At 40.9% G+C, this 288,358-nt stretch overlaps 1 protein-coding gene across 1 annotated transcript; it reads left to right on the top strand.

Moving 5' to 3' along the window:
* Positions 1–33,212: 33,212 nt before the first annotated feature.
* TSPAN7 (tetraspanin 7) lies at positions 33,213–179,745 on the top strand (the record flags this gene model as incomplete). Its single annotated transcript, XM_079727863.1, has 8 exons — positions 33,213–33,293; positions 154,476–154,664; positions 158,496–158,570; positions 161,653–161,748; positions 163,414–163,569; positions 169,076–169,159; positions 179,079–179,151; positions 179,414–179,745. The coding sequence occupies 7 exons, from the start codon at positions 33,213–33,215 to the stop codon at positions 179,145–179,147; spliced, it is 750 nt and encodes a 249-aa protein (XP_079583989.1). The 3' UTR covers positions 179,148–179,151; positions 179,414–179,745.
* Between the last annotated feature and the right edge of the window lie 108,613 nt (positions 179,746–288,358).

Raw genomic sequence — 288,358 nt, forward strand, 5'->3', positions numbered from 1 at the left:
GGCACAGTGGTTGAGAGTCCGCCTGCCGATGCAGGGGACACGGGTTCGTGCCCTGGTCCAGGAAGATCCCACATGCCGCGGAGCGGCTGGGCCCATGAGCCATGGCCGCTGAGCCTGCGCGTCGGGAGCCTGTGCTCCGCAACGGGAGAGGCCACAACAGTGAGAGGCCCGCGTACAGCAAAAAAAAAAAAAAAAACAAAAAAAACACACAAAAAAACCAAGTGTGCGTGAAGATGTGGAACAACTGGAACTCTCAAACATTACTGACAGAATGTACAATTGTACGCCCTTGTTTCTAATAAAATTTAATATATTCCTTCCTCATGACCTAGCCATTCCACTTCCAAATATATATTAAACATAAGAAAGGAATGCATACAAAGTCCATAGAAAGACTTGTACAAGAATTTTCAGAGCAGCTTTATTCAGACTAGCCTTTAATGAAGTATCCCAACAGGAAAATGAATAAGCAAAAAACTTTGTGGTATATTCATACAATTAATGAGCAATAAAAGAACTAATTAGGATGGATCCAATAACATGGATTAATCTCAAAAACATTAGGTTGCGTGAAAGGAGCCTTAAACAAATAGCACAGATTCAAATTCTGGCTCCCCCAGATACTACCTCGGTGACCTTAAATTCTTTTACTGTTCTAAGCCTTTCATTTCACATCTATAAAATGGGCATAATAACACCTTCTTGGAGGTGTTGTCATGGGGATTGTTTATAAGGGGCTTACCTAGCACAATGACACATACATAGCAAAGTATTCAATAAACGGTAGCATTTCACTCTATGGACTTATGGAAACCAAATGCCTGAACATCTACCCTTCAAGGCTTGTCTACTGCCTTCTCCCTAAAGATCCTTTCACCATTCTAAGACGACTAGGAGGAGTAACACACTAAGTCCTTAACACCTTAGTGCAAATTACCTTTAGCAAGTAATGTCTTCCTCAGAGACAAGCAGGATGGGCAGGTTATAGAGTAATTTACTTGGGGTAGATATAAGGAAAAGCACTGCTAAAGGAGGATGTGTCAGTTAGGGTCCTCTGCTGACAAGCAACCCAAACAAGCTCTGCTTAACTGAACATAGAAGGTTGGAAAGTCAGGTTTGAGAGTCTGTAGAAACCAGGGTCATTCTATAGACCTAGGCCACCCATTCCCTAGCCACCAACTCAAAGCAAGAAGTGATTAATTAGTGCATGACCTCCAATTGTTTTTGTGCATCATTTGCACAAGATTCAGTCTTAAGAGACAGCATCATATTAGCCAAGCTCAGGTCAACTTCTCCATCCTGGCCCTTAAGGTAGGCAAGGCAAGGAAGGACTGAATGCCTTTGGCTTCCAAAGGGTGAGGCAGGAACCCAAAATTATGTTACACCAAGACCACCTTAATTAGGGAGAGATATTCCCCAAAAGAAAACTGGGGAACTCTTGGGAACTGGCAGTGGATGCTGGGCAGTTGAAAACAGCAAATGTCTACCAGAGAGAACACAGGGAAGAGTAGTAGAGGGCCAGAAGAGGCCCCCTTTTCCATTCTTGGCAGGTTCTTAATTGACTGTATTTGGAGCTTAATGACCTTTTCAGCGATCCTGTTGTTAAGTTCATCTTTTTTTTTTTTTTTTTTTTTTGCGGTACACGGGCCTCTCACCGCTGCGGCCTCTCCCGTTGCGGAGCACAGGCTCCGGACGCGCAGGCCCAGCAGCCATGGCCCACGGGCCCAGCCGCTCTGCGGCACGCGGGATCCTCCCGGACCGGGGCACGAACCCGCGTCCCCTGCATCGGCAGGCGGACTCCCAACCACTGCGCCACCAGGGAAGCCCTAAATTCATCTTAACAACAGCTCTGAGCAGCAGAAAAGGACCATTAATTTATTTTCTTATTAGTGACCTGTTCAGTATCTCACTGTATTTCTTAAGAGTTCAAGTGCTTTCTGTGGAGGTTAGCAAGAAGCCTAGAACAAATGTTGAAGACTGTCATTTTGTGATACATATCTTACATATATGAAAGTTAAAAAAATTATGGTGACTTCTTGCACAAATCATAGGAAAGCAACTGTACTAGTAAGATACACATTGTAGTCATCAGTAGACAGAAATACAGAGAAATTTAATTTTCAGTTCATGTACATGTCGCCAGAATGAATATTTTACTTTCACAGAAATATCACTTTGGTGTTGCCCACTATGGCCTTCTAGGGAAGGAGGCCAAAGTAATATATCTAAAGTTTATTTTAATTAAAAAAAAAATCCCTGGCTTTCCTATATGAATTTTCCTCAGCTTGAGAGAAACCATGTACTGCCATGTTAAAATATTTTTTGTATCCAATATGAACTTAATTCCAATAGTTTTTTAGTTCAGTTAATGTGTGCCTGTATAAAGTCTTTGTGAATTTTGACAACTGACTTTTAAATATTGATTGTTATAATATCACAGCTTTTTAGACTCAGTTTTGTATCATTTGTGCATGTCAACCAATTCCAAATATACTTCTGCTCCCTAGGCATCTTCACTTTGTAAAAACCTTTTTATCATGACACTGAGCTTCACATAGTATTGTTTTCATACTGTATCACAAAAGAGAACTGTATCTTCAATGCTGAACTTTTTAACTGAATTTTCAATTGAATTAGTAATAATGCCATACTTTTCCCTTTGACAGAATGAACTTCTAAAAACTTCTAAAATGATTCCATGAATTGGGTAAAAATAAAATTAAACCATCATCGAGATTAACAGATTTTCCATTTGAAACTTCCAATATTACTGATATAAAACTGACCTTACTTAATTCTTTTTTGCAGTTCTTCGAGTTAACACAATAACATCTATCACTTCATTTTTAATATGTGCACATGAAAACTTGGAATAAGAATGAATGGCATTAATTTAGTAAAACGATTGTTTGATGCAAATGAAAAGTCATGCTTCACAGCCTGATATATAAATACACCTTCTGATGATGCACATGTTAAACTGTTGATCTCAGGCTCAGGCTTCTTAAATAAATTACCAAATTTCAAAATAGATGTTTATGTATTCCTCATAGATTTATGCCCCAGGATCTTATACAGTCAATTATATTATTTTGGCTCCCAGGGTGGATGGTAAATGTCTCCAAAAATTTTGTGCAATTTACATGCCATGATCAACTTTCTTGAGAAGTGGAAATTCAGTAGTTCATTTGTCATTAATAATCACATACTTCATTTTCTTAGCTCATTGGAAATGAAAGGGTTTATTGCAAAATAAAAAGCATTGCTAAACAATAAAATAGTTGTTGATCAGCATCATAAAATAAATGACAGAACAACTGTAGTAATAATGTTCAGGCTATTTCTCTATATCTGTGGACCAAATCCAGCCTATGACCTGTTTGTGAAATAAAGCTGTATTGGAACAGACTTTCTTTTTCATTTATGAATATTGTCTATGGTTGAAGCAGAGATTTTGTGATCCACAAAGGCTAAAATATTTACTACCTGGCCCATTAAAGAAAATGTTTGCCCATCTCTGCTCCTTATGCAACACAGCAGGGCTGGTCAGTCTCTATTTCCTGTACATATTTTATGTATACCTAACCCAGAGTTTCTCAACCTTAGGACTATTGCTATTTGTGGCTGGATAATTCTTTGTTGGGGAAGTGGGGGTTGTCCTGTGCATTGTGGAATATTTAGCAGCATCCCTGATCTTTACTCCCTGGATGCCAGTAGCACCCTCCCATTTGCAGGAACCAAGAATGTCTACAGACATTGCCAAATATCCCCTAGTGGGCAAAATCACCTCCAATTGAGAATCACTGACCTCGCCTATAATTTCCCACTGATCCCACCGATTGGGACCTGCCAGTTTCACGCATCTTGCAGGGTGCGGCTTTAATACATACCACAACTGGCTGGTACTCCAAGTGGCCAGTGGGGGCAAAGCAGTGTCAAATACTTTTCCCACCACCTTCCAAGACCAGTGGGCAATAGCCGTCTAGTCACTGATGAAGCACACTTCTTCAGAGTGCCCTGCAGTCTGTTCTTGGAAAGGGTGTGCTAGTTACTTTGTGTCTGGAAAGGGTCAGAAAATGAGTGCTGGGTTATTGCTAATCATTTTTCAGATTTAACTGAATGTTAAACTGAGAATATGGTTCACTTCCTATGTATCTCACATACTACTAGATGAGAATATGGCAGAAATTCTAAGTATAAATTACCAAACCACGTGAGCTGAATGAGTGAATAGGTAATATACAACGAATCCACTACAAAATTTCTACCTTCCTGTCTTTAGATTCCTTCATCTGTGTCATACTTAGAAACTTTTAGCATCTCAACTTCCTTTACTCTGGGCCCGCTTATTGAGTCCAACTGAACAAACCATTGGATTACCTTCCAGCATCTTAAACTGGCACAATGAAATCAGAATTTCCTCATAAGTGCTTCCTAAATAATGAATTCAGTCTGATCTAGTGTTTTGTTCTGCTTTCCTTGGTATAGCACTCAGTGAACCTATTCTGATTTTTGCCAATACACATTAGTAAATTCGCAATTTGCCAACTGGAGCCTGCCATGACTGGATTCTAGTTTAGGTGTGGCAATAGTTAGAAGTAGTGGGCTAAGAAGTCAGAAGAAATTTTCTCTCCTTTTCAAGGTAACACTCTCAGCAAGGTTGTTACAGAGTCTTCAAGGAATGAACAGCCTCATCAGCCAGGAGAGGAAGGAACGCTCTATGGGGTTTTGGGTACTAAGTCACCTGAGTCCTACATGTTTCCATTCCAATTCTTGGGATCCCATTCTCTCCCAATCCAAATATAACTTTTGTGTAGAATATCTGGGAAACCAATGTTTTTATACAACAGCCTAAGAATCAAAATTTGAGTTTTGTTTTAGCTATCTCAGCCCAGTGGCTGCAAGTGATAAGAGATTCTTTGAATAAAATCATAGAAATTCTATAAACTTCTGCTTTTGCTTTGATACAAGCGCTCATCTTTTTTTAAACTGTGAAGTTCAGCTGGAAGCAACTAGCTTAAACCGCAAAAATTACATTTCTTAAGCTTTTCATATTATTCTATTACAACTGCCCCTACGTACCTTAGAACCTTTCCCAAAATGAGCATGTTATTCCCAGTGAGCACAGGTAATAATTAAATTAGCTATTTGACTGATGCACGTCTTAGACTGATTCAGTGCCAGTCAGATTTTCAGAGACATCAGAAACAATTAAAAGAGATAATCAACCTGAGATTTCGCCCCACTTTCCTGAGGATCCATTGCCTACAACCATTTCTGGTACCATTTTCTTGATCAAGTTGATTATTAAGCAGAAAAGTCACTCATTCATAGTTCTCACAACTGCTCAGAGGGCTGCAGAACTGGGCTGGAAACTAAACTTCCAGGAACAGAACTTGAAATCATACCTCAAAACAGACTTGATAAACCACTGCCATTGATCACTAGAGGAAGCCCTCATTGCTGCTATCCTGATGCCAGATGTGGGGCAGGAACTCAATTTTGCAACCACCAAGAAACTACTGGCATTGCCACTGCTAGAGGACAGACACATCTCCAGAAGAAATGGAAGCATCACTGACTGCTCACTTCTAAACTGGTGTCTCACATGGGTGCATCTGATTGACAGGGTCTAGGTCACCATCTCCATACACTAGATGCAAAGAGGGCTGTAAATTTGAGTTTTTTGTTTTTAACGTTTTTATTGCAGTGTAATTGCTTTACAAGGGTGTGTTAGTTTCTGCTTTATAACAAAGTGAATCAGTTATACATATACATATATCCCCATATCCCTATATGATGGGTATACAAGTGTTCACTGAAAAATTCTTTCAGCTTTTCTGCGTCCTTGAAAGTTTCACAATAAAATGCTGGAAAAATTTTAACTGGAATCTTCCCCTCCCCCCTCCAAAAAAACAGAAGCAAAAAGAGAATCCAAGAATCCAAACCAGCAGCGCTCATTTAAAACTGAAACACACCCCATGCTTTCTGCCTTAATAAGGTGAAATGAGAAATTAACCAAGGGCAAAACTTGCTGTCTTTCAAATGAATTTCAGGGCTTTGATTTATTTGTTTATGAAGGAAGTAGGCACTACTTCCTCAGAAGACAAGAATCAGCATTTGTAGAACATAAAAGGGAGCCAGGTGCCTATTTCTGGATTCATTTGTAAAGCTGTGTGGGCGAGTGTAAAAAAAAAAAAAAAACAACAGAGAAAAACAAGGGCAACCATACCCCAGGGGCCTTTCTCTCATTCCCTAGGTTATGTACAGTGTTATTTTTTTTTGAAATATGCATTCTTTTTTTTAATCTTTATTGCAGCATAATTGCTTTACAATGGTGTGTTAGTTTCTGCTTTATAACAAAGTGAATCAGTTATACATATACATATGTTCCCATATCTCATCCCTCTTGCGTCTCCCTCCCTCCCACCCTCCTTATCCCACCCCTCCAGGTGGTGACAAAGCACCGAGCTGATCTCCCTGTGTTATGCGGCTGCTTCCCACTAGCTATCTATTTTATATTTGGTAGTGTATATATGTCCATATACACACTACAACTCTCTCACTTTGACCCAGCTTACCCTTCCCGCTCCCAGTGTCCTCAAGTCCTTTCTCTAGTAGGTCTGCGTCTTTATTCCCGTCTTGCCCCTAGGTTCTTCATGACCATTTTTTTTAGATTCCATATATATGTGTTAGCATACAGTATTTGTTTTTCTCTTTCTGACTTACTTCACTCTGTATGACAGACTCTAGGTCCATCCACCTCACTACAAATAACTCAGTTTTGTTTCTTTTCATGGCTGAGTAATATTCCATTTTATATATGTGCCATATCTTCTTTATCCATTCATCTGTCGATGGACATCTAGGTTGCTTCCATGTCCTAGCTATTGTTAATAGAGCTGCAGTGAACATCGTGGTACATGACTCTTTTTATATTATGGTTTTCTCAGGGTATATGCCCACTAGTGGGATTGCTGGGTGGCACGTTAGTTCTATTTTTAGTTTTTTAAGGAACCTCCATACTGTTCTCCATAGTGGCTGTATCAATTTCCATTCCCACCAACAGTGCAAGAGGGTTCCCTTTTCTCCACACCCTCTCCAGAATTTATTGTTTGTAGATTTTTTGATGATGGCTGTTCTGACTGGTGTGAGGTGATACCTCATTGTAGTTTTAATTTGCATTTCTCTAATGATTAATGATGTTGAGCATTCTTTCATGTGTTTGTTGGCAATCTGTATATCTGCTTTGGAGAAATGTCTGTTTAGGTCTTCTGCCCATTTTTGGATTGGGTTGTTTGTTTTTTTGATATTGAGCTGCATGAGCTGCTTGTATATTTTGGAGATGAATCCTCTGTCAGTTGCTTCATTTGCAAATATTTTCTCCCATTCTGAGGGTTGTCTTTTGGTCTTGTTTATGGTTTCCTTTGCTGTGCAAAAGCTTTCAAGTTTCATTAGGTCCCATTTGTTTATTTTTGTTTTTATTTCCATTTCTCTAGAAGGTGGGTCAAAAAGGATCTTGCTGTGATTTATGTCAAAGAGTGTTCTTCCTATGTTTTCCTCTAAGAGTTTTATAGTGTCTGGCCTTACATTTAGGTCTTTAATCCATTTTGAGTTTATTTTTGTGCATGGTGTTAAGGAGGGTTCTAATTTCATTCTTTTACATGTACCTGTCCAGTTTTCCCAGCACCACTTATTGAAGAGGCTGTCTTTTCTCCATTGTATATTCTTGCCTCCTTTATCAAAGATAAGGTGACCATATGTGCGTGGGTTTATCTCTGGGCTTTCTATCCTGTTCCATTGATCTATATTTCTGTCTTTGTGCCAGTACCATACTATCTTGATGACTGTAGCTTTGTAGTATAGTCTGAAGTCTGGGAGTCTGATTCCTCCAGCTCCATTTTTCTTTCTCAAGATTGCTTTGGCTATTTGGAGTCTTTTGTGTTTCCATACAAATTGTGAAATTTTTTGTTCTAGTTCTGTGAAAAATGCCATTGGTAGTTTGATAGGGATTGCACGGAATCTGTAGATTGCTTTGGGTAGTAGAGTCATTTTCACAATGTTGATTCTTCCAATCCAAGAACATGGTATATCTCTCCATCTATTTGTATCATCTTTAATTTCTTTCATCAGTGTCTTATAATTTTCTACATACAAGTGTTTTGTCTCCTTAGGTAGGTTTATTCCTAGTTATTTTATTCTTCTTGTTGCAATGGTAAATGGGGGTGTTTTCTTAATGTCACTTTCAGATTTTTCATCATTAGTGTATAGGAACGCAAGAGATGTCTGTGCATTAATTTTGTATCCTGCTACTTTACCAAATTCATTGATTAGCTCTAGTAGTTTTCTGGTAGCATCTTTAGGGTTCTCTATGTATAGTATCACATCATCTGCAAACACTGACAGCTTTACTTCTTCTTTTCCAATTTGGATTCCTTTTATTTCTTTTTCTTCTCTGAATGCTGTGGCTAAAACTTCCAGAACTATGTTGAATAAGAGTGGTGAGAGTGGACATCCTTGTCTTGTTCCTGATCTTAGTGGAAATGGTTTCAGTTTTTCACCACTGAGGACGATGTTGGCTGTGGGTTTGTCATATATGGCCTTTATTATGCTGAGGTAAGTTCCCTCTATGCCTACTTTCTGGAGGCTTTTTATCATAAATGGGTGTTGAATTTTGTCGAAAGATTTCTCTGCATGTATTGAGATGAACATATGGTTTTTCTCCTTCAATTTGTTAATATGGTGTATCACATTGATTGATTTGCGTATATTGAAGAATCCTTACATTCCTGGGATAAACCCCACTTGATCATGGTGTATGATCCTTTTAATGTACTGTTGGATTCTGTTTGCTAGCATTTTGTTGAGGATTTTTGCATCTATCTTTATCAGTGACACTGGTCTATAGTTTTCTTTTTTTGTGACACCTTTGTCTGGTTTTGGTATCAGGGTGATGGTGGCCTCGTAGAATGAGTATGGGAGTGTTCCTCCCTCTGCTATATTTTGGAAGAGTTTGAGAAGGATAGGTGTTGGCTCTTCTCTAAATGTTTGACAGAATTTTGTCTGTGAAGCCATTTGGTCCTGGGCTTTTGTTTGTTGGAAGATTTTAAATCACAGTCTCAATTTCAGTGCTTGTGATTGGTCTGTTCATATTTTCTATTTCTTCCTGGTTCAGTCTCAGAAGGTTGTGTATTTCTAAGAATTTGTCCATTTCTTCCAGGTTGTCCATTTTATTGGCATAGAGTTGCTTGTAGTAATCTCTCATGATCCTTTGTATTTCTGCAGTGTCAGTTGTTACTTCTCCTTTTTCATTTCTAATTCTACTGATTTGAGTCTTCCTTTTTTTCTTGATGAGTCTGGCTAATGGGTTATCAATTTTCTTTATCTTCTCAAAGAATCAGCTTTTAGTTTTATTGATCTTTGCTATTGTTTCCTTAATTTCTTTTTCATTTATTTCTGATCTGATCTTTATGATTTCTTTCCTTCTGCTAACTTTGGGGGTTCTTTGTTCTTCTTTCTCTAATTGCTTTAGGTGCAAGGTTAGGTTGTTTATTTGAGATGTTTCTTGTTTCTTAAGGTAGGATTGTATTGCTATAAACTTCCCTCTTAGAACTGCTTTTCCTGCATCCCATAGGTTCTGGGTCGTTGTGTTTTCATTGTCATTTGTTTCTAGGTATTTTTTGATTTCCTCTTTGATTTCTCCAGGGATCTCTCAGTTATTAAGTAGTGTACTGTTTAGCCTCCATGTGTTTGTATTTTTTACAGATTTTCTCTTGTAATTGATATCTAGTCTCATAGTGTTGTGGTCACAAAATGTACTTGATATGATTTCAATCTTCTTAAATTTACCAAGGCTTCACTTGTGACCCAAGATATGATCTTCTGGAGAATGTTCCATGATCACTTGAGAAGGAAGTGTATTCTGTTGCTTTTGGATGGAATGTCCTATAAATATCAATTAAGTCCATCTTGTTTAATGTATCATTTAAAGCTTGTGTTTCCTTATTTATTTTCATTTTGGATGATCTGTCCACTGGTGAAAGTGGGGTGTTAAAGTCCCCTACTATGATTGTGTTACTGTCAATTTCCCCTTTTATGGCTGTTAGTATTTGCCTTATGTATTGAGGTGCTCCTATGTTGGGTGCAGAAATATTTACAATTGTTATATCTTCTTCTTGGATCGATCCCTTGATCATTATGTAGTGTCCTTCTTTGTCTCTTCTAATAGTCTTTATTTTAAAGTCTATTTTGTCTGATATAAGAATTGCTACTCCAGCTTTCTTTTGATTTCCATTTGCATGGAGTATCTTTTTCCATCCCCTCACTTTCAGTCTGTATGTGTCCCTAGGTCTGAAGTGGGTCTCTTGTAGACAGCATATATACAGGTCTTGTTTTTGGATCCATTCAGCCAGTCTACATCTTTTGGTAGGAGCATTTAATCCATTTACATTTAAGGTAATTATCAATATGTGTGTTCCTATTACCATTTTCTTAATTGTTTTGGGTTTGTTATTGTAGGCCTTTTCCTTCTCTTGTGTTTCCTGTCTAGAGAAGTTCCTTTAGCATTTGTTGTAAAGCTGGTTTGGCTGTGCTGAATTCTCTGAGCTTTTGCTTGTCTGTAAAGGTTTTAATTTCATCGTCAAATCTGAATGAGATCCTTGCTGGATGGAGTAATCTTGGTTGTAGGTTTTTCCCTTTCATTGCTTTAAATATGTCCTGCCACTCCCTTCTGGCTTGCAGAGTTTCTGCTGAAAGATCAACTGTTAACCTTATGGGGATTCCCTTGTGTGTTATTTGTTGTTTTTCCCTTGCTGCTTTTAATATTTGTTCTTTGTATTTAATTTTTGTTAGTTTGATTAATATGTGTCTTGGCGTGTTTCCCCTTGGATTTATTCTGTATGGGACTCTCTGTGCTTCCTGGACTTGATTAACTATTTCCTTACCCATATTAGGGAAGTTTTCACCTATAATCTCTTCCCTTTCTCAGTCCCTTTCTTTTTCTCTTCTTCTTCTGGGACCCCTATAATCGAACGTTGGTGCGTTTAATATTGTCCCAGAGGTCTCTGAGAGTGTCCTCAATTCTTTTCATTCTTTTTTCTCTATTCTGCTGTGTGGTAGTTATTTCCACTATTTTATCTTCCAGGTCACTTATCCGTTCTTCTGCCTCAGTTATTCTGCTAATGATCCCTTCTAGAGAATTTTTAATTTCATCTATTGTGTTGTTCATGATTGTTTGTTTGCTCTTTAGTTCTTCTAGGTCCTTGTTAAATGTTTCTTGGTATTTTCTCCATTGTATTTCCAAGATTTTGGATCATCTTTACTATTATTTTTCTGAATTCTTTTCCAGGTAGACTGCCTATTTCCTCTTCATTTGTTAGGTCTGGTGGGTTTTTACCTTGCTCCTTCATCTGCTGTGTGTTTCTGTGTCTTCTCATTTTGCTTAACTTACTTTGCTTGGGGTCTCCTTTTCGCAGGCTGCAGGTTTGTAGTTTCCGTCGTTTTTGCTGTCTGCCCCCAGTGGCTAAGGTTGGTTCAGTGGCTTGTGTAGGCTTCCTGGTGGAGGGGACCAGTGCCTGTGTTCTGGTGGATGAGGCTGGATCTTGTCTTTCTGGTGGGCAGGTCCACATCTGGTGGTGTGTTTTGGGGTGTCTGTGACCTTATTATGATTTTAGGCAGCCTCTCTGCTAATGGGTGGGGTTGTGTTCCTGTCTTGCTAGTTGTTTTGCAAAGGGTGTCCAGCACTGTAGCTTGCTGTTCATTGAGTGGAGCTGGGTCTTGGCTTTGAGATGGAGATCTCTGGGAGATTTTCATCGTTTGATATTATGTGGACCTGAGAGGTCTCTGGTGGACGAATGTCCTGTACTTGGCTCTCCCACCTCAGAGGCACAGCCCTGACGCCTGGCTGGAGCACCAAGAGCCTGTCATCCACACGGCAAATTTCAGGCACCATTCTTCAGTATGTTTTATAGGCATGTTCAGGAAACACGGCAGTGATTAACCCAGATGAATATACCCTCTCTCGAGCTTTCGTGCCGCCCTAGTCTTGAAGCTCCCGCCCCTGCTCCTCAGTAAGTTTGAGTTTTTACTCCCATGTTGGAAAAGCTGGACTCAGATATGGAAACGTCCTCATTCTGTTTATGCTATTGGTATGTAATAAACCATCCAAAAAAAATTCAGTGGCTTAAAGCAACAACAACATTAATTTTGCTCACAAGTCTGCAATTTGTGCAAGGTTTGGAGGGGACAGTTAGCCTGTTTGACTCAGTGTAACTGCAGGCTAGAATCCTCTGACAGCTCACTCACATGTCTAGTGACTGATGATGGTTTTCAGGCTGTGATTTTACCTGGGGCTATCGGCCAGATACCTACATGTGTCCTCTCCATAAAGAGTCATACTATTTACCCCTACGCAGCTTACTTTCTACATTCCACTGACTTTACTATTCCATTGTAATTGTTAGCATAACTTTAGTATTCCAGTAGACTGTTTCCCAGCAAGATAAAAGTTGCAAATAAAATTATTGTTCTTTATAGGAACTTCCTGAAAGACCTATCACTCTTCAACAGAAGAGTGTACATACCAAGAGTCTTTGAGCCTCTAACCTCAAAATACTCAGCTTATGGCCACCAATCCTAAGATTCTTACCCAAACAGAATGGAGCCCCTATATTGGAGAACCCACTTTAATCCAACCTCCCAGCTCTCCATATAGCACCAGATATATTGTCTTCCCTCTCTGAGACTCTCTCAGACTCCATGAGGTAGTGCTTTAAGCAATATACTCAGCTTTCTCTTATCAATGAGGCACTCTGGTGATACTTGGAAAGCCAGTATTTGATATCATGGGGCCTGGGCTTCTTTATAACATGATGATTAGGTTTCAAGGGTGAGCATCCCCAAAGAGGGAGTTATGTAGAAGTGGCATAGCCTTTTATAACCTAGGGTCCAAAGTCACACAGTATCATTTCTGCCACATTCTAGTCACTGAGATAATCACAAATGCTCACCTAGGTTCAAGAAAAAGGGGACTAGACTCCGTCTTGATCGGAGGGAGGAATCAAAAATTTTCAGATGGGTTTTAAAACCATCACATTCTCCGACTATAGAAAGACTATCCAACATGCACCCCCATGTTCACAGCACCACTATTTACAATAGCCAAGACATGGAAACAACCTAAATGTTCACTGACAGATGAATGGCTAAAGAAGATATGGTACATATATACAATGGAATACTACTCAGCCATAAAAAGAATGAAATAGGGCTTCCCTGGTGGTGCAGTGGTTAAGAATCTGCCTGCCAATGCAGGGGACATGGTTTTGAGCCCTGGTCTGGTAAGATCCCACATGCCCCGGAGCAACTAAGCCTGTGCACCACAACTACTGAGCCCACGCTCTAGAGCCCGAGAGCCACAACTACTGAGCCCGCGTGCCACAGCTACTGAAGCCTGCGCGCCTAGAGCCCGTGCTCCACAACAAGAGAAGCCATGCCCACGTGCTGCAACGAAGACCCAACACAACCAAAAATAAAAACATATAAATAAATAAATTTATTTAAAAAAAGAATGAAATAATGCCATTTGCAGCAACATGGACTGACCCAGAGATTATCACACTAAGTGAAGTCAGAAAGAGAAAGACAAATACCATATGATATCACTTATATGTGGAATCCAAAATATGACACAAAAGAACTCATCTACAACAGAAAGAGACTCACAGACATAGAAAACAAATTGTTGGTTACCAAAGGGTAAGGGGGTGTGGGAGAGGGATGGAGTGGGATTTTGGGTTAGTAGATGCAAACTATTATATATAGGATGGATAAACAACAAGGTCCTACTGTATAGCACAGGGAACTATATTCAATATCCTCTGATAAACCATAATGGAAGTTAATATGAAAAAGAATGTGTATGTGTGTGTGTGTGTGTGTATATATATATGTACATATATATATATATAACTAAATCACTTTGCTGTATAGCAGAAATTAACACATTGTAAATCAACTATATGTCAATTAAAAAAAAGAAAGACTATCCAAAAACTAATGGGCAATCATGAATAGGAGGACTATGATGGATGCCCTCTACAAAAGGTATACACCCAAATATTGACAGTGTTTAGATTAAGGTGTAGAATTATAGAAGGGTTTTTCTTGTATATAGTTTCTGAATTTTCTTCAATGAACACATATTCCTTAATTAAAAATAGATATGCAGGGCTTCCCTGGTGGCGCAGTGGTTGAGAGTCCGCCTGCCGATGCAGGGGATACGGGTTCATGCCCCGGTCCGGGAAGATCCCACATGCCGCGGAGCAGCTGGGCCCGTGAGCCATGGCCGCTGAGCCTGCGCGTCCGGAGCCTGTGCTCCGCAACGGGAGAGGCCACAACAGTGAGAGGCCCGCGTACCGCAAAAAAAAAAAAAAAAAAAAAAAAAAAAAAAAAAAAAAAAATAGATATGCAAACACATCCTCAAATCTAAGTTTGATAATTAAGTAAGAAAAAAAATTCAGGATAAAATGTCAAACAGAATACCTTGTAAACCAAATTACAAAAAGCTTTTAACAGCTTTATTGAGATGTAATTTTATATCATAAAATTTAATTGTTTTAACTGTACAATTAAATACTTTTTAGTAACTTTATAGTTTGTAACCATCACCAAAATCCACTTTTAGGACATTTCTATCACCCCAAAAAGATTCCTCCTACCCACTTTTAGTCAATCTCGATTCTCACTTCCAGCTCCAGACAACCACTATCTAATTTCCATGTTTGTAGATTTGCCAGTTCTCATACAACATGTAGTCTGTGTCTGGTTTCTTTCCCTTAGCAAAGAGTTCTTGAGGTTCATCCATGTTGTAGCATGTATCAGTCCTTTGTTCCTTTTTATTGCTGAATAAAATTCCATTGTATAGATATGCCACAATTTGTTTATTTACTCTTAAGTTGATGGGTATTTGGATTGTTTCAGTTTTTGACTACTATAAATAATGCTGCTATAAACATCCACATATAAGTCCTTTAGTGAACACTGCTTTCATTTTTCTTGGCTACATACTCAGGAGTAGAATTGCTGGGTCATGTGGTAAATGCATGTCTGTCTTTTCAAGAGACTGCCAAACTTTTTCCAAAGTTGCTGTACCATTTTACATATCTGCCAGTTCCCATTTCTCCATATCTTCCCTAACACTTTTCAGTGTCTGTCTTTCTGATTGTAGCCATTCTTGTGGATGTAAGGTGGCATTTCATTTTATTTTTTATTTGCATTTCCCTAATGACTAATGATATTGAGCATCTTTTCATCTACTTCTTAGCCAGTTGTATGTCTTCTTTGGTGAAACATTTATTAAAATCTTTTCTTCGTTTTTAAGTTTATTATTTGCCTGGCTATTGAGCTGTAAGACTTCTTTATATATTCTGTATATAAGACTTTTATCAGATATATAATTTGCAAATTTTTTTTCTAGTCTATAACCTTTCTCCCAGTCTGGAATCTAGATTTTATGCATTCAATAGTATAATTATCACAAATTATATGATTTTGTCCATGGAATGCACCAAATTTGAAGTACATTGAATTAATGAGAAGGTGTGCTTTGGTAGAGCTCTGTTTCTAAGGTTTGAAATTGAAAAGGCAATTGTAGTCCTCCAAGAGCTGGCAATAATTTAGTTACTTTAGAAACCTTGTAAATTAATCTTGACCACCAACTTGGACCAGGAGAAAAAATAAAGCAACAATATACAAGAGGACTAAATATATCCTGAAAAAACAAATCAGTACATTTAATACATGTCTCTACCACTGGTTTAAATTCCAGAAGCACTGAAAATCGTTTTGCCTCAATTATCTAGGGATTGGAAATCAAAGTATAAGACCATATTTTCCAAAATGATAAACTAAGGGTTTTCTGAGATAAGCATTTCTTATTTCAAAAGGAAAGCCATAGTTCTGGATTTTAATTTCACAACTGAAATGTAAGTCATTTTAACATTTTATCTGCATCTGGATGATTTTATCAATGTAAAATAAAGCAGGTGGCTCAATTCAGCAAATATTTACTGAGCATCTGTTAAATAAGACCCTGTGCTAGGTGAGGCAGGGAATATTAGGACAAGAATAACTGTTCAATTGTGGTTTACTTAACAAGATAACAGATAACCTAAGTGGTGAGATGTGCAGAATAATTTTATGAGTTGCTACTGATAAGCTCAATTCTGTATTCTGCTAGTGAAGAGTAAAACTGTATAAGAGGATATAAAAATGAAACTCTTTCTGCCTCAGTTTTGTCTGAGTCCCCAAAGGAGGAGAAAAACCAGTACATTACAAATACATTCATGTGCCCGAAGACTTGCAAAAGTAATGTTTTTCAACCTTCAGCACATCATCTCTTTTGAAGACATATAAATGGTTTCAAGGGGCCCACTCAGCTTCACACCTACCTCTGGGTTTGGGAGACTGATGCCTGACCCTCTCAGAGACAAGTTCAAATGCTGAGAACAATTTTTTTCAATTATTAGTACATTTTCTTATGCAGAGGGAAGGACTGAACATGTGCATTTTATTATTTTATCTCTACTTTTGAGAAAGTGGGTATTTTGTTTGCTTATCCTACCAGTGTTTGAACATAAATATTAATATTTCCTCCCTTTTTACATAAAAGTTAGCATATGCACTGTATTACATCTTGATATGTTTACTTAATATTTTAGAGTTTGTAGCACATCAGCACAGAAAAAGCAGCCTCAATCTTTTCATAATTGCAGAGCATTTTATTGTGTGGATGTATCATAATTTTTTTTTTTTTGTGGTACGCGGGCCTCTCACTGTTGTGGCCTCTCCCGTTGCGGAGCACAGGCTCCGGACGCGCAGGCTCAGTGGCCATGGCTCACGGGCCCAGCCGCTCCGCGGCATGTGGGATCTTCCCAGACCGGGACACGAACCCATGTCCCCTGCATCGGCAGGTGGACTCTCAACCACTGCGCCACCAGGGAAGGCCTGTATCATAATTTCTTAAACCAATCCTAAATTGATGGACATTGGGTGGCTTCCAAATTTTTATCTATTATCAAAGTTTTAAAAAAAACTACAATGAATAACCTTGCATATAAATTTTCTTATATATGTGTGTGCACACATTTGGTAGATAAATGTTCATTTTGATGCCTGTAAAAGTTTTCCAAGTCTCCTTAGGTCTGCTTAGAGACACTGTATTATCTATATAATCTATTCAGCTACAAAAGAAACACTTGACAGAATAAGTGACATGTACGTGCACACATGTACATGTCCAGAAGAATTCCCGGGTCCAAACTGCATGTGTAATTTTGATGAATACTGCCAAATTGCCTTTCATAAGAGATATATTTACTATTTTCCACCAGAAGTGTACACGGGTGCTTGTTTCTTTACAGAGAAGGCCGTAGTTTTCAATGAACTCAGTTGTTTTTTTAACTAAAAAACAAACAAACAGGGCTTCCCTGGTGGCACAGTGGTTGAGAATCTGCCTGCTAATGCAGGGGACACGGGTTCGAGCCCTGCTCTGGGAGGATCCCACATGCCGCGGAGCAACTAGGCCCGTGAGCCACGACTACTGAGACTGCGCGTCTGGAGCCTGTGCTCCGCAACAAGAGGCCGCGATAGTGAGAGGCCCGCGCACCGCGATGAAGAGTGGCCCCCGCTTGCCACAACTAGAGAAAGCCCTCGCACAGAAATGAAGACGCAACACAGCAAAAATAAATAAATTAATTAATAAAAACTCCTACCCCCAACAACAAAAAAAAAAACCCCCAAAACCAAAAACTAGTTTTACAGACCCTCAGCTGAAATCAGGCTTTAGTTTTTCCCTATGTAGGCAAATTCATTCTTCTAATTTTCAGACAGGCGAACCCAAGTGCAAATAGGTTCTTTTCTAAATATAGGCCTCAAGTTATTACATTTTAAAACATCTTTTCTTCTGGTTTCTGCTAAAATTTCTGTTTATATGATCCATTTAACTGTTTCTCCTTAAAATTTTGAAATATTTGATCCATCAGGACACAGTTGTGGTAGCTCCAAATGGAGATATAAGCTCATGTTAATACACACTGTAAAATCACTCCACTTCTTGACTCAAAGAAGTGTCCCTGGAAGCTAAACATTATCAAATTCTCCCATACTGTCAGAAATATTACCAGAGATACAAAGAACTAAAACACCTCACATGTTTACAATTTATTTTTCGTATGCTTTTCCACATAACTAAAAATTACTTAAAATACAAAATCACTCATTTAGAAAAAGATTTTTCAGATAATTTTCCCATAAAGAAAAATTGATTTTTTTTCAGAGGAAAACAAGCTTGGTGATACTATTAACATAGTTTGTTTTAAAATAATGACATGAGGTTGATCAAAAATTTATAATGCTTTGATATATAACCCTATATGAATAAGCAGAATTTGGGGTCCTATTAATGTGTAGTGTTATAACAATAACCACAAAGACTCACATATTTATGGTGCTTTACAGTTTACAAAGCACTTCCATGTACATGATAATAATTCCAGCTGCCGTTGGTTATAAAAACCAGGTATTTTGATAAACTGTACACCAGAAAGTATTAGTCTCTTTTCATCCAAGATGAGGGGAATGAAAACGCATTGTTTGCTTAAGGACAAAAAGCCAGTGAGCGGTAAACCATAGAGACGGGAAGTAGAATGGTGGTTCCCAGGGGCTAGGGCGAGGGGGAATGGGGAGTTATTGTTTAATGGGTATAGAGTTTTAGTTTTGCAAGATGAAGAGTTCTGTAGATGGATGGTGGTGATAGTTGCACAACAATATGGATGTGCCTAATACCACTGAATTGTACTTAAATGGTTAAGGTGGTACATTTTCTGTTATGTGTATTTTATCACAATAAAAAAAAATGGGGGGGGGCGGGGAAAGCCAGTGAGTGGTGAAGCCTGAATTTGATTTCATTTTGATCCAACCTTTTCCTTCTACTCAGAGCAGTTATCCTCATGTTACAGATCAGGGGACTAAAGCCCAGAAGGACTGAATTGACTTTAGTCACACAACTATCAAGTGGCAGAGTTGAAGTTCAATCCAATGGAAGTGATTTTATAAGTAGAGGCTAAGCACCGGAAGTCAAAATAAAACCAAGGACTCATCTAACCACTAAGGGTTGGGTAATATTGCGTTAATCACTTTACCTGCCTGGGCTGCAGTTTACTAAGTTGTAAAATGAAGGAATGGATATAGATCAAACTATTTTTTTTAAAAATTCAACATTTTTAACCATGACTTACGGTAAGAAATGTTTTATATTGACCCAGTACACACACACACACACCACCTTGCCCTAGGTTGGGTTTCCCAGAAGCAGACCTTGAGGTAAGGATTTGATTGCAAATGATTTATCAAGGATGTTTTCGGGAGAAAGTGGTATGGGAATAGAGGTGGCAGAGCAGGAAAGGTGCAGAAATCAACCAAGGATCAAATTTCAGGTGAAGTCTCAGCCTCAGCCTGATCCCATGGGAAGCTCTGGAGCATAAAATACACCAGAGACTGACTCGCTTTGAGACAAGCTAGCTGGGCTTTCATATTTCATCCCTAGTCAATCACTGGTTACAGGCCACCCCAGCAGGATGTAACCTCCCAGGCATTTAAGTTCATGGTACCTGTGGTAGCCAGTCCCCAAAGGTGGCCTCCAATGATCCTGGCCTTGTAGTATTCACACCTTCCTGCCTACGCTGTTCCATCGTTGGTCACTCTAACCAATGAAATACAGCAGAAGTAATGGTATGTCACTTCTGAGATTAAGATATGAAAGACTGTGGCTTCCATCTTGGATTCTCTCTTTCTTCACTGCCTCTGTGGGAAGCAAGGTCTCATTTTATGAGCAGTCCTATAAAGAGGTCCATGACATGGACTCTCATAACAAGGACCTGAGGCCTCCAGCCAACAGCCAGCAAGGAACTGAGGCCTGCCAACAACCACAGGAGTGAGTCTGAAGGCAGATCCTCCAGCCCCAGTCAAACCTTGAGATGACTGCAGCCCCAGCTATTAGCTTTACTGAAATCTCATGATATTCTCTAAGCTAGAACCACCCAGCTAAGTTACTTCTGGATTCCTGACCCTCAGAAATTGTGTAAGATAATAAATGTTGTCATTTTAAGTCACTAGGTTTTTGAAAAATTTATTATGTGACAACAGATAAATAATACAAATACATTGGGCTACCATGTCTCCAGTAGCTGAAGGGAGGTTTTCTGAAAAACTACAGGGAAGATTCTTTAGGAAAGAAGTACAAAGACACTGAGGGATGGGCAGAACCAGCAAAAGAGATCTGAGGTGATGTGAGCAGAGCATCAACCATGTCTGCTATCTCTCCAAAACAAATGTTTCATGAAACAACACTTACCCTTATTACATGCAATGCACTTTGATAATTTCTATTTGATTATACTCTTATTTGGTTTATTAAGGGCTGGGAGTGAGCCCTTAAATTGATTTCACAGTTCACTAACAAGTTGTGACCTGCAGTTGAAAAACAGTGAACTTAATCATCTTTGAGGTTCCTTTTAGATCTAAGCTTTTGTAATTTGGAGTTGGCACAGTGCTATTGCATTAACGACTAATATTTATTGAACACCCACTATGCCATAACTATTCCAAGCACTTCACATATATTGCTTCATGTGAAGACAATAAGGTAGTAACTACTGATATCCCCATGTTACAGATGTGAAGACTGGTAAGTGGCAGAGGCCAGGAGGAAACCCAGTCAGTCTGCCTTCAAAACCCATTGTCAAGAGTGCAGGCACCTACATGTGACTGTTTGGGTTCAAATCCTGATGCCAACAGTCAATCAATAAATGTTTCTAATTATGATCATGATATAACCCAATTATTGGCAGCCATCAGCTCACTGACGGGGATAGTTCTAACAAAAGGAAGTTTAGGATCAGGGTCATGCATATGGACTGAATTTAGAGGTTAACTCATTGATAATCAGCTCAATGTTCCACTCTGCTTCAGCCATGCTGGCCTAGGCTTCACCTTAAATTTAGCCACTTATACATTTAAATAAGATGGGGCTCTGGTCTGGGTTATTTAACATCTGCATGGTTGAATATCTAAAGTACATTTCACTGTAAATAGAAGGAATTTCAACATACTCATTTTTATGTATTGTTTTATTAAAGTACAAAGATACTTCTCTAATAAATGAATCTAACTAAAATACATTAGTCACCATTATGTAGAGAATATTCCTACTGAAGTCAGTGAACACTAATCAATCTTTGGGTTTGAAAAATAGGGTCAATAAACATTACGATATAAATGACTAAAATGGTTAAAAAATGGACTTCCCTGGTGGTGCAGTGGTTAAGAACTCACCTGCCAATGCAGGGGGACACGGGTTCCAGCCCTGGTCCGGGAAGATACCACATGCCACGGAGCAACTAAACCCATGTGCCACAACTACTGAGCCCGAGTGCCCTAGAGCCCGTGCTCCACAACAAGAGAAGCCACTGCAATGAGAAGCCAGCGCACTGCAACGCGTAGCTCCTGCTCGCCGCAACTAGAGAAAGCCCGTACACAGCAAGGAAGACCCAACGCAGCCCAAAATAAACAAATTAATTAACTAATTAAAAAAAACTGCACAGAACCTGTATATCTGGAACTATTACCTTTTGGCTGAATTCTTCTGAGTCATGTTTCCATCAGTTATATCTTTTATGTCACAGGATAAATACAGCATTTACACAGGTAGTGAAGTCAGTATAAAAGCATAACATCCTTTTAATAGAAGATTATGAGTAATCAAAGATTTATACACCTGCTGAGTGAATTATCTAGAGCTGGACACATGTAGGGGATACATGTCAGGAAGATATTTCAGCAGCTTTGTTGTCAGGTGACTTGAAGGATTTAGAAAGTAGAAAGAAAAATATGGTTTATGTCCCACTTCATATGCTACTGTGTGATTATGGATTACAGGGCAACAAGGGTGACTGCAACCTAGCTTGGGACACTGTTAGCAGATGTAAGACACTGTTCCCCTGTCACCTATTTTTAAGAAAAAAACACAAAAAACAAACCCCACTCATTTTGTATACATTGCTAAAGAGGGAGTTACAGAAAGTATCATGGCTCCCCCAAACCAAATATCAATCTAGATATCCTGAAAAATTAACAATTTAAAATAAAATTTTTTCTGGGCAGAAGACCTATATAGACATGTTTCCAAAGAAGACATACAGATGGCCAACAGGCACATGAAAAGATGCTCAACATTGCTAATTATTAGAGAAATGCAAATCAAAACTACAATGAGGTAGCACCTCACACCAGTCAGAATGGCCATCATTAAAAAAAAAATCTACAAATAACAAATGCTGGACAGGGTATGGAGAAAAGAGAACCCTCCTACACTGTTGGTGGGAATGTAAATTGGTGCAGCCACTATGGAAAACAGTATGGAGGTTCCTCAGAAAACTAAAAGTAGAGTTGCCATATGATCTAGCAATCCCACTCCTGGGCATATATCCAGACAAAACTATAATTCAGAGAGATATATGCACCCTTATGTTCATAGCAGCACTATTCACAATAGTCAAGACATGGAAACAACCTAAATATACATTGACAGATGAATGGATAAAGATGTGGTACATATATACAATGGAATACTACCCAGCCATAAAAAAGAATGAAATAATGCCACTTGCAGCAACATGGACTGACCTAGAGATTATTATACTAAATGAAGTAAGTCAGAAAGAGAAGGACAAATACCATATGACATCACTTATATGTGGAATCTAAAACAAGATACAAATGAACTTATCTACAAAACAGAAACAGACTCAGAGACATAGAGAACAGACTTCTGGTTGCCAAGGGGGGGGGGGGGTGGAGGAGGGATGGACTGGGAGTTTGGGGTTAGCAGATGCAAACTATTATATACAGAGTGGATAAACAACAAGGGCCTACTGTACAGCACAGGGAACTATATTCAATATCCTGTGATAAACCATAATGGAAAAGAATATGAAAAAGAATGTGTGTGTGTGTGTGTGTGTGTGTGTGTGTGTATATATATATATATATATATATATATATATATAAAACTGAATCACTCTGCTGTACAGCAGAAATTAACACAACATTGTAAATCAATTATACTTCAATAAAATAAATTAAAATAAAATAAATAAAATTTTTTCTAATGATAAAGGAAATACATGCTTTCACAAAGCATTTAGTAAATGCAGAAAATGTAAAGAGTACAGGAAAAATATCACTAAGTGATTAGATATCAGATCATGAGGTAATAATTATCACTATTTATATGTGTGTGTATATATATCTCCAAATTGGCATCATACTATATGTACTTTTTATAATTTCATTTTTTCACTTAAAAACATACTATGGGAATTTCCCTATGTCAAAGTATTCTACTTGAACATTAATCTGATAGAATTCCATTCTATGGACATAGCATTTGTAACAGTCAGTATCCAGCAGGCAAACAGAAACCACTCTATACATTTAATGCAGGAACAGACTTAATGCTAGTAACTTGCTACAAAGTTATAAAACATGCTAAAAAAGAGAGAGAAGGGTATATATTAGTTAGCTATCACTATGTAACAAACCACTTCAAACTGACTCGTGTAAAACCAGAATTTACTTAAGAAAAAATTCTGTGGTTAACAATTTCGGCTGGATTCATCTAGGTATTTCTCTGGTCTCAGTTGAGGGCCCTCATGCATCTACAGTTGGTTGTGGGTTGGCTTTGCTGATCTTGGCTGGGCTCCTTTACATGTTTGGGGACCTCAGCTGGGACAAGAGGACTGGCTAGACTCAAACCCACATGGTTTCTCACTCTCTAGCAGGCCAGTGTGGGCTTATTCCATGGCAGTCACGTGGCTCCAAGAGAATGAGCAGAAGCCCGAGAGTCCTCTTGGGACCTAGGCTTGGGACTATCACAGTGCCATTTTCTCTATCTTCTACTGTTCAAAGTAAGGAACAAGGCCAGCCCAGATTCCAAGAGTAGAGAAATAGATTCCACTTTTTTTTTTTTTTTTGTGGTACGTGGGCCTCTCACCGTTGCGGTCTCTCCCATTGCAGAGCACAGGCTCCGGACGCGCAGGCCCAGCGGCCATGGCTCACGGGCCCAGCCGCTCCGCGGCATGTGGGATCCTCCCGGACCGGGGCACGAACCCGTATCCCCTGCATTGGCAGGCGGACTCTCAACCACTGCGCCACCAGGGAAGCCCCACTTTTTTTATTTTTAATTTTTTTTTTTTTTTTTTTTGCGGTACGCAGGCCTCTCACTGTTGTGGCCTCTCCCGTTGCGGAGCACAGGCTCCGGACGCTCAGACTCAGCGGCCATGGCTCACGGGCCCAGCCGCTCCACGGCATATGGGATCTTCCCAGACCGGGGCACGAACCCGTGTCCCCTGCATCGGCAGGCGGACTCTCAACCACTGCGCCACCAGGGAAGCCCTAGATTCCACTTTTTATGTGAAAAACTGCAAAGTCACATTGCAAAAGGGCGTGGAAACAGGGAGAGAAAGAATTCTGGCCAGTTCTGCCAACAATTGATCACAGTGTGTCTTACCTAGAAACCTGAAAGCTGCCACCACTCCTGGGGCTGGAGCCCATATGTGGGCCATTGCACCTGTGACACTCGATGCTGATCTGTGAGAGGTACTACTGCTGCCTCTATTACCACTGAGCAGAAACCCAGGAGTCCATAGCCTTACTAATCTGTTAAAACTGCCACAGATGTTTTGGGAACAAATAGTTGCCTGTAGTAATTGTTGCTGCCTCTATTGCTATTGGAAAGACCCCTAGAGACAGACAAAAAGGCTGCTCTCTTTTCCACCTTATAGTCTCCCCACCAGTGCCTCCCAGTAGCAAACCTCATGCGATGCAAGCTGAAAGGGAATATGGAAAATGTAGTTTACTGGTTTCTAACCACCTGTGATACAGAGAAGAGCATCGAAAGTAGAGCTGAGAGTCAAATGAAAAGTGACTGCACAATAACATCATTTATTTAACTAATCCCCTGTTGCTGGATACTTAGATTATTTCTCTGGAAATACAACATAAATGTAGAAAGCAAAGCCATCAATGGGACAGTTTCTGAACCCAACGGACAATGATATTTAATTGTTAAGAAAGGCATTTAAAAAGGGATGTGTCCTTGAGCTCAGCAGTAAACAAATGATATGTAAAACAGAACAGCTCTAAATAGCTCTGCTCTGTCCCTCCAAAAGTAGATTTGTGTCATCATGACGGGAACAACACTGTTCTATCCATGTGGAGCTTTAATGACATAGTTTACCTCAAGAATTATTTTCTTCACATTGCATTCCCATTTGGTTGAGGTCAAAAGGAATTATTCTGAAGTCATAATTATAATTTTTGTACCCTCATATATACAAAAGTTTTACCTGAATTTCCCTATGTTCAACAGCCACAGGATAAATATAAAATCCCAATAACAATTTTTCAAAAAGCATTTCTAGGGTTTAGCCTCTATAGTGTTTCTTTTTAATAACTTATTTTTATTATAAATGTAATACTGCTTGTAAAAAAAATCAAATGAACATTTTCAGAGGTGAAATTCCATCATTCAAAGCTTGTCATATATCTTTCATCCTGATGTTTTCCTATGAATGATCTAATACATTTTATTATTATAGTCACAGAAGAATAATTCTCTTCTGTAACTTGTTTTTATAAGTAAAAATTATATATTTTATATATATATGTGTGTGTATATATCTATATGTTGATAGACCTTTTGTTTTAATTCAGTATAAATATACCTAACATATACATAACATATAAATATACCTAACATATAACATATCACATATACCTACATGATAGCATTCTATAGTATGGATACGCTAAAATTTATTTTATTGTTTGTCTTCCCCAGAAGAGTACAAGCTCCCTGAGGGTAGGGACCTGGTTTGGTTTGGTCACAGCTGTATCTCCAATGCTTAGACAAGCACCTGGCAAATAGCAGGTGTTCAAAAATTTTGTAGAATGAATGACTAAATGGCAAAACACTTCTGATGAATATTTGTATTGTTTCCATCTTTCACTATTCCAATAATGAATTTTGCAATTAGTAATCTTATAAATTCATGTTGTACATTTATTTATTTTCGTAAGGAAAAGTCATAGAGGAGGAAATGCCGGGTCAAAAAAAAAAAAAACCAAAATTGAAGAACTTCAATGCCTCTCAAATTCCTCCCAACATGTTCAGAAAGTCCCCAGTGGGAAGGGAGGTAGCACTTGTATTTAAAAGTCTGGTCTTCCTAGCTATCACTTAGACCTGCCACTATAGTCTCACAAGTGTAGTCCTGTTACAAAGTGGCACTGGCCTTTTCCTTCTTTTTAATTTGTGCTGTTTGGGGAAGTTGTCTGAGATGCTTATGTTTCCACTCCATGTTCTGAGACATTCAGCTGTCATTCTGTTGAAATGAGAACAGTACCCTTTGTCCCTGAAATTTTTTGTTAAGCAAGCTATACTGGCTATAAAACTTTATGCTCCCAATATCTCTATGAAATTTTTTTTTCTAATCTAGCTTTTTTTTTTAAACATCTGCTTTCCCCCAAGGCTCAGGGATAAATCCCTAATGAGGAAACATGAGGGCCTGCATCATTCATTCCATGTATAATATATATCGAGCTGTCCTCAGAACAACCCTAATTCTCTGAGACTTATACCAAGGCTCCTTAGACCAAATCTGCAAACCTTAGTTCTCTTGTTTCTTTGGTTGAGTGCTATCCTGAGTGGCTTTTGCAAACATACCTTTAGCAGGTCCAGTCTCAGTCCTGTAGACATTTCTGAATCCCAGGGTAAAAGTCACTTGCAGTGTTCAGGTAGGGATCCCTGGAAACACACAGATATATTAATAAATACAGAAATTTAGATGAATGGACCTATGCTCAAAGTTCACTTAAGCAAATTCTCAAAACAGTTCAAGGTTTCCCCCCCTTAAGCCCTAAAAACTTTAATATTTTAATCTTTTGTGTAGAGGGCTTCCTTTATAAAATATCCTCTTTTATTATAATGTTATATATGATCATTTAGGAAAATAGAGTATATATAAAAAATGGGAAATAAAATCACCTATAACCCCACCCCCACCCCTGAGCTACCAGTGTGAACATTTTATACACATTTTCTTCCAATTTCTTTTCTATATGTTCTTACATAGTTCAGGTCATAGTGCATATAAAATTTTCTATTGTTTTATTTTTCCTTAATGTTATAACAAAAATGTCCTTCTGTGACTAAAAAAAGTTCTTCATATACATACCCGCTAATAACCGTAAACTAGTCCCTTGTTTAGATGTACCATATATTGAGATTATGCATTTTAAAAGCTGTCCTCCAAGTTTACTCAGACTAGAAGTAAGTCATATTCAATTCCTCCTTTTCCTTCACTACCCAAATCCACTTAGTCCTGAAGGCTGTCTATTGTATTTCTGAACAATTTCTTTTATCTGTCCCAGGGATTTCAATCCCAGCTAGAGCATATAGGGAGCTTTTAAAAATACTGATTGCTGGGGCCCCACCAGAGACCAAGTTAACCGGAATCTCTGGGGGATGGAGCCCAGGCATCCACAAGTCTAAATGCTCCCCAGTAGATTTTAATGCAGCCAGAGTTGAGATGCACTGCCTCGGCCCGTCCTCCAGACCCACTTCCACTTCCCAAGGCCCAGCCCTCATCATCTCCCAATTAGGTTATTGCAGTTACCTCCTAACTCTTTTCCTGTTTCTAGTCTCTCTCTTCTGCAACCTCTAATCCTGCGTACTGCTTCCCAAATTACTTTGGTAAAAACATGGGTCAGATCACATCACTTCCCTACTAAACAAGAGAGTCAAACTTGGCCTGAGTAAGGCCCTCCTCCGACCTACATTTCTGCATCCTTTCCTACTCGGGGTCTTCTAGTGCACCTCACCTGAGGTGCAGGTGCTCATCTGAGTTAGCTTTCTGCCTTTGTTCATGCTGTTCCGTAGCCCATAATGATGTCCTTCTCCATTGCTCAAAGACCACCATTATCTTATACATATTTCAAAGTCCATTTCAAATACCACATCCTTCTTCAATCAGGCAGCAATCATCTGTTGAATGACTACTATGTACCATCCATCTGTTCAACATTTTTTGAGTTGCTATTGTATCTAGGTACTGGGGATACAACAGTGAACAAGACAGACAAAACTACCTGCCTGTGTGGAGAGGAGGACAACAAAACAAGCACACAAATAAGAAAATGTTAGATAAGTGTGATGCAGAGAATTAGAATATATAGTGACTAGGTGGCTATTTTCGACTGGGTGGCTATTTTCATCTGAAATAGCCTTTCCGAGGAGGTGACATCTATACTGAGATCTAAATGATAGGAAGTGAGGGACCAGCCATTCAGAGTTTAAGGGGCAAAGCATTCTAAAGATAGGACCAGCTAATAGGAAGGCTTTCAGGCAAAATGAAGTCTGGTTGAAGAGCTGAAAGAAGGCCAGAGCAGCTGAAGCACAGGGGTACAGGGGGAGTCATGGGAGAGGAAGTTGGAGTCAGCTCATGTATGCTTTCTAAGTCAGGGAAAAGAGTCGAAATCTGATTCTTTGGGCAATGATGGGAAGCCACTGGAGGGGTTTAAGTGAGAGGGTGACATGATATGGTTTGTGTTTGAACAAGATCACTCTGGTTGCTGTGGGAACAACAGATTGAGGGGGTGACAGTAGGAGCAGGGACCACGTAGGTGCTTTGGTGGCAGTCTGGTTCTCCTCCAAGTACTTGCTCCATTTAAGACAAATAAAAATCAAAAGCTCCTCGTTTTTGAGCAAAATATTAAAATTCTTATCATCATCTAACAGGACCTGGATGGGCTGACCTCTCTCTGGCCTCCTGTACACTATCTTTGCTCCTGCTTATTGAGCTTTGCTGATCTTTTGTCAGCTCCTCAAATATATCATTCCTTCAGGCCACAGGGCCTTTGGACTTGCTGTGGTTGTATGTTATTTGTGTATGTGATAAAATATACATAAAATTTACTATTTTAACCATTTAAAAGTGTACAATTCAGAGGCATTAAGTGCATTCACAATGTTGTACAACCATCACTACTCTCTAGCTGCAGAACTTTTTCATCACCTCAACAGGAAACACTGAACCTATTAAGCAGTCACTTCCCATTCCCTCCTCCCCCAGCCCCAGGCGACCATTAATCTGCTTTCTGTCTCTATGGATTTGCCTGTTCTGGATAGTTCACAAAAAAGGAGTAATACAATATGTGGTATTTGTATGGCTTCTTTCACTCAGTATAAAGTTTCCAAGATTCATCCATATGGCTTCCCCAGTGGCACAGTGGTTAAGAATCCGCCTGCCAATGCGGGGGACACGGGTCTGAGCCCTGTTCTGGGAAGACCCCACATGCCGTGGAGCAACTAAGCCTGTGTGCCACAACTACTGAGCCTGCGCTCCAGAGCCTGGGAGCCACAACTCCTGAAGCCCGGGCACCTAGAGCCCATGCTCTGCAACAAGAGGAGCCATCGCAATGAGAAGCCTGTGCACCGCAACAAAGAGTAGCCCCCACTCACTGCAACTGAAGAAAGCCCAGGCGCAGCAACAAAGACCCAACGCAGCCAAAAATAAATTTTAAAAAAAAGAAAAAAAAGATTCATCCATATGGTAGCATGTGTTAGTACTTCATTCCTTTTTATGACTGAATAATATTCCATTGTATGGACTTACCATAGTTTGTTTACCCATTCCTTAGTTGATAGACATTTGTTTAAGTTGTTTCCACCCTTCAGCTGTTGTGATTAGTGCTACTGTGAACACTCATGTACATGTTTTTGTTAGAACACCTGCTTTCAATTTTGTCACACCTAACAGTGCTAGGTGATATGGTAGCCTTGGTCATATTTTGAGGAACTGGAGATCAGTGAATCTTAGACATGTATTAGTTTCCTGTGGCTGCTGTAACAAAATATCCCCAAATGGGTGGCTTAAAATAACTTAAAAAATTTATTTTCTCACAGTTCTGAAGCCCAGAAGCCTGAAATCAAATTGTCAGTAGGGCCATGCTTCCTCTGAGACTAAGTAGAATTCTTACTTGCCTCTTCCTAACTTCTAGTGGTGACAGTCAATCCTTGACGCTTTTGGCTTGCAGCTGCATCATTTCAATCAGTCACACGGCATTTACCCTGTTTGTCTCTGTGTCTTCACATGGCCCTCTTCCTGGGTCTCTTCTTCTTTCAAGGATACCAGTTATATTGGATTAAGGGCTTACCCTATTCCAGGATGACCTCCTCTTAACTTAAATAATTACATCTGCAACAACACTATTTCCAAATAAGGTCACATTCTGAGGCAATGGGGTTAGGACTTCAACATCTCATTTTGGAGGATACAATTCAATCCATGACAAACTGACAGATATTACTGTGCTTCTGAATCCCCTGGGGATCTTGTTAACATGGGCTTGCGGTGAGGCCTGAGGGTCTGCATTTTCAATAAACTCTCCCAGCTGATATCACTGCTGCTAGTTCACTGATAGGGTGGCTGACTGGTTTTGGTTTTAGCAATAAAAATCCCGAGTTAAAGGAAACCCCTCAGTCCTGGGAAAACTGGCATGGTTTGTCACCCTATTATATCACAGACCACAATTTGAATAGCAAGGATCCAGCTATGAACTATGGTAATTTACCCATTAATTACATTGCTGACTAGTCATATTTATCTTTACATTTAAATAACTTATTTTTGCTAGAACAGTCCAAGTTTTCAAGAATCTGGACCCCAAAAAGCTCCAAACTGTGAAATGGTGAGTTAGTTGAGCTGATGGGCGCCGTCTGTGAATATCATATATTAACTCATGAAATTATCTATGATGCTCAGCTGTGTCCCTGCTGGGTTGAAAATGGAGATTTCTGACCCCTTTACAGAGTAATTATGCAAGGGCAAGAACTTTTTTTTGGCTAAGAGTACTCACTGGGTTTGAAATCTTCAGTATCCTTTTTTTGCTGCTGCCCAGGGACTGTAAAAATGAAGGAGGAAAAAAAAAAAAGGAGAAAGCTCCTTTCCGAAGTTGGGTTTGAGCTCACTGCAATACGGACAGCATCCCTCCACTCTTGATTCCTATTAGGACCACCTGAAGAACTTTAAAAACTGCTGAGCCCTCACTCCGGACCAAATGACTCAGGCTACCTGGGGTTGGGCACAGGCAGTCATAGCTTTGTTCTTGTTGTTGTTGTTTTAAGTTCTCCAGGTGATGCAAATGAGCAACCAGAGTAGAGAATCATTGTGCAAGGTCTTCCTTTATAAGAGAAACCTTGCCAATCTGTTCCCTAATCTTTTTTTCACCTGCACCCATATTCTTCTCTACTCTTCTCTATGCCCACATACTTTTTGTTATGGTTGATCATTACCTTAAGCAAGTTCTCCTCTTCCTCATATTTGTGTCCTGTTTATACAATGACCTCACTGACCTGGGACCACGTACAACCCATTGGCGGTAATAATTACTCCTGCAACTGACCTTGGCAGGCTTTCCTCAAGCTTTATTGACTGTTTTTCACTCTTTCACAAAAGGTATCCTTAACATCATCCACAACTGAGTTAACCTGTGATAGTGTTGCTGTTTTGACTGCAGACTCTCTCAGGAATCAAGTGAAATCTCCCACAGAATCTGTACTGTGTGTTCCTCTACAAACCATCCACAGGAAATCTGGGTGGAGCGTACATTACTTTTTTATTGGGATATAATTCACATGCCATAAAATTCACCCTTTTAAAGTGTCCAATTCAGTGGTTTTTAGTATATTCACAAAATTGTGCAACCGTCACCACAGTCTAATTCTAGAACACGTTTGTCACTCCCCAAAGAAACCCCCTACTCACTAACAGTCACTCCTCATTCCTGCCGCCCCCTGCAACCACTAATCTATTTCTGTCTCTATGGATCTGTCTATGCTGGACGTTGCCTATAAATGGACCGTTCAACATGCGGTCTTTTGTGTCTGGCTTCTTTCACTTAGCATATTTTGAAGGTTCATACATGTTAAAGCATGTACCAGTACTTCATTCCTTTTTGTGGCCAAATAATTTTCCATTGTATGGATGTACTATATTATGTTCATCCATTCATAATTGATGGTCATTGGGGTTGTTTCTGCTTTCTGGCTATGGTAAATGGTGCTATGAACATTCATGGACAGGCTTTTGTGTGGACAAGTTGTCATTGCTTTTGGGTCTATACCTAGGAGTGGAATCGCTGGGTCATATGGTAACTTTACGTTTAGCTTTTTGAGCAACTTCTGAATTGTTTTTGAACTGTATTTTTTGACCTTGAAACAGTTCTCTTTTAGTGTGAGGTGGTCTGTACTTGTTAGGGTGGGAAAAATGAGTCTCAGGGACTTTAAACATTTTTTTTCTGTTATCTGTTATACATTTTATGTGCAGGAACAATGGTACCTTCATACAGAAACTTCTTGTCATTCGGTTTCATCATTTCAAAATGTGAGGAAATCTAAAACATGGAGCTCCCGTGTTGGCAAGGATTGGGGGTGTCTGTCTGAGTTCCCGGGTTCCTGACCATCCCTCCAGCTGTATCTCCGGCCACCTGTCACAGTCTGTTACTGGCACAGACAAGGCCTGCTTGTTCCAAGGACATGACTACTGGGCCACTTCCATCTGAGAAGGCCTGGTGGGGCGTCCAAATGCAGAAACCTGATTGCTTTCCGGGGACAGCAATAAACCAGGTGCAGACAGCCCTGCAAATGTAAAGCCCCATTGTGTACAAAGCAGAAACTCACGTGCCACGGCGGCCACAAAAAGGCCCTGACCTTCCACCCGGCCTCCATCCAGGATCTCCTATTCCCTCCTGGCTGCCCTGCCCTGCTCCTCAGCTCGGGGTCTGAGCCTGCGCGGGCTCGCGGAGGCGGGCGGCCTTCTACGCATGCGCAGTCTCTACCGGCCTGTTCCTTCAGTGGGGGCTCTGCCGAGTGCGCGCTCACGCACACGCAACGTCTCGTCTGCGCGCTCACGGGGCCTCTTGCGGCACGCGCCTCCGCCCCGCCCGGCCCCGCCCCGCCTCCTTCCCCCTCCCGCGCGCCAGCCCGCCGCACGCCGCTGCCGCCGCCGCCGCCGCCGCCGCCGCCGGAGCTCTGTAGTATGGCATCGAGGAGAATGGAGACCAAACCTGTGATAACCTGTCTCAAAACCCTCCTCATCATCTACTCCTTCGTCTTCTGGGTGAGTGGCCACGCCTGACCGGCGGCTGGGCCGCCGTCCATCGGTCAGTGTAGTGATGCTACGGGAAGGGAAGGGGGAGGAAAAAACCCAAAGCAAATATCAAATCTCGGTCCTCTCCTTCAGGAGACAGGCGCAGGGCTGGGGCTGCAGGATGGCGGGGTGCAGGCTTGGGGCTGCTCAGACCCTGGACCCCGCCCGGTGCAGGGTGTAAGGGGCTGCGTGGTGGCGGTGACTGCAGGTTGCCGACCTTTCCAAAATATTTTAATGCATTGACTTATTTTTTAAACTCGCGGGTTAGGGTCAGCCTCTGGGGAAAGTTGTGGGTTTATTCGTCTGTTTTCCACTCTGGACACCCCTCCCCACCCTCCCTTAGCAGCCCGTTCGCGGTGTCTCTTGGAGCTAACCTGTGGCCGGCTGGGAGCAGGCGCGAGAGCTCAGGGTTTGATCCCAGATTCCCGGTTATTCCCGACCCCGCGGGGCTGCGAGTGGCTGGCGCTGGGAGCCCTGAGCTGCCTGGCTGGGCAAGGGCGACCAAAGGCCTCCAAACGCAGTGATGGGGGGCGGGCGCCGTTGCCGCGCGGAGACGCACAGAGGGGAGAGGGTCTTACATAACCCAGGGGCATGTTTGCGCTTTCTCGGCGACCCAGGAGATGGGTCTTAGGACCCTTTTCCCACGCCCTTGCACCCTTACACTTATCTTTCTGTCATTGCGTAAACCCAATCCGCAGAGCCCTGGGGAAGGACCCCAGCCGCTTGGTGACAGCAATAGCGCCTCAACTCTGCTCCCCATCTAACTGGTGCTGCTACCGGTCCTTGAAGCTCAATGCAGAAGAATGACGTCAGCCCCTCAGCCGAAGCCTTGGGGGGCTGCGTGGTGCACTTCGCGGAGCTATGCGCGCTTTTGCGCGCGGGAGGAGGAGGAGCGGGGCGGGCAGTGGGGTGCGGGGGGTGCTCCAGGCTTGTGCCTTACCTCATCCTGTTTGGCAATTCGTGGAATCAGTGCAGGGCTGACACTGCAGTGATTCATTTGAAGTAGGTGGTACCTAAAGATCATTCCCCATTATTTCTCTTTCTATCTCGACGACTCCCTTCTCCCCAAGTTCTCCTTTCCTACACTAAGCCACAGCCACCCTGCAGGAGAATGAATGTCTGTCCCCCCCCCCAAACCACACACACACACACACACACACACACACACACACACACACACACACACACACACACACACACACACACACACACACACACACACACACACACACACACACACACACACACACACACACACACACACACACACACACACACACACACACACACACACACACACACACACAAAATATCTGGGTCATTTCAGCTTTCAAGGCAGTCATTTTGAAACCTGAGGCTCTGCAGAAAAAGCCAATCCTGCCTTTGGTTGTTTTTCTCTTTGCCAATTAGCCCTAATTGGCCCTAATTTTGGTTTGAAACTGGAGCACAGTGCTTTATGAGGTACCCAGACTCGGCTTGATGGTGAAACAGGCTGTTTGTAATGACCAAGGCAGGAACTGAGATTTATTAAGGATTTAAAAAAAAAATCCCTAATGCGCCCCCGCCCCCGCGGACATTCCTTGTCACTGGCATTGGTGATTCTTCAGGTCGGGAAATTGTGGACTCTGGAGACCAAGCATACCAAGAACTCTGCAGTGAGATAAGATAGAATAACAGGTATATCACACAAGGCAACCACAGAAATGGACTTTATTTGGACTGAAAACAACACAGGTTGAAAAATTTCAGCAGTGGAATTGTGAGCTCTGCACAGATCCTATATTATGTTTTTCTTGGAAAAAGCAATAATGCATGCTGGTTGCTGAAACTTCCCAGTAGCCATTCCTCGGAACTGGCTTAGCTATTTTTGTTTGTTTCATTAAATCTCTTTGTGTTTGGTCCTTTAGTATTTACTTAACTTCCTATTTGTTACTGGAGTAAATCATATGGGTGATTATTTTTAGCTTCCTGAAAAATCTTTCAGCATCACTGCAGGCTGGTAAAGAAGGGAGTCTTCTAGACGAAGCCTTTTCATATGAACTCTTTAACTCTTCTTGGCTTACCTTCCCCCCACCTCATGAATCTAATTACTTAATGCACCCTGATACATCTTAAGCACAGAATTTTATGTCCTCTGAAGTTCCTTAATGCCTGCATTTTAATTTTTTCCTACTTCCAAGATTTCCATAGTCTTAAAGTGTTTACCTAAAGCATTTTCAGTAGTTTAAATAGCCTTTAATAATCATTTCATACTTCACAACCAAAGAATGAGATCTCTCCAGATGCAAGGGTATTTTAAGCAAGACATTTTCATTAATAAACCTTGGTCCAAATGCTGTGTTCTCCATTGTACCTTAAATGCTGGTTTTCTTTTTAAACAGCTTTATTGAGAAGTAATTCACATAACATATAATTCACCCTTTTTAAATTGTACAATTCAGTGGGTTTAGTATATTCACAGATTTGTGCAACCATCACCCCAGTCAATTTTAGAACATTTTTATTACCTGAAAAAGAAACCCCATGCCCTTTAGCTGTCATTCCCCTTGTCCTCCCAATAAGCCCCACCACCCCAAGCAATCACTAATCTTTCTTCTTTAAAAAAAAAAATATATTTATTTATTTATTTTGGGCTGTGTTGGGTCTTTGTTGCTGCACGTGGGCATTCTCTAGTTGCGGCGAGCGGGGGCTGCTCTTTGTTGCGGGGTGCGGGCTTCTCATTGCGGTGGCTTCTCTTTGCGGAGCACCAGCTCTAGACGTGTGGGCTTAAGTAGTTGTGGCTCGCGGGCTCTAGAGCGCAGGCTCAGTAGCTGTGGCACACGGGCTTGGTTGCTCCATGGCATATGGGATCTTCCCGGACCAGGGCTCGAACCTGTGTCCCATACATTGGCAGGCGGATTCTTAACCACTGCGCCACCAGGGAAGCCCTAATCTACTTTCTGTATCTATAGATTTCCCTTTTTTGGACATTTCATCTAAATGAAATCATATAGTATGTGGTCTTTTGTGAATGGCTACTTTTGCTTAGCATAACGTTCTCAAAATTCATCCATGTTTATTCCTTTTTATGGCCAAATAATACTCCACTGTATGCCTATATCACATTTTGTTCATTCATTTGTCCACTGCTAGACATTTGGGTTGTTTCTGTCTTTTGGCTATTATGAGTAACAGTGCTACAAACATTTATGTACAAGTTTTTGTGTGAACATGTCTTCATTCCTCTTGAGTATACACCTAGGTGTGGAATTGCTGGGTCATATGGTAACTGTGATGAATCATTTGAAGAACTGCCAGACTGTTTTCCAAAGTGACTGTACCATTTTACATTCCTGCCAGCAGTGTATGAGTATGTTGATTTCTCCACATCCTTGCCAACATTTGTTATTATCTGACTTTTAAAATTCTAGCCATCCTAATGGGTATCTCATTGTGGTTTGAATTTGAATTTCCTTGATGAGTAATGATGTTGAGTATCTTTTTTTTTTTTTTTTTTTTTATTAGTTTCTGATTTATAACAAAGTGAATCAGTCATACATATACATCTGTTCCCACATCCCCTCCCTCATGCATCTCCCTCCCTCCCACCCTCCCCATCCCACCCCTCCAGGCGGTCACAAAGCACCGAGCTGATCTCCCTGTGCTCTGCGGCTGCTTCCCACTATCTATCTACCTTACGTTTGGTAGTGTATATATGTCCATGCCTCTCTTTCCCTTTGTCACAGCTTACCCTTCCCCTTCCCCATATCCTCAAGTCCATTCTCAAGTAGGTCTGTGTCTTTATTCCCGTTTTACCCCTATGTTCTTCATGACATTTTTTTTTTTTTAAATTCCATATATATGTGTTAGCATACGGTATTTGTCTTTCTCTTTCTGACTTACTTCACTCTGTATGTGATGTCGAGTATCTTTGTATGTGCTTATTGGTCATTTGTGTATCTTCCTTGAAGAAATGTCTCTTCATATCCTTTGCCCAATTTTTATTTTGTTTTTTTTTTTATTATTGAGTTGTATATGTCCTTTATGTATTCTTGACTCAAGTCTCTTATCAGGTGTATCATTTGCAAATATTTTCCCCTATTCCGTGTGTTGTTTATTCACTTTCTTGGTGGTGTCCTTTGAAATACAAACATTTTTTATTTTGATAAAGTCCAGTCTACCTATTTTTCTTTTGTTGCTTGTGCTTTTGGTGTCATATTTAAGAATCCTTCACCAAATGCAAGACTATGAAGAAAACACTGTCTATAAGAGTGACAACAATTCAGTAAATGCAGTTGATAAATTTATCTTTCTCTGGCACCTAGAACTGTCTGGCACATAGTAGATACTCAAATATTTGTCAAAACTTCTGGAGTTATGTTATGTTAGATAATTAACAAAGAGGATGATCTTGGTGTTCTTTTAAGTGAAAGATGGAGGAAAGATTAGGCAGAATTTTTTTCCTTCCTGTTCTCGGTGAATCATTTTAATGGGACTGCTTCTCTTCCCTTACCTCAGTTTAGATTTAGGACTAGAAGACATTTGAGCTTAAAATGGTGGTAGACCAGTAGCATCAAGAGATTGATGTACTTACAGTTATGAAAGAGAGAGCTTTGTTTTATCTGGCCTCCTCTTCTATCTATAATCACTCTCCCTCTCTGAGATGGTCCTCTAAAGCAGTGGTTCTCAACAGGGGACAATCTTGCCTCCCTCCCAATAGTTGGCAATGTCTGGAGACATTTTTTAGTTACTGCTGGGAGTGGGGTGCTATTGGCATCTAGTTGGTAGAGGCCACAGGTGCAGCTAAGCATACTACAAGGTATGGGACAGCCCCTCACAAGAAAGAGTTTTATGGCTCAAAATGTCAGCAGTGCCTACAACTTCTGCACTAGTGAACTTTACATAGTATACTAGTAAGTCCTATGTAGAAAAAGAGAGTCTTATGCAAAACTCCTAATATATACTGTTGTTTGGAACCACCATACCCTAGCATTCTCAACACAATCGAAAGTAAGAAGAAAGACATTCTCCATGGTGTACCATAATTCTTTATTTGAAGACAAAGGTAGGTAGTTCTTTATATAATAGTGTTGAAATGGATGGGACGATCTGTCCTCCGGTTAGATAGCATCACCTGAATGTTAGGTAAATGGCTCCTTTATTCTCTTTGATTTGTATGTTTCATTTTCAGGTTTATAAAAGAGGAGGAAAAAAAACACACCTAGGAGTAAGTTATCCTGTGCTTTAAGACTAGCAAACAGTGCCTGGCACATAACAGGTTTACTCTGGAAGTATTTACTTAATGAGTGAATGAATAAATGAAATTTTATTGACTACCCTTGGGCTCATGTATTTATTTCAACTCATCTCAATTGGGAGGCTTTTTAAAATGATATTTCCTGTCTACCTGTGGTGGTTTAAATGTGTTCCTGACAGTGATGTGTGGAAAGGTGGGGTAGAGGACTGTATAAGACTTACTTATCCTAATGTTAGTTCAATTATTATATTTTTATGATCAGCTAGTTTGACAGACATTTTAGTTACCTAAAATTTTAATTGGAATTGAATTTGCTATGTTTGAATTAAAAAGATATCTATCTTACCCTAATACAAAAATATCTCTCCATGACAAATACAGTTTTTTCAACAACAAACAGGAAAACTATCAATATGATGCTTACAAGGTAAATTCCGTTTTTAAAAAAATTTTTGTTGGAGTATAGTTGATTTACAATGTTGTGTTAGTTTCAGGTGTACAGCAAAGTGAATCAGTTATACGTATACATATACTCACTCTTTTTTAGATTTTATTCCCATATAGGCCATTATAGAGTATTGAGTAGAGTTCCCTGTGCTATACAGTAGATAAGGTAAATTCTGTTTTGATTTAGAAATTTTTAAATGTATTTTAAACACTCATCTGTGTTCTGAGCTTAGATTTAAATCCACTACAGCTACATCCACTAAATAATACTGTGAAGAGAAATATCCTTGCTTCATTCCAGTGTATATTGGATTTGGTTTCTTTGATTATCCAGGGAGGCAGTTAGCTTTATCAATAGTGCTATCAAATTCTCTTATAGTGAAATATTAGTGATTTTTTTAAAATTTGGGAAGCATCGCTAATCTTTTTTGAGGGAAGATTGAAAGAAATAATAGTCAAAATGTTTCTTCTCTTTTCTCATCCAGAAAGTTTAGGTACTTGGGTTAAATAGAGGGGAAAAAGTATTAAAGAACAGCCCCTAATGTTTTTACAGTGTTTGAATTTGGGCACATACTAAAGTTTATACGTATTCCTTTGCTTATCGGTGAAATTCAACAAACATTCATTGAATGTCTTATATGCCAGGTATTTCAGTAGAATGTTTACCAACTTTTACTAGCTGCTGCTTTTAGCATGTTACCTTCATTTCTAAGTAATGTAGTTAATCTACTACTGCTGGACTTTTCAGTATTAGATGTTATATATTGTCTTCCTACTATGGAAGATCAAGATCTAGCTCTCCTACCACCTTCTCCCTCACTCTCATCTTTCCTAAATTGGGTAGACCCCAATATATCTTTTATCAGTTTATCATTATCATATATCATCTTGGTTAGAGCAGTAGTCAGTGATCACATTAATGCAATTAGGTAAGCCTATTCACAGCTGAACCATGTAGTGTGTCTATTATGATTGCTTGCCCATCTTTTTGTTTTCCCTTCAGTTAAAAATTGCCTTGTTTTATCCTTCACTTGTTAATTTTCTTCATTTATCACTAAATTATCCCTGTATTCTCCCCAAGAACTGCATATCTTCACTTAGTGTATTGAAACACTTTGTGTATCCTATCAGTTTCCTATTCTTAGAGACATTTGTCCCAGAGCATTCTGACCTTCAATCTGGGCTAGTGTTCTCTGGGCCTTTGAAACAGCTGATATCATTATAATCTCCCTTTACCATCATCCTGGGGAATCCTGTCTCCTTTTATGTTGTATCCTTGGTTTTCTAGTTGTCCAGTCTTCCTCTTTCTTGGTCGTTCATCCATTTTGGTGGAGCAAATCTCCTAGTAACTTTCTGGAAAAGAGTGCGTGGGAGGTTAATTTTTTGAGACCTTGCAGGTGTGCAGATCTTACTGTGCTCTTGCATTTAATTTGATAGTTTGGCTGAGTATAGAATTCTAGTTTGTAAATCATTTACCCTCAGAACTTTGCTGCCACTTCCTCTTTTCCCCAGGTCTCTTGCTCTTCTTACTGTTGAGAAATCAAATGTTATTTTGATGATTCTTAAACTCTGCTGTTCTTTGAAAGCTTCTGGAATCTGTCTTGTTCCTAGTGCTCTGAAATTTCACAATACTACCCCTTGGTGTATGTTTATTTTTATCTCTTTCCTCTGCACCCTTTCAATCTGCAAACTCATGTCCTTCCATTTGGAGAATTTTCTTGAATTGTTTTTTTGTTTTGTTTTATTTTAAATTTCCCTTCATTTTCTCTGTTCTCTCTGTTTCGATGCTGGACCTCTTAGATCCTCTGTCTCCCCTTCTGTTTTCTAATTCTCTTTGTCTTTTTGTTCTACTTTCTGGGAGATCCCTCCCAGCTTACCTTGCCTGTTATTGCATTTTTCATTTGTTTTATATGTTGATATCTAGGAGCTCTCTGTTGAGGCCTAAGAGATTCTTTTTCTAGCATCCTGCTCTTGTTTCATAAATGTAATATTTTAAAATTCTTCTGACAATATTAATGATTTTTTTAAAAAGTTTGCTTCTTTTTGCTGTTTCCTCCAAGCTTCTCTGTTATCTGGCATACTACAGACTTACCTCAAATTTCTGGTACCCATTTTCTCTTTGTTGTTTAAGAGTGGAGCACTAAAAACGCTGATTGGAAACTCTTAGTGGGAGTTGTTGATTATAAGTTGGGTGATTTGGCTGGGCAGTTGAGTTTTGGAACCAAGGTCAATCTCTTTAGGTCTTTTCCTTTGGTCTAATCAGATTTCCTATAGAAGAATCTTCCAATCTTCTCTCTGGATGAAGAAGATTGGGGATATGGATGTCCCCACATGCAGTATAAATGCACCTTTGTTTAAGCTCCTGTTTCAAGTGTAGAATCCAATGTTCACTATGCTTTGGTTCCCCAGTTCACTTCACTCTCCCTGGAAAATAAATCTCTGAACCCATGCTGGAATGGGGGAGAAGGCAGAGACTGGAAGTTGGAGGGGATCTAAGTGCTTTTCAAAAAGCTTTTCCCAGATTCTCCTTATTTTAGCCCCCTTTCATCCCTACTTCCAAGAGTGCATGGAGCTGCCTTCTGGGGGTGCTTGTGTGCAAATATTTTATTCTTGACATTTCTCACAGCTACCGTAGGATTTGGCTTTTTCTGAGCTCCCAAAATGTCATTGCGGTTGTCTCCTCTTCCATTCTCATTGTTATTGTGGGTTAAAAAAATCCTTTCAGTGTCATTTCAGTGGAGTTTTGGGAGATAGCCAAGGTAAATGGATGTGTTCGATCCATCATCTCTAACTGGAAGTCCTTTATATCTGTATCTCTACATTGCATGGTGCTAATTAAATACGTAGTTGATTGTGAGTGATTGAATAGAGTGTCTGAGATGGCAACAGTTGGGCTATTCTAATAGATATTGGTATCTACTTTACAATTTTTAAAAAGCTTTTGGATGTCAAGGGGAATGTTCTAGGCTGGAACAGGCTTATGAAAGCACATCCTCTTTAAGGTCATCTGGTCATCAAGGACTGGAGTTGGACAAATGGGAATGAAGCTCTGAAGGTTGCTGCTGTTTTTTCTGCTCATCGAATTTCTTCCCACCAGGTGGAGGCCCATGTGTCTTCTGACCTAATTCAGATCTTGGTGGATTAATTTAATGTGGAAGCAGCAGAGTTCAAAGTATGGTGGGGAGTGGGGTGCTTGATGTTAGACGAGTCATTGCTCTGCTATTTTTCTGTTACTACAATGATAACCCTTTGTGTTTATTGCAGGACTTCTACCTTGTAATTTGAAAAGTTTTTTTTCCTTATTTAAGCAACTTCCTGCATGCAACATGCAGTTAGGATATGGGTACTACGTTTTACAGCATTTGCGGAACATTAAGTCTTTTCCACTTAGTAGTTGCTTAGAAACTAGCTGACTTTTTATCCAGGTAGATTGAAATACTTTTCTCAATTTTAATTATAGCTAAAGTTCTTGATTTGACCCTATCGTGAGCTACATTACTTATGATTCATGGACTGTTCAGCATTATGTCCTGTTTTAAGTAAGCACTTCAGAAGGTGCTTTGAATTGAAAGTCATCGGTGACTGTGCTTCTCTGTTTAAACATGTTAAACCTTTGACATAGGTGACTAATGCACCACTAAACCAATTTGAAGTGCACTTTAGAAATATATTCTTATGCCTTTTTCTCCTTTGGACCCCTTACAGAAGCTTCCAGTTTGGGTTATCTCTTCATGACAGGCAGATCGTTGGATTACTGCTCTTAAATTTCCTTTTTTGGCTGTTATCCCACTTGCCTTGACTGAATGCTTTTCATTCTTGGCTGAACATTTTTGTGCCCTTTTATATAGAGCCCCAATATTTGTCAAGAAAAGGACATAGAGGGGGAAATATAGGAGAGGGCTTTTCTTGTTTTCCCTTTGGTTATTTGATCACTTGAACGTGTAAGCATGTGAAATAGTTTGGTGATAGAATTAAGGATCACAATTCTACTGTGGAAGATTTTCTTTGTGCTTTCTGTAAGGTATGACAGGCTTTTTCATCATCAGCTGTTTTAGGAGAAATTGCAGTTGCGTTGTACTGAAAGATGGGCTGGGTCAGGTGCAGGTACTAGGTGAGCAATCTAGATCTGTGGTTCTCAACCCTGTTTGCTCATCAGGATTGCCTAAGGAGCCCTAAAATACTATATGCTTAGACCTCACCCTAAGAGATTCTGATTCAATTGGCTTGGAGGAGGATGCCAGCTTTCATAATTTTAAAATGATCTTCCAGGTGATTCAGCTGTGCAAGTAGGATTGAGAACCATTGATTCAGAGAGAACTCTGTATAATAGCAGGCCTGGTTCATCTTGAGTCTCTTGGATCTGGAGATAGCTAGGAAATATCTAGCTATTGAATATCTAGCATGGGCCTGATTTGGTCTGCTTTGCCCAAAAGTCTTAGGCTAGGTCTCCAGTCTCTCTTAGTAAACCAAAATGGCCTTGTCACTCTTAGGAGACCTTGCTAATCATTCCTAACTAGAGGAGTGCTCATCAAAATCACTAAGGGGCTTTTAAAATCACAGCTGTTTGGTCCTAGCTCATGAAATTTCCATTTTAATTGATTTGGAGAGGGGCCTAGGTATGTATTTTAAAAAAAAAATTCCCAAGGTGATTCTGATTCCTGGGATGTTACTCTGGTCTGTGATGCAGTTTGTCATAAATATATTCATACCATATGAATGCTTTCCTGTGATGATCTGTAGTACCATAAAGCTAGTTTGAGGAGAAGCAAGATGTAGCCAATCTAGTATTTTTCTCACCCACTGAACTGGTCTCTGGCAAGTGTCTGCAATTGAACTCTTGGAGTTTGGAGTAGTTTCCGTTCCTTAGGGGGAATGTATTTGTTTACAGTTGCACTGAGAAGTTAGGAAGAGACTTGGTTTTCCCCCTTTCAAAATATTAGACTGTCATCCAATATGTAAAACAAAAACCTGAATTCATTTCTTACTAAAGTAAGAGAGAGCAGTACTAGTCAAGCACAGTTTATGAGTGAAACAGCTTGCTGGTCTTTTTGGGAAGTGTGGTGGTGTTTGATGGTTGCTTTGGGTACAGAAGCAGATTGGTTGACCTTGGCCTTAGAACCATGGCTATTTGGGTGAGACTGTTGTTGATTGCCTCTGAGAAGCATAGTCACTGCAGTGCATCTGCTGCTGATTGGTTGCTCTTGAACTGTGTGAGGCTGTCACTGTAATTAGCTTCTAGAAGTATGTTCCCTGAAAGAAGTTGAGTTTTTATTGATAATTAGACTAAGGTGAGTTGCCACTGATCAAATAGGTTTAGAAGTGGGTGCTGGTAGTTACTAGTTACCATGCCTACTGAATAATCAATCTTCTTCCCCCCAGGAGTATAGAGACTTTTATTCTTGCCTCAGATTACCAATTTTCATTTCTCAGTGAAATGAGTTTGTCTCTGCAACTCAGTTCCCATTCTCCAAACATCATCATGGTGATGTATAGGATTCTTTGGTGAATTCATTGTTCTAATCATTCCACAAACAGTCATTAGGAGTTTATGATTTCCAGGGGGTATACTAGGACTTCTCTAGGGTAGACCCCTTTGGGTTGAAAAGGAACCCAGATCTTGATAATGAAGCTGGGTGGTAAATGTTCCTAAACATCCCTTCCACATCCACATCTCTATTTGTGTTCAATTTCTATTTCTGATGAAGCTTTTCAGAATATTTCACCTCTTCCAATTTCTGTTTCATACTAAACTGTATCACTCTCTTGCTATTCTTTTAGCTATTGCCTTCTATTGCAGGGGATTTGAGATTAGTCCTATGTGAAGTCTTGGCTTAGACACTTGCTCTGTGACCTTAGGCAATTCACATGCTCTCTCTGAGCCTCGGTTTCCTCTTCAGAATTGAAGATATCTGCCTCAGTCAAGTGGTGAAGGTTAAATGACATTCAGGTGCTTTGTAAAGTGTAACAGGTACTATGTCAATATTTGTTAAATGAATAAATTGATCAGAACACCCCCTACCCTGGAAATTGGGGATGATTAACTTTTCAGGCTTTATAGTTTGCTACCAAAGAGAGCTGGTATTCCAGGAGGGTTTGAATGGAAACCAAAAACATAATGAGTTTAGGTCACTGAGTTTAGCCCTGTCATTGGGATAAGGGTATTCCTATTTAGGATAAATAAATATAAACCTGCCATTTAAAATGTATAAAATAAATAAGCTACAAGGATATATTGTACAACACAGGGAATATAGCCAATATTTTATAATAACTATAAACGGAGTATGACCTTTAAAAATTGTGAATCACTATGCTGTACAGCTATAACATATAACATTAAGTATAACTAAATAAAAAATCAAATGAGAAATTGATGGCTTATTCTTTTTTAAAATAAACTTTTAATTTTAGAACAGAAAAATTGTGGAGCTAGTACATAGAGTCCCCATATACCACACAACCAGTTTTTCCTGTTACTAACATCCTACTTTAGTATGGTACATTAGTATGTTACAGTTAATGAACCAAGATTGATACATTAACTAAAGTCCACACTTAATTCAGAATTTTTGAGTTTTTACCTAATATCTCATTAAGGCTACCACATTACATTTAGTAGTCATGTCTCCTTAGACTTCATTGGACTGTGACAGTTTCTCAGACTTTCCTTGTTTTTGATGACTTTGACAGTTTTGAAGAGTACAGGTCACGTACTTTGTACAATGTCCCTCAATTGGGATTTGTCTGATGTTTTTCTCATGATTACGCTAGAGTTATGTGTTTTGGGGAGGAAGATCTAAGAGGTTAAGTGCCATTTTCATCACATCATATGAAGAGTACATACTGTCAATATGACTTATCACTGTTGATACTGACCTTGATTACCTGGCTGAGATACTTTGTCAGATTTCTCACTATAAAGTTACTCTTTCTCCCCCTTTCCATACTCTACCGTTTGGAAGAAAGTCACTGTGCCTAGCTCACACTTAAGGAGTGGGGAGTTTTGCTCTACCTCATTGAGGTGGAGTATCTACCATTATTTCTTTTATTAGCAGAGATGATTTCCATTCAACAGTTGTTAAAACCAACTGTAGGGGGTTTACCTGGTGGCACAGTGGTTAAGAATCCACCTGCCAATGCAGGGGACACGGGTTCGAGCCCTGGTCTGGGAAGATCCCACGTGCTACGGAGCAACTAAGCCTGTGTGCCGCAACTACTGAGCCTGTGCTCTAGAGCCCGCGAGTCACAACTACTGAAGCCCATGCGCCTAGAGCCTGTGCTCTGCAACAAGAGAAACCACCACAATGAGAAGCCCGCACACTGCAACAAAGAGTAGCCCCCGCTCACCACAACTAGAGAAAGCCCCTGCGCAGCAACGAAGACCCAACGCAGCCAAAAATAAATAAATAAATAAATTTATTTAAAAACTGTAAATATTTGTTCAAATAGTAAAATACTAAAAACATCTGATTCAGTTGTGAACTAGACAGATTCTTGGTTACCAATATTATTTATGATTTTGGCTTATCTACAAATATAAAAAGACAAAGAATAACTCAATGTTGGAAAAAGTAGAGATAAAATTATCTCCACAGATGCAATTGTTGTATCCTGAGAAACCTAGCAGAGTCTAGTTTAAAGATAAACTAATACGAGAATTTGGTAAAGTGGTTAAATACAAGATAAAAATTAATTGCTTTTCATTATTTTAGCATAAGCCTTACAAAAGGAGAGGGAGGAAAAAATTTCAGTCTCAGTAGCAACAGAAATCATAACTATTTCAGAATAGTTAACAAGAACATGAAGGAAACTAAAATCTTATTGAGGGTCATAAGATCTGAAGAGATTAAAGGACATTGTGTTCTTGAGTGGGGAGATTTAATATTATAAAAGTCAATTTAAAAAATGTGCTTAATGTAATTCCAAATAAACTCCCAACGGGATTTTTTGAGGGGGGTGGTGGCACTTGATAAAATAATAATGTTTATATAGAAGAATAAATGCCTGAGAAGGCAAGAGAAATATGAGAAATATGGGGCGGGGGGAAAGAAGTATGTGCCTTACCAGTGTTATCAGAATATACTATTGTATATAAGATGGCCACCATGATCCCCATTTCTGGTATCATGTTCTTGTGTAATCTCCTTCACTCGGATTCAGGCAGGACCTATGACTTGTTTCTAACTAATAGAATACAACAAAGGTGTTTTGATGTGTGTGAATACATGTAGATGACCATATTAGGTAAGATTGTAATTTCTGTCTTCCTGAGAGACTCTGTCCCTGGCTGGCTTTGAAGAAGCCAGCTTCTATGTTGTGATCTACCCTATGGAGAGGACCACATGGCAAGGAACTGAGGGCAGTCTCCCACTGACAGAAACTGAGGCCCTCAGTCTGGCAGCCTGCAAGCAACAAAATGATGCCAACAATCAAGTGATCTTGGAAGCAGATCCTTCCCCATTTAGGCCTCAGATGAGACTGCAACCACCTGACACCTTGATTGAAGCTTTAGGAGATCCTGAAACAGAAGACAGAGTTAAGTTGTACCCAGACTCCTGACCCCACAGAAACTCTGAGATAATAATTGTGTGCTGTTTTAAGTCTCTACATTTATGGTAATATTGTTATGTAGCAATGCATAAGTACTACAACGATAAAGTCACTAATTGATTCAATATGATGTTGACTTATAAAGAGATAAATAGGTCAGTGGAATAATAGAGAATCCAGAAATAAATTCTAGTATATATGATTTAATATATAAAAAGGTGACACTCATTTTAGAGAAAGCTAGGTTTAAATGATTCTGGTACTACTGCATATATGGAAAAAATAAAATTGGAGCCCTTACTTGAATTTTATTAAAACTTCTAGTTTTAAATGCTTAGACATAAACACAAAACAAAATTCTGTAATAAAAGTATAGTGATATATGAACAATACAGGAATGAGAGAAACTTCTTTATCCAAGCTGGAGACTCAGAAGCAATTAAATTAAAAAATAAATATATTTGACTATAAAATTTTTAAAAATTATATGGCATAACTACAATAAAGTCAATTAAACAGTTATGGTGAGATTCAGAGCCAGTACCAGATTGTTAACTAATATACTGCTTTCTTCATTAAGAAAATCTTGTCACAAAAAAAAATCTATTTACATTCTGATGGAAGCTCCTTCTCATTTTAGACTGATAATGGTTTGCTGACCAGCACTGGCCTACTGACCACACTTAGTGTACTAGTGCTCTGGGTAAGGAGTCAGCAAACTGTTTCTGCAAAGGGCCAGATAGTGAATATTTTAGGCTTTGTGGGCCATATGGTCTCTGTTGCATCTACTCAACTCTGCCATTGTCCTGTGAAAGCAACATAGACAAATGTAAATGAATAAGCAAGGCTATATTAAAATAAAACTTTATTTACAAAAAAGAGGTGGCCAGCCAGATTTGACCCTTGGGCTGTAGTTTTTGCTCTAGGGGATACCAATATAAGGAAGGTATAATACTTAGCCTCAAAAACTAAAGTTTAGAAGACATCTAGATGGCCAACAGGCACATGAAAAGGTGCTCAACATCTCTAATTATTAGAGGAATGCAAATCAAAACTATGTTGAGGTATCACCTCACACCAGTCAGAATGGTCATCATCAAAAAATCTACAAGTAATAAATGCTGGAGAAGGTGTGGTGAAAAGGGAACCCTCCTGCACTGTTGGTGGGAATGTAAATTGGTGCAGCCACTGTGGAGAACAGCATGGAAGTTCCTTAACTAAAATAGAGCTACCATATGATCCAGCAATCCCACTCCTGGGCATATATCCAGAAAAGATGAAAACTTTAATTTGAAAAGATACATGCACCACAGCGTTCATAATAGCACTATTTACAATAGCCAAGACATGGAAGCAACCCTAAGTTTCCATCTACAGATGAATGGATAAAGAAGATGTGGTGTGTGTGTGTGTATACACACACACACACACACACACACACACACACACAATGGAATATTACTCAGCCATAGAAAAGAATGAAATAATGCCATTTGCAGCAACATGGATGACCTAGAGATTATCATACTAAATGAAGTAAGACAGAGAAAGACAAATATTGTGATACCACTTATGTGTGGAATCTAAAAAAAAAGATACAAAAAAAATGATACAAATGAACTTATTTACAAAACAGAAACACACTCATAGACCTAGAAAACAAACTTATGGTTACCAAAGGGGAAAGAGGAGGAGGGATAAATTAGAAGCTTGGGATTAAAAAAAATTTAAAATTTAAAGTTTTACATGGGCTTATAGGAGAGGGAGTGAAGGAAGCCTTACCATTTTTAGCTTGAAAGAGTTGGTCATGCACTATCCAATAAGGCAGCCACTTGAGCACTTCAAATATGGATTATACAAATTGAGATGTGTTGTAAGTGTAAAATGCATATCAGATTTTGAAGATTTAATATGCAAAAATGTAAAGTATCTCAATTTTTATACTGATTACATTACTACATGAAATGTAGTATTTTCGACATGAAGAGTTCCATAAAACATTATTAAAATGAATTTCACCTGTTTCTTTCCAATTTGAATATGGCTACTAGGAAATTTAGATATGTAGCTTGTCAATATATCTCTATTGGACAGCACTGAACTAGAAGTGCTAGATGTTTAAATTAAGTGCTGTGGGACCAAGGGAGAGAACTCATCTAGCTGGGGAGTTTGGAAAAGTCATGCAGACAGAATTGACCTTGGAGAATGACAGGATTTTGGCAAGTGGTGCCCTGGGAGGATAATGAAGTCTATCAGATGGAGGAAGTGGCATAAACAGGTTTGGAGACAACAGAATGGTTTCTCTGTTGGGACAGGAGTGAGTTTAGCTGTAATAAGGGACAAAGCACGTGATGAGTCTAGGTAAGTAGGTATAGGCCTTATTGTGGGTTGTGTGCATGGGTTAGGGTTTGGACCTATTTTGGCTGGAAGCGGGGGCGGGGGGGATAACTAGGCCATAGCTTTGAGCAGGGAGTGGTAACTTTGAAAGCTGTTTATAGGTCTAATCTAGGAAGAATAAGTTGATTGGGTTGGAATAGGAAAGGCAATAAACGGTGAAACCAGGTTAACTAGGAAAGATCAAAGGTCTAATATAGGGTGACAATGGGAATGGAGAATAGAAGACAGTGGAAAGCCACTTTATATTGTGGCAAGGATATTTGTGAATGAGTGAGAACCCCAGTGGTCGTGTGCTTGACGAACCTGGATAATGGTGGAAATGCAGACCTTAGAAGTTGGTTTGAGACTAATATGATGTGTTTAGTTTTAGACACCAGTAGATTTAAAAGGCCAGCTCTCAGAAGCTTGCTCACTTTAGTCTTTTGCTGGCAAAAGTGGCCCTGGGCAGTTCTTTACTTTCGGTTGTCTCTGTACTTCCTGACCCTTCCCGCCAGCCACCATGGTCACAGTTAATTGATCAGGGGAAAGGATCTGACCCTTGGATATTTGCTTGTTGGCTGGTCAGTGGAACTTGATGATCAGGCTTGTAAGATCTGAATGGAGCAGTTCTTTTTTAGGCATTTGAACTTGAGATACGAGAGAGAGCTGGCATAAGGACAGGAGAAAGAAGCACAGGGAGAAATCTCAGGGAAAGGGGAAAGCTAAGTCAATGGGAGTGGTGGAGAGGTGAGTGGGACCAGTGAACTCCTGGCCACCAGACTATGTAGGTTCCTGGACAGATCTACAGCGGCCCATGCTTTTCCCTTCTGGCTTGGAAGAGTGGCTTTTCTTGGTTCTGGTGAGGCATGGTCAAGTGGCCATGATTCCTTTCCTCCTTATTCCGTCCTTTTTCCTAACAGTAAAGCTCCTTGGCTAACCAAGAAGGGTGATTAGGTGGATGTTCGAAGTTGTAAGAAAGGTAGGTTTGGAATTAAAAGAGGAGGTTGGTGTGGAGATGCAAAGTTGAGAAAAGCCCAGTTTGTTCATGCAAGAGGCATGAGATTGTAAACAGTATTCTTTCCAGCTGCCCAGGAAGCCCAGCGTTCTAAATGAGTTGATGCTAAATTGCTTGCTGATAATAGGTGTAATAGGTGTAGCAAAGCATTCAGCCAGCAGCACTAATGGAAGCCTGAGTTTCCAGTAAGACTTGTTTATAGGATGAAGGTTCTGCTGTATGGTAGGAGCAAGTTATTCAAGCAAGTTACTTATTAATCTCCTTAACAGCAGCTGCTCTGTTTGTGAAGTAAGGTTGGCAGTTGTTTTAGTTTATATCCTTCAGGGATGTTTTAAGGACAAACAAGTAACAGCTTTGTATGTTGTAGTTTTCATTAGATAGTCCTGGTCTACAGAGGTGGTAGCTAGCCTGACAATTTTTAATAAACAGCTTAGAACAGGCAGCTCTGAGTGGTGACTCAATGAGGGCTTTGGGGGAGCTTCGATTTGGTCTCAATGCCACTTTGTTGGCAACTCGGATCAAAGTCTTTTAAGCTAAGATGTCAGGAGTGAACTCTGTGTATATAGCATGCAGATTATTTTGAGATAAAAATACAGGAAAAGAGAGGTGTATAAATGAGTATTCAAATTAAAAAGCTGTTCAAATAAGCTGTCTACAAAATAATATATATATATGGAATACCATTTTTGTAAGTTAAAAAAAATGCACATAACAAATCCTAGAGAGTGACCCACATCAGAATGTTAATAGTTATGGTTGGGTGATAGGGTAATTCATGGGTTACATTTTTATTTTTGTTTGTCTTTATTTTCCAAGGTTTTTCTTCTCTCCTTACAGCCATGAATTACTTTGTAATTAAGAGAACAGTGAATGCTGTTTTAAAAACAATTTTTTCTAGGCGTTTTATAATACATAGTTTTCTTTTGTTTCTCAAAGGTGGAGTGTCTGTTTTTACCACCTCGTCTCATTTATAATATAGCAGTTCTTTAGCCCAGTCTATTTTAGCTATTAGATTAAATTAATTCAGAGCAAAAACATATTTAACTTGATTTTTAAGCCTTGTCTCCTCAAAATAAAGGGAAACACATGTTTCTATTGAATACTTAAAAAGAAAATTTTGAGATGTGTTTCAAATATAATACTAAGACAGGGAAATAATGTGATAATTATCTGTGTATCTACCACCCAGGTTTATTAGATCTTTGCATTATGCCTTATTTGCTTTGGGTTTGGATACTTGGATTTTAAAGAAATGTAAAAAAATTACAGTTGATTCTCCTACATCTTCTGTCTGTCATGAATTCAGAGTTTATCACTTGAGCCTATTTTTATACATTTACTAATATGTACATATCCACAATTATTATAAAGTATTGCCTTCAGATTTTTAAAGTTTGTGTTAATGAATCATGCCATGCATATTGTTTTGAAACTTGCATTTTTGGCTCAACATTGCTTGACATGTTTCCATGTTGGTGGATATGGATCAACTTCAGGGGTTAACAAACTATGGCCTGTGGGCCAAATCTAGCCAGCCACCTCTTTTTGTAAATAAACTTTATGTATTTTCAATGGCCACTTTCACACCAAACAGCAGAGTTGAGTAGCTGTGACAGAGACTGTGTAGCCTGGAAAGCCTAAAATATTTACCATCTGGCTCTTTACAGAAAAAGTTTGCTGACCTCTGATCTAGTCCATTCTTTGTATGGATATATCATTATTTATCCATTTTCCTGCCCGTGGACACTTATTTCCTGATTACTTGTAAGAAATGATGTTTTGGTGAACATTGGTATATATATCTCCTTACCAGAATTGAGAGGGTTTCTAGTGTAGCATATGGATCATGAAACAACTAAGCTTTTAATATATTTTGGTGTCTTTTTCATACTTAGCAAGAAAATAATAATAATCTAAGGCAGACTTGGGCCCTGTTAGCTGATAGTTGTGTTATTTAGTAGTTTGAGATAGAGAAGATATTTTTATTCTTGATTTAAATAGTTTTTCTCAAAGTGAATTTTTGTTGCTGGAAGAGAGAAAAGCGCTGAGTGGTCCACATGGAGCAAAGCAAGAGTTACATATGGTCCTTCCAGCCATCACAGTAGAGTTGACCCGCTCCCATTTCACCCTCCCACCACCTCTCTTCCCCTCTGGTTTTCACTCATATGTGGAGTGTAAAAAAAATAAAACAAAATAAACAAACCAAACCGAACAAAATAAACTGTTTTTAAAAGTGGTTGTAAGTTGGTGAGAAGAGGCAGCTGAGATCCAGAGTTTAGCCCAAGGTCATGTTTAAGTGAGGCTTCAGTTTGGACCTCTGCACCTGCTCTGGCCTAATATTCAATGTCCAGGAGCACAGTTCTAGGTGGTAGACCTTGGTAGATGGGTTAGAGAGTACTTTTTGAGCCTCCGCACTGCCGTGAAGCAGAGTCCTCATTGGTTCCAGCCTTGGCTCCTATAAGCTGGTCAAGGCTTCATACACAAAGGTTTTCCAGAAAGGTCAAAGTTTACGATTTCAGTGGGAGTAATTACCCCACATGGCACTTCTGTAGAAAACAGAAACCAGGGCCATCTTTTCACATTTTTTCCTGTCCTCCCACCTTAGAACTCCAGTTTCCCAAGCAAGAGTTATACTGTTTCACAGACAGTGGATGCTCAAGACTAAGGGATCCTAATGTCAGGCTCAGGGTTGGTCCTGAACGCCTGGGCAGCTGCCCATTCACTTCCAAAAGTTTGAATCTGTAAATGTCTTTTCTCCTTTTCAGTTTGTGGCTCATGTGGGCAAGACATAAGAAATCCTGAGAGTCTTTCCACTCTCATTTTAAAAAATCATATGCCTGAAAGTCTCCAAATTACTGGCTCAAACTGCATGGGTATTATTTCTCCTGAAGCTGTTAAATATGATAAGGACATGAACTTGTCTCTTACAGCTATAAGCTCCCAACCACTTTGAACAAGATAGAAGCCAAGGCACTAAAAACTGTTGGAGGCAAATGGGACCTAATGAAACTTAAAAGCTTTTGCACAGCAAAGGAAACCATAAACAAGATGAAAAGACAACCCTCAGAATGGGAGAAAATATCTGCAAATGAAGCAACTGACAAAGGATTCATCTCCAAAATATATAAGCAGCTCATGCAGCTCAATATCAAAAAACCAAACAACCCAATCCAAAAATGGGCAGAAGACCTAAATAGACATTTCTCCAAAGAAGATATACAGATTGCCAACAAACACATGAAAAGATGCTCAACATCACTAATCATTAGAGAAATGCAAATCAAAACTACAGTGAGGTACCACCTCACACCAGTCAGAATGGCCATCATCAAAAAATCTACAGACAATAAATGCTGGAGAGGCTGAGGAGAAAAGGGAGCCCTCTTGCTCTCTTGGTGGGAATGTGAATTGGTACAGCCACTATGGAGAACAGTATGGAGGTTCCTGAAAAAACTAAAAATAGAACTACCATACAACCCAGTAATCCCACTACTGGGCATACACCCTGAGAAAACCATAATTCAAAAAGAGTCATGTACCACAATGTTCATTGCAGCTGTATTTACAATAGCCAGGACATGGAAGCAATCTAAGTGTCCATCGACAGACGAATGGATAAAGAAGATGTGACACATATATACAATGGAATATTACTCAGCCATAAAAAGAAACGAAATTGAGTTACTTGTAGTGAGGTGGATGGACCTAGAGTCTGTCATACAGAGTGAAGTAAGTCAGAAAGAGAAAAACAAATACCATATGCTAATACATATATATGGAATCTAAAAAAAAAATGGTTCTGATGAACCTAAGGGCAGGACAGGAATAAAGACACAGACATAGAGAATGGACTTGAGGACATGGGGAGGGGGAAGGGTAAGCTGGGACAAAGTAAGAGAGTAGCATTGACATACATACACTATCAGATGTAAAATAGATAGCTAGTGGGAAGCAGCCGCATGGCACAGGGAGATCAGCTTGGTGCTTTTCGACCACCTAGAGGAGTGGGATAAGGAGGGTGGGAGGGAGATGCAAGAGGGAGGGGATATGGCGATATACCTATGCTTATAGCTGATTCACTTTGTTATACAGCAGAAACTAACACAACACTGTAAAGCAATTATACTCCAATAAAGATGTTAAAAAAAAAAACTGTTGGCGATGCAGTTTTTTCTTTGCTTTAAAGAAACAAAGCTGAAAGCAGCGGGAATCATCAAGCATTTTCCTATGGAGCTGACACTAGCTTAAATACAGTTATCTAATCCACAAGTGCACACACAGATAAAGCTCACTGGCACAATTGCCAAGTAAAAGTTCGTCAGCTAGAGTGATCTTGCTTCCTGCCTGAACTTGCTTTCAGACAATAACCTGACCAGTCATTTATATTCCCTATGGATGGCAAAAGGAATTCTTGTCTATATCAGGGTAATTAGCTATCTCAGCTCTGATGAAAATAATTTTTTTATAGATTTTTTTTTTCATTTCTATTCATTTATTTATTTTTGGCTGCGTTGTGTCTTCGTTGCTGCGCGCAGGCTTTCTCTAGTTGCGGTGCGCAGGCTTCTCATTGCAGTGGCTTCTCGTGTTGCAGAGCATGGGCTCTAGGCACGCGGGCTTCAGTAATTGTGGCACATGGGCTCAGTAGTTGTGGTTCGCGGCTCTAGAGCTCAGGCTCAGTAGTTGTGGTGCATGGGCCTAGTAGCTCCGCGGTATGTGGGATTTTTCCGGACCAGGTATCGAATCCATGTCCCCTGCATTGGTAGGCGGATTCTTAACCACTGCACCACCAGGGAAGTCCCTGATGAAAAGAATTTAAGACATTGGAGTGCATTGGAAAAGCTCTAGTTTTAAAATTGAAGTCCCTTCCAGGCTGCTAACATCACATCCAATAGATGGGCCTCCTTTTCTTCTTGTACGATCAACCATACACAAACAATAATGATAATAATCCATCATACATTACAAATACAAAGATCATTAACATAAATTAGTCCTTAAACTATATTAGTTAATGCCCACGTTTCCTACTTCTACCATCATCCAAACTGGGATACTGTTCTCCTGTCCCAGATCAATCAGGTGGCAGAGGGAAGTGATTTGAACCTTGCGGCCTGTTGACTTGGGGCATAGCTTCAAGGGACCTGTCTTAAACCTAGTGTTCCTGTGTATCCATGTCAACATTTTGTAACCCTGCTCTGGGGCCTCTGACTTCCCTCCACATCAGGTCCCTATAATTGTAAAGTTTAATAAAGATTTTAGAGAATTTAAAAAATCTATTTGTAGATGAGGCTATTGGTCAGAGAGACAGAAAAAGCTGCATTCAGGTCGAGTCCAAGTTGAGCAGAATGTGCAAAGTTATGTTGTCTTTTGTATGTGAGCCTCCAGCACCCCCCGCCCCAGCAATTAATTAATGGAGTTAGTCTCTTTTTTTCCCCTTTCATTCCTACTGCCCCCCACATCTCCTTTCCTCATCTATGGATTTGTTATATCCAGTTTCCTAAGTTATAAATGCTGGATTTCTGCTTGGCCTCACCTTCACTCTAGTCCCATGAATCACCACGCTCTGTTGATTCTAATTCTCAGATAGCTTACATGTCACTTTCCTTTTTTCCATCTCACTGCCACTGTCTTTTCTCTCACTTCTCTCACCATTACAGCATTTTCCTAACTGTTTTTCCTACCTCCTCATTTCACCCCATCTATTCCGTTGAAGCAATTGTTCTGAAACAAAGCAATCTGATAAAAACTGGTAGTTCTTTCATGTTACCTACAAAGCTAAGTTAGATTTGTGTGTCTGTGTGCTGATAGTACTCGTAATCATTTACCTGCTTACCTGTCAGCCTGCCCTATTTATTTGTTGCATTTGCTCAAGGAATTTTCTAGATATACGAGTGCCTGTTCTATGCCAGTTTCTGGGATTTAACAGTGAAGAGAATGAACAAGATGCTCTGTTAGGAAGGGGGGAAAATAGACAGTAAAAAGAAAACAAATATGACACTTTCAGTGATAAGTTCTGTGAAGAACAGAGTTCCTGGGACAGTGGCATGGGGCTTACCTGGTACAGTGATCGCAGAAAGCCTCCCTGAGCAGGTGACATTTGAGCTGAGACCGGAAGAAAAAGGAGAACCCAGAATTTTGAATTTGAATGATGCAGAATTCAGTGTGCTCTTTGCTGTTTGCTGACTATTGTTAATCTGATCATTCCAGTTATCTGTGCTGAAGTAGGTAATTTAGAAGCCAATGGACAGCAGCACCAGATTTGCCTTTCTAATTATTCTTTTAGCATGAAAAAACACAAACCTGATTTTTTTAAATTTATTTTTTAAGGGAGGTATATAAACTGTGGAGTAGAAATGGAAAAGGACTGTCTTGGTTAATTTACATAGGGGTGATTAAGAGATGGCCATGATATAAAGCACTCTGGTGTTAAATATAATTGTGACTGGAATGAGCAAATGAAATCAGGGTGGGCCATTTTGCCATTTCCTGAAACTTGCCTGATCCTTTCTTTCTCTCTCATTTTCCTTACATCTAACCTTGAAAATTTCTCCACTCATTTCCTTTATCCAAACTGATGTGGCTTCATGGCTTATTCACACATATAATCACTCTCTTTACTTTTATGATTATATCACCGCTAATTTAAAAAATACAGTACCCTGCTTTGTAATGACAATAAAAATTTTTTTTGCCATGAAATATAATTGTCAACCAAAAAATTTCCGTGGCTGATATATCACTTGTAGAATCAGCCAACATCTAGACTTGGGTACACAATCCACCTTGTATATTTGCCTTCTGAAAATGCCTATTAAACATCAATTCAGAGACTTGGGGTTATTCTAAACCCATTGTCAATTGGACCTCTTTTTGCATATTGATTTTTTTTGACATCACCGGCTCTAGATTTAATCTGTTGTGTGACATCAGTCAAATAGGTTCGAAATTATGAACCCAAGCACTCCTACCAGAAAAGCCCCAATGAGCATGACTTTATTTCATCACTTCCAACTAGCCTGTGGTCTTTGTTGTTGTATCTTTATATCTATGCCAGCGGTCCCCAACCTTTTTGGCACCGGGGACCAGTTTCATGGAAGACAATTTTTCCACGGACGGTGGCGGGGGGCGGGGGTGATGGTTCAGGCGGTAATGTGAGCAATGGGGAGCAGCAGATGAAGCTTCGCTTGCTCACCCACCACTCACCTCCTGCTGTGCGGCCCGGGGGGGGGGGCTGGGAGGTGTGGGGGACCCCTGATCTATGCAATTGTAATCATCTTAAACACACTGAGTCCACTTTTTCCAGTTAATGTTATTCAGATGTGGACTTGCATATGTCAAAATTGTTGTGTGTATCGCTTTGTGTTTGAAAACTAAAGCCTTTACATTGTAAGAGAAACATAAAGGACTATGAAAATACTTACGTACAGTTTAGAGTCATTAAAGAGCAGATACTCATTGTAGTTAACCTCCCAGGTTAAGAAATAGAGCATTGTCAGTATCCCCAGAAGCCTCTCGAGGGACCCTCTTTATTATTGATGTCTTCCTCTGTCCCCCTCACCTCTGTAGGGAAACTCTATACAGACGTATTTACCACCATCTTGCTTTTCTTTCTTTCTTCCTTCCTCCCTCCCTCCCTCCCTTCCTCCCTTCCTTCTTCTCTCTCTCTCTCTCTGTGCCAAGTCTTAGTTGCAGCATGCAGGATCTTAGTTGCTGCAGGCGGGCTCTTAGTTGTGGCATGAGGGATCTAGTTCACAGGGATTGAACCCGGGCCCCCTGCATTGGGAGTGCAGAGTCTTAACCACTGGACCACCAGGGAAGTCCCCTCTTGCTTTTCTCAATAGCTTTACCATCTGTCTTTTCTTTCTTTTGTTTTTGCCTGTCTTTAAACATTATGTAAATTGAATAATACTCTGTATTCTGTGACTTCTTTCACTTAACGTTGTATGAGATCCATCCATGTTGCTGCTTTGGGGTTACGTTTGTTCTTTTTCATTGCTGTATAGTATTTCACTGTGTGACTATACCATATATACCACTGTATGACATTTGGGTGGTCCCCACTTTGCTTTTATGAATAATGCTGCTATGAATACTCTGTTTCCTGTTGAACATTTGTGAAGATGTAGGTGCATCTTTAGCTTAAAAGATACTGCTAACTTTAAAAAAAATTGAAGTAACATTGATTTATAATATTTTATATAAGTTTTATGTGTATAAATTTGTATTTCAACTTCGGTATATACTACAGCGTACTCACCACTAAAAGCTTAGCTTCCAACCATCACAGTAGAGTTGACCCGCTCCCATTTCACCCTCCCACCACCCCTCTTCCCCTCTGGTTTTCACTCATATGTGGAGTGTAAAAAAATAAAATAAACCAAACCAAACCAAACAAAATAAACTGTTTTTAAAAGTGGTTGTAAGTTGGTGAGAATTCTAAGTATTTCGCATCTTCTCCAGAACTTGATCTTATTAAACTTCTCAAAATTTTCCCAATCTGCTGGATATTTAATAATATCATGGTGCTTTAATTTGTGTTCCCTTGGTTAATAATGAGAAAGTGTATAGTTCAATATGTTTGTTGCACATTCTTATATCAATTCTGGGGCTGTATTTCATTTCCCCATAAAAAGGCATCTTATTTTTTTCCCTAACTCCTGTGATCGGAAGGATTTTTTGATTAACAGATTATACTTTTAAGAACGTTTTTATAAATGTAATTGCTTGCATTTATATACAATATATTTGTATATAGTATTTGCATACAAATAATAATTTGTATACAATACAAAAATATGTAATGGTTAACCAGGCCATTTATTCATCTGACTGTGCTTGTTTCTTTGTTTTCCTGAGCCTTGCAGCTTAGCAGCACTACCTGGAGTCTTGGCCTAGGCACTTTTTAAAAAAAGTTATGAAAATGCCCAGTGAGCCCTCTTTACTACCTTCAGGTCCCCTCAGTGCTTTGGAGAGCAGACATTGGACTAGAAACTCAGGTTTCTTTCAACCATCATCTATGTGTCTGATAAAGCATTATGTCTATTTCTTTGCCTTCGTTTGCAGCATTGGGTGTTGTGCAATAACTGATATCAGCAATGCTTTGAATATTTGTGATCTAACTTCTTTTGGGGGTTATTTCCTTGGAATATATTTCCAAATGTGGAATTATTAAACAGTTTATTTCTTTTAAGCTGTTATCTCATGTGTTAGGAGGTGAACAGATCAAACTAGCTATTTACTCACAGTCTGTCTCACATATGGCCATTTAATATGCATATTGTTAGTTTAATTTGTAGGCAGAGGAGGTATCAGTTTTTCTTTTAATGTGACTAAGTGTTGAATTTAAGGACTTGAGTTTTAAAACGTCAACTTATTAAAAGTCTGGGGCTTATTTGCATTCTGTCCTCAGAGTGTATAATCAGTTCTTTTAATTCCTTCATGTTCTACTAGAACAAATGACCAATTTATGAAGTTATTGAGAGAGTTGGTCTATGGTGATGATTTATGGCTATGAAACCTAACATGTAAGTTTAATGACAACTCCTGGAAAAATGTACTTGAGATGTTTCCAGATTTACCTGAGTTCATTAGCTGTGGAGGAAGGCATTGACTGTATTGATTTCCTGTATTTGAAAGTGTCCTGTATAACTCCTAAATCAACAACATTCTCCATTTTTTTTCTTTCTCTGGGATTGTTACTTTTCACCACTGGCTTTAGCTGAATTTACATAATGGATCTTGTTATAAGGACCTAATGCACAGGTTCTCAACCAGGGGGTGGTTTTGCTCCCAGGGGACATTTGACAATGTCTGGAAACGTTTTCAGTTGTCACAATCAAAGGGGGAAGATGCAACTGGCATCCATTGGGTGGAGGCAAGTAATGCTGTTAAACATCCTACAAAATGCCCAGGATTACTCCCCCATAACAAAGAAGCATCTGGCCCAAAATGTCAGTAGTGGTGAGGCTGAGAAATCCTGCTGTAGTATAAATAAGTTTTTTTCTTTCCCTCTGTTTCTTCCCCAGTTACTGTCATTTCCATGTTTTAGGAGTGAATTATCAGTTCACATTCATGTTCCATGGAGCTCTAATATGATTGATATTGTGATATTGTTGGAAAGAGTATATATATATATATGCAATAAAATTCGCCAACTTTAAGTGTAAGACTTGGTGAATTTTGACTAATGTGTACAGTTGTACAGTTGTGATTAATGTGTATAGTTGCAACCACCACTATAATCATGTTTAATATGTTTAAATTTTAATTCTGTAGCTTCAGATATACACTTATCAAATGATATTATGCTCCAGGGCAGAAGGAGACAAAGTAATTCAAGTACTAATGGGTAGCTTGTGACTGATAGGTAGAATGTATATGGTAATTCATGAAGGATAATGCCCGTGGGCTGAGTTCTGAATTTCACTCTATTTAATATGAATCTAGTGGACGCTTTATTTTTACTGGTGGCAGGGTGGGAGGGGGGGCGGGTCACTTTTAGACATCTGAAAGACTGGCTTAGAGGATAGTTGCTGCATCGTAAAACAGAAAACCTGTGTTAGCCTCTATCATAAAGTACCGGGTTTTATTGTCTGCAAATTTCTGGATTCCCTTTGCACTTTCTAGGGCATTTCTTTTGGTTCATGCAGGTTAAAATAAAACTGGGTATTTGAAAGCAGACACAGAATATGTACTTCTCTCCTAGAGGATAATTTCCAGGATGTTGGTTACTTTGGTGGTTGAATTTAACCTCGGTAAGTAGTAGCAGTTTTCTGCGGTCAAGTGAATGGAAAACCCTTGCTTATTTTGCTGAACCACATTCTTAGAGGGGGAGCTTTGCCTTGACCACTAATTGCTGTAATTGGAATTTGGGAAATGATTTGAGATGCGACTTGGAGTGATAAATAAGTGTGAGTGCTTGACTGGTGTTTTCTCTTTTCCCCTTTACTTCCCTTTCTAGTAAAGGTGGTATTCATATTCCAGGTTTCATGGGGAGTTTATCAATGTGTCTCAAAGAGAAACATGGAAAGTTAGGTGGAAGGGTGGTATGAGCAGTTACTCTTGATTTATGTTCATATTTTGGTGCCATAATGAGAATGTAACAATTCTTGTATAATAACAAAAAATGAGGAAAGGATTGGAGCATTGCAACATTTAACTATATTTAACTATATTTTAATACTATAGGCTATGGCTCAGAATAACCATAGGAATCTTGCTGGTTTTATGTGTGGGTTTGTTTTAGGCAAACTATCAACAGTACTGAAATGATACTCTGTGAAAAGGAAAAAAAAATGTACCCACAAATTTAAAATGCTGTGTTTGCTGGTTTTCCTTTCTTGGTCTTATGCGCCAATCAAGAATTGCTGGAGAAAGAAGTCATGTTGAATAATTCTGCCAATTCCACCATGTAATCTTGGGATCATTTGTGTCATCTCTTATGGTAACCTTAGTATTTCAGAACACTTAGGATGAAAACAGTCTTCCAACTTGAGAAAATCAGGACTCTTTGGGAACAACATTTCAAATGCTAAGAAAAGAAGATTTTTATGTGGGGACATTTGTCCTCAGTCCCTTCTTCCTCGGCCTCTTAGCCCAAGGTGCCATCTTACCCACTGGCAATTGAGTTCCAAGAGTGAGTGTCTTGTCCAAAAGAAGTGATATTTTGGAATGACCTTATCTTTGTTTGAAAGAAGGCATTAATAGAATGGTCCCAGATTATTCTTTTTTTTTCCTTTTTAAAATAAATAAATTAATTTATTTGTTTTATTTTTGGCTGCGTTGGGTCTTCGTTGGTGCACGCGGGCTTTCTTTTAGTTGTGGCGAGCAGGGGCTACTGTTCATTGTGGTGCATGGGCTTCTCATTGCGGTGGCTTCTCTTGCTGCGGAGCACGGGCTCTAGGCGCGCGGGCTTCAGTAGTTGTGGCTCGCGGGCTTAGTTACTCTGCAGCATTTGGGATCTTCCCGGACCAGGGATCAAACCTGTGTCCCCTGCATTGGCAGGCGGATTCTTAATCACTGCGCCACCAGGGAAGTCCCCCAGATTATTCTTGATAATGGACTAAATAAAGTATGGACAAAAATCTCGAGCATTTGAATTCCCCATTTGCCCCCACTTTTCTTCACTGCTTATTTACTCTTCTCTACCCACCAACTTTTACCGTCCCTCTTGACAGGGAGAGTGTTTTGTCAACGGATTTGTGGTTATTTAACCCCCAGGCTGATGCCAGGTTAGCATTAGAAGGATGGATTGGATTTTCTGAGTTCAGAAGTTTCGTTTGATGATGCTCAGGCCTTTAGGTGGTGAGCCATATGATTGGCAATGAGCCACTAAGAGATCACAATTTGGTGAAAGTACTTAAAGAGCAGTGCAAAACTTGCAATCTGGAGGCGTGAGACAGATTTGGAGTCATGCTGTTCTAAACAGATTTGTGTCCTGATATTTTTCGTTCAATCAGAATTTTCCCATGTTTTAAAAAATCCTTTAAAAATAGCATTAAATGGCCATGAATTTTTCCATCCTGAGGTTCATTTATTTAGCAGTTCCCTGCTGTTGCATTTATAGGTTGTTTCTAGTTTTTCACTAATAGAAGATTGTGATTAGTAGCTTTGCATTTACATCCTTTGCTTTACATTTCATTACTTGCTTAAGCTCATTTACTTATGGTAGAATTAAGTATGGATGTTTTTAAATATTGAAAACTTTTGCTAGAAGAGCTTTCAGAAAGAATGTCTGCCCCTATCCCCCTGCTAATTGTCTAAGAAAATGTCAATTACAGCATACTCTTGCCATTGACAGAGATTTTTTAAAATTTGGAATTCATAGATTTAAAAAATGGTAAATTATATATAGATTTAATTATAAGGTGACACTTTAAAGATCTATTTGTATTTCATGAGTTGTCCTTTTATCAGGCCTTTTTTCTGTTAGTGGTGTTTTATTGTTTTATAAGAGTGTTTATAGAGTAAAGCTGTCCATCCATTTTGTTATTGTTGCTGCAGATTACCTAATTTGTCATTCCTTTCTAATTTATGAGGCAGGAGCCATATAAATTATGAATTTGATAAAATAAAAAGTAAATTCATATATAGCTATAATGCTATAGAGTATGTTGGCATAAATGTCCATTTACTTCTCTGTGCCCCGACTGGTCATAGTCCTAAGGCATTATGGCTGAGAACTTCTGGTCTGGTCTGGATTCTCCTTTTCTCCAGCACTTTCATGAACCCCTCACCTATTTTTTCCTAATTGTCTCACATCTCCTGAGCTGGGTTAAAATGTTACTTTATTGTATTAAGGTCATCACTGTTAATTGCATAAAGTTGTTAGTCTTTGCTACTTGAGTCATTGATCAACGTTTCCTAATAAATACTGTCTTTTTTTTTTTTTTTTTTTTGCGGTACGCGGACCTCTCACTGCTGTGGCCTCTCCCCTCGCGGAGCACAGGCTCCGGACGCACAGGCTCAGCGGCCATGGCTCACGGGCCCAGCCGCTCCACGGCATGCGGGATCCTCCTGGACCGGGGCACGAACCCGCGTCCCCCGCATCGGCAGGCGGACCCCCAACCACTGCACCACCAGGGAAGCCCATAAATACTGTCTTTTAATTTCAAAAGAAATTTCTCCTTAGTTTTACAATGTCATGAGCATTGGGAATGGTTCATGTCTGTTAGCCTGGACATGAATGTCTGACATACTCATTGCCCTTAAAGGAGTTTATTTTCCAGTGGTGGGTGGCATGAAATAAACATGGAAATAAAAAGTAGGATTTTGTTTGCTTGTTTTTAACAGTTTTATTGAGATATAATTGACATATAGTAAACTGAACATATTTAAAGAGTACAATTTAAATTTTGCATAAAGAGGAATGAAATTGGGTCATTTGTAGTGACGTGGATGGACCTAGAGACTGTCATACAGAGTGAAGTAAGACAGAAAGAAAAACAAATATCCTATATTAACACGTATATGCGGAATCTAGAAAAATGGTACAGATGAACCTGTTTGCAAAGCAGAAATAGAGACACAGACGTAGAGAACAAACGTATGGACACCAAGGGGGGGATGGGGGTGGGATGAATTGGGAGATGGGGATTGACATATATACACCAATATGTATAAAATAGGTAACTAATGAGAACCTGCTATATAGCACAGGGAACTCTACTCAGTGCTCTGTGGTGACCTAAATGGGAAGGAAATCCAAAAAAGAGGGGATATATGTATACATATAGCTGATTCACTTCGCTGTACAGTAGAAGCTAACACAGCATTGTGAAACAACTATACCCCAATTAAAAATATATAAAAATAAACAAATGTTGGCACATGTGTATACCTGGGAAACTATAACTGCAATTAAGAAAGTGAACATATTTATCATGCCACTTCCCATTCCCCATTCCCAGGCAACTACTGATCTGTTTTCCATTACTATAATTTGCATTTTCCAGAATTTTATATTCTTGGAACATACAGTATGTACTTTTTTGTCTGGCTTTTTTCACTCAGGAAAATTATTTTGAGATTTATCTATATTGTAATGTGCATTTATTTCCTTTCATTTTAAATTTCATTTCATTTCATATTGCATTTCAAATTTATTCATTTTTATTCCCGAGTAGTTTTTTGTTAAAAGGTTGTATCTCAGTTTGTTTACTCATTTGTTTGTTGATGGACAGATATTTGTGTTTTTTCCAATTTTTGGCAGTTAGCAGTAAAGCTGCTATGTATATTTATGTACAAGTGTTTCTGTGGACATATGCTTTCATTTCTCTTGGGTAAATACCTAGGAGTGGAATGGCTGGATCATATGGTAGGTATCTGTTTAACTTTTCTAGAAACTGCCAAATTGGTCTCCAAATTGGTTGTAGTGTTTTACATTCACACCTATAGTTCCAGTTTCTCCATATCCTCACCAACACTTGGCATGTTAAGGTTTAAAATTTGTGTATATTTTAATAGATGTATAGTGGTATCTCATTGCAGTTTTAATTTGTATTTCCCTAGTGATTAATAATGTTGAGCATTTTTTCATGTGCTTATTTGTATCTACATATATTCTTTGTTGAAGTGTCCATTCAAATATTTTTCCCATTATTTTTTGAAGCGTTATTTTCTTAAAATTGAATGTTGTGAGCTCTTTATATTTTTTGGATACCAGTCCTTTATTAGATAATGTGAATTACAAATATTTTCTCCCAGTCTGTGGCTTAATTTTCATTCTCTTAACAGTGTCTTTGAAAGAGCTTAAGTTTTTGATCTTGATGAAGTTCTATTTATCAGTTTATTCCTCTAAGGATCATGTGTTTGGTTTCATATCTAAGAAATCTTTGCCTAACCCAAGGTCACAAAAGTTTTCTCCTGTGTTTTCTTCCAGATGATTTATACTTTCATGTTCTATATTCAGGTCTATAATCAATTTTGATTTGATTTTTTTTGTATAATACAAAGTGTGGATCCAAGTTCATTTATATATATTTTTGCATATGGATATCCAACTGTTCCAACATCATTTATTGAAAATACTCTTTTTTCTACTAAACTGACTTTGCACCCTTGTTGAAAATCAATTCTCTATATATGTATGGGTCTATGTCTGTACTCTCTATTGTGATCCATCTGTTGGTCTATACTTACTCCAGCTGAAGCTTTATAATAATTCTTGAAATCAAGCGGTATTAGTCCTCCTAGTTGTTCTTCCTTTTATTCCATTTCCTGTAAGTGATTGTACAGAATTGGCATTAATTTCTCCTTAAATATTTGATAGATTTCACCAGTGATGCCATCTGGGCCTGGAGTTTTCTTTATGGGAAGGTTTTAAACTATAAATTCAATTTCTTTAAAAGATATAAATCTATTCAGGTTATGTAATTTTTCTTGAGTGAGCTGTGATGGTTTGTATCTTTCAAGGAATTAGTCCGTTTCATCTCGGTTATCAGATTTATTAGCATAAAGCTTTTAATAATATTCCCTGATTATGCTTTTAATATTTGTAGAATATGTAGTGATGTTTCCTTTTCTAGTCTTCATGTTGTAATTTGTATCTACTCTCTCTTTTTCCAGATCAGTCTGCTAGAGGTTTATCAACTTTATTGATCTTCTCAAGGGCAAGTTTTTTGTTTTATAGATTTTTCTCTGTTGCTTTTTAAATTTTTCTTATTTTATTGATTTTGGCTCTGATCTTATTTCTTGTCTTCTACTGGCTTTGGGTTCAATTTTTTCCTAGTTTCTTAAGGTAGAAGATGAAGTCATGGATTTGAGGTCTTTCTTCCTTTCTAATATGGGCATTGAATGCTGTAACTTTTCCCCTAAATACTGTTTTAGCTGCATTCCCAAATTTTTAATATGTTGTCTTTTCATCTTCATTCAGTTCAAAATTCTTTCTAACTTCTCTTTTGATTTTTTTCTTTAACCCATGGGTGATTTAGAAGTGTGTTATTTTGTTTCCAAATAGTTGGAATTTTTCCAGAGATCTTTCTCTTATTGATTTCTAAATTAATTTCTTTGTGGGAAGAACATACTTGATATGACTTGAATCCATTTTAAACTTATTAAGAGTTGTTTATTAGGCCAGAATGTGGTCTTGGCAAATGTTCCATGTGTGCTAGAAAATAATATGTATTTTTCTCTTGTGGGGAATATTCTATGTATGTCAACATTGATAATGGTCAAATTTATCCTTAACTAGTTTTCTCAGTACTTGTTCTATCAATTGAAATATCCTTTTCAAAATCTCAATTCTGGATTTGTCTAATTCTTCTTGAAGGTCTATCAGTTTTGCTTCATCTATTTTGATGCTCTGTTCTTAAGTGTCCTCGTGATAAATTGAGCCCTTTTTCATTATGAGATGGACATTTTTTATCCCTAGTAATAGTCTTTGCTCTGAAATGTACTTTGTCTGATATTAATATAGCTACTCCAGTTCTCTCTTGACTAGTGTTTGTATGATATATATATTTCTATTCTTTTACTTTTAACCTATTTGTGCCTTTATATGTAAAGTGTGTATCTTGTATTCAGCATGTAGTTGGGTCTTGCTTTTTTATCCAAATGGACAATCTCTCCCTTTTTATTGGGGTGTTTAGACTACTTACATTTAGTATGATTATTCATATGATTAGGTTTAAATCTATTATATTGCAGGGTTTCCTATTTGTCTCACCTCTTCTTTTTTCCCCCATTTTGCCTTACTTTTGATTATTTCTTATGATTCTGTCCTATCTCATCTGTTGGCTTATTAGCTATAGTTCTTTGTTTTGTGATTTTATTGGCTGCTTTAGGGCTTATAGTATATACATCTTTAACTTATCATGATATACCTTCAAGTGATAGTTTACCACCTCACTTATAAGAACTTTGCAATAGTATACAGTACTTCCATTTCTCCATTTCTAGCCTTTCTTCTATTATTTTATACATTTTATTTTATGTATGTTTTAAACACCACACTACATTATTTTTGTTTAAACAATCATGTTTTAAAGAAATTTAAATAAGAAGAGAAATCTTATATTTACCCAAGTGTTTATTTCTGTTACGTTTCATCCCTTAATGTAGATCCATATTTCCCTCTGGTATCATTTTCTTTCTTCCTGAAGTACTTATTCCAGCATTTTTCATGGTACAGATTTGCTGGTGATGAATTCTTTCAGCTTTTGTATGTCTGAAAAATTACTTATTTAACCTTTGTTTTTGAAAGGTATCTTCACTGGTATAGAATTCTATGTTGATAGCTTTAAAAATTTCTGTATTTTAAAGATGTTGCTCATCTGTTGTCCTGCTTGTATTATTTCTAATAAGAAATATGTCATTCTTATCTTTGTTCCTTTATATGTAATATTTCTGTTTTCTCTGGCAGTTTTTAAGATTTTTTTTTATTGTTTTGAGCAATTTGATTTGGTGTACTTTTCTTCATGTTTTGCTTGGGGTTTGTTGAGCTTCTTGAATATGCAGGCTTATTGTTTGCACAACACTTGGAAAATTCTGGCCAATATTTCTGTAAATCTTTTTTCTGTCCCCACTGTTTCTTGTTTCCTTTTATTGCAGAATGGTATTTAGAAGTTAGGGCCTTGGCCCTAGGTGTACTCCTATGGTACTGGAATGTTATTGCTTCTCAGCCCTGCCAGGGGTTAGGACATATATGTAAATATACTAACCATGCAAACACATGTGTCTGTGTCTGTCTCCTTTCATTCTTTTGTCTGTCCTATCTCTCTCTCTCTCTCTCTATCTATCTATCTATCTATTATCAAATCATGAGCTCATACTCATACCTCTGATTCTAATCCATGGTTCATTCTAGCCTTCTTTCTCTGATGATGAGAAACCTGGCTCTCATTATCTATAATCTATGTAAATATATTTACTGACTTCCTTAATCCTAGTATACACAAAAGTAGTTTGAGAATTTCTAACTCAAACCCTTGTGGGAAACACATTTACTAGCTAGAGTATAATTCTAGGTACCATTCTTTTTTGTCTTAATTTGCAGTTTCAAGTGAAGATACTCTTTTCCAGTTACTAAGGCTAATTATTTTTTTCCTCATCCTCTTCAGTGTGGTTACATTATTCACTTGTGATACAGTTGGGTTCTATTGTTGGTGTTTGTATTCCATTTTGCTCTCTTCCCCTAAAACACACACATCTTGCTTGATTTTAATTATCTATTTATATTTTTGGTATGTTAAACATTACCATGGTTCTCAAAATCGCGGCTACACAGAAGCGTGAACTCACAAGTGTTAGTCCGTCCTCATCCCTACTATCCCCTCCCGTTGCCCCCTTTTCCATCCCTTCCCATCCACCCCCTTAGATAACCAATTTCTTTAATTTCTGGTTTACCCTTACTGCATTTCTTTTGCACAAATGAGAAGCTACATGAGTGTTTTCTTATATCCCTTTTTTCTTACATGAAGGGTAGCATACCATAGATACATTTTGTTTTGCGTTTTGCCTTTTCGCTTAATAGTTTATCGTGCAAACCATTCCATATCAGTTCATAGAGATCTCCCTGGTTCTTTTCTGTGGTAGCATAGTACTCTGCTGCATGGCTGTATCATAGTTTATTTAACTACTCACCTGTATATTGATATTTAGGTTGTTTCCAATATGTTGTAATTGCAGCAATTTTGCAGTGAGTAATCCTGTGCATAATTATTTTTGTATTGGAGATGTCTCCTTAGTGTAGATTCCTAGAAGTGGGATTCATGGGACAAATAGACCTTTTTGTCCCTCTGTTTGCTTGAAGAATTTCTGGTTAATATCAGAAAATAGTAGCCTTTCTTTGCATTTCCTTCCTACCATGCTTTTGAGTGAAGCAAAAATAAATTTGTATGGGAATATAGATGAGGACTTTTTCTAATGTGTCTGGTATTTCAAATACACTCCTCGTAATATCTAATCTTCACCCCTTGCGCATTAGATTCCTATAGTCATTCCCCCCCCCTTTCTTTAAATATCAGCTTTCATAGAACTCTCTTATGTATGTTCTGAAATGTCCTTAATTCATAGCTTGAGCTGAGATTTGCTCATTGAAGTATAATTATCTGCATTTTGTCTTTGTCTTGTCAAGTTTAAAAATATAGCAAAACCAGTGTTACATTAGTGATACATAGTCAATTGAAGACAGTAATTTTTTCTTCTTAGCTGCAAGTGTTGCCATGTGTGCTGAAAGAAACTTGTTTAAAGAAAAAAGACGACTGGATAGTTTTCAAGTGGCACGGAAAATCAGACTTGCTTAATGGTGGAGAACCCTATGCTTGGTCTCAAATGGAACTTTGAATTTTTAACTTGTTAAACACAAACTATCAGGCCGGAATAAGTAGCCTGGAAGGATCAGTCTTGAGCCTCCCAAAGGCATTTTTTTTTTTTGGCGGTACGCGGGCCTCTCACTGCTGTGGCCTCTCCCGTTGCGGAGCACAGGCTCCGGACGCGCAGGCTCAGCGGCCATGGCTCACGGGCCCAGCCGCTCCGCGGCATGTGGGATCCTCTCGGACTGGGACACGAGCTCGTGTCCCCTGCATCGGCAGGCTGACTCCCAACCACTGTGCCACCAGGGAAGCCCCCCAAAGGCATTTCTTACTCTCTGCCTTCCACAAATGTCTGCCCCTCTGAAGCACCAGTGAACACACTCTTCTTTTTATCTGCTTTGTTGTTATTTTTGCAGCTCTGCAAATCTTTGTGGGAGACAAATTTTCCTCTGAATTCTATCTTGGAAGCCAAATTTCCACTGGGGCTTTTGCATCAAACTGCTCTCCTCACAGGCTATTTGGTGCCAGATTTCCTTCCACGATGACAGGTCACCGGATATGCACTTCTACTGCCCTTTATTTCACAAAGTCATCTTTGATTGATAGTGTGTATCTGGGGGTAAGAGCTCAAAGGCAAGGAGAAGCAAATGCCTTTATCTGCAGATAACAGCTTCCTAATAATCCTAGCCCTTATCTGCATGTTAAAATGGTCAAGTGGTGCTTTGCCCACTTATGTCAGCTGCCAGCAGATGAAGCATTCTGTACCTTTCAGATAATTGTTCCTTTACTTCCTTAATACTGCTAATGGTCCATTGGAAGAAGAGAAAAATACTCCCAAATCTGAGGTCTTATTTGGAAAGCAATATTGAGATCGTAACATACTCTGTTTTAATTTCTCTACAACACTGATAGACTTAGGTAGGAAATTGAATGGCATTGTTTAGACCATTTTACATGTGGAACTGTTTATATTCTGAAAGCTTAGTTACTTTTTAGTATCTAATACATAATCTTAAACTGAAGTGCTTGTTTCTTTTTTTTTAATCTAAGTAATAATCATCTATTGGAGGTAGGTCCATGTTGGGGCTGATGAATTTGAGTAGGAAGGAATTTTGCTGCTCAAAGTATGTGCAGCCTTGGCATAGTCTGGGAGTTGTTAGAAATGAAGAATTCAGACCTCCTGAATCAAAATTTACATTATGCACAAGAGTCCCAGGGGGTTCATAAGCACAGTAAAGTTCGAGAAGCACTAACGTAGAAGATGAACAATTTGTTGAGGAATCAGGGCATCTAGAACTTATTCCTGGTTCTTCTCATTTTTCTTTTTCTGAAACAAGAACATCTTTCTTAATTCTCCAAAGCTTTGATTTTTCTCACATTTAAAAACTGATTTATAACTGGGATTTTCCAGGCTCACAGGAGATGAACAAAGGGGTCCTTCTGATATGATGTCTAAAGAGACACTTTTGAACTCACTGGGGGAAAGCACATAACTAAAGATTTGGTATTGTTACTGACTCCTTCTGCCTGCCTACTAAAGTACATGTTGATGCCTTAAGGCAGAGAATGATCTCTTGGAGATACAGTCAACCCTCATTTTTCGTGGATTCTGTATTTTTGAATCTTTGCTAAAATCCATTTGTAACCCCCAAATCAATACTCGCAGTGCTTTTACAGTCATTCACAGACATGCCGAGTTGCAAAAAGTTTGAGTCACCTGACGCACACATTCCCATTGGAGGCTGAAGGAACCAAAGCTCTCATAGTATAAACAAGTGTCCTGTCTGCAGTCTACTAAGTGCCACTTTGTTCTCATTTTTGTGCTTTCTTTTGGTGACTTTACTGTTTAAAAGTGGCCCCCAAGTGTAGTGCTGAAGTGCTGACTAGAGTTGCCGAAGTGTAAGAAGGCTGTGATGTGCCTTACAGAGAAAATATGTGTGTTAGATAAGCTTCCTTCAGGCACGAGCTGTAGTGATTTTGGCGATGAGTTAATGTTAGTGTACCAACAGTGTATATTAAATAAGTGTCTTTGAACAGAAACACACATAAAACAAGGTTATGTGTTGATTGGTTATTAAAATTGTTATGACCCAAAGTTCTCAGGAACTGAACTCTGTATTTCCACTAGGAGCAGTAGGTCAGTATTTGTTAAATTCAGTGTTTGTGGAGACTTAACATAACTGCTGAAAATAACGAGCATCAACTGTATGTTGAAAAATCAGGCTAGGCTTCCAACTGGGCATCATTTTCTCTTTTATGGATGGTGGCAAGACTTATGTGTTATAAGAAATTTTCAGTTGTGTTCTGTGAGCATAACTTCAAATAAAGATACCTGGTAATTTACAAAAACCCACTTCACCAATATTTGGAGGCTTTCTTGGGACCGAAGCAATATGGTAAGGAGGTTTTTAACGTCTTCCTGTGAGTGTGGTTGCATTCTTTTAGGCATGGCATGTGAAACAGTTGTACTACAGTTGCTTTTGGACCACCAATTTGTATGTTAAGCTCATTTTCTTTTGTGTCTGTGTTTTTGTTTTTCTTTTCAAAATCCATGTCTTCCCTTCCTGCATCCATGATCTATGTGGCTGCCTCAGTCCAGATCCACATCATTTATTGCCTGGATCCTAGACTAATTTCCAAATGCGTTTACCTACAGCCCAGTCTCCAATGCAGCTACTTTCTGCTATAGTAAATCTGATCCTCCTCTACCTCCTCTGTGTGAAATCTCTCAGTGGCTCCCAATTACCTTGGGATAAGGCTCAAGATTCTCTGAGATTTGACCTCTGACTTCCTTGCCACTGTGCTTAAAGGTCCCTGATCATGTGATACTCTCCCACCTCTGTGCCTTTGCGTGATCTGTCCCTCTACTTCCCTTTCTTCTTCATCTACCAGGAAGTCGCCTCTGGGTCTAAGATGCTGAAAAGTACTTCTTGTATTGGGATTGTAGAATTAAAAGAAAATTTCCCCCCTCTGTTAGAGCCTTGATGGAAAGGAATGTTCAGCTTGGTGTCACCCTTCCTTTTATAGGAGTATCTGGCCATGAGGTCTCTCATAGTATTGAATAAATGAGAATTTAGGAGTGAGTCTGATCTGATTAGTATCATAATAGACTAGTTTTGTATCAACAGCCCTGATCTGAACCAGTTCTCATGTCACTAATATTCAAGGAAACCCAGTGTAGAATAAATACACCATGAGCATTCAATCCTGGAAAATACAAAAAAAAAAAAAAAGAAAAAGAAATGGGGGTGAAGAGATTAGCTATGAAGCACAATTAAAACAGTAGCAACTTGTTTTATACGGTCAGTTGTTTTAAAACATCTGATGCTTAGTGTAGCATTTGTTCAAGGAGTAAAGAACATAGAGTAAATTAATGCAACAGAGCATTGATACTCTAGATTTTAATTCCTTCTTTCCCTGATTCACACAATGAGTAACATACAGCAGTCAAAATGAATGAACTACTGCAATATAGAACACTGTGGATGAATCTTATAAATATAATAAATGAAAGTAAGTCCCTGAAGATTACATGATAGAAATATATCAACGTTCAACATGAGATTGCAGATAGTGGTTACCTTGCGGGGAGGGAGACGTGGGGAGGGGGCAGTGATGGCCACGTAGAAAGATATGTTATTGTCCATGTTCTAGTTTCTGTGTTAAGTAGTGGGTTTGTGTGTGCGTGTGTGTGTGCGTGCACACACGTGCATGTTAATATAATAAATACAAATAAACAAGAAGGCCATGATGAGTGGTCAGGAACCGAGGATTTTGATTAATGACTTATCCAATTCTCTTTACCTGAGCTCTACGCTGAAAAAAAATCCCTGTTTGGGGGCTTCCCTGGTGGCGCAGTGGTTGGGAGTCCGCCTGCCGATGCAGGGGACACGGGTTCGTGCCCCAGTCTGGGAAGATCCCACATGCCGCAGAGCGGCTGGGCCCGTGAGCCATGGCCGCTGAGCCTGCGCGTCCAGAGCCTGTGCTCCACAACCGGAGAGGCCACAACGGTGAGAGGCCCACGTACCGCAAAAATAAATAAATAAATAAAAATGAAAATCCCTGTTTGGAAATGTTAGGGGAGCCTCCACTTTTTTGCCCTCTCTTGAAGGTGAATCAAGCACATATCTAAGAATCTTAAGTATTCCATATGGGGAAGAAGGTGAATAAAATGACCAAATATAAAGTGGAATATTAATGGTGAATTCAAAGACAATAAGCATTATGAAAATGAGTAAGTAATGGGAACAAGGCACAAATAGCCTGTCTCATTTGAGTCAATCAAGTACTGGAGATGTGGAGATGAATTGCAATCAGCTTTAATGGTGTCCCTCATTTGGTGGTGCTCGTTATTAGCTTGTCCTACATTTTCTTGGAAGCAGGAAGCAAGCAAAGGGCACTATTTAAAGAAAAGCAACTGCGTGAGGCTTGTAAGAAAAACATGCATCATATCTCTTCCACGTTGCATACCACAGAAAAAGAGCTTTGTCTTCCAATTTTCTGAGAAATGTCCTTCATTTGAAAATGATTTGGTTTTACATTTCTGCCACCAGCACTCGCTCTCATGCTCCATTTCTCATCAATCCTACATTCCCATTTCTGCTAGAATCCTTGAAATCTCTTTCTAGTAGCAGTTGGTGCAAGACAATGTGCATTTATTTCGGTGGCAGCCTTCTCTAGTTTTCATGCCAGAATGTCTGCCTTCACAACGAGCTCGTTTTAAGGCACTTTAGATTTCAGCTGATTCCCAGTATCAGATGTGAACAGGCAAATTTCTCTCTGAATTCTCTCTCTCTTTAGGCAAGAGCTTTCATTACCCTCTTGGCAGGGTCCAGAGAGAGGAACTGAGCGTTGCTTGGATTCCAAAATCATTTAAAAAACTGTATCGTGAGTGCCTTCCTGTCTCCTTGGTGACATGTGACCATTTTCCTCCTGGAAGAGCTATTCCATGTATTTTTAGTAACAGCAGGAGAGGATAGATATTTGGGTGAGCTGTGTACCCAGCTGGGAAGCCTAAGCGGACAAAGGGTCTTAAGTTTCCCTTGATCTTGTTTTTCTCCCCAACCCCCTACCTTCTCTTTTTGTAAAGCACAGAAATGGAAGGCGCACTTGTGAAAAGCACCTCACTTAAGGCTTACTGGCTGCCCTTTTCTTCTTTGGCCCTTTGTTCTGTTTCTTCCCTCTTGTAAGGGAAGCTCTTAAGGTCTGCCAGCTGTTTGTCACTTCCAGAGATATTATGCTCTTTCTGTCATGTCTGTCCAGCCCGGCTAAGAGTGGAATCTTACTTTTTGCCGACCTATAAATAGGAAGCTTAAGAAAGTATAATTTAGCGATGTTTTTGTGTTTTCCAAGCCTCATTTCTCTTGTCTGTGCAGCCAGCAAGTGTCATAGATTTATTGCCTGATTGAATTTGGCTAATTTCTAACTAAAAGGGATGTTCTTTTTTTCTAATTAGCAGGAAAGCTGCTGTGTTCTTTCTAATAACAGTAGGCATTATCTCCATATTCTCTCCCATCCTCCAGGAGGCCAGCCCAAGCTTTTTCATATCTTAGCCGTAGAGTTCCCAGCAATAACGCACCTGCACTCTTCACACCTCGATCTACATAACGTTTGCCAGAGTCGCACTAACCACAGCAGATCACATCGCCAAGCCCAGAGGCATCGTGGGAGGAGGGGACCCTACACAAGGGAGGTGTGACTTGTTGGGGGTATGAATGTAATCGTCTCCCACAGTAGAGTTTTGGGGTTTTTTGTTTGTTTGTTTTTTGCGGTACATGGGCTTCTCACTGTTGTGGCCTCTCCCGTTGTGGAGCACAGGCTCCGGACGCGCAGGCTCAGCGGCCATGGCTCACGGGCCCAGCCGCTCCGCGGCATGTGGGATCTTCACAGACCAGGGCATGAACCCCCGTGCCCTGCATCGGCAGGCGGACTCTCAACCACTGCGCCACCAGGGAAGCCCCACAGTAGAGTTTTGAAAGTATTTTGAGCCGAATGCTTTCAGTGAAATGAAAGCAGATCTTCTGGTTGCTGGGATGAAGGATGAGAGCTGAGGAGAGAGGAAAACCAAGTTTCTTGAGTGGTTGGTGTGATGAACATGCTTTCTGAATGAGAAATGATAGGAGGGTCTGGCAAAGGGATTTATATGAAAAGTAGCTGAAATATAAAACCTAATCACTTTTGCTTATTCTTGAGAAATAAGGCACCAAAAGCAATGAATAAATGTAAAGACTAGTAGACTGTCTACATAAAAATGAAGAACTCTTATATGGCAAACGCTGTGAATAAATAAGGAAAATACAGCTGGGAAAATTATAGGCAGTAGGCAAAGGGGTAATATTCCTAAAAATGAGCAAAAAGACAAATCTGTCCATAGAAAAATCAGCAAAAGTCATGAAGAGGATGTTTACAAAAGAATAAATATAAATATACATATGGCTGGCAATAAACGTTTACGAAAACATTCGTGTTAACCAGTAATCAAAGAAAGGCAAACAAATACAAGGTTCTGACAAACAAATATCGATTCCTGATATATTTTCATAGCACTTATATAAAGGAGGGGTAAGGGAATAGAGAGGTAGGTGGGGGAGTGGCAATTTGGGGAAGGCCTCTCTGAGGTGGTCCCATTGGAGCCGAGGACTGAATGAAGTGAGGGCCCAGGCCATGTGTTCTAGAAGCATTTCAGGCTGAGGTAAGAGCATGGTAAGGTCCTGAGTTGAGACCAAGCAATGGCAAAGCCGGCTGCACTACTTGAGCTGGGGAGTAGTATAGAATACAATGATATATGTATCTAATGATGCAATCAGACACAGTGTGATAAGTAAAAAAGCAGGTTGTCACAGAATGGGAGAAATTTTTGCAGATCATATATCTGAAAAGGGACTTGTATCAAGTATATATGAATAACTCTTAACAAGTTAATAACAAAAAAGGCAAATAATACAATTTAAAAATGGGCAGGGCTCCAAAGCAGATATCCAAAAGGCCAATAAGTACTTGAAAAGGGCTTGAGATCACTAATCATTAGGAAAATGCAAATCAAAATTACACTAAGATACCACTTCACACCCACTAGAATGTCTATAATAAAAGACCAGAAATACGAAGTGTTAGCAAGTATGTGGAAAAATTGGAACCCTCATACATTGCTGGTGGGAATGTAAATGGTGCAGTCGCTTTGGAAAACAGTCTGGCAGTTCCTTAAACACTAAACATAGAGTTACCGTGTGATCAGGCAATTCCAGTCATATACATATACCCAGGAGAAAGGAAAACGTACTTCCACACAAAAACTTGTACACAGGAGTTCATAGCAGCATTATTCATAATAGCCAAATAGTAGAAACAACCTAAATGTCCATCAACTGATGAACGGATAAATAAAATATTACACACACACACGCGGGAATATTATTTGGCAGTTAAAAGGAATCCAGTACCGATTCAAGCTACAACATGGACAAACCTTGAAAACATTATGCTAAGTGAAAAAAAAGCCAGTCATCAAAGACCATGCATTGTATTATTCTAGAAAATGTTCAGAATAGGCAAATCTATAAAGACAGAAAGTAGATTCGTATTTGCTTAGAGTTGAGGGGGAACTTGGGGACTTGGGAGCAACAGCTAAGGGGTATGGGGGTTTGATAATATTACTTAAAAATATCAGTATCTTATTATGTGTTTAAACTTTTGAAAAAGGAAATATAGGAATGTTTTAGAAAAATCAGTAACAAATGGAGAATGTAATTACAAAGAAGCAGCACCTAGCCCAACTGAGGAGGAGAAGGGATAGCAGGAAAACGGGCAAGATAAAGCATCATTTGACTTTGCTCTTGGTACCTACAAGAGCCAGAGCTACAACCTTCTTCAAGGTATTAATTCAAAGTTTTCAAGTGTAGTAGCTGATGTGTTAAAGTGAGGTCTTTGGGCCCTGGGATTCTGAATCAGGAGGTCATAATCTTGGCAGTCTGCAACCTGGAAGTGATGAATGCAACAAAAGATATCTGCTCCCAACCTTTGTGCCACACCAGAAGCTACTGCTGTGACTCCACACTCAGGGGAGCCACTGTCACTAGGGAAGCTCCCTTTGTGAAGATGCACCTAAATTGGAGCTTGACACTTTTTTTTTTTTTTTTTTTTGCTTTGTGGAAGCATTTTTAAATGATTTTTTATAGTATCTGTTTTATTGTAAATCTATTGCACTTAGACATCTAAGACCATTTATAACATTGTTTGTATGAGGACATGTGTCCAGGTTTCAGATGGCTTAGAAATGATCTTTTGGGAACCCAGCTTTTTTCGTGAGATAGAACCGCCTACCGTTCAGAACTCCTCTCTGAGTCTTGGTGTGGATACAGAGTAGGACAGCCTGAGAAAATAAGATAAGGAGCTGCAGTTCTTCTCATAGATTTATGCATAGTCCAATTCCTATTCTACTGTTTGCTGCTCCGATGTTCTGGGAGCTAATGTAGAAGTCGGCTCTCTAGCTTGTTAAATGTGATTTGCATGCAGTCAACATCCCCAAACTCCTGTGTATGATGAATTTCATTAATGCAGTGATGTATAAAAAGGGCTTGAATTAAATGCTTCTTCATGCTCCAGAGACTGCATTGGGCTGCTCTGTCTTGGTTGCTGCAGTTTCTCCAAGTATAGTGATGGAAAAAGGAAAAGATCACTAGGAGTGAAAGATAATCCAGAGACCTGTGGGTACAATATTTGTAGATCTTGAAACAGGAGAATAATGTAGCTTTATTTGGATGTCTCACTTAGAACAGCTGCCTTTCCCCCTCTAGTTTTGCGAAAAGAAACAATTATACCCTCGCTGTGCTTCAGTTTCTTACTCTGTAATAATAGTTTTCCCCTAGGTTAGCCTTAAGCACATGGAGAGCTTGTAAGCGTGCAGATACCCGGACTCCCACCCCAAAGCTTCTGGTTCAGACAGAAGGTCCATAGTGGGGCCCAAGAATTTGTACCCAAGCAATGCTGCTGAGCTATCACACTTTCAGTAACATTTACCTGTAAAACTGAGAAGGCCACATTCAACTCTACAATTCTGTAAGTTCATGTTCCGACACATGAGGCATGAACACTGATCATTGAACTGCTCAACAATCTTTAGGGTTCGCTTGCTGACCCTGCAGAAACCAAACCATGACCATGCTTAGTGTCTACAGACAGACTGGTTTCCGGTCTAATTTTAGCCTTGAGAGAAAAAGAGAAAGAGGAGAAGGAAAATCTGACTTGGAATTAAGATTACCATGTGAGTCTTGAATGGCTTCAAAGCTCTATCTTTTTGCTTCCCAGGCATCCCCAAATTCTGGCATTACCTGAATCTTCCCTGACTTAGCCTCCTGGTCCCTGGTGAGGAAGGATCCCAGCCTGTAGGAAAATATGGGAGAATTGGAGAAATAAAGCAAAGGGGAAGAAGATGAAGAGGGCAGAGAGTTGTAAGAAATAAGTCAAAGTCGGGGGGGACAAATTGGGAGATTGGGACTGACATATACACACTACTATGTATATAAAATAGATAACTAATAAGAACCTACTGTATAGCACAGGGAACTCTACTCGATACTCTGTAATGGCCTATATGGGAAAAGAATCTAAAAAAGAGTGGATACGTGTATATGTGTAACTGAATTACTTTGCTGTACACCTGAAACTAACATAACACTGTAAATCAACTAGACTCCAATAAAAATGAAAAAAAAGAAATATGTCAAAGTAAGTTGAGGACACGAAGCTTTTAGTTCCTTTAAACATGTTTCTTTTTTTTACATCTTTATTGGAGTATAATTGCTTTACAATGGTGTGTTAGTTTCTGCTTTATAACAAAGTGAATCAGTTATACATATACATATGTTCCCATATCTCTTCCCTCTTGCATCTCCCTCCCTCCCACCCTCCCTATCCCCCCCAGGAGAGTTCTTGAGATGCCATTTAAAGAGAACAAAGCGAGGGTAACTGAATTGTTAGCATTTATCACAGTTAGGGTCTTGAGAACCTAACATTCCAGAAAAACTTGACTGCTGAGCCACCCCAACAGCAGAATCCAGTGTGAGGGCCCAGGCCATGTGTTCTAGAAGCATTTGAGGCTGAGGTAAGAGCATGGTAAGGTCCTGAGTTGAGACCAAGCAGTGGGAAAGCCAGCTGCACTACTTGAGCTGGGGAGTAGTAGAGAATACAATGATATATGTATCTAATGATGCAATCAGACACAGTGTGATAAGTAAAAAAGCAGGTTGTCATAGCCCACAGAATGGGAGAAATTTTTGCAGATCATATATCTGAAAAGGGACTTGTTTCAAGTATATAATGTTAGAAGGTAGTATTTGGTTTGAAATGTTCAGTCCAGCTGCCTTTCTTTTCTGGCCATTTCATAGTGGATAAGAGCCATGTGATATTTTCCTTTCCTAGGTATTTTTCCTCAGGCTTGTCATATAGAGATCTTGTGAGATGGGGAAAAAGTTAAAAAGTGGTCTGCTCTTTTCGCTATTATATGTATTTTATTTAATATGTCTTTATTACATTTTATTTTTATTTTTTCATAATCTATTCATTTATTTAATTGTAAAGCCATACATAATGAAATAATTAGAAATTACTCCCCCAAAGAAAAATTCCCACATTCCCATTAATCAGAGGTAACTTCCTTCAACATTTTGGTGTGCAGCCTTTCATACTGTTTTTTTTTTGAACTTGCAGAGAATTTCTTTTTTTTTTTAATTTTACTGAAGTATAGTTGATTTACAATGTTGTATTAATTTCTGCTGTACAGCAAGGGGACTCAGTTGTTATACATATATATATTCTTTTTCATATTCTTTTCTATTATGGTTTATCCCAGGATATTGAATATAGTTCCCTGTGCTGTACAGTAGGACCTTGTTGTTTATCCATCCTGTATATGCTAGTTTGCATCTGCTAACCCCAAACTCCCAATTCTTCCCTCCCCACCCACCTTACCCCTTGACAACCACAAGTCTGTTCTCTATGTGTGTGAGTCTGTTTCATAGGTAAGTTCATTTCTGTCATATTTTAGATTCCACATGTAAGTGATGTCATATGGTATTTGTCTTTCTCTTTCTGACTTACTTCGCTTAGTATGATAATCTCTAGGTACATCCATGTTTTTTTCCTATGATTTATTTATTTTCTACAAAAATGGAGTCCTGCTACTCAAATAATTTAACCACCTCCTTTTGCTAACTTTATTGCAGATATTTTTCCCTTTAGCTCAATACATTTCTGTGCCCCAAGACTCCATTGTATGAGTAAACCATTCTGTAGATAACCAGTGCTCTATGATACTTTTGCATACTTTTTTGCTATTGAGCAATGTGATAACCTTCCTTGCAAGTGCATTTTTACATGTGTGTCCACTTAATTCCCAAGGATAAATCCTTAGAAGCTGAATCCTGGGTCAGAGGATATACAGTCTGTCAATGCTTTTGATTCCCAGTGCCAAATTGCCCTGTAGAAATGTTGGCCCTCTTTACACACATTCTCAGCAGTGTCTGGTTAATAATCTGCATGTTTCAAAATGAGTTTTTATTATTTTTAAGAAGCTACTTCATGGCATTAGAGAATTTAAGTATTGGTTCTTGAATGAAAGCATTAGCGAATGTGTTTGAAGTGTTGCTGGTAAATATTATTTGGAGCTTTCTCTTCACACAACCTTTCTGCAGCATTTTTGCACTGCCTTGATGAACCAGTTTTATTATTAGTGGAAGATAGTGGGCGAGACTCAAATGTTTACCATCGGGCTTCCTCTGTATTTAGGAGCTGCATGTATGAAAATATCTTTCCTCAAATACTATTTCGTATTTATTTGTGTAGTTGAGAAGCTCGTGCAGCCCAGTATCTGTTCACACATACATTTCAAGATTGTATTCAGTCTTGATCTCCTGTTTTAAATATCTTTTAGAAGTAATGGATTTCTGTGCATGGTGCTTGGCATACAGCTTTTAAAAAAATTAAAGTTAGCGGAATTCAGGGACCTCTGTTTCCTACAACAGTGCAGAGGACCCTTTGAAAAAATACTCTGTTACCGTCCAAGTGAGGCAGGGACGTATTCCTTTTGAAAAGAAAAACTTGGAATTCTAAAGCCGTTCTTGCCAATTCCTGCAAATACAGTGCTCAGATTTCACACCAGTTTATTAACGAAGACATGGATGTCTGAGGTGATGAAGAGAAGGGTGGACACGGCAAGAAAGAATGTTGCCATGTTATGTTAAAGTTCCCTCTCGGACCTCAAAAATGCCCCTTTTGCCAGAGCTGCATAAAGTTCCTTTATAAAAAAGTAAGAGGTGCAGAAAACTTGAGGAATTTTTGTCCCCTAAATGTGCAATTGGCATCCCGAGGAAAGTTTTATCTGATTCCAAATTATTTCAGTTAACAGACAGTTTCTTTTTTAGTGTCTCTTGGGGCCTTTTTTTTTCTTTTGAATTTTAAAATTTTATTTTATTTATTTTTTTATACAGCAGGTTCTTATTAGTTATCCATTTTATACACATTAGTGTATATATGTCAATCCCAATCTCCCAATTCATCACACCACCACCCCTACCCCGCCACTTTCCCCCCTTGGTGTCCATACGTTTGTTCTCTACATCTGTGTCTCTGTTTCTGTCCTGCAAACCGGTTCATCTGTACCATTTTTCTAGGTTCCACATATGTGCATTAATATACGATATTTGTTTTTCTCTTTCTGACTTCCTTCACTCTCTTGGGGCCTTGACAGAAACTGGCTGGATGTTTTATTTAACCAACATTTCTAAGGCATGTTCTGTGTCATAACTAGCATTGTAAGCATTCTGTAAACATCAACTAATTTAATACCCACCATCATGTGAGGCCTGGGTACTAATATCAGCTCATTTCACAAATGAGGAAACTGAGGCACAGGGCAGTTATATAAATTGCCCAAGAACACTCAGCCAGTAAGTGACACAACCAGTAGTCAAACCCAGGTAGCCTGGCGCCTGGTCCCTTAACTGTGCTGCCTGGCAGGTAAAAGCGTCCACACTTTGTTACAGCAGTGATGGGTTTTTGGAAATGTTAGCTTCTATTTTTGACAGGAAGAAATTGGTCACCATTATATTCTCTAACAGACCCGTAGGTCTCACCCTTGACTGCACATTACAATCACCTGTGGAGCTTTTCAAACTCAAGGAGCCCAGGCCACACCCCTGACCCAGTAGATCAGTGGGACCCAGGCCCAGTAGTTTTAAAGCTCCAGGTGATTCCAATATGCAGCCAAGGTTGGGAAGCTGGGTCTAGGAGAAGATACATTACTGATGGCCATGACTTTATCTGAAACAGCTGATGAAAAGGAGCACTGCGGCCATATCTCGATTCACTCTGGAGGTGAGCTTATTCACAAAGGAGCAATCTTGTTTCAAGCGGAGGCAGTTTGAGCCTGGGAAAGGATGATTCCTTCTGAAGATTCTGGTTCTGACAATCTTTGAGACAAGTCGGAGGTGTGAATCCATTTGTGGTCGTGTAATTTAGCCAGCTGTTTCACTTTATTACCTGGGCGAGTGGAATCGATGCCCTTACTTGAATCAGAGCCCGGGTGGTTTTGATCTTCTCCATCTGTACCTCCAGGTGAATCTCACAAGAAGGAACAAAATCAGTGGCAGTCGGGAAGGAAGGCCATGTCTCAGACAGATGGCTGAACAGCGAGAGGCTTGGGCTGCGGGCTCTTTTGTCCTCTGTGAAAGCTGGAATACTCTGTTTCTTTCTTTGACTGGACAGAGAAAGGAAGGTGAGAATTTGGAGAGAGTTTTTCTGTTGGAGTAGCATTGTGAAATTGAATAGCCAAATGCCTTTCTAGAATAATGACTTCTAGTCATGGCGGGGTGAGCAGGGCATCTGTAGCATTTAAGGAAATCTACCAAACCTGGGTCAGTAGTTAATGGTAACCCTCCCTGCCGTTTCATCTGAATCATGCTGGGAAAGTGAACCTGTTGGTGGGGGCATTTATTTTGGAATTGGCAGCCTGTTCAAACAAGACTGAAACATGTCGGGGAAACGGGGAGCACAGTCGCTTCTGTTAGACACTTGAGTTTGTCTCAGAAGCCCGTCGGGCGCGCGGGGATCCCACTGGTAGAGGAGCACTAGGGCATTTCTCATTATGGCTGTACATGAAAGCTAATTACAGAGGGTCCTGTTTCTGTTTGTTCCTGTTGTCAGAGTGTCTTCTAGAATTGCATTTCTGTGACTGCTGTCTCGGGGCACATGAAAGGGATGGTGATGACTGGAATAGACTCTGTCTACCACTGTTTAGGGGGACAGCAGAGACAAATGGTACAGATTCAGTGGGATTTGTAATATAATCTGTGACCCAAATCATTTTTTAAATGGCAAGATGTATGCTAAATACAGAAGAAGGTTTAGTAGCTGGAATAGAGTACAGAGAATAATAACCGCCCACATGCCCAGCCCCCAGTTTAAGAAATGGGACAGGGCTTCCCTGGTGGCACAGTGGTTGAGAGTCCGCCTGCCGATGCAGGGGACACGGGTTCGTGCCCCGGTCCGGGAAGATCCCACATGCCGCGGAGCGGCTGGGCCCGTGATCCATGGCCGCTGAGCCTTCGCGTCCGGAGCCTGTGCTCCGCAGCGGGAGAGGCCACAACAGTGACAGACCCGAGTACCGCAAAAAAAAAAAAAAAAAAAAGGGACAATAGCAGCTCCGTAGAGACCTCTCCCCTCCGCCCTCCCCCAGCTGCCTGGTACTCCTTCCCTCTAGAGATAACCACCGCCCTGCCTTGTGTTGCTCGTTTTCCTACTCTTTGTTTGGTTTTGAAAACCAAGCAGCAAGCACAAAGCGGGCTGACGGCAGCCCTGCTCTGCCGCCTACATCAGCAGAGGACTCATTTCACTCCCCGGCAGCATTCTGCTTTGACCTATTCCTGCGCACTGGGGACAGGCCCCAGTGATCTAAAATGCAGAGGTGCCTGTGCCCCCCCCCCCGCAACTTTCCTGCTGGGCACCTAGTACGTGGCTGTACACCACAGCACCGTCAGAGGTCCTGAGGGGGAGGACCCCCATTTCTCCTTGGATTCACTCATGGCCTTGCCCATCAACTTCCCCAGAAAAACTTCATGGAACCTAAAGCCAGACTTCTGGAGACGTGGCTCAACTTACCTTCCCTTGGGACCTTCATTGACTAGAAGTGCTGTCTCCCTTTCGTTACACAGCTAGGTTTGTGCTTGCTACTTGGTTTTCAAAACCAAACAATACAGTGTATAGGGACCCATACATACATGAGGATACTAAAAAGTAGGAAAACAAGCAACACAAGGCAGGGTGGTGGTTATCTCTAGAGGGAAGGAGTATCAGGCAGCTGGGGGAGAGTGGAGGCGAGAGGTCTCTACAGGGCCGTCAGCCTGTGGTCGGGAAAAGCAACACAGGAAGGATCTGGGCCCTGCTGACCCGGTCACTCTGTCCTCAGGTTTAATGGCTGCAAGTGTCTAGTGATGACAGCCCTCAGTGTGCCCCTCTCCGGAGTCACCTTGCTCCCGTCTGGACTGGTTGCCCTCTTTCGGTGCCCAGCTGTCATCCTGGGCTCATCCTTCACTCTCATCCTGGGTTCCCTTGACCTCTCCTGGGTTAGAGTTGCTTTTCCTTCCCTCTTGTCTTCCTCTTATTTTGGTGATACACATCCTCCAGTGACTTTGTGAGGAAAGGTACGTGGGAAGTAAATTTTTTGGAAGCCTGGCTTGCCTAAAAATGTCTGTTCTACCATCACACTTGATTGGCAGTTTGGGGATAGCATTCCAAGTTAGAAATCCAAGTTCTGAAGGGAAATTAACACATCGTTCCTTTGTCTTCTTTTTCTACTGTTGCTGTTACGAAGTGGGAAGCCATTCTGATTCCTGATAGGCTACTCGTGACCTGATTTTTTTTCCTCTGGAAGCTTATAATGTCCTTTTGTCCCCAAGGATCTGAAATGTCACACTAATGGGCCAAGGCATGGGTTTCTTTTCATCCACTGTGCTAGATGGTCTGTGACATACTATGGGCCATTTCATTCTGACACCTCAATTCCTTCAGTTTTGGAAAATTTTCTTGAATTTTTTTTTTAATTGAAGTATAGTTGATTTACAATGCTGTGTTGAATATTCTTTTTGTTCTCCATTTTTCTCTTCTCATCCTGCAGGTAGCATCCAGGAGCTGGACTCTCTGTAGCTATTATTTGATTTTTCATTTTCTCCTATTTTCAATTTTTTTGTATTCAAATTTTTGGAAGATATCATCTAACACTTCTATTTTTAAATTTCTCATAATATTTTTAAATTCTGAGAAGGTTTTGACTTCTTAATTATCTGCGTTTTGTTGTTTATCATCTTTTTATTTCATGGATACACGATCTTATCTCTACAAGGATATCATTGATATACATTTGCTGATGTTTGCTGCAAGCTCAGTAGTCTCTGTTCCCTTCAGCTTGCTCTCTTCTGTTTGCTTGTTTTGATCTCTGTCATCTTTGTAGGGGCTTTTCACAGGTGTCTGGTAATCCTTGGTTGCTTGGGACTAGAAAGCTGTTGTGGAGTTCTGATCAGGTGGGTGGACCTTGTCAAATTTGTTTCCCCATAGGGTGATCCAGGCGTAATTGATGGAAAAGCCCAATGTTGGTATCTTTAGGTCTTTCCCTTTGGGTTGTTACATAGATGTCCTAGAGAAGCCTTCCAGTCCCCCACTGGGAGGGGTCGATCTGGAGTTCAGCCTGGCAGCTCCTGGGGGAAGAGGCCTGGGGTGGGGGCTGTTTCTGTATTCAGGGTTCAGTGTGCCATCTGTCTGGTCACTTAACGCCCCTGTTTTCACCAGAGTACCCATGGCCCAGTGATGCCTCCCTGGCCAGATGCCCTGTATTTTATCCTCTTCAGGAAATAAACATCTCTGGATGTTTGCCTGGGTGGAGAAGGGGCAGTCACTCAGTGGAATGGAAGAAGCTAGAAATAACAGCTTCTAAAACAGCTTTTTTTCCAGCCTTTTGCACTTTTGCTATCCTCTGTATCCCCAGTTTCAAAGGAGCCTGGCGCCCATTTTCAGCTTTTCTCCCTGATGGCTTGAGATCATTTTCTCCCTTCGCCTCCTGAATTGGTTACCCCTCATCTCTGCTTTTCAGATTCCAAAACTTTGTTGCTGTTTACCCCTCTTTTCTCCTAGGCTTGTATTTTAAAAAACCAGTTCCTTTATGTGGTCTTAATGGAGTTACAAGAGAGTGAAATTAGATGCGTGTGTTTACCAACTTAACCTGGAGGCTGGAACTTCTTGTCTTTTTTTTACGTCATTGGCTCTAGTACACATCTTACTATTTGAGGCCAAACGCCAAGTCCATTAACAAGGTTTCTGACCATTCATCCAACACCTTTGTGCCAGGTGCTGTCCAGCCCTTGGCATGTGTAGACATGCAAGTAGGAATGGATGTCATCCTTAGTTTACAAAAGACAAAATTGATACTCAGCTTCAGCCGTGCACCCAAGATCGCTGCTAAAAAGTGGCAGTGTTGGGATCTGAATCCAGTCCAAGATCTGCGTTTTGAAACCCTGTGAAAGTTTTTAACAAGCCCAGTGCTTTCCTTATCCCAGGAGCTGATTTGAACGGATGCCTGTGAATTCTATGAGGATCTCTGAGTTAATTGGACTTTGAAGGAGCAAAAGATTCTGACATGTATGGGGTTGAGGAAGCTTGCCTGGGCTTTTGAAAAGTGAATGGGGTACCCACAAAGCGTGAGAAGCACCTGCCTCCCACAGCTGCAGCGCCCCGCGCCTCCCGGCTAGCTTGGTGTGTGACTGAAGGTCATTCGTCGGCACTGTTGTGCCGTCTGTCTGTAGAACAAAGCACGCATGGTTTTCTGGCCCACCCAGTAGAATGTGTGTCCTACTGGTGAGACTGTGCTGTGATGAAGGGCTTATTTGCTGTCTGGCCACAAGGCTGGGTAACTCATTGCCCATTCACTGTCCTGAGCACCAGCATCTCATTTCCCTATTGACAGTTTTGCTTCTGCTCTGCAACAGTTTGAAGGCATTGATTTGCAAAAGAAATGCAGCCAGAAATGGGAGCTTTAGAGTCTTTACAGATTTAATTATTTATTATGGTTTTTTGCAAACCTTTTTGCAACCAAAATTTTCAGACCAAATTATGTGTCCCCAAAAAGTGTACTTCAGAGCTAAAATGTTGCCTTAGCTTTAAGGAGAGACTGGATAGGTTTGAATATTAGAGTATTAGAAATATGGGTAAACACCGAGACCTTTTTTTCCAAATGGTGAGAATGTTATCGTTCTCATAACATGTTTCAGCTTCCGTGAGCTTTCTAAACATGGCTGCTTGCTTGTTAAGAATAAGATTCTGTTTGTATTCTTTCCCATAACTATAGCTAGTCCTTTGCCTAGAAGTATGTAATATAAAACACTTAAAATAGTTGGAAATAGGTTTTCGAAAAAATACAAAGCACTATTAACCTGCCTCTGCCTATGAACCCTTGAAATTAGCCAGGGTTCCATTTGAATACAGCGTTTCAAGCCAAATTATTTTTAGTCTCTGTGGAGAGAACCCTTTTCATTTAAAGGGATTAAAAGAGTGCTGGACCAATTTCAGCTGCTTTACAATGCACATTTGGGGCCTTTTTATGTTCCCGCAAGTTCTAAAGAAAAGAACATTTAGGGCACTCTGTAAACTGCTTCACAGTATTGGCTTTCAAATTTAAGTAGATCTTTACCTAGGAGAGAAATGATAGATAACATAGGCCTTGAGTATTTTCTTTGGGAGTAATAAAGTGTTTTACCTTTATATTTTAATTTATTTTTTAACATTTTTCATCATGAGGATAGCATCTCCTCTGTTCTTATTACCCAAAGGAAAATATCTAGGTGTCTCATATCAGAAAAATCTGCTATACCAAAGCCAAATTTTGAATCAGAAGAAAAATTTAGAAGACCTTGTCAACACAGACCTGCAATCCTGAGGTCACTGTCCCTTTAGACCTTGCATGAGGGGACTTATACTGGAAAAAGCCTGCACTTCGGAATTGGATGTAGGTTTCAGTTCTGCCCACACCTTGCATTCTGGGAAATGTCATCTGACCTCTCTGGGCTTGTTTCTGCAGCAGTAAAGTACTTCGCAACTTGCATGGTTATTGTACGGTTTAGAGAGAATTCACGTGGGGGGTCCACTTATAGCAGCTGGTGTGTAATTGGGGGCTCTAATTATAACAGCACTAATTGACAGCGTTTACTGCCTATTAGCCTCTGTTCTAAGGGTTTTATGTGTAACTCACTGAAGCCTCATGAGACCCTTTTACGGTAGGTACTATATTAATATCCCCGTTTTACAGATGAGAAAACTAAGGCACAGAGAGTTTAGTGTGCTCTGGGTTATACAGCTAGTAAGTGGTAGAGCCAGACTTTAAACCCAGTCAGTCTGACTCCAGAGATTTCATCTTAACCCCTATATGTCTTAACTGCTCCACAGTAGTGGCTGATGATGCTGTGTTGGGTTGTGGTCATCTGTAGGGCAGAGTTCCTGCTTTTCGCCTGCATGGCACATAGTGCATGCTGTTCCCAGTAGTAGGTACTCCATAAGTGCTTGCTGAATGAGTATGTGAAGGAATTTCCATGACTTACCGAGATGGGAAGTTCTTGTGGAGGCCCACTCTTCCTCCACAAAATGTGTTTTTCTTCAGAGCCCCCCTAACTCAATTTCCCTGAGCCCCTATGCACCTCCTTTCACCTTAGAGCACTGGTGCCAGACCCTGCGTCAGTATTTCTACTGAGCTTTCTGTAGCATGGCTGATCCCCGTAGCTGACCTGGCTCTAATTGCATCAAAGGGACTCTGAAAGATTCGCTTGGTAAATCCGATCTTTGAAAGCTATTCCCCTAGAGCGGGAGTTGGCACAGCATTTCTATAAAGGGCCAGACAGTAAAGATTTTAGACTTTGCAGACGATAGGGTCTCTGTCACAACTTCCCTATTGTAGCTTGAAAGCAGCCATAGACAATAAATAGATGGATGGGTGCGGCTGTGTTCCAAGAAGACTTTATTTACAGAAAGACGCTGGCTGGCCACGTTTGGCGGGAGAGCTGTCTTTTGTCAACCCTGCCACACAGCGCTGCTTTTCCCACTTTGCAGTGCTGAAGAATCACCTAGGGCATACCTTCTTACATAGAGATGCCTGGGTGCTACCCCTGTTAAAGGCTAATGTTCAGAAAAAGTAAAATTATTTCTTTCACGCAGATATAAAAATGAGCACGGGTTAACGATTCTATTTTACTCGGATTAGGGAACCTAGCAGATGCTATAAGCAGTTCAAAGGGCAAAAGTCAAAAAGCATACATTTATATTGAGTGAATGGGGTTGAATTGCATATGGCGGCACAACTAATTTTTTGCCTGCAGAGGGGGAGGGAAGTCAATCAAAACTGGACAATGACCATTGTCATGTCTACCAGTCACCTATCATTTAAAGAGTTGCAGAAGAGCTCAAGGGCAGTGAAAGCTTGGAACCTGATGACCTGGAGGGATGTGCCATATGTAGACAGTGCAGAGCTTTCCTTTGAAACACGTATCTCATACACCCCCGAGGGACTGGTCCTGTAGGTCCGATGTTACGCTCAGAAATCTGCATTTGGAACAGATCTCCAAAGCTTTGGTCCAGCGGGAAGGCTTCATACCACACTTTGAGGGATATCATATGAAGGTTAATTATTTGCCTGCCCTTATTTTTCCTCCTTTCTGCTCCGCGCTCCTCTCCCCTGATTTAGGGAAATCAACCCCATCTTGTGAGGTTCACCCGTACGTTTGACCAGACAGGTCACACATAGTTTCTTTGTTGTCGGGTGCAGTGGGGACAGGGGAAGTTTGGATATTGGGCAACACTCGTCCTCATCTTCTCTCTTTACTATTTGTTTGCTCATGTCAGGGAGAAGGACCAAAAGGATGGAGGGGAGACTTAACCCGAATTAATGATAAAAATAGTTTAGAGGAACTAAGGAAAGGATGCTTGCAACAGAGGATGCGTGAACCTTGAAAGCTCTTGGTGCAGTTGTAGGAAGGTGGAGGGAGACTGGGAGAATTAGGCCAGTGCTGGGAGGGGCTGTAGGGTGGGCACAGACCGGGAAAGCAGGAAGCATGAATTTTAAACAATCAGGAGTACAAAGACTTCAATAAACACAATAGGGAACTCAGAACTCATTAAGTTGGCAATCCATTATACATTTACCTTCCTGCACGTCTTTAACCGCCAGCCCGTGTCCTGGTCCATCAGATGCTCTTCCTCTTTGGACAGAACAGCAAACCTGTCTTGTGCGTTTCCAGAGGATGGGGAAGTTCAGAAAAACCCCAGACTGTCAGCAAGCTGACTTCCTTTTTGCTAAGTTTTCTCTCTGTCTGAAAAAGCAAAGGGATGGATGGGTGGGTGTCCTTGACACAGAGTATCTGGAAATTATCTTCAAGTCAGGGTGGCTGAGATGGAATTTCCCTCTGATTTGCTTTCCAGTGGGAGCAGTCCTTTGTATCTGAGACTGAGGGTGGGAGAGTGAAGAGAGTTCATTCTTCCATAAGGCTTTCATCCAAATAGTTCCAGCTTCTCAGACTGGACCCCTACTCGCAGAGCTACCTTGAAAATGGTACCATTTCATGCTAGCGGGAGAGCCTTCATGTGAATTCCCTAGCTCAGTGAGTTCAGCAGTTAAAGGGCAGACATGTTTCCATCACCTAATTCTCTGAAAGATGCTATGCAGGGGCTTTCAGGGAAAATGGATGCAGGGACACCAGGGGAAACAAGGGAAAATGGCTGTGTGGAAATGGGAGTGGGTGGTGGTAAGTGGGAGGTATGCCTGATGGCAGAGACTGTGGACAAGGAATTGGTGATACTGAAAGCCGGATGGCTTTGCTTCCTGGCATTGAAATGTTGGCTTTGCGCACCTTGTGCTCCTTGGACACCTGCATCTTACTAAGGATTCCATCCTCATCTTATCTTTTCCTTGAGAGTATATCTCAGAACCTGCCTGTTTTGCTGGCGATGTCAAGTTACCACTCATTCTGAAGTCTTAGGCAGAAATGCTAGTGTCAAGAGCCTAAGTGATGAGAATGCCCCGGCAGTAGGCACTGCTGCCCCTGGGCTATCCCAGGTCTCCTGCTCGAGCAGGAGGCAGAGGTGGCAGCAGCCACGGCAGCTGTTTGGGCCCCACTTTCACTAGAAATGTAGCACCGGTGCCTGCCCTGCTGGGATCGGGGATGCCCACGTGTGCACCTCAGGCTGCTGCCCAGCCCCTGCTGTGTCCACTCTGCTCAGAGTATTTGGTGCCTCCTGAAAGAACCCAGCAAGTGTGCTGTTCTCTTTTTGCAGGAGGTATTCTTCCTGTACTCACCTTGTTTATACTCCAGAGGGCACCTGGGTTGGAGAAGGTGATCAGTGTTAATCAGCTAAGTAAGGCATGCCCTCAGCCTTGAGTCCCTCTCGGGAAGCTACCCAAAAGGTCTTTGGGTTGTTTCTGAAATGATCCTTTGCTGCTTAATTTTAGAGTTAACCACAAAAGCCTTGAGGGAGCTGATAGCTGTGTGAAAGGCAGGAGCCTGTTTCCAGACGGGACAGGTTGTCCTTTGAGACTCATAACCCTTAGTTCCTAGTTTGGACTGGAAATCCGAGCAGCTCTGTGACTTCTGCCATGTTGACATTATCTGTTTTGTATTCATGGATTGCCAGCTCAGCATACTGAGACTCAACTACAAAGTGTATACAGTTGAAGAATGGAGTTTTAGGACTGTTTGGGGTTCTCCTGCATTATATACGTCATCTTTTTATTGCAGGGTTGTAGATATCAATAGATACAGAGGCTTAAAAAAACCTACAGTGGGAGATGTAGCGAAAAAGAAAAATAACTAGAGCAGTGAGCCACCCAAACCCAAAATGAAGCTAGTCAGATTTTCCTAATTTAAAGATAGTATATCTTCCCGTCCTTTTCTCTAAGACAGTGGTATCTTCTGTGTGAGGGAAATGAGTGGGATGTATTTATTGTTATGCAGACCCATTTGGAGGTTTCTGGGGGACGTGGTAAGGGTAGGCGAACTTGTCTGCCTGCGTGCAAGGCAGTTTTAGGACAGAAATGATGAGACGTGGAGGAGAAGCAGGTAGGGGAGCCGTGAGAGGGGCTCTTGTGTTCTTCCGCAAGAACACAATTCTGACATTCTCCTTGCCTTTCAGTTGCAGCTGTAACCCATCAGTGATGACAGGCCACCCGGAAAATCCCCTTCCTGGGTTTCAGTACCCTGACTACCACCAAGTAAAGAATTCCCCTTCTTATGGAAGCAGATGGGAGGGCAGACCTAACTCCTGTCTCTTGTTGTCAAGCAAGGCCCTGCCTTGGTCTTTGCCTCCTTTCCTGGGTGGCAGGCCCTGAATCTGCCACACAGGAGAACACTTGGCATTTGAAAGCCCCTCTCTTAGAGTCCTTGGTTTGGAGATCGCTTGCCTTTTCTGTTTGCGATCGACGGCCAGATTTTTAAAAATTCTGTGTCCCAGTTGAAGCAAGGACATTGTCACCATGGACCTACAGTGTCTGTCTAGAGAAAAGTTATGAAAGCAGTCAGAAGCCTCCCTGCCCAGCTCTGGCAGCGGCCTGGCCTGTGGGGACTTGGCTGTGAGGTGCAGACAGTTCCTCTTGCTGTTCGCCATCAACCTTCCAGGGGACAACCCCAGCTCGGAAATCCACAATCTCTCAGGGCAGTGAAGAGACCTACCATCAGGCAGAGCAGTGGACCGAGGGCAGGTGTGGGCTGAGTATGTCTCGGCATGCCATTTGGTAAGGAATAAAGAGTGTGGGAAAACTTGTGACTGGCCTCTGCCCCTTGGTGTCCTGAAATCGCTAACTCATGGAGGGGGACAAGACCTAGGTTTTTATTGCTCTATTCCTGACATTTAGCAGGATGCCTGGCACCCAGAAGCCCAGTCGATGTGTACTTAGAGCCTGCCGTTAGGAGGGATGCTTTCCCTTCTGGATAGATTGGGACAGCTTATTGGATCCAGGAGGCATGATATGGACAGCTAAGGGTGTTGGACTCTGTGGCAGTTAAGTACCAAAAAGTTACTGTCTATATTCCAAGAAACAGACAGGCCTGATGTGAGAAGGGTTAAGATAGGACTGGATAGCAAGGATAGCGTCGGTTGAGAAAGACATTTAGACATTTTAATTTACCCTTAGAACAGACTACTTTGCTGGTTTTAAAGCAAGATCAGCCCATCATATAGAATTTTATTTTTTTATTTTCAAGACAATAATTTTTTTAACCTTCATTTCTGTCATTAGTAGTCTTTTTAACTTTTAGGAAATAATCCTAGTAAACCACACCAGAGCCTCTGAATAAGATATCGTCTGCCATTGTAGCTATAGGAGAGGAGTTGGTAGAACCTAGCTTTTCACGGTGTTTTTTTGAATGACATATCTTAAGTGAACAACACAACAAAACCCCAGCCAGCCGAAGGACAAAGGGTAAAGTAATAAGGTCTAAACTATAAGGAGAAGAGTGGGAGGTCAGAGGAATTTTCATCAAGATATTTTATACAGTCCCCTGAACACACACCTGGTGGCTGGCTCCAGGAAAGGGAACTGGGAGGTTAGGATTTCTGGGTGGAAGGCAGATTCTCTTCACCATCCAATTCCTTTGTGTCTTTTAAATTTTGTATTACATTCATTTATGGTCTTTCAGAAATTAATTAGTTAAAAACGAAACCACAGCTTCCTGATGGGACAGAGAGAATAATTGCTTTGTCACTCATCTCTCAGGCACGTAGCATCCAAACTCTGATGGTGATTGTTTTGACCCATCCTGCTTGGTTTTGCTGATGTAATTACTTTTCCAACTAGGCTTATTTCACACACAAATGCGGATGCACGATTTTAATGCAGGGTATGCTGTATAGATAAGTAACTTCTGCATTTACAATCAACCACTTGGCTCTTTATAGCCAATAGTCCATAAACATCTCATTTTTATAAAGCCAAAAAGAACCGATTTAATGTAGTACTCTGCTTCTGGATCCCTGAAGCAAGTCCAAAAATTTTCAGGCTGCCAGGCCTTGGCCATACCACAGTATATTGATTATCGGTCTTGAAATTAGTTCTTTAAAGGAATTTGAAATTTTTCATGCTTAGTTCTAGGATCTAAGCTCTCTTTGATTTGCCTGGGATTGAAAGACTCCAAGTAGCTGAATTTCCTTGGCACTAAATAAAAAGCTATAACTTCGGTTAAGACTCTGACTGGTACGTGATATCTTGCATTAGATCAGGATTAAGTTCTACTTGGAAATACAGAGGAATTGATTAATCATGTTGGCAATTCACCTTCAGTAGACTGTAATGGAAGACGGTGGTGAGGCAAAGAAAAATATGCCTATTTCTTACGCCTGTGTTTAATTTTGGTTTCAATAAGTCATTTAGTTCAAACTTGATTCTTTTCATTCTTTCCTTTGTGATGAGCATGTGATAGCATGATCCACAAAGCAGTATGCAGATGTTAGTTGTGCACTTATATCTCTGTGTTTGGGAGAGCCTAGCCAACTGAGGATTAGAAGAAGCTGGTTTTTTTCCTCATTTACATAACAAGCAATATTGTGTCAGAGACAGAATCAAAGATCTGAGGTCAGAAGAGCCAGATTCTCATGTAGCTTTTCTACAACCTTAGATGGCTGGCTTTGAACAAGTCTCAATTGAGCTGAAATGTGTTTGTTTTTTTAAATTTCGATCTGCACATTTGGGGACAACCCCTCCTCATGGCACAGGGAGGTTGTAGAGTTCTATGGAGAGCCCGTGTGAGGCAATCCTTTTGTAAACACTAAAGTGTGATCGTGGTCAGTTTTGTTTTGTTTTGTTTTTTTTACAACTTTATTGGAGTATAATTGCTTCACAATGGTGTGTTAGTTTCTGCTGTATAACAAAGTGAATCAGTTATACATATACATCTCTTCCCATATCCCTTCCCTCTTGCGTCTCCCTCACTCCCACCCTCCCTAACCCACCCCTCCAGTTGGTCACAAAGCACCGAGCTGATCTCCCTGTGCTATGCGGCTGCTTCACACTATCTATCTACCTTACGTTTGGTAGTGTATATATGTTCATGCCTCTCTCTCGCTTTGTCACAGCTTACCCTTCCCCCTCCCCATATCCTCAAGTCCATTCTCGAGTAGGTCTGTGTCTTTATTCCTGTTTTACCCCTAGGTTGTTCATGACATTTTTTTTTCTTAAATTCCATATATATGTGTTAGCATACGGTATTTGTCTTTCTCCTTCTGACTTGCTTCACTCTGTATGACAGACTCTAGGTCCATCCACCTCATTACAAATAGCTCAATTTGGTTTCTCTTTATGGCTGAGTAATATTCCATTGTATATATGTGCCACATCTTCTTTATCCATTCAACGGAGGATGGACCCTTAGTTTGTTTCCATCTCCGGGCTATGGTAAATAGAGATGCAATGAACATTTTGGTACGTGACTCTTTTTCAGTTATGGTTTTCTCAGGGTATATGCCCTGTAGTTGGATTGCTGGGTCATATGGTAGTTCTATTTGTAGTTTTTTAAGGAACCTCCATACTGTTCTCCATAGTGGCTGTACCAATTCACATGCCCACCAGCAGTGCAAGAGTGTTCCCTTTTCTCCACACCCTCTCCAGCATTTATTGTTTCTAGATGTTTTGATGATGGCCATTCTGACCGGTGTGAGATGATATCTCATTGTAGTTTGGATTTGCATTTCTCTAATGATTAATGATGTTGAGCGTTCTTTCATGTGTTTGTTGGCAGTCTGTATATCTTCTTTGGAGAAATGTCTATTTAGGTCTTCTGCCCATTTTTGGATTGGGTTGTTCGTCTTTTTTGGCTATTGAGCTGCATGAGCTGCTTATAAATTTTGGAGATTAATCCTTTGTCAGTTGCTTCATTTGTAAATATTCTCTCCCAGTTTGTGTTGTCTTTTGGTCTTGTTTATGGTTTCCTTTGCTGTGCAAAAGCTTTGAAGTTTCATTAGGTCCCATTTGTTTATTTTTGTTTTTATTTCCATTTCTCTAGGAGGTGGGTCAAAAAGGATCTTGCTGTGATTTATGTCATAGAGTTTTCCTCTAAGAGTTTTCCTCTAAGAGTTTGATAGTTTCTGGCCTTAGATTTAGGTCTTTAATCCATTTGGAGCTTATTTTTGTGTATGGTGTTAGGGAGTGATCGAATCTCGTACTTTTACATGTTCCTGTCCAGTTTTCCCAGCACCACTTATTGATAAGGTGACCATATGTGCGTGGGTTTATCTCTGGGCTTTCTATCCTGTTCCATTGATCTATCTTTCTGTTTTTGTGCCAGTACCATACTGTCTTGATGACTGTAGCTTTGTAGTATAGTCTAAGTCAGGGAGCCTGATTCCTCCAGCTGCGTTTTTCGTTCTCAAGATTGCTTTGGCTATTTGGGGTCTTTTGTGTTTCCATACAAATTGTGAAATTTTTTGTTCTAGTTCTGTGAAAAATGCCAGTGGTAGTTTGATAGGGATTGCATTGAATCTGTAGATTGCTTTGGGTAGTAGAGTCATTTTCACAATGTTGATTCTTCCAATCCAAGAACATGGTATATCTCTCCATCTATTTGTATCATCTTTAATTTCTTTCTTCAGGATCTTATAATTTTCTGCATACAGGTCTTTTGTCTCCTTAGGTAGGTTTATTCCTAGATATTTTATTCTTTTTGTTGCAGTGGTAAATGGGAGTGTTTTCTTGATTTCACTTTCAGATTTTTCATCATTAGTGTGCAGGAATGCCAGAGATTTCTGTGCATTAATTTTGTATCCTGCTACTTTACCAAATTCATTGATTAGCTCTACTAGTTTTCTGGTAGCATCCTTAGGATTCTCTATGTATAGTATCATGTCATCTGCAAACAGTGACAGCTTTACTTCTTCTTTTCTGATTTGGATTCCTTTTATTTCTTTTTCTTCTCTGATTGCTGCGGCTAAAACTTCCAAAGCTATGTTGAACAAGAGTGGTGAGAGTGGGCAACCTTGTTTTGTTCCTGATCTTAGTGGAAATGGTTTCAGTTTTTCACCATTGAGGACAACGTTGGCTGTGGGTTTGTCATATATGGCCTTTATTATGTTGAGGAAAGTTCCCCCTATGCCTACTTTCTGCAGGGTTTTTATCATAAATGGGTGTTGAATTTTGTCAAAAGCTTTCTCTGCATCTATTGAGATGATCATATGGTTTTTCTCCTTCAGTTTGTTAATATGATGTATCATGTTGATTGATTTGCCTATATTGAAGAATCCTTGCATTCCTGGAATAAACCCCACTTGATCATGGTGTATGAGCCTTTTAATGTGCCGTTGGATTCTGTTTGCTAGTATTTTGTTGAGGATTTTTGCATCTATGTTCATCAGTGATAGTTGCCTGTAGTTTTCTTTCTTTCTGACATCCTTGTCTGGTTTTGGTATCAGGGTGCTGGTGGCCTCGTACAATGAGTTTGGGAGTGTTTCTCCCTCTGCTATATTTTGGAAGAGTTTGAGAAAGATAGGTGTTAGCTCTTCTGTAAATGTTTGATAGAATTCGCCTGTGAAGCCCTCTGGTCCTGGGCTTTTGTTTGTTGGAAGATTTTTAATCACAGTTTCAACTTCAGTGCTTGTTATTGGTCTATTCATATTTTCTATTTCTTCCTGGTTCAGTCTTGGCAGGTTGTGCATTTCTAAGAATTTGTCCATTTCTTCCAGGTTGTCCATTTTATTGGCATAGAGTTGCTTGTAGTAATCTCTCATGATCTTTTGTATTTCTGCAGTGTCAGTTGTTACTTCTCCTGTTTCATTTCTAATTCTATTGATTTGAGTCTTCTCCCTTTTTTTCTTGATGTGTCTGGCTAATGGTTTACCAATTTTGTTTATCTTCTCAAAGAACCAGCTTTTAGTTTTATTGATCTTTGCTATCATTTCCTTCATTTCTTTCTCATTTATTTCTCATCTGATTTTTATGATTTCTTTCCCTCTGCTAACTTTGGGGTTTTTTTTTGTTCTTCTTTCTCTAATTGCTTTAGGTGCAAGGTCAGGTTGTTTACCCAAGATGTTTCCTGTTTCTTAAGGTGGGATTGTATTGCTATAAACTTCCCTCTTAGAACTGCTTTTGCTGCATCCATAGGTTTTGGGTCGTTGTGTCTCCATTGTCATTTGTTTCTAGGTATTTTTTGATTTCCTCTTTGATTTCTTCAGTGATCACTTCATTATTAAGTAGTGTATTGTTTAGCCTCCATGTGTTTGTATTTTTTACAGCTCTTTTCCTGTAATTGATATTTAGTCTCATAGTGTTGTGGTCGGAAAAGATACTTGATACAATTTCAATTTTCTTATATTTGCCAAGGCTTGATTTGTGTCCCAAGATATGATCTATCCTGGAGAATGTTCCATAAGCACTTGAGAAAAATGTGTATTCTGTTGTTTTTGGATGGAATGTCCTATAAATATCAATTAAGTCCATCTTGTTTAATGTATCACTTAAAGCTTGTGTTTCCTTATTTATTTTCATTTTGGATGATCTGTACATTGGTGAAAGTGGGGTGTTAAACTCCCCTACTATGAATGTGTTACTGTCGATTTCCCCTTTTATGGCTGTTAGTATTTGCCTTATGTATTGAGGTGCTCCTATGTTGGGTGCATAAATATTTACAATTGTTATATCTTCTTCTTGGATCGATCCCTTGATCATTATGTAATGTCCTTCTTTGTCTCTTCTACTAGTCTTTATTTTAAAGTCTATTTTGTCTGATATGAGAATTGCTACTCCAGCTTTCTTTTGATTTCCATTTGCATGGAATATCTTTTTCCATCCCCTCACTTTCAGTCTGTATGTGTCTCTAGGTCTGAAGTGGGTCTCTTGTAGACAGCATATATATGGGTCTTGTTTTTGTATCCATCCAGCCAGTCTGTGTCTTTTGGTGGGAGCATTTAATCCATTTACATTTAAGGTAATTATCAATATGTATGTTCCTATTCCCATTTTCTTAATTGTTTTTGGTTCGTTATTGTATGTCTTTTCCTTCTGTTGTGTTTCTTGCCTTGAGAAGTTCCTTTAGCATTTGTTGTAAAGCTGGTTTGGTGGTGCTGAACTCTCTCAGCTTTTGCTTGTCTGTAAACGTTTTAATTTCTCCATCAAATCTGGATGAGATGCTTGCTGGGTAGAGTAATCTTGGTTGTAGGTTTTTCTCCTTCATCACCTTAAATATGTCCTGCCAGTCCCTCTTGGGTTGCAGAGTTTCTGCTGAAAGATCAGCTGTTAACCTTATGGGGATTCCCTTGTGTGTTATTTGTTGTTTTTCCCTTGCTGCTTTTAATATGATTTCTTTGTATTTAATTTTTGAGAGTTTGATTAATATGTGTCTTGGCATATTTCTCCTTGGATTTATTCTGTATGGGACTCTCTGTGCCTCCTGGACTTGATTAACTATTTCCTTTCCCATATTAGGGAAGTTTTCAACTATAATCTCTTCAAATATATTCTCAGTCCCTTTCTTTTTCTCTTCTTCTTCTGGAGCCCCTATACTTCGAATGTTGGTGCGTTTAATGTTGTCCCAGAGGTGTCTGAGACTGTCCTCAGTTCTTTTCATTCTTTTTCCTTTATTCTGCTCTGCAGCAGTTATTTCCACTATTTTATCTTCCAGGTCACTTATCCGTTCTTCTGCCTCAGTTATTCTGCTATTGATCCCATCTAGAGTATTTTTAATTTCATTTATTGTGTTGCTCATCGTTGCTTGTTTCATCTTTAGTTCTTCTAGGTGCTTGTTAAATGTTTCTTGCATTTTGTCTCTTCTGTTTCCAAGATTTTGGATCAGCTTTACTATCATTATTCTGAATTCTTTTTCAGGTAGACTGTGTATTTCCTCTTCATTTGTAAGGTCTGGTGGCTTTTGATCTTGCTCCTTCACCTGCTGTGTATTTTTCTGTCTTCTCATTTTGCTTATCTTACTGTGTTTGGGGTCTCCTTTTTGCAGGCTGCAGGTTCGTAGTTCCCGTTCTTTTTGGTGTCTGTCCCCAGTGGCTAAGGTTGGTTCAGTGGGTTGTGTAGGCTTCCTGGTGGAGGGGACTGGTGCCTGTGTTCTGGTGGATGAGGCTGTATCTTGTCTTTCAGGTGGGCAGGTCCACGTCTGGTGGTGTGTTTTGGGGTGTTTGTGGACTTATTATGATTTTAGGCAGTCTCTCTGCTAATGGGTGGGGTTGTGTTTCTGTCTTGCTAGTTGTTTGGCATAGGGTGTTCAGCACTGTAGCTTGCTGGTTGTTGAGTGAAGCTGGGTGCTGGTGTTGAGATGGAGATTTCTGGGAGATTTTCACCATTTGATATTATGTGGAGCTGGGAGGTCTCTTGTGGACCCATGTCCTGAAGTTGGGTTTCCCACCTCAGAGGCACAGCACTGACTTCTGGCTGCAGCACCAAGAGCCTTTCATTCACACGGCATCACTGTGAAACAGTTGCGACTTGCTGAGGACGCAGAGATCACACTCCTTCATTACAAATGTTGTCCCAGAGGCCATAAAGCTCACATCAATGGCAAGTTTCAAAAAGAACTCTAGGCCGCAGGCTGGGTTCTCCCACCACCCGTGGGAGAGCAGAGGCTGCTGCTTCCCAGAGAGAGTTTATAACTTACTTGTTTTGTTTTTTTGATTTTATTTTTTTAAATTAATTTTCAGTTGCAGTATGGTACAAGTTTCAGGTGTCCAAAACAGTGTTTCACAATTTCTAAAGGTTGTATTCCATTTATCATCATTATAAAATATTGGCTAAATTCCCTGTGTTGTACAAGATCATAGTCAGTTTTATTTATTCCCCTTCGTAAGTGTGACTGGCAGACCCTATGATTTCTGAGAAGCTTGGCTTTCTTTGGAATGACGAGATAAGCTACTGAAGCTAAGGCCATGTGGTAGGATCAGAGGGCTTCCTGGAGCTCAGCTTCCGTTCCTCCAATTAAGCAAGAAGAGGATTGAACTTGAATTGCTGAGAATTTTAAAGCTCACCATACATTCTAAGAATTTCTCTTGACTTGGCTTCCAAAGCACCCCATTCTCTTGGTTTTCCTGATAACTCACTGGTTTGCTCTGCTTCCTTTACTAGGTCTTCTCCTCAATCTCTTAATATAGACGGGCCCCAGGTCTCAGTCTGTGCCTCTTTTCTCCAAAGTAGCTCCCTTGGTGACCTCATTCCATCTCACGACTTTTTAAATACCAACTAAATCCTGAAAACTCCCAGGCTTTCTCCTGAAATCCAAACTCATATCCCGCTGCCTTCTCTACTTTGATATCTCCAACTCAATGTGTCCCCAATCTGAATTGATCCTCTCCTTTCAAAAAAAAAAAAAAAATCCCACCAAGAACCAGTTCTACCTGAAGCTGTACCCTTCCTTAAGCTCCCACTTCTTTCTCTCCCAGATTATGTTCTAGGTATTTCTCCAGGCTCTTCCCCTCCTCACCAAGTGCCCATGGTAGGGTCCCATGAAGGAGAAATAAGTATCCCAGTGTTAGAACTGAAACACGTTGTCATCCACTTATTTGAAGGCTGAGGCCCCAGGTCCGCGGCCTCCCAGCCAGGTGTCATGGATTCTTGTTTTCTTGGCAAACAGCTGTGTGAACTTTCGGGTGGTACTTTTCAGAGCCATCCCGGTGGAATCATTTATAAAGTCGGAATAGCTCAGGCTGGCTCCAGGCAAGAGGTGCAACCAAATAATATATTAGCCATACTTTTCCATTCAGCATTTCCATTTTCTACGCAGTCAGCCACAATCCTCAGCCCTCAAGAGTGCTGTTATTTAAAACTGTGAATCATAAAGCTGTATCAAGCCTACCAGCTAGAGGAAATGTTGCTGCCGGATTGTTTCTGACCACGCACATCTCTTGAGACCCTTAAAACCAGATTCATGATGAAAGGTGCTTTGGAAAGGCAAATTATTGTATTTATTTTCAGGCTATTAAATTATTTATGTATGCTAGCAGTGGAGGAACTCTCTGCTTTTCAACTAATAAATATTGACTGCTCTTCGTAGGGTCTTAATAGGGCTGAGTCAGCTCACAGGCCCTTAGAAATAGGTTTCAGTATTAATGGCCTCTAAACTAAGAAACATCACCTAGAAATATTTAGAGCCTAAAAGATTAAGGCAGGAAGAAACAAATGATCAAGGCAGAATCTGGCCTGATTATAAGTAGTATATTTAATCTTTCTGTAGCTTGCTCACTGGAATTTAAAAGCAAAGAAAAATATAATATTGAGCATCCGGTCATCGAAGGTGGTGGTTCTCAACCTTGGCTGCACACTGGCATCACCTGGGTGCCTAAGGAGCCCTGCTGCCTAGGTTCCACCCCACAGAGAGTCTAATTTACTTGGTTTTGGGTGGGGCCCAGGCGTCAGGAATTTTGAAAGCTCCCCCATGTGATTCTAATGTGCAACCAAGGGTTGAGAATTCTCATAACAGGGACTTGAAAATACTTCCCGGGCTTCTGTCCTAATTTTTTGTTTTCTGGAAGAGACCAGAACCTCCTTGGAATTTTCCATATCTTTTACTTATTTGTGGGAGATATGAAAATGAAAACCAGTTCCCCTTCGCCTTTAAACATTATACTTTTGTAGAGTCTGGAGCACTAGGCTACATGTACATAGCCAGTTCCCAAGGAATGGAGCAAATATATTTCATGCCCTGTTCAGTGTAGGAGATTCTTAATAGCATCTCCCTTAAAGTGTGTAAGCCCCGAGACCAGCTCAACATCGCGTAGCCAGTAAGTTGCAGGACTGACATTTGAACCCGGATCCCAGATCATCTTCCATTCTTTTCCCATCTGCTGGCTACAAGGGAGGACCATCTTTGGATGGCTACCTGCCAAATACCCACAGTATAATTCCACATGAATGAGAAAAATAATGTTAAAGGGAGATTTGGGGGAGTGGGTTAACTGAGCATCTAGGTCTACATGAAGATAACTGCTGTGCATGAATGACTCAGTGGAGGGTGAAAGGCTGAAGATTAAGTGGAGAGGGGGAAAGAATGGAGTAGAGATCCTGGGACGTGGGATCCAGAGCACATGTGGAAGTGTTAGTCTTGAACAGGTAGAAGGACACATCTTTGATTGGGAGGGAGGAAGGAGCAGTGTGGATATAGGTCCATTTGGAGGTCTGGCAGGAAGTTAAGGTGAGCTTTTTTCCCGATGGCTTCCATTTTCTTTGTGATGTATTAAAAAATAAGTCATCTATGGGAACTTCATGAGGCAGGGTAGGTGGTTTGAGGGGATAATGTTTGAAAAAGCCCTTGTGGAGAGTGGGAAAGAGATACCAGGGAGATAATAGCACTCAGTGTCAAGAATTCATGAAGGATGGGAATCATGTGAATTTGTCACTGCAAAGACTATGTTTCTTGTTCGTTGCCATTTTCTTTTCAGTGCTCAGCATTGTGCCTGAGACATGGCAGGTTTTGAATAAATGGTTGACTTATCGAAGAATAAATATAGTAACACTAAGGAAGTGAGCGCTGGAAAAATGGAAGGGTATGGGTACAGAGTGGGATTTTTTTTTTTTTTTTTGGCCGAGCCATGCGGCTTGCAGTATCATAGTTCCCCAACCAGGGATTGAACCGGGCCCTGGCAGGGAAGGCGCCGAGTCCTAACCACTGGACTGCCAGGGAGTTCCCCACAGAGTGGGATTTTAATTTACTATTCTGGAGGTAGAGTGTTAGGTGCTGACAAATTTGGGGTTGTGGCCCTGGGAGTAGATGGCAGCAGTGGAATGGAGGTGAAGACCATTGCCATTGGGGAATACCTCAGGACTGTGATGCTAAAGACAAGAAGTCACCATGGATGATAGAACATGGAGTAGAGAATAAAACTATCAACCACCTGTCAATCTTCGAAAACATAAATGGATTGGTACTTTGGCAGGAAGAAGTAGAGTGTGGTATATGCTATAGCCAGATGGTCTGAGCATCAGGGGAGAAGGGACAGCTGTTGAAGAGTGGAAGGACAATGACCTGGAAGTGGCATTGGGTCATAAGAAAAATTCTAGCATGCTTCGTGGCCATGAGTGTGTTGGGCATAGGAGAAAAGGCCACAGAAGACATGGTATCCTCAGAGGAGGGCTGGGTTCTGCAGAGGGCCAGGAGTTGAAAGGGACATTCCAAGGAGAGGAGTTTATTCCTCAACAAAGGAACTGAGTTTCAATGGGAAGACTTTGGGGGAAGTTTGCAGTGTGTTTCAGTTATCTCTGCCATATTAATGCTGCTTAACAATCAACCACAAAACCTCAGGGGGCATACAACAGTAAGTATTTATTGCACATGTTTCTAGACTCAGATGGGAATCACCTCGGTGGCTCTAATGATCTTGGTTGGGTTTATGTCTGGGGGTTAGCTAGCTGTCAGCTGATCTATGCTGGGGTAACTTGGCTCTGTTCCGTATATCTCTCATCTTCTTCCTGGGACCAGTAGATTAGCCTGGGCATAGCCTTATCATAGTGATAACAGTGGCTAAGAACACAAGCAAGCACAATTGCTCAGGTGCTTTCCAAGTCTCTGCTTGGGTCGTATTTGCTAACATCCTATTGGTCCAAGCAAGTCACATAGCTAAGCTCAGAATAAGTCATAAAAGTGTATGGCAAGGGGTATCGATGTAAGGAGGGATTAAAAATTGGAGCCAGTTTTGTAATCTGCCACACTTTGGGAGAATGGTTAAGGAGAGGGATTGAAGAGGCTATGACTGGAAGGGTGTACATCTAGGGGTGAGCAAGGAGGACTTGTAGGTAAAGCATGTAGGGTATATGGCTGGTAGAAGCATTAGTTCCAGCAGACCTCTGATGGATTGGGGGTGGGCAACCTGAGCCCTCTCAGGAAAAGTATGATCCACTTACCCTCTTGGCCTTAGTTTCCCCAACTGTCAATGTGAATGTTAACATTTTTCAGATTGTTAAAATCACAATGAGGTAATACAGTTGAAGACATCTTGTGAATGATGAACTTACGACGTGGGGATAGGGACATGTAGGTCAGCTGACAGCCAGCTAACCCCCTGCATGTGAGTAAACCCAGCCAAGATCATCAGAGCCATATGGAGGAATGTCAGGGCCAGATTATCATGTAAAGCCTGTACAGACGTCTCAAACCCCTACCAGTGCTTCAGTGACTCCAACTGCAGGTCTCCTGGGGGAAAAAAGTATTCTTCCTTTGTCATTAGGAGACTATCAAACTGAGTAGCTTTTGCCCCCGGTGGATGGCATGGATGACTCTCCAATATCAGATAGCACAGAGGAATACAGACCCTGAATCAGGAATAATGCATGGCTCCTCTAGAGGGCAGTGTCCTCTACCCGGGCCCTGCTAAGTCCTCTGGTGGCCGCAGTAGGACTTCCTGGCTCTTTCACAGAACCTGCTCAGAGCCCTCCGGACTGGAATCTGGGAAACAAACTTGCTTGACTCCAAGAGTGGCTTCCTCTGACCTACCCTTGGCTAAAGGTTAACTTCCCTACTGATTAGGGGAGGCTTCTCAGATGCAGGGGTCTAGACCCTGTTGCCCTCTCCTGGGCTGTGTCCAGAAAGAGGGGTCTGTTGGCATTCATCCCAAGTACTCTTCCCATGCCCTGCCTCAATGCCCACCATGGGGCAAGGAGGCCTGTATTGGTAAATGGACTCTCCAAGCCAGGTATGCAAATGACTCCTGATCACATCTATGAGGACCCATTTGTGACTCTGAGCATGGCTTCAGAGGGATCGCCCCAGACATGGCCTTTTCATCCTGGGGGCACTTGCAGTGGAAATTCTGTTTTGTTTGTTTGTTTCTAATTTGCAGTCCTCTTTTACTGAACAAGGGAACAGCCCTTATCTGTATGTGGTGTGGCCAGGTGCATAGTGCCTGTCTGTGGAGGCTTCCAGATGGATGTCACGAATCTTAAGTTGCACAGTAAAAATCTCTGCATGCAAGGTTTCATAATCGGTCTTATTCCTCTTTGCTTCATCTCAAGTCAGTATTAGAGTTGAAGGTCAAAGCTTCTTGTTTTATATTCAGCTGTCAGCTAACTGTTCTCATTGTTTTTAACACCCCTGCTCTCTTGACCATTCCTTGGTGAATTTAGAAAGCTGGGCTCTTCTAAGCACTTACATTTATCCGTTTATTGACTTGATTCTCATTTCACATGTAATGAATATTTGTTTTCTGTTTTGTTTCTGTATTTGATGGCATCATCATCAAAAGTGACTCCTTCACTAGGGTATATTTAGGTTCGTTTTCTAAAACTGACACATGGGATATGTCTAAAAACTGAGATCGGTATTGAGAAATTACTGCCCATTTATTTTAGGAATCATTGATGGAGCCTTGGATTGGCCCAGCGTTGACAACGTAGATTCCTACCATGAGGTTTTAAAATCTTGACCGGAGGCCAACTTGTTTACAAATTTACTTGAACACAGATATATTACAGAAACTTGGCACACAGTTGCAGAAGCTCAGAAATTATAACCAACTTATTCTCTGCCCACTTAAGGAAAATGCCTCTGCCGCCAAGCACTGGTGCCTGGTGCAGGATTTATCAGAATCCAGGCGAGGACTGTCATTTTAGTGCTCTGAGGGGGTTGCGAACAATGATCACAGCTCTGGTGAGACACTGAAGCCTTGTCCCTGGCTCCTCTGGTTGGAGCTTTTATAGCTCAAAATAGGGAGTCAGTCATCTTGTCTCCTGCCACCATCCTCTGCTGAGATTGATAACTCTGACCTAGCTTGACTTGGACCCAGGGTGGTTTCTTCTTCCTAAATTCTGCACCCCATTGCTTGCCCCTGCCTGCTTTTCTAGACCACCTGCCTAAGGGGCTTTCTTGGGAGTCAGGGCTTGCAGCAGGGAGAGGGGAGTTATAATAGTCATAAAGAGAGAGATCCAGAGCACCTGTTGCATGTTGCCTAATAAAAATGAGAACCTCTGGGCTTCCCTGGTGGCGCAGCGGTTGAGAGTCCGCCTGCCGATGCAGGGGGCACGGGTTCGTGCCCCGTTCTGGGAAGATCCCACATGCCGCGGAGCGGCTGGGCCCGTGAGCCATGGCCGCTGAGCCTGCGCGTCCGGAGCCTGTGCTCCGCAACGGGAGAGGCCACAACAGTGAGAGGCCCGCGTACCGCAAAAAAAAAAAAAAAAAAAGAGAACCTCTGACCTAAGGAAATTAGTGGAATGCAGGATGTTTTGCATTTTTTTTTTTTTTTTTTTTTTTTTTTTTTTTTTTTTTTTGCGGTACGCGGGCCTCTCACTGTTGTGGCCTCTCCCGCTGCGGAGCACAAGCTCCGGACGCACAGGCTCAGCGGCCATGGCTCACGGGCCCAGCCGCTCCGCGGCATGTGGGATCCTCCCGGACCGGGGCACGAACCCATGTCCCCTGCATCGGCAGGCGGACTCCCAACCACTGCGCCACCAGGGAAGCCCTGTTTTGCATTTTTATAGCTATTTTTAATGGCCATTACGTTTTAGGAATTAGATAATCTTTGGCTTGGGCTGAGTAGCACAAATATAGACAAGAACTATCCCATGTATTTCAAATGCTTTTTCTCCTTTAATATTCTTGTCTTATTAAAGTTTACAACAGTTTTGTTCAATAGAAATATAACGTGAAAATAGATAACCAGCAAAGGCCTACTGTATAGCCCAGGGAACTATACTCAATATTTTCTAATAACCTATAAGGGAAAAGGATCTGGAAAAGATATATATATATATATGCATAGATAGATATAGATATATCTGAATCACTGTGCTGTATACATGAAACTAACACAACATTGTAAATCAACTATACTTCAATTTTAAAGAAGTAAAAAAAAAAAAAAGAAATATAACGTGAGCCTCATATGTAATTTAAATTTTTCTGGTGCCAACATTGAAAAGTAAAAAGAAAGAGGTAAAATGCATGAAATATTTTTCATTCTTATTTTGCAGGCTAAGTCTTTGAAACCCAGTGTGTAGCTTACACTTATGGCACATCTCAGTTTGCGTTAGCTACGTTTCAAGTGCCCAATGGCCACTGTGGCTGGTGGTTCCTATAATGGATAGCACAGACCTAACAGCATTAAGAGGGTGGTGTGATGTGGTGTGGAGAACTTTCCGCCACAGTTCTCACATTTCGTTGTTGTTGTTAGCTGCATCATTTTGATTAAGTTTGGGGCGATACATTTGCAGTGTCTAAATTGCATCCATAATCATCACACTGTTCACTTGATTATCCTTCAGCACCTTGTTGCTTTTTGAATAGGCTTGGGGGAGACCTTGTGCAGAACCACTGCTGTTTCTGAAAGAGCCTGGGGATTGGCAAAGCTAAGCAGAAATAATTCAGCCTGACTGTGATGCAAGACCCAGTTCATGTGGCCGCGTATACATGATTAAAGACTCAAGGCTACAGTCACTCCTCTTAGGAAACTGGATGGGAGTTGTGATACTCAGCATGAAAATATCTAAGGGCATTAGAGCTTGTTGCAGCTTAATGCCGCTCTGACCTGAGGGCCTGCAGTGCCCTGAAGCTAGCACTACATGTGCAGGTAGAACTTTCAGAAATCTGGCCCTTCTCATGGTCATTTTTTCCCCAGACTTGTTTCATCCTTTGGTCTCTGCTCAATTTAGTATTTGTTGTTCTACAATGATAGAGTGCCTTTATAGCTGGAAACCAGGCCATTCTCATCTAAATGGCATTGGCGGGGGTGGGGGGAATAAATTAGGAGTTTGGGATTAACATATGCACACTACTACATATAAAATAAACAACAGAGACCTGTTGGATAGCACAGGGAACTATAAACAAAAAATAAATGGCATGGGCTTTTTTTTTTCTTGCACAGTAAGTGGGGGCGGAGGGACTCAAGAATTGGCCTAATCATATAGTTGTGGCCAAATGAGTCTGGCTTCCAGCTTTTACAATATTGTACTGTGGTAGGTTTAGGATTCTTGTGGTGGTGCTTGAGAAGGAGAATGAGGCATTTTCAAAATTTGGAATGTTACAAAGGAGAAAAGAACAAAACATGATCATTTTAATTTCGTTATTTTATGCTTAGTTACAATCCAAAGTGTCCAAGTCAATTTAGAAAATGGTTGTCCTTCGTGTAGTTTAAGAAGCGTTGCCATGCGTTGTGACATTTATGATTTTGATTTATTGCCAAACGTGTACTTGTTTCTACGAGAAAATAGGTAACGGATATACCTCTCTGGTCTATAGCTGTCTTTATATTAATGATTTTTGAAAATCAGTAAGCCTTGGGTTTAAAGGGTGGTAAATGCACAGGCCTCCCCTAACAAATATTATAATAAATGGGTTTGGATCTTTTTATTTTTTTAGTTTATGTTTCCATTTCCCCCGGTAGGACTGGATTTGCTCCCCTTTAGACTCAAAGTTGGGCCCAATGATGAGGATTATGCCACAGTGGTATGCCCAGGTAAAGACTGTTTCTGGATATAGCAATATCCTTAATATAACATGATTTAAAATCCAAACATGTCTACAAATGATGGCCCAATATATGTAGGGCAGTTTTTGTGCATAGCTCAACTATTCTGATTTAATGATTATCTTATGTTTATCATATACCTTTAGACCATTTAGGGGGCCAGCATTTCTTCCTTTATTGATTCATTCATCCCCTTTATTTTTTCTTCTACTTTTACAGCTTTCTTTTTGGTGTTGTCTAGGATAGATTCAGATGATCTCTTTTTATTCCCGAGTCATCTGGAGAAGACCCCTACAGTACAGCACCACAGTCGTGCAGAAATGCCCCATCTGTGACAAGTGAGCACTGCTCCTGTCCACATCTGCACAGTACAAGAGTAGGAGAACCAAGAACTGGATACATCTTTAATACTAGCCTTTTAGCCTGTGCTGCTGCCCATTTACATATTTCTTCGGGGCAAAGTAAGATGGGTAGATTCCCCCTCCGCCTTTTTTTTTGCTTCTGAATTTTAAGATTTTTTTCCATTTAAATCAGACAATAAGTGATCAGTTTGCTGGAATTCTTCATTATTCATAGGTGTAAGAACTTTTTGAACATGAACTGCTTTAAGTTTTCTTATTTTTTTTAATCTACCAACCTTGAAAGTAAATATCTTCCATCTGAATCTTTAAACATTATTTATGAGTTTATTTTTTATTCTGGCCTCCTAATAGTGGTGGTCTCAGTGCATTTTATGGCAGGAAGTTTGGGGACAACTTAAAGGAGAACTGGTGAGGATCAGCAGGGATGTGTCTTTAAATTGCCTCAGTCCTTTTGGGAATTTCAGTTCCCCACCTATTTGCATAGAGACCGTTTGAATAAGCATTGTCTCACTCTTTGTATTGAAGTTTCTCCAGAATCCCAAGTTTGAAATGGAGAAATTGCTATAGTTTCAAGATATCTCCTCTATTGCTCCCCTAACTTGGGAGATGTGGATTGAAGAAAGAAGTTATTTCTTGGCTGTATGATCTACTATACCTTAGTGTAAAGTTGAATGTATTTACCTAAACTCTCAGCTTTCAATGGTGTTGTGACATTACTTCTCCAGGACAACGCTTTCAACAAGTGTTAAGCTTCCACAGGCTTATTCAGCTCTGGTAAATCTTTGCTGTACCTTAAGCAATGGTATCTGTAGGTCTTATGACTGTAGAGAAGACACATCATCTAGAGAAGATTCTCTAGTGAATTGGTTCTAAAATTACACCTGCCTTAATTGGAGTAAACTGCTTGCCTTCTAATTGTGCTAATGCCGTTAAGGTTTCAACAGTCTGGCATTGTGAAGTCACCCCAGACAATTGATCTTCATTTTGTACCTGTAGCAGTGATGATGCTAATTGGTAAAATTCCACTGCACAGAGTTGTAGGATTCCAGGTTAGTATTTCTTTGGTCGGTTTGTGTAAAACTTTCCTTTTGCACCCAGCTGCTCCCAAATCAGTGGCTATTAACCCTTTTTAGACCATTTTATTTCTGAGCAACCCTGTTATAAGATAATCTAAAGAGTAGAATCATTAAAATATTAAGTTTGAGATGGGGGCAAAGAAAATTGTGTTAACAAGCAGAGCCAAAGTTAATTTCAGCTACTAATTCTGTTGAGCTACTGTAGTTTGAAGAGTTCACTTCCATTTGCCCGCTGGCAGCCAGAAGGAAGGTTTGAAATGGTTGGCCTTCTGGCATTTAACTAATCTTGGAAAAGGTTGAAGTCTAGTTTGATTTCATGACTTAATGCCATAATATTCATTGACTGTCATTTGTCAGCATTACACTGTCAGGAAGGTATCTCTACCAAGTGTGACACGTGAATATCTACAAAATGGTTCTTATTAGAGAGGGAACACTTTAAAGACTCGAATATTGAGTGATGATTTCATTATTGTTATCACTAGTAATAAGAAAAAAATTTGCTCTACTATTCAAGAATATAAACCAGATCATTAACTGATAAAGAGGAAGAAAGATAATCTGTAGGAGGGCAAACCTTAGGGGGATATGCAGCCTCATAGGGAAAGAAGACTAGAGGTCATTGGGTCTAGATTTTCTTTTAACTGCAGAAGTCTCTTCTGCTGTTTCCTGGATCAAAGAACATCCAACCTCCAGAGATGGGGCACATACAACCCCACCCAATAGTCTAAGGCAATGTGGTATAGGTTTATGTACAAAGACATTTTCTTTTTTTAAAAAATTTTATTGAAGTATATAGTTGATTTACAGTGTTGTGTTAATTTCTGCTGTGTGGCAAAGTGATTCAGTTATACACATATATATTCTTTTTTAAATTTTTTAACTCTAAAATTAATTTTATTTATTTATTTATTTATTTATTGGGCTGCGTTGGGTTTTCGTTGTGCGCGGGCTTTCTCTAGTTGTGGCGAGCAGGGGCTACTCTTCGTTGCGGTGCGCAGGCTTCTCATTGCAGTGGCTTCTCTTGTTGCAGAGCATGGGCTCTAGGCATGCGGGCTTCCAGTAGTTATGGCACGTGGGCTCAGTAGTTGTGGCACACGGGCTCAATAGTTGTGGCTCACAGGCTCTAGAGCACAGGCTCAGTAGTTGTGGCGCACAGGCTTTGTTGCTCCACGGCATGTGGGATCTTCCCGGACCAGGGCTCAAACCCATATCCCCTGCATTGGCAGGCAGATTCTTAACCACTGTGCCACCAGGGAAGTCCTATATATTCTTTTTCATATTCTTTTCCATTATGGATTATCATAGGATATTGAATATAGTTCCCTGTGCTATACAGTAGGACCTTGTTATTTATCCATCCTATATATAATAGCTTGCATCTGCTAATCCCAAACTCTCAATCCTTCCTCCCCCATTTCCTTGGCAACCACAAGTCTGTTCTCTGTATCTGTGAGTCTGTTTCTGTTTCATAGATATGTTCATTTGTGTTGTATTTTAGATTCTACATATAAGTGATATGATATGGTGTTTGTCTTTCTCTTTCTGACTTAATATAATAATCTCTAGGTCCATCCATGTTGTTGCAAATGGCATCATTTCATTCTTTTTTATGGCTGAGTAATATTCCATTGTATATATGTACCACATCTTCTATATCCATTCCTCTGTTGATGGACATTTAGGTTGTTTCCATGTCTTGGCTATTGTAAACAGTGCTGCTATGAACATAGGGGTGCGTGTATCTTTTCGAATTAGAGTCTTGCAAAGACTTTTTAAAAAATATGCCTTCTTGAAACATTTATCCTTTTGGTCTTGGTTTTGCTTTGGGGAGCAAAGCAGAATAAGTCCACTTGTACTTGCAGGTGATAAACCTTAAATTTTAAAAATAGATCCTTCATGCTTTCCTGATGCTAAAGCCAACCCAGTTTAAACTGTTTGTCAGGGAGAAGATTTACTTTAGTTTTTCTAAGAAGCCAGTCATCCTCATTCATTCAACCATCAGATCGTTATTGAGTACATACTTTGTAGGCCTTACTACGAAGTTAGGTAATGCCTGAATTTGGCCTTAAGGGCAGTAGTGCAATAATAGAAGCTATGTATGCAAATGATAGTTACAAAGTGGACCAGCACTACTTATAGATGGTAATAAATTTAAAGTTTAAACGTACTTCTAATTATTTTCAGCAAAATAATTGTTACATCAGAAAACTTTTTTTGTTAACTGGTTAGTATAGAATTTACAGTGTTGGCTGAGGTAGAGATATAGCTACTTCTCCAGGTAAATCTAGCTGGTCAATTTCATCATGAGAAATTTCTTCAACATATGCATTCATGAAGAAAGTACTTTCTCTGACTTTTAAAAATTTTTTTCTCTTTTTATCCATTTGTTATGGAATTTGAAGTTTTGATATTTTGTTCATGTCAATGTGAACTAATTATTGGGTCATATAGCTAATTGATCATTTCTTATTTATGGGTTAGTGCCATTTGGTTTCTTAGTTTTTATTTTCCTTTTACATTTCCAGATCCTTTCTCAATTTGGATAAAGTAGACCACAGAAAGCCTAATATTTGTAATGCCTATAGATTGTATTGCTGTTTTGTTTTTAAAATGCTTATCATTTTAATGATCTTTTATACTGGGTTTTTAGATGATATCCACCACTTTGATAATTTACTTTTCTTTAAAATTTTGTTACCTAACTCCTGCCCTCAAATTTTATTTTATTTGAGATGACTTCTAGATGCCTATGTCAGAACTAGTTCATTCATATTAGGAAAAGATTGATGTCAGAGAGCACTATTATCCTAGTTCATGGTGGTTAAGACTTGAAAGTATGCAAATCAAAATGTTTAGAAGCAGTCATTCTCACTTTTAATTAAAATTGATTTGCATATTAAATATGTATGCAGATGTTCTTAATGCAAAGAAGTAACTGGCAGAAAGGTCCTTGAATTGAGTAGCTGATAGCAAAGGCTACTGGGGTATCCAAAGATTTTGGAGAGAGGAAAAGGCAAATTGGCACACACTCTTAGCACCTAAAAACTCAGCGAGACCTGTGTAAGCCTTTAGAAAATAAACATCCAGCACTCCTCTGTCATTCCACAACTCGTGTCCATATGTGAATAATTGTAGGATCTGGTAAAAGGTTTGTCCATATCATTTTAAAGATGATTTAAAACAGAACCAGTGTTTCTGGGACTTGGTGTTTGCCTTGTTCCGACGTTTGGGCTGTGACTCTCCTAGTCTGTGTTTTTACCCGGCAGGTTTCCATCCAGTGAATCTGATCTAGCCCCTGGCTCTATCCCATCTCTCTCTCTCAGGTTGGCTGTGTTATAGAAGTGGGCAGGAGAGAGTCGCCATGGTAGCAGCATTCCTGATTCCTCCGTCTACTTAGGGACTTTATTCTCAGCATCCAGACTTTTTTCCTTCTTGCCCCCTTTCCTTCATGAGAGGACTCACATGTATTGACACAGCTCTTTGCCACATCCAGAGGGTCCTCGTAAAATTTCTTTCCAGGCTCTTGGTTCCTTGTGAAATAGGCCAGGGACATGACAAAATTGAGACTCAGAGGTTTAAGAACTAGCACTTGAACCTCAGCTGCCTGTGTGCACAGGCTGATAAGAAGCCATGGTCAGGAGGGGTCTGGGAAGTTAGCCCTTCCGCCATGAACAAATGTGAGGACACTTATCTAGGACAAAGGCCACAAGAGAAGCAGGATGTGGCCCAACAGGCAGGGCTATAGCCCTGGTTCTGACTCCACCGTGAACTTCCAGGCAGTGAACCCTGCCTGGTCCTGGAACTTCGGTATCTGCTGACTAGATTCCACGCAGACTCTATTACTGCCCTCTCAGATTCTCCTTGTTTGATAGCAGCCTTCCACAGACGTCTATTTGGGGTACTTCTATGATTTACAACTTCCACCGCAAAAATAAATGACAAAATCTTTACCCTGAACTCTGAAGGTTGGAATAGAAAAGAGCTAATTAATCGAGTCAATGAAATCACTTTTAAATTAATTTTAAAGGAAACGTGCCCCAAGACCTAGTTTGAATTTTGTACTTTACCTTGGGTGGGGTTTTCTAGCAGAGGCTGAGATGCCTTTGAAGGAAGAAAACTGTTTTGGAATGTCTCTTCTGTTACATTTTGGCAAAACTTTTGGGGGCAGAGGTAATGTCATAGAAGGACCTTGCTTCTGAACTATTTCCATTTCCTGAGGAAGATGGTGTAGGTCTCTGGTTAAATCACTTATGAAATAGACACTATTTCCCATCCTTTGTTGATGAGGATTAATGATATTTCACTTTTAGAAATGTCCTTGCCAGAAAGAGAAGAAAAATAAAGCAAGCTTTGGAAAAATCGAAAAAAGTGATGCTGATACTTAATGTTTGTTGAACACTTACTCTATGCTCCACACTGTGTTACCTCATTCAGTCCTTAGTAAAACCTTGCGTTGTATTGCCTTTTTGGGTAGTAATATTGTCTTCATTTAACAGATAAGGAAACTGAGGGAGAGAGTAAGTAACTTGCCCAAAGTCCCACAGCAGTAAATTGCAGAGTGAGACTCTAACCTATCTTCCAAAACACTGTTAACACTACCTGTGTGATCCCTTCCAGGTGAGTGGGGCTGTGGGTCTGTGTGGCTACCCCACTGCAAACTCCAGACGGGGGCCATGCAGGCCTTAGATGGTGACTAGTACCCCACAAAGTTCACTGCAAGCTTCCTATTTCTGGCAAAGGATTCAATTACTCATTTCCAGACAAAATTTTTAAAATTCCTTACTTGTAGCCCCACTAATTTATATCTACTTGCTAATTAGGGAGATTCTTTTGCAAAACTTACATGGGTTGTACTCCAGCCTCAGACCACATTTGAGCCAAATAGTGCAAAAACCCCTCTTGCTGTTGATGATTAGAATAGCTAAGAATATCTGCCCTCTCCACTCTTGAATAAGTGAAACTACTTAGCCGTAAGACAGAAGCTCTTTTCTTTTATTATTTTCTTTTCCCCTTGCTCAAATCGTTTCATAACCATTACTGTGACTTTGAGTGAATAACTGTTATTCACCCTTTCCTCGTAGAGAGATGTTTAAAATTGCAGATTACACTCTGTTCCAAAGAGTTGTCGCTGTTCACAATCAAATGTCTTAACCCTCAGGATCAGTGGGGCCACCAAGCAAACCTCCAAGGTAATTCTTGGATGAGAATTAACACAAAGAGTAGAACATCATGGAAAAGTTGGAACTCTAGCCCCAAGGCCATTGTGTCGAGCAGAAGTGAAAGATGACACCAACAGTAAATACAGTGCCGAGGCACCTGCTGGGATGGGCCAGGCTGGGGAACCGTAGGCCTGTGCTCCTTGTGACTAACAGGATGAGGGCCAGGCAGGGGTTTTTTCCCCGTGCCTTCTCTCCTAAGACTACTGTCTTATTGAAGAAACATCACAGGGCAAATTGCCAAGCTGTCACAAAGCATGTGGCTGTAAGAAATTACCCCTTTATAATTCAGGTTCATTGTTGCATCCTGACTTTCCGAGAGGTTTTTCCTTAGCTGGCCACACTGGAAGTTCCTGTGTCCTGGTTAGGATCTCAGCTTACTGCTGCTTTTGGTATCTGGCAAATTGGCCTTTGGGTATTCTAACGGGCAGAATTCCTTCCTGTCAAATTCCAAAAGTGCTTATAAGTCTATTATACTTCAACTAAAAAAAAAATCCAAAAGTGCAGTTTTTAATTCCTATGACCCATGAGTTCCCATGAAAACTGTTCTGATGTTGCTTTAACCTTGTACACTATGGCACATATTTGCTTCCTCTAAGACTTCCCCAGTTGGCTTCCGTTTCACATGCTCAAGGCCATGTCTGTGTCTAAGAGATATGTAACCTTGCGTCTTTGGTCCTAGACTTAGAAATGTCATGGCAGATAAAAAGAAACGAAACTGAGCTATTTGTAATGAGGTGGATAGACCTAGAGTCTGTCATACAGAGTGAAGTAAGAAAGAGAAAGACAAATACTGTATGCTAACACATATATATGGAATTTAAGAAAAAAAAATGTCATGAAGAACCTAGGGGTAAAACAGGAATAAAGACACAGACCTACTTAAGAATGGACTTGAGGATATGGGGAGGGGGAAGGGCAAGCTGTGACAAAGTGAGAGAGTGGCATGGACATATATACACTACCAAACGTAAAATAGATAGCTAGTGGGAAGCAGCCGCATAGCACAGGGAGATCAGCTCGGTGCTTTGTGACCACCTAGAGGGGTGGGATAGGGAGGGTGGGAGTGAGGGAGACGCAAGAGGGAAGGGATGTGGGAACAGATGTATATGTATGACTGATTCACTTTGTTATAAAGCAGAAACTAAAAAAAAAAAAAAAAAAAAAGAAATGTCATGGCAGTCATTGCTTTGGTTCCCTACCGGGTCCCTAGGGTGGCCCAGTTCAGTAGAGCTTGTTTTCCTTCCCGCACTGCTTAGTTATGGTTGGGGAGGCTGAACTCAGTTTTTCCTTCCCGGTTGACTCTTGAAACACAGCCATCTTTCCCCGCAGGAGAGCAAGCCCCTGCTGATAGGAAATCTCTCCGTGTGCACACGGCAGTTTGCCAGCATGGATGGCTGCCAATGGTTTGCTCTAGTTGCAAGGAGTTGATTTTCCATGGACGGCGGTGCTGGGCTGCACAGGTGGCCCGTGGCACAGTAGGCTCTTCATTGATAGAAGCTTCTTTGTGGAGAAGTGCCTCTGGTGTGCTTGGGGTTCCCACAGACGTTTGTGACAGTTGAGTGATGAAAAAAAAAAGTTTTCACGTTGCTGTGATTTGGGGCTTATTGAGAGGCAGAAGACGTGTCAAGATTAGGGTATGCTGCAGGCCCCTAAAGAGGTAATGGGTTGCCCCAGCCCCAGGTGGGCCAGCTGGCTGTTACATCAGACCTGGAGCCCCTCAGGAAACCCCCTCACTCTCTATTGGCCTGTTGAAGGAAAGTATTAAGGATTTCCCACTATGTGACCTGACTTGGTAGGACATGGCATGGGGCCCTGGCTAATAACTCTGTGAGCGTGAAGAAAGGCCAGCTCCTTGGAACTGCACCTTCGGGAGATGGACCTCCCTCCCCCCTAACTCCCCAATTCTGGCAAAGTGCTGCAGCCTCTGATCTTCTGTTTTTTTTCATTGAAATCGTATTGACTTACCGCCTTAACTCTATGTGGCACTTTCTCCAAAAACACAGGGCAGGAGGCCCTCTAGGGTACAATCTGAGTGCTACCTATAAAAAGGTCTTTCATTAGGGTAGAAAACACTAGAATGCATGCTCGGAGTGAGGGTAAGTATTGCTTCAAGAAACCCTCATTTAAATTGTGTATACGAGGCTTCAGTATAAATCTTATTTCTTACGTAGATTGGTGGTGGTCAAGTCTGAAACCCTTGACTTTGAGGCTAGTCTCAAATTGTGTTCCACTCCCATCAACATGCTTTTCCAATTGGCCCAGCTTCTGCCTGTAAAGCCTCCGTTGTGCGGAACCATCCTTAAGTATATGGACCTGGGGCACTGCTAGGTCTTAAATCATCAAAGACAGATTAAATTATGGCCACACTGCACTCTCTGAGGCAAAGGATATACTCATGGACTTAAGATTTTTTTTTATGAGTTAAAACAAATCGCTTTTCTATTAATTCTCAGTTAATAAGAAAACTCACTGAGCCCCAGCACGACACTGTAAGCACTTTGGTTAATTGGTGCTTCTCCCTTGAATCCAGGAGGAGGGTAAAGTGGACAGCAGGCAGGGGGGACCTTTTCTGGGGAAAGAGCAGGCTTTGGTGCCTTTGTTTTTCATGCTATAATAGGTGGGCCTGACTAGTGGGTGTGGAGAATGCATTTAGCTATCTGTACAATACACTTGGCCTCTGACCCACAGCATGGTAAGGAATTGTTCTAGCAAGCTCCTCCTAGCCACACCTGGAAAGTATCCTCTAAGATGTATTTATTTAGTCTTTAGAAGGAGAATGAAATGAGAACAGTGGCAGCCGCAGTTGATTGGGCATTGATTGTTAGGCATGGGTCTAAGTGATTTAGTTTACATCATCTTTTTTTTGGGGGGGGGTTTATTAGTTTCTGCTTTATAACAAAGTGAATCAGTCATACATATACATCTGTTCCCACATCCCTTCCCTTATGCATCTCCCTCCCTCCCACCCTCCCCATCCCACCCCTCCAGGCGGTCACAAAGCACCCAGCTGATCTCCCTGTGCTATGCGGCTGCTTCCCACTATCTATCTACCTTACGTTTGGTAGTGTATATATGTCCATGCCTCTCTTTCGCTTTGTCACAGCTTACCCTTCCCCCTCCCCATATCCTCAAGTCCATTCTCAAGTAGGTCTGTGTCTTTATTCCCGTTTTACCCCTAGGTTCTTCATGACAAATGTTCATTGCAGCTCTATTCACAATAGCCCGGTGCTGGAAACAACCTAAGTGTCCATCATCGGATGAATGGATAAAGAAGATATGGCACATATATACAATGGAATATTACTCAGCCATAAAAAGAAATGAATCTGAGCTATTTGTAATGAGGTGGATAGACCTAGAGTCTGTCGTACAGAGTGAAGTAAGTCAGAAAGAGAAAGACAAATACCGTATGCTAACACATATATATGGAGTTTACGTCATCTTATCTGATCCGCTTAACAATCCTCCCAGGTGGCTATCATCATCCCCGTTTGAGGAAAAAGAAAACTGGGTCTTATGGAAATGAAGTAACTTATCCAAGGTTGCACGTCTGAGCGGCATAGAAGGGATATCTGTGAGCCCAGCACTCGCATGCCATGGGGGGCCGGGGGGTGGCCTCTTTACACTGATTGTATAGTCCCTCCTGCCTGGAATGTTCTCTCCTGCCCATCCCCAGCCATCAGAATCTATTACATTTGGCAGGGCCCTAGTCTGAATGTTAAGTGTCGTGAAATGATTTCCTGTTCTCTGTACCCACATGGCACGTGGTTGTCCCTCTTGTGGCATGTCACATTCTGCTGTGTATTGGCTTGTAGTTGTCAGATGTGAGTATTACCCGCTCCTAGGGTGCAGTTCTCAGTGGATGGTTCTATTGCTTCTTCTTTGGTTTCAGTAAGGAAGTACCCACTGTCTTCATCAGTGGGGTCTGCTTTGGCAGTTTCAAGTTCAGGCTCCACCTTTCCTTCTTCTGTGCACAATGATTCTTGTTCTTGAGGGATGAGAATATTTCCCTTCACAGGAATCACTATGAAGTAATTTTACATGACAATCATTGATTTTCTGATTGTGACTGTATTTGTCAGAGCGATTCTTTTAGGAACTTCAGCCGTAATGGGATAGGCTTTTTGAAAATATATGCACAAGCAAAAATGGACAGCTTTTATTCTACAACAGATCTGTTCCATTTTTTGCTGTTGCACACCTTCATGAGTTTTGAAAGGGGATGGGGGAGGAAGCCAGGAAAAACAGAAGTAGGTTTAAAATATGCCAGCATCTTCAAAAGCTGGAGAAAACCAGAATTTCCATTAATGGATGAACAAATTGTGGTATATCCATACGATGGAATTCTATTCAGCAGTAAATAATAACAAACTAAAATAAAATATGCTAGTATCAAAATTGGATTTTCTTTGCATTTCGAAAGTCTGAAGGTAATTGAAACTCGGTTTATGAGGATTGGATGTCTAGAGAGCTTTCCTTGTAGGGGAAGGAAAACTATCATTTCTTGAGCCCCTGCTCTGTGCTGGGCTCCACATTCAACGTGTTTCTGCTCCCCCTGGCTTCCTCCCTGCCCCCTTTGAAAACTCATAAGTAGCATAACAGCACAATATGGGAACAAATGGGCAATTCCCAAGATTGCATCTTATCACTGTCTTTTTTTTTCCCTTGAGATGGAAGCAGGCCCAGTGGGGTGGTGCTCAAGGATACAACAGTCCTGATCTGATAAAGCCGGAATTGACCCCAGGCCCAGCTTACCCCAAAGCTTTTTGTCCACAGCATTTACTGTTCAAGGAGAAGCCCTGGAATTTTCGCTGTGCCATAAGAGAGAGACTCTTTCAGTGAGTGTCTCCTGAGCAAGTTCTCCCCACCCCCTTGCCAAGGCCGACTTGATCAAATCACTTACACTTTGAGATGAATTGCTATTTTATTGCCTGTTAAGGGTATTTTTTTCCCTCTGTTAATGCCAAAATTTAACTATGAAATATGCGTTTTAAAGTGACATTTCAGGGACTCTGACATTTATATGGGAAGGAAAGATTAGAGCAAGATCCCACCTCATGCTTCTCAAATAGGAGACATTTGCCCAGGAGTCGAGGCTGACTCTGATTTGGAGGTTAAGTCACAACAGTGAGCAATGCACTTCTTGAGCACTTTCTAGGTTTTAGTCAGGGTCCTAAGCACGTGAGCTGTATTTCACATAATCCTGACTATCCCTCCATGAGGGAAGTCTGTGATCCCCATTTGACACATAGAGAGAAGGGGGGCTTTGGCCAAGGCCACACATTAGGGAATCACGGGAGCTGGGCTTTATGTCTGGTCAGATGCAAGGCAAAGCCCGTGCTCAGTCTTCATGTTCCAGGATTTGTGTCTCAATTCTCGGCCTTGGAGAATAGCGCACAAGGTCCCAGGGAGAGGGCCCAGATTTGTTGGCAGCACAATTGCTACTCAGAGTACAGCCCCCCTCTGTGAGCACTTTCTCTGCCTGCAGTTCTGAAGACAGGCTTCGAACTTTCTCAGGTGAAGGTTTGTTCCTTCCAGACGTTTGTTTGGAGTTGAAGAACAAAGAAAATTGGAAGAACCTAGTGAGGCAAGTGCCCTTGTGAAGGCCTGTACTTCATTCTTAACTTGCTTTATCCACGTTCTGGCTTATTTTTACCTTCAGGGTGACATTGACAGAATTAACTATGAGGAAAGGAGTCCAAAAACCCTCTCTGAAGGAGGCAGCAGCCCTCTGGCCAGCTCAACCCAACAGCAGAGCTCTCTCTGTGGTGCCATCTCCTTGGTGGACTTTTCCATTTTGTTTCACAGTGTCTCCCCATGGGGCAGATATTATCTCCATTTTATAGACCCAAAATGGCAGAGATAGGATGTGAAAGGAGAGGTTAAAACAGGAATGGAAAAGAAAAGAAGAAATGCCTTTCCCCTGGATCATCTCCTGTAGACTTTGGGAAAGTCCTATTTTTTTTTTTTTTAAATTTATTGGAGTATAATTGCTTCACAATGGTGTGTTAGTTTCTGCTTTATAACGAAGTGAATCAGTTATACATATACATCTGTTCCCATATCCCTTCCCTCTTGCATCTCCCTCCCTCCCACCCCTCCAGGCAGTCACAAAGCACCAATCTGATCTAACTGTGCTATGCGGCTGCTTCCCACTAGCTATCTACCTTACGTTTGGTAGTGTATATGTGTCCATGCCTCTCTCTTGCTTTGTCACAGCTTACCCTTCCCCCTCCCCATATCCTCAAGTCCATTCTCAAGTAGGTCTGTGTCTTTATTCCTGTTTTACCCCTAGGTTCTTCATGACATTTTTTTTTCTTAAATTCCATATATATGTGTTAGCATATGGTATTTGTCTTTCTCTTTCTGACTTACTTCACCCTGTATGACAGACTCTAGGTCTATCCACCTCATTACAAATAGCTCAATGTCGTTTCTTTTTATGGCTGAGTAATATTCCATTGTATATATGTGCCACATCTTCTTTATCCATTCATCAGATGATGGACACTTAGGTTGTTTCCATCTCTGGGCTATTGTAAATAGAGCTGCAATGAACATTTTGGTACATGACTCTTTTACAATTATGGTTTTCTCAGGGTATATACCCAGTAGTGGGATTGCTGGGTCATATGGTAGTTCTATTTGTAGTTTTTTCAGGAACCTCCATACTGTTCTCCATAGTGGCTGTACCAATTCACATGCCCACCAGCAGTGCAAGAGTGTTCCCTTATCTCCACACCCTCTCCAGCATTTATTGTTTCTAGATTTTTTTTTACAACTTTATTGGAGTATAATTGCTTCACAGTGGTGCATTAGCTTCTGCTTTATAACAAAGTGAATCAGTTATACATATACATCTGTTCCCATATCCCTTCCCTCTTGCGTCTCCCTCCCTCCCACCCTCCCTATCCCACCCCTCCAGGCGGTCACACAGCACCGAGCTGATTTCCCTATGCTATGCGACTGCTTCCCACTAGCTATCTACCTTACGTTTGGTAGTGTATATATGTCCTTGCCTCTCTCTCGCTTTGTCACAGCTTACCCTTCCCCCTCCCCATATCCTCAAGTCCATTCTCAAGTAGGTCTGTGTCTTTATTCCTGTTTTACCGCTAGGTTCTTCATGACATTTTTTTCCTTAAATTCCATATATATGTGTTAGCATATGGTATTTGTCTTTCTCTTTCTGACTTGCTTCACTCTGTATGACAGACTCTAGGTCTATCCACCTCATTACAGATAGCTCAATTTCGTTTCTTTTTATGGCTGAGTCATATTCCATTGTATATATGTGCCACATCTTCTTTATCCATTCATCGGATGATGGACACTTAGGTTGTTTCCATCTCTGGGCTATTGTAAATAGAGCTGCAATGAACATTTTGGTACATGACTCTTTTAGAATTATGGTTTTCTCAGGGTATATGCCCAGTAGTGGGATTGCTGGGTCATATGGTAGTTCTATTTGTAGTTTTTTCAGGAACCTCCATACTGTTCTCCATAGTGGCTGTACAAATTCACATGCCCACCAGCAGTGCAAGAGTATTCCCTTTTCTCCACACCCTCTCCAGCATTTATTGTTTCTAGATTTTTTGATGATGGCCATTCTGACTGGTGTGAGATGATTTCCCATTGTAGTTTGGATTTGCATTTCTCTAATGATTAATGAAGTTGAGCATTCTTTCATGTGTTTGTTGGCAGTCTGTATATCTTCTTTGGAGAAATGTCTCTTTAGGTCTTCTGCCCATTTTTGGATTGGGTTGTTTGTTTTTTTGTTATTGAGCTGTATGAGCTGCTTATAAATTTTGGAAATTAATCCTTTGTCAGTTGCTTCATTTGCAAATATTTTCTCCCATTCTGAGGGTTGTCTTTTGGTCTTGTTTATGGTTTCCTTTGTTGTGCAAAAGCTTTGAATTTTCATTAGGTCCCATTTGTTTATTTTTGTTTTTATTTCCATTTCTCTAGGAGGTGGGTCGAAAAGGATCTTGCTGTGATTTATGTCATAGAGTGTTCTGCCTGTGTTTTCCTCTAAGAGTTTGATAGTTTCTGCCTTTACATTTAGGTCTTTAATCCATTTTGAGCTTATGTTTGTGTATGGTGTTAAGGAGTGATCTAATCTCATACTTTTACATGTCCCTGTCCAGTTTTCCCAGCACCATTTATTGAAGAGGCTGTCCTTTCTCCACTGTACATTCCTGCCTCCTTTATCAAAGATAAGGTGACCATATGTGCGTGGGTTTATCTCTGGGCTTTCTATCCTGTTCCATTGATCTATCTTTCTGTTTTTGTGCCAGTACCATACTGTCTTGATGACTGTAGCTTTGTAGTATAGTCTGAAGTCAGGGAGCCTGATTCCTCCAGCTCTGTTTTTCGTTCTCAATATTGCTTTGACTATTCGGGGTCTTTTGTGTTTCCATACAAATTGTGAAATTTTTTGTTCTAGTTCTCTGAAAAATGCCAGTGGTAGTTCGATAGGGATTGCATTGAATCTGTAGATTGCTTTGGGTAGTAGAGTCATCTTCACAATGTTGATTCTTCCAATCCAAGAACATGGTATATCTCTCCATCTATTTGTATCATCTTTAATTTCTTTCATCAGTGTCTTATAATTTTTTGCCATTAGCAGTTTCTTTTGTTCTCTCTCTGGCATGCTCTGGTGTGTGCATTTGTTTTGCAAGAGTGAATTTGTAACTTGTCTTCAACCGTGTGTGCAGTGATGCCTGGGGATTAAAGGGAACACATCTCAAGGTTATATAGGACCATTAAATTGGGCAGCTGTGGCAAGGACAGCTCAAGACTAGACTTACGATTCATGGCAGTTGATTGAAGAAGTCAGCAGAATGATGTTGAGTAAGAGCAAGTGGACAATCCCATCATGGGGGGAAAAAGCCACCCAATCTCTCTGTGAATATTTACAGGACAATTAAGCTTTGCTCATCACTGTGCTGAGTACTCTGGTGGACTCAGAAAAAGCTGGGAGGTTGTCTGTATTTTCTAGCTATCATCTATTTGGAGAGCTAAGACCTAAAACACAAAACAGATGAAGAAAGAAGGATCATCTCACAGTAAGTGTAACCAGAGTGGTCTTCATGATCTAGGGTGTTGGCTTCAGTGCAGCAAACATTGAGAGTATAAAAGGTTCAATAAGATACCACCTCTCAGCTAAGGAAGCCTTCCTCTACTGAGAATGTGTACCTGTAAATGATTAAATTGTAGTGTTATCATGTAATGGAAACAGATACAAGAGTAGGCAGCTGGAGGGAAGCCATGGAAGCTTAAACTGGAATGATGCTGCTTGGGCTCAAATCTTGACTCTGCCACTTACTGATCAGGCGATCTTGGGAAGCGTATTTAGCCTTGCTGTACCTCCATTTCCTCATCTGTAACATGAGTAGTAGTAATAGTATCTACCTCATGGGAGGTGCGATTGTTATCAGGATTAACCAAGCTGATACGCACACACACACGCGCGGGCGTGCGCACACATACACAAATAAGAGTTCCTGGTACATGGCAATGCTATGTGAGTGATGCTGAAGAGCAGTACAGAAGGGGAAAAGAACCTCTTCTAGAAAAGGGTAGAGTGCAGGTCGGGGAAAGTTGTACGATGTGGTCCTTACCACAGGGTCTTTAAAATGTCCAGGGGATGTCTAGACAGAAAATGAGCAAAGACACAAAATGGCATGATGGTTTGTAGGGAAATGCAGTTGCTTGGGTATTTTTTGAAAGGTCAGATTTTTTTTTTTTTTTTTTTTTTTGCGTTACGTGGGACTCTCACTGTTGTGGCCTCTCCCGTTGTGGAGCACAGGCTCCGGATGCGCAGGCTCAGCGGCCATGGCTCACGGGCCCAGCTGCTCCGCGGCATGTGAGATCCTCTTGGACCGGGGCACGAACCCGTGTTCCCTGCATTGGCAGGCGGACTCTCAACCACTGCGCCACCAGGGAAGCCCGAAAGGTCAGATTTAAATGTAGGGGATTTAAATCTTAGGAGAAAACATGACCCAAGTTGGGCTTCAAAGGATGGGTAGAATATTGATAGGTGGGAAGGAGTGCTTTTCAGGTTGGAGAGAATGTACGAGCAAAGGTATAGAGTTGAGGCTGTTTGCTCCAACAATTACAAAAGAACATGCAAAAAAGATCACGGGGGGGCGCATTTTCAGTAATGTGGTTGATTGCTAAGACTCAGGAAAAAGGACTTCATACTAAAATGTGGGGTTGAGATTTAGCCCATACTAAACTAGAGTTTCCCCAGTTTTACTAAGGAAAGCAAAATTGTCAAGATGGAAGCCGTGTGTGAGAGGAAAGAACTTGGTGACAAGGGGACAAAGCGTAGGTTAAGGAGGGAAAATTGGGAATTTAAACCAGCTTTGCTTTTGTGGTAATGAATGAAAGATTAGAAGTAAGGGCAGAAAGGCTGGTATCTTTGCTGTAAGAGACCAGTGAGGTAACTCGTCAGAGTTCATAGCACCCCAGGAATGCTCTGTGCTTCTCTCACTCCAGTGGTATGAGTTTTGCTCTCAGGGCAGGATGTATGGCTCCAGTGAGTGTGATAAAATTAGTGGAGCCCCAACCCACCCCCTTCTTCCGAAACTGTGCTGACCTCAGTAAACTATGCGCAGGAGAGAGATTTTGATTCAGTAGGGTGATGTATTGGTTAAAATTATTCTGAGTCACCTGTTTGGGGGATCATTTTGCTGAGAAGTGCTAATGCTTCTGACCTTGAGTTTAAGAAACAGTGGCACTGTTATTCTGGTGGTGTTCTGTTCTGTATAATCTCTTTTTGCAACCTTCTGTGACTGCTCGACAGTGATTGGGAATGGGGAAAAGTCACAGTAACATCAAAAGAAATCTTCATACGGTATGCCGTAGCTTGGTTTTTCAGTAATTTGACAAGTGGCCTTTTTAATTATGTTTTTTGCAATTTCTTAATGATTTTTGAGTTTCAGAGTAAATTAATTATTATCACTAGAAACAGTCCTGATAAATCTACCCATGTTCTCCAGAAACTCTTTTACACCTCCCCACCCCCTGTAAACGAAATTGTTTAGAGGCCATTAAAGGGGTCACTTTGAAGGTGTCTGTATGGATGAATGAATGACTTGGATTCTAGTCCTGGCTCTGTCTCTAACTAGCTGTGTGATCTTGGGGAAATATTTTGCTTCTCTGGGCCTCATTCTTCTTGTCTATAAAATTGTGGGAGTTGCAGTAGGTGATGATGTTGATGAAGATAATGGCTAACATCGATTGAATGCTTCTGATGCACCAGGTAGTATGCCAAGTACTTTACACATCTTAACTCACTTAATCCTCCCATCAGCCCTGCCAAGGAGGTACTGTCATCCCTGACCCCACAGGTAACTTGCCACCCACTTGGGTAACTTGCGAAAGATCTCTCAGATGGTAAGTGGTGTAGACACGATTATTCTAGCCCGGGAAGACTGCCCCTGAGCCTGTTCTCGTGGCCACTGCTTCCTCCTGCCTCTCACTCTTTCCCTGCTGACAGTAGGTGACTTCTTTTTTTTTTTTTTTAATATTTATTTATTTGGCCGCTTCGTGTCTTACCTGCGGCACGTGGGTCTTTGTTGCGGCACGCGGGATCTTTAGTTGCGGCATGTGGGATCTAGTTCCCTGACCAGGGCTCGAACCTGGGCCCCCTGCATTGGGGAGCACGGAGTCTTACCCACTGGACCGCCAGGGAAGTCCCAGTAGGTGACTTCTAATGTGGTACCCAGTGGGGGTTTAGGAAACATCACAACCTCAGTGCTGTGTAGTGAACTCACCCCACTCATCTGCACTCATCCTCTGACAATCCCAGGTTGAACCCAGTCAGGCAAGCTCATTGCTCCTGTGACGTGTGGAATCTCCTGAGGTGGCTGGGGGTGAGGAGGCGACAACCTTGGAGCCCTTGCTGGTTCCCAGGAGCTTTTAGTCCTGCTGCCCTAGAAGCCCCCTGCCGCCTGGCTGGGCCTCACCCGCTTGACCAGGGTCCCCACAGACGAATCCCAAGGCAGACCTCCAGGTGAAGGAGCTGCCAGGCTTCATGCCTCTTCCAAGAGTGCAGGTTAGAACAACTTGTTAGCACCGACTTGAAAATGAATGAAAACAAGCCTTTTGCACAGAAATGGCTGTGCAGAAAGTGAGGAGATGGGTATTCTCCAGCTGCAAAACCGTATGGTTTATTTTTCCTAAAAGCCAGAGCAGGCTTCTGGATTCATAACTGTCTAGATGCTTAACAGAATGAAAGACTCTACCAAGAGGCAATTCAGAACATAAAAGGATTCTAGGCAGTACAGGTTCTCGGTAGCATTCATGGCTGTGGAAATATTTGGAAGAGCTTAATAATATCAATATTAATAATAGAATAACAATGGGATAACCATGATTTTTGTCTAACATTTCCTGCTATCAGGCCTGAATGGCTGCTGAGTACATTAGACATATTATCTATTTCAACCACTCATCAACCTTACAAAATAGTACAGTAGACCCATTGTACACATGAAGAACTTGTAAGCATAGGGTTGTATTTTTTGGTGTCTGCCCAATTTTTGTTCAGGTTAGAGTACTATGTGTCAGTCACCTGGCAGCGAGTTACTGGCCTGACAAGTTCCAGACTTTTATTGGTCAGACAGACTTAAAGCTATGGTCTTTTAAAAAGTTTTTGTTTTATTTTATTTTAACTTTTTATTTTATACTGGAGTATAGTTGATTAACAATGTTGTATTAGTCTCAGGTGTACAGTAAAGTGATTCAGTTATACATATACATGTATATGTATATGTACATTCTTTTTCAAATTCTTTTCTCATTTAGGTTGTTATATAACATTGAGCAGAGTTCCCTGTGTTGTGGAGTAGGTCCTTGTTGGTTATCTATTTTAAATATAGCAGTGTGTACCTGTCAATCCCAAACTCCCTAACTATCCCTTCCTGCCATCCTTCCCCCTCCCCATAACCATAAGTTCATTTTCTAAGTCTGTGAGTCTGTTTCTGTTTTGTAAATAAGTTCATTTGATTATTTATTTTAGATTCCACATATAAGCGATATCATACGATATTTCTCTTTGTCTGTCTGACTTCACTCAGTATGACAATCTCTAGGTCCATCCATGCTGGTGCACATGGCAGTATTTCCTTCTTTTTTATGGCTGAGTAATATTCCAGTGTGTACATGTACCACATGTTGGCAGAACAGTCTCTGACATAAATCGCAGCAATATCTTTTACGATCGCCTCCCAGAGCAATGGAAATAAAACCAAAAATAAACAAATGGGACATTATTAAACTCAAAAGCTTTTGCACAGCAAAGGATACCATAAACAAAACCAAATGACAGCCCACAGAATGGGAAAAAGTATTTGCAAATGATGTGACCGACAAGGGATTAGTCTCCAAAATTTACAAACAGCTCATGCGGCTTAAAACGATGATCTTTAATCTAGCCATAGATGGTGCCTTTCAAATGAGGCCTGTAAGGGTATTAAAACTTTGGGAAAAGTTTTCTGGCAAAAAATATAGATACAGAACCACAGAGCTTTTGCTATAACATCATTTGTATTGCATGTTCACTAAGCAAAGGAAAAGCTGCAGGATTTGCGGCCAGTGGGATGTGGCTCTGGATTTCACTAGTAAATTGTTTGGCCATTTGGCTCATACAAATGAACACGTAGAACTGTGGGATTTTGTGAAGATGGCATTCGCTTTTACTCTTTCCCTGAGGTGGCAGTGGATTAGAGTGGAAGGTTTGAGAGGGATAGGTGTGTGTAAAATGGGAGTCCTCAACAGGAGATGTCCGAAACCGGTTGAGAGAGATGGGTGGAGCTGGAGAAAAAGAGTTCACACTTAGCATTGCTTGGAAGAGTTTTTGAAATTCCAGATCGTCTTAAAGGAGGGCATGAGCTTTTCTGTGCCTGCCAAAAGGAGTACAAGTTTAAAAGGTAAGAAGCTCCAGTGGCTTCACAGTCCGAGCACATAATGATGTGATTTATATGCTGTAATTGTATACATTTCTGTGGAGTGAAATGTCCCTGAATTTAAAAAATTGCGTGGAAGTGATTTGGGGTGTTACTTGACTTTTAAAATTCCACCTTTCAGAGATAGAGCAGGCACACACATTGCTTTCATCTTTACATCTGGGATATTTGTATCTTCAGGTTGCTAGAGATGGGTACCCATGGGAGAGCAGGTTGTCGCAGCTTAGAGTCCTTCACTGAGGTCACTGACATTCCCCTGCGCTCCAGTTAGAAAGAACAGCACTGATGTGTATCTTAAAAATAACTCAGCCTGAGAGCCATCTGACCTTCAGAGAGAATTAAGGGTGCTCCAGGGGAGAAGATAGGCATCGAAGTTTGGAAAGGGCTGTCCTGACTAGAGATTTTCTTCTAATGACACTCAGTTGGAAATGCAAACATTTGAAAAATTATCCTCACTGCTGTTCTAACATAAGAGTTTCGACAGGTTGGTTTTGCTAGCTAGGGTCCTTTGGTTACGCTGTGTAAATTATTCCCCCGCTTGGATGAAAGGGATAGAACACATGCAGTCAATGCACAAACCATCATAGTAAATTTGTCCTGAGTTTTACTGAAGTACATTTCTGTGATACAGAATTTTGTGTCACAGGATTCTGTTTTTAACACTATTAAATCCCAGAAGGTACCAAATCTACTGAGAAAACAAGCATTCCTTCAATGGGTGCTGTAAGTAGGGCACCATACTGGGGGCTACTGGAAATGTAAAACACAGTGGCTCAGTTCCTGACCTCCACTGCTTTCATGCTATTAAGATGACAAGACGTTGGGATTGACATATACACACTACTATACATAAAATAGATAACCGACAGGGACCTACTGTGTAGCACAGGGAACTCTACTCGATATTTTGTAATGACCTACAAGGGAAAAGAATCTGAGAAGGAATATATACATACACACACACACACACACACACACACACACACACACACACACACATATAACTGAATCACTGTACTGTACACCTGAAACTAACATGATATTGTAAATCGACTATATTTCAATATAAAAAAAGGAGAAAAAAAGAAAAGAATTATGAGGAATGACAAAAGAAAAATGACAAGGTAGACACATAAGGTTTCAAGGCAGATCAAAACCAGAGTCTGTGAAGTGACATAACTGTAGCAGTGTTCATTGAATAGGTTTTCTTTTAATCCTTTGATTTGGGGTCTTTATTCTCAGGGTTTGATTACTGAAGAGCCCTAGACACTGGATTTCAGGCTCAGATGGAGTCCTGAGGTTTGCGGCAGATTGTCAACCTCGATTCCTGTACATTTGGGTGGTGTTAATAAACTCACTTTTCAGGGGCACTTAAAGTTTGGAGAAGCAGGTCAGGCACAAGTCGGATACACAAAATAAAATGAATTAAACTAAGTATCAGGCAAGCTAGTTTATCAAAGTTCCTAATGTGGTATAATCCAAAGGACTCGGCCTGTGAGCCAGGGCATCGGCTTTTAGTACAGAACGTGGGCCTTCGGTTAACATTTAATATTCTCTGAACCTGCTTCTTCATCTTGCAAACGGGCATGTGGATTGTGTGGACTTCACGGGGTTATTGTGAGTATTAAATGGAATTTTCTGAATGAAAATACTTTATAAAGCACATTACAGATGTGAGATGATATTTTAATGGTACTTGTTACATAAAATCCAAGAGCCATTTTCTTCCTCCTGCTGTCTCTAATGATTATATAATAACATTTCTTCACTCATTCTTTTTCTGCTTGTGTTTTCCGGTTCTCTCTCAAAACACACCTCAATCCAGATAAAGATCATCTCCATCACCCCCTTGTGCCCCCTCCTGTCAGCCTGTCATCCATTATCCCCTCCATGGGTAATCACTCTTATTACTATCACTGTAGGTTACTTTAGGCTCCTGAAATTTAAATGACTGAAGAATCAACAGATGCCAGTATTATGTTATCCCCATGGTGTAACGAGGGCCCCTGGTGCAATCTCAGACCTGTTTGCCTTTTTTTTTTTAAAAAAAACTATATCATCCCCCCCTTCTTAGACCCCTGGAGCAGCGGAAACCAACCCTTCCAGAACAGCGCCCAGACTGCATCACGGGCAGAACCCAGGGGGTCCCTGAGTCCTTGCCCTGACCCTCCCGGGACACTCAGGCAGCAGCCACAGAGGGCACGAGACCCCTGTCCCTGTGGGACCTCCACAATGGCCACAAGGGCTGGAATAAACAAGTGCCGAACTACCTAAAAAGGAAAAAAGAGAGACTATATCATTAAATTTTTTTTACTGTATCATTAAATTTTTAAAAATTAATACCCTCTAGCATTTTGGAAGGTGTTTGTTTCATATGTACGTGGTCCTCAGGCTCTTGCCCCTCCCCAAATGGTTAACAGATTGTGACACAGTGGGACACCTCTTCCTGTACTGTACAGTCCATAATTTACCCATTTCTCTCCCAAGCCCTCATCCTCGTGTCGGTGGCATCCCTGCTGCAGTAGTAGAAGCCACTGTCCGCTGAGCTGGCAAGTCAGAAGAGGGCTGGTGTTTAACCCGATGTGGCCAAAGGCACAGTGTGGAGCATGTTCATTTATTTGAGGTCGCTTGGCACAGGGGCCTCAGATGTGTTCAAGGGCCTGAGCTGCATTTTGGGGGAGGAGCTGAGGGAAGGATCTGACCTCCTGGGAGTTGCCAGTGCCTCGCCCTGCCCCCCAGGCACCCCAGTTAGGGGGCCAAGACTTCCACTCCTGTAAGCTGGGTCCGGCTGCCCGCCTGGGGTCCCCCCAGGGCCTCTTCTGGACAAAGGCTTGTGCTGGTGATGGCGCTCTCTCAAGAGGCAGTGACTTGGTCTTCCCCCAGAATGTTCTGGTGCTGCACAGACTGTAGGGCGTTTAAAGTGAGGCTGAGCAGGTAGCCCGCTTCACAGCCCCTCTCTTTTGTTCCAGGAGGAAAGGGAGGGCCAAGCCGATCAGCGCGTTGCCCTGCTTACAGCTTTTTCTGAGCTGTTCTCCTAGCTCTTGCGGATAAGATGAGGCATAGGGACATGGTGCTTCCCCCATCACAGCCGACTGTATCAGAGAGGTCACCTGACCTGACCTGGGCCCCTCAGATCCTCTCCTCCGTGAATTTGAAATCAGCCTCCAAGGCTGTCTGTCAGTCTCTGTTGGATGTTTGAATTGGCAGGTGCTCTCATGGGGGGGCTTTTGTCACTGTGTAGAGAGATCCAGACTGCAGCAAGTGTGCAAGGGAGGCACATCCCAGAGCCCTTGCATCTAGGGGAGGGAAAGGGTGCCCCCCCAGCACCTGTCCCTGGAGCTGCCAGCTGCTTGTGCTGCCCCCTGCAAGGTACCCATGACCCTCAGGAAACCCCCCTTTTGCTCCAGGTGGCTGATATGGCTTTTCCCTGCAGCCACGCAGTCCAGAGTCGCAATACTTTCTGGTTGAACAACCCAAGACCAAATGAGTTGGAAGAAGAGTTTAGCAAGAATAACGATAGCCGTTGATTTCAGAGATCAGAGTGTACCCGTGGTGCCTGCTGGGTCCACCCTGGCAGCAAGTCAGTCACTCAGTGTGTGCCAGGACTTCGATGGCTCTTGCCGTGGAGTGCCAACATAGGAGAGGTCTGGCGGCTTCCCCCGTGCCCAGGAAAGCATGTTCTTGGTCATGAGCTTGTGTGGAGTACAGGGGGGCTCGGCTCTTCTGGCCCCTTCACGTTCCTTGCAGTCACTTTCTGCCAATGCTGTCGTCAGTGGGGAAGAATTTCTGCTTTTTGCTGGGAAGACTAGTTTTAAAAATAAGTAGATGGTGACTGTCAGGGAAGGAGGGGACTTACATTAGTGGCCCCTGAGTTGGAGGTGCCTGGTGACCAAGTTGTACTTTTCTGAACTTCTAATTTGCCAGAGCCCACAGCAGTCATATTTGTTTCTAAGCACAACGTGGAAGCAATGCAACAGCCTTTAATGCAGGTGCCACACCTGATTGTTGGTGTGTCTCCAGTCTGTCAAGCTCCCCCACCCATGTCGCCCATCCCAGGCCCTCTCAGCAACCTCAGGGGCCAAGGTCGGGTGCCTGTTGATGTGTCCTCCATCAGGCGCATGCTATCACAGCACTCTCTCTGACCGTGTTTAGTCATCAGAAGCAAGCACTAGGGCTTCCCTGGTGGTGCAGTGGTTGAGAGTCCACCTGCCGATGCAGGGGACACGGGTTCGTGCCCCGGTCCAGGAAGATCCCACATGCCGTGGAGTGGCTGGGCCCGTGAGCCATGGCTGCTGAGCCTGCGCGTCCGGAGCCTGTGCTCCGCAACGGGAGAGGCCACAACAGTGAGAGGCCCGCGTACCGCAAAAAAAAAAAAAAAAAAAAAAGCAAGTGCTAGTTGCCACGGGATTCATATAGCTAATAACAGAGTCCCACCAGGGACTCACCTATGGTTGGGCTAGAAATGGGGCTCCCTCAAGAGCCAGTGACTTGGTCTGCCAGCAGAATATTCCGGTGCTGCACAGTCCGTAGTGTTTACAGTGAGGCCGACCAGCTAGCCTGCTCACAGCCCCTCCCCTTCAGCGGGAGGGGGTCCCCGGGGATGCAGTAAGGTGTTCACAAGGCTTAGGGTGCGAGGTAAAATGCCATTCATACGACATAGGTGGCAAATCCTAAGCACGTTAAGGAAATGATTACTGTCTTGGAGCGTCAGGGAAGGCCTCTTGGTGGAAAGGGCAATTCAGTTGTGTTTGAAGGGCACGTAGGACCTGGCTGGACAGCAACGGGGCAGGGGGGCCGAGCAGATAGAAGCAGCGTGCGCCATGCAGGGGCGAGCTCAGCTGTGACAGCTGTGTCACCCCGGGGGTAAAAAGTGGAGCTGTATTTGTCCCCATAACCAAGTCCTAATCGCACAGCTCTTCTGAGGAGCTATGTACTTGTTTTAGAACCGATTTCTGGTGCAATATACCGTTACTAATAGCACCTTATTAGACACTTTCTTTTTTTAGTTTCAATGTATGTCAGGTTTTCAAAAGAATCTTTGTCTCTATGTGAAGAATATGAAGGTTGCCTCTGTAGCTTTTGTACATTTATCTTTTTTACAGTATTTTTTTAAGATTCACTTTTTTAAGCTTTTTTTTGTGTGTGTGCTACGCAGGCCTCTCACTGTTGTGGCCTCTCCTGCTGTGGAGCACAGGCTCCAGATGCGCAGGCTCAGCGGCCATGGCTCACGGGCCCAGCTGCTTCGCGGCATGTGGGATCTTCCCGGACCGGGGCACGAACCCGTGACCCCTGCATCAGCAGGCGGACTCTCAACCACTGCGCCACCTGGGAAGCCCCTTTTAAGCATTTATTTATTTATTCATTCATTCATTCATTCATGCTGCATTGGGTCTTCGTTGTTGCACGCGGGCTTTCTCTAGTTGTGGTGAGCGGGGGCTACTCTTTGTTGCAGTGCGTGGGCTTCTCATTGCAGTGGCTTCTCTTGTTGCAGAGCATGGGCTCTAGGCACGCGGGCTTCAGTAGTTGTGGCACGTGGGCTCAGTAGTTGTGGCTCGTGGGCTCTAGAGCGCAGGCTCAGTAGTTGTGGCGCACGGGCTTCGTTGCTCCGCGGCATGTGGAATCTTCCCGGACCAGGGCTCGAATCGTTGTCCCCTGCATTGGCAGGAGGATTCTTAACCACTGCGCCACCAGGGAAGCCCTGTACATTTATCTTTAACCAGGCTCACTGATGCTGAAAGCCAGCCAGCTTTTCTGAGTCTAGCTGAGAAATGGTGGAGAGTGTACGCATTTGCCTGGGGAAAATGGAGGGATTAGAATCATAGAGCAAACATTCCTTCAAGTGCCATTTCCTCCTTTTAAAGAACACAGCTCATTTTAATTGTGACGTCATTTCACTGAGCAAGTATTTCTCTTGCTCTTCCTGTGACAAAATTATGTGACCTAGCATTTCCTTTTGGAGATCAAAGGAAATGTTGCTTGGAGTCTGGGAAAATGGTTGCCCTGGTTCCTGCATTGCTGAAGGTCCTATGTGTATGAAAATCCAGGGAGATCATTGGCCAGGAAAAGCACGAGGCTTCCAGGGTACTAGTCAGGCTCAGAATGACTTTCCAGGCAATTCTGCCTTTCCTGCTGGCTTCCCATCCGTAGGACTTCTGTCTCATGCTTGCCTCCAGAGACCCTGTGGGAATGCCCAGAAAGCTGTTCACCTTCTGTTGTCACACGTTCATTTTAGGCAGTGCCTACTATTAGAAAGTTCTTCCTTGTATTGAGACAACAATCTGTTTCTCTATAACTTTCCCCATCACTGGCTTAAATATAGACCTTTGAGGACTGGCTTAGAAACACAGGCACCATGTCTAACACTGTTTCCAAAAGAAAATGCATTCTGAGTTCCACACCAGTGGTGTATCAATAATCTTCTGGAGTGCAACCCCATTCATCCACTGGAGTGTGCCCAGTAGGGGACACGGGGGAGGGGGTGAGGGCCAGGGACTGGGTAATATTGGGCAAAGAGGACCCCAGCTCCAAGAGCTGCCCCACTTTGCTCACACTGCCACGGGAAGCAGAGGTCATGATGGTGGGGAAACGGCCTTGGGGGAGGACAGAGATGAATTTATCTCGGGGCTCTACCATTTATTAGCTTTGTGGCTTTGAGCACGTTGCTGAACCTTGCAAAGCCTCAGTTTTCAAAGCCTGTTTTTTCATCTGCAAAACAGATGAAGAATAAATGTGACAAAGCATATAGAGAGCCCAGTACTGCTCAGCAAATGCCGTTTATCACAGGCCCGTACACACACAGTTAACTGTATTTCCGGACTGTGCCCTTAGTTGGCGAAGGACTGATTGCATCCCCCTTCTGGGCTGTGGCGCAGGCGGATACGATGCCACTGCCTCAGCTGGTGACTCAGCCCATTGCTTTGGGTCAGACCTACTTTGAAAGTGAGATGACTCCACAGCTTCAGAGTGGGTTCTCCTCATATATATCAGTCATGGCCTCTCATTCCTCTTCTCAGGGCCAAACCCAGAGTTCCTTAGTTGCCTAAACTTTCCCCAGAACATGCTACAGTTTTCTGCTTGCATGTCAGGCTTTACTGATTCTTCAGATTGGTCCTCTTGTAGACTTGTGTCAGACGTTTGTGATAATTAACACTTCTGGCCCATCCCAATATATACATCAGAATATTTATTCTCATTCCCGGTTCTTAAAGTATCAAGCTGTTGCTTGGAGCAGAACATGTGTCCATTTCTATAGATTTTCATGCTGGAAACGGGAGAAATAATGGATAGTATTCTTAGATAAATAAATTAGAGACCATGCCTGCAGATTTTAGTTTTTAATTGTGTCAGCCAGCTTCTCAGGGTTGAGAATCCAGCTGGCATCCATGCCGGAAACCAAGGTGGTGGTTGAGGGCTAGGGCTTTGGGTACCTATTCTGCGGCTTAGTGGTGATGACCTCAGGCAAGTATCGTAGGCTGATTAGGAGGATAGAGCTAGACGAAGCATTAAAGCACTTAGCATCGTGCCTAGCACATAGTAAGTGCCCCCTGCCCCCGCCCTCTGCCATAGTACATTTTTTAAAAGAGAAAAATCTTGCTGGTATAAGCACTGCTCATTCTCTCAACTCCTAACCATCAATTATAGACCTCATGGAGTTACAGGATGTTAGAGCTTCGAATTCCGTTTCCATTAGTGGTGATGGATTAGATGGAACTCTTCCATCCTTTCGCATTTAGTCCCCCTTGTGGTCAAAAGCAGACACTTTATGAAGCAATGTGCTGGATAAGAAGCGAATTGGCCAAAGACTAGGTTTTTATCCTAGTGCAACTGCCTGGGCCTTGTAAGAGTCAAGTCCACCATTTGGCTTCCTTAGTGCAGCGCTGGTGCTGATGGATCTCATGGCCTCTGAAGCTCATCCTTGCTCACCTGCCTGTCATCTGGTACTCAATCACTTAACAACTATTTACTGAGCACCTACTATGAGTGGGCATTTGTCTTGGCTCTGGGGCTACATCAGTAAAACAGGCCAAATTCTCCACGTCGCAGAGTTCACATTCATTTTTGGGAGACAGACTAAGAAAGTAAATTAAGGGACTTCCCTGGAGGTCCAACAGTTAAGATGCCGTGCCTCCACTTAGGGGGACATGGGTTTGATCCTTGGTCAGGCAACTAAGATCCCGCATGCCACGTGTTGCAGCCAAAAAAAAAGAGGAAAGTAAATTAAATAGTGTTCGAAGGTGATAAGTGCAGTGGAGGAAAATAAAGCAGGGAAGGGAGAGAATAAGGAATGCTGGAGGGGCAGGGTTCAGGTTTTAAAGAGGGTCGTCAGGGAAGGGCCCGTGGAGGAGCAGAGACTCGAAGAAATGAGAGATCTTTGAAGTCTGGGCAGAAGGAAGAGCAAGTGCAAAGTCCCTGAGGCAGAAACCAGGCCGAGAGTAGTGGTGGGGGGGCTGCAAAGAGGCCTGTGAAGCTGGAGCCTGGTAAGCACGAGGGGAGCCAGTGGAGGGCCCATGAGAGGAACTAGCAAGGGATGCAGGTCAAGTAGGGCCTTGCAGGCCGGCGCGAGAACATTGGCTTTGGTCTGAAAGAGGGAATGTGTGGAAGAGTTTTGAGCAAAGGAGTACTATTATTGGACATATGTTTGAACAGATCGCCCTGACTGCTGGGTTGAGAAGAGAGCATGGGGTCAAAGGTGGAGGCAGAGAGAGATGACAGAGATGGCGGCTTAGCCTGAGTAATAGTGGTAGAAATGGCAAAGTGTCTTCTTTGTGCTTTTCTGAAATGACTTTTGTTTTTGTTTATTTGGCCAAGAACATGTGTTACCTAAAGTTAATTTTTTCCCCACAATACCCTGCCAATATTAGACTTCTGAAGTTTCCCTGTGTGTCTTATTTGGTGGCAGTATCACATATGTGTGCAGTGTAGATATTTGAATGTTGAAAGTTAATTAAATCGCTAATAGAAGTGGGGGTTTTCCCCCCATAAATCGTCTCAGGAGAAAGGACCACTGAAAGGACAACACCATCTCACTGTTCATGTAAGAATCTTGTTATTGAATACCGCATGCATGTTTCTTCCACAGATTATTTTTTTACTCATTTAATAATAGGTCCTCTGGCATGATGTCTTATCAGCCCCAATTTCACCTGCAAAGAGGCATGAGTTCCTCCAAACACCCCACCCCCTCATCCCCCATCAACACGTAGCCAGACAGAGCACCGGCTTTCAGGGATTTTTTCACCGTCTGAGTTCCAGCTTCTGTTTCCTTTACACATGTATGTATAAGGTATATGTATATATGTAGGTGTTTTGAAGATGATGATCCCATATAGAAATTATGCAAAGAACATTTACCCTTTTGAACATAAGGGAACTCCCAGAAAGCTAAATCTGTTCAACAACATAATCCTGAGAGAGACATGTGCTGCTCTGTCAGATTGGCATTCCAGGTCATGTTTATGGAGTCATTGTTAGGACTAGTTTATCCAGGTTCATTCCCATCCAGTAACTCCCAAGGCCACGGCCACTGTAAGGGAGCTGACTTTAAAGAAGCGATCACCACTCAGGTCCATTGTGCGTCTACTGAGCTCCAACTGTGTGCTCACCCTAGGCACAGTGACTGGCTTTCAAATTAAAAATTGGGGCTCATAGTCAGACAAGCGCTGATTCAACTTAAACGGGCGTCAGGACAGAATGTCTGAATGACATGTTGCCTGGGAAAATCAGGCACAGGATGTGGTGAGGCTTTGGTGGAGACAAAGGAAGTAAAGGACCTTATTTCCTCCCACAAGACCCTTCAAATCTTGATGGACACACAATTAACAATACAGGGCAAGATAAATGCATGGTCAGCACAAACTGTCTGTCAACATGCATCAGTAATAGAGTTGTAGCTCTTGTTTATAAGCTTACCCTGACTTGAACTTCTCTTAAAATATCTTTTATTAGCGTGGAATTTGATCCATCTTTTCAGAGCGCTGATCCAGTCTTAGGTCATCTGAGGAATGGAAGTAAGGGAAGTGGTTTCTCCCCACAGCTCTTCCTTCAGTTAGTCAGTCCCTGTTAAGGAGGCTAAGGCTTGGGGCTCCGGCCACTCATCTGCCTTTGTGTGTGTGAACTGGTCCAGTGGATTTGAAATATGAGTGAGCTCAACTTGGGGGTTCCACGGAAGAGGCGTGCCATAGAGGGAATCCCCCAAACATTGAGCTTCTCTCACTTTAGCCACTATAGCCTGATTTCTAAGTACATAAATCTCCTTGTAAGTGGCTTTGCTGGCCCCAGTTCCTAATAGGTGTTAACCTTTATGCCGTCTATTTAAATATCTGGGTCATCAGTGAAACCAGAGGTGTGAACTACATCCAGACAGTCTTAACCTCTGGTTTGCTCACTTCTTCGTTTTACATGCTCCTGGAGACCAGAAGTCAGAGTAAGACGCTTTCTACCAGTGTAAATCAAAACCTGAGTCCTGTTTCAAACATTTTCAAGGAGAACTCGACAATACTTACAAATGAAAAGCAATGCCAAGAGGCTCAGGAAAAGCTGCCCTTAAAATTTCTCCCTGATATAATAGAATGTTTCTCAATGTGCTAATAAACATGGGGGAATTTTTTTTTTAAATTCTGGGGCCTTTCTTTAGGAATTTGTTTAAGAGGGAGGAGACCTAAAGTCCAGACCTAAAGACCTTTTAGAATAGTATCCAGGAAATGTGAAACTAATTCAGGGCTGCCCATTCTTTCTCATTTCCTAGTGGGATAGTCAGAGGCCCTAATAACATGTTTGGAAATTTCCTGTGACCCTTTGTTGAATAATGGAATTAAGTATAAGGTGGAACTGCTTAGGCTGCATTTGAAGGGGTTGAGTTTTTCAAGTAGTAAAAGGCTATATTTTGATTAAGTGGACTTTATTATGATTTTAGCAGCTGCGCAGCCCTGATTTTCTGTGATAGACCTATTTCAGATGTCTCTACAGTGTTTAGACCCAGTTTTTAATTCAGAAAGTACTGTCACCATATTGATCCATTTCCATCACTTCCTGGGCCTCTAGGACATTAGAGATGATTTGGTCTCCAGCCAGCCACCTGCACGAGCCACTCCCCAGCTCGACTCCCCCAGGCTGAGCACAAAGCCCAGCACTGGCCCCTGGTAAAAAGCTATTGACCAGGGCTTCCCTGGTGGCGCAGTGGTTGAGAGTCCGCCTGCCGATGCAGGGGACACGGGTTCGTGCCCCGGTCCGGGAAGATCCCACATGCCGCGGAGCAGCTGGGCCCGTGAGCCATGGCCGCTGAGCCTGTGCATCCGGAGCCTGTGCTCTGCAGCGGGAGAGGCCACAACAGTGAGAGGCCCGCGTACTGCAAAAAAAAAAAAAAAAAAGCTATTGACCAGTGTGGTCTGCACCCTAGCTAACAGTTGGGCTTGATCTTGGCCCCTCTGAGGACCTCTGGGCAACTCAAAGAAACATGTAAAACTTTAGCTGGGAAGGACTCCTGTAGACATCACTGGGGTCAGTCCATCTTCTTCACAGATGAAGAACTAAGGCAACGTGACTGGTTCAAGATGGTGGAGGCATATTTAAGACATCTGGGAGAAGGAAGCATTGTTTGCTGGACTGACAACATTCCTGCAGCCATTTCCTATGAAATGATCAGCTGCTTCACTACACAAGTGAAGGAAGAGCCTTTGATGAGTCCACAGCCAGAGCTGGAATTCTTGACTTTTCATGTTGCTGTTCAAATCCCTTTTCATATTTCACAAGCATCTCTGATCTGTAAGACAATCTGCACTTCAGACCCTGGCTATATGGTCACTGATAAAATCCAAATAGCACCTAGCATTTGTGACACATCACTCCGGGCTCATGACCTAGCTCCTGGAACTTGAATTCTATGAATAGGCTATAGGATGAAATGATATTTAAACACAAAATCTCAGCAGGCTTTACTGGGTACATAAATAGAGAGTGCCATGTCTGCTCATGGGCGCACCTGGGGTCAGGGAACTGTGCTGGTGTTTTGTTTCCCTTTGTTTTCTCTTTAGAGGAGAAAAAAGTATCTTTCTTCCATGTCTTCCACTTCTTCTATTAGCTGCTACCTTCACAGATGTGTCCACTCTGTTCTGTGTCTCCTCACTGTTCCCGTCTTCCAGCATTGTCCTCCTGCATTGTAGTGACCACCTGCCTCAAGCTTTAGCCCTCATCCTTCCCACTGTTCTCTGCTTCCGCTTCCTGAGACACGGTCCTCCCTTGCTGTCACTTCTGGCCTCAGCCTTCGCCTGCAGCTCAGACTTGCTCCTGAACTCCAGTCCCACATCCACAACTGCCTTCTGAACCTGTTACCTCTGTGGCTTTTTCTTGCCTCAAACACAACAGAAAACAGAACCTGGACCAGATGGTCTTTGAGTTTCCTGTTGGTTCTCAAACTCAGTTTTAAGAAGTCAGCATTGAAGAGCATCTCAATACTCTCTCTTCCTCTTCTCAACTTCCCTAAATCTTTTTAATGATACCACTAACCTCTCCGCCATGGAATGTGTATCTTCTTCTGCACATATACACATGCACCCACGCACATATAGACATAAAAATGACAGAGCAAAAGGGTTGAATTGGCTAACATACTTGCCTAGAAAGAAACAGCGCAAAGCATATGTCTTACTGCTCTTAAGATGACAGTGTCATCTTCATATAAAAAGTAAAGCTTGTTGATATGCCAGTGAACTTATGTATTTTTAGATGTCTGGGTACAAGTACAATGCATGACCCCCTTTCTCTTTCCCAGCAACCACTTGTCACCTTGGAAAGCTGGCAGAACAGTGGTCTCGAGTCCAGAAATGAGCTGACTTTCCTATTCCCACTGCTGACAGTTTGTCAGTCACAGGGAGGACCTAATAAACTTCCCGGTGCTTATTTGCCCAATGGCACATCTATAAATATATCTCAGAGGGAATAAGCATGTCAAGTTTGAAATTGAGATTTGTTCTATCAGAATGTCGTTGCTGGAGGAAGCACCGGAAATCAGGTTTTTCCACCTCCTGATCTTACTGAAGGGGGAACTGAAGCCCAGAAAGTTTAGGTGATCTGCCCAAAGTCACACAGCTTATTAATGACAAAACTACAACTGAAACGCTGGTATTCTAGCCCCCAGCCCAGAGCTCTTCCATTCACCTGCCTTTTAAATATGCTGAATCCCTTTCTGCCACTCATCTGGAGTGAGTTCTCAAGGCAACTGAAAAACCCCAATAAATCCTGGTTCTTAGTCTATTTTAAAACATTAAGCGTTTACACAAACAATTCATAATAAAATCTTAAGTTGTAAATATGACAGATTCACACTGTTACTTCTTCAAGTTTAAAGAGAAGACCATGCGATTATGGAAGCTGCTGATTTCTCTGCCTTCTGGTTGCTTTATCCATCTCTCTAAAATCAGGTCAGAACACTGCAAAGACTGGCTGTCCCCTGCCGTCACCTCAGCACACACGCTCATGTAAGAACGAGCTGAAAGCATAGTCTGTCGGCTGCTTTTCCTCTTAAAATCTAACTTCCAAGGGCCTGTATTTTAATTATTGATGATGTGTATAGAGTTTCTGTGTCAGGCATTTTTTTCCTGAGTTACAGAATCATCTGGAATGGGGGAATAACATTTCTCAATATCTCAGTGTAGTTGCTGAGAGTGAATTAACCTGTAAACCTCTAGGATAATTGAATTGTAGCTTTCACCTAAAATGGCTGTCTAGCTGAGATTCCTGCCTACAGTTTTTTCTGCATGTTCCTTTCAGCTGGTTTTAGATCCTGTGTTTTCTATCCCATGTAACTTCTTAGGGAAGAGTACATCTTCTAGATAGCTTGTGCTTCTATAATTCAATTTTCTGTTATCTTTTTTCCCCTTAGTTTCATAATACATGGCTCATGAGCCCTACTTTCTACATGAACGTCTGCACATTATCCTAATGATGCCACAGATTCCTATTTAGTACATTATGTAGTTAAAGAAAAAACATATATGTGGGCTTTACTCTGTCAGACCCAGACCTGGCACAGCCTTTCATGGGCACAAGAGGAGCAGCTACAGTTTAATCAGAAGGTCTGTGGTCTGAGTGCAGAAAGCGGCTGCAGTTTAATCAGAAGGTCTGTGGTCTGAGTGCAGAAGGTCTGTGGTCTGAGTGCACTCCCACATTTTCTTGTGGGCTCAAGAAAATGCCTCTGGGGAATGGATAAAGAAGATGCGGTACATATATACAATGGAATATTACTGAGCTATAAAAAGGAATGAAATAATGCCACTTGCAGCAACATGGATGGACCTAGAGATTGTCATACTGAGTGAAGTCAGAGAAAGACAAATATCATATGATATCACTTATATGTGGAATCTTAAAAAAAGCTACAGAGTCAGTGGTTTATCCTACAATCAGATAAGCTGCTGTTTATTAACAAATTTTCAAGTCTTTAGACTAAGAGATTGGTTCAAGATGGAGTAGAAGGACGTGCTCTCACTCCCTCTTGCAAGAGCACCGGAATCACAACTAGCTGCTGAACAGTCATCGAAAGGAAGACACTGGAACTCACCAAAAAAGATATCCCACATCCAAAGACAAAGGAGAAGCCACAATGAGATGGTAGGAGGGGTGCAATCACAATAAAATCAAATCCCATAACCTCTGGGTGGGTGACTCACAAACTGGAGAACAGTTATACCACAGAAGTCCACCCACTGGAGTGAAGGTTCTGAGCCCCCCATCAGGCTTCCCAATCTGGGGGTCTGGCAATGGGAGGAGGAATTCCCAGAGAATCAGACTTTGAAGGCTAGCGGGATTTGATGCAGGACTTCGACAGGACTTGGGGAAACAGAGACTGCATTCTTGGAGGGCACACACAAATTAGTGTGCACATCAGGATCCGGGGGAGGGAGCAGTGACCCTATAGGAGACTGAACCAGACCAACCTGCTAGTGTTAGAGGGTCTCCTGCAGAGGCTGGGGGGTGGCTGTGGCTCACTATGGGGACAAGGACACTGGCAACAGAAGTTCTGGGAAGTACTCCTTGGCATGAGCCCTCCCAGAGTCCGCCATTAGCCCCACCAAAGGGCCTGTAGGCTCCAGTGCTGGGTCTCCTCAGGCCAAACAACCAACAGGGAGGGAACTCAGTGCTACCCATCAGCAGACAAGCAGATTAAAGTTTTACTGAGCTCTGCCCACCGGAGCAACAGTCAGCTCTACCCACCACCAGTCCCTCCCATCAAGCCTCTTAGATAGACTCATCTAACCAGAGGGCAGACAGCAGAAGCAAGAAGAACTACAGTCCTGCAGCCTGTGGAATGAAAACCACATTCACAGAAAGACAGACAAAATGAAAAGGCAGAGGACTATGTACCAGATGAAGGGGCAAGATAAAACCCCAGAAAAACAACTAAATGAAGTGGAGATAGGCAACCTTCCAGAAAAAGAATTCATAATAATGATAGTGAAGATGATCCAGGACCTTGGAAAAAGAATATGAGACAAAGATCGAGAAGATGCAAGAAATGTTTAACAAAGACCTAGAGAATTAAAGAACAAACAAACAGAAATGAACAATACAATAACTGAAATGAAAACTACACTAGAAGGAATCAATGGCAGAATAACTGAGGCAGAAGAACGGATAAGTGACCTGGAAGACAGAATGGTGGAATTCACTGCCGTGGAACAGAATAAAGAAAAAAGAAAGAAAAGAAATGAAGACAGCCTAAGAGACCTCTGGGACAACATTAAACGCACCAGCATTCATATTATAGGGGTCCCAGAAGGAGAAGAGAGAGGGAAAGGACCTGAGAAAATATTTGAAGAGATTATATTCGAAAACTTCCCTAACATGGGAAAGGAAATAGCCACCCAAGTCCAGGAAGTGCAGACAGTCCCAGGCAGGATAAACCCAAGGAGAAACATGCTGAGCCACATAGTAATCAAATTGACAGAAATTAAAGACAAATTATTAAAAGCAACAAGGGAAGAATGACAAATAACATGCAAAGGAACTCCCATAAGGTTAATAGCTGATCTTTCAGCAGAAACTCTACAAGCCAGAAGGGAGTGGCAGGATATATTTAAAGTGATGAAAGGGAAGAAACTACAACCAAGATTACTCTACCCGGCAAAGATCTCATTCAGATTCAATGGAGAAATCAGAAGCTTTACAGACAAGCAAAAGCTAAGAGAATTCAGCACCACCAAACCAGCTCTACAACAAATGCTAAAGGAACTTCTCTAAGTGGGAGACACAACAGAAGAAAAGGACCTACCAAAAAAACCCCAAAACAATTAAGAAAATGGTAATAGGAACATACATATCAATAGTTACCTTAAATGTGAATGGATTAAATGCTCCAACCAAAACACAGGCTCTCTGAATGGATACAAAAGCAAGACCCATATATGTGCTGTCTACAAGAGACCCACTTCAGACCTAGGGACACATGCAGACTGAAAGTGAGGGGATGGAAAAAGATATTCCATGCAAATGGAAATCAAAAGAAAGCTGGAATAGCAATACTTATATCAGAAAAAATAGACTTTGAAATAAAGAATGTTACAAGAGACAAGGAAGGACACTACATAATGATCAAGGGATCAATCCAAGAAGAAGATATAACAATTTTAAATATATATGCACCCAACATAGGAGCACCTCAATACATAAGGCAAATGCTAACAGCTATAAAAGAGGAAATCGACAGTAACACAGTGATAAGTGGTGGACTTTAACAGTTGACAGATATGACTTGATATTTAAAAAAAAAAAAAAGGAACAAATGTATACCGTGGTGGGCAGTTGAGGCACAAAAATAGTAGAAAACACAGGCTACGTTTTTGCCCTCATAATGCTTACAAGTAAATGGAGGAGAGAGGAGGGCTTCCCTGGTGGCACAGTGGTTGAGAGTCCGCCTGCCGATGCAGGGGATGTGGGTTCGTGCCCCGGTCCGGGAAGAAGATCCCACATGCCGCGGAGCGGCTGGGCCCGTGAGCCATGGCCGCTGGGCCTGCGCGTCCGGAGCCTGTGCTCCGCAACGGGAGAGGCCACAACAGTGAGAGGCCTGCGTACCGCAAAAAAAAAAAAAAAAAAAAGAGTGGCTATATTGATATGTATAAGTGATTCACTTTGCTGTACACCTGAAACTGACACAACATTGTAACTCAACTATACCTCAATAAAAATTTTATAAATAAATAAACAAACAAAGGAACAAGAAAACGCCTCTGGGCCTGTGAGAAGGACGGAAGTGCTATATCCCTGGCTCCTCTCTGGGGATCGGGAAGCTGTAAGGACAGTAGGGAGACTTCCCAGCATTTGTGATGCTGACCTGGCAGGAGCAAGGGGACTCATTTCTCTTTGCTACCTGCTCCTCCTGTATCTACTTCAGGATGAACATAAACCTCACTAAGTCTCTTCCAGAGCATTTCAGACACACCTTGGTACAGTGGCAACCCCACCTGTAGTTTTCTTTCAGTGTACTTTTCAAGTAATGTGAACAATCACACCAAACCTTTTCGAGCTCTGATTCTATTTTTTTCAGCCTCCTCACCAAGCCTAAATTAGTAGTAGCCAGAGGTGCTCTGTTCTCCATACATTTCGAGCTGTGTTGCAAGCATGCAGAAAATGTCAAGCCACCATGAGATGCTGGGAGTTAAAAGAGACCAGGAGACTTAGCCTGGCTGCTGCTGGTGGGCGCCAGGCCTGCCCTCCTGGCTTGTGGTTGAGGCGGGAGCCTGTAAGGTGGCAGGGCCTTCACCAGGCCACTTGCGTGGTTTATCTACGGGCTCTGATCTGTCCCCTCCTTGGCCACACTATTGGCTGCTTGCTAATTGGTTCTTCTGAGAAGGAAGCAAAAGTTCCATGAGAAAGCCAAAATCGGTGACACACTGCTTGATTTCGGAATTTGCGGTCTCTGAAGATCTGAGACGCAAAATTGCTTTGCAGAGCTCTGAACCCACTCATTCATTGCACCCCAGAGCAGAAGAGAGAGGTCAAGAGAACCTGTCCTTTACTTTGCACTCTGTGAGTGCTCATCAAGGCATATGTAGGGGTGAGTGTTGCTGTGTGTGTTAACAGGAACCAAGAAAAAAAATCCTGCAGACCACAATGACTTTTGTCTTTGGCTTGTCTTTGTATGTTTCTTATCCTGGGTAAGAAGCATTATCATAGTGGGGAAAATGTGAATAAGTACTTGTTTATTGTGTTTTGTGGCTCTTTAGCCCTCTGCTTGTAGTTTTTTTCCTCCAACTGCCTGGCAATTTCTTCCAAGACTCACCCCAAGTCCACCACCAGTACCACCACGAAATATGGCTTTCCTCACTTCAGGGTGCACTGTGGCCCAACCTTTTCCTCCACTGTCTGTTTATTTTCTTCTTCTTTCTCCTTAGCACTGTTATTTCCCCCAGATTATGATGCCTGCTCAGATGGGCATTCTCCCATTTCCTCAGAGACGTCCACAGGGTATAGCAGGCGGATGGCTAACATGAAACTTCTCCCCCTTTAACTCTACAATCAGATGCTGGTTCATTCATGCAGCAGACATGTACTGGGCATTGACTGTACACAAAGCCCAGAGTTCCTGCTTTTGAGGGGCTCACAGTCCTGGACGTGCATGGGAGGGGGATGGGGTGCAGCATTGATGATGGCATGTTTCCAAGTAAGTTCTGTTTAAGGAGGCTGGGAGGAGGGCGTCCAGGGTACCCTAAGAGTTTAGGATGTAGACAGGTAGTGATAGGAAGGGTAAGGGTTCTAGGTCAGAGGATCATCACGAGCAAAGGTTGAGAAGCAGTCAAGTACAGGAAGCACACAGAGGACGACTCCGTTTTCCTGGAAGTACATAGAGTTGACAAAGACTAGTGAGGAAGATGAGGCTAAAGAGGTGGGTCTGGGCTGTGCAGAAGGCCTTGCCTCTGTGGAGTTCAGGCTTCCGAACACAGAGCTAGCCCATCAGGAATGTTTGAGTAGAAGAAGAGCAACATTGGAGAAGGACTTTCCTCTCTGGCTGGTTTTTAGATTCCTGGCACACAGGTGCTGGAAGGGGCTGGTCTATCCCAGTCTCTACCTCATTCAGAGGAGGAGTTCCTTAGAGGATGTCTGAGTTGGTCAAGGTCAAAACACTGGGTGGCTTTTCCCCCAAGCAATATGGTGCCCACAGTGTTGTGTTTGTTTGCACCCACTGGCAATCTTTAAGAGGCACCCTTGGAGGTCTTCAAAAATAGTCTTTTCGCAAAAAAAAAAAAAAAAAAAGAGAATATTTGTGTAATTTACATTATATGAACGTTCTAACAAGTTGATATCATAGGCTTTGTACTTTCCATGAGGAGGGGTTTTATACACAAAGCAATGACTGCATTTGCAGAAATTATTTTTTGAAAGAAAAGGAATAAAAATGTTAATATTGTTTGCCTGAAAAGCAGGATTTGTGTTAACTTTGACATACTGCATATAATCTTTGTTAGGGTAGTAAGTGAACTTCATGAAATCACTGGTGACAGAAATATAATATCGGACTCTTATACTTGGTGAGTAATAGACACTTTCATTAAAGCCATTGTGTTCCAATAATGACTGACAATAGTAGAGTATAGAATGCAGCTACTCAGTGTATGTCTGAAAGGTTACTGAATCTTTGGGGGCAATCATATGAAATTGCAAGTGTCTGGATGAGACATATTCGGCCTAAACAATGAGTAGTTTAACTAAATGTTTTGGTTTTGTTCAGTACACTTACATTGTAATATTTACAGCTTTAAGCAGTTAATGCCACAGAGGGAAGTAGGGGAGAAAGATTCTCTTTGGTTTCATGTTAAGTTACCTCTCAGTATTTACCTGATGGAGAAGTTTTGTAAGTATTTGGCATGTGAAAGACCCTGTTTTATAAAATAGAGGTCTAAGACCCAGAGGAATGAAATGTATTTGTCAATGAATATTAAGCATTTACTCTGTGCCCGGCACTGTGCTAAGCGTTGAGTAATAAAAGACGGCTTGGGCTTCCCTGGTGGTGCAGTGGTTGAGAGTCCGCCTGCCGATGCAGGGGACACGGGTTTGTGCCCCGGTCCGGGAAGATCCCACAAAAAAGGTAGCTCAAGCGCTGTCCTTTCTACCTAATGTTCACTGCATTCTTACCCCTAATGAGTAGAGAGTTGAATCTTAAATTTTGATTTTAGTGGAGGAAAAGCATTTTGTTTCCATTTGGAGGAGTACGGCAGAGGTGTTCAAGGAAGGTACTTTCTTTAGCAACCACCAGGTGTCAGTACAGGACTTGGAAGTCTTGGCAACAAATGCATTCTTGGTTTTCCTAACTCACTAAGGCCATGCCCATTTTGACTTTTCAAAGGCTGTAGACCTCCACTGGGCCACTTTCTCCCAAATATTAATGTCAAACACTTTCTCCTCAAGACTGCATCACATTCCTTCACCTTTGCCTTATAAAAGTAGCACAAGTTCCTCGACCTTTTTCTACTTTAAAGTTTTTAATTTTGTCTTTCGTGGTGATGGTTCTACAAAGTAGGGAGGCTATCGGGATGGGGGTAGGGGAGTTTCACGAAGATCTTGTTGCTTCCACTGATCCCATCCCCCAAACCGGTAGAGCCCACTCTCGGCTGATATGGGGAAAGGTGGAGGGTCTGTTCTGTTTCCTGCACAGAGAAACAATCTGATGGTGGAGCTTGATGGCTCCAAACTGCAGAAGGAAGTATACAGAGAGAAGCTCCTAGGCATCTCCACTGGCCCAGCCATTTGCTTCCTCGTGTAGTGGTATGTGTTCATGTACGGACACTAAGGAACAGTGTGTTTGTTGACTGACAGGGGAAACCTTGGAGAGGCGGGTATTGATTTGTGTCATACAGGTTTTCACCAGTTTCTCATCCTGCCTCCTCACTTTTTGTTTGTTTACATATATATAAATAAATAAATCATTTTCTTACATTCTCTTCCATTATTGGTTATTACAAGATAATTGAATATAGTTCCTGTGTTATACAGTAGGTCCTTGTTGTTTATTTTATATATAGTAGTATGTATCTGTTAATCCCAAACTCCTAATTTATCCCTCATTTTCCCCTTTGGTATCATAAGTTTGCTTTCTGTATCTGTCAGTCTGTTTCTGTTTTGTAAATAAGTTCATTTGTATCATCTTTAGACTCCACATATAAGTAATATCATATGATATTTGCCTTTCTCTCTCTGACTTACTTCACTCAGTATGATCATCTCTAGGTCCATCCATGTGGCTGCAAATGGTATTATTTCATTCTTTTTTATGGCTGAGTAATATTCCATTGTGTACATATAACCATATCTTTATCCTTTCTTCTGTCAGTCTTTTTTATTTGCCTCCTCACTCGAATGGGCAGGCTGTACAGGGAGCTGAGGCATTTGGTGTGGGGCATCGGGGGATAGGGTGGGAGAAACTGGGGAAGGGCTTCCTTGGACATCCAAGCTTTTTTCGAGCCTCATAAGATGTCTGAAGTGGTGGCAGCTGGAGGGATGTCAGTTCGAATGAGCTGCTCAGCTGTTGGTAAACTGAGGGAGAGACGGGCTGGGGAGCTAGAGATACAAAGTCAGCCACTGGCTTCAGCAGCTAAGGCTCCTGGGGTGTGTGGCCTGCAGGGGATGGAGAGTCAGGCATGGCACGCAGCCCCAAGTCTATGCCCTGAAGTAAGGGCCCGAGTGATGCAAGGCTCTATGGTGCAGACACACTGTGGGGATTTCCTTCGGGCCAATCAGCACGACTTGACAAATTGTAGTACAGCTAATTCCAGGCACTATTCAGATTCTTCTGTTGTTTTATAGTGAATAAAATATTGTAAATAAGGCAGCACATCAATAGGGATTCAAAAATAGTTTCAGTAATTTTGCTTTTGTAGAGATTTTCGTCATGATAGTCAAAGAAGATCACCTTGTTCTTGAAAACATCACGTAGGATGTCCTTAAAATATTCCATATACACACATGCCGTTGAAGAGGGCGTCTGACATTCTTACTGGAGTCATGCCCAGCTCTGCGTTGAGCAGCAGCTCCCAGACCAGATCCGGGAAGGCTCTCAGACCTGTATTAGGATTGATTGATTGGCCGATTGATTGAATTTATTTATTTATTTATTTATTTATGGCTGCGTTGGGTCTTTGTTGCTGCACGCAGGCTTTCTCTAGTTGCTGCGAGCGGGGGCTACTCTTCGTTGCGGTGTTCGGGCTTCTCATGTTGGTGGCTTCTCTTGTTGTGGTGCACGGGCTCTAGGCACGTGGGCTTCAGTAGTTGTGGCATGCAGGCTAAGTAGTTGTGGCGCACGGGCTTAGTTGCTTTGCGGCATGTGGGATCTTCCCAGACCAGGGCTCGAACACGTGTCCCCTGCATTGGTAGGAGGATTCTTAACCACTGCGCCACCAGGCAAGTCCCTAGGATGTACTTTTTAAGCAGCCTTTTTTTTTTAAAGTTATTTAGTGTTGGCTTGACTTACAGTTGATATGGTACCTGCATATGGGATTGTGTAAGGGACAGATCTAGTTGTCCAAAATCAAAGTGTCTTTACTGTGTGGTGGCTTTAGTTCATGGGCTCTGGCCTCTCCCACTGCTTCAGGGAATCCTACAGCAAGTGCCTGCTTGCTCCCGGAAACTGGAGTCTTCAGATTCCAGCCACATTGCTCTGTGTTGATTCTCACCTCTCTCAGCAGCAGTCTCACACTTCTCACTCCTGCTTCTTTTCAGATCACTGGGGTGATCCTGCTGGCCGTTGGAGTCTGGGGCAAACTCACTCTGGGCACCTATATTTCCCTTATTGCCGAGAATTCCACAAATGCTCCCTATGTGCTCATCGGAACTGGCACCACTATTGTCGTGTTTGGCCTGTTTGGATGCTTTGCCACATGCCGTGGTAGCCCATGGATGCTGAAACTGGTGAGTAGGTCACAATATAATACTGCTTTCTGATTCTGTTTTGTAAAAATATAAATCACGTGAAAGCAAAGTGGCCCTTCGTGAAGCCACAGACGAGTCCATAATAGTCATTGACTCTAATTTTAGTCCAGGCTTTTACCTAACCCACCCTTTAAACCCCTAGAGGGAGAAACAACCCCAGATACAGCATGACACACAAAAAAATCCCATCCTGGTCCCTCAAGGTAGATGATGACAAAGCAGTGGCCAGCAGTTCTAATAAGCCATTTATAGCCTCGTGGCAAGATGCCCTGTTCCAGTTTTGAATTCTGTCTTAGAAATCTCTTCAAGCATGTGATGTGCAGCCTTGGTGGGTGAGGCAGCACCCCGAACATAAGCAGCCTTTCATTTCCAAGTTCCCAGTGGAGAAATACTTTTCTGCCTCCTTGAGCTGGGCTGTGCTGGGATGCGCGGCACGTTCTCCTCTACGCCTGTGCAGCCTGGCTCTGTGCAGTGGGAGTTGAGCTAAGCCAGAGCTTCCCCACTCAACAGACACAGCAGTGATGTTTCCCAAAGGGTAAGGATAGGCTGTTGAATGACTGCTGCTGCAAGTCTTAACTTTCTGGTAGACCAGTTGCCTAATTCTCTAGTCTCTTGCCCATGCTTTTCATTAATAAGAGTTTATGTGGAAGGCTTTCACAGATAAAAGGCAGCAAGAGCCTCTCCTCAAAAGAAAATTTTGTTTAAAAGGATTTCTTTCAGACATCTTGTTCTCTGAAGGGGGAGAGTAGAGATTCCCTCGGTGCTGGGTGGCCCGTCCTTTCTTGTTTAGCCCTAGATTGCAGTAACCCATAATACCATCTAGTGACAGATACAGGTGTGAGGGTGATTCACTCCAAAGGAAGCATCTTCCAAATGGGCACTGGTCAGTCTCTTTGTTGGCAACCTGATGGAGGTCGTGCTTGATTTGGCCATTTTCTGTCCTGAAGACCATGCGGGAAGCTGATACCCTGGCCACAGCTAATCCTTCCAGGTTGGTGGAAAAGCCATAGTGAGACCATATGGAGGCACTTCTGCTGCTGTCACCTCCACTAGCACTGTGAGTCTACCTTCTAGTACCTCTTATAGGCGCTAGTGTTTCCTTTGGTCTAGTGTTGTAGTTTTCCACTTTGATCTGTGCCTGAGTCACCTGGGCTTTTTACAAACACCTCTGCCAGAGGCCAACCCCCAGCCAATGGAACCAGAAGCTGTGACGGTCAGGAACTGGCTTCACATTTTCTGAAAGCTCTCCAGGGGTGCTATTGCACAGCCAGTGCTGAGACCCTCTTCTTCAGTACAGTGAGTAGCAAGGGAAGAATTAACTCCAGAGGCATGGAAAACAAAGACTGCTAAAAATTCATCTGTCCAAACAAGAAGGGAGGAGACCTGGAGACCTGACTGACCCTGATGCTAAGTGGCTTAAGTCTTGAGGGGCAAGGATGTAACCTCTTTGGGCCTTTGTCCCCATTTATGAAAGAACAGTATTGGACTAACCCACCAAGGTTTCTTCCAGCCCAAAGACTATGAGTGAAGCAGGCAGAAGTGGGCATGCAACAATGGAACAGTCATCTCTGGCTTCTTCTGAAGGTTTCATACCATGCTGCCATTTTCTCCTGGCACTTGTGAGCTTACTAGCAAGTGACCCTTTTGGCGAGTAGAGAAGTTTGGGGGGCTTGGTGTTGGTTTTGGTCTTCTAAAAGCTACCATTTAGTTCCTTTTACCTGCTCGATGTTGTCCTGTGTGCATACTCCATTTTATTTATTCCTCACCACCGCCATAAAATTCAGGCTGTGTTTTCATGTTATGTGATAAAGACTTGGAGGTGAAATACCTTGTCCAGGTTCACACAACTAATGTGCAGAGAGCTGGGACGGGAAACAAGATAGGTTTCTTTCTAAAGCCAGGACTATTTCTACTACAGTATTTTCATTTGGAGAAAACTCGAACCCTGCCACCTGGATTTAATACAGGCTCTCCCCAGCAGGCCTTCTGAAGGAGCAGCAGCTCTCCTCTGGAAGCTTCCAGAAGCAGAGAACCTCCTAGGGACGTGAAACTGCTGCTCTAGCTGAACAGAGCAGAAGTCACTTGATTAGCTGTCCATCTAAAATTTTACAGTCCTAATTTAACCTCATTAATTGCAAAACAATTGAAAATAACTCTTTTCACTTTATGGAGGCCCAGAACCGTGGCCCCTTTCCTAAGAGCTACACCGCAGAGCCCGAAGTTCCTTCTCCCACCTGCCTCCTCATGATTACTTTCTCACAGGACTTTCTGGTGGAGTCTAGGCCTGGGGTGAGAGTCTCCCTAGAGTAAGTTGTGCTTCTAATTGCATTTTGTACCAAGTTGAGAGAGAGAAGTCGTGTACATGGAGCCTTCTCTTCATAACTGTGTGTTTGATACTTTAGTGTCTGTGCTTTCAGTGTGTGGAGAGACTTTTATTAATATTTTGAACGAAATCAGCATTTTAAGGCAGTATTTCCTCCTTTGAATATACGTGCCCCTGGCTGAGAAAAATAATTTATGATCCCATGCACACATATATACTTTACAAGACATAGGTACACTTTACAGGTAAGCAGTGTGGCCACGTGCAGTGTACTCAAATTCCAGGGCATCACCAAGGGCCATTCCCAACGTTCGGGAGCGTTGTATTTCATTTTGAGATGAGAAGCACCAGATTCTAAGACATATGCCTCGTAGGAGAGGAATCAATTCTCTTTCCTTTTATCTGCTTTTCAGTCACAAAAATGGAAACCCTTAATGTCTCAGAAGTACCATATAAGACCCCTGAACTTAGGCACTTGCACGCATGCACACGCACACACACACACACACACACACACACACAATCGACTTGGAAAGTACAGGAAGCATGAAATGTGTAGGAAGCACTGGGAGTTTTAGATGTTTGCAAACATTGTGGGTCAGCAGCGGAGCTGATTTGCTTTTCAGAAGGCTATCAACTCCGCAGGCAGAACAAGAGAGGTAAGCGACCCACTGCTGCGGGTGCCGCATTCAGGCCGTAGTGAGGAAGGGTATCACGTGGGCCTGTGCACATCTGGGCCGCTCTGTCAGAATGGGAGGGATACAACTCCAAAGGAAGGGGGTTGGAAGCCACTTCATAGGAGATGTGCTTAAGGAAACAGCAGGGCTTGCCCGAACTGAGAGACGCAGCCGGGTCCCTCCATGGCTGTATTCACACAGACGAAGGGCCGTGGCGTGGAAGAGAGGTCACACTGGTTCTGGCATCTCCTGAAAGCAGATCCAACACCAGTAAGTGGAATTTACAAGTAGGCAGACTGTGGCCAAGCAGAAGAAGCCTTTCTGGCAATCGGAACAGTTTAAAACGTGAATGAGCTGCAAGGGATGGGTGGGAGTGGTCTCAGCTTGCAGATACCAGGTGACTCTGGTGAGGAAAGTGGTCTAAAGGACTCACAGACAGGGTGGAACTGTGTCCTGTGCCCTCCAGAGTACTTTCTACCTCGAGGAGCCTAACATTAAGAATAGTGGATACTTAGTTGTAAAACGCCCTTCCAGATTTCTCCTGGTTGAGCTGAGCTGACAGGCATGATGCCGGTCCCTGGATGCACTGTCCTCAGCCCGTGTGCCCCCAAATGCTTATGCATGTTAAACAGACACATGCTTATATGGAGGCTCATATGGGAACATCTGGAGAAGAGGATATTTCCACTTTTCCTTCTAGGGAATATGACGACTTGTCTAATTCCCCCTGACAAGAAGGGACCTAGCACAAAGCAGCACTCTTCTTCCCCCCGCCATATCTGACTGTGTGCTTGTCCACTTGCTTTGCAGTATGCCATGTTTCTGTCTCTGGTGTTCCTGGCTGAACTCGTGGCTGGCATTTCCGGGTTTGTGTTTCGTCACGAGGTGAGTATACACCAAGTGGAGAACTCAGTTCAAGGGTCTTTTGGAGGAGGATTTTTGAAACGTCTTGGAATTTGTGAAGGATGCAGAGAAGCTAGCTGGCATCTCCAGTGGTATTTGCTAGTTTCCAAATGCCATGGACTATGAGCGGAAATGCCCAGAAAATTCTACAGGTGGGAATTTCGCCAAACCTGAAACCTTAGTTGTTGACCCTCACTCTTTCTTTATATAGCTGTCGCATGAAAGGATCCTCTGCCTTGTTGGGGTTTTTTTAAATTTATTTATTTATTTTTGGCTGCGTTGGGTCTTCGTTGCTGCGTGCGGGCTTTCTCTAGTTGCGGCGAGCAGGGGCTACTCTTCGTTGCGGTGCGCGGGCTTCTCACTGCGGTGGCTTCTCTTGTTGCAGAGCACGGGCTCTAGGCGTGTGGGCTTCCGTAGTTGTGACACGCGGGCTCTAGAGCGCAGGCTCAGTAGTTGTGGCGCACGGGCTTAGTTGCTTCGCGGCATGTGGGATCTTCCCAGACCAGGGCTTGAACCCATGTCCCCTGCATTGGCAGGTGGATTCTTAACCACTGTGCCACCAGGGAAGTCCTTCCTCCTTCTTTTAAAAAAGTGACCTTCCATATAGATTAAATACTTTAAAAGTAGCCACTTCAGCAAGGCACAAGTGTATATCCGTATATCGAGATTTCTCAGAGGCCAGAGGCAAGCCAAACAAGTTGTTGGCCAAAGGCAAAGTGCTACATTTCCCCTAAGCAGCCTGTGCTCTACTGTCTCCTCCCCAGAGCCCCTGAGGGGCGCCCCCTGCCGCCCGGGGGTAAAATCCACACCCCAGTGGTGAGGAGCCCTGTGGCTTCGCTTGGTAGTGTGGGAAAAGGAGAGAAGACAGTCATGATCAAAAACCCCTACAAAGCTGTGCTTTATTTTTTAGTTACATGTAAAATTTGAGATTTCTATAGCTTGGGAGAATTATTTTGAATCCGGTTCTGTGATCAAAACTGCTAGTTTCAAGGACACTCCCAGCTGTCCTTTGTCACACGTGGCCATCCTTCCATGTCCTGTCACTGAGGCTGCTCTATTTGGACAACGTATAGATGCTAATGCAGGGACGAGCTGCTCTCATGCTGTCTGTAGCTGCCGTGGTATCACTTTTCAGATGTGTATACTGATGATAGGTCAGAAAGTGTGTACGCTACAATACAGTTCTGGTTCTAACTCCCCACTCCCCCAATTCATCATTGTTCCCTGTAAATAACAGTAAAGATAGAAGCAGCTACACATGTGTTAGAATGGAAAGAAATAGCAAGATGGAGGTAGGAAAGACAGTGAGGTCGAGTGTGATAACTGTGGCTCTTGAAGTCTGGCATCACCTGTTCCCAGGCCCTGCCTTTGTGCTTGGCCAAGTCAAGCTCCCAGTGAGCCTGCCTTAGGCGCCTTCTGCCCCCCTCTTCCCCTTTACCAGATGTGGCCTCTCAGATGCCAAGACGGACTTCTAGAACCATTTCATGTGGGCACTGCATCCAGAGTTAGATCCCCCATTCTTATTCTCAGCTGAGGTAAAACCTGATGAAGTCACGGCCTAGAGGTGCCCCCGACGCCTGTGTGAACCCCAGGCCCAGCCTGGCTCGCTCCAACCTGAGCCCTTGCCTGCTTCCTTCCCATGTGCTGCTGGGACTGGGCTCCACGTAGGGGTTTTCTCTTTATCGTTCCTGATACCTAGGACCTGAACATCCTCACCTGCCTAACCTCTTTTCACTGAAAAACCATTTAGGGAAGTGGTGGCTGGGGGTTGCAGTAGTGGTCTTGAGTTTGGCTAAAGCATCAAACACACATGATGAGAACATAGGTCACAACCTAGCAGCACTGACTGAGAAGGCTACAGTAAAGGAAACATAGCTTGCAGGCAGGGCAGCAGAGTGGGCTTGTTTCTTCAGTGGGAGTCCTCAAAGTGGTCCAGGCTCGAGTCTGTGTAGACCTGCCCACGCCTAAGAGACGATGCACGTGCAATGAAACGAGAGGACACAGCTGGGTGTGGCAACCACCTTGGCTTAGAAGCTCCATGTAAATAGTGTCTCTTTATCTCTTGTAACTGTCCAATGGGCAGAGCGTCCAGTATCTCTGCAAGGAACACGCCTAGTTAGAAGAGTCACCATATTTAGCCCTAAGCTTCCCACCAGGCAATTATTGTCATTTGCTGAAGTCCAGGCCAGAGTCATTTCACCAGTCGGGGCATTTTTTACCATAAGCGGGGTTGCCTGGTAACACACCTGATGCTCCGCCTTCAGCAGGTTTCCAGGAAAACAGAACTTGAAAGATAACCCAAGGTCAAATGTGAAAGGGTTTTGCTAACCATTTATTAACAAGTAAAGTCCATGTCCTTTAGCCTCTTTTTCTCATCTCAATAAAGACAGGTAAGTGAAAGCTGGTTTTGCCCCACTCCTGTATGGTAGACTAGGGATCTGATTCTGGTCAAAACATCGGTCTTCCTGCCCACCCCACACACAATGGCCTGTCCTTTGTCATTCTTCTGAGTAAGGGCAGAAGAAGTTATAGAAAGAAAGGCAGTAACCAATTCCAAGAAAATAACTAGAAAACCATCACGGCCCTTTCCGAATCTGACTAGCTGCCTGAGTGGCTCATTTAACTAGGCAGGGTTCCTCCAGATTGGGGGTAAGGGAACTTTTTTTTTTTTTTTTTTGCGGTATGCAGGCCTCTCACTGCTGTGGCCTCTCCCGCTGCGGAGCACAGGCTCCGGATGCGCAGGCTCAGCGGCCATGGCTCACGGGCCCAGCCGGTCCGCGACATGTGGGATCTTCCCGGACCGGGGTACGAACCTGTGTCCCCTGCATCGGCAGGCGGACTCTGAACCACTGGGCCAAGGGAACATTTTTTTAAACTCCTGAGCTAACAAACCCCTTGGCCGATCTTCTGAGCTCTTTTGTCTCAGAAAACAGGGCATCCCCTCCCTGGCCTACATTTATTCGGAGGCTTTCAGAAGAGGCTATTTTGGGGTGGACATTGGTACGAATCTGTGTCCATCTGGGCTGCAGTGGACCAGAACCACATCGCCCCTTGTCTTCCCTAGATCAAGGACACCTTCCTGAGGACTTACACTGATGCCATGCAGAATTACAATGGCAACGACGAGAGGAGCCGGGCGGTGGATCACGTGCAGCGCAGCGTAAGTTCCAGGAAGGAGATGGGGCTGGCAATGGCCTGTGAGGTCGGGCCTTGGACTTGTGGGCTGCCGGTGACGCTGGACTGGCAGTGTTTGCTCTTGAGCCCCACTCTCTGCCTCTTGGCCCAGTTCCCTTTCCAACAGTGGACATCCAGTACTTTTTCAGGGTTCGAGGATCCAGGTAATTACTGCCAAGAAGGACCACTCCCTGCGGTTTGCTTTTCATCCGTAAGGATGTGAGCATCCCAAGGAGAGCTAGTTTGCCCTTAAAATCTGAAGCCTTGGAACAGTGAGTGTAGGACAGCCTGACTTTGAGTTGGCTCCCTAAGACCAGCCTTCTGGAAATGGTGTCTTGAGCCTGGGCAGAGAGATCAGGTGAGCTGTGTTCACCGGCTTGGGCGGTGCAGTGGGGTTGGAGAGCCGATCTCAGAGCAACTGAGGATCCTGCAGCTGTGTGAATGGCCTAGGCTGCCTGGTGCTTCGCAGAGGATATGAGGAAAGTAGTTGTTTCCTACCTGCAGGTGCTCAAGCCTGACTGCCCATCAGGATCATCTGGAGAGGTTTTTTTTTGTTTTGGGGTTTTTTTTTTTTGTGGTACGCGGGCCTCTCACTGTTGCAGCCCCTCCCGTTGCGGAGCACAGGCTCCAGACGCGCAGGCTCAGCGGCCATGGCTCACGGGCCCAGCCGCTCCACAGCATGTGGGATCTTCCCGGACCGGGGCACGAACCCGTGTCCCCTGCATCAGCAGGCGGACTCTCAACCATGGTGCCACCAGGGAAGCCCCTGGAGAGGTTTTTGATTGAGGGGTATCTTTTATTGTTGTGTTGTTTCGTTTTTACTCCAGAAGCAGTATTTTTATTTTTATGTTTTTGGTAATTTATTTTGGTAGAATCTCAAAGTTACCCAGAAAAACTGCAGGAATAGTACAAGGAGCTGTACCCCTTTTACCCAGATTCACCAATTAATGATATATTTTGCCCCATCTGCTTCAATATCCTCTATGTCAGCAGTTGGCACATCTTTGCTGTAAAGGGTCAAGTAGTAACTATTTGAGGCTTTGAAGGCCATGCAGTCTCTGTCACAACTACTCAACTCTGCCTTTGTAGCACAAAATCTGCCCTAGACAACATGTAACACAGAGGCACAGCTGTGTCCCAGTAAAACTTGATTTACAAAACCAGGTAGCTGGTGGGCTGTAGTTTACCAACACCAACTCTCTCTTCCTCCGTGTGCGTCTTTTTTTCCCCCTAAACCATTTATGTACGTATTAGTACAGATCTTGGGGAGAGCTTTCTAAAACCACTTTGGCCTCAGCTCCCCATCGACAGTCCTGATTCAGTAGATCTCTACGTGTGTCTCTTTAGCAGCACCTAATCACGCAGGTGATTTTGATGCTTAGCCAGGCCAGAGAGCAGCTGCTTGGCTTTGGGAGGTGGAAACCAACGTGATATGGCGTCTAGGACTCACTTCGTCCGCTGAGTTCACGTGGGTATGCCAGTGAGTAGAATTGTTAGTGGAGCTTCAGCTCATCTTGACTCACCAAAGCTGTGCCTGTCGACTTAGGGCCTGGGCCCATGTTTTTCTTTTAAAAGCTGCAAGGTGCTGAGTGCAGAGACCACAGTGCCTTTGATCTGCCACACTTAATTCTTTTCCTTTCCCCGTTAACAGCTGAGCTGCTGTGGGGTGCAGAACTACACCAACTGGAGCACCAGCCCCTACTTTCTGGAGCACGGTATCCCCCCAAGTTGCTGCATGAACGACACCGATTGTAATCCCCAGGATCTGCACAACCTGACTGTGGCCGCCACTAAAGTGAACCAGAAGGTACTCGCTCTCTCTTGGCCCTGATGGGACTCAGTGGTGAATGTCTGGGGAGGGCTTTTTTGTCTCTGTGAAATTATGGCAAATAGGTTAGAAATGGTAGTCTTGGAGAGAGTCAGGACTCTTCCTTTGTGGATCTTTCTGGCCAGAGAGAGGCACTGGGCTGCCCACTTCTGAAGGAGAAAGCCGTGCCTCAGCGAGACTCTACGAGGCATAGTTAGGAAGGGTTTAGCAAGTGGTTCCTGTTAACCCTGATGCTGATGTCAGGGAACGTGGCCTTTCTTCTTTCTGGGTTTCTGTCTTCTGCTTAATGTACCCTCGAAACATGAAATTATTCCCAGCTGGGTGCCAGTCCTCAGCGGAAAGAGGGAGTTGAGTTGACAGACAGCATCTGCTACTGCGAGGAGGGTGGCCTTGATTTTAGGGACTTCACTGCATTGGGAAAAGAAATCAACAACTTCAACTCACTCTCAACATCCTGACTCCCAGAGAAATTAGAGAAAAAAAAAAAAACTGGCCAAGAGAAATTTGAGTTAGTACATAGTAGAAATGAGGGAAATGAAACTTAGGTAGAGAAAAGGAAAATCCATTCTGTATTCCACTCTGCAGAGAATCTGATGAAGACATGATACAGCTGTGTGTGAGGCCTATCTATCCTTAAACATTTAGGGAAATGCCAGGTAGAAACTATGTCTTGCTGAAACAAAAGGGAGGAAAAAACCCTACTGTTGAGTTTACCTGTGGTTATGCCACCATCAGGTAAATTTTCTTTTCTTACTAAGGTAAAGTTCTAGTTTTCTTTTTCTTTTTTTCTTTTTGGCCACACTGCATGGCATGTGGGATCTTAGTTCCCTGACCAGGGATCGAACCCGTGCCCCCTGCAGTGGAAGCTTGGAGTCTTAACTGTTGGTCTTAACCAGGGAAATCCCAAAGTTCTAGTTTTCTAAGGTCTTGAAAATTCTATGGGATGTGGGCCAACTACTGAATAATTCACAGAAGATAGCCATCCTTTCAAGATAAGAATGTTGAGATGGTTTCTATATTTTACCCATGTTGGTATTTGTAGCAGAACTGCTGCAAGGCATTGTTGCCATATTCTGGAAGCTCCTTTTGTCATTCTGGGTTTATTACTTGGCTGTTGGTGTGGTGAGATAAGATGTTCAGTACAGATAGCTTCTTGTGTGAGCTAAGAGAACATCTGTTCCAACTGGAATTTTTTATGAACCCAAAGTTTGAGGCCTCCTTCGCCTCTCATCAGCAAGGTGACTTCTGGTTTCTTCATGGACACCTCCACTGAGCACCCATGTATGTCATTATGCTGCCATGTTATGAAGTGCTGAGCAGACCTGGCACTCAGTGGATGCTCCGATGTATAGGAGGCAAGGCGTGCTTTATGGAGTGAGATGTTGGCACAGCAGAGCCTCAGGAGGTCCTTTGTAGAGGCAGCCATCATCAACCTTGATAAAAGCCTTCTTAAAAAAATTTCACCCAAACTACTACTTTTGTGAAAGTTGAGGGCTTTGAAGTCAGGACCACAGGGTCTGGAGTCAGACTGCAGTTTAAATTCTGGCTTAGCCACTTGCTGGTTGTGTGATCTTGATCAAGTTACTTAACCTTTCTCAGCCTTGTTTTTCTCATCTGTAAAATGGAGAGAATAACAGTTCTTGCCCCTTAGGATTGATAGGAGAATTGAATGAGATAAAGTATCTAAAGCACAGTGCATGGCAGAGAGTAAGGACAAGATGAACCTTAACTGTAATGTTAAATGGTAGCTGTGGTGTAAATGTCATGACAATAACAGTGATGTTTGTCTTCCATCCTACCACACTGTGCCTTTTTTTAGAAGTGCCACAGGTCCTTGTAGGGAGGGTCTTTTCTTTGTATTCAAAAGCAGGCTTAGAGGCAGATCCTGTGGTGCATCTCTAGAATCCTTACAGTGATTTCCAGAAAGATAGGTGAGCATTTTTTCACTTCACTGATAACCTACAAATTGGCCTCACTCCCAGCCTCCCCCCGACAATCCTACTTTACATTTTCCTGGGTGCCTCAAATACCTGGAAGAGATACTTTTCTCTCACTTCCCTTTTATTCTCCAACCTGGCTCTCTCTGTGGAGAGAAAGTGAATGAAAACTGAAATTTGCCTAGGAAGTTTCATTAGATAGTCTCATTTAATGACCACCTGAACTTCTCAGACAAATTATTTCCCAGGCCAGAGTCTGTGACACCTCATCTATAAAAGGTAAGCAATGCGGATGGGGTGGAGATGTGTAGTGATAGTCGATGCTCATAAAGGTTAGCCTCCCCAAACTGACTCCCTCCCCCAGGAAGATTAACTCCCACCATGTCCTAGTTCTGTGGAATCCTGTTATATAAAATACATGTATTCTAAATCCCCATAGATCTTTTAGTGTCTTGAATCCTGTGCCCTGATAGCACAGAAAGGTGGCTCTTGGCTCTTCCCTGGCAGCCTGAGAAACCTACCTTGTACAAATCACTGGCAGAGAGCAGGAAGGAGGTGAGAGCCCTTAAGCAGGATATTTATCGTTTTGTTTTGAGGACAGCTTTGATTTTGGTTTTGCTAAGCACGATGATCAAACGTCCACAGGTTCAGTTAGCTAATAGCATTGACCAACCCCTACCCCCTAGGAATTCCTTGCCTTTTTTTTAAAGAGACAGGGCAAGAGGAAGAGAGTTATTCTGGTTGGCAGCTCCAGAGGTACCTCCTCCCAGTGCCTGCCTGGAAGCAGCTGTGCTACTCCTGCTACTGAAAAGCCTGCCACTTGCAGGTGTTTCCCATCAGAGGCCCTGTTGATTTAGACTTGCTGAGAGGGTGAGCAAATTACCTGTTCTGTTTCTGGGTGTTTCCTAGGACATTTAGCAGGTCTCTGTAGATTGAGCTCACACCTGAGAATCAGGCTTTCATTTTAGGAAATGAAGAGAGATCGTTGTGGGTAGATAAGAGAATTTTCAGGGAGAATTTGAGGTGGAAGGCAAACGTGCACTGGGGTTGTAGGATCAAAGCAGTTTGGGCAGTCTGCAGACCTAGGCTGAGACCTGGAAGAATGGGCTTGTGGGTCCATAGAGTGAATAACAGAGAAAAGGCTGGAGAAGGAAAGCATTTATTGCAACCTGGGTCTTGTATCGTTTAAACAACAATGAAGAAGCTAAATCACTTTCATCTTCTCACCTTAAGTAACTCTCTTATTGCTATAATTTATTAATTTGCTCTTTGTTTAGAGTGAAAGAGTGGAGGAACTTTTCTTAGCGAAGAGTGCTTCTCAAACTTTAATGGGCACGTGAAACATCTGGAGATATTAACATTCATTAAAACTCATTAAAAATGAGTAACCCCGGGATCTGGCAGATTCTGTTTCAGCAGGTCTGGAGTGAGGTCTCAGATTCTGCATTTCTAACAAAACCCCCAGTGCGAGGAGCAAGGTTTAGAGAGAACAATTTTGCCACAGTTGTACTAATGCCAGGCCCTTACTTCATTTTTGTTTTCTCTTACTGGTTGGAGTGGGCTTTTCAAAAATAATGTGACTGACTCTGATTTCTACTCCATTGTAGGAGATTTCATACTTTAGAAAAACATATTCACCTTATGTGTAGAATTAAGGTTCACAGCAAAAACAAAAAGAAAAAAAACCCCCTATTCCCCCCCAAAAAAAACCAGAAACACCTATCCCAAACTATTTTGCAGAGTAAGAAAATAGCCCACCTCACTTCTCTCTGGTTTTTATTACTGGGTTTGTGTTTCCATATTTTGAGCTGATATAACACTGGCGGTGGTCTGAACTTCATTCCCTGGCCCGAGCATCGCTGTGGGAAGGAGATACAGCAATGAACGATGACCAGCACAGAAAAACTCTATCTTAGCTGCTGCCATTTGGGAAAGTGCTAGAATATCCACCTCTCTTCTGGCTTTGACTTCTTCCTAACCCGAACTGACTTTCTTCCCACTACCTTTTGGAAAATAGTGTGATATATCGTTTCACTAGTAGAAATGAAATCAGTGAGCAAGCTTCTCCTACAAAGAATCAAATTGCAAAACTTTCCATGAGCAATAATGCATTTCCTTTCCCACCCCTGCCCCGGCCTTCAAATTTGCATCAGGTAACTAAGGAGCATAGTTTGTCCATTGCATTGAAAACATGTGTCAAAGCACTGCTGCTAAATTAATGCATCTTTGTCTTTGCAAAGAGACTGTGAATGCATAAAATATCATTTATTAGAAGATACAGCATTGGCAGAATTTTCACAAGCTCTATGAGAAATGTTAAATCATTGAATTTGGGAGACATGTTTTTGGTTGTTCTTGTTCTTCAGATGTTATTACAATTTAGTGGGCCTTTCTTGATAAACAGTAATCCTCTTTACCCTGTTTATGAAATTGTCTTGCTTTTTCACAGACTTCATACATTCAAGTTGAGGCCCTTCTTCAGAAAACTGGAAAAAGACCATGTCTTCGAAAGCTGAATACGTCACTTCAGAAGTCTAGGTTGATTTGGCCCATTTCCAAACTACAGAAATACACTCACACACTGACACACATATATGTTCGCTAATCCCTGCTGTTTGAGCTGTCAGGCATTTTAACAGGAAGAGTCAGCTTTTGCCTTTGCCTTACGAGTGATGCACAAAATTTGGTGTCCTACCTGGACTGGGTTGATAAAATGTAATCCAGAATAAGAACAAAACTAGTTTAGCAACATTGTCGAACTCCAACCAAACCATTTCTTTTAAAGAAATTAAACTTTATCAGTATTAAACTAACATTGAAATTGGTAAAATTGGTGTTGGTTTTAATCACATGTGGAGATTTCACAGGATGTTAAAGGGAAACTCACTTCATTTTACGAATGAGGTTATTGACATCATAATAGAGAGGGGAAGTGACTTCTTCAAGGTCCCATAGTAAATCTGTGGAAAATATGACTCTAGAACATGGGTTTTTCCCTACTAAAAAAAAAACTTAATGGTCTCCATAGGAAGAACCCTAAAATGCCATAAAGTTGGCAGGTATTCAAACACCTCCTTCTAACCAGAGGATTTCACTTTATTTATCTAAGATTCTGTCATTTGTTGTCAAAATGCTAGTAACTATGTTTATGATTCTGAGTTTTCCTGATCAGGGATGCAGAATGCCTTTTCACGTGTTTAAGTCTACTTCTGTATCCCTACAGCATTCGCCTCATGGATCTTACAGACTTCTTGCTCGATTTCATCATACAGCAGAAACATTTGTGGATGAAAGTGTATATCTGGGATTTACTTTAAAATAATCCAGCCAGGGGATGAGTGTTGAAGAAATTTAAATGAAACAAGATAGGCCACATGTTCACTGTGATTTTAGAGGAAGGGTCACTTGGGGGTTCCGTACCATTTGTATGTTTGAGATTTTTCATTCTGTTTACGGAATGAAGGTTGGGGTGTATGTGGGAGTGTTGCGAGGTAACCCAGCCGGTCTGGGTGAAACATGTCTCTGAGACCGTGTCTCTGTGTTTTCAGGGTTGTTATGATCTGGTGACCAGTTTCATGGAGACCAACATGGGAATCATCGCTGGAGTGGCTTTTGGGATCGCATTCTCCCAGGTAATCTTGCGGTCGGACCTAGCCTTTCGTCTGTCTCCTGCTCTCCTTTCCCTCCCTGGTCTCCAGATTCTCTGGCGGCCTCCCCGTGCCTGGGGAAAGGCTGATGGATGGGGTCAGAACTCCTTGCTCATTAGTCCTCAGGTCATCTGTTTATTGATTTTCCTTTTTCAACTTAAATGAAGTTTTGCCATCAAGGGAATATTGGTTACAGTTCAACTAATGACTAGCTCCAGAAAAACAACTCCCTTCTTCTGTAGGTCAAATGGAGGTTAGCTGAACAAAGTGCTGCCTTAATTGGAGCCTAAACAACTCCAAACATCAAATGGCTGATTTGGATTCGGGGAGGGGGGTAGGGCTCTTTTCCTGGTTGACCTCTGTCCCTTTTTGGTTCTTAGTTCCTGGGGATTGTGCATGAGATTGCTCCCTTTTAAAGAAAGCCGAAATGTAGCAAATTTCATCCTGTCATCATTATTTGATCTCAAGGTTTGATTATTGTTTCTTAAGAGGAAACTGAATTTGTGTATATGAAATGTTATATGCCTTTATCTCCACCCAGCCTCTAAAAAAGAATGGGAGAAGCCATTATACAAACTAAGCAAGCCACACATACTCAAGGATGGAACATGATTAAGCTAAATCTAAAATTTTGCCCACCTGCACCAGGCAGTGTGTTATCCCACAGGCTTCTGATCTCCCGGCCAGTTGCTATAATATTGCTGTGGGTGGAAGGATCAGCATATATACCTAACAACCAAAAAAAAGTTGATTTCTCTTTAACACAGAATTTTTTTCAGACCAACAGATCATTTTCCCAACAAAACCCAATTAGTGTTACCTCAGTAATGTTGCCATGGCTCTGGTTTTATCTGCCTGAATTCTGTATCAGCTCTCCCAGACTATAATTACCCCTCCCTCCACGGCCCCTATACCGCTTTCCTTCTTGCTGAGCAATGCAGATGCACTTTAATCTTATTTAAGTTTGTTCCTAAAACATCTTTATTGAAATATGGCATATAAAGAGAAGCACACACATTGTAAGTATACAGCTTAATAAGTTATCACAAAATGAGCTTACCTGTGTACTGACCACCACTTAGATCAAGGCATAGCATGTTAGCCTGGTAGTTTTTGCACGTGGAGGGCTTGGCCTCAGTTAAGTCTAAAAAGCTTTTCTTCCCAAGAAGTTACCAAACCGTGTGTGACATTTCCTCTCACAAGGGCATGTGGGCCCAGCCAACACGAGTGTGTATTTCTTGTGGCAGTTTTAAAAATCTTTTACCACGTTTTGTGTTTTTGCGGCTCGGGAAGGGCTTAAAACCCTCAACACGCCAACACACACAAACCAGACTGGTGCCATAGACAGTACTGATGAACTTGGTCTCGAGAGACACATCAAAAGAAGCTGCAGCCCTGAACTTTCTTCTGGTTGCTGTCCTGTTTCAGTAATAACACTTCAGTGACATATCAGTAATGGCCAGGGGACATTTTAGAGGATTCCGGACCACGTGTCCGATACAGTGTGCAGGAGGCATCTGGCAGGTGCACATATGGTCTCCTTTACACATGTATGTGCAGTGTTGGGTTACCCACCTACAGGACAGGCTTGTGCTTGCGTTTGAGGAGGACCGTCCCCTTGGAGGAAGGAATATGGCTGCAGTCGGCCCTAATGGCTACCCTAGACCCATGAAGGGACACGAAGCTGGTACTCTCCCTGGGGAAAAGAGGGCCAGGACTCTCGTGGATGAAACATCTTTTCATCCAAGAACCTTTCCATGTGGCCACGAGGGGTTGGGAAGACAGTCCTACTTTCATTAGTGAGGTGAACCAGGTCATAAAGAATCTGATTAATACCTCTCGCACTTCTCACACCCCTGTGGAGGGATTTAGGTGTAGACCAGTGGTTATCTGGCCCGATGAGCACTCATCTCTGTGTGCTACGTGGAAGAAACCCCTGACGTGGGGCTCGCTGAGTTTGCTCTGTGGCCCTCTGGGGCAATGAGAAAGGGGCTTTGGCCCCAAGGAAGCCCCAGACAGACTCTCTTCACAGAGTTTAGGTTTCTTGAAGGTACTACAGAGTTGTTGGGATAAGAAAACAAAACCCAAAGCCCAGAAGCATCGCAGAGGTGGTACCATTCACCCGCGTGGCCGGTCAGCCACAGTGGGGCAGAGACTTGAGGTCTGCTGTGCTCAGCTTAGGGCAGGGAAAGGAATGGCCACAGCCAGCTATTAGCCAGACGCACTAGGAACTGCAGCTTTTAATGGTGCCAGCAGCCTCAGGGTACCTGGAAGCTGAAGCTGGCTTCCAGTTGTCAGTAGATCCAGGGCCTCTCTGGGACCATGGTGGCCACTTACCAGATGCTCATTCAAGAACCAGCCTTACTCACCTGCCACCAAAGCTTTAGCCACAGGTGTTCAGAAATTCTAGAACAAGTGTTATAGTAAAACTTAGCAGATGTTGGCTGATACCAATAAATCAGTCACAGTGGCCTATGTGGTGGCCTTCGTATAATAAAGCAAGCTCTACTGAGTAGAGGCCAAAGTGGGCAGGAAAGAAGAGAGCACTCTGCCCCCACTCCTCACCTGCCCTCCACCTTCTCCTTGCCCTCTTCCTCACCTGCTCTCCCGACGTCCATGCTATCCTCTGTTGGAACAAACCGGCCTTACACATCTGTTGTCTTAGAAATTAAAGGTGGTATAAGGTACAAGGAAAACTAAGCCGAGTCTAGCCTTTTAATAGACTGTGTGAGAACTCTGTCCTGTTACCTAACTTAGCTAACTTAAAGCTCTTGAGTGCTGTTTTTGGATAGCAGGGTTTTGGCAGGTGTTTAATCTTTCTCTCCACAAAGTCCCAGTGCCTTTGCCCTCTCAAGGAAAAGGTCATTTGTCTGGACTTGATGGGCAGGTCCTGCTGTCCTATGAATTTATAGCAGATGGTTGAGTGTGTTTTTATAGGGTACCTCCTCCCTGCATCTTTGGCAGCTACTCTTTTATTTGAGGGGTCTTAGGAACACACACACAGAGAAATATACTCACCTCCCTCATCCCTAACATGACCTGGAAGCCAAGCGTCCGAGTCTGGACACTTGTATTGCTCAGTTTGTGACACTGCTTCCCGCCTTGGTTGGCCTTCTGCTATGGGTCTCTGTATTTAGCACTTCTGTATCCAACATAAATAGCTTCACTAGACTTGGAGACTATTAGGCTGGATTAATCCCCCAAAGCACAGAATGTTACAGTCCTGAGTAGTAAGGACGGTGGAGCTGTTTTCCAGAAGGGAGAGTTGAGTGGTTTCCTTGAGGTTGGGTGGCTGCTGTAGATCCAGGATTACAATTCTGATGATCTCATCTGGTCTGCTGTATTCAACATTTAGGCCAGAGATAACCCTTGTTCATGCTTCACGTAGCACCTAAATGGAGCTCAGTTCGTGCCTTTATAATGAAAGGATTTGAGTCTGTGGAATTGCAAAGACAAAGGTACTCATCAAAAAATACAGATCCTGGCTTCCCTGGTGGCACAGTGGTTAAGAATCCGCTTGCCAATGCAGGGAGACATGGGTTCGAGCCCTGGTCCGGTAAGATCCCACATACCGCGGAGCACCTAAGCCCGTGCACCACAACTACTGAGCCTGTGCTCTAGAGCCTGCAAGTCACAACTACTGAAGCCCGGGCCCCTAGACCCCGTGTTCCGCAGCAAGAGAAGCCACTGCAATGAGAAGCCCATGCACCGCAATGAAGAGTAGCCCCACTCGCCGCAACTAGAGAAAGCCCACGTGCAGCAACAAAGACCCAACGCAGCCAAAAGTAAATACATAAAAAAAATACAGATCCTCTTCCTACCCATCCATCCCCTGACCCTCACCCCTGCAGGGCCTCCTCCAGGGCCCACAGGCTACTGAGATGATTCCTTACGGACCAAGGATTCTTTTCTGGGACTTGTTTACCTTTTCTGTATAGAGGGCAGGGACAAAGCTGTCAATAGCCTTGATGAGACATGGCTGAATAAGGCTAACAGAACTTTTTACTTATTCCCCTAGTATTTTCAGGCCCTGAACGGTCCCTAAAAGCATTTATACAGTTTTATTTCAAACCAGATACCTTGGCACTTTCCCAGTTAAGTCATCAACATAAAATCTCCACAGACATTATAAGGATCGAAATTTTCGACCTATTGCTTGCCACTTTCTTGTTAAGAAAGTTGCCTTTTACAGCTTTGTTTGCTGGCCTCTCTCTGCCCCTTAGGAATCAGGGACCAGGCCACGTTTACCTCCCATGGTGATCGCAGGGGAAGACAGCCTTGCCCTGTCGCCTTTGCTGACCTGGACCCCACCCCTCTCTCAGCCCCTCTGTCACCTCTTGGAGTCCATCCTGTTCCTGGTAATTAGCAGAGTCCCAGCGACGTGATCCCTGTTACTGGCGCTCTCTTTGTGGGGATGCTTCGAGAAGGTTAGAGTAGACCTTTTGTAAGTCTCTCCTTCCCTCTCTGGCTTCTCAGTTCTCAAAGGGCCTCCCGGAGGTTTTCATGACCCAGAAGAAAGCAGACTATATAGTACAGACAAGGCCGAGAGTGGTAAAAATAAAATGTTACTTCCAACGATTAGATGAAGGCTAATTACAAAGTCTTAGACGACCAAATATAAATAATCTGATCTCAGACTCCCTAGGCTGTACGGCATTTGACAATTTGCCAGCCACGGGGAGAGGGAGAGGTGACTCTGGGGTCTCTGTCCTGAGGGCTGTTTAGCGTTAAGAGCAAGCTGTCCTTTTCCTGTCTTCCTCCAGGGTTTAAAGCCGAAGTTTGTTCTGGTGCCCACAGACTCCAGCTTTAAGACACATCAGCAGTGTGCTTCTGAGGGGCAGCCTGGAATCCCCCAGAGCATACCTCTGTTCTTTGAGGCGCTATTTACATATATTTAACCTAAAACAAAAAAGGGTTTTATCTAAATAAAGATGGATTTTTCTGTGTACAGATTAATCGGGTCTAGTGGCAAGCGAGCATTTGGTCCTGACTCTGAGGAAGAGGCTATGTCTTTACCAGGCTTTCAGTTATGTACCTAGAAATAATCTGGTAGTAAATGGTATTAAGTATAGGATGTTTCCCCCCCTCCCCGCTTTCCCTTAACTTGGTGCTTAAGGAAATGAGAGATCAAAGTTTTCTCTCAAATATGATGAGACACTGTAGCAAATTTGACGTCAGTAATCCTGCGAACAATTCAAAACACCCACCATATCCCAAATCCTAGTTTTTCTTGCACTAGAATTAACTAAAATAAAAGCCAATATATGTAAACTGCTGTTTTCACAAAGCTTGTATGTGCCTCAGCTCAGGACTTTTTTTGGAACAATTTCTGAGTAGATGTTAACAATATTGACTGGGGGATTTTTGCAGAAGCTAACGCCTGTGGCCGGCGATTTGTTCTGTAAGCGAATATTGAAACACCCGCGTTTGAGTAAATATCAACAACTTTTTTTGCACTTAATGTACTTACCTGAAACTTTGTTCACGTCTTACTAAAGCATTCTAATATTTCGTTAGAGCGTGATAGGCGGTATAGCAGGCACCTCTGTGCAGGGGAACAGAACATCTATTACAAATATACCGTGTTTCACTGTGCTTTCTCCTGGAAGAGCAGACTCTATACTTTCTGGCGGCATTTTTAATTTTAGTCCTGTGGGTATCATTTCCTCTAGAAGATGTTCGTTTATTTTACCTGATGGTCGACAAGGTGGGTCCTTGCAGGGGGCTCTTTCAGAAATGCCACAAGAAGGACCAGGTGCGGGACTACCACTACATTCACCAGAATGGTCAGTTACCCATTATCTAGCTACTGCTAACAAAAATTGCTTGTAAGACGTTTTATTCTGTGCACTAAGGCTACAATAAATTTTAAACGCATTGAATACACCACAATTAATCAAATAGAAACCCACTTATACCATTTTCGAGTTTTCCAGAGGATATTGAAGTTTGCCAGATATTGATCAGATCGATCAACTCCTTTCACATATTTATTATACTCTAATATACAAGTGGGCTTAGTTACCTGATGGCCAGTCCTCCTGTCTTCCTCTCCTGTAGATGCTGCGGAGGCGTCATGAATAGTGTCGCCATGTGGACTAACCTCTTGTCTTTCCATATAAGACGAATCACTTCTCCCTTCTGTAAGAATGTCATTTCTCCCCTCTGTAGATTTTTACCTTTCTCCTTTAATTGATTTGTTAGACCAAGACTGTCTCTTATAGTCCCACAAACTCTGGTTTTACTTTTCAACAATATTTTAGATGTGGACACACTGTTGTAATAATTGTCTTGGTAAATATGGTGCCATGAACCAAGATAAGGTTGTAGGACCGATAATATTGTTTCTTGCAGTTTCTTTCCTTCACCCGTGTAAATCTCAAGGTTGCATATATATCCAGTTTCACTTTTGCTAACCATCCTGACCAAAATTCCATATCTTGTAAGTTTTCCGGGATTATAGAATTTGAATCTGAGTCGTCCTGTCCACTTTATCATTGCCTCCTCAAGTGATAGCTCTTGTTTAGGTATATAGATCAGTTGAAATTCTGGTAGAAAATAATCCAGAAGAGGTTTAACTTTTGAAATTCTGTCTGCAGGAAGTGGAGTTTCTGAGTTATCGTTAAAGTGAAGAAATGTCATTATTTGTTTGAACCTTGTTCTCGTCATAATCTTTGGAAAGATAGGTGTTTCAAGTAAGGGATCAGTCGACCAATATTCTTTCCAGTGTGACTTTATTTGTCCCATCAAAATTATTAATCCAAGAAACTTCTTCATGTCACTGTTAGTTACATCAGTCCATTTTAAAGCCTTATATTTTTTATACGATTTTTCATTCTGTTGGTGATACAGGTTCGTTTGAGAAGCGACCAACTCGAAAAAGTTACCAAAGATTAATTCTGTTATTTCACTAACACTTTGTGCATTATTACAGTCAATAGTTACACCTGACACTCCTATAAAGTCTAATTTCCATGAAATGTTGTCTTCAATCCACTCTTCTGTAGAAGCAAAGGAGCATTCTCCAGCACCATGAGTTTCATTTTCACTTTGCATATCAGAATCAATCACTAAGGTTTTTTGTCTTTTTGTTGGTCTAATATTCACATTGTCTGAATCAGAACTATATTCTGAAGAACTGTCATCTTCTGAGACACTAGTATATATGTGTATATATACGTATATATATGTGTGTATATATATATACGTATATATATATGTGTATATATATATATACGTATATATATATATGTGTGTATATATATATATACATGTATATATATATATATTGCTTGGACAATCAGAGAAAATATCTGCCTAAAATTCACCAAAAAATTCTTCACTCAAAATTTCATGATGCGTCATTTTTTTAAAAATTTACGGTAATAAATTGCGTTCATAGTATACATAAGGTTGGAACAAAAACCTAACGGATCAAAATGTGAGTGATAATGACAATCGTAAGTTGTATAATGAACCCTTGATCAATTTTAAGCTCTAACAACTTCACAGTGATGTTAAAAAATAATTTTAAAAAAATGTCTTCTCCCATGGGCAAACAGAAGGTATATTCTTGCCCTAGAAATACAAAACATAGTTAGTTTGAAAGCAAATAGCTTTTATTTTTACTTATATTTTTAAAAGTTATTATTTCTGTGAGAAAGTTTGTCTGGTGCTTAAGGATGATGTTGTTTCTGTTTGAGGAAAAAAAGGTGGAGGGACATGCTATATTCCCTTGAAAGCAGACATCTCAGGTGCAAGAAATATTGAAGTGTACTGCAGAATTTTCTGGCTGTGTGGCTCATGAATTGCCATGGGGGCCAGGAGCATTGCAAACTGTGAAATGGAATGCTGGCTACTGTTAAGTGCTAAAACACACAAGGTCAACGAGAAAAACCTAAAGCACTAAGCTTTACAAAGAAAGGAGGGTCTAGGAACTTGAGATCAAATAAAGAGATGCCCACTGACGGTCCTCTCCCTGAAGTCTGCAATGTAAGGCAGGAAGGAACCCTTGGTGGCATGAGGCAGAGGAGTTATTCTGGAGAGGAAAGGGGTCTAGGCCCCAGGGTGGGAGCACAGGCTGGAAAAGGCGCTATCCTTGGCTAGAAGAGGGTGGAGCCTTAAACTCTGTGTGGGTTACCTGTATGGTTTGGGGGAGATTCTTTAACCTCTGCTGAACCCATTTTCTTCTGTGGACAGTTGGGATGGTAATACTGCCCAGGCATGTAGTAAGGATTAAATAACTCGATATTCCTGATTGTGCTATGTGCCTCTAATACTTAGGTTTTGGCTGGCATCTGAATTTTGAGCATATCAAGTGTGATCTGGTGTATGTTGGTCCTAAAAAATGGTAGTTCTAATGAAAAGAGACAAGCTATAAGGTTCAAACTCCTTGCACTCACAAGGATTTTAGTTTCTCATTTGGCATAATATTCTGGGGGTTACAGCCATGGTTCCTCTGGCCACTTGGTGGTACGTGCACGATACTACGTATTTTGTGGCACAAAATGATGGTGGCCAGAGCCTTGGTAGGAGATAGGGTAAGTCCAGTAGGGTGATTTTCCTTACCTGACAGAAGTTATAGTTTGCAGATTTCACAGCACGATTTCCATTTGAAAAAGGAAGACTCTGGTACTTCACCAAGAAAGGGAGGCAGGTTGGAACTTGCAGGATTGAGCGGAGAGCTAGACCAGAGTTGAGGTGTTGCCTTGACCAACAGTGGGACCCAACGTGTCACCTATAAGATAAGGGTGACCAGATGGACTGGATGAGTGGTTCTCTCACCTGGAAGGCTTGTTAAAACACCAGTAGCTGGACCCCAGCCCCAAGAGTGTCTGATTCAGCAGGTCTAGGATGGGGCCTGAGAATGTGTTTCTAACAAGGTCCCAGATGATGCTGATTCTGCTGGTCCTGGGGCCACATTTGACACTGTACTAGATTATCTCTAAAGGTCATTGCCACCTCTGAACCAATTAAACATGGTCAATTGCTTAAGGAGAAGGGACCCCACATGGCCCAAGAGAAGCTGCAGCCCTCTACACTCCAGTGCACAATCAGGGTCCTGTCCAAAGAGTGCTGATCCTCGAGCAGGAATGGGAATTTTGGTTTCCTATGAGCAGATCCTTAAGCATCTGCGCTTAAGGATGTCTTCCTAGTGTTACAACAGCTTTTTACCAGATCCACCTGTGTTACAGGTTAAGTCAATGCACAAAGTGGGCAGAAGACTGCGGTCTTCTGAGGAGGTGGAGGTACCCAGATATTGGTTGTGCTGGGGCCCCTGAAAAACCAAGGGATAGACCTTGGGTGTAGATGGGCCCATTTGGGCCTAAAATATCTACATGGTTTAGAGACAAAGAGAAATTAAAGTCCCCCTCCGCCCCACTTCTCACAAGCCATGACTTACTTCACTGACAAACTCACCCAGTCAAGGATTAGCGTCCCATTGTCTCAAGGAAAGAACTATTGTCCTGTCAGCCAGGTATGGCTGGGGTATCATCCTATGTTGAGATAGCTTCCCAATGCATGCACTTATGGTTTTGAATTCTGGCATTTTGTTACTATCTTGCTAATTCTGTGGTACTTAATTTTTTTCATTACTCTCAGAACACATGAACACATTTTACTAGTACTTACATGTCAAAAGTTGTTTTTAACGGCCAGAGTGAGCTAGACTTGGAACCTTATGGTCAGTTGGAGAACCTCCAGCTGACCTCCACTAGCACTCAGACTCCCTAAGTCTTAGATCCCACTACTGAAATCAGGTTTGATCATTTTCCCTAGCGCCTTTTCCCCATTCATGTACAAAAGCCCTCAGTTGTTAAAAATTACATCGGAGGGGGGTGTGTCAGAAATGTGTTAGCTCAGTGACTTCAGAGCCTCGTTCTCTTTTTCCTTCTGCCAACAGCTGATTGGCATGCTGCTGGCCTGCTGTCTGTCCCGGTTCATCACGGCCAACCAGTATGAGATGGTGTAAGAAGGTGAGTGATGGTGGGGGGAGGTTAAATCTAGGATTCTCCCTTTGGGGTACATACTCCCCTTCAAAGGGACAAGAGTGCTGCCTGGCCACTTCACTCTTTGATCTCGGTGGCACTTGGCCACATGCCGAAGCCTCATTCCTGTGGTGCTGGGGAGGAGATGTGATCACTGCTCTGGAAAACGTCAGAACGCTCTCTTCAGCTTGTTACCTTATTTTAAGGCCTTATTAATGGTGAGTCACTCACATGTTTTAATTTCTCTTAGTCTTTCAAGAATGATGGAAGAAGAGACCTGTTTTCGAAAGGAACTGCAGCAATCTTTGAAAGACTTCCAAAGAATGTTAGAGCACAGTACATAATACACCTGTCCTAACACCCTCACCCCGTGCAACTGACACTCCCACACAGTCTCTGCTCCACCTTTGAGCCTGCATCATGCGTAGCATTCCATCTTGTGAAGCCCTGTTGTGCCAGAGTGTAGCCAGGTTCCCTGCATCTAAGTCCTAGGGGACCCCACCCAAGGCTCTGTGTGTGCCACCTCCTCCATCTGTACTTGGTCCAACTGCAGCTCATTGTAGGTGACTGGTTCTCCATACCATCACTGGCCCTGCAGGGCCCTGCATGTAGTGTGGGAGGCTCCTGTTAGCCCTTGATCATGATTGATAAATGCCGCACCCCCCTAGATGTAGATAAGCAGATAGCTATCTGTTCTTTTGGCTTAATCTCCTTTGGTTGGGTTTTCCCTTTTACTAAGGCTCTTTCCTACCTTCTTCAGGCTGCCTAGGACATGTAAAGGGATACATTGGTAATTGTCCGTGAGGAGAAAAAGGCACGTGTCACGCACGAAGGAAATTGTCGAGCTTTGGTTGGCATCCTTGCTCCTTACTGTTACATGCCTGGGAACTTATAGACAGTTTAGTGCACCTGTATAATCCTGTTACAAAGCTGTATTGTTGCTTCCTGTGAAGGAAATAATATTACTTCTGTTTTTCCCCAATTAACTGCTAATTGTTACTTCTTTCTATATTTTTTTCTTTGCGTTGACATTACAGACATCGAGGACCTCATCAAATCAATTTAAAAATGAGTGTGAAGGGGGAACAATAGTCAAAATATTTTTAAAAGATCCTAATAAACAATTCCTCTGTCTCGCATGCCAACAAGAATGCATTGATATTGTGAACGTTTGTGATACATGTGTTAATAAATAGTCATTACAAATTGCTATGTTCTGGTTTTGTTCTTTGGTTAAGTTTTTAAACACATTTCTATATTCCATCTTTTTCCACAGGGGATTGGAGGTGGACCACCTTACACAATGACACATTCCCCCATACAAGCTCCCACTCCACTGAAATAGCATGGGGCAGTGTAAAAATTGAAGGGTTAGATTTTTTTTTTAATGGACATTCCAGGAACTTGAATCACTTATCATAAACAGGATGTACTGTTGGCTGCAAACATAGACCCTTCATATTTCAGGCTAGAGGAAGATTTCAGAGTTTTAAGTCTGGATGTCATTTTTAAAAAAGGAAATGAGCATGTATTCTTCCTTTTATTGTTCCTAACGAGCATGTATTCTACCCTTCCTTCCTTCTTCTCTGGATTGAATAAACTCTGTCTAGAGAAGAGATGACATCATACCATTCAGTTGTCCCAATGCCCTGGCTTGTACTAAAGTATGAAATCCTTATGCTTGATTTAAAGAGCATTTTAGCAATAGGTGCAGTATATATTATCTGCAATCTATTTTTTCCTTCTTAATGAACCATCCTTAAAAACTAGTAAAAGCATTTATTGATCTGTTCCCAAATAAGTGGATTAAAAAGCTCCCTCTTCTCTGTAATTAGGATGGAGATGGTGTTTAACTATATGCATTTATTAGCCTGAACTCTGCATGAGGTAAACCCTAAAAGGCTTATGAAGGCTACTGACCCACACCTTCAGATACTGCCTCGTCAAAAGGTCAGCATTTTTAGAGAGCTAAGTAGATCTCTTCTATGGAAACATATGTAGCCCAAAACTTTTCAAAGTTTCATTTAAATTTCTATTATATAATAAAATGAGGCTTTTCTGTAAAATCCTACATAGAGCCCCACCCATGGTTCACCTTTTTGCAAACTATGCATTCAGTAGTATACTGATAATTATTGTTATACTTTGGTAAACAAGAAATCTATACTTTTCTAACTTGAATTCAGATCTCACCATTATATAATTTCAATGTGAAACATTGTGACTAAGGTTGATTTGACTTTAAAACTATAAAATATTGACATTTCAACCTTGCTCAGAAATAAGGTATATTTAGCTTTAGACGGTACTGCCGAACATTATTCCAAAGTCGTATACTAATTCATACTCCCAGCACAGTGTAGAAAAGTTCCAGTTGTTCCACATCCTCACCAACACTTGTTATTCTCAGACTTACATTTTAGCAATTTGGTGTGCACGGTGGTATCTCAATTTGCCTTCACATTACGCTTAGTGATACCGAACACTCAGTTTGTCATTGACCACCTTGATGTCCTCCTCCTTTTTTTTGTTTTGGCTGCACCACGAGGAATGGGGGATCTTAGTTCCCTGACCCCCTGGATCGAACCTGTGCCCCCTGCAGTGGAAGCATAGAGCCTTAATTATTGGACTGACAGGGAAGTCCCAATAGCCTCTTTTATGAGGTGTTCAAGTCTTGTGTGTTTTTAAAAATTCAGTTATCTTAACTGACTTGTAGGAATTCTTTATGTATTTGTGATGCAAATCCTTACTTGGATGTATTTATTACAAATATTTTCTCTCAGCCTGTCATTTGACTTTTCACATACAGTCAATTCTTTTTTTTCCAGCTCTACCAAGATATTTGATATAATATTGTGTAGGCTTGAGGTGTACAAGGTGATGACTTGATCCACTGATACATTGCAAAATGATTACCATAGTAGGATTAGTTAACACCTCCATCACCTCAATTACCATTTCTTTTTTGTGGTGAGAACATTTAAGATTTTCTCTCTTAGCAACTTTCAAGTATATAATACAGTATTGTTAACTATACTCATCATGCTGAACTATAGTTCTGATCCCCAGAACTTGTGCATCTCATAACTGGATGTTGTTAACCCTTTGATATCTCCCCATTTCCCCCACCTCCCAGCCACTGGTAACCACCATTCTACTCTGTTTCTCTGCGTTTGTTTTTTTTTTATATTCTACATATATGTGGGATCATACAGTATATCTTTCTCTGACTTACTTTACATAGCATAGTACACTCAGGTCTATCCATGTTGTTACAAATGGCAGGATTTCTTTTTTTCTCATGGGTGAATAATATTCCATTGTATATATGGACCACATCTTCTTTAATCAATTATCTGTTGATGGACACTTAGGTTGCTTCCATACCTTAGCAATTAAGTAATGCTGCTATGAACATTGGGGTGCATGTATCTTTTTGAATTAGTGTTTATGTTTCCTTCAGATATATACCCAGGAGTGGGATTGCTGGATCATATGGTAACTCTATTTTTAGTTTTTTTGAGGAACCTTCATACTGTTTGCATAGTGGCTGCACCAATTTACATTCCCACCAACAGTGCACAAGGGTTCCCTCTTCTCCACATCCTGTGTGTGTTCTCTCGTTTCTTTGATAATAGCTGTTCTAACAGGTGTGAGGTGATAACTCATTGTGGTTTTGATATGCATTTCCCTAATAATTAGTGATGGTGAGCACTCTCTCAAGTACCTGTTGGCCATTTGTACGTCTTTGGAAAAATGCCTATTCACATCCTCTGCCCATTTTTTAATTGGATTTTATTTGCTATAGAGTTGTAGGAGTTCCTTATATATCAATATTTTGGACATTAATGCCTTATATGTAGTTTGCAAATATTTTCTCCCACTCTGTAGCTTGCCTTCTCATTTTGGTGACTATTGCTGTGCAGAAGCTTTTTATTTTAATGTAGTCCCACTTGTTTATTTTTGCTTTATGTGTGCTTTTGGTTTCATATCCAAAAATTTGTTGCTAAGACCAATGTAAAGGATCTTTTTCTTTATGTTTTTTCTGGACTCTATTTTTTTAAATTCCCATATGTTACATTCTCCATGGTTCCCAAGTTGCTTTAACAGAACAAGTGGAGCTGAGTTAGCTGATGGTGTGTGTGAAGTTCTACTTCCTTGCTCAAGAAGTAGGCTACACTGGCTTTTGGTTACAGGACAAGCATGCCTGCTCATAATAACGAGCAAGAAATCTAAGCCAGTACCTTGAGAGGGTAGGGATTCTTTTCATTTAATAGATGAAGGTACTAAGACTTCTAAGAGTTGTGATCTTCCAAACCCAGTGTCCACGACAGCTGAAAAGCCAGAATATGTGCCTACATTGCAAAGCTAGAATTTCTACTCCATACATGAGTACCATCTCATACAAATTAATCATGGAAATACCCATTGCTTGTCTACCGGTGCACACGTGATCAACGGGTAAATGTAGAGTAGCCAATCCACTTGGAGATAATTACAAGGGATTCTATAGCTACCCACTTCCTTTAACATAATAGCATTTCATTTCAAAAGATTATATAAATAGTAAAATTTCAAACTGCCTTAAATTTTTTTTTAAACTTTATGTATTTTATATCTCAATAGAACTTTTGAAATAAAAGGTGAAAAGAAAACGTATCATGAGAACTTCTAGTTCCCAAATTAAATTCCTGTGAAATATTCCAAACTCATTTTTCACCAGTTACTACTTGGTGAAAGTAGTTTTCTAGACTACTCTGCCTTGGTATCAGGAAGTGCCTCATTCTTCTACTTTCAGACTGGACATACCCATCCCAGTCCCTGAAGTTTAAATTGCTAATAAGCAAGAAGTAGGGTGACATTAAGAAGTAGGGTAAATGAGAGAAATGTAAATCAAAACTACAATGAGGTATCACCTCACACCAATCAGAATGGCCATCATCAAAATATCTACAAACAATAAATGCTGGAGAGAGTGTGGAGAAAAGGAAACCCTCCTACACTGTTGGTGGGAATGTAAATTGGTACAGCCACTCCAGAGAACAGTATAATAGAACTACCATATGACCCAGCAATCCTACTCCTGGGCATATATCCGGAGAAAACCATACTTCAAAAAGATACATGCACCCCAATGTTCATTGCAGCAGCACTTACAATAGCTAAGACATGGAAGCAACCTAAATGTCCTTCAATGGATGAATGGATAAAGAAGATGTGTGGTACATATATACAATGGAATATTACTCAGCCATAAAAAAAACGAAATAATGTCATTTGCAACAACATGGATGGACCTAGAGATTGTCATACTGAGGTAAGTCAGACAAATATCATATGATATTGCTTATATGTGAAATCTAAAAAAAATGGTACAAGTGAACTTATTTACAAAATAGAAATAGAGATGTAGAAAACAAACTTATGGTTACCAAAGGGGAAGGGGGGAGGAGGGATAAATTGGGAGATTGGGATTGACATATACACACTACAATATATAAAATAGATAACTAATAAGGACCTACTGTATAGCACAGGGAACTCTTCTCAATACTCTGTGATGACCTATATGGGAAAAGAATCTAAAAGAAAAAAAGTCATGAAGAACCTAGGGGTAGACAGGAATAAAGACACAGACCTACTAGAGAATGGACTTGAGGATATGGGGAGGGGGAAGGGTAAGCTGTGACAAAGTGAGGGAGTGGCATGGACATATATACACTACAAAACGTAAAATAGCTAGTGGGAAGCAGCTGCATGGCACAGGGAGATCAGCTCAGTGCTTTGTGACCACCTAGAGGGGTGGGATAGGGAGGGTGGGAGGGAGGAAGATGCAAGAGGGAAGAGATATGGGAACATATGTATAACTGATTCACTTTGTTACAAAGCAGAAACTAACACACCATTGTAAAGCAATTATACTCCAATAAAGATGTTTAAAAACAAACAAACAAACAAAAACACTGGCCCAAATTAATGAAGATCTCCACTGTCAACCCTAGCAGGTGCATGGAATTAAACAATTACAGTGGGTATATGTGTATGTATAACTGATTCACTTTGCTGTACAGCAGAAACTAACATTATAAATCAACTACAGTCCAATAAAAATTAATTTTAAAATAAGTAGGGTAAATTAAATGCCAGTCAACAATAACGGTGTCTCAGAAAGGCCTGATAAATGCTAATATTACCACTGCACTAACATGGACATATTTAGTGAGAAGAGCCATGTGGAAACATTGCCAGGATGGGAGTCCAGAGACTAAGTCTCAGCTTAGGCCTCAGAATTTCCTAGGAGACTTGTGTAAGCCTCTTAAATGCTTAACAATTCTTTTTCCTCATCTACAAAATGATAAGGATGGATAGATGTTTCTAAAGACTCTCAAAATTACTTTGCTATCTTATAGCTCAATGATTGGTCAGTCCAATGACCACCTAGTACTTTGAGGTTTCGTTGGAATTAAGACGGTTCGGAGTCAAGTCAGACCTCACCAACCAGAGGGCAATCCCATCAACATCCACACAGCGTCTATGGGATGCCACACATACACACCATTGTCAGCAAAATATATGGAAGATCACATTTCTAAGTGAACATCATCTCTTAGATTTAAATATTTTTACCTTTTTACATGAGTTACTGCCTGAGGAAGAAATTCATGCAATTTTGAAAGCATGAACCAAAATGCAGACTACACGAATTATAAATTTGTAGAATTAGGAATAATGGAAACGATAAATAAAATACAACAAAGTAATATTGAAACACATCCTCTACCAGGGAAGGATTAACAGGGAAGAAATTATTTAATAGGTACAGAAAATGAACTATCAATTTTAGCAAAATTGGAGTACAATGGGCCAGATTTACCCTCCTGCCTAAAATAACCAAACACCAGGCAAAATACATGAAACAACAGTTTTGAAGACACTGAAATCAGACACACAAGAATAGTAATCCCTGAGAGACAGGAAACAAAGAAGGTGAGCATTGTGGTTCCCTCAGCTTACTGACTTGAGAGCATTTCCAGGTTGTGATATAGGGAGAGGAAACATCCTGAGGCAGAATCCCTGAGTTGAGCAGACAAACCTCAGTGTCCAGGGAGACCAAAGCAGCTAGAGTTTACAGGACGGAGTACTGGAGAGGAGAGCTGCACAGAGAACTCCAGAGATCACAGAGGAACTCCCTTAAATATTCAGTAGAATAGGGATTGGTGCATGTATGTGGGAAAACTACCAGAGACTGGTGGAAGAGACACCCTAAATGTTACAGTGAAACAGTACTTGGGGCTCACATAGGTACAGGGATAGTGCCTATACACATCAGCAAGTCTAGAAAAACTCACAATTTCACAGGGTATTGGGCAGAGTACTCAAAAGGGTCTGAGACATAGTTCAGTTACTTCAAAACCATTTAATAACCTTAAGTCTTTTTTTAAGATTTGTTGGGGGGATCAGAGCCTCCTAAGGCTAATTATTCCCCACTACTGAGGCAAGTACTGGATATTTTTGTATTCCTATAAGTACACAATTGCCCAAGTTTGTTGAAAACTATAAACTGACAGATCCAAGAAGCTTAACAAACCCCAAGTACAAAAAACATGAAGAATACTACTTTAAGGAACATATCATAAGCAAATTGTATAAAATCAGTGATAAAAAGAAAAAATTTTAAGTCACCAGAGGAAAAAGAGGTGATGCACAGAAAACAAAGATAAGGATGACTTCTGTTTGGAAAGAAAAATGTAAGAAGACAGCTGCAAATGACCAAATGTTTATGCCCCTCCAAAATTCTTATGTTGAAATCCTACCTCCAAGGTGATGGTATTAGGAGGTGATTAGGTCATAAGGGTGAAGCCCTCATGAATGGGATTGTGCCCTTATAAAAGAAACCTCAGAGAGCTCCCTAGCCCTTTCAACCATGTGAGGTTGCAGTGAAAACATGGCTGTCCATGAAGCAGAAAGTGGGGCAGATACTCACCAGACAATGAATCAGCTGGTACCTTTATCTTGGACATCCCAGCCTCAAGAACTGTGAGAAATAAGTGTTTGTATTTAAGCCACATAGTGTATGATATTTTTGTTAAGCCAACAATGGAAAAACATCTTTACAGTACTGAAAGGAAAAAAACAAACAAATAACCTAGAATTCTTTACTCAGCAAAAATATCTTTCAAGGCACAGGGAAATAAAGACATTTTCAGATATAAAAAAATCTGAGAGAATTCACCACCAGTAGACCCACACTGTAAGAAATGTTAAGAGAGTTCCTTTAGGCAAAAGAAAAATGAAACTAGATGGAAATATGTATCTATTCAAAATAATAAAGAGCACCAGAAATGACAACTACCTGGGTAAATATAAGACTTTTTCTAGGACTTCATCGATGGTCCAGTGGTTAAGACTCCACGCTTCCACTTCATGGGGCACGGGTTCAATCCCTGGTCAGGGAAGTTCCACATGCTGTGTGGTATGGACAAAAAGAACCAAACAAACAAAAAACCAAACTGAATAGAGACTATTTAAATATAAACAATTGAGAGAATGCTAGATATCAAAACTTACATGATATGACCCAGTTGTAGTCAAATAAAAATTAATATTACAAAACATTGTAAATCAACTATACTTCAATAAAAAATAAAATAAATATCATTAAATGTAAAAAAAGACATTCTGTTATTTAATAAATTTAAAAGATAATTGACTATTTAAACAAAAATAATAGCAATGTAGCATGGGTTGTATAATATATATAAAACAAAACGTATAACAATAGCAAAAAGATTAGGAGGGGAAATATGGAAGAACACTATTGTAAGGCTCCTCCAATATATGTGAAGTGGCAATAATATCACTTGAAGGTTAGACTGTGATTAGTTAAAGATATATATATTGTAAATCCAAAAGCAACCAATAAAATTTTAAAGGTTATAATTAGTAAGTCATTAGGTGGGATAAAATAGGATTTTAAAAGTATTCAATTTAAAAGGAAGTAGAAAAAGAAAAAAAGAACAAATCACAGATATGACAAAAATAAAACACGTAGCAAGATGAAATTTTTAAACCTAACTATATCAATAATCACGTTAAATGTTAATGGTCTAAATGCCCCGATTAAAAGGTAGAGATTTTCAGATTGTATTAAAAAACCAAGACCCAAATATATGGTGCCTAGAAGAACACACTTTAACTATAAAGGCACAAATAAAAGTAAAAGGATGGAAAAAGATATACTATGCTAACACTGACAGAAAGCTGGAGTGACTATATCACTATTAGGCAAATTAGATTGCAGAGTAAAGAATATTTCCAGTGTTAAGGAATGTAATTTCATAATAATAAAGAGATCATCAGGAAGAATAACAATCTTGAAAGTTTATGCACCTAATAAATCATGCAAACATGAAAGAACTACAAAGAGAAATAAACAAATCTAATCTACAATTAATGGTTGGAGATTTCAATGTCCCTCTCTCAACAATCAATTTTCTAAAGAAAAAAAATCAGCAAGGATATAGTAGACTTGAAGAACAAAATCAACCAACTTTACCAAGACAGAACATATGGGCCATAAAATAAGTTTCAATAAATTTAAAAAGATTCAAACCTATACAAAGTATACTCTGACCATAGTGGAATTTAAGTAGGGATCAATAACAGAAAGACCTATGGAAATTCCTCAAATATTTCAAAACTAAACATACTTCTAAATAACCTGTGGTTCAAAGAAGAAATAAAAAAGAATATTATAAAGTATCTTGAATTTAATGAAAATAGATTTATCATATTAGAATTTATGGGCTTCCCTGGTGGCACAGTGGTTGAGAGTCCGCCTGCCAATGCAAGGGACATGGGTTCATGCCCCAGTCCGGGAGGATCCCACATGCCGTGGAGTGGCTGGGCCCATGAGCCATGGCCGCTGAGCCTGTGCGTCCGGAGCCTGTGCTCTGCAACGGAAGAGGCCGCAACAGTGAGAGGCCCGCATACCACACACACAAAAAAAATTTATGAGATATAGCAAAAGCAATACTTAGGAGTACATTTAAAGCACTAAATGCCTATATTAAAAAATAATCACATTTCAACATTATCTTAAATGTAAATGGACTAAATGCTCCAACCAAAAGAAACAGGCTGAATGGATACAATAACAGGACCTGTATATTTGCTGCCTACAGGAGATTCACTTCAGAACTAGACACATACAGACTGAAAGTGAAAGGATGGAAAAACGTATTCCATGCAAATGGAAATCAAAAGAAAGCTGTAGTGGCAATACTCATATCAGACAAAATTGACTTTAAAATAAAGACTGTTACAAGAGACAAAGAAGAACATGACATAGTGATCAAAGGATCAATCCAATAAGATATAACAATTGTAAATATATATGCACCTAATGTAGGAGCACCTCAATATATAATGCAAATGTTGACAGAAAAGGAGAAATTGACAGTAACACAATAATAATGGGGGACTTTAACCCATGACTTACATCAATGGACAGATCATCCAGACAGAAAATCAATAAGGAACACAGGCTTCAAATGACACCTTAGACTAGATGGACTTAACTGATATTTATAGAGCATTCCATCCAAAGGCAGCAGAATACACATTCTTTTCAAGTGCACATGGAACAGTCTCCAGGATAGATCACATGCTGGGTCACAAAGCAAGGTTCAGTACACTTAAGAAAACTGAAATCATATCAAGCATCTTTTCCAACCACAATGCTGTGAGGTTAGAAATCAACTACAAGAAGAAAACTCCAAAAAACACAAACACGTGGAGGCTAAACAATATGCTACTAAACAACTAATGGATCACTGAAAAAATCAAAAAATACCTAGAGACAAAAACGAAAGCACAATGATCCAAAACTTACGGGACGCAGCAAAGCTGTTCTAAGAGGGAAGTTTATAGCGATACAAGCTTACCTCAGGAAACAAGAAAAACCTCAAGTAAACAACCTAAGCTTATGCCTAAAGCAACTAGAGAAAGAAGAATAAACAAAACCCAAAGTTAGTAGAAGGAAAGAAATCATAAAGATCAGAGCAGAAATAAATGAAACAGAGATTACAAAAAAATAGAAAAGATCGATGAAACTAAAAGCTGGTTCTTTGAAAAGATAAACAAAATTGATAAACCTTTAGCCAGACTCATCAAGAAAAAAATGGAGAGGGCCCAAATTGATAAAATCAGAAATGAAAAAGGAGAAGTTACCACCAACACCACAGAAATACAAAGGATCATAAGATTACTAGTAACAACTATATACCAATAAAATGGACAACATGGAAGAAATGGACAAATTCTTAGAAAGGTACACTCTCCCAAGACTGAACCAGGAAGAAATAGAAAATATGAAAAGACCAATTACCAGTACTGAAATGGAAATTTTGATTAAAAAACTCCCAATCAACAAAAGTCCAGGACCAGATGGCTTCACAGGCAAATTCTACCAAACATTTAGAGAAGAGTTAACACCTATCCTTCTGAAACTATTCCAAAACACTGCAGGGGAAGGAATACTCCCAAACTCATTTTATGAGGACACCATCACCATGATATCAAAACCAGACAAAGATACCACAAATCAAGAGACAAAAGAATAGGGACGGGACCTGCACCAGTGGGAGGGAGCTGTGAAGGAGGAAAGGTTTCCACACAATAGGAAGCCCCTTCGCGGGTGGAGACTGCGGGTGGCGGAGGGGGGAAGCTTCGGAGCCGCGGAGGACAGCTCAGCAACAGGGGTGCGGAGGGCAAAGCAGAGAGATTCCTGCACAGAGGTTCGGTGCCGACCGGCACTCACCAGCCCAAGAGGCTTGTCTGCTCAGCCGCCGGGGCAGCAGGGGCTGGGAGCTGAGGCTCGGGCTTTGGTCGGAGCGCAGGGAGAGGACTGGGGTTGGCGGCATGAACACAGTCTGCAGGGGGTCAGTGCACCACGGCTAGCCGGGAGGGAGTCCGGGAAAAAGTCCGGACTTGCCAAAGAGGAAAGAGACTTTTCCTTCCCTCTTTATTTCCTGGTGTGCGAGGAGAGGGGACTAAGAGCGCTGCTTAAAGGAGCTCCAGAGACGGGCGCGAGCCGCGGCTAACAACACGGACCCCAGAGACGGGCATGAGATGCTAAGGGTGCAGCTGCGGCCACCAAGAAGCCTGTGTGCGAGCACAGGTCACTCTCCACACCTCCCTTCCAGGGAGACTGTGCAGCCAGCCACTGCCAGGGTCCTGGGATCCAGGGACAACTTCCCCGGGAGAACGCACGGCACGCCTCAGGCTGGGGCAACATCACGCCGGCCTCTGCCACTGCAGGCTCGCCCCGTACTCCATACCCCTCCCTCCCCCCGGCCTGGGTGAGCCAGAGCCCCCGAATCAGCAGCTGCTTTAACCCCGTCCTGTCTGAGTGAAGAACAGACACCCTCTGGTGACATACATGCAGAGGCGGGGCCAAATCCAAAGCTGAAACCCGGGAGCTGTGCGAACAAAGAAGAGAAAGGGAAATCTCTCCCAGCAGCCTGAGGAGCAGCGGATTATATCTCCACAACTTGATGTACCCTGCATCTGTGGAACACATGAAGAGACAACGAATCATGCCAAATTGAGGAGGTGGACTTTGAGAGCAAGATTTATTTTTGTTTCCCTTTTTCCTCTTTGTGAGTGTGTATGTATATGCTTCTCTGTGAGATTCTGTCTGTATAGCTTTGCTTTAACCATTTGTCCTAGGGTTGTATCCGTGCATGTTTGTTTGGTTTTGTGTTTTTACTTAAAAAATTTCTTAATAATTATTTTCTATTTTAATAACTTTATTTTATTTTAACTTACTTTATTTTATTTTACCCTTTCTTTTTTTTCTTTCTTACTACTTTTTCTCCCTTTTATTCTGAGCCCTGTGGATGAAAGGCTCTTGGTGCTGCAGTCAGGACACAGTGCTGTGCCTCTGAGGTGGGAAACCCAACTTCAGGACACTGGTCCACAAGAGACCTCCCAGCTCCACGTAATATCAAACAGCGAAAATCTCCCAGAGATCTCCGTCTCAACACCAGCACCCAGCTTAACTCAATGACCAGCAAGCTACAGTGCTGGACACCCTATGCCAAACAACTAGCAAGATAGGAACACAAACCTACCCATTAGGAGAGAGGCTGCCTAAAATCATAATAAGTACACAGACACCCCAAAACACACCACCAGACGTGGACCTGCCCACCAGAAAGACAAGATCCAGGCTCATCCACCAGAACACAGGCACTAGTACCCTCCACCAGGAAGCCTACACAACCCACTGATCCAACCTTAGCCACTGGGGACAGACACCAAAAACAACGGGAACTACGAACCTGCAGCGTGCAAAAAGGAGACCCCAAACACAGTAAGATAAGCAAAATGAGAAGACAGAAAAACACTCAGCAGATGAAGGAGAAAGATAAAAACCCACCAGACCTAACAAATGAAGAGGAAATAGGCAGTCTACCTGAAAAAGAATTCAGAATAATGATAGTAAAGATGACACAAAATCTTGGAAATAGAATAGACAAAATGCAAGAAACATTTAACAAGCAACTAGAAGAACTAAAGATGAAACAAGCAATGATGAACAACACAATAAATGAAATTAAAAATGCTCTAGTGGGATCAATAGCAGAATAACTGAGGCAGAAGAACGGATAAGTGACCTGGAAGATAAAATAGTGGAAATGACTACTGCAGAGCAGAATAAAGGAAAAAGAATGAAAAGAACTGAGGACAGTCTCAGAGACCTCTGAGACAACATTAAATGCACCAACATTCGAATTACAGGGGTTCCAGAAGAAGAAGAGAAAAAGAAAGGGACTGAGAAAATATTTGAAGAGATTATAGTTGAAAACTTCCCTAATATGGGAAAGGAAATAGTTAATCAAGTCCAGGAAGCACAGAGTCCCATACAGGATAAATCCAAGGAGAAACACACCAACACACATATTAATAAAACTGTCAAAAATTAAATACAAAGAAAACATATTAAAAGCATCAAGGGAAAAACAACAAATAACAAACAAGGGAATCCACATAAGGTTAACAGCTGATCTTTCAGCAAAAAACTCTGCAATCCAGAAAGGACTGAAGGACATATTTAAAGTGATTAAGGAGAAAAATCTACAACCAAGGTCACTCTACCCAGTAAGGATCTCATTCAGATTTGATGGAGAAATTAACACATTTACAGACAAGCAAAAGCTGAGAGAGTTCACCACCACCAAACCAGCTTTACAAGAAATGCTAAAGGAACTTCTCTAGGCAAGAAACACAGAGAAGGAAAAGACCTACAATTACAAACCCAAAACAATTAAGAAAATGGAAATAGGAACATACATATCGATAAATACCTTAAATGTAAATGGATTAAATGCTCCCACCAAAAGACACAGACTAGCTGAATGGATACAAACACAAGACCCATATATATACTGTCTACAAGAGACCCACTTCAGACCTAGAGACACATACAGACTGAAAGTAAGGGGATGGAAAAAGATATTCCATGCAAAAGGAAACAAAAAGAAAGCTGGAGTAGCAATTCTCATATCAGACAAAATAGACTTTAAAATAAAGACTATTAGAAGAGACAAAGAAGGACACTACATAATGATCAAGGGATCGAACCAATAAGAAGATATAACAATTGTAAATATTTCTGCACCCAACATAGAAGCAACTCAATACATAAGGCAAATACTAACAGCCATAAAAGGGGAAATCGACAGTAACACATTCATAGTAGGGGACTTTAAAACCCCACTTTCACCAATGGAGAGATCATACAAAATGAAAATAAATAAAGAAACACAAGCTTTAAATGATACATTAAACAAGAGGGACTTAATTGATATTTATAGGACATTCCATCCAAAAATAACAAAATACACATTTTTCTCAAGTGCTCATGGAACATTCTCCAGGATAGATCATATCTTGGGTCACAAATCAAGCCTTGCTAAATTTAAGAAAACTGAAATTGTATCAAGTATCTTTTCCGACAGCAACGCTATGAGACAAGGTATCAGTTACAGGAAAAGATCTGTAAAAAATACAAACACATGGAGGCTAAACAATACACTACTTAATAATGAAGTGATCACTGAAGAAATCAAAGAGTAAATCAAAAAATACCTACAAAAAAATGACAATGGAGACACGACGACCCAAAACCTATGGGATACAGCAAAAACAGTTCTAAGAGGGAACTTTATAGCAATACAATCCTACCTTAAGAAACAGGAAACATCTCGAATAAACAACCTAATCCTACACCTAAAGCAATTAGAGAAAGAAGAACAAAAAACCCCCAAAGTTAGCAGAAGAAAAGAAATCATAAAGATCAGATCAGAAATAAATGAAAAAGAAATGAAGGACACGACAGCAAAGATAAATAAAACTAAAAGCTGGTTCTTTGAGAAGATAAAGAAAATTGATAAACCATTAGCCAGATTCACCAAGAAAAAAAGGGAGGAGACTCAAATCAATAGAATTAAAAACGAAAAAGGAGAAGAAACAACTGACATGGCAGAAGTACAAAAGATAATGAGATTACTACAAGGAACATTATGCCAAAAAATGGACAACCTGGAAAAAATGGACAAATTCTTAGAAATGCACAACCTGCAAAGAATGAATCAGGAAGAAAGAGAAAATATGAACAGACCAATCACAAGCACTGAAATCGAAACTGTGATGAAAAATATTCCAACCAACAAAAGCCCAGGACCAGAGGGCTTCACAGGCGAATTCTATCAAACATTTACAGAAGAGCTAACACCTATCCTTCTCAAACTCTTCCAAACTATAGCAGAGGGAGGAACACTCCAAAACCCATTCTACGAGGCCAACAGCACCCTGAAACCAAAACCAGGCAAGGATGTCACAAAGAAAGAATACTACAGGCAACTATCACTGATGAACATAGATGCAAAAATCCTCAACAAAATACTAGCAAACAGAATCCAACAGCACATTAAAAGGATCATACACCATGATCAAGTGGGGTTTATTCCAGGAATGCAAGGATTCTTCAGTATACGAAAATCAATCAACGTGATACACCATATTAACAAACTGAAGGAGAAAAACCATATGATTCTCTCAATAGATGCAGAGAAAGTTTTCGACAAAATTCAACACCCATTTATGATAAAAAAAAAAAAACCTGCAGAAAGTAGGCATAGTGGGAACTTTCCTCAACATAATAAAGGCCGTATAGGACAAACCCACAGCCAACATCGTCCTCAATGGTGAAAAACTGAAAGCATTTCCATTAAGATCAGGAACAAGACAAGGTTGCCCACTCTCACCACTCTTATTCAACATAGTTTTGGAAGTTTTAGCCACAGCAATCGGAGAACAAAGGAAATAAAAGGAATCCAGATCGGAAAAGAAGACCTAAAGCTGTCACTGTTTGCAGATCACATGACACTATACAAAGAGAATCCTAAAGATGCTACCAGGAAACTACTAGAGCTAATCAATGAATTTGGTAAAGTAGCAGTATATAAAATTAATGCACAGAAATCTCTGGAATTCCTGTACACTAAGGATGAAAAATCTGAAAGTGAAATCAAGAAAACACTCCCATTTACCACTGCAACAAAAAGAACAAAATATCTAGGAATAAACCTACCTAAGGAGACAAAAGACCGGTATGTAGAAAATTATAGGACACTGATGAAAGAAAATAAAGACGATACAAATAGTTGGAAAGATATACCATGTGCTTGGATTGGAAGAATCAACATTGTGAAAATGACCCTACTACCCAAAGCAATCTACAGATTCAATGCAATCCCTATCAAACTACCACTGGCATTTTTCAGAGAACTAGAACAAAAAATTTCACAATTTGTATGGAAACACAAAAGACCCCGAATAGCCAAAGCAATCTTGAGAACGAAAAACGCAGCTGGAGGAATCAGGCTCCCTGACTTCAGACTGTACTAAAAAGCTACAGTCATCAAGACACTGTGGGACTGGCACAAAAACAGAAAGATAGATCAATGGAACAGGACACAGAGCCCAGAGATAAACCCACGTGCATATAGTCACCTTATCTTTGATAAAGGAGGCAGGGATGTACAGTGGAGAAAGGACAGCCTCTTCAATAAGTGGTGCTGGAAAAACTGGACAGGTACATGTAAAAGTACGAGATTCGATCACTCCCTAACACCCTACACACACAAAAAAGCTCAAAATGGATTAAAGACCTAAATGTAAGGCCAGAAACTATCAACCTCTTAGAGGAAAACATAGGCAGAACACTATATTGTCAGTAATCACAGCAAGATTCTTTTGGACCCACCTCCCAGAGAAATGGAAATAAAAACAAGAATAAACAAATGGGACCTAATGAAACTTGAAAGCTTTTGCACAGCAAAGGAAAGGATAAAGAAGACCAAAAGACAGCCCTCAGAATGGGAGAAAATATTTCCAAATGAAGCAACTGACAAAGGATTAATTTCCAAAATTTATAAGCACCTCACGCAGCTCAATAGCAGAAAAACCAAACAACCCAATCCAAAAATGGGCAAAAGACCTAAATAGACACTTCTCCAAAGAAGATATACTGACTGCCAACAAACACATGAAAGAATGCTCAACATCATTAATCATTAGAGAAATGCAAATCCAAACTACAATGAGATATCATCTCACACCAGTCAGAATGGCCATCATCAAAAAATCTAGAAACAATAAATGCTGGAGAGGGTGTGGAGAAAAGGGAACACTCTTGCACTGCTGGTGGGAATGTGAATTGGTACAGCCACTATGGAGAACAGTATGGAGGTTCCTGAAAAAACTACAAATAGAACTACCATATGACCCAGCAATCCCACTACTGGGCATATACCCTGAGAAAACCATAATTCTAAAAGAGTCATGTACCAAAATGTTCATTGCAGCTCTATTTACAATAGCCCAGAGATGGAAACAACCTAAGTGTCCATCATCCGATCAATGGATAAAGAAGATGTGGCACATATATACAATGGAATATGACTCAGCCATAAAAGGAAACGACATTGAGCTATTTGTAATGAGGTGGATAGACCTAGAGTCTGTCATACAGAGTGAAGCAAGTCAGAGAGAGAAAGACAAATACCGTATGCTAACACATATATATGGAATTTAAGAAACAAAAATGTCATGAACAACCTAGGGGTAAAACAGGAATAAAGACACAGACCGACTCGAGAATGGACTTGAGGATATGGGGAGGGGGAAGGGGAAGCTGGGACAAAGCGAGAGAGAGAGGCATGGACATATATACACTAACAAACGTAAGGTAGATAGCTAGTGGGAATCAGCTGCATAGCACAGGGAGATCAGCTCGGTGCTTTGTGACCGACTGGAGGGGTGGGATAGGGAGGGTGGGAGGGAGACGCAAGAGGGAAGGGATATGGGAACAGATGTATATGTATAACTCATTCACTCTGTTATAAAGCAGAAACTAATTTTAAACACGTAAATTAAACAAAAAGAAAATATGAACAGACCAATCACAAGCACTGAAATCGAAACTGTGATGAAAAATCTTCCTACCAACAAAAGCCCAGGACCAGAGGGCTTCACAGGCGAATTCTATCAAACATTTACAGAAGAGCTAACACCTATCCTTCTCAAACTTTCCAAACTATAGCAGAGGGAGGAACACTCCCAAACTCATTCTACGAGGCCACCAGCACCCTGACACCAAAACCAGGCAAGGATGTCACAAAGAAAGAAAACTACAGGCAACTATCACTGATGAACATAGATGCAAAAATCCTCAACAAAATACTATCAAAGAGAATCCAACAGCACATTAAAAGGATCATACACCATGATCAAGTGGGGTTTATTCCAGGAATGCAAGGATTCTTCAGTATACAAAAATCAATCAACGTGATACACCATATTAACAAACTCAAGGAGAAAAACCATATGATTCTCTCAATAGATTCAGAGAAAGTTTTCAACAAAATTCAACACCCATTTATGATAAAAAAAAACCTGCAGAAAGTAGGCATAGGGGGAACTTTCCTCAACATAATAAAGGACGTATATGACAAACCCACAGCCAACATCGTCCTCAATGGTGAAAAACTGAAAGCATTTCCATTAAGATCAGGAACAAGACAAGGTTGCCCACTCTAACCACTCTTATTCAACATAGTTTTGGAAGTTTTAGCCACAGCAATCGGAGAGCAAAGGAAATAAAAGGAATCCAGATCGGAAAAGAAGACCTAAAGCTGTCACTGTTTGCAGATGACATGATACTATACAAAGAGAATCCTAAAGATGCTACCAGAAAACTACTAGAGCTAATCAATGAATTTGGTAAAGTAGCAGTATATAAAATTAATGCACAGAAATCTCTGGAATTCCTGTACACTAAGGATGAAAAATCTGAAAGTGAAATCAAGAAAACACTCCCATTTACCACTGCAACAAAAAGAATAAAATATCTAGGAATAAACCTACCTAAGGAGACAAAAGACCGGTATGTAGAAAATTATAGGACACTGATGAAAGAAAATAAAGATGATACAAATAGTTGGAAAGATATACCATGTTCTTGGATTGGAAGAATCAACATTGTGAAAATGACCCTACTACCCAAAGCAATCTACAGATTCAATGCAATCCCTATCAAACTACCACTGGCATTTTTCAGAGAACTAGAACAAAAAATTTCACAATTTGTATGGAAACACAAAAGACCCCGAATAGCCAAAGCAATCTTGAGAACGAAAAACGCAGCTGGAGGAATCAGGCTCCCTGACTTCAGACTGTACTAAAAAGCTACAGTCATCAAGACACTGTGGGACTGGCACAAAAACAGAAAGATAGATCAATGGAACAGGACACAGAGCCCAGAGATAAACCCACGCGCATATGGTCACCTTATCTTTGATAAAGGAGGCAGGGATGTACAGTGGAGAAAGGACAGCCTCTTCAATAAGTGGTGCTGGGAAAACTGGACAGGTACATGTAAAAGGACGAGATTCGATCACTCCCTAACACCCTACACACAAAAAAAGCTCCAAATGGATTAAAGACCTAAATGTAAGGCCAGAAACTATCAACCTCTTAGAGGAAAACATAGGCAGAACACTCTATGTCAGAAATCACAGCAAGATCCTTTTGGACCCACCTCCCAGAGAAATGGAAATAAAAACAAGAATAAACAAATGGGACCTAATGAAACTTGAAAGCTTTTGCACAGCAAAGGAAAGGATAAAGAAGACCAAAAGACAGCCCTCAGAATGGGAGAAAATATTTCCAAATGAAGCAACTGACAAAGGATTAATTTCCAAAATTTATAAGCACCTCACGCAGCTCAATAGCAGAAAAACCAAAGAACCCAATCCAAAAATGGGCAAAAGACCTAAATAGACCCTTCTCCAAAGAAGATATACTGACTGCCAACAAACACATGAAAGAATGCTCAACATCATTAATCATTAGAGAAATGCAAATCCAAACTACAATGAGATATCATCTCACACCAGTCAGAATGGCCATCATCAAAAAATCTAGAAACAATAAATGCTGGAGAGGGTGTGGAGAAAAGGGAACACTCTTGCACTGCTGGTGGGCATGTGAATTGGTACAGCCACTATGGAGAACAGTATGGACGTTCCTGAAAAAGCTACAAATAGAACTACCATATGACCCAGCAATCCCACTACTGGGCATATACCCTGAGAAAACCATAATTCTAAAAGAGTCATGTACCAAAATGTTCATTGCAGCTCTATTTACAATAGCCCAGAGATGGAAACAACCTAAGTGTCCATCATCCGATCAATGGATAAAGAAGATGTGGCACATATATACAATGGAATATGACTCAGCCATAAAAGGAAACGACATTGAGCTATTTGTAATGAGGTGGATAGACCTAGAGTCTGTCATACACACTGAAGCAAGTCAGAAAGAGAAAGACAAATACCGTATGCTAACACATATATATGGAATTTAAGAAACAAAAATGTCATGAACAACCTAGGGGTAAAACAGGAATAAAGACACAGACCTACTCGAGAATGGACTTGAGGATATGGGGAGGGGGAAGGGGAAGCTGGGACAAAGCGAGAGAGAGAGGCATGGACATATATACACTGCCAAACGTAAGGTAGATAGCTAGTGGGAATCAGCTGCATAGCACAGGGAGATCAGCTCGGTGCTTTGTGACTGACTGGAGGGGTGGGATAGGGAGGGTGGGAGGGAGACACAAGAGGGAAGGGATATGGGAACAGATGTATATGTATAACTCATTCACTCTGTTATAAAGCAGAAACTAATTTTAAACACGTAAATTAAACAAAAGGAAAATATGAACAGACCAATCACAAGCACTGAAATCGAAACTGTGATGAAAAATCTTCCAACCAACAAAAGCCCAGGACCAGAGGGCTTCACAGGCGAATTCTATCACACATTTACAGAAGAGCTAACACCTATCCTTCTCAAACTCTTCCAAACTATAGCAGAGGGAGGAACACTCCCAAACTCATTCTACGAGGCCACCAGCACCCTGACACCAAAACCAGGCAAGGATGTCACAAAGAAAGAAAACTACAGGCAACTATCACTGATGAACATAGATGCAAAAATCCTCAACAAAATACTAGCAAACAGAATCCAACAGCACATTAAAAGGATCATACACCATGATCAAGTGGGGTTTATTCCAGGAATGCAAGGATTCTTCAGTATACGAAAATCAATCAACGTGATACACCATATTAACAAACTGAAGGAGAAAAACCATATGATTCTCTCAATAGATGCAGAGAAAGTTTTCGACAAAATTCAACACCCATTTATGATAAAAAAAAAAAAACCCTGCAGAAAGCAGGCATAGGGGGAACTTTCCTCAACATAATAAAGGCCATATATGACAAACCCACAGCCAACATCGTCCTCAATGGTGAAAAACTGAAAGCATTTCCATTAAGGTCAAGAACAAGACAAGGTTGCCCACTCTCACCACTCTTATTCAACATAGTTTTGGAAGTTTTAGCCACAGCAATCGGAGAGCAAAGGAAATAAAAGGAATCCAGATCGGAAAAGAAGACCTAAAGCTGTCACTGTTTGCAGATGACATGATACCATACAAAGAGAATCCTAAAGATTCCAGCAGAAAACTACTAGAGCTAACCAATGAATATGGTAAAGTAGCAGTATATAAAATTAATGCACAGATATCTATGGAATTCCTGTACACTAAGGATGAAAAATCTGAAAGTGAAATCAAGAAAACACTCCCATTTACCACTGCAACAAAAAGAATAAAATATCTAGGAATAAACCTACCTAAGGAGACAAAAGACCGGTATGTAGAAAATTATAGGACACTGATGAAAGAAAATAAAGATGATACAAATAGTTGGAAAGATATACCATGTTCTTGGATTGGAAGAATCAACATTGTGAAAATGACCCTACTACCCAAAGCAATCTACAGATTCAATGCAATCCCTATCAAACTACCACTGGCATTTTTCAGAGAACTAGAACAAAAAATTTCACAATTTGTATGGAAACACAAAAGACCCCGAATAGCCAAAGCAATCTTGAGAACGAAAAACGCAGCTGGAGGAATCAGGCTCCCTGACTTCAGACTGTACTAAAAAGCTACAGTCATCAAGACACTGTGGGACTGGCACAAAAACAGAAAGATAGATCAATGGAACAGGACACAGAGCCCAGAGATAAACCCACGCGCATACGGTCACCTTATCTTTGATAAAGGAGGCAGCGATGTACAGTGGAGAAAGGACAGCCTCTTCAATAAGTGGTGCTGGGAAAACTGGACAGGTACATGTAAAAGTACGAGATTCGATCACTCCCTAACACCCTACACACACAAAAAAGCTCCAAATGGATTAAAGACCTAAATGTAAGGCCAGAAACTATCAACCTCTTAGAGGAAAACATAGGCAGAACACTCTATTGTCAGAAATCACAGCAAGATCCTTTTGGACCCACCTCCCAGAGAAATGGAAATAAAAACAAGAATAAACAAATGGGACCTAATGAAACTTGAAAGCTTTTGCACAGCAAAGGAAAGGATAAAGAAGACCAAAAGACAGCCCTCAGAATGGGAGAAAATATTTCCAAATGAAGCAACTGACAAAGGATTAATTTCCAAAATTTATAAGCACCTCACGCAGCTCAATAGCAGAAAAACCAAACAACCCAATCCAAAAATGGGCAGAAGACCTAAATAGACACTTCTCCAAAGAAGATATACTGACTGCCAACAAACACATGAAAGAATGCTCAACATCATTAATCATTAGAGAAATGCAAATCCAAACTACAATGAGATATCATCTCACACCAGTCAGAATGGCCATCATCAAAAAATCTAGAAACAATAAATGCTGGAGAGGGTGTGGAGAAAAGGGAACACTCTTGCACTGCTGGTGGGCATGTGAATTGGTACAGCCACTATGGAGAACAGTATGGAGGTTCCTGAAAAAACTACAAATAGAACTACCATATGACCCAGCAATCCCACTACTGGGCATATACCCTGAGAAAACCATAATTCTAAAAGAGTCATGTACCAAAATGTTCATTGCAGCTCTATTTACAATAGCCCAGAGATGGAAACAACCTAAGTGTCCATCATCCGATCAATGGATAAAGAAGATGTGGCACATATATACAATGGAATATGACTCAGCCATAAAAGGAAACGACATTGAGCTATTTGTAATGAGGTGGATAGACCTAGAGTCTGTCATACACACTGAAGCAAGTCAGAAAGAGAAAGACAAATACCGTATGCTAACACATATATATGGAATTTAAGAAACAAAAATGTCATGAACAACCTAGGGGTAAAACAGGAATAAAGACACAGACCTACTCGAGAATGGACTTGAGGATATGGGGAGGGGGAAGGGGAAGCTGGGACAAAGCGAGAGAGAGAGGCATGGACATATATACACTACCAAACGTAAGGTAGATAGCTAGTGGGAATCAGCTGCATAGCACAGGGAGATCAGCTCGGTGCTTTGTGACTGACTGGAGGGGTGGGATAGGGAGGGTGGGAGGGAGACACAAGAGGGAAGGGATATGGGAACAGATGTATATGTATAACTCATTCACTCTGTTATAAAGCAGAAACTAATTTTAAACACGTAAATTAAACAAAAAGAAAATATGAACAGACCAATCACAAGCACTGAAATCGAAACTGTGATGAAAAGTCTTCCAACCAATAAAAGCGCAGGACCAGAGGGCTTCACACGCGAGTTCTATCAAACATTTACAGAAGAGCTAACACGTATCCTTCTCAAACTCTTCCAAACTATAGCAGAGGGAGGAACACTCCCAAACTCATTCTACGAGGCCACCAGCACCCTGACACCAAAACCAGGCAAGGATGTCACAAAGAAAGAAAACTACAGGCAACTATCACTGATGAACATAGATGCAAAAATCCTCAACAAAATACTAGCAAACAGAATCCAACAGCACATTAAAAGGATCATACACCATGATCAAGTGGGGTTTATTCCAGGAATGCAAGGATTCTTCAGTATACAAAAATCAATCAACGTGATACACCATATTAACAAACTGAAGGAGAAAAACCATATGATTCTCTCAATAGATGCAGAGAAAGTTTTCGACAAAATTCAACACCCATTTATGATAAAAAAAAAAAACCTGCAGAAAGTAGGCATAGGGGGAACTTTCCTCAACATAATAAAGGCCGTATATGACAAACCCACAGCCAACATCGTCCTCAATGGTGAAAAACTGAAAGCATTTCCATTAAGATCAGGAACAAGACAAGGTTGCCCACTCTCACCACTCTTATTCAACATAGTTTTGGAAGTTTTAGCCACAGCAATCGGAGAGCAAAGGAAATAAAAGGAATCCAGATCGGAAAAGAAGACCTAAAGCTGTCACTGTTTGCAGATGACATGATACTATACAAAGAGAATCCTAAAGATGCTACCAGAAAACTACTAGAGCTAATCAATGAATTTGGTAAAGTAGCAGTATATAAAATTAATGCACAGAAATCTCTGGAATTCCTGTACACTAAGGATGAAAAATCTGAAAGTGAAATCAAGAAAACACTCCCATTTACCACTGCAACAAAAAGAATAAAATATCTAGGAATAAACCTACCTAAGGAGACAAAAGACCGGTATGTAGAAAATTATAGGACACTGATGAAAGAAAATAAAGATGATACAAATAGTTGGAAAGATATACCATGTTCTTGGATTGGAAGAATCAACATTGTGAAAATGACCCTACTACCCAAAGCAATCTACAGATTCAATGCAATCCCTATCAAACTACCACTGGCATTTTTCAGAGAACTAGAACAAAAAATTTCACAATTTGTATGGAAACACAAAAGACCCCGAATAGCCAAAGCAATCTTGAGAACGAAAAACGCAGCTGGAGGAATCAGGCTCCCTGACTTCAGACTGTACTAAAAAGCTACAGTCATCAAGACACTGTGGGACTGGCACAAAAACAGAAAGATAGATCAATGGAACAGGACACAGAGCCCAGAGATAAACCCACGCGCATACGGTCACCTTATCTTTGATAAAGGAGGCAGCGATGTACAGTGGAGAAAGGACAGCCTCTTCAATAAGTGGTGCTGGGAAAACTGGACAGGTACATGTAAAAGTACGAGATTCGATCACTCCCTAACACCCTACACACACAAAAAAGCTCCAAATGGATTAAAGACCTAAATGTAAGGCCAGAAACTATCAACCTCTTAGAGGAAAACATAGGCAGAACACTCTATTGTCAGAAATCACAGCAAGATCCTTTTGGACCCACCTCCCAGAGAAATGGAAATAAAAACAAGAATAAACAAATGGGACCTAATGAAACTTGAAAGCTTTTGCACAGCAAAGGAAAGGATAAAGAAGACCAAAAGACAGCCCTCAGAATGGGAGAAAATATTTCCAAATGAAGCAACTGACAAAGGATTAATTTCCAAAATTTATAAGCACCTCACGCAGCTCAATAGCAGAAAAACCAAACAACCCAATCCAAAAATGGGCAGAAGACCTAAATAGACACTTCTCCAAAGAAGATATACTGACTGCCAACAAACACATGAAAGAATGCTCAACATCATTAATCATTAGAGAAATGCAAATCCAAACTACAATGAGATATCATCTCACACCAGTCAGAATGGCCATCATCAAAAAATCTAGAAACAATAAATGCTGGAGAGGGTGTGGAGAAAAGGGAACACTCTTGCACTGCTGGTGGGCATGTGAATTGGTACAGCCACTATGGAGAACAGTATGGAGGTTCCTGAAAAAACTACAAATAGAACTACCATATGACCCAGCAATCCCACTACTGGGCATATACCCTGAGAAAACCATAATTCTAAAAGAGTCATGTACCAAAATGTTCATTGCAGCTCTATTTACAATAGCCCAGAGATGGAAACAACCTAAGTGTCCATCATCCGATCAATGGATAAAGAAGATGTGGCACATATATACAATGGAATATGACTCAGCCATAAAAGGAAACGACATTGAGCTATTTGTAATGAGGTGGATAGACCTAGAGTCTGTCATACAGAGTGAAGCAAGTCAGAAAGAGAAAGACAAATACCGTATGCTAACACATATATATGGAATTTAAGAAACAAAAATGTCATGAACAACCTAGGGGTAAAACAGGAATAAAGACACAGACCTACTCGAGAATGGACTTGAGGATATGGGGAGGGGGAAGGGGAAGCTGGGACAAAGCGAGAGAGAGAGGCATGGACATATATACACTACCAAACGTAAGGTAGATAGCTAGTGGGAATCAGCTGCATAGCACAGGGAGATCAGCTCGGTGCTTTGTGACTGACTGGAGGGGTGGGATAGGGAGGGTGGGAGGGAGACGCAAGAGGGAAGGGATATGGGAACAGATGTATATGTATAACTGATTCACTCTGTTATAAAGCAGAAACTAATTTTAAACACGTAAATTAAACAAAAGGAAAATATGAACAGACCAATCACAAGCACTGAAATCGAAACTGTGATGAAAAGTCTTCCAACCAATAAAAGCCCAAGACCAGAGGGCTTCACACGCGAGTTCTATCAAACATTTACAGAAGAGCTAACACGTATCCTTCTCAAACTCTTCCAAACTATAGCAGAGGGAGGAACACTCCCAAACTCATTCTACGAGGCCACCAGCACCCTGACACCAAAACCAGGCAAGGATGTCACAAAGAAAGAAAACTACAGGCAACTATCACTGATGAACATAGATGCAAAAATCCTCAACAAAATACTAGCAAACAGAATCCAACAGCACATTAAAAGGATCATACACCATGATCAATTGGGGTTTATTCCAGGAATGCAAGGATTCTTCAGTATACGAAAATCAATCAACGTGATACACCATATTAACAAACTGAAGGAGAAAAACCATATGATTCTCTCAATAGATGCAGAGAAAGTTTTCGACAAAATTCAACACCCATTTATGATAAAAAAAAAAAACCTGCAGAAAGTAGGCATAGGGGGAACTTTCCTCAACATAATAAAGGCCGTATATGACAAACCCACAGCCAACATCGTCCTCAATGGTGAAAAACTGAAAGCATTTCCATTAAGATCAGGAACAAGACAAGGTTGCCCACTCTCACCACTCTTATTCAACATAGTTTTGGAAGTTTTAGCCACAGCAATCGGAGAGCAAAGGAAATAAAAGGAATCCAGATCGGAAAAGAAGACCTAAAGCTGTCACTGTTTGCAGATGACATGATACTATACAAAGAGAATCCTAAAGATGCTACCAGAAAACTACTAGAGCTAATCAATGAATTTGGTAAAGTAGCAGTATATAAAATTAATGCACAGAAATCTCTGGAATTCCTGTACACTAAGGATGAAAAATCTGAAAGTGAAATCAAGAAAACACTCCCATTTACCACTGCAACAAAAAGAATAAAATATCTAGGAATAAACCTACCTAAGGAGACAAAAGACCGGTATGTAGAAAATTATAGGACACTGATGAAAGAAAATAAAGATGATACAAATAGTTGGAAAGATATACCATGTTCTTGGATTGGAAGAATCAACATTGTGAAAATGACCCTACTACCCAAAGCAATCTACAGATTCAATGCAATCCCTATCAAACTACCACTGGCATTTTTCAGAGAACTAGAACAAAAAATTTCACAATTTGTATGGAAACACAAAAGACCCCGAATAGCCAAATCAATCCTGAGAACGAAAAACGCAGCTGGAGGAATCAGGCTCCCTGACTTCAGACTGTACTAAAAAGCTACAGTCATCAAGACACTGTGGGACTGGCACAAAAACAGAAAGATAGATCAATGGAACAGGACACAGAGCCCAGAGATAAACCCACGCGCATACGGTCACCTTATCTTTGATAAAGGAGGCAGCGATGTACAGTGGAGAAAGGACAGCCTCTTCAATAAGTGGTGCTGGGAAAACTGGACAGGTACATGTAAAAGTACGAGATTCGATCACTCCCTAACACCCTACACACACAAAAAAGCTCCAAATGGATTAAAGACCTAAATGTAAGGCCAGAAACTATCAACCTCTTAGAGGAAAACATAGGCAGAACACTCTATTGTCAGAAATCACAGCAAGATCCTTTTGGACCCACCTCCCAGAGAAATGGAAATAAAAACAAGAATAAACAAATGGGACCTAATGAAACTTGAAAGCTTTTGCACAGCAAAGGAAAGGATAAAGAAGACCAAAAGACAGCCCTCAGAATGGGAGAAAATATTTCCAAATGAAGCAACTGACAAAGGATTAATTTCCAAAATTTATAAGCACCTCACGCAGCTCAATAGCAGAAAAACCAAACAACCCAATCCAAAAATGGGCAGAAGACCTAAATAGACACTTCTCCAAAGAAGATATACTGACTGCCAACAAACACATGAAAGAATGCTCAACATCATTAATCATTAGAGAAATGCAAATCCAAACTACAATGAGATATCATCTCACACCAGTCAGAATGGCCATCATCAAAAAATCTAGAAACAATAAATGCTGGAGAAGGTGTGGAGAAAAGCGAAAACTCTTGCACTGCTGGTGGGCATGTGAATTGGTAAAGCCACTATGGAGAACAGTATGGAGGTTCCTGAAAAAACTACAAATAGAACTACCATATGACCCAGCAATCCCACTACTGGGCATATACCCTGAGAAAACCATAATTCTAAAAGGGTCATGTACCAAAATGTTCATTGCAGCTCTATTTACAATAGCCCAGAGATGGAAACAACCTAAGTGTCCATCATCCGATCAATGGATAAAGAAGATGTGGCACATATATACAATGGAATATGACTCAGCCATAAAAGGAAACAACATTGAGCTATTTGTAATGAGGTGGATAGACCTAGAGTCTGTCATACAGAGTGAAGCAAGTCAGAAAGAGAAAGACAAATACCGTATGCTAACACATATATATGGAATTTAAGAAACAAAAATGTCATGAACAACCTAGGGGTAAAACAGGAATAAAGACACAGACCTACTCGAGAATGGACTTGAGGATATGGGGAGGGGGAAGGGGAAGCTGGGACAAAGCGAGAGAGAGAGGCATGGACATATATACACTACCAAACGTAAGGTAGATAGCTAGTGGGAATCAGCTGCATAGCACAGGGAGATCAGCTCGGTGCTTTGTGACTGACTGGAGGGGTGGGATAGGGAGGGTGGGAGGGAGACGCAAGAGGGAAGGGATATGGGAACAGATGTATATGTATAACTCATTCACTCTGTTATAAAGCAGAAACTAATTTTAAACACGTAAATTAAACAAAAAGAAAATATGAACAGACCAATCACAAGCACTGAAATCGAACCTGTGATGAAAAGTCTTCCAACCAATAAAAGCCCAGGACCAGAGGGCTTCACACGCGAGTTCTATCAAACATTTACAGAAGAGCTAACACGTATCCTTCTCAAACTCTTCCAAACTATAGCAGAGGGAGGAACACTCCCAAACTCATTCTACGAGGCCACCAGCACCCTGACACCAAAACCAGGCAAGGATGTCACAAAGAAAGAAAACTACAGGCAACTATCACTGATGAACATAGATGCAAAAATCCTCAACAAAATACTAGCAAACAGAATCCAACAGCACATTAAAAGGATCATACACCATGATCAAGTGGGGTTTATTCCAGGAATGCAAGGATTCTTCAGTATACGAAAATCAATCAACGTGATACACCATATTAACAAACTGAAGGAGAAAAACCATATGATTCTCTCAATAGATGCAGAGAAAGTTTTCGACAATATTCAACACCCATTTATGATAAAAAAAAAAAGACCTGCAAAAAGTAGGCATAGGGGGAACTTTCCTCAACATAATAAAGGCCGTATATGACAAACCCACAGCCAACATCGTCCTCAATGGTGAAAAACTGAAAGCATTTCCATTAAGATCAGGAACAAGACAAGGTTGCCCACTCTCACCACTCTTATTCAACATAGTTTTGGAAGTTTTAGCCACAGCAATCGGAGAGCAAAGGAAATAAAAGGAATCCAGATCGGAAAAGAAGACCTAAAGCTGTCACTGTTTGCAGATGACATGATACTATACAAAGAGAATCCTAAAGATGCTACCAGAAAACTACTAGAGCTAATCAATGAATTTGGTAAAGTAGCAGTATATAAAATTAATGCACAGAAATCTCTGGAATTCCTGTACACTAAGGATGAAAAATCTGAAAGTGAAATCAAGAAAACACTCCCATTTACCACTGCAACAAAAAGAATAAAATATCTAGGAATAAACCTACCTAAGGAGACAAAAGACCGGTATGTAGAAAATTATAGGACACTGATGAAAGAAAATAAAGATGATACAAATAGTTGGAAAGATATACCATGTTCTTGGATTGGAAGAATCAACATTGTGAAAATGACCCTACTACCCAAAGCAATCTACAGATTCAATGCAATCCCTATCAAACTACCACTGGCATTTTTCAGAGAACTAGAACAAAAAATTTCACAATTTGTATGGAAACACAAAAGACCCCGAATAGCCAAAGCAATCTTGAGAACGAAAAACGCAGCTGGAGGAATCAGGCTCCCTGACTTCAGACTGTACTAAAAAGCTACAGTCATCAAGACACTGTGGGACTGGCACAAAAACAGAAAGATAGATCAATGGAACAGGACACAGAGCCCAGAGATAAACCCACGCGCATACAGTCACCTTATCTTTGATAAAGGAGGCAGCGATGTACAGTGGAGAAAGGACAGCCTCTTCAATAAGTGGTGCTGGGAAAACTGGACAGGTACATGTAAAAGTACGAGATTCGATCACTCCCTAACACCCTACACACACAAAAAAGCTCCAAATGGATTAAAGACCTAAATGTAAGGCCAGAAACTATCAACCTCTTAGAGGAAAACATAGGCAGAACACTCTATTGTCAGAAATCACAGCAAGATCCTTTTGGACCCACCTCCCAGAGAAATGGAAATAAAAACAAGAATAAACAAATGGGACCTAATGAAACTTGAAAGCTTTTGCACAGCAAAGGAAAGGATAAAGAAGACCAAAAGACAGCCCTCAGAATGGGAGAAAATATTTCCAAATGAAGCAACTGACAAAGGATTAATTTCCAAAATTTATAAGCACCTCACGCAGCTCAATAGCAGAAAAACCAAACAACCCAATCCAAAAATGGGCAGAAGACCTAAATAGACACTTCTCCAAAGAAGATATACTGACTGCCAACAAACACATGAAAGAATGCTCAACATCATTAATCATTAGAGAAATGCAAATCCAAACTACAATGAGATATCATCTCACACCAGTCAGAATGGCCATCATCAAAAAATCTAGAAACAATAAATGCTGGAGAGGGTGTGGAGAAAAGCGAAAACTCTTGCACTGCTGGTGGGCATGTGAATTGGTACAGCCACTATGGAGAACAGTATGGAGGTTCCTGAAAAAACTACAAATAGAACTACCATATGACCCAGCAATCCCACTACTGGGCATATACCCTGAGAAAACCATAATTCTAAAAGAGTCATGTACCAAAATGTTCATTGCAGCTCTATTTACAATAGCCCAGAGATGGAAACAACCTAAGTGTCCATCATCCGATCAATGGATAAAGAAGATGTGGCACATATATACAATGGAATATGACTCAGCCATAAAAGGAAACGACATTGAGCTATTTGTAATGAGGTGGATAGACCTAGAGTCTGTCATACAGAGTGAAGCAAGTCAGAAAGAGAAAGACAAATACCGTATGCTAACACATATATATGGAATTTAAGAAACAAAAATGTCATGAACAACCTAGGGGTAAAACAGGAATAAAGACACAGACCTACTCGAGAATGGACTTGAGGATATGGGGAGGGGGAAGGGGAAGCTGGGACAAAGCCAGAGAGAGAGGCATGGACATATATACACTACCAAACGTAAGGTAGATAGCTAGTGGGAATCAGCTGCATAGCACAGGGAGATCAGCTCGGTGCTTTGTGACCGACTGGAGGGGTGGGATAGGGAGGGTGGGAGGGAGACGCAAGAGGGAAGGGATATGGGAACAGATGTATATGTATAAATCATTCACTCTGTTATAAAGCAGAAACTAATTTTAAACACGTAAATTAAACAAAAAGAAAATATGAACAGACCAATCACAAGCACTGAAATCGAAACTGTGATGAAAAATCTTCCAACCAACAAAAGCCCAGGACCAGAGGGCTTCACAGGCGAATTCTATCACACATTTACAGAAGAGCTAACACCTATCCTTCTCAAACTCTTCCAAACTATAGCAGAGGGAGGAACACTCCCAAACTCATTCTACGAGGCCACCAGCACCCTGACACCAAAACCAGGCAAGGATGTCACAAAGAAAGAAAACTACAGGCAACTATCACTGATGAACATAGATGCAAAAATCCTCAACAAAATACTAGCAAACAGAATCCAACAGCACATTAAAAGGATCATACACCATGATCAAGTGGGGTTTATTCCAGGAATGCAAGGATTCTTCAGTATACGAAAATCAATCAACGTGATACACCATATTAACAAACTGAAGGAGAAAAACCATATGATTCTCTCAATAGATGCAGAGAAAGTTTTCGACAATATTCAACACCCATTTATGATAAAAGAAAAAGACCTGCAAAAAGTAGGCATGGGGGAACTTTCCTCAACATAATAAAGGCCGTATATGACAAACCCACAGCCAACATCGTCCTCAATGGTGAAAAACTGAAAGCATTTCCTTTAAGATCAGGAACAAGACAAGGTTGCCCACTCTCACCACTCTTATTCAACATAGTTTTGGAAGTTTTAGCCACAGCAATCGGAGAGCAAAGGAAATAAAAGGAATCCAGATCGGAAAAGAAGACCTAAAGCTGTCACTGTTTGCAGATGACATGATACTATACAAAGAGAATCCTAAAGATGCTACCAGAAAACTACTAGAGCTAATCAATGAATTTGGTAAAGTAGCAGTATATAAAATTAATGCACAGAAATCTCTGGAATTCCTGTACACTAAGGATGAAAAATCTGAAAGTGAAATCAAGAAAACACTCCCATTTACCACTGCAACAAAAAGAATAAAATATCTAGGAATAAACCTACCTAAGGAGACAAAAGACCGGTATGTAGAAAATTATAGGACACTGATGAAAGAAAATAAAGATGATACAAATAGTTGGAAAGATATACCATGTTCTTGGATTGGAAGAATCAACATTGTGAAAATGACCCTACTACCCAAAGCAATCTACAGATTCAATGCAATCCCTATCAAACTACCACTGGCATTTTTCAGAGAACTAGAACAAAAAATTTCACAATTTGTATGGAAACACAAAAGACCCCGAATAGCCAAAGCAATCTTGAGAACGAAAAACGCAGCTGGAGGAATCAGGCTCCCTGACTTCAGACTGTACTAAAAAGCTACAGTCATCAAGACACTGTGGGACTGGCACAAAAACAGAAAGATAGATCAATGGAACAGGACACAGAGCCCAGAGATAAACCCACGCACATACGGTCACCTTATCTTTGATAAAGGAGGCAGCGAAGTACAGTGGAGAAAGGACAGCCTCTTCAATAAGTGGTGCTGGGAAAACTGGACAGGTACATGTAAAAGTACGAGATTCGATCACTCCCTAACACCCTACACACACAAAAAAGCTCCAAATGGATTAAAGACCTAAATGTAAGGCCAGAAACTATCAACCTCTTAGAGGAAAACATAGGCAGAACACTCTATTGTCAGAAATCACAGCAAGATCCTTTTGGACCCACCTCCCAGAGAAATGGAAATAAAAACGAGAATAAACAAATGGGACCTAATGAAACTTGAAAGCTTTTGCACAGCAAAGGAAAGGATAAGGAAGACCAAAAGACAGCCCTCAGAATGGGAGAAAATATTTCCAAATGAAGCAACTGACAAAGGTTTAATTTCCAAATTTTATAAGCACCTCACGCAGCTCAATAGCAGAAAAACCAAACAACCCAATCCAAAAATGGGCTGAAGACCTAAATAGACACTTCTCCAAAGAAGATATACTGACTGCCAACAAACACATGAAAGAATACTCAACATCATTAATCATTAGAGAAATGCAAATCCAAACTACAATGAGATATCATCTCACACCAGTCAGAATGGCCATCATCAAAAAATCTAGAAACAATAAATGCTGGAGAAGGTGTGGAGAAAAGCGAAAACTCTTGCACTGCTGGTGGGCATGTGAATTGGTACAGCCACTATGGAGAACAGTATGGAGGTTCCTGAAAAAACTACAAATAGAACTACCATATGACCCAGCAATCCCACTACTGGGCATATACCCTGAGAAAACCATAATTCTAAAAGAGTCATGTACCAAAATGTTCATTGCAGCTCTATTTACAATAGCCCAGAGATGGAAACAACCTAAGTGTCCATCATCCGATCAATGGATAAAGAAGATGTGGCACATATATACAATGGAATATGACTCAGCCATAAAAGGAAACGACATTGAGCTATTTGTAATGAGGTGGATAGACCTAGAGTCTGTCATACAGAGTGAAGCAAGTCAGAAAGAGAAAGACAAATACCGTATGCTAACACATATATATGGAATTTAAGAAACAAAAATGTCATGAACAACCTAGGGGTAAAACAGGAATAAAGACACAGACCTACTCGAGAATGGACTTGAGGATATGGGGAGGGGGAAGGGGAAGCTGGGACAAAGCGAGAGAGAGAGGCATGGACACATATACACTACCAAACGTAAGGTAGATAGCTAGTGGGAATCAGCTGCATAGCACAGGGAGATCAGCTCGGTGCTTTGTGACCGACTGGAGGGGTGGGATAGGGAGGGTGGGAGGGAGACGCAAGAGGGAAGGGATATGGGAACAGATGTATATGTATAACTGATTCACTCTGTTATAAAGCAGACACTAATTTTAAACACGTAAGTTAAACAAAAAGAAAATATGAACAGACCAATCACAAGCACTGAAATCGAAACTGTGATGAAAAATCTTCCAACCAACAAAAGCCCAGGACCAGAGGGCTTCACAGGCGACTTCTATCACACATTTACAAAAGAGCTAACACGTATCCTTCTCAAACTCTTCCAAACTATAGCAGAGGGAGGAACACTCCCAAACTCATTCTACGAGGCCACCAGCACCCTGACACCAAAACCAGGCAAGGATGTCACAAAGAAAGAAAACTACAGGCAACTATCACTGATGAACATAGATGCAAAAATCCTCAACAAAATACTAGCAAACAGAATCCAACAGCACATTAAAAGGATCATACACCATGATCAAGTGGGGTTTATTCCAGGAATGCAAGGATTCTTCAGTATACGAAAATCAATCAACGTGATACACCATATTAACAAACTGAAGGAGAAAAACCATATGATTCTCTCAATAGATGCAGAGAAAGTTTTCGACAATATTCAACACCCATTTATGATAAAAGAAAAAGACCTGCAAAAAGTAGGCATGGGGGAACTTTCCTCAACATAATAAAGGCCGTATATGACAAACCCACAGCCAACATCGTCCTCAATGGTGAAAAACTGAAAGCATTTCCTTTAAGATCAGGAACAAGACAAGGTTGCCCACTCTCACCACTCTTATTCAACATAGTTTTGGAAGTTTTAGCCACAGCAATCGGAGAGCAAAGGAAATAAAAGGAATCCAGATCGGAAAAGAAGACCTAAAGCTGTCACTGTTTGCAGATGACATGATACTATACAAAGAGAATCCTAAAGATGCTACCAGAAAACTACTAGAGCTAATCAATGAATTTGGTAAAGTAGCAGTATATAAAATTAATGCACAGAAATCTCTGGAATTCCTGTACACTAAGGATGAAAAATCTGAAAGTGAAATCAAGAAAACACTCCCATTTACCACTGCAACAAAAAGAATAAAATATCTAGGAATAAACCTACCTAAGGAGACAAAAGACCGGTATGTAGAAAATTATAGGACACTGATGAAAGAAAATAAAGATGATACAAATAGTTGGAAAGATATACCATGTTCTTGGATTGGAAGAATCAACATTGTGAAAATGACCCTACTACCCAAAGCAATCTACAGATTCAATGCAATCCCTATCAAACTACCACTGGCATTTTTCAGAGAACTAGAACAAAAAATTTCACAATTTGTATGGAAACACAAAAGACCCCGAATAGCCAAAGCAATCTTGAGAACGAAAAACGCAGCTGGAGGAATCAGGCTCCCTGACTTCAGACTGTACTAAAAAGCTACAGTCATCAAGACATTGTGGGACTGGCACAAAAACAGAAAGATAGATCAATGGAACAGGACACAGAGCCCAGAGATAAACCCACGCGCATACGGTCACCTTATCTTTGATAAAGGAGGCAGCGAAGTACAGTGGAGAAAGGACAGCCTCTTCAATAAGTGGTGCTGGGAAAACTGGACAGGTACATGTAAAAGTACGAGATTCGATCACTCCCTAACACCCTACACACACAAAAAAGCTCCAAATGGATTAAAGACCTAAATGTAAGGCCAGAAACTATCAACCTCTTAGAGGAAAACATAGGCAGAACACTCTATTGTCAGAAATCACAGCAAGATCCTTTTGGACCCACCTCCCAGAGAAATGGAAATAAAAACAAGAATAAACAAATGGGACCTAATGAAACTTGAAAGCTTTTGCACAGCAAAGGAAAGGATAAAGAAGACCAAAAGACAGCCCTCAGAATGGGAGAAAATATTTCCAAATGAAGCAACTGACAAAGGATTAATTTCCAAAATTTATAAGCACCTCACGCAGCTCAATAGCAGAAAAACCAAACAACCCAATCCAAAAATGGGCAGAAGACCTAAATAGACACTTCTCCAAAGAAGATATACTGACTGCCAACAAACACATGAAAGAATGCTCAACATCATTAATCATTAGAGAAATGCAAATCCAAACTACAATGAGATATCATCTCACACCAGTCAGAATGGCCATCATCAAAAAAATCTAGAAACAATAAATGCTGGAGAGGGTGTGGAGAAAAGCGAAAACTCTTGCACTGCTGGTGGGCATGTGAATTGGTACAGCCACTATGGAGAACAATATGGAGGTTCCTGAAAAAACTACAAATAGAACTACCATATGACCCAGCAATCCCACTACTGGGCATATACCCTGAGAAAACCATAATTCTAAAAGAGTCATGTACCAAAATGTTCATTGCAGCTCTATTTACAATAGCCCAGAGATGGAAACAACCTAAGTGTCCATCATCCGATCAATGGATAAAGAAGATGTGGCACATATATACAATGGAATATGACTCAGCCATAAAAGGAAACGACATTGAGCTATTTGTAATGAGGTGGATAGACCTAGAGTCTGTCATACAGAGTGAAGCAAGTCAGAAAGAGAAAGACAAATACCGTATGCTAACACATATATATGGAATTTAAGAAACAAAAATGTCATGAACAACCTAGGGGTAAAACAGGAATAAAGACACAGACCTACTCGAGAATGGACTTGAGGATATGGGGAGGGGGAAGGGGAAGCTGGGACAAAGCGAGAGAGAGAGGCATGGACACATATACACTACCAAACGTAAGGTAGATAGCTAGTGGGAATCAGCTGCATAGCACAGGGAGATCAGCTCGGTGCTTTGTGACCGACTGGAGGGGTGGGATAGGGAGGGTGGGAGGGAGACGCAAGAGGGAAGGGATATGGGAACAGATGTATATGTATAACTGATTCACTCTGTTATAAAGCAGACACTAATTTTAAACACGTAAGTTAAACAAAAAGAAAATATGAACAGACCAATCACAAGCACTGAAATCGAAACTGTGATGAAAAATCTTCCAACCAACAAAAGCCCAGGACCAGAGGGCTTCACAGGCGACTTCTATCACACATTTACAGAAGAGCTAACACGTATCCTTCTCAAACTCTTCCAAACTATAGCAGAGGGAGGAACACTCCCAAACTCATTCTACGAGGCCACCAGCACCCTGACACCAAAACCAGGCAAGGATGTCACAAAGAAAGAAAACTACAGGCAACTATCACTGATGAACATAGATGCAAAAATCCTCAACAAAATACTAGCAAACAGAATCCAACAGCACATTAAAAGGATCATACACCATGATCAAGTGGGGTTTATTCCAGGAATGCAAGGATTCTTCAGTATACGAAAATCAATCAACGTGATACACCATATTAACAAACTGAAGGAGAAAAACCATATGATTCTCTCAATAGATGCAGAGAAAGTTTTCGACAATATTCAACACCCATTTATGATAAAAGAAAAAGACCTGCAAAAAGTAGGCATGGGGGAACTTTCCTCAACATAATAAAGGCCGTATATGACAAACCCACAGCCAACATCGTCCTCAATGGTGAAAAACTGAAAGCATTTCCTTTAAGATCAGGAACAAGACAAGGTTGCCCACTCTCACCACTCTTATTCAACATAGTTTTGGAAGTTTTAGCCACAGCAATCGGAGAGCAAAGGAAATAAAAGGAATCCAGATCGGAAAAGAAGACCTAAAGCTGTCACTGTTTGCAGATGACATGATACTATACAAAGAGAATCCTAAAGATGCTACCAGAAAACTACTAGAGCTAATCAATGAATTTGGTAAAGTAGCAGTATATAAAATTAATGCACAGAAATCTCTGGAATTCCTGTACACTAAGGATGAAAAATCTGAAAGTGAAATCAAGAAAACACTCCCATTTACCACTGCAACAAAAAGAATAAAATATCTAGGAATAAACCTACCTAAGGAGACAAAAGACCGGTATGTAGAAAATTATAGGACACTGATGAAAGAAAATAAAGATGATACAAATAGTTGGAAAGATATACCATGTTCTTGGATTGGAAGAATCAACATTGTGAAAATGACCCTACTACCCAAAGCAATCTACAGATTCAATGCAATCCCTATCAAACTACCACTGGCATTTTTCAGAGAACTAGAACAAAAAATTTCACAATTTGTATGGAAACACAAAAGACCCCGAATAGCCAAAGCAATCTTGAGAACGAAAAACGCAGCTGGAGGAATCAGGCTCCCTGACTTCAGACTGTACTAAAAAGCTACAGTCATCAAGACACTGTGGGACTGGCACAAAAACAGAAAGATAGATCAATGGAACAGGACACAGAGCCCAGAGATAAACCCACGCGCATACGGTCACCTTATCTTTGATAAAGGAGGCAGCGAAGTACAGTGGAGAAAGGACAGCCTCTTCAATAAGTGGTGCTGGGAAAACTGGACAGGTACATGTAAAAGTACGAGATTCGATCACTCCCTAACACCCTACACACACAAAAAAGCTCCAAATGGATTAAAGACCTAAATGTAAGGCCAGAAACTATCAACCTCTTAGAGGAAAACATAGGCAGAACACTCTATTGTCAGAAATCACAGCAAGATCCTTTTGGACCCACCTCCCAGAGAAATGGAAATAAAAACGAGAATAAACAAATGGGACCTAATGAAACTTGAAAGCTTTTGCACAGCAAAGGAAAGGATAAGGAAGACCAAAAGACAGCCCTCAGAATGGGAGAAAATATTTCCAAATGAAGCAACTGACAAAGGTTTAATTTCCAAATTTTATAAGCACCTCACGCAGCTCAATAGCAGAAAAACCAAACAACCCAATCCAAAAATGGGCTGAAGACCTAAATAGACACTTCTCCAAAGAAGATATACTGACTGCCAACAAACACATGAAAGAATGCTCAACATCATTAATCATTAGAGAAATGCAAATCCAAACTACAATGAGATATCATCTCACACCAGTCAGAATGGCCATCATCAAAAAATCTAGAAACAATAAATGCTGGAGAAGGTGTGGAGAAAAGCGAAAACTCTTGCACTGCTGGTGGGCATGTGAATTGGTACAGCCACTATGGAGAACAGTATGGAGGTTCCTGAAAAAACTACAAATAGAACTACCATATGACCCAGCAATCCCACTACTGGGCATATACCCTGAGAAAACCATAATTCTAAAAGAGTCATGTACCAAAATGTTCATTGCAGCTCTATTTACAATAGCCCAGAGATGGAAACAACCTAAGTGTCCATCATCCGATCAATGGATAAAGAAGATGTGGCACATATATACAATGGAATATGACTCAGCCATAAAAGGAAACGACATTGAGCTATTTGTAATGAGGTGGATAGACCTAGAGTCTGTCATACAGAGTGAAGCAAGTCAGAAAGAGAAAGACAAATACCGTATGCTAACACATATATATGGAATTTAAGAAACAAAAATGTCATGAACAACCTAGGGGTAAAACAGGAATAAAGACACAGACCTACTCGAGAATGGACTTGAGGATATGGGGAGGGGGAAGGGGAAGCTGGGACAAAGCGAGAGAGAGAGGCATGGACACATATACACTACCAAACGTAAGGTAGATAGCTAGTGGGAATCAGCTGCATAGCACAGGGAGATCAGCTCGGTGCTTTGTGACCGACTGGAGGGGTGGGATAGGGAGGGTGGGAGGGAGACGCAAGAGGGAAGGGATATGGGAACAGATGTATATGTATAACTGATTCACTCTGTTATAAAGCAGACACTAATTTTAAACACGTAAGTTAAACAAAAAGAAAATATGAACAGACCAATCACAAGCACTGAAATCGAAACTGTGATGAAAAATCTTCCAACCAACAAAAGCCCAGGACCAGAGGGCTTCACAGGCGACTTCTATCACACATTTACAGAAGAGCTAACACGTATCCTTCTCAAACTCTTCCAAACTATAGCAGAGGGAGGAACACTCCCAAACTCATTCTACGAGGCCACCAGCACCCTGACACCAAAACCAGGCAAGGATGTCACAAAGAAAGAAAACTACAGGCAACTATCACTGATGAACATAGATGCAAAAATCCTCAACAAAATACTAGCAAACAGAATCCAACAGCACATTAAAAGGATCATACACCATGATCAAGTGGGGTTTATTCCAGGAATGCAAGGATTCTTCAGTATACGAAAATCAATCAACGTGATACACCATATTAACAAACTGAAGGAGAAAAACCATATGATTCTCTCAATAGATGCAGAGAAAGTTTTCGACAATATTCAACACCCATTTATGATAAAAGAAAAAGACCTGCAAAAAGTAGGCATGGGGGAACTTTCCTCAACATAATAAAGGCCGTATATGACAAACCCACAGCCAACATCGTCCTCAATGGTGAAAAACTGAAAGCATTTCCTTTAAGATCAGGAACAAGACAAGGTTGCCCACTCTCACCACTCTTATTCAACATAGTTTTGGAAGTTTTAGCCACAGCAATCGGAGAGCAAAGGAAATAAAAGGAATCCAGATCGGAAAAGAAGACCTAAAGCTGTCACTGTTTGCAGATGACATGATACTATACAAAGAGAATCCTAAAGATGCTACCAGAAAACTACTAGAGCTAATCAATGAATTTGGTAAAGTAGCAGTATATAAAATTAATGCACAGAAATCTCTGGAATTCCTGTACACTAAGGATGAAAAATCTGAAAGTGAAATCAAGAAAACACTCCCATTTACCACTGCAACAAAAAGAATAAAATATCTAGGAATAAACCTACCTAAGGAGACAAAAGACCGGTATGTAGAAAATTATAGGACACTGATGAAAGAAAATAAAGATGATACAAATAGTTGGAAAGATATACCATGTTCTTGGATTGGAAGAATCAACATTGTGAAAATGACCCTACTACCCAAAGCAATCTACAGATTCAATGCAATCCCTATCAAACTACCACTGGCATTTTTCAGAGAACTAGAACAAAAAATTTCACAATTTGTATGGAAACACAAAAGACCCCGAATAGCCAAAGCAATCTTGAGAACGAAAAACGCAGCTGGAGGAATCAGGCTCCCTGACTTCAGACTGTACTAAAAAGCTACAGTCATCAAGACATTGTGGGACTGGCACAAAAACAGAAAGATAGATCAATGGAACAGGACACAGAGCCCAGAGATAAACCCACGCGCATACGGTCACCTTATCTTTGATAAAGGAGGCAGCGAAGTACAGTGGAGAAAGGACAGCCTCTTCAATAAGTGGTGCTGGGAAAACTGGACAGGTACATGTAAAAGTACGAGATTCGATCACTCCCTAACACCCTACACACACAAAAAAGCTCCAAATGGATTAAAGACCTAAATGTAAGGCCAGAAACTATCAACCTCTTAGAGGAAAACATAGGCAGAACACTCTATTGTCAGAAATCACAGCAAGATCCTTTTGGACCCACCTCCCAGAGAAATGGAAATAAAAACAAGAATAAACAAATGGGACCTAATGAAACTTGAAAGCTTTTGCACAGCAAAGGAAAGGATAAAGAAGACCAAAAGACAGCCCTCAGAATGGGAGAAAATATTTCCAAATGAAGCAACTGACAAAGGATTAATTTCCAAAATTTATAAGCACCTCACGCAGCTCAATAGCAGAAAAACCAAACAACCCAATCCAAAAATGGGCAGAAGACCTAAATAGACACTTCTCCAAAGAAGATATACTGACTGCCAACAAACACATGAAAGAATGCTCAACATCATTAATCATTAGAGAAATGCAAATCCAAACTACAATGAGATATCATCTCACACCAGTCAGAATGGCCATCATCAAAAAATCTAGAAACAATAAATGCTGGAGAGGGTGTGGAGAAAAGCGAAAACTCTTGCACTGCTGGTGGGCATGTGAATTGGTACAGCCACTATGGAGAACAATATGGAGGTTCCTGAAAAAACTACAAATAGAACTACCATATGACCCAGCAATCCCACTACTGGGCATATACCCTGAGAAAACCATAATTCTAAAAGAGTCATGTACCAAAATGTTCATTGCAGCTCTATTTACAATAGCCCAGAGATGGAAACAACCTAAGTGTCCATCATCCGATCAATGGATAAAGAAGATGTGGCACATATATACAATGGAATATGACTCAGCCATAAAAGGAAACGACATTGAGCTATTTGTAATGAGGTGGATAGACCTAGAGTCTGTCATACAGAGTGAAGCAAGTCAGAAAGAGAAAGACAAATACCGTATGCTAACACATATATATGGAATTTAAGAAACAAAAATGTCATGAACAACCTAGGGGTAAAACAGGAATAAAGACACAGACCTACTCGAGAATGGACTTGAGGATATGGGGAGGGGGAAGGGGAAGCTGGGACAAAGCCAGAGAGAGAGGCATGGACATATATACACTACCAAACGTAAGGTAGATAGCTAGTGGGAATCAGCTGCATAGCACAGGGAGATCAGCTCGGTGCTTTGTGACTGACTGGAGGGGTGGGATAGGGAGGGTGGGAGGGAGACGCAAGAGGGAAGGGATATGGGAACAGATGTATATGTATAACTCATTCACTCTGTTATAAAGCAGAAACTAATTTTAAACACGTAAATTAAACAAAAAGAAAATATGAACAGACCAATCACAAGCACTGAAATCGAAACTGTGATGAAAAATCTTCCAACCAACAAAAGCCCAGGACCAGAGGGCTTCACAGGCGAATTCTATCACACATTTACAGAAGAGCTAACACCTATCCTTCTCAAACTCTTCCAAACTATAGCAGAGGGAGGAACACTCCCAAACTCATTCTACGAGGCCACCAGCACCCTGACACCAAAACCAGGCAAGGATGTCACAAAGAAAGAAAACTACAGGCAACTATCACTGATGAACATAGATGCAAAAATCCTCAACAAAATACTAGCAAACAGAATCCAACAGCACATTAAAAGGATCATACACCATGATCAAGTGGGGTTTATTCCAGGAATGCAAGGATTCTTCAGTATACGAAAATCAATCAACGTGATACACCATATTAACAAACTGAAGGAGAAAAACCATATGATTCTCTCAATAGATGCAGAGAAAGTTTTCGACAATATTCAACACCCATTTATGATAAAAGAAAAAGACCTGCAAAAAGTAGGCATGGGGGAACTTTCCTCAACATAATAAAGGCCGTATATGACAAACCCACAGCCAACATCGTCCTCAATGGTGAAAAACTGAAAGCATTTCCTTTAAGATCAGGAACAAGACAAGGTTGCCCACTCTCACCACTCTTATTCAACATAGTTTTGGAAGTTTTAGCCACAGCAATCGGAGAGCAAAGGAAATAAAAGGAATCCAGATCGGAAAAGAAGACCTAAAGCTGTCACTGTTTGCAGATGACATGATACTATACAAAGAGAATCCTAAAGATGCTACCAGAAAACTACTAGAGCTAATCAATGAATTTGGTAAAGTAGCAGTATATAAAATTAATGCACAGAAATCTCTGGAATTCCTGTACACTAAGGATGAAAAATCTGAAAGTGAAATCAAGAAAACACTCCCATTTACCACTGCAACAAAAAGAATAAAATATCTAGGAATAAACCTACCTAAGGAGACAAAAGACCGGTATGTAGAAAATTATAGGACACTGATGAAAGAAAATAAAGATGATACAAATAGTTGGAAAGATATACCATGTTCTTGGATTGGAAGAATCAACATTGTGAAAATGACCCTACTACCCAAAGCAATCTACAGATTCAATGCAATCCCTATCAAACTACCACTGGCATTTTTCAGAGAACTAGAACAAAAAATTTCACAATTTGTATGGAAACACAAAAGACCCCGAATAGCCAAAGCAATCTTGAGAACGAAAAACGCAGCTGGAGGAATCAGGCTCCCTGACTTCAGACTGTACTAAAAAGCTACAGTCATCAAGACACTGTGGGACTGGCACAAAAACAGAAAGATAGATCAATGGAACAGGACACAGAGCCCAGAGATAAACCCACGCGCATACGGTCACCTTATGTTTGATAAAGGAGGCAGCGAAGTACAGTGGAGAAAGGACAGCCTCTTCAATAAGTGGTGCTGGGAAAACTGGACAGGTACATGTAAAAGTATGAGATTCGATCACTCCCTAACACCCTACACACACAAAAAAGCTCCAAATGGATTAAAGACCTAAATGTAAGGCCAGAAACTATCAACCTCTTAGAGGAAAACATAGGCAGAACACTCTATTGTCAGAAATCACAGCAAGATCCTTTTGGACCCACCTCCCAGAGAAATGGAAATAAAAACAAGAATAAACAAATGGGACCTAATGAAACTTGAAAGCTTTTGCACAGCAAAGGAAAGGATAAAGAAGACCAAAAGACAGCCCTCAGAATGGGAGAAAATATTTCCAAATGAAGCAACTGACAAAGGATTAATTTCCAAAATTTATAAGCACCTCACGCAGCTCAATAGCAGAAAAACCAAACAACCCAATCCAAAAATGGGCAGAAGACCTAAATAGACACTTCTCCAAAGAAGATATACTGACTGCCAACAAACACATGAAAGAATGCTCAACATCATTAATCATTAGAGAAATGCAAATCCAAACTACAATGAGATATCATCTCACACCAGTCAGAATGGCCATCATCAAAAAATCTAGAAACAATAAATGCTGGAGAGGGTGTGGAGAAAAGCGAAAACTCTTGCACTGCTGGTGGGCATGTGAATTGGTACAGCCACTATGGAGAACAATATGGAGGTTCCTGAAAAAACTACAAATAGAACTACCATATGACCCAGCAATCCCACTACTGGGCATATACCCTGAGAAAACCATAATTCTAAAAGAGTCATGTACCAAAATGTTCATTGCAGCTCTATTTACAATAGCCCAGAGATGGAAACAACCTAAGTGTCCATCATCCGATCAATGGATAAAGAAGATGTGGCACATATATACAATGGAATATGACTCAGCCATAAAAGGAAACGACATTGAGCTATTTGTAATGAGGTGGATAGACCTAGAGTCTGTCATACACACTGAAGCAAGTCAGAAAGAGAAAGACAAATACCGTATGCTAACACATATATATGGAATTTAAGAAACAAAAATGTCATGAACAACCTAGGGGTAAAACAGGAATAAAGACACAGACCTACTCGAGAATGGACTTGAGGATATGGGGAGGGGGAAGGGGAAGCTGGGACAAAGCCAGAGAGAGAGGCATGGACATATATACACTACCAAACGTAAGGTAGATAGCTAGTGGGAATCAGCTGCATAGCACAGGGAGATCAGCTCGGTGCTTTGTGACTGACTGGAGGGGTGGGATAGGGAGGGTGGGAGGGAGACGCAAGAGGGAAGGGATATGGGAACAGATGTATATGTATAACTCATTCACTCTGTTATAAAGCAGAAACTAATTTTAAACACGTAAATTAAACAAAAAGAAAATATGAACAGACCAATCACAAGCACTGAAATCGAAACTGTGATGAAAAATCTTCCAACCAACAAAAGCCCAGGACCAGAGGGCTTCACAGGCGAATTCTATCACACATTTACAGAAGAGCTAACACCTATCCTTCTCAAACTCTTCCAAACTATAGCAGAGGGAGGAACACTCCCAAACTCATTCTACGAGGCCACCAGCACCCTGACACCAAAACCAGGCAAGGATGTCACAAAGAAAGAAAACTACAGGCAACTATCACTGATGAACATAGATGCAAAAATCCTCAACAAAATACTAGCAAACAGAATCCAACAGCACATTAAAAGGATCATACACCATGATCAAGTGGGGTTTATTCCAGGAATGCAAGGATTCTTCAGTATACGAAAATCAATCAACGTGATACACCATATTAAGAAACTGAAGGAGAAAAACCATATGATTCTCTCAACAGATACAGATAAAGTTTTCGACAAAATTCAACACCCATTTATTATAAAAAAAAAAAACCTGCAGATAGTAGGCATAGGGGGAACTTTCCTCAACATAATAAAGGCCGTATATGACAAACCCACAGCCAACATCGTCCTCAATGGTGAAAAACTGAAAGCATTTCCATTAAGATCAGGAACAAGACAAGGTTGCCCACTCTCATCACTCTTATTCAACATAGTTTTGGAAGTTTTAGCCACAGCAATCGGAGAGCAAAGGAAATAAAAGGAATCCAGATCGGAAAAGAAGACCTAAAGCTGTCACTGTTTGCAGATGACATGATACTATACAGAGAGAATCCTAAAGATGCTACCAGAAAACTACTAGAGCTAATCAATGAATTTGGTAAAGTAGCAGTATATAAAATTAATGCACAGAAATCTCTGGAATTCCTGTACACTAAGGATGAAAAATCTGAAAGTGAAATCAAGAAAACACTCCCATTTACCACTGCAACAAAAAGAATAAAATATCTAGGAATAAACCTACCTAAGGAGACAAAAGACCGGTATGTAGAAAATTATAGGACACTGATGAAAGAAAATAAAGATGATACAAATAGTTGGAAAGATATACCATGTTCTTGGATTGGAAGAATCAACATTGTGAAAATGACCCTAGTACCCAAAGCAATCTACAGATTCAATGCAATCCCTATCAAACTACCACTGGCATTTTTCAGAGAACTAGAACAAAAAATTTCACAATTTGTATGGAAACACAAAAGACCCCGAATAGCCAAAGCAATCTTGAGAACGAAAAACACAGCTGGAGGAATCAGGCTCCCTGACTTCAGACTGTACTAAAAAGCTACAGTCATCAAGACACTGTGGGACTGGCACAAAAACAGAAAGATAGATCAATGGAACAGGACACAGAGCCCAGAGATAAACCCACGCGCATACGGTCACCTTATCTTTGATAAAGGAGGCAGCGAAGTACAGTGGAGAAAGGACAGCCTCTTCAATAAGTGGTGCTGGGAAAACTGGACAGGTACATGTAAAAGTACGAGATTCGATCACTCCCTAACACCCTACACACACAAAAAAGCTCCAAATGGATTAAAGACCTAAATGTAAGGCCAGAAACTATCAACCTCTTAGAGGAAAACATAGGCAGAACACTCTATTGTCAGAAATCACAGCAAGATCCTTTTGGACCCACCTCCCAGAGAAATGGAAATAAAAACGAGAATAAACAAATGGGACCTAATGAAACTTGAAAGCTTTTGCACAGCAAAGGAAAGGATAAAGAAGACCAAAAGACAGCCCTCAGAATGGGAGAAAATATTTCCAAATGAAGCAACTGACAAAGGATTAATTTCCAAAATTTATAAGCACCTCACGCAGCTCAATAGCAGAAAAACCAAACAACCCAATCCAAAAATGGGCAGAAGACCTAAATAGACACTTCTCCAAAGAAGATATACTGACTGCCAACAAACACATGAAAGAATGCTCAACATCATTAATCATTAGAGAAATGCAAATCCAAACTACAATGAGATATCATCTCACACCAGTCAGAATGGCCATCATCAAAAAATCTAGAAACAATAAATGCTGGAGAGGGTGTGGAGAAAAGGGAACACTCTTGCACTGCTGGTGGGCATGTGAATTGGTACAGCCACTATGGAGAACAGTATGGAGGTTCCTGAAAAAGCTACAAATAGAACTACCATATGACCCAGCAATCCCACTACTGGGCATATACCCTGAGAAAACCATAATTCTAAAAGAGTCATGTACCAAAATGTTCATTGCAGCTCTATTTACAATAGCCCAGAGATGGAAACAACCTAAGTGTCCATCATCCGATCAATGGATAAAGAAGATGTGGCACATATATACAATGGAATATGACTCAGCCATAAAAGGAAACGACATTGAGCTATTTGTAATGAGGTGGATAGACCTAGAGTCTGTCATACAGAGTGAAGCAAGTCAGAAAGAGAAAGACAAATACCGTATGCTAACACATATATATGGAATTTAAGAAACAAAAATGTCATGAACAACCTAGGGGTAAAACAGGAATAAAGACACAGACCTACTCGAGAATGGACTTGAGGATATGGGGAGGGGGAAGGGGAAGCTGGGACAAAGCGAGAGAGAGAGGCATGGACACATATACACTACCAAACGTAAGGTAGATAGCTAGTGGGAATCAGCTGCATAGCACAGGGAGATCAGCTCGGTGCTTTGTGACCGACTGGAGGGGTGGGATAGGGAGGGTGGGAGGGAGACGCAAGAGGGAAGGGATATGGGAACAGATGTATATGTATAACTGATTCACTCTGTTATAAAGCAGACACTAATTTTAAACACGTAAGTTAAACAAAAAGAAAATATGAACAGACCAATCACAAGCACTGAAATCGAAACTGTGATGAAAAATCTTCCAACCAACAAAAGCCCAGGACCAGAGGGCTTCACAGGCGACTTCTATCACACATTTACAGAAGAGCTAACACGTATCCTTCTCAAACTCTTCCAAACTATAGCAGAGGGAGGAACACTCCCAAACTCATTCTACGAGGCCACCAGCACCCTGACACCAAAACCAGGCAAGGATGTCACAAAGAAAGAAAACTACAGGCAACTATCACTGATGAACATAGATGCAAAAATCCTCAACAAAATACTAGCAAACAGAATCCAACAGCACATTAAAAGGATCATACACCATGATCAAGTGGGGTTTATTCCAGGAATGCAAGGATTCTTCAGTATACGAAAATCAATCAACGTGATACACCATATTAACAAACTGAAGGAGAAAAACCATATGATTCTCTCAATAGATGCAGAGAAAGTTTTCGACAAAATTCAACACCCATTTATGATAAAAAAAAAAAACCTGCAGAAAGTAGGCATAGGGGGAACTTTCCTCAACATAATAAAGGCCGTATATGACAAACCCACAGCCAACATCGTCCTCAATGGTGAAAAACTGAAAGCATTTCCATTAAGATCAGGAACAAGACAAGGTTGCCCACTCTCACCACTCTTATTCAACATAGTTTTGGAAGTTTTAGCCACAGCAATCGGAGAGCAAAGGAAATAAAAGGAATCCAGATCGGAAAAGAAGACCTAAAGCTGTCACTGTTTGCAGATGACATGATACTATACAAAGAGAATCCTAAAGATGCTACCAGAAAACTACTAGAGCTAATCAATGAATTTGGTAAAGTAGCAGTATATAAAATTAATGCACAGAAATCTCTGGAATTCCTGTACACTAAGGATGAAAAATCTGAAAGTGAAATCAAGAAAACACTCCCATTTACCACTGCAACAAAAAGAATAAAATATCTAGGAATAAACCTACCTAAGGAGACAAAAGACCGGTATGTAGAAAATTATAGGACACTGATGAAAGAAAATAAAGATGATACAAATAGTTGGAAAGATATACCATGTTCTTGGATTGGAAGAATCAACATTGTGAAAATGACCCTACTACCCAAAGCAATCTACAGATTCAATGCAATCCCTATCAAACTACCACTGGCATTTTTCAGAGAACTAGAACAAAAAATTTCACAATTTGTATGGAAACACAAAAGACCCCGAATAGCCAAAGCAATCCTGAGAACGAAAAACGCAGCTGGAGGAATCAGGCTCCCTGACTTCAGACTGTACTAAAAAGCTACAGTCATCAAGACACTGTGGGACTGGCACAAAAACAGAAAGATAGATCAATGGAACAGGACACAGAGCCCAGAGATAAACCCACGCGCATACGGTCACCTTATCTTTGATAAAGGAGGCAGCGATGTACAGTGGAGAAAGGACAGCCTCTTCAATAAGTGGTGCTGGGAAAACTGGACAGGTACATGTAAAAGTACGAGATTCGATCACTCCCTAACACCCTACACACACAAAAAAGCTCCAAATGGATTAAAGACGTAAATGTAAGGCCAGAAACTATCAACCTCTTAGAGGAAAACATAGGCAGAACACTCTATTGTCAGAAATCACAGCAAGATCCTTTTGGACCCACCTCCCAGAGAAATGGAAATAAAAACAAGAATAAACAAATGGGACCTAATGAAACTTGAAAGCTTTTGCACAGCAAAGGAAAGGATAAAGAAGACCAAAAGACAGCCCTCAGAATGGGAGAAAATATTTCCAAATGAAGCAACTGACAAAGGATTAATTTCCAAAATTTATAAGCACCTCACGCAGCTCAATAGCAGAAAAACCAAAGAACCCAATCCAAAAATGGGCAAAAGACCTAAATAGACCCTTCTCCAAAGAAGATATACTGACTGCCAACAAACACATGAAAGAATGCTCAACATCATTAATCATTAGAGAAATGCAAATCCAAACTACAATGAGATATCATCTCACACCAGTCAGAATGGCCATCATCAAAAAATCTAGAAACAATAAATGCTGGAGAGGGTGTGGAGAAAAGGGAACACTCTTGCACTGCTGGTGGGCATGTGAATTGGTACAGCCACTATGGAGAACAGTATGGACGTTCCTGAAAAAGCTACAAATAGAATTACCATATGACCCAGCAATCCCACTACTGGGCATATACCCTGAGAAAACCATAATTCTAAAAGAGTCATGTACCAAAATGTTCATTGCAGCTCTATTTACAATAGCCCAGAGATGGAAACAACCTAAGTGTCCATCATCTGATCAATGGATAAAGAAGATGTGGCACATATATACAATGGAATATGACTCAGCCATAAAAGGAAACGACATTGAGCTATTTGTAATGAGGTGGATAGACCTAGAGTCTGTCATACACACTGAAGCAAGTCAGAAAGAGAAAGACAAATACCGTATGCTAACACATATATATGGAATTTAAGAAACAAAAATGTCATGAACAACCTAGGGGTAAAACAGGAATAAAGACACAGACCTACTCGAGAATGGACTTGAGGATATGGGGAGGGGGAAGGGGAAGCTGGGACAAAGCGAGAGAGAGAGGCATGGACATATATACACTGCCAAACGTAAGGTAGATAGCTAGTGGGAATCAGCTGCATAGCACAGGGAGATCAGCTCGGTGCTTTGTGACTGACTGGAGGGGTGGGATAGGGAGGGTGGGAGGGAGACACAAGAGGGAAGGGATATGGGAACAGATGTATATGTATAACTCATTCACTCTGTTATAAAGCAGAAACTAATTTTAAACACGTAAATTAAACAAAAGGAAAATATGAACAGACCAATCACAAGCACTGAAATCGAAACTGTGATGAAAAATCTTCCAACCAACAAAAGCCCAGGACCAGAGGGCTTCACAGGCGAATTCTATCACACATTTACAGAAGAGCTAACACGTATCCTTCTCAAACTCTTCCAAACTATAGCAGAGGGAGGAACACTCCCAAACTCATTCTACGAGGCCACCAGCACCCTGACACCAAAACCAGGCAAGGATGTCACAAAGAAAGAAAACTACAGGCAACTATCACTGATGAACATAGATGCAAAAATCCTCAACAAAATACTAGCAAACAGAATCCAACAGCACATTAAAAGGATCATACACCATGATCAAGTGGGGTTTATTCCAGGAATGCAAGGATTCTTCAGTATACGAAAATCAATCAACGTGATACACCATATTAACAAACTGAAGGAGAAAAACCATATGATTCTCTCAATAGATGCAGAGAAAGTTTTCGACAAAATTCAACACCCATTTATGATAAAAAAAAAAAAAACCCTGCAGAAAGCAGGCATAGGGGGAACTTTCCTCAACATAATAAAGGCCATATATGACAAACCCACAGCCAACATCGTCCTCAATGGTGAAAAACTGAAAGCATTTCCATTAAGGTCAAGAACAAGACAAGGTTGCCCACTCTCACCACTCTTATTCAACATAGTTTTGGAAGTTTTAGCCACAGCAATCAGAGAGCAAAGGAAATAAAAGGAATCCAGATCGGAAAAGAAGACCTAAAGCTGTCACTGTTTGCAGATGACATGATACCATACAAAGAGAATCCTAAAGATTCCAGCAGAAAACTACTAGAGCTAACCAATGAATATGGTAAAGTAGCAGTATATAAAATTAATGCACAGATATCTATGGAATTCCTGTACACTAAGGATGAAAAATCTGAAAGTGAAATCAAGAAAACACTCCCATTTACCACTGCAACAAAAAGAATAAAATATCTAGGAATAAACCTACCTAAGGAGACAAAAGACCGGTATGTAGAAAATTATAGGACACTGATGAAAGAAAATAAAGATGATACAAATAGTTGGAAAGATATACCATGTTCTTGGATTGGAAGAATCAACATTGTGAAAATGACCCTACTACCCAAAGCAATCTACAGATTCAATGCAATCCCTATCAAACTACCACTGGCATTTTTCAGAGAACTAGAACAAAAAATTTCACAATTTGTATGGAAACACAAAAGACCCCGAATAGCCAAAGCAATCTTGAGAACGAAAAACGCAGCTGGAGGAATCAGGCTCCCTGACTTCAGACTGTACTAAAAAGCTACAGTCATCAAGACACTGTGGGACTGGCACAAAAACAGAAAGATAGATCAATGGAACAGGACACAGAGCCCAGAGATAAACCCACGCGCATACGGTCACCTTATCTTTGATAAAGGAGGCAGCGATGTACAGTGGAGAAAGGACAGCCTCTTCAATAAGTGGTGCTGGGAAAACTGGACAGGTACATGTAAAAGTACGAGATTCGATCACTCCCTAACACCCTACACACACAAAAAAGCTCCAAATGGATTAAAGACCTAAATGTAAGGCCAGAAACTATCAACCTCTTAGAGGAAAACATAGGCAGAACACTCTATTGTCAGAAATCACAGCAAGATCCTTTTGGACCCACCTCCCAGAGAAATGGAAATAAAAACAAGAATAAACAAATGGGACCTAATGAAACTTGAAAGCTTTTGCACAGCAAAGGAAAGGATAAAGAAGACCAAAAGACAGCCCTCAGAATGGGAGAAAATATTTCCAAATGAAGCAACTGACAAAGGATTAATTTCCAAAATTTATAAGCACCTCACGCAGCTCAATAGCAGAAAAACCAAACAACCCAATCCAAAAATGGGCAGAAGACCTAAATAGACACTTCTCCAAAGAAGATATACTGACTGCCAACAAACACATGAAAGAATGCTCAACATCATTAATCATTAGAGAAATGCAAATCCAAACTACAATGAGATATCATCTCACACCAGTCAGAATGGCCATCATCAAAAAATCTAGAAACAATAAATGCTGGAGAAGGTGTGGAGAAAAGCGAAAACTCTTGCACTGCTGGTGGGCATGTGAATTGGTAAAGCCACTATGGAGAACAGTATGGAGGTTCCTGAAAAAACTACAAATAGAACTACCATATGACCCAGCAATCCCACTACTGGGCATATACCCTGAGAAAACCATAATTCTAAAAGGGTCATGTACCAAAATGTTCATTGCAGCTCTATTTACAATAGCCCAGAGATGGAAACAACCTAAGTGTCCATCATCCGATCAATGGATAAAGAAGATGTGGCACATATATACAATGGAATATGACTCAGCCATAAAAGGAAACAACATTGAGCTATTTGTAATGAGGTGGATAGACCTAGAGTCTGTCATACAGAGTGAAGCAAGTCAGAAAGAGAAAGACAAATACCGTATGCTAACACATATATATGGAATTTAAGAAACAAAAATGTCATGAACAACCTAGGGGTAAAACAGGAATAAAGACACAGACCTACTCGAGAATGGACTTGAGGATATGGGGAGGGGGAAGGGGAAGCTGGGACAAAGCCAGAGAGAGAGGCATGGACATATATACACTACCAAACGTAAGGTAGATAGCTAGTGGGAATCAGCTGCATAGCACAGGGAGATCAGCTCGGTGCTTTGTGACTGACTGGAGGGGTGGGATAGGGAGGGTGGGAGGGAGACGCAAGAGGGAAGGGATATGGGAACAGATGTATATGTATAACTCATTCACTCTGTTATAAAGCAGAAACTAATTTTAAACACGTAAATTAAACAAAAAGAAAATATGAACAGACCAATCACAAGCACTGAAATCGAACCTGTGATGAAAAGTCTTCCAACCAATAAAAGCCCAGGACCAGAGGGCTTCACACGCGAGTTCTATCAAACATTTACAGAAGAGCTAACACGTATCCTTCTCAAACTCTTCCAAACTATAGCAGAGGGAGGAACACTCCCAAACTCATTCTACGAGGCCACCAGCACCCTGACACCAAAACCAGGCAAGGATGTCACAAAGAAAGAAAACTACAGGCAACTATCACTGATGAACATAGATGCAAAAATCCTCAACAAAATACTAGCAAACAGAATCCAACAGCACATTAAAAGGATCATACACCATGATCAAGTGGGGTTTATTCCAGGAATGCAAGGATTCTTCAGTATACGAAAATCAATCAACGTGATACACCATATTAACAAACTGAAGGAGAAAAACCATATGATTCTCTCAATAGATGCAGAGAAAGTTTTCGACAATATTCAACACCCATTTATGATAAAAAAAAAAAGACCTGCAAAAAGTAGGCATAGGGGGAACTTTCCTCAACATAATAAAGGCCGTATATGACAAACCCACAGCCAACATCGTCCTCAATGGTGAAAAACTGAAAGCATTTCCATTAAGATCAGGAACAAGACAAGGTTGCCCACTCTCACCACTCTTATTCAACATAGTTTTGGAAGTTTTAGCCACAGCAATCGGAGAGCAAAGGAAATAAAAGGAATCCAGATCGGAAAAGAAGACCTAAAGCTGTCACTGTTTGCAGATGACATGATACTATACAAAGAGAATCCTAAAGATGCTACCAGAAAACTACTAGAGCTAATCAATGAATTTGGTAAAGTAGCAGTATATAAAATTAATGCACAGAAATCTCTGGAATTCCTGTACACTAAGGATGAAAAATCTGAAAGTGAAATCAAGAAAACACTCCCATTTACCACTGCAACAAAAAGAATAAAATATCTAGGAATAAACCTACCTAAGGAGACAAAAGACCGGTATGTAGAAAATTATAGGACACTGATGAAAGAAAATAAAGATGATACAAATAGTTGGAAAGATATACCATGTTCTTGGATTGGAAGAATCAACATTGTGAAAATGACCCTACTACCCAAAGCAATCTACAGATTCAATGCAATCCCTATCAAACTACCACTGGCATTTTTCAGAGAACTAGAACAAAAAATTTCACAATTTGTATGGAAACACAAAAGACCCCGAATAGCCAAAGCAATCTTGAGAACGAAAAACACAGCTGGAGGAATCAGGCTCCCTGACTTCAGACTGTACTAAAAAGCTACAGTCATCAAGACACTGTGGGACTGGCACAAAAACAGAAAGATAGATCAATGGAACAGGACACAGAGCCCAGAGATAAACCCACGCGCATACAGTCACCTTATCTTTGATAAAGGAGGCAGCGATGTACAGTGGAGAAAGGACAGCCTCTTCAATAAGTGGTGCTGGGAAAACTGGACAGGTACATGTAAAAGTACGAGATTCGATCACTCCCTAACACCCTACACACACAAAAAAGCTCCAAATGGATTAAAGACCTAAATGTAAGGCCAGAAACTATCAACCTCTTAGAGGAAAACATAGGCAGAACACTCTATTGTCAGAAATCACAGCAAGATCCTTTTGGACCCACCTCCCAGAGAAATGGAAATAAAAACGAGAATAAACAAATGGGACCTAATGAAACTTGAAAGCTTTTGCACAGCAAAGGAAAGGATAAGGAAGACCAAAAGACAGCCCTCAGAATGGGAGAAAATATTTCCAAATGAAGCAACTGACAAAGGTTTAATTTCCAAATTTTATAAGCACCTCACGCAGCTCAATAGCAGAAAAACCAAACAACCCAATCCAAAAATGGGCTGAAGACCTAAATAGACACTTCTCCAAAGAAGATATACTGACTGCCAACAAACACATGAAAGAATACTCAACATCATTAATCATTAGAGAAATGCAAATCCAAACTACAATGAGATATCATCTCACACCAGTCAGAATGGCCATCATCAAAAAATCTAGAAACAATAAATGCTGGAGAAGGTGTGGAGAAAAGCGAAAACTCTTGCACTGCTGGTGGGCATGTGAATTGGTACAGCCACTATGGAGAACAGTATGGAGGTTCCTGAAAAAACTACAAATAGAACTACCATATGACCCAGCAATCCCACTACTGGGCATATACCCTGAGAAAACCATAATTCTAAAAGAGTCATGTACCAAAATGTTCATTGCAGCTCTATTTACAATAGCCCAGAGATGGAAACAACCTAAGTGTCCATCATCCGATCAATGGATAAAGAAGATGTGGCACATATATACAATGGAATATGACTCAGCCATAAAAGGAAACGACATTGAGCTATTTGTAATGAGGTGGATAGACCTAGAGTCTGTCATACACACTGAAGCAAGTCAGAAAGAGAAAGACAAATACCGTATGCTAACACATATATATGGAATTTAAGAAACAAAACTGTCATGAACAACCTAGGGGTAAAACAGGAATAAAGACACAGACCTACTCGAGAATGGACTTGAGGATATGGGGAGGGGGAAGGGGAAGCTGGGACAAAGCGAGAGAGAGAGGCATGGACACATATACACTACCAAACGTAAGGTAGATAGCTAGTGGGAATCAGCTGCATAGCACAGGGAGATCAGCTCGGTGCTTTGTGACCGACTGGAGGGGTGGGATAGGGAGGGTGGGAGGGAGACGCAAGAGGGAAGGGATATGGGAACAGATGTATATGTATAACTGATTCACTCTGTTATAAAGCAGACACTAATTTTAAACACGTAAGTTAAACAAAAAGAAAATATGAACAGACCAATCACAAGCACTGAAATCGAAACTGTGATGAAAAATCTTCCAACCAACAAAAGCCCAGGACCAGAGGGCTTCACAGGCGACTTCTATCACACATTTACAGAAGAGCTAACACGTATCCTTCTCAAACTCTTCCAAACTATAGCAGAGGGAGGAACACTCCCAAACTCATTCTACGAGGCCACCAGCACCCTGACACCAAAACCAGGCAAGGATGTCACAAAGAAAGAAAACTACAGGCAACTATCACTGATGAACATAGATGCAAAAATCCTCAACAAAATACTAGCAAACAGAATCCAACAGCACATTAAAAGGATCATACACCATGATCAAGTGGGGTTTATTCCAGGAATGCAAGGATTCTTCAGTATACGAAAATCAATCAACGTGATACACCATATTAACAAACTGAAGGAGAAAAACCATATGATTCTCTCAATAGATGCAGAGAAAGTTTTCGACAATATTCAACACCCATTTATGATAAAAGAAAAAGACCTGCAAAAAGTAGGCATGGGGGAACTTTCCTCAACATAATAAAGGCCGTATATGACAAACCCACAGCCAACATCGTCCTCAATGGTGAAAAACTGAAAGCATTTCCTTTAAGATCAGGAACAAGACAAGGTTGCCCACTCTCACCACTCTTATTCAACATAGTTTTGGAAGTTTTAGCCACAGCAATCGGAGAGCAAAGGAAATAAAAGGAATCCAGATCGGAAAAGAAGACCTAAAGCTGTCACTGTTTGCAGATGACATGATACTATACAAAGAGAATCCTAAAGATGCTACCAGAAAACTACTAGAGCTAATCAATGAATTTGGTAAAGTAGCAGTATATAAAATTAATGCACAGAAATCTCTGGAATTCCTGTACACTAAGGATGAAAAATCTGAAAGTGAAATCAAGAAAACACTCCCATTTACCACTGCAACAAAAAGAATAAAATATCTAGGAATAAACCTACCTAAGGAGACAAAAGACCGGTATGTAGAAAATTATAGGACACTGATGAAAGAAAATAAAGATGATACAAATAGTTGGAAAGATATACCATGTTCTTGGATTGGAAGAATCAACATTGTGAAAATGACCCTACTACCCAAAGCAATCTACAGATTCAATGCAATCCCTATCAAACTACCACTGGCATTTTTCAGAGAACTAGAACAAAAAATTTCACAATTTGTATGGAAACACAAAAGACCCCGAATAGCCAAAGCAATCTTGAGAACGAAAAACGCAGCTGGAGGAATCAGGCTCCCTGACTTCAGACTGTACTAAAAAGCTACAGTCATCAAGACACTGTGGGACTGGCACAAAAACAGAAAGATAGATCAATGGAACAGGACACAGAGCCCAGAGATAAACCCACGCGCATACGGTCACCTTATCTTTGATAAAGGAGGCAGCGAAGTACAGTGGAGAAAGGACAGCCTCTTCAATAAGTGGTGCTGGGAAAACTGGACAGGTACATGTAAAAGTACGAGATTCGATCACTCCCTAACACCCTACACACACAAAAAAGCTCCAAATGGATTAAAGACCTAAATGTAAGGCCAGAAACTATCAACCTCTTAGAGGAAAACATAGGCAGAACACTCTATTGTCAGAAATCACAGCAAGATCCTTTTGGACCCACCTCCCAGAGAAATGGAAATAAAAACAAGAATAAACAAATGGGACCTAATGAAACTTGAAAGCTTTTGCACAGCAAAGGAAAGGATAAAGAAGACCAAAAGACAGCCCTCAGAATGGGAGAAAATATTTCCAAATGAAGCAACTGACAAAGGATTAATTTCCAAAATTTATAAGCACCTCACGCAGCTCAATAGCAGAAAAACCAAACAACCCAATCCAAAAATGGGCAGAAGACCTAAATAGACACTTCTCCAAAGAAGATATACTGACTGCCAACAAACACATGAAAGAATGCTCAACATCATTAATCATTAGAGAAATGCAAATCCAAACTACAATGAGATATCATCTCACACCAGTCAGAATGGCCATCATCAAAAAATCTAGAAACAATAAATGCTGGAGAGGGTGTGGAGAAAAGCGAAAACTCTTGCACTGCTGGTGGGCATGTGAATTGGTACAGCCACTATGGAGAACAATATGGAGGTTCCTGAAAAAACTACAAATAGAACTACCATATGACCCAGCAATCCCACTACTGGGCATATACCCTGAGAAAACCATAATTCTAAAAGAGTCATGTACCAAAATGTTCATTGCAGCTCTATTTACAATAGCCCAGAGATGGAAACAACCTAAGTGTCCATCATCCGATCAATGGATAAAGAAGATGTGGCACATATATACAATGGAATATGACTCAGCCATAAAAGGAAACGACATTGAGCTATTTGTAATGAGGTGGATAGACCTAGAGTCTGTCATACAGAGTGAAGCAAGTCAGAAAGAGAAAGACAAATACCGTATGCTAACACATATATATGGAATTTAAGAAACAAAAATGTCATGAACAACCTAGGGGTAAAACAGGAATAAAGACACAGACCTACTCGAGAATGGACTTGAGGATATGGGGAGGGGGAAGGGGAAGCTGGGACAAAGCCAGAGAGAGAGGCATGGACATATATACACTACCAAACGTAAGGTAGATAGCTAGTGGGAATCAGCTGCATAGCACAGGGAGATCAGCTCGGTGCTTTGTGACTGACTGGAGGGGTGGGATAGGGAGGGTGGGAGGGAGACGCAAGAGGGAAGGGATATGGGAACAGATGTATATGTATAACTCATTCACTCTGTTATAAAGCAGAAACTAATTTTAAACACGTAAATTAAACAAAAAGAAAATATGAACAGACCAATCACAAGCACTGAAATCGAAACTGTGATGAAAAATCTTCCAACCAACAAAAGCCCAGGACCAGAGGGCTTCACAGGCGAATTCTATCACACATTTACAGAAGAGCTAACACCTATCCTTCTCAAACTCTTCCAAACTATAGCAGAGGGAGGAACACTCCCAAACTCATTCTACGAGGCCACCAGCACCCTGACACCAAAACCAGGCAAGGATGTCACAAAGAAAGAAAACTACAGGCAACTATCACTGATGAACATAGATGCAAAAATCCTCAACAAAATACTAGCAAACAGAATCCAACAGCACATTAAAAAGGATCATACACCATGATCAAGTGGGGTTTATTCCAGGAATGCAAGGATTCTTCAGTATACGAAAATCAATCAACGTGATACACCATATTAACAAACTGAAGGAGAAAAACCATATGATTCTCTCAATAGATGCAGAGAAAGTTTTCGACAATATTCAACACCCATTTATGATAAAAGAAAAAGACCTGCAAAAAGTAGGCATGGGGGAACTTTCCTCAACATAATAAAGGCCGTATATGACAAACCCACAGCCAACATCGTCCTCAATGGTGAAAAACTGAAAGCATTTCCTTTAAGATCAGGAACAAGACAAGGTTGCCCACTCTCACCACTCTTATTCAACATAGTTTTGGAAGTTTTAGCCACAGCAATCGGAGAGCAAAGGAAATAAAAGGAATCCAGATCGGAAAAGAAGACCTAAAGCTGTCACTGTTTGCAGATGACATGATACTATACAAAGAGAATCCTAAAGATGCTACCAGAAAACTACTAGAGCTAATCAATGAATTTGGTAAAGTAGCAGTATATAAAATTAATGCACAGAAATCTCTGGAATTCCTGTACACTAAGGATGAAAAATCTGAAAGTGAAATTAAGAAAACACTCCCATTTACCACTGCAACAAAAAGAATAAAATATCTAGGAATAAACCTACCTAAGGAGACAAAAGACCGGTATGTAGAAAATTATAGGACACTGATGAAAGAAAATAAAGATGATACAAATAGTTGGAAAGATATACCATGTTCTTGGATTGGAAGAATCAACATTGTGAAAATGACCCTACTACCCAAAGCAATCTACAGATTCAATGCAATCCCTATCAAACTACCACTGGCATTTTTCAGAGAACTAGAACAAAAAATTTCACAATTTGTATGGAAACACAAAAGACCCCGAATAGCCAAAGCAATCTTGAGAACGAAAAACGCAGCTGGAGGAATCAGGCTCCCTGACTTCAGACTGTACTAAAAAGCTACAGTCATCAAGACACTGTGGGACTGGCACAAAAACAGAAAGATAGATCAATGGAACAGGACACAGAGCCCAGAGATAAACCCACGCGCATACGGTCACCTTATGTTTGATAAAGGAGGCAGCGAAGTACAGTGGAGAAAGGACAGCCTCTTCAATAAGTGGTGCTGGGAAAACTGGACAGGTACATGTAAAAGTATGAGATTCGATCACTCCCTAACACCCTACACACACAAAAAAGCTCCAAATGGATTAAAGACCTAAATGTAAGGCCAGAAACTATCAACCTCTTAGAGGAAAACATAGGCAGAACACTCTATTGTCAGAAATCACAGCAAGATCCTTTTGGACCCACCTCCCAGAGAAATGGAAATAAAAACAAGAATAAACAAATGGGACCTAATGAAACTTGAAAGCTTTTGCACAGCAAAGGAAAGGATAAAGAAGACCAAAAGACAGCCCTCAGAATGGGAGAAAATATTTCCAAATGAAGCAACTGACAAAGGATTAATTTCCAAAATTTATAAGCACCTCACGCAGCTCAATAGCAGAAAAACCAAACAACCCAATCCAAAAATGGGCAGAAGACCTAAATAGACACTTCTCCAAAGAAGATATACTGACTGCCAACAAACACATGAAAGAATGCTCAACATCATTAATCATTAGAGAAATGCAAATCCAAACTACAATGAGATATCATCTCACACCAGTCAGAATGGCCATCATCAAAAAATCTAGAAACAATAAATGCTGGAGAGGGTGTGGAGAAAAGCGAAAACTCTTGCACTGCTGGTGGGCATGTGAATTGGTACAGCCACTATGGAGAACAATATGGAGGTTCCTGAAAAAACTACAAATAGAACTACCATATGACCCAGCAATCCCACTACTGGGCATATACCCTGAGAAAACCATAATTCTAAAAGAGTCATGTACCAAAATGTTCATTGCAGCTCTATTTACAATAGCCCAGAGATGGAAACAACCTAAGTGTCCATCATCCGATCAATGGATAAAGAAGATGTGGCACATATATACAATGGAATATGACTCAGCCATAAAAGGAAACGACATTGAGCTATTTGTAATGAGGTGGATAGACCTAGAGTCTGTCATACACACTGAAGCAAGTCAGAAAGAGAAAGACAAATACCGTATGCTAACACATATATATGGAATTTAAGAAACAAAAATGTCATGAACAACCTAGGGGTAAAACAGGAATAAAGACACAGACCTACTCGAGAATGGACTTGAGGATATGGGGAGGGGGAAGGGGAAGCTGGGACAAAGCCAGAGAGAGAGGCATGGACATATATACACTACCAAACGTAAGGTAGATAGCTAGTGGGAATCAGCTGCATAGCACAGGGAGATCAGCTCGGTGCTTTGTGACTGACTGGAGGGGTGGGATAGGGAGGGTGGGAGGGAGACGCAAGAGGGAAGGGATATGGGAACAGATGTATATGTATAACTCATTCACTCTGTTATAAAGCAGAAACTAATTTTAAACACGTAAATTAAACAAAAAGAAAATATGAACAGACCAATCACAAGCACTGAAATCGAAACTGTGATGAAAAATCTTCCAACCAACAAAAGCCCAGGACCAGAGGGCTTCACAGGCGAATTCTATCACACATTTACAGAAGAGCTAACACCTATCCTTCTCAAACTCTTCCAAACTATAGCAGAGGGAGGAACACTCCCAAACTCATTCTACGAGGCCACCAGCACCCTGACACCAAAACCAGGCAAGGATGTCACAAAGAAAGAAAACTACAGGCAACTATCACTGATGAACATAGATGCAAAAATCCTCAACAAAATACTAGCAAACAGAATCCAACAGCACATTAAAAGGATCATACACCATGATCAAGTGGGGTTTATTCCAGGAATGCAAGGATTCTTCAGTATACGAAAATCAATCAACGTGATACACCATATTAAGAAACTGAAGGAGAAAAACCATATGATTCTCTCAACAGATACAGATAAAGTTTTCGACAAAATTCAACACCCATTTATTATAAAAAAAAAAAACCTGCAGATAGTAGGCATAGGGGGAACTTTCCTCAACATAATAAAGGCCGTATATGACAAACCCACAGCCAACATCGTCCTCAATGGTGAAAAACTGAAAGCATTTCCATTAAGATCAGGAACAAGACAAGGTTGCCCACTCTCATCACTCTTATTCAACATAGTTTTGGAAGTTTTAGCCACAGCAATCGGAGAGCAAAGGAAATAAAAGGAATCCAGATCGGAAAAGAAGACCTAAAGCTGTCACTGTTTGCAGATGACATGATACTATACAAAGAGAATCCTAAAGATGCTACCAGAAAACTACTAGAGCTAATCAATGAATATGGTAAAGTAGCAGTATATAAAATTAATGCACAGAAATCTCTGGAATTCCTGTACACTAAGGATGAAAAATCTGAAAGTGAAATCAAGAAAACACTCCCATTTACCACTGCAACAAAAAGAATAAAATATCTAGGAATAAACCTACCTAAGGAGACAAAAGACCGGTATGTAGAAAATTATAGGACACTGATGAAAGAAAATAAAGATGATACAAATAGTTGGAAAGATATACCATGTTCTTGGATTGGAAGAATCAACATTGTGAAAATGACCCTACTACCCAAAGCAATCTACAGATTCAATGCAATCCCTATCAAACTACCACTGGCATTTTTCAGAGAACTAGAACAAAAAATTTCACAATTTGTATGGAAACACAAAAGACCCCGAATAGCCAAAGCAATCTTGAGAACGAAAAACACAGCTGGAGGAATCAGGCTCCCTAACTTCAGACTGTACTAAAAAGCTACAGTCATCAAGACACTGTGGGACTGGCACAAAAACAGAAAGATAGATCAATGGAACAGGACACAGAGCCCAGAGATAAACCCACGCGCATACAGTCACCTTATCTTTGATAAAGGAGGCAGCGATGTACAGTGGAGAAAGGACAGCCTCTTCAATAAGTGGTGCTGGGAAAACTGGACAGGTACATGTAAAAGTACGAGATTCGATCACTCCCTAACACCCTACACACACAAAAAAGCTCCAAATGGATTAAAGACCTAAATGTAAGGCCAGAAACTATCAACCTCTTAGAGGAAAACATAGGCAGAACACTCTATTGTCAGAAATCACAGCAAGATCCTTTTGGACCCACCTCCCAGAGAAATGGAAATAAAAACGAGAATAAACAAATGGGACCTAATGAAACTTGAAAGCTTTTGCACAGCAAAGGAAAGGATAAAGAAGACCAAAAGACAGCCCTCAGAATGGGAGAAAATATTTCCAAATGAAGCAACTGACAAAGGTTTAATTTCCAAATTTTATAAGCACCTCACGCAGCTCAATAGCAGAAAAACCAAACAACCCAATCCAAAAATGGGCTGAAGACCTAAATAGACACTTCTCCAAAGAAGATATACTGACTGCCAACAAACACATGAAAGAATACTCAACATCATTAATCATTAGAGAAATGCAAATCCAAACTACAATGAGATATCATCTCACACCAGTCAGAATGGCCATCATCAAAAAATCTAGAAACAATAAATGCTGGAGAAGGTGTGGAGAAAAGCGAAAACTCTTGCACTGCTGGTGGGCATGTGAATTGGTACAGCCACTATGGAGAACAGTATGGAGGTTCCTGAAAAAACTACAAATAGAACTACCATATGACCCAGCAATCCCACTACTGGGCATATACCCTGAGAAAACCATAATTCTAAAAGAGTCATGTACCAAAATGTTCATTGCAGCTCTATTTACAATAGCCCAGAGATGGAAACAACCTAAGTGTCCATCATCCGATCAATGGATAAAGAAGATGTGGCACATATATACAATGGAATATGACTCAGCCATAAAAGGAAACGACATTGAGCTATTTGTAATGAGGTGGATAGACCTAGACTCTGTCATACACACTGAAGCAAGTCAGAAAGAGAAAGACAAATACCGTATGCTAACACATATATATGGAATTTAAGAAACAAAAATGTCATGAACAACCTAGGGGTAAAACAGGAATAAAGACACAGACCTACTCGAGAATGGACTTGAGGATATGGGGAGGGGGAAGGGGAAGCTGGGACAAAGCGAGAGAGAGAGGCATGGACACATATACACTACCAAACGTAAGGTAGATAGCTAGTGGGAATCAGCTGCATAGCACAGGGAGATCAGCTCGGTGCTTTGTGACCGACTGGAGGGGTGGGATAGGGAGGGTGGGAGGGAGACGCAAGAGGGAAGGGATATGGGAACAGATGTATATGTATAACTGATTCACTCTGTTATAAAGCAGACACTAATTTTAAACACGTAAGTTAAACAAAAAGAAAATATGAACAGACCAATCACAAGCACTGAAATCGAAACTGTGATGAAAAATCTTCCAACCAACAAAAGCCCAGGACCAGAGGGCTTCACAGGCGACTTCTATCACACATTTACAGAAGAGCTAACACGTATCCTTCTCAAACTCTTCCAAACTATAGCAGAGGGAGGAACACTCCCAAACTCATTCTACGAGGCCACCAGCACCCTGACACCAAAACCAGGCAAGGATGCCACAAAGAAAGAAAACTACAGGCAACTATCACTGATGAACATAGATGCAAAAATCCTCAACAAAATACTAGCAAACAGAATCCAACAGCACATTAAAAGGATCATACACCATGATCAAGTGGGGTTTATTCCAGGAATGCAAGGATTCTTCAGTATACGAAAATCAATCAACGTGATACACCATATTAACAAACTGAAGGAGAAAAACCATATGATTCTCTCAATAGATGCAGAGAAAGTTTTCGACAATATTCAACACCCATTTATGATAAAAAAAAAAAGACCTGCAAAAAGTAGGCATGGGGGAACTTTCCTCAACATAATAAAGGCCGTATATGACAAACCCACAGCCAACATCGTCCTCAATGGTGAAAAACTGAAAGCATTTCCATTAAGATCAGGAACAAGACAAGGTTGCCCACTCTCACCACTCTTATTCAACATAGTTTTGGAAGTTTTAGCCACAGCAATCGGAGAGCAAAGGAAATAAAAGGAATCCAGATCGGAAAAGAAGACCTAAAGCTGTCACTGTTTGCAGATGACATGATACTATACAAAGAGAATCCTAAAGATGCTACCAGAAAACTACTAGAGCTAATCAATGAATTTGGTAAAGTAGCAGTATATAAAATTAATGCACAGAAATCTCTGGAATTCCTGTACACTAAGGATGAAAAATCTGAAAGTGAAATCAAGAAAACACTCCCATTTACCACTGCAACAAAAAGAATAAAATATCTAGGAATAAACCTACCTAAGGAGACAAAAGACCGGTATGTAGAAAATTATAGGACACTGATGAAAGAAAATAAAGATGATACAAATAGTTGGAAAGATATACCATGTTCTTGGATTGGAAGAATCAACATTGTGAAAATGACCCTAGTACCCAAAGCAATCTACAGATTCAATGCAATCCCTATCAAACTACCACTGGCATTTTTCAGAGAACTAGAACAAAAAATTTCACAATTTGTATGGAAACACAAAAGACCCCGAATAGCCAAAGCAATCTTGAGAACGAAAAACGCAGCTGGAGGAATCAGGCTCCCTGACTTCAGACTGTACTAAAAAGCTACAGTCATCAAGACACTGTGGGACTGGCACAAAAACAGAAAGATAGATCAATGGAACAGGACACAGAGCCCAGAGATAAACCCACGCGCATACGGTCACCTTATCTTTGATAAAGGAGGCAGCGAAGTACAGTGGAGAAAGGACAGCCTCTTCAATAAGTGGTGCTGGGAAAACTGGACAGGTACATGTAAAAGTACGAGATTCGATCACTCCCTAACACCCTACACACACAAAAAAGCTCCAAATGGATTAAAGACCTAAATGTAAGGCCAGAAACTATCAACCTCTTAGAGGAAAACATAGGCAGAACACTCTATTGTCAGAAATCACAGCAAGATCCTTTTGGACCCACCTCCCAGAGAAATGGAAATAAAAACAAGAATAAACAAATGGGACCTAATGAAACTTGAAAGCTTTTGCACAGCAAAGGAAAGGATAAAGAAGACCAAAAGACAGCCCTCAGAATGGGAGAAAATATTTCCAAATGAAGCAACTGACAAAGGATTAATTTCCAAAATTTATAAGCACCTCACGCAGCTCAATAGCAGAAAAACCAAACAACCCAATCCAAAAATGGGCAGAAGACCTAAATAGACACTTCTCCAAAGAAGATATACTGACTGCCAACAAACACATGAAAGAATGCTCAACATCATTAATCATTAGAGAAATGCAAATCCAAACTACAATGAGATATCATCTCACACCAGTCAGAATGGCCATCATCAAAAAATCTAGAAACAATAAATGCTGGAGAGGGTGTGGAGAAAAGCGAAAACTCTTGCACTGCTGGTGGGCATGTGAATTGGTACAGCCACTATGGAGAACAATATGGAGGTTCCTGAAAAAACTACAAATAGAACTACCATATGACCCAGCAATCCCACTACTGGGCATATACCCTGAGAAAACCATAATTCTAAAAGAGTCATGTACCAAAATGTTCATTGCAGCTCTATTTACAATAGCCCAGAGATGGAAACAACCTAAGTGTCCATCATCCGATCAATGGATAAAGAAGATGTGGCACATATATACAATGGAATATGACTCAGCCATAAAAGGAAACGACATTGAGCTATTTGTAATGAGGTGGATAGACCTAGAGTCTGTCATACAGAGTGAAGCAAGTCAGAAAGAGAAAGACAAATACCGTATGCTAACACATATATATGGAATTTAAGAAACAAAAATGTCATGAACAACCTAGGGGTAAAACAGGAATAAAGACACAGACCTACTCGAGAATGGACTTGAGGATATGGGGAGGGGGAAGGGGAAGCTGGGACAAAGCCAGAGAGAGAGGCATGGACATATATACACTACCAAACGTAAGGTAGATAGCTAGTGGGAATCAGCTGCATAGCACAGGGAGATCAGCTCGGTGCTTTGTGACTGACTGGAGGGGTGGGATAGGGAGGGTGGGAGGGAGACGCAAGAGGGAAGGGATATGGGAACAGATGTATATGTATAACTCATTCACTCTGTTATAAAGCAGAAACTAATTTTAAACACGTAAATTAAACAAAAAGAAAATATGAACAGACCAATCACAAGCACTGAAATCGAACCTGTGATGAAAAGTCTTCCAACCAATAAAAGCCCAGGACCAGAGGGCTTCACACGCGAGTTCTATCAAACATTTACAGAAGAGCTAACACGTGTCCTTCTCAAACTCTTCCAAACTATAGCAGAGGGAGGAACACTCCCAAACTCATTCTACGAGGCCACCAGCACCCTGACACCAAAACCAGGCAAGGATGTCACAAAGAAAGAAAACTACAGGCAACTATCACTGATGAACATAGATGCAAAAATCCTCAACAAAATACTAGCAAACAGAATCCAACAGCACATTAAAAGGATCATACACCATGATCAAGTGGGGTTTATTCCAGGAATGCAAGGATTCTTCAGTATACGAAAATCAATCAACGTGATACACCATATTAACAAACTGAAGGAGAAAAACCATATGATTCTCTCAATAGATGCAGAGAAAGTTTTCGACAATATTCAACACCCATTTATGATAAAAAAAAAAAAAGACCTGCAAAAAGTAGGCATAGGGGGAACTTTCCTCAACATAATAAAGGCCGTATATGACAAACCCACAGCCAACATTGTCCTCAATGGTGAAAAACTGAAAGCATTTCCATTAAGATCAGGAACAAGACAAGGTTGCCCACTCTCACCACTCTTATTCAACATAGTTTTGGAAGTTTTAGCCACAGCAATCGGAGAGCAAAGGAAATAAAAGGAATCCAGATCGGAAAAGAAGACCTAAAGCTGTCACTGTTTGCAGATGACATGATACTATACAAAGAGAATCCTAAAGATGCTACCAGAAAACTACTAGAGCTAATCAATGAATTTGGTAAAGTAGCAGTATATAAAATTAATGCACAGAAATCTCTGGAATTCCTGTACACTAAGGATGAAAAATCTGAAAGTGAAATCAAGAAAACACTCCCATTTACGACTGCAACAAAAAGAATAAAATATCTAGGAATAAACCTACCTAAGGAGACAAAAGACCGGTATGTAGAAAATTATAGGACACTGATGAAAGAAAATAAAGATGATACAAATAGTTGGAAAGATATACCATGTTCTTGGATTGGAAGAATCAACATTGTGAAAATGACCCTACTACCCAAAGCAATCTACAGATTCAATGCAATCCCTATCAAACTACCACTGGCATTTTTCAGAGAACTAGAACAAAAAATTTCACAATTTGTATGGAAACACAAAAGACCCCGAATAGCCAAAGCAATCTTGAGAACGAAAAACACAGCTGGAGGAATCAGGCTCCCTGACTTCAGACTGTACTAAAAAGCTACAGTCATCAAGACACTGTGGGACTGGCACAAAAACAGAAAGATAGATCAATGGAACAGGACACAGAGCCCAGAGATAAACCCACGCGCATACAGTCACCTTATCTTTGATAAAGGAGGCAGGGATGTACAGTGGAGAAAGGACAGCCTCTTCAATAAGTGGTGCTGGGAAAACTGGACAGGTACATGTAAAAGTACGAGATTCGATCACTCCCTAACACCCTACACACACAAAAAAGCTCCAAATGGATTAAAGACCTAAATGTAAGGCCAGAAACTATCAACCTCTTAGAGGAAAACATAGGCAGAACACTCTATTGTCAGAAATCACAGCAAGATCCTTTTGGACCCACCTCCCAGAGAAATGGAAATAAAAACAAGAATAAACAAATGGGACCTAATGAAACTTGAAAGCTTTTGCACAGCAAAGGAAAGGATAAAGAAGACCAAAAGACAGCCCTCAGAATGGGAGAAAATATTTCCAAATGAAGCAACTGACAAAGGATTAATTTCCAAAATTTATAAGCACCTCACGCAGCTCAATAGCAGAAAAACCAAACAACCCAATCCAAAAATGGGCAGAAGACCTAAATAGACACTTCTCCAAAGAAGATATACTGACTGCCAACAAACACATGAAAGAATGCTCAACATCATTAATCATTAGAGAAATGCAAATCCAAACTACAATGAGATATCATCTCACACCAGTCAGAATGGCCATCATCAAAAAATCTAGAAACAATAAATGCTGGAGAGGGTGTGGAGAAAAGCGAAAACTCTTGCACTGCTGGTGGGCATGTGAATTGGTACAGCCACTATGGAGAACAGTATGGAGGTTCCTGAAAAAACTACAAATAGAACTACCATATGACCCAGCAATCCCACTACTGGGCATATACCCTGAGAAAACCATAATTCTAAAAGAGTCATGTACCAAAATGTTCATTGCAGCTCTATTTACAATAGCCCAGAGATGGAAACAACCTAAGTGTCCATCATCCGATCAATGGATAAAGAAGATGTGGCACATATATACAATGGAATATGACTCAGCCATAAAAGGAAACGACATTGAGCTATTTGTAATGAGGTGGATAGACCTAGAGTCTGTCATACAGAGTGAAGCAAGTCAGAAAGAGAAAGAAATTTACCGTATGCTAACACATATATATGGAATTTAAGAAACAAAAATGTCATGAACAACCTAGGGGTAAAACAGGAATAAAGACACAGACCTACTCGAGAATGGACTTGAGGATATGGGGAGGGGGAAGGGGAAGCTGGGACAAAGCGAGAGAGAGAGGCATGGACACATATACACTACCAAACGTAAGGTAGATAGCTAGTGGGAATCAGCTGCATAGCACAGGGAGATCAGCTCGGTGCTTTGTGACCGACTGGAGGGGTGGGATAGGGAGGGTGGGAGGGAGACGCAAGAGGGAAGGGATATGGGAACAGATGTATATGTATAACTGATTCACTCTGTTATAAAGCAGACACTAATTTTAAACACGTAAGTTAAACAAAAAGAAAATATGAACAGACCAATCACAAGCACTGAAATCGAAACTGTGATGAAAAATCTTCCAACCAACAAAAGCCCAGGACCAGAGGGCTTCACAGGCGACTTCTATCACACATTTACAGAAGAGCTAACACGTATCCTTCTCAAACTCTTCCAAACTATAGCAGAGGGAGGAACACTCCCAAACTCATTCTACGAGGCCACCAGCACCCTGACACCAAAACCAGGCAAGGATGTCACAAAGAAAGAAAACTACAGGCAACTATCACTGATGAACATAGATGCAAAAATCCTCAACAAAATACTAGCAAACAGAATCCAACAGCACATTAAAAGGATCATACACCATGATCAAGTGGGGTTTATTCCAGGAATGCAAGGATTCTTCAGTATACGAAAATCAATCAACGTGATACACCATATTAACAAACTGAAGGAGAAAAACCATATGATTCTCTCAATAGATGCAGAGAAAGTTTTCGACAATATTCAACACCCATTTATGATAAAAGAAAAAGACCTGCAAAAAGTAGGCATGGGGGAACTTTCCTCAACATAATAAAGGCCGTATATGACAAACCCACAGCCAACATCGTCCTCAATGGTGAAAAACTGAAAGCATTTCCATTAAGATCAGGAACAAGACAAGGTTGCCCACTCTCACCACTCTTATTCAACATAGTTTTGGAAGTTTTAGCCACAGCAATCGGAGAGCAAAGGAAATAAAAGGAATCCAGATCGGAAAAGAAGACCTAAAGCTGTCACTGTTTGCAGATGACATGATACTATACAAAGAGAATCCTAAAGATGCTACCAGAAAACTACTAGAGCTAATCAATGAATTTGGTAAAGTAGCAGTATATAAAATTAATGCACAGAAATCTCTGGAATTCCTGTACACTAAGGATGAAAAATCTGAAAGTGAAATCAAGAAAACACTCCCATTTACCACTGCAACAAAAAGAATAAAATATCTAGGAATAAACCTACCTAAGGAGACAAAAGACCGGTATGTAGAAAATTATAGGACACTGATGAAAGAAAATAAAGATGATACAAATAGTTGGAAAGATATACCATGTTCTTGGATTGGAAGAATCAACATTGTGAAAATGACCCTACTACCCAAAGCAATCTACAGATTCAATGCAATCCCTATCAAACTACCACTGGCATTTTTCAGAGAACTAGAACAAAAAATTTCACAATTTGTATGGAAACACAAAAGACCCCGAATAGCCAAAGCAATCTTGAGAACGAAAAACGCAGCTGGAGGAATCAGGCTCCCTGACTTCAGACTGTACTAAAAAGCTACAGTCATCAAGACACTGTGGGACTGGCACAAAAACAGAAAGATAGATCAATGGAACAGGACACAGAGCCCAGAGATAAACCCACGCGCATACGGTCACCTTATCTTTGATAAAGGAGGCAGCGAAGTACAGTGGAGAAAGGACAGCCTCTTCAATAAGTGGTGCTGGGAAAACTGGACAGGTACATGTAAAAGTACGAGATTCGATCACTCCCTAACACCCTACACACACAAAAAAGCTCCAAATGGATTAAAGACCTAAATGTAAGGCCAGAAACTATCAACCTCTTAGAGGAAAACATAGGCAGAACACTCTATTGTCAGAAATCACAGCAAGATCCTTTTGGACCCACCTCCCAGAGAAATGGAAATAAAAACAAGAATAAACAAATGGGACCTAATGAAACTTGAAAGCTTTTGCACAGCAAAGGAAAGGATAAAGAAGACCAAAAGACAGCCCTCAGAATGGGAGAAAATATTTCCAAATGAAGCAACTGACAAAGGATTAATTTCCAAAATTTATAAGCACCTCACGCAGCTCAAAAGCAGAAAAACCAAACAACCCAATCCAAAAATGGGCAGAAGACCTAAATAGACACTTCTCCAAAGAAGATATACTGACTGCCAACAAACACATGAAAGAATGCTCAACATCATTAATCATTAGAGAAATGCAAATCCAAACTACAATGAGATATCATCTCACACCAGTCAGAATGGCCATCATCAAAAAATCTAGAAACAATAAATGCTGGAGAGGGTGTGGAGAAAAGGGAACACTCTTGCACTGCTGGTGGGCATGTGAATTGGTACAGCCACTATGGAGAACAGTATGGAGGTTCCTGAAAAAGCTACAAATAGAACTACCATATGACCCAGCAATCCCACTACTGGGCATATACCCTGAGAAAACCATAATTCTAAAAGAGTCATGTACCAAAATGTTCATTGCAGCTCTATTTACAATAGCCCGGAGATGGAATCAACCTAAGTGTCTATCATCCGATCAATGGATAAAGAAGATGTGGCACATATATACAATGGAATATGACTCAGCCATAAAAGGAAACGACATTGAGCTATTTGTAATGAGGTGGATAGACCTAGAGTCTGTCATACAGAGTGAAGCAAGTCAGAAAGAGAAAGACAAATACCGTATGCTAACACATATATATGGAATTTAAGAAACAAAAATGTCATGAACAACCTAGGGGTAAAACAGGAATAAAGACACAGACCTACTCGAGAATGGACTTGAGGATATGGGGAGGGGCAAGGGGAAGCTGGGACAAAGCCAGAGAGAGAGGCATGGACATATATACACTACCAAACGTAAGGTAGATAGCTAGTGGGAATCAGCTGCATAGCACAGGGAGATCAGCTCGGTGCTTTGTGACTGACTGGAGGGGTGGGATAGGGAGGGTGGGAGGGAGACGCAAGAGGGAAGGGATATGGGAACAGATGTATATGTATAACTCATTCACTCTGTTATAAAGCAGAAACTAATTTTAAACACGTAAATTAAACAAAAAGAAAATATGAACAGACCAATCACAAGCACTGAAATCGAACCTGTGATGAAAAGTCTTCCAACCAATAAAAGCCCAGGACCAGAGGGCTTCACACGCGAGTTCTATCAAACATTTACAGAAGAGCTAACACCTATCCTTCTCAAACTCTTCCAAACTATAGCAGAGGGAGGAACACTCCCAAACTCATTCTACGAGGCCACCAGCACCCTGACACCAAAACCAGGCAAGGATGTCACAAAGAAAGAAAACTACAGGCAACTATCACTGATGAACATAGATGCAAAAATCCTCAACAAAATACTAGCAAACAGAATCCAACAGCACATTAAAAGGATCATACACCATGATCAAGTGGGGTTTATTCCAGGAATGCAAGGATTCTTCAGTATACGAAAATCAACCAACGTGATACACCATATTAACAAACTGAAGGAGAAAAACCATATGATTCTCTCAACAGATACAGATAAAGTTTTCGACAAAATTCAACACCCATTTATTATAAAAAAAAAAAAAACCTGCAGATAGTAGGCATAGGGGGAACTTTCCTCAACATAATAAAGGCCGTATATGACAAACCCACAGCCAACATCGTCCTCAATGGTGAAAAACTGAAAGCATTTCCATTAAGATCAGGAACAAGACAAGGTTGCCCACTCTCATCACTCTTATTCAACATAGTTTTGGAAGTTTTAGCCACAGCAATCGGAGAGCAAAGGAAATAAAAGGAATCCAGATCGGAAAAGAAGACCTAAAGCTGTCACTGTTTGCAGATGACATGATACTATACAGAGAGAATCCTAAAGATGCTACCAGAAAACTACTAGAGCTAATCAATGAATTTGGTAAAGTAGCAGTATATAAAATTAATGCACAGAAATCTCTGGAATTCCTGTACACTAAGGATGAAAAATCTGAAAGTGAAATCAAGAAAACACTCCCATTTACCACTGCAACAAAAAGAATAAAATATCTAGGAATAAACCTACCTAAGGAGACAAAAGACCGGTATGTAGAAAATTATAGGACACTGATGAAAGAAAATAAAGATGATACAAATAGTTGGAAAGATATACCATGTTCTTGGATTGGAAGAATCAACATTGTGAAAATGACCCTACTACCCAAAGCAATCTACAGATTCAATGCAATCCCTATCAAACTACCACTGGCATTTTTCAGAGAACTAGAACAAAAAATTTCACAATTTGTATGGAAACACAAAAGACCCCGAATAGCCAAAGCAATCTTGAGAACGAAAAACGCAGCTGGAGGAATCAGGCTCCCTGACTTCAGACTGTACTAAAAAGCTACAGTCATCAAGACACTGTGGGACTGGCACAAAAACAGAAAGATAGATCAATGGAACAGGACACAGAGCCCAGAGATAAACCCACGCGCATACGGTCACCTTATCTTTGATAAAGGAGGCAGCGATGTACAGTGGAGAAAGGACAGCCTCTTCAATAAGTGGTGCTGGGAAAACTGGACAGGTACATGTAAAAGTACGAGATTCGATCACTCCCTAACACCCTACACACACAAAAAAGCTCCAAATGGATTAAAGACCTAAATGTAAGGCCAGAAACTATCAACCTCTTAGAGGAAAACATAGGCAGAACACTCTATTGTCAGAAATCACAACAAGATCCTTTTGGACCCACCTCCCAGAGAAATGGAAATAAAAACGAGAATAAACAAATGGGACCTAATGAAACTTGAAAGCTTTTGCACAGCAAAGGAAAGGATAAGGAAGACCAAAAGACAGCCCTCAGAATGGGAGAAAATATTTCCAAATGAAGCAACTGACAAAGGTTTAATTTCCAAATTTTATAAGCACCTCACGCAGCTCAATAGCAGAAAAACCAAACAACCCAATCCAAAAATGGGCTGAAGACCTAAATAGACACTTCTCCAAAGAAGATATACTGACTGCCAACAAACACATGAAAGAATACTCAACATCATTAATCATTAGAGAAATGCAAATCCAAACTACAATGAGATATCATCTCACACCAGTCAGAATGGCCATCATCAAAAAATCTAGAAACAATAAATGCTGGAGAAGGTGTGGAGAAAAGCGAAAACTCTTGCACTGCTGGTGGGCATGTGAATTGGTACAGCCACTATGGAGAACAGTATGGAGGTTCCTGAAAAAACTACAAATAGAACTACCATATGACCCAGCAATCCCACTACTGGGCATATACCCTGAGAAAACCATAATTCTAAAAGAGTCATGTACCAAAATGTTCATTGCAGCTCTATTTACAATAGCCCAGAGATGGAAACAACCTAAGTGTCCATCATCCGATCAATGGATAAAGAAGATGTGGCACATATATACAATGGAATATGACTCAGCCATAAAAGGAAACGACATTGAGCTATTTGTAATGAGGTGGATAGACCTAGAGTCTGTCATACAGAGTGAAGCAAGTCAGAAAGAGAAAGACAAATACCGTATGCTAACACATATATATGGAATTTAAGAAACAAAAATGTCATGAACAACCTAGGGGTAAAACAGGAATAAAGACACAGACCTACTCGAGAATGGACTTGAGGATATGGGGAGGGGGAAGGGGAAGCTGGGACAAAGCGAGAGAGAGAGGCATGGACACATATACACTACCAAACGTAAGGTAGATAGCTAGTGGGAATCAGCTGCATAGCACAGGGAGATCAGCTCGGTGCTTTGTGACCGACTGGAGGGGTGGGATAGGGAGGGTGGGAGGGAGACGCAAGAGGGAAGGGATATGGGAACAGATGTATATGTATAACTGATTCACTCTGTTATAAAGCAGACACTAATTTTAAACACGTAAGTTAAACAAAAAGAAAATATGAACAGACCAATCACAAGCACTGAAATCGAAACTGTGATGAAAAATCTTCCAACCAACAAAAGCCCAGGACCAGAGGGCTTCACAGGCGACTTCTATCACACATTTACAGAAGAGCTAACACCTATCCTTCTCAAACTCTTCCAAACTATAGCAGAGGGAGGAACACTCCCAAACTCATTCTACGAGGCCACCAGCACCCTGACACCAAAACCAGGCAAGGATGTCACAAAGAAAGAAAACTACAGGCAACTATCACTGATGAACATAGATGCAAAAATCCTCAACAAAATACTAGCAAACAGAATCCAACAGCACATTAAAAGGATCATACACCATGATCAAGTGGGGTTTATTCCAGGAATGCAAGGATTCTTCAGTATACGAAAATCAATCAACGTGATACACCATATTAACAAACTGAAGGAGAAAAACCATATGATTCTCTCAATAGATGCAGAGAAAGTTTTCGACAATATTCAACACCCATTTATGATAAAAGAAAAAGACCTGCAAAAAGTAGGCATGGGGGAACTTTCCTCAACATAATAAAGGCCGTATATGACAAACCCACAGCCAACATCGTCCTCAATGGTGAAAAACTGAAAGCATTTCCTTTAAGATCAGGAACAAGACAAGGTTGCCCACTCTCACCACTCTTATTCAACATAGTTTTGGAAGTTTTAGCCACAGCAATCGGAGAGCAAAGGAAATAAAAGGAATCCAGATCGGAAAAGAAGACCTAAAGCTGTCACTGTTTGCAGATGACATGATACTATACAAAGAGAATCCTAAAGATGCTACCAGAAAACTACTAGAGCTAATCAATGAATTTGGTAAAGTAGCAGTATATAAAATTAATGCACAGAAATCTCTGGAATTCCTGTACACTAAGGATGAAAAATCTGAAAGTGAAATCAAGAAAACACTCCCATTTACCACTGCAACAAAAAGAATAAAATATCTAGGAATAAACCTACCTAAGGAGACAAAAGACCGGTATGTAGAAAATTATAGGACACTGATGAAAGAAAATAAAGATGATACAAATAGTTGGAAAGATATACCATGTTCTTGGATTGGAAGAATCAACATTGTGAAAATGACCCTACTACCCAAAGCAATCTACAGATTCAATGCAATCCCTATCAAACTACCACTGGCATTTTTCAGAGAACTAGAACAAAAAATTTCACAATTTGTATGGAAACACAAAAGACCCCGAATAGCCAAAGCAATCTTGAGAACGAAAAACGCAGCTGGAGGAATCAGGCTCCCTGACTTCAGACTGTACTAAAAAGCTACAGTCATCAAGACATTGTGGGACTGGCACAAAAACAGAAAGATAGATCAATGGAACAGGACACAGAGCCCAGAGATAAACCCACGCGCATACGGTCACCTTATCTTTGATAAAGGAGGCAGCGAAGTACAGTGGAGAAAGGACAGCCTCTTCAATAAGTGGTGCTGGGAAAACTGGACAGGTACATGTAAAAGTACGAGATTCGATCACTCCCTAACACCCTACACACACAAAAAAGCTCCAAATGGATTAAAGACCTAAATGTAAGGCCAGAAACTATCAACCTCTTAGAGGAAAACATAGGCAGAACACTCTATTGTCAGAAATCACAGCAAGATCCTTTTGGACCCACCTCCCAGAGAAATGGAAATAAAAACAAGAATAAACAAATGGGACCTAATGAAACTTGAAAGCTTTTGCACAGCAAAGGAAAGGATAAAGAAGACCAAAAGACAGCCCTCAGAATGGGAGAAAATATTTCCAAATGAAGCAACTGACAAAGGATTAATTTCCAAAATTTATAAGCACCTCACGCAGCTCAATAGCAGAAAAACCAAACAACCCAATCCAAAAATGGGCAGAAGACCTAAATAGACACTTCTCCAAAGAAGATATACTGACTGCCAACAAACACATGAAAGAATGCTCAACATCATTAATCATTAGAGAAATGCAAATCCAAACTACAATGAGATATCATCTCACACCAGTCAGAATGGCCATCATCAAAAAATCTAGAAACAATAAATGCTGGAGAGGGTGTGGAGAAAAGCGAAAACTCTTGCACTGCTGGTGGGCATGTGAATTGGTACAGCCACTATGGAGAACAATATGGAGGTTCCTGAAAAAACTACAAATAGAACTACCATATGACCCAGCAATCCCACTACTGGGCATATACCCTGAGAAAACCATAATTCTAAAAGAGTCATGTACCAAAATGTTCATTGCAGCTCTATTTACAATAGCCCAGAGATGGAAACAACCTAAGTGTCCATCATCCGATCAATGGATAAAGAAGATGTGGCACATATATACAATGGAATATGACTCAGCCATAAAAGGAAACGACATTGAGCTATTTGTAATGAGGTGGATAGACCTAGAGTCTGTCATACACACTGAAGCAAGTCAGAAAGAGAAAGACAAATACCGTATGCTAACACATATATATGGAATTTAAGAAACAAAAATGTCATGAACAACCTAGGGGTAAAACAGGAATAAAGACACAGACCTACTCGAGAATGGACTTGAGGATATGGGGAGGGGGAAGGGGAAGCTGGGACAAAGCCAGAGAGAGAGGCATGGACATATATACACTACCAAACGTAAGGTAGATAGCTAGTGGGAATCAGCTGCATAGCACAGGGAGATCAGCTCGGTGCTTTGTGACTGACTGGAGGGGTGGGATAGGGAGGGTGGGAGGGAGACGCAAGAGGGAAGGGATATGGGAACAGATGTATATGTATAACTCATTCACTCTGTTATAAAGCAGAAACTAATTTTAAACACGTAAATTAAACAAAAAGAAAATATGAACAGACCAATCACAAGCACTGAAATCGAAACTGTGATGAAAAATCTTCCAACCAACAAAAGCCCAGGACCAGAGGGCTTCACAGGCGAATTCTATCACACATTTACAGAAGAGCTAACACCTATCCTTCTCAAACTCTTCCAAACTATAGCAGAGGGAGGAACACTCCCAAACTCATTCTACGAGGCCACCAGCACCCTGACACCAAAACCAGGCAAGGATGTCACAAAGAAAGAAAACTACAGGCAACTATCACTGATGAACATAGATGCAAAAATCCTCAACAAAATACTAGCAAACAGAATCCAACAGCACATTAAAAGGATCATACACCATGATCAAGTGGGGTTTATTCCAGGAATGCAAGGATTCTTCAGTATACGAAAATCAATCAACGTGATACACCATATTAACAAACTGAAGGAGAAAAACCATATGATTCTCTCAATAGATGCAGAGAAAGTTTTCGACAATATTCAACACCCATTTATGATAAAAAAAAAAAAGACCTGCAAAAAGTAGGCATAGGGGGAACTTTCCTCAACATAATAAAGGCCGTATATGACAAACCCACAGCCAACATCGTCCTCAATGGTGAAAAACTGAAAGCATTTCCATTAAGATCAGGAACAAGACAAGGTTGCCCACTCTCACCACTCTTATTCAACATAGTTTTGGAAGTTTTAGCCACAGCAATCGGAGAGCAAAGGAAATAAAAGGAATCCAGATCGGAAAAGAAGACCTAAAGCTGTCACTGTTTGCAGATGACATGATACTATACAAAGAGAATCCTAAAGATGCTACCAGAAAACTACTAGAGCTAATCAATGAATTTGGTAAAGTAGCAGTATATAAAATTAATGCACAGAAATCTCTGGAATTCCTGTACACTAAGGATGAAAAATCTGAAAGTGAAATCAAGAAAACACTCCCATTTACCACTGCAACAAAAAGAATAAAATATCTAGGAATAAACCTACCTAAGGAGACAAAAGACCGGTATGTAGAAAATTATAGGACACTGATGAAAGAAAATAAAGATGATACAAATAGTTGGAAAGATATACCATGTTCTTGGATTGGAAGAATCAACATTGTGAAAATGACCCTACTACCCAAAGCAATCTACAGATTCAATGCAATCCCTATCAAACTACCACTGGCATTTTTCAGAGAACTAGAACAAAAAATTTCACAATTTGTATGGAAACACAAAAGACCCCGAATAGCCAAAGCAATCTTGAGAACGAAAAACGCAGCTGGAGGAATCAGGCTCCCTGACTTCAGACTGTACTAAAAAGCTACAGTCATCAAGACACTGTGGGACTGGCACAAAAACAGAAAGATAGATCAATGGAACAGGACACAGAGCCCAGAGATAAACCCACGCGCATACGGTCACCTTATCTTTGATAAAGGAGGCAGCGAAGTACAGTGGAGAAAGGACAGCCTCTTCAATAAGTGGTGCTGGGAAAACTGGACAGGTACATGTAAAAGTACGAGATTCGATCACTCCCTAACACCCTACACACACAAAAAAGCTCCAAATGGATTAAAGACCTAAATGTAAGGCCAGAAACTATCAACCTCTTAGAGGAAAACATAGGCAGAACACTCTATTGTCAGAAATCACAGCAAGATCCTTTTGGACCCACCTCCCAGAGAAATGGAAATAAAAACAAGAATAAACAAATGGGACCTAATGAAACTTGAAAGCTTTTGCACAGCAAAGGAAAGGATAAAGAAGACCAAAAGACAGCCCTCAGAATGGGAGAAAATATTTCCAAATGAAGCAACTGACAAAGGATTAATTTCCAAAATTTATAAGCACCTCACGCAGCTCAATAGCAGAAAAACCAAACAACCCAATCCAAAAATGGGCAGAAGACCTAAATAGACACTTCTCCAAAGAAGATATACTGACTGCCAACAAACACATGAAAGAATGCTCAACATCATTAATCATTAGAGAAATGCAAATCCAAACTACAATGAGATATCATCTCACACCAGTCAGAATGGCCATCATCAAAAAATCTAGAAACAATAAATGCTGGAGAGGGTGTGGAGAAAAGGGAACACTCTTGCACTGCTGGTGGGCATGTGAATTGGTACAGCCACTATGGAGAACAGTATGGAGGTTCCTGAAAAAGCTACAAATAGAACTACCATATGACCCAGCAATCCCACTACTGGGCATATACCCTGAGAAAACCATAATTCTAAAAGAGTCATGTACCAAAATGTTCATTGCAGCTCTATTTACAATAGCCCAGAGATGGAAACAACCTAAGTGTCCATCATCCGATCAATGGATAAAGAAGATGTGGCACATATATACAATGGAATATGACTCAGCCATAAAAGGAAACGACATTGAGCTATTTGTAATGAGGTGGATAGACCTAGAGTCTGTCATACAGAGTGAAGCAAGTCAGAAAGAGAAAGACAAATACCGTATGCTAACACATATATATGGAATTTAAGAAACAAAAATGTCATGAACAACCTAGGGGTAAAACAGGAATAAAGACACAGACCTACTCGAGAATGGACTTGAGGATATGGGGAGGGGGAAGGGGAAGCTGGGACAAAGCGAGAGAGAGAGGCATGGACACATATACACTACCAAACGTAAGGTAGATAGCTAGTGGGAATCAGCTGCATAGCACAGGGAGATCAGCTCGGTGCTTTGTGACCGACTGGAGGGGTGGGATAGGGAGGGTGGGAGGGAGACGCAAGAGGGAAGGGATATGGGAACAGATGTATATGTATAACTGATTCACTCTGTTATAAAGCAGACACTAATTTTAAACACGTAAGTTAAACAAAAAGAAAATATGAACAGACCAATCACAAGCACTGAAATCGAAACTGTGATGAAAAATCTTCCAACCAACAAAAGCCCAGGACCAGAGGGCTTCACAGGCGACTTCTATCACACATTTACAGAAGAGCTAACACGTATCCTTCTCAAACTCTTCCAAACTATAGCAGAGGGAGGAACACTCCCAAACTCATTCTACGAGGCCACCAGCACCCTGACACCAAAACCAGGCAAGGATGTCACAAAGAAAGAAAACTACAGGCAACTATCACTGATGAACATAGATGCAAAAATCCTCAACAAAATACTAGCAAACAGAATCCAACAGCACATTAAAAGGATCATACACCATGATCAAGTGGGGTTTATTCCAGGAATGCAAGGATTCTTCAGTATACGAAAATCAATCAACGTGATACACCATATTAACAAACTGAAGGAGAAAAACCATATGATTCTCTCAATAGATGCAGAGAAAGTTTTCGACAAAATTCAACACCCATTTATGATAAAAAAAAAAAAGACCTGCAAGGGCTTCCCTGGTGGCGCAGTGGTTGAAAGTCCGCCTGCCGATGCAGGGGACATGAGTTCGTGCCCCAGTCTGGGAAGATCCCACATGCTGCGGAGCAGCTGGGCCCGTGAGCCATGGCCGCTGAGCCTGCGGGTCCGGAGCCTGTGCTCCGCAACGGGAGAGGCCACAACAGTGAGAGGCCCACGTACGGCAAAAAAAAAAAAAAAAAAAAAAAAAAAAAAAAAAAAAAAAAAGACCTGCAAAAAGTAGGCATGGGGGAACTTTCCTCAACATAATAAAGGCCGTATATGAGAAACCCACAGCCAACATCGTCCTCAATGGTGAAAAACTGAAAGCATTTCCTTTAAGATCAGGAACAAGACAAGGTTGCCCACTCTCACCACTCTTATTCAACATAGTTTTGGAAGTTTTAGCCACAGCAATCGGAGAGCAAAGGAAATAAAAGGAATCCAGATCGGAAAAGAAGACCTAAAGCTGTCACTGTTTGCAGATGACATGATACTATACAAAGAGAATCCTAAAGATGCTACCAGAAAACTACTAGAGCTAATCAATGAATTTGGTAAAGTAGCAGTATATAAAATTAATGCACAGAAATCTCTGGAATTCCTGTACACTAAGGATGAAAAATCTGAAAGTGAAATCAAGAAAACACTCCCATTTACCACTGCAACAAAAAGAATAAAATATCTAGGAATAAACCTACCTAAGGAGACAAAAGACCGGTATGTAGAAAATTATAGGACACTGATGAAAGAAAATAAAGATGATACAAATAGTTGGAAAGATATACCATGTTCTTGGATTGGAAGAATCAACATTGTGAAAATGACCCTACTACCCAAAGCAATCTACAGATTCAATGCAATCCCTATCAAACTACCACTGGCATTTTTCAGAGAACTAGAACAAAAAATTTCACAATTTGTATGGAAACACAAAAGACCCCGAATAGCCAAAGCAATCTTGAGAACGAAAAACGCAGCTGGAGGAATCAGGCTCCCTGACTTCAGACTGTACTAAAAAGCTACAGTCATCAAGACACTGTGGGACTGGCACAAAAACAGAAAGATAGATCAATGGAACAGGACACAGAGCCCAGAGATAAACCCACGCGCATACGGTCACCTTATCTTTGATAAAGGAGGCAGCGATGTACAGTGGAGAAAGGACAGCCTCTTCAATAAGTGGTGCTGGGAAAACTGGACAGGTACATGTAAAAGTACGAGATTCGATCACTCCCTAACACCCTACACACACAAAAAAGCTCCAAATGGATTAAAGACCTAAATGTAAGGCCAGAAACTATCAACCTCTTAGAGGAAAACATAGGCAGAACACTCTATTGTCAGAAATCACAGCAAGATCCTTTTGGACCCACCTCCCAGAGAAATGGAAAAAAAAAGAAGAATAAACAAATGGGACCTAATGAAACTTGAAAGCTTTTGCACAGCAAAGGAAAGGATAAAGAAGACCAAAAGACAGCCCTCAGAATGGGAGAAAATATTTCCAAATGAAGCAACTGACAAAGGATTAATTTCCAAAATTTATAAGCACCTCACGCAGCTCAATAGCAGAAAAACCAAACAACCCAATCCAAAAATGGGCAGAAGACCTAAATAGACACTTCTCCAAAGAAGATATACTGACTGCCAACAAACACATGAAAGAATGCTCAACATCATTAATCATTAGAGAAATGCAAATCCAAACTACAATGAGATATCATCTCACACCAGTCAGAATGGCCATCATCAAAAAATCTAGAAACAATAAATGCTGGAGAGGGTGTGGAGAAAAGGGAACACTCTTGCACTGCTGGTGGGCATGTGAATTGGTACAGCCACTATGGAGAACAGTATGGAGGTTCCTGAAAAAGCTACAAATAGAACTACCATATGACCCAGCAATCCCACTACTGGGCATATACCCTGAGAAAACCATAATTCTAAAAGAGTCATGTACCAAAATGTTCATTGCAGCTCTATTTACAATAGCCCAGAGATGGAAACAACCTAAGTGTCCATCATCCGATCAATGGATAAAGAAGATGTGGCACATATATACAATGGAATATGACTCAGCCATAAAAGGAAACGACATTGAGCTATTTGTAATGAGGTGGATAGACCTAGACTCTGTCATACAGAGTGAAGCAAGTCAGAAAGAGAAAGACAAATACCGTATGCTAACACATATATATGGAATTTAAGAAACAAAAATGTCATGAACAACCTAGGGGTAAAACAGGAATAAAGACACAGACCTACTCGAGAATGGACTTGAGGATATGGGGAGGGGGAAGGGGAAGCTGGGACAAAGCCAGAGAGAGAGGCATGGACATATATACACTACCAAACGTAAGGTAGATAGCTAGTGGGAATCAGCTGCATAGCACAGGGAGATCAGCTCCGTGCTTTGTGACCGACTGGAGGGGTGAGATAGGGAGGGTGGGAGGGAGACGCAAGAGGGAAGGGATATGGGAACAGATGTATATGTATAACTCATTCACTCTGTTATAAAGCAGAAACTAATTTTAAACACGTAAATTAAACAAAAAGAAAATATGAACAGACCAATCACAAGCACTGAAATCGAAACTGTGATGAAAAATCTTCCAACCAACAAAAGCCCAGGACCAGAGGGCTTCACAGGCGAGTTCTATCAAACATTTACAGAAGAGCTAACACCTATCCTTCTCAAACTCTTCCAAACTATAGCAGAGGGAGGAACACTCCCAAACTCATTCTACGAGGCCACCAGCACCCTGACACCAAAACCAGGCAAGGATGTCACAAAGAAAGAAAACTACAGGCAACTATCACTGATGAACATAGATGCAAAAATCCTCAACAAAATACTAGCAAACAGAATCCAACAGCACTTTAAAAGGATCATACACCATGATCAAGTGGGGTTTATTCCAGGAATGCAAGGATTCTTCAGTATACGAAAATCAATCAACGTGATACACCATATTAACAAACTGAAGGAGAAAAACCGTATGATTCTCTCAATAGATGCAGAGAAAGTTTTCGACAAAATTCAACACCCATTTATGATAAAAAAAAAAAAAACCTGCAGAAAGTAGGCATAGGGGAAACTTTCCTCAACATAATAAAGGCCATATATGACAAACCCACAGCCAACATCGTCCTCAATGGTGAAAAACTGAAAGCATTTCCATTAAGATCAGGAACAAGACAAGGTTGCCCACTCTCACCACTCTTATTCAACATAGTTTTGGAAGTTTTAGCCACAGCAATCGGAGAGCAAAGGAAATAAAAGGAATCCAGATCGGAAAAGAAGACCTAAAGCTGTCACTGTTTGCAGATGACATGATACTATACAAAGAGAATCCTAAAGATGCTACCAGAAAACTACTAGAGCTAATCAATGAATTTGGTAAAGTAGCAGTATATAAAATTAATGCACAGAAATCTCTGGAATTCCTGTACACTAAGGATGAAAAATCTGAAAGTGAAATCAAGAAAACACTCCCATTTACCACTGCAACAAAAAGAATAAAATATCTAGGAATAAACCTACCTAAGGAGACAAAAGACCGGTATGTAGAAAATTATAGGACACTGATGAAAGAAAATAAAGATGATACAAATAGTTGGAAAGATATACCATGTTCTTGGATTGGAAGAATCAACATTGTGAAAATGACCCTACTACCCAAAGCAATCTACAGATTCAATGCAATCCCTATCAAACTACCACTGGCATTTTTCAGAGAACTAGAACAAAAAATTTCACAATTTGTATGGAAACACAAAAGACCCCGAATAGCCAAAGCAATCTTGAGAACGAAAAACGCAGCTGGAGGAATCAGGCTCCCTGACTTCAGACTGTACTAAAAAGCTACAGTCATCAAGACACTGTGGGACTGGCACAAAAACAGAAAGATAGATCAATGGAACAGGACACAGAGCCCAGAGATAAACCCACGCGCATACGGTCACCTTATCTTTGATAAAGGAGGCAGGGATGTACAGTGGAGAAAGGACAGCCTCTTCAATAAGTGGTGCTGGGAAAACTGGACAGGTACATGTAAAAGTACGAGATTCGATCACTCCCTAACACCCTACACACACACAAAAAAGCTCCAAATGGATTAAAGACCTAAATGTAAGGCCAGAAACTATCAACCTCTTAGAGGAAAACATAGGCAGAACACTCTATTGTCAGAAATCACAGCAAGATCCTTTTGGACCCGCCTCCCAGAGAAATGGAAATAAAAACAAGAATAAACAAATGGGACCTAATGAAACTTGAAAGCTTTTGCACAGCAAAGGAAAGGATAAAGAAGACCAAAAGACAGCCCTCAGAATGGGAGAAAATATTTCCAAATGAAGCAACTGACAAAGGATTAATTTCCAAAATTTATAAGCACCTCACGCAGCTCAATAGCAGAGAAACCAAACAACCCAATCCAAAAATGGGCAAAAGACCTAAATAGACCCTTCTCCAAAGAAGATATACTGACTGCCAGCAAACACATGAAAGAATGCTCAACATCATTAATCATTAGAGAAATGCAAATCCAAACTACAATGAGATATCATCTCACACCAGTCAGAATGGCCATCATCAAAAAATCTAGAAACAATAAATGCTGGAGAGGGTGTGGAGAAAAGGGAACACTCTTGCACTGCTGGTGGGCATGTGAATTGGTACAGCCACTATGGAGAACAGTATGGAGGTTCCTGAAAAAGCTACAAATAGAACTACCATATGACCCAGCAATCCCACTACTGGGCATATACCCTGAGAAAACCATAATTCTAAAAGAGTCATGTACCAAAATGTTCATTGCAGCTCTATTTACAATAGCCCAGAGATGGAAACAACCTAAGTGTCCATCATCCGATCAATGGATAAAGAAGATGTGGCACATATATACAATGGAATATGACTCAGCCATAAAAGGAAACGACATTGAGCTATTTGTAATGAGGTGGATAGACCTAGAGTCTGTCATACACACTGAAGCAAGTCAGAAAGAGAAAGACAAATACCGTATGCTAACACATATATATGGAATTTAAGAAACAAAAATGTCATGAACAACCTAGGGGTAAAACAGGAATAAAGACACAGACCTACTCGAGAATGGACTTGAGGATATGGGGAGGGGGAAGGGGAAGCTGGGACAAAGCCAGAGAGAGAGGCATGGACATATATACACTACCAAACGTAAGGTAGATAGCTAGTGGGAATCAGCTGCATAGCACAGGGAGATCAGCTCGGTGCTTTGTGACCGACTGGAGGGGTGGGATAGGGAGGGTGGGAGGGAGACGCAAGAGGGAAGGGATATGGGAACAGATGTATATGTATAACTCATTCACTCTGTTATAAAGCAGAAACTAATTTTAAACACGTAAATTAAACAAAAAGAAAATATGAACAGACCAATCACAAGCACTGAAATCGAAACTGTGATGAAAAGTCTTCCAACCAATAAAAGCCCAGGACCAGAGGGCTTCACACGCGAGTTCTATCAAACATTTACAGAAGAGCTAACACCTATCCTTCTCAAACTCTTCCAAACTATAGCAGAGGGAGGAACACTCCCAAACTCATTCTACGAGGCCACCAGCACCCTGACACCAAAACCAGGCAAGGATGTCACAAAGAAAGAAAACTACAGGCAACTATCTCTGATGAACATAGATGCAAAAATCCTCAACAAAATACTAGCAAACAGAATCCAACAGCACATTAAAAGGATCATACACCATGATCAAGTGGGGTTTATTCCAGGAATGCAAGGATTCTTCAGTATACGAAAATCAATCAACGTGATACACCATATTAACAAACTGAAGGAGAAAAACCATATGATTCTCTCAATAGATGCAGAGAAAGTTTTCGACAATATTCAACACCCATTTATGATAAAAAAAAAAAAGACCTGCAAAAAGTAGGCATAGGGGGAACTTTCCTCAACATAATAAAGGCCGTATATGACAAACCCACAGCCAACATCGTCCTCAATGGTGAAAAACTGAAAGCATTTCCATTAAGATCAGGAACAAGACAAGGTTGCCCACTCTCACCACTCTTATTCAACATAGTTTTGGAAGTTTTAGCCACAGCAATCGGAGAGCAAAGGAAATAAAAGGAATCCAGATCGGAAAAGAAGACCTAAAGCTGTCACTGTTTGCAGATGACATGATACTATACAAAGAGAATCCTAAAGATGCTACCAGAAAACTACTAGAGCTAATCAATGAATTTGGTAAAGTAGCAGTATATAAAATTAATGCACAGAAATCTCTGGAATTCCTGTACACTAAGGATGAAAAATCTGAAAGTGAAATCAAGAAAACACTCCCATTTACCACTGCAACAAAAAGAATAAAATATCTAGGAATAAACCTACCTAAGGAGACAAAAGACCGGTATGTAGAAAATTATAGGACACTGATGAAAGAAAATAAAGATGATACAAATAGTTGGAAAGATATACCATGTTCTTGGATTGGAAGAATCAACATTGTGAAAATGACCCTACTACCCAAAGCAATCTACAGATTCAATGCAATCCCTATCAAACTACCACTGGCATTTTTCAGAGAACTAGAACAAAAAATTTCACAATTTGTATGGAAACACAAAAGACCCCGAATAGCCAAAGCAATCTTGAGAACGAAAAACGCAGCTGGAGGAATCAGGCTCCCTGACTTCAGACTGTACTAAAAAGCTACAGTCATCAAGACACTGTGGGACTGGCACAAAAACAGAAAGATAGATCAATGGAACAGGACACAGAGCCCAGAGATAAACCCACGCGCATACGGTCACCTTATCTTTGATAAAGGAGGCAGGGATGTACAGTGGAGAAAGGACAGCCTCTTCAATAAGTGGTGCTGGGAAAACTGGACAGGTACATGTAAAAGTACGAGATTCGATCACTCCCTAACACCCTACACAAAAATAAGCTCCAAATGGATTAAAGACCTAAATGTAAGGCCAGAAACTATCAAACTCTTAGAGGAAAACATAGGCAGAACACTCTATCTCAGAAATCACAGCAAGATCCTTTTGGACCCACCTCCCAGAGAAATGGAAATAAAGACAAAAATAAACAAATGAGACCTAATGAAACTTGAAAGCTTTTGCACAGCAAAGGAAAGGATAAAGAAGACCAAAAGACAGCCCTCAGAATGGGAGAAAATATTTCCAAATGAAGCAACTGACAAAGGATTAATTTCCAAAATTTATAAGCACCTCACGCAGCTCAATAGCAGAAAAACCAAACAACCCAATCCAAAAATGGGCAGAAGACCTAAATAGACCCTTCTCCAAAGAAGATATACAGACTGCCAACAAACACATGAAAGAATGCTCAACATCATTCATCATTAGAGAAATGCAAATCCAAACTACAATGAGATATCATCTCACACCAGTCAGAATGGCCATCATCAAAAAATCTAGAAACAATAAATGCTGGAGAGGGTGTGGAGAAAAGCGAACACTCTTGCACTGCTGGTGGGCATTTGAATTGGTACAGCCACTATGGAGAACAGTATGGAGGTTCCTGAAAAAGCTACAAATAGAACTACCATATGACCCAGCAATCCCACTACTGGGCATATACCCTGAGAAAACCATAATACAAAAAGAGTCATGTACCATCAGAAAGAGTCATGTACCAAAATGTTCATTGCAGCTCTATTTACTGTAGCCTGGAGATGGAAACAATCTAAGTGTCCGTCATCGGATGAATGGATAAAGAAGATGTCGCACATATATACGACGGAATATGACTCAGCCATAAAATGAAACAAAATTGAGCTATTCTTAATGAGGTAGATACACCTAGAGTCTGTCATACAGAGTGAAGCAAGTCAGAAAGAGAAAGACAAATACCGTATGCTAACACATATATATGGAATTTAAGAAAAAAAATGTCATGAAGAACCTAGGGGTAAAACAGGAATAAAGACACAGACCTACTCGAGAATGGACTTGAGGATATGGGGAGGGGGAAGGGGAAGCTGGGACAAAGCGAGAGAGAGGCATGGACACATATACACTACCAAACGTAAGGTAGATAGCTAGTGGGAAGCATCCGCATAGCACAGCGAGATCAGCTTGGTGCCTTGTGACCGACTGGAGGGGTGGAATAGGGAGGGTGGGAGGGAGGGAGACGCAAGAGGGAAGTGCTAATGGGAACAGATGTATATGTATAACTGATTCACTTTGTTATAAAGCAGAAACTAATACACCATTGTGAAGCAATTATACTCCAATAAAGTTGTAAAAAGAAAAAAAAAAGAGGAGGCTAGAATTATCCAGAGATGATGCCAACCTTAGGTAAGGCACTGCGAGTTGGGGTGGAAAGGGGTTACATTGGGGGGTTCAAATGGATAGGTTTTGGTGTTTGAGGAGGAATCAAGGATACTCTTGGATTTCTAGCCTGGATGACTAAGAGGGAAGTGGGACCACCAGCAGAAAAGGGAAACACAGGAACAGTGTTGGCGGATAGCAAGGGGTCCAGTTTTAGATAAGCTGAGTTTGAGGTGCCTGAGGGCTCTCAATGTGCAGATGTCTGACAGACACATGACTATCAGCCAGGTGAGTCTGAGTTGAGCTCCAGAGGTTGGTTAGGCCTCCTCTTGTCACTGGTGGCGGAAAAGATGGGGTGGATGAGATTTTGCCATAGGATGAATAGAGCAGAAGGGTAAGGACTGAACTGTCAGAGAACCCCAATATTGAAGGGATAGACAGAGGACGTGGGTCATCAGGCTGGGGTAGAGAAGGAACAGTCAGAAGCAAGCATTTTTGGAATGAAGTGGTGACAAGGACCTCAGATTACAGGTTAGGAGCACCCAAGGTCCTACCCGTAATATTCAGTTAGTAATTATCTGAATGCTCAGCAGTGTGATAGGTCCCACACAGGAGGGGGCCACTAAGAAATCTACCACAGGACTCTTGACCTCAAGAGCCTTATAATCTAGTTGGGAAAACAAAACTCACTTCACAAAAGAGGTTAAATGAAAGCCTAAGGAAGAGCCAAACAGCTGGGGAGAGGCAAGGTCCAGAGGACCCTGTGGGAGTGAGGGAACGAAGACTTCCATGAGAAGCAGGACTTGGCTGACCTTGGGGGTCAGATGGGCCATAGGTGGAGATTCTCCTAAGAAAGAGAACTTGGCAACAGAGGCCAGGAAGGACACAATGTAATGTCTACTGTGGATGGAGCAGCCACTTCACATTTGAGAACAGAGACAGGTGCTACCGGAAACGTAGCTCAAAGCTAGGACTGAAAGGGCCTGAATGCCCACCTGGGCAGTGCACATTGTGCTTAAGGGGAAATGGAAAGCGGAAAGTTCAACGCAGGAAAAGGATTGCCTTCATTAACAATAGCTGCGAAGTATGTATTCACCACAGAGGGAGTAAGAAGAAATCTTTCTGACCTTCAGAGACAAATTAAAGCAGTGTTTTTAAGAAATTAATACAATGCTGGTGTCTTACTTTCTACTTTTGAAATAGTCTGACAAATCCAATTTTTATTCTCAGAAGGTATAATTCCTGTGCTATTTTTATTGTCAAGTTTCCCGGTTACTGTTATTTTCTGCCTAACTCTCAAACTTGAGGAAGAATAAAATTGTACTTCAGTGAGCTTTAGCCTGTGAGATTCTGTAAACTTCATACTTTTATAGTAGTTTCTCCTCTTTCAGAGAGCGTCAGAGAAATCTATGCCCAGAATCTTCAGAAATCACTAAATACGGGTACTTTAGTCAAGTGAATGATAAACTGTGATATCAACGTGGTGCTGTATAGCAAAAGAACTTTCTAAAATATGATTGTATTTCACCCTTATTTAAAATCCTTAAGTTTTACAATTCAGTAAAAGAAAGGCTAACAAGTTAATGGAAAAGTGGGTGAGGGGCATGAAAAGGCAGTTCAAAGAAAACAATTGCAAATAGCCATAAGCACGTGAAAAATGCTTCTCACTCACTCTTATACTTCACTAACGTTTAAAGACATGCATATAAAAACAGACGACTCACTGCTTTCACATCTGAAAGTATTTGCTATCATCCTCCATAGGTGAGGGTGTAGGGACTCTTGTCCGATGTTAATGGCAGAGTGTCAAATTGGTGCATCTTCTGGGAAGGACAATTTGACATTGGCTTTCACATTGTAAATCTGTACACTCCTTGACCCAGCAATTCTACTCCCAAATGTCTCCCACGGATATTCTTGCTCAAGGGTTTCAAGACGTGTGTAAAAGAATCTCCACTGCAGCATTTCTGTTGAGTTTTTTTTCCTTTTCTTTTTTTTTTTTTTTTTTTTTTTGTGGTACGTGGGCCTCTCACTGTTGTGGTCTCTCCCATTGCAGAGCACAGGCTCCGGACGCGCAGGCTCAGTGGCCATGGCTCACGGGCCCAGCTGCTCCGCGGCATGTGGGATCTTCCCGGACCGGGGCACGAACCCGTATCCCCTGCATTGGCAGGCGGACTCTCAACCACTGCGCCACCAGGGAAGCCCTCCTTTTCTTTTTTAAAAATAAAATCTCGGTCATCTACTAAGAGGGAGGTGGTTAGAGTGACTGTGGTATCTGCAGACACTGTTGTGGCCTTGGCCGTCATCTACACCCTTTCAAACCCACTATATCCTCCCTCATAGACTCCCATTTGTTCCTGAAAGCCTGGCCACTAAGTGAAGAGCTGTTTCATGAAAGAACACCTACATGAATCTTACTGGGTAAATTGTGTTGGGCTCTAATCCAACTTCAGATACCCCAAAACGTTTCGCAGATAGAATGAGAAATGACTTGAACTATGCAAACAAGTTTGTGTAAGTAATACGCATCAGTTTGCAAGTGTGCACATAATCGTTTCATTGTTCTTACCCACAGTGGATGGTGGATGGTAGGTGGTGGGGTGGGAGCAAGCGAGCTGTTCCTTTAAGAATTCTGCTTTCTGTACCATCTTCTTCACTTTTCTGTGGCTCACAGTTACCTTGCCCTGAGACTGTTCGTAAAAATAAAGTCATAGCACAGAAAAACATTGTGGAAGAGAGGCGAAGGCTACAACGCAGGGTGTTTGGATCCCGTGGAAGCCACACACCTGAACTCCAGGCTGAAGATGTGTGGGAGGTGCCACTGCCTCACCCCTCTTGCTGGGTCTCCATATACAAAACCAGACGCTTTGGGCTTCCAACACGGTGCAGTTTAAATTAGTTCTATTCGATTATTTCTGACTAGAAACCATTGTTATTCGAGAAAATTGGGGAGTATGTCTTTGTCTGAAACCATAATGTCAAAATTCTCATTACAGTGCATTTATTTAGGATGTTTTGTGGAGGAAAAGTCATTATACCAATTGGAAGAAGGTACTGTCCCCCAAAATGGTGCGACTTTAACAGCACTTATAGAAAAGATTAGTAGTTAAGTTAAGAAGAAGAAAAAGCAAGTTGCAAGACAACATAGTACAATCTCCTTTTAAAAAGGACTTATATCCATAATACATGTTTCTGGAGAGAAAACTCTGAAAATGTGTACAAGGAACTGTAGCAGTGGTCTTTTGGAGGAGAGGAGTAGGGACAAGAAAGACTTAGTATGTGAAAGTACGATTTTTTTTTTTGTTTTACAGTAAAAAACAAGCAAAATAAAGAATCGTTCAGTGATTTCCCACAGACTGGAGAAAGGAGTTAGAGTTAGGGTTCAGGCACTGAACGCAGAGGACCCTGCAGGGTCTATCTGGCCACACAGGTCTCATGCGTGCCCCTGTGTGCCTCATTAGAGCCCCACCAAACCACTTGCCGCTCCCAGAATGCACTATGCAACCCTGAATTTCTGTGCTATTTGTTTCCTCTCTCTCAGGAATGCCCTTTCCAAACTCATCTGTCAGAAAACTCCCTCTTTTCCTTCAAGATCTAGTTCAAAGGCACCTTCCTATTGGATGTCTTTCTTGACCACCCCAAACCCCAATCCCTCCCCAGGCAGGGATGTGCTCCAAAGTGCTTTCCCTGGGATGAATGCTTGTGATTCAGCTGATGTGCTATGAAGGGCTCCTCCCAGGTCTGCCAGCTGCTTGGGTCACCATTTTCCAATTGGAGGAAGGAATGGCTTAAAGTAGGGTATGGGATGCATGTGACAACCGCCCCAATCTGGGTGCAGTGTTCACTCACGTATGTCAAGGCATCTCTCCCAGCTTTCACTCAGAGCCAGACAACTGCTACCTGAACCCTTTCCCTTAAGGCTGTTAGACCTGAAGCCAGGGGCTTATGTCTTATTGGCTTAGCCCATCCTAGGGCCAGGGAAGATTGGGTTCTGACTACCATTGGTTCACCTATTTTACTTGGTGAGATAAGTTCATTCTTCAGAGCAAGCTTCCGTTGGGTTATGTTGGCCAATGCAAACTTAACCTTGGATTCACAAGAGAACTCTCCATCAAAACATTCCGCCTCATTTTTAACAAGGAGAGAAAAATAATCTATAGAAAGAAGTTCCTGTGATGTATGCAGAACTCTGCTTCATCCTTCATGTCCTCACACCCAAGGTTAAACAATAACAAAACTATAAGAAACACTCACTACAAAATAAGCAAGAGTAGCCAGTGGAATTCTGAAAGAGAAAGACAATACAGGGACACTGACCCTACCAGACATTAAAATATACTGGGATGTCTTAGCAATTGAGAAAGTACTTGAATAAAGAATGAGACCAATGGAAGAGAATTAGGAAGTCCAGAAATTAAATGAGGTACATGACGTTAGCATATGATAAAGATGTCATCTCTGGTTGGTAGACTCATAAGGACTTTATACTACTGGGTTGTGAGCTGAAAAAAAATACAAAGTTGTTTCTATACCTCAAACTGTACAAGTGTACACTGGAACAAGTTCCAAGTGAATTGGAGATTTAAATGTAAAAGAAACAAGAAATCCATAAAAGCATTCCAAGAAATATGGATAAACGAAGAATATACAGACAGTTAACACACACCAAAAAACCCCAACATAAATGGCCCCTAAAACAGGTAAAAATATACCCAACCTCAGTCATCGTTAGAGAAATGCAAATTAAAATTACACCGAGGTATTATTTTTCACCTCTCAGATTGGCAGAAGTCTAAACGCTCGACAACACATCCTACTGGTAAAGTTGTGGGGCAGCAGGCATGCTCACACATTACATGTGGAAATGCAAATGTCATAGCCCATATGGAGGGCAAATGGACACTATCACAATTACAAACGTGTTTACCTTTTGAACCTATTGCACAGATGCACTTGCCCATGTAAGAAATGACATATGTTCATGATTATTCATTGCAGCACTGTTTGTAATTGCAAAAGATTGGACACAACCCAATTGCCCATTAATAGGGTATTGGTTAAATAAACTTTGCCACATCCATACAATGGAATACTATGCAGTTGTTCAAATTGAATGAAAGTATTATTCTCTATGTACCAATATGGAAAAACATCTCTAGGTTATAGTGTGAAAAAAGAGGCAGAACAACATATATAGTATGCTTCACTTTTGTATAAGAAATGAAGACTCTAAGAATAATTATGCATATTTGCTTGTGATTGCCTAAGGAGGCACTGGGACACAATTAAGTAGGATGACTGATTGCCTAAAAGGGACAGGAGAGAAAGGAGTGGATGGAGACAGCAGAAGAGATATGCTTTAATATGTCTTTCCATATTTAACTTTTGACTACTGTGAATGCATTTCCTTTTCAAAAATAGAAATAACATTCAAAAACATACTCCGGGGCTTCCCCAGTGGTGCAGTGGTTGAGAATTCGCCTGCCAATGCAGGGGACACGGGTTCGAGCCCTGGTCCGGGAAGATCTCACTTGCCACAGAGCAACTAAGCCCATGAGCCACAACTGCTGAGCCTGCGGTCTAGAGCCCATAAGCCACAACTACTGAGCCCACGTGCCACAACTACCGAAGCCTGCGTGCCTAGAACCTGTGCTCCACAACAAGAGAAGACACTGCAATGAGAAGCCCACGCACTGCAATGAAGAGTAGTCCCTGCTCGCCGCAACTAAAGAAAGCCTGTGCATAGCAACAAAGACCCAATGCAGCCAAAAATAAATTAAAAAAAAAATACATACTCTGCAGAAAACTTCTGCCAAAGTCAGAGCTAAGTAACACAAGGGTGGAGTAGATTTATTCTAAAGCATAAGCTCCAAGTTAAATGTGTTTTATTGTATTATTAATTTTGCCTCCTTATTAGAATCTACTGTGATCTTTTGCTTGGTGTGATGGCTCTGTCATATGTAAAACTAGGATGTCAATATTGGCTGGATAAGTCTGGAGAATACTATAATACATTCTTAGGTCCACAGATTAGAAAAAGCTATCCATAAAAAGTATAACATATATTTCCATCAATTATTCATTGAGAATCCATATGGTAGAGGATAGTTGAGTACCCTGTGGGTAAATAAAAATGTGATCCTTGTCTTCAAGAAAGTGACATTTGATGGCCAAGAAGCAATTAATCATTTCCAGGTGTGAACTTACAACCAAGATTTCCTAAGATTAAGCCATTAAACATCATGATTGCTGGGGAAACGTACCTTGAAATCTTGTTCAGGCTACGTGGCCTTGAGGTTGATTTTATCCTCCACTGTACCAACCCAGGTTTCTCAATGGCGTTCTGGATCAGAGGAGTATCATAATTCAAGCTTTACTTTTCACGTCTCTATTAACATCTTTTTCTTCATCTTAAGCATTGGGGCTTTGCTCCATCCTCACTCTTTTTGCCAGCATGTCTCTCTCTCTCTCTCCCCATCTCTTTGACACTGTTCAGTCACCTAGAAACATGTGCAGTGGCATTCACAGGCAATGATTGGCATCAGATTTCCCTCATTATTCTGCCATAGAGTCAGCATTGAAATCAATGGGAAACCAAGTGCAATCACATAAAATTGATTGCCATTTGGATCCTATTGATTATCCTGCCAAATCTATGACAAGAAGAATAGCTTTGCTGGATGGCAAAAAGGCAGTGACTACACATGCTTCAGCTGCCATTTGAGGTTGCCTGAAATAGCATCTGCCCATTGATCTAGATCAGAAAGTAAGAAAGAGATGCGCTTACAGAAAAGCAGACCAGTAGAGGGAAAACATTTATTCTTGTCCACTAATGATGACTTCTTAAACTTACCTTCAAGGACAGTCATTCAACAATGCTCCGTTTTTTAACCTCAAAATTTGAGGACTGAGGACCTCTGGGACCATCTTGGACTGAGTTATTATAGATAACCCTCTTACTACAAACACATAGAGGTGCTGGATAGAATGGATAGAATAAATTAATAACAACATGTAAATATATAGCTTAGTTCAAAATAAAGGAAAGCAAATCCTTACAAGTACAAAACTAAAAGGGAATCAAAAGCAAGGCCCCATGGGTTTGGGGTGGGGATAGGGCGCAGCATCAGATTCCAGCTACAGGTCCTCGTGGCCAAGTATTGGGATTTAATGGTCATATAGGGACAGAAGATATGGCCTTGGGTCAATGCAAGACAATGAGTTGGAATGTATTTGTTTTGTAAAACCAGATTTCCAAAAGAGCTGTCCCCTCATTGAAGGTAGATTAGAAGAACTCTGGCTCAAGGATTTTAACAAGGAGGTGGTCTCCACCCACAACTTTAGATGGATTTAAAGTTTTTAAGAATATAAAGCCACAGGTTTATGCTACAAGATGTGTAGAATGAATTTTTACTACCTATATGATATGAGAACCCCTAAGCTGAGAAATCAATATAAAAACTAGTTCCAGACCAATAAAATCTGAGCCACCTGGCTGAGAGAAATGGAAACACCCTGTAGGGATCCTTCTACAATCCAAGACACACAGGACTTCAGAAATGTGGTGGTTTTAAAAGTATTGGCCAAAATATTCTTGATATTCCACTGCTATTTCACTTAATTCCAGGCAGGCTTGTGACTGCTTTGACCAGAGTACAGCTGAAGTGATGCTACATGATTTCTGAGGCTAGACTTTAAGAGGTCTTGAACCTAGAGGTCTTGAACCTATCACCTTGTTTGCTGAATCATTCATGCTGGAGCCCTAAACCTCCATGTAAAGAAGTATCACCACTCTGAGGGTGCCATGCTGGAGAGTTCACATGTAGTTGTTTCCACCTACATGTAGTTGTTTCCACCTACACATCAGCTGAGCTATCGGCTGATAGCCAGAATCAACTGCCAGCCCTGTATGTGAGCCATCTTGGATGTCTAACCCAGTAAAGCCTTCAGATGATTCTAGGCCCAGTTGGCATCTGACTGCAAAAAAACATGAAAGAACTCAAGCAAGAACTACCCAGTCAAGCCTTTCCTGAATTTCTGACCCACAAAATCGTGAGCAACATAAAACAGTCATTTTAAACCAATACGCTTCGGAGTAATTTGTTTGTAGCAACAGACAACCAGAAAAGGGGGGAAGAATATCTCTGGGGAAGAGATGCTCACCAACACAAATTATGAAAATGAGAAGAAAGGATCCTCAATGAGGGAGAAGTCCAAGGACATTATGCAGGAAGATACCAAGAACTGGAGACAATGTAATAATCTGAAAGACTATATGAGGTATGTTAAACATGATTAAAGACAAGATCAGGCACTATCAGGGTGGTAAAGAATCGATATATGTATAACTGAATCACTTCACTGTGCACCTCAAACTAACAACATTGTAAATCAACTATACTCCAATATAAAATAGAATTTTTTTAAATGATTAAAGAAATTTCACACATACTCTGTTAGTGATATTGTGGAGAATCAGGCACTTTCACGATTGTTGGTGGGGCACAAAATGTTCTAACTGCTATGAAGAACGATTGGGTTATATCTAACTAAATTACAAGTATAGTTACCCTTTCACCCAGCAATCCCACTCTGTGACTCTATCCCATAAATATAGTCGAGTGCTTGTAAAATGGTATATTCACTACAGTATTATCTTTAAGAGTAAAAAACTGGAAACAACCCAAGTGTAGGGTACTAGTTAAACTAACCATGATATACCCACACAATGGAATGCTATGTAATGGCAAAAAGGAATGAGGTCCTGTTTTTATGTGCAAAAAGTAGAACAGGCCACTGTTAATATAGTATATGGTGCTGCCTTATGGTAAACAAGGGAGAAAAAAACAGAATATATATTCAAAAATCCTTATATTTATATAAAGAAACATTGGGAGAATACATAGGAAACTATTAAATGAAGTGACTTAATGAGGGAGGAATGTGTTGTTTTGAATCCTAAACTATACAAATAAAACAACACTTTGAGACATTTTAAAATAGGAGTTAAAGAAAAAGACATGAGGACTTCTCTGGTGGTGCAGTGGTAAAGAATCCGCCTGCCAATGGAGGGGACACAGGTTTGATCCCTGGGTGCAGAAGATCCCACATGCCGCAGAGCAACAAAGCCCATGTGCCACAACTACTGAAGCCCGTGAGCCTAGAGCCTGTGCTCCGCAATAAGAGAAGCCACCGCAGTGAGAAGCCCACGCTCCACAAAAAGAGTAGCCCCTACTTGCCACAACTAGAGAAAGCCCGCATGCAGCAATGAAGACCCAACACAGCCAAAAATAAAAACCATTTTAAAAAAAGACATGAAAAAAGTAGTATTTGAAGGAAAGTGAAAAATAGTTATTAGAATTAAAATCCAATGTCTATGTTAGACACAGCTGAAAACCTGTGAAAATTACTTATAATTCAGCAAAGGGAAATGAAGAGGTGGAAAATATAGCCAAAAATCTAAGAAATATGGAGGCAAGAATGTGCAACATATATCTAGTAAGAGTTCCAGAAGGAAATATTAGAGAGAATGGGGTAGAGAGAGTATAGGGTAGAGATCGACATAGTGAAACTGCAAAATATCAAAAAATTGTAAAGTAATCAGGGAAAAGACCAAAGAACAAAAATTAGACTGGGACTTAACAACAATAATGTCAGAAGATAATTGAATACTATCTTCAATTGTTAACCTCAATTCTATTCTCAGCTAGATTGTTTTGACTCGATCTTGAAGGAACTCAAAGACATTTTTAGAAAAACAAAGAATGAGAGAGTTGACATGCATAGAACTTTGCTGGAAAAACTCTAAAGGATATACTTCAATAAGAAGGAAACTGAATCCAGAATGAAGAAGTGGGATGCGAGAGACAATGTGAGTTGTCACTGCTCAACACGGAGTTCAAAATCTAAATAAATATTAACTATAAGAGCAGTGACAATGAAAATGAGTGATGGGAGGTTAAAAACAAGGAGCGACTAAATATTAGACAACAAAAACATGGAAGATGGGAGGACGATGCTTGGAGTTTGTGTTCCCAGGTCTTCTCTTGTTCAGGTGGAGGGTAAGGATAGTAACTTTTTAGGTCAAGTATGTATGTTAAGCAATTAAGGGTTCCCAATAAAAGAACAGGAATGGAATGATAACTTCCAAGTGAGAAAATGAAAAAAGAGAAAAAAATAAAAAAAAATAGAAACCGTGAGAAGGTATGGTGCAAAGAAAATGCAAAAGAAGAAGATATATTAGTAACCACAAAAATATGGAGGAATTCAACTCACCTATGTGAATTGATAGACCCACTATGGAGAACAGTACGGAGGTTCCTTAAAAAACTACAGATAGAACTACCATACGACCCAGCAATCCCACTACTGGGCATACACCCTGAGAAAACCATCATTCAAAGAGTCATGTACCACAATGTTCATTGCAGCTCTATTTACAATAGCCAGGACATGGAAGCAACCTAAGTGTCCATTGACAGATGAATGGATAAAGAAGATGTGGCACATATATACAATGGAATATTACTCAGCCACCTCAGATTTTTTAATCCAGAAAAATTCCTTAAATATGATGACAGAAAGGAGGCAAAGAACAGAGAGAAATCAGACAAAGCAATATGTATGTCAAATGGGATAATCTTCAAGTCAAAAAGGCATTATTTGAGATTAAGTAACTCCATACATTTACACAGTAATGAAAGGAAAAATATAACAGGAATATAAAATTGGAATATGAATTGGAATGCATCCAACAGATCTTCCAAATATACAAAGCCAAAAAAAAAAACAAAAACAAAAAATACTGCATAGAGAATTTTAAAACTATTCAATTAGTGAGGAATTTTAACACATCTCATTGAGAGAGATACAGATCAAGAAGAGGAAAACTTAAGTGTACAGAGGAGCCAAACAACACAATTAACAAGCTTGAGCTAATGGAATGTGTAGAACTGAATCCAACAACTTGTGAATGGATACTTTTCTCAAACACCAGAGAACGCTTACAAAAATTGACTATGTACTTTATTATAAAAATGTCTCTAAAATTTCAAATAGTATCTCACTACCAGGCAAAAATTTTCATAGAGAAATCATTACATTACCTTACATCATCTACTGTTTGACTTATTTAGTGTTTGCTCACACATGCATGTGTATGCACACCAAATGCACATATCTTCGGAGAACAGATGGAGAGCAAAAGTTTTCTAAAAAGAAATAAAGGGTTTTCTTCCTGTTTGCTCGAGATACCGCCTCATGTGATTCACTGCCCAAGTGTTGCTATTTTCATTGTGTTTTTGAGCTGTTCATCAGAAGGGTGGTGTTGGCAACATTTGTTCTACATTATCTATGAATGAAATTTGTGAGCTCTCAGTTGGACCTCAACTAAAAGCTTTGGTAGGAAGGATGAAATGGAGGACAGCAGACAAAAATATGAGTTCTTAAAAATATTTTTTCTTTCTTGTCAACATATTTAAACAGTCTCTTTAGCTCTGTAGTCTGAGAGGAAAATAGCTGGAATAGAGAAACTCATTGCTTTATTAAACACTCCCCTGATCTTAGTCCTGTTAACCTGACAGCCTAAGAGAACCTGTATTGGCAGAATGATGACAAATAATGAATTGAGTCTGACCTCTTTATCAAAGGATGAGTTGCCGTATTGATATGGTAAAAGATATTTTTGTTCCTTTTTACATCAAACTCAGTACAAAATTCTATAGTTCTGAAGCCTATAATTACTGTCTTGCATGTATGACAAGTGTAGGAATTAGGACTGTCTTTTTAAAAAGTTTCAGATGTTACAATTTCCAAACAATATTCTAATGGTACATGACTGGGGCCTGGGATGAAAGATCTTGTCTATGTGACAGGAAACTAAAGGCCTATTCTCTAAATCTGTCCCATAACTATAGAAAATTTGGGGGCACTGACACAATTTTAGAACATCAATGCAAAGCTTATAGTATCAATTGATACATAATGTTGAGACTCGGAAACCTATTATATTGGGCTGAGCTGAGAGTATATGAAGAATGCAGATCTGTAATTGTACACAAAATACACATAAAGACATGAGGCAGATTGGGTGATGCTCATTAACTTCTCCAAGGCCACCTAGCTGGTGAATGACATCTCAGCATTTGACTCTAGGTGTCCCTTCTTCCAAGGCTTATGTTCTTCCCACCACACGATTTTGCCATATGCTCCACAAGCTGTATATTTTGCGTTAAGAGTTTAATTCACTTGAAGGTACATTTTGTATCAGTACCAGAATCCTTATTTACCTTGCAAAAGAATGGGCCAATATGGCTGTATCACTTAAGTCTCAGAAGCAGCTCCATTCTCCTACATTTGGAAATATGTATGACCAATTTAATCAAATTTCATATAGCAAACCAAACTTAACATAAACAAATCTTATTTTTTAGTTTGCAGCAATTGAGCTCTATAACTTCGTTTACTTATTTGTTCCCTTCTTAAACAATCATTTATTAGAGGTCTATTGTGCGCCCAGTATCACATTCGATGTTAGAGAAGTTAAAAGTTATATCTTCAGTTGCCTTTTCTCATGGAAATGCTTATAATTCAGCTGGAGAAAAGCAATATACAAATAGACACTTAAAAACAAAACAACTAGGCTTCCCTGGTGGCACAGTGGTTAAGAATCCACCTGCCAATGCAGGAGACACGGGTTCAAGCCCTGGTCCGGGAAGATCCCACATGCTGTGGAGCAACTAAGCCCATGCGCCACAAGTACTGAGCCTGCGAGACACAACTACTGAGCCTGTGTGCCACAACTACTGAAGCCCGTGCGCCCTAGACCCCGTGCTCTGCAACGAGAAGCCACTGCAATGAGAAGCCTGTACATGGCAACGAAGAGTAGCCCTCGCTCACCGCAACTAGAGAAAGCCCATGTGCAGCAACCAAGACCCAACGCAGCCAAAAAAAAAAAAAAAAAAAGACTGTAGACTGGTTCTACAATCATATATAGACAAATGAAATGGTGTGTTAAAGGACTTTAGAATTCAAAGAAAGGGCAATGTCACTATAAAATGGTATTGAGGAGGTAAGGCTTAACTGATAGTAGAATCATTAAGACTTGAAGAAGAGTGTGATTTAGTTCAGCTTGGAGGGCAGCTTGGCTTTAGAAAATAGGAGGGACCAAAGTCAGAAACCAAAGTCAGAGTGTGGACCTGAGCCCTCTCTGACCTCCTAAACTAACACAGGTTTCTCTCTTTTGGTCCCTGCCTGAGCATCCATCACATTTCCTGAGAACTTACCAGGCTGCCTACCTAGTTTCTAATAAGCAGGGACTCTGCCTTCTCATCTAAGTATCTCTGGCACATGGTAAATTTCACATTTATCTAGTGAATGAACGAATGGCAGGTGAATTTTGGTTGAAGAAGGACTTCATTGTGATATCATATATTATGATTTTAAATACTTTTGACAGGTACCTATTCTGCAATCCTATTCTGCCAAAATACTGTTGCATATACTGAGTGAAAACTATTTATTACTGCCTCATTTTGTTTGTGATATAAATGATTATAAATGATTTTTTAAAAACAATGGTGTGCCCTCCTGGGCATACAGCTGGAGAAAACCATAATTCAAAAAGATATATGCACCTCAATGTTCATTGCAGCACTATTTACAATAGCCAAGACATGGAAGCAACCTAAATGTCCATTGACAGATGAACGGATAAAGAAGATGTGGCGTATATATATATGCACACACATATATGTATACATACACACACAATGGAATATTACTCAGCCATTAAAAAGAATGAAACAATGCCATTTGCAGCAACATGGATGGACCTAGAGATTATCATACTAAGTGAAATAAGCCAGACAGAGAAAGACAAACATCATATGATATTGCTTATATGTGGAATCTAAAAAAAAGACAAATGAATTTATTTCCAAAACAGAAAGAGACTCACAGACACAGAAAACAAACTTACAGTTATGAAGGGGGAAAGGGGGGTGGTGAGAAGGATAAATTAGGAGGCTGGGATTAACATATACACACTGCTATGATAACCAATAAGGACCCACAGCATAGCACAGGGAACTATAGTCAATATTATATAATAACCTATAAAGGAAAAGAATCTGAAAGTATATATACACAGACATATATAACTGAATCACTGTGCTGTATACCTGAAACTTACATGATACTGTAAATCAACTATACTTCAATAAAAAAATTAAAACACAGGTGTGTCTTTTTCTAGGTATTGATTGGGTACCTCTCAGATGCTTTCGTTATCCCAGGTTTTACTACTTTGCCAGATTTGGAGAATGTAATGGACATATTTATGTTCTCAGCTAACAAGACTTGTAAATAGAAGTTTTTATGAAGGTTTTTACTTTTTAAACCAAATTTAAAATTTGTAATATTCAGTACTTAAATGAGAGCACATGTGCCCTGCCAATTAATATTTACACTACTTCTTTTCCTATTGTATACTTCAGCCTCTCAGATAATATAATGCCTGGATAAAGACAGTTACAGAAAGCAGTCTTTGGAAATTTGGTGTAGTACTTGTTTAATGGTTAATGATTCTGTAATAAATACATCAAACCTAAACATTCTTATAATAGCTTCTAGTTGGGGGCAAGATCATGATGGCAATGTAGTTTTTTTAATCTCTCCAAATCGCCTCAAAACAACTAGGATAGCAAAATAAACAGTCCACAGGCACCATCTTCAACCAAAGCAACTGACTGTACACCCATGAACTCCAGAACGCAGGTGAGTGGGTCCAAACCCCGACATCAGCAGGACCCCTATGGGTTTAATAGCTGTGGGAGGTTAATAGGGGGGGATAATGCAGTGTTCTGACCAACTTAGGAGACCCAGGACACAGAAATTGCCAGATACTTCCAAAAGAAGTATTCCATTTTGAGTGGAATGTTCAGTAGGCAAGTCTGAGACCCTAACAGACATCTTCATAGTTTCCATTTGCAAGTAAGTCTAGAAAGGACCACGAGAACCCACTAAGGGGCTGTCATGGGGTACTAAGGTGAATTAAGCCCATTAACAATTTCACAAATACACAACATCTGCCATCCTGAAAAACTGAGAGCCTCCCTGAAAAAGAGTCTTGCTGGGAGTGGAATCTGAATTGAGCAAGCCAGAAACACTGGTGGGAGACAGAAGTTTCATACTGGCCAAGAGAGTTCCAAACTGAGTAGGTGGCTACAGAGAGCCTGTGTTTTTTAATACTCCCCAGCAGGACCAGTTACGTAATTCGCAGAACACAGTGTAAAGTGAAAATCCAGAGCTCCTTGTTCACAAATGATTGAAAATTTCAAGACGGGGCTTACCTGATGGCACAGTGGTTGAGGGTCCGCCTGCCGATGCAGGGGAGACGGGTTCGTGCCCCGGTCCGGGAGGATCCCACGTGCCGCAGAGCGGCTGGGCCCGTGAGCCATGGCCGCTGAGCCTGCGCGTCCGGAGCCTGGGCTCCGCAGCGGAAGAGGCCACAGCAGTGAGAGGCCCGCGTACCGCAAAAAAAAAAAAAAAAAAAAAATTCAAGACGGTAACAGGAGAGCCTGAAACCCGAAGCAGGACCCTGTGTGGCTATACAGGCCACATGCCCATGAAGCCAGCCCTGCTTCTGAGCCAAAGCAGAAAGGGAACCCCTGAACAGGGAAAGCAGCTCTGGTTTGCTCTCCCCCTATTCAGGATCCTCCTAAAAGCACAGGAAAACCCACATCATTTAAACATGAGCAATAGAAACAGATGGCGATCAAGCCCTGTTACAATGATGTTATAAGGAAAAAGAGGAATGAATCAACATACCAACAGATCTTGAAGGCGCAGCAGAAAATTCTTGTGCCGGACGCGCAGCGAGGCCAATCAAACCGAAACGTCGGAGTTTGGAACAGAGGGAGGTTGATTGTAGGGCAGAGCAAGGAGACTGAGCGCCTACGGCTCCAAAAACCTCGAACTTCCCGAAGGGTTTCAGCAAACCTTTTTAAAGGCCAGGTGAGGGAGGGGCGTCCCAAGGTACGTGATCAGCCCTGCGCAATTCTCTGATTGGTTGATGGGGATCACTTAGGCGCCAGAAGGTGCGGGGGCCACGGGCTCACGATCATCAACTAGTTAATTGCTTCCATTTGGTGGTGGTTTTAGCCTCTGACAAACTCAGGGAATATGCATCAGGTACTATTATCCAGGTACTTCAGAGAGGAGCTAAAGCAGAGGATATGGGGGAAGGGGTCTGTCCTGGGAAGGCCCCATAGGGTCCTGCTCGGTTACATTTCCCCCCTTTTCTTTGGTACCTCTCAATCTTGAAAACAGGTGTTGGACAAGAAAGGGAATAATGTTTTGGATAGAAGTTCATCATAAACTCGGCAGAGGAACTTGGTTTCAATCTCCAATCCCGTTTCATCCTTCCCCAAATCTTTCGGGGAATGGGGTGACAACACCTGGCTACTTCCTGCTCAAATGGGGCAGAGTCCTGCCTCAATTTGGCT

This window comes from Hyperoodon ampullatus, assembly GCF_949752795.1.
Source record: "Hyperoodon ampullatus genome assembly, chromosome: X".
In the NCBI taxonomy this organism is placed as follows: Eukaryota; Metazoa; Chordata; class Mammalia; order Artiodactyla; family Ziphiidae; genus Hyperoodon; species Hyperoodon ampullatus.